General features: G+C 44.0%; 1 protein-coding gene, 1 long non-coding RNA gene and 1 pseudogene across 4 annotated transcripts; 2 read left to right on the top strand and 1 right to left on the bottom strand.

The window, feature by feature from the left end:
- Window positions 1-59,252: 59,252 nt before the first annotated feature.
- LOC124615688 (UDP-glycosyltransferase UGT5-like) lies at window positions 59,253-221,548 on the top strand. Of its 2 annotated transcripts, XM_047143720.1 has the most exons (7): window positions 59,253-59,358; window positions 78,954-79,266; window positions 158,370-158,621; window positions 170,643-170,963; window positions 186,691-186,913; window positions 194,030-194,249; window positions 221,071-221,548. In XM_047143720.1, exons 2-7 carry the CDS (start codon window positions 79,003-79,005, stop codon window positions 221,357-221,359), a joined length of 1,569 nt encoding a protein of 522 aa, XP_046999676.1. In that variant the 5' UTR covers window positions 59,253-59,358; window positions 78,954-79,002; the 3' UTR covers window positions 221,360-221,548. The 2 variants fall into 2 exon arrangements, with proteins under 2 accessions (XP_046999676.1, XP_046999677.1); XM_047143721.1 differs by lacking the exon at window positions 158,370-158,621.
- LOC124616832 lies at window positions 198,396-198,512 on the bottom strand (annotated as a pseudogene).
- Window positions 221,549-258,462: 36,914 nt separating the features above from the next.
- On the top strand, window positions 258,463-277,900 carry LOC124616137. 2 transcript variants are annotated; one of them, XR_006979846.1, is made up of 4 exons: window positions 258,482-258,991; window positions 262,976-263,037; window positions 263,132-263,238; window positions 275,964-277,900. It is a non-coding gene; the product is annotated as an uncharacterized LOC124616137 (long non-coding RNA). The 2 variants fall into 2 exon arrangements; XR_006979845.1 differs by lacking the exons at window positions 263,132-263,238; window positions 275,964-277,900 and having other exon boundaries at window positions 258,463-258,991; window positions 262,976-263,116.
- Window positions 277,901-288,358: the final 10,458 nt, after the last annotated feature.

Below are 288,358 nucleotides of genomic sequence, written 5' to 3'. Positions count from 1 at the left end.
TCGTTTTGTGACCTGTGCGTTCTTATCTTATGTGCGCAGTCGGAATTAATAACAGTGGTATTCCGATTCGGCCCCATTATTAATTATGTACACAGCCTCACACATACCTTCAGCAAAAAATTGGATAAATTACTTTCAAATATTACGTTTTTTGAAGAAAATTATACTGTTCAAAAATTTCGTTGAACTAACACACAAAATTAAAGACAAATTTTCGATTTTAAATATTTGTTTATTTTTTTAACCAAAGTGTAGTTTATTTGGTGACTGAATGCTTCCAGAACGCTTGATTATGATCATTTGTCGAAAATGCAATCGCAATAATTTTTTTAAGAGCTTAAAGTGGACTCATTCAAAAATTAACGTGAGTTCTCAAACCTCTCCCAATAGTTCACCAACAATTAAATAAAATAAAAATAAAGAAACGCTATCAAGGCCGTGGTATCCTCCTACATGATTATTAAGGCATTCTTTGGTGCACTAAAAGCTTGCCAGGACAGCCAAAGGCAAAACCGTAAATGACATGGCACACGACATACCGCAGTGAGAAGTGTCGATAGACCAAAGAAGCTGAGCTAACAAAGTCATCTCCAATAGTTACTGGGACATATACTTGCAGACCAACTGTCGAAAATGGTGCAGTATCCACTTCCCAGGAAACTATACCCACCATATAGTGATTTTCATAGTAGACTCGCCAACTATGCGAAACCAGAATGGACACGAACTGTAACATCAGAGGCACATTGTACTGGGCGATTCAGCAACAGATTCCACGCCACGCTTAGTTTCTCAAATTAGTGTTAGTTATTGCTAACAGATTATGAGAAGGTGAAAAATTACTCTTGTTTCGCACTCCTTTTATATTTTTATAATTTTAAATCTTGCGATGGCGTAATATTGTTATTCTTAACTTTCTGTGTCAAAGTCACACAGATAATTGAGAGAAGATGGAAGCAACATGTTTTGTTTTATTTTTCCTTAAATTCAGCAGTCTCTCTCCTCTAGTCATAATCGTTTACTTTCCCGCCTTGACCATTTAGCTTGAAAACGCGGATGAGCGCTTTGAATGTCTTGTAGATGCCAAAGAAGTCCCTTGACGTTTTCTCGTAAGTAGTGGTACCAAACCTTAAAATGTCGCTTCTCTCTCTCTATTTTTTTTTTCGTGTCGCAAAGAGGCCTCCCTATATGTGCTTCAGAGAATCACTGCTCATGCCGCCTCATTCGGGCTGTCTGCTGAAACAGCGAACAGCTCTCCTTATAGGCTAACGGAGCGCGCACCGCCTCCTTCCATAAAAGTTTGGTCTCCGCTCTCAACGAGAGACAGAAACTGACTTTGTTGAGGTGACGTGTTCCAGACAGTGGTCGGTAAGCATGTGTGTTCCTAGTGGACACGAAATTAGATGAAGTCGCAGTGCCTTAAATGAATTACGAAGTCAGTAAACTCGAAATCATCAGTGCTTTCCTGTTTCCCTTCAAATTCTTTCCCAGTTTTTCAATTATTTTTTAAATTTATTTTTTTATTGCGTGCGATGTTCACTGATTTATGAGCCGTATGGGACATTGTGCTAAAACGTTGTCTGTTAGTTTTTGTACATGTAGATCCAGTTAACTAACGCCTCTAGTGATTGATTGTTTTTGCCCCTATCGATTTGCCACCCTGTTTTCTGATCAGTGTGCGAATCGAATATTTTCGAGTTAGTAATTTTTATGACATAGAATCGTGTCGCCTTAAACTCACCAGGATTGTCGAGAGCGCTAACGCGCTGCTTCCAGGACTCGGGCAGGCGCGCCGGCCCCGGATCGAATCAGCCCGGCAGATTAACGACGAGTGCCGGTGTGCCGGCCAGCCTGGATGTGCTTTTTAGGCGGTTTTCCACATCCCGCTAGGTGAATACCGGGCTGGTCCCCACGTTCCGCCTCAGTTACACGCGTCGCAGACGTTTGAAACACGTCCACACTAATTAACGATTTACACTAGATGCAGACAGCTGGGGTACACTGATTCCATCCCTGTGGGTACGGGGTGTGGCAGGAAGGGCATATGGCCACCCCTCAAACTCACCATGCCAAATCCGTTCTAACCATGCCGACCCTGCGATCGCTGCGCGACTATGGCGTAAGCGAAAGAATGAAAGAAAGAATCGTGTCGCCTTAAGTGTGAGATCTGGTCACCAGGTGGCGAGCGACTGACTCTTTACGACAGTGGTACTAAGCGATAGAAATTCGCTCTCGTGTTGACAATGACAAAAACGCTGCATTTAAATAATGAATTATGACGATGCGGTCTGATACCCTGAAGAATTTTATTGAAGAAGACAACGGCCGCGGAAGCCTACGCTTACAAATGAATCGTGTGATGAACTTCCTGGAAATTTATGTAAGAGGACAACTGGAGGCCATTTGGTTGTTTTATCCGCCCTGTATTGAATATTCCTGACTGTCTCCGATCAAACTAGTGAGCATGCTAGTAATTGCCATCTTTTTGCAATCACTAACGTGATTTTCAGTCCGTAACGGTTAAGCTCCCGCGTATAGCTTCCCTTTTCCCGCCTCATCATTTTACTTGATTCCTCACTGAGAGGTATTATTTCTGAGATGTGTGCTAACCCAGTTACATCAGGCTAATTGTGAGAGAACAGTGTGAATTCCATGAACTGGCTTATTCATGTCATTTGCATTCTAAAGTAAGATACTTTGTAGAAAAATTGATGTTTGCCCATGAACTCTCGTTTTAATGATCACACAGTCCCGCAGGATATAGTTTCACGTTGAAGTATTTGATAAGCTTTAGTCAAGAATTCCATAAGCAGTTATAAAGAGGAAATGAAGCTTGCATTCCGTCTTTGTATGGTCAGTCTGATTTTCTGTTTCCATTGCATTGTTGCTTCGGTGAATTAGATTCAGAAGCTAGGGCTTAACTTTCCTCTAATCCGTCACGATCGTTGCACATATGATATAGACACCATGTGGATGAATTATTTGTTCTTCCACTACTCACAAAAAATAATGCGTCTCATTAGGTAGCACTAAAGGAAAATCTACTCGATGTGCTGAAAGATGACGATTTCTTACAAAAGTTATGACGAGGAAAATATTAATTAAAATCATCTCAGGCATTTTAATTACTCTTTTCCAGTAGCCGGCCGGCGTGCCGAGCACTTCTAGGCGCTTCAGTCTGGAACCTGCGACCGCTACGGTCGCAGGTTCGAATCCTGCCTCGGGCATGGATGTGTGTGATGTCCTTAGGTTAGTTAGGTTTAAGTAGTTCTAAGTTCTAGGGGACTGATGACCTCAGATGTCACGGGGGCACTCATTAAAACAAAGGCGTTTTTAGTGGCGAGATGTTTCAACGAAATTTCAATCATTAACTTTCTCGTCTGAACGCTAAAAGATTTCACTGTGCTCACCTTACGTAGGAGCGAATGAACACCGTAATATAATTAATCAGAGCTTGTATGGAAAAATTTAAGTGTTCATTTTCCTCGTGCCCTGTTAGAGAGTGGAAGGCTAGAAAAATGGGCAGAAGGTGATTCGAAAAACCCTCTGCCAGGCACAAGTGTGAACTGCAGAGTAGTTATGTAGATGTAGATGTGAATGTAGACTGTCCACATAGAGAGTAGGCACTTGTTACAAAACATGATTTCTCTACAGCACTTTCCTGCCCAGCGACATTTCTTCCACCCACACCCACACTCTCATTTAAAATCAACCAAATTAAAATCTGTGCATAATTATTAGGGCTACTCTTTGTAAACCACTTGATTACTGGACTCCTTACTTCTGAAATGCAAAAATTAGAAGAATTCAGGCTGCCAATGTTTTGTATGTGATCACTGCCACTAATAATAATCAGTATAATAGTCATAATAATAGACATAATAATATTAATAGTACAGTGTAGGCCCTACAGTAGTGTAGTACCAATTACGCAGTTACTGTTGTGTTGTGCCGTCAGTTAGTTCCTTATTGTTGCGAAATGAATAATGGATCCCTATCTGTTCTCTTGTGGGAAATGAGTGCAAATTGGAGAAGGCATTTTCGTGAGATATTATAGCATATGTTATTTATATGTCTCAATTTTACTACCGTAGATGCATGGAACAAAGTAAGAAGTATGTGTGTAGGAGGAGTATGTGGGGAAGACGTTTTTCACACATTTGTTTCACAAACTATAAACCGTACGATATTGCGTCGTCACACGTTAACGCTAGTATTAAGAAGATGTAATTATTTATAACATTTGTTGTCAGAAGTCGGAGCTCGCTGAGTCCAAGCACCGCTTTAATGAATTCTCGAACGGTATGCAAATGGTCAAGACTTGCAGACTTGCCACCCCTGATCATCAATAACGACAAAATTAGCTCATCAAACAAGCGGACATACGAGAAGTTTCCACTGTGAGGCATAGGAAACGCTAGGTATCTTGCAATTTGCAGAAGCATTGTTTCTGGGTCAAGAATTCGGGCATTCAGTTGTCAGGAATCTTGTTTATTGCGAAATAAAAGGGGTTTGATCTGTTAAATAGTTCAGTTTTATACTCGAATTTCAGACAGAAAGAAAACTCAATAACTGCGTCGAATTTAAATGATTAAAATGTGATATCCTTAGACAAATTTATGCATGATTAATTGCAACAAAAGGACCGCCAGCAGTATCTTACTGGGATATTTGATTGAGATGCTGACCATAAACAATTTCTGGACACATAATACTCGATCTCAACCTTCATGTAAAATAGCGGAGAGACTGCATGAAAACCAACAGAACACACAGACAGGAAAGAATTTGGAACAGAAAGGGTACACTGACATTAACTGTCGTACCATGAGTTTACGGCTGATAGTGACATACAATAACTAAGAAGTGAGTGGTGAACCTGCGGGTGGGAACGGTACGAACGATGTTTAACTGGTTTAGTGAGAAGGAGCAGCGGTACGTCACGGCTGCCCCGGCGGTGTACAGTGTACACAAATTGTGGTCAGAGGTTGAGCCTCCTTTGTCGCCTGCCGCGTGCCCTGAAAGCAGAGAAACACAATGCACGCGTCGTGCTACCTTATCTGCAGTTATAGAACCCGGACACAGCGGCGCCGGCCCGCGAGACAGGGAGTTGGTTAACCGCAGACGCTGTCGGCTGGAGTCCACCGGCTGCGTGGGCTCCACCTCGTTATTACGAGGACGAAACCGGCGTCGATGAGAACTCGCGGTCGCAGAACAACAAATCCAACACTGTCCGCGACCAGGCATTTGCCCGAAGTCCAACAGCTGACGTCGACTGCGGGAAAAATTCCTCCACCTCGGAACTGCTCATGTCGTACAGGAAGCAGTTAGTGAGCAAAGGGACGTAACTGAACAGCCAATCGGAAGCGTGGTAATCTGTTCGCAGAGTGCCATGTCACCGCCAATGAAAGCTGTTGAACAACTCGCGTGAGAAAACCGCACTCGCTTCACCCGCCTCGCTTCAAAGAAGCCGAAAGAAATTCGCCAAGAATCCTTGTAATGGTTTTCCACCTCGGCCTCGCGCCCTCTGGCTGGGAGCTCGTAACCAGCAAGATGTCCAGAGCAGCAAAACAGCATTCGTCGCGGACAAAGCGGAAACACGCAGAGTCGGTCGACGACGAGACGTCATCGTATTCAGGGCCCGAACAACTGACACGGGCGGGTGGGCTGCCGGGCAAGGTCTATTCTCTAGCACCGTGGCAACCACCAATTGGTTGCTCGCCGGTCCCGTTCTCGGGACGGCTGCGGTACGCTGAATCCGTTTTGTACAGCTCTGCTGCAAGTGGAATTCTTCCAGCAATATATAAATTCATATGACGTATGCTTAAGAAAATACGGTCGAATATCCCTTACACTGCACCTGCGAACATCCCCTATACAAATGTGTCAATTTCGCTCGTTACTCTACATCTACATTTACATCCGCTATTCACAATAAAGTGCCTGGCAGAGGGTTCAATGAATCACCTTCATGCTGTCTCTCTACCGTCCACTCTCGAACTGTGCAAGGGAAAACGAACACTTAAATTTTTCCGTGCGAGGCATCATTTCTCTTATTTTATCGTGAAGATCATTTCTCCCTATGTAGGTGGGTGCCAACAGAATCTTTTCGGAAACGGAGTAGATTGAAATTTCATGAGAAGATCCCGTCGCAATGAAAAACGCCTTTGTTTTAATGATTGCAACTCCAATTCATTTGTCATGTCTGTGGCACTATCTCCCCTATTTCATGATAATACAAAACGAGCTGCCCTTCTTTGAACTTTTTCGATGACATCCGGATCCCACACCGCACAGCAATTCTCCAGAACAGAGCGGACAAGCGTGGTGTAAGGAGTCCCTTTAGTAGACCTGTTGCACCTTCTAAGTGTTCTGGCAGTGAATCGCAGGCTTTGGTTTGCTCTACCCACAGCGTCATCTATGTGATCATTCAAATTTAGGTTATTTGTAATTTTATCCCTAAGTATTTAGTTGAGTTTCCAGCCTTCATATTTGTGTGACTTACCGCGTAATCGAAATGTAGCGGATTTCTTTTAGTGCTCGTTTCAATAACTTCACTCTTTTCTTTATTCAGGGTCAATTGCCACTTTTAGCAGCATACGGATATCATTTTGCAATTCGTTTTGGCCATCTGATGCTTTACAAGACGGTAAATGATAGCATAATCTGCAAAGAATCTAAGACAGCTACTCTGATTTTTTCCTATGTCGTTAGTATAGATCGGGAACAATAGAGGGCCTATAACACTTCCCTGGGGAACGCCGGATATTACTTCGGTTTTACTCGACAACTTTCCGTCTATTACTACGAACTGTGACCTTTCTGACAGGAAATCACGAATCCAGTCGCACGGTGTCGAAACCCTTCTGGAAATCTAAATATATGGAATCCATTTGACATCCCCTGTCGATAGTACTCATTACTTCATTCTGAATCCGTGCTGACTACGTGTCGATAAATCGTTTTCTTCGAGGTACTTCATAATGTTCAAATACAGTATATGTACCAGAACCCTACTGAAAACTGGCGTTAGTGATATGGGCTTGTAAATCAACGGATTACTCCTATTTCCCTTTTTGGGTACTGTTGTGACTCGATCAGTTTTCCAGTCTGTAGGTACGGATCTTTTTGAGAGAGAGCGGTTGTATATAATTGCTAAATATGGAACTATTGTGTCAGCATGCTCTGACAGGAACCTGACTGGTATACAATCTGGACTGGAGGTCTTGCCTTTATTAAGTGATTTAAGCTGCTTTCCTACACCGAGGATATCTACTATGTTTCTCATCTTGGCAGTTGTTCTTGATTGGAATTCAGAAATATGTACTTCGTCTTCTTTGGTGAAAAGGTTTCGGAAAACCGTGTTTGATAACTCTGCCTTGGTGGCACTGTCATCAGTGACTTCATAGTTGTTATCGCGCAGTGAAGGTGCTGATCGCGTCTCGCCGCTGGTGTGCTTTATGTAGGACCAGAATCTCTTTGGGTTTTCTGCCAGATTCCGAGACAGAGTTTCGTTGCGGAAATTATTAAAAGCATCTCGCATTGAAGAACGCGCTATATTTCGAACTTTTGCAAATCTCTGCCAATCTTGGGGATTTTGTATTCTTTTAAATGTGGCGCGATTTTTTCGTTACTTCTGCAACAGCGATCTGACCCGTTTTGTGTACCATGGGGCATCAGTACCATCACATTATAATTAATGTGGTATATAACTCTTACTTCTAAATCTACATCTACATTTATACTCCGCAAGCGACCCAACGATGTGTGGCGGAGGGCACTTTACATGCCACTGTCAGTATCCCCCTTTCCTGTTCCAGTCGCGTATGGTTCGCGGGAAGAGCGACTGCCGGAAAGCTTCCGTGCGCGCTCGAATCTCTCTAATTTTACATTCGTGATCACCTCGGGAGGTATAAGTAGGGGGAAGCAATATATTCGATACCTCATCCAGAAACCCACTCTCTCGAAACCTGGACAGCAAGCCACACCGCGATGCAGAGCGCCTCTCTTGCAGAGTCTGCCTGCCACTCGAGTTTGCTAATCATCTCCGTAACGCTATCACGCTTACCAAATAACCCTGTGACGAAACGCGCCGCTCTTCTTTGGAACTTCTCTATTTCCTCCGTCCACCTGACCTGGTACGGGTCCCACATTGATAAGCAATACTCAGGTATAGGTCGAACGAGTGTTTTTAATCCACCTCCTTTGTTGATGGACTACATTTTCTAAGGACTCTCCCAATGAATCTCAACCTGGTACCCGCCTTACCAACAATTAATTTTATATGATCATTCCACTTCAAATCGTTCCGCACGCATACTCCCAGATATTTTACAGAAGTAACTGCTACCAGTATACTGTATCTTTGAAATCATTCCACTCCTTTTCTACGCTTACATGATCAGATCGGAAGGAGTGAAGACTTTCTCTTAAAAAGGCGTTAAGAGCATTATCGTCAGCTTTTTAAATAGATATACTTTGCGTTTGTTTTGATGGTAGTAGGTGTTACGGTTTTCAGCCTAGCAGCAACTGCCTTGTGGTCGCTAATCCCTGTATTCGTCAAAATACTCCCTATTTGTCCAGGATTATTTGTTGCTAAGAGGTCAAGTATGCTTTCGCAACCATTTATGCTTCGAGTGGACTCATGAACTAATTGTTCAAAATAATTTTCCGAGAAAGCATTCAGTACAGTTTTGGATGACGTTTTATGGCTGCCGCCGGCATTAAACGCATAATTTTTCCAACATTTGGAGGGTAGATTGAAGTCACCACCTACTATAATTATATGAAAGTTTTCTTTGAACTGTTCAGCAATCGGTAAAACGATCAAAGTAATAGTCTAGTCCGATTGTCAAGTATGACCTCTACCCATACTATTTCATAGGAACTATCTATTTCAATTTCACTACAAGGTAAACTACTTCTGACAGCAATAAACACTCCACCACCAACTGTATTTAATCCATCCCATCTGAACACTGTTAGATCATTTGAAGAAAATTTCGGCTCAACTTATTTCCGGCTTTACCCAACTTTCTGTACTCAAAAAATGGTTCAAATGGCTCTGAGCACTATGGGACTTAACATCTGAGGTCATCAGTCCCCTAGAACTTAGAACTACTTAAACCTAACTAACCTAAGAACATCACACACATCCATTCCCGAGGCAGGATTAGAACCTGCGACCGTAGCGGTCACGCGGTTCCAGACTTAAGCGCCTAGAATCGCACGGCCACACCGGCAGGCACTTTCTGTACTCACAACTATCTGTGTTTCAGTGCTTTCTATTATGGCTTCGAGTTCTGGTTCTTTCCCAAGACAGCTACGACAATTTACAACTACAATACCGATAGTTTTTACAACTACCTCACTGTGTTTTACCTGCCCCCTTTTATGTGGACGCCCTTTCTGTGGTTCCCTGAGACCCTCTAACCTAAAAAACCGCCCAGTCACTTCCACACAGCCCCCGTTGCCCGTGTAGCCGCTTCTTGTGTGTAGTGGATTCCTGAGCTATTCAACGGAACCCGGAAGCCCACCACCCGATGGGGCAAATCAAGGTATCTCCAGCCTACACGGTCACAGAACCGCCTGATCCTCTGATTCAGACGCTCCACTCGGCTGTGCACCAAAGGACCACAGTCTGTTCTATCGACGATGCTGCGGATGGTGTGCTCCGTATTTAATCTTGCAAGCAAGAATGGCAGTCATTACCATTTCCGCTAGTCACCTGTGAGCCGTGGCGGGACTGGTGCCAGGACTATCTTTGGTTAGGCACTATCGATTCCCTCTGGCAGAAGTTTGTCTTTGGAGCCGGCGTCGGCTCAAGATGTAGGGGGTATGGAGCAGAAAGGAACAACGGCGTTGGGCTCGGCACGCGGAAGTGCGCGTATTAGCGGGACGTTGGAGAGACGGCAGCGAGCATGGCGTGCCTGAGTAGGGGCGGCAGTCAGCGCTCGATCGTGCTGGGGTCAGTGACAGCGGGCCGGCGCTGTGGCTTCTTGGCAACCTCGTGAAGCTATGCGTGTGCTCGCTTCCGTGAAGGAACACGCTGTTACTGTCGGACTAAGTAGCGTCTGGTGTCTTCGCCACATCGATCCAGCAACTGGCATCAAGTTAAGTAATTCAAGTGCTACCAACGATTAGTGAAATACAATGATGATTCCTCTTGAGACAGCAAAGCGTTGCAAGGACTGTGATGTGATATTTCACTTATAGGCCCACATAAGGTGCTCCATGTGATGGTTCGGTTTTAATGAGCCAGTTCCGTTTGCATCATTTGTGTTTTGTCAATTTTATCGAAGCAGTTTTCTGTATAAGTTTGAGTATTAAGGTGAAGGAAGAACTGTTTGGTTCCCTGTTGTCGCTTCTGATTTATGTTTCAGAGATCGGAAGCAGTGGGCCTCCGAATTTTAAATTACTAGCGGGCGTACGGGCGATGGACTTCGCCTGAGCTCGCGTGTGCTGTTTGGTTCCGATTTCGGTGTTCTGAACGGGGTGTAAGTACAAACGGGGTCCACATTTTAATTCGAAGATAAGTGCTCAGTCGCCTCCACCGCTCGTGGCCAAGTCGCGGCCTCACAATCTCGGGCCTCAGTTATTGTACAAGCTGCAGTTTTCTAAAACTTGTGGTGGCCCTGCAAGGTTGCCCGGGATAAATGTTTTAAATATTCGTCTAAAGAATTTTGAGGAATTTCTAGAAGAATGTGTCTTGATTGAAAAGGTTTTCTAAAATTGCGGTGCAATTCAGCCTTAGTGGGGTATGTCAATTTTGATGGGAAAATAACTGGGTTATTATTGATCAAACTGTGTATAACCTTGTAAAGTTGTTTGGTAATATCTCACCCGAGAGGGGCGGTTTTCAATCTATGTGGAAATAATAATTGATTTCCTGGTTATTTGATGTTAAGTTTGTTTTAAATGATTTACTTGGCCCAGGTGGCGTTTTTTTTTAAAAAGTTTGCAAAGAGATTAATTCGCTTGTGGTTTCATAACAAGCAGTTTGTAAAATTGGCCTGAGTGGCGGGTTCTTAAATGTTTTTAAAGATATTAATGCATTTGTGGTTTTATATTACAAGCAGTTTGTAAAGTTTGCCTGAATGGCGTTTCTTAAAGAAATTATTATCTGATTTATGATTGTAATTGTCTTAATGATTTATCTATGATGCAAATAAATATGCTGAAATGATATGGTCACTGTATGGGCCAAGTCCTTCCACTTCCTTTGTATTAAAGGTTAAGGAAATTGCAGTTCAAAATAGAAATAACTTCCAACCTGAAACCAGAGAGAATCTTCTCCAATGCAAAGCGACACACGTCATTGGTACCTACAAGGGCCACCACCTGCACCCTGTACTCTTCACGGCATCGGGGAGGACCCTTTCCACATCTTGAGTGACCACCCTCACCCAGTATGCACACAGAGTGCACACTGGCTTCCTTCCCCTCCTCGGGAGCCATGTTCCTGAGGGGCCCCATTACGCGCCTAACGTTGGAGCTCCAAACTACCAGTAAACCCACCCTCCGTGAATGCCTAGGGCTTGCGGGCCGAGAAGCTTCCTCTGGAACAGGGTGAACGATTACATCCGACTTAGAGACTTCGTCAGCCACACATCTGTTCGTGAAAAGAATCGAGGAGGACCTACAGTCGGCCCTCGGGAAGTCTTTCGCTGCCTACCAGACTTTGGAATGATCTCCCACTCGACCAGGGAAGAGGGGTCAACCTCAGTGCAGGGAGCAGCCTCAAGCTATGTAACAGAAGACAACAGAGCCTGGAGCTGTGATGGAAGGGTCACCAACTCAGTTCGCATATGTACACAGCAGTTACTGTTCCTATCCGTTACTGAAGTCGATCCTGTTTGAAGCTCGTAAAAGTAACAAACGAACAGAGTACTCACCTTATTAGAAGCAGGAACTCGAGGTGCTCTGCCAGCAACGGTCTATCCGTTATATCAAGTATTATTAAAAAATAATACAGTATAAAACGTATTCCTCTGCACTGTCACTCTCGTTACAGGAATAACAAGGTGATGTGCGAGTGCTTCGTTCTGGACTGGGAGTGGGATGAGTATGTGTGACGGCCCATTTTTGCGGCCGGAACGTCACATTAGCACAAGCTGTCTGCTTTTCAGGACAGCTGACAACCACTGAGGCGATCAACTACTCGAATTATTCTATTGTTTACTGAAATTATCGCTTTAGAACTGTGATAGCTAGTTATCAGATGGCTGCAGAAGGCATTAGAGATCGTATAGGCGTTAGAGATCCTTTGTTTCGCGTCTTATCGTTGGAATTTTGCCGATTTTCCCAGATTTCGCTCGCAAAATGATCATACATAATGCAACAAACATATAAGATGGTTCGGTGAACTCTGCCAGGCACTCAAATGTGATCTGCAGAGTATCCATGTTCAATGGGGAAAAGTCGCCTTTATTCCTGCGTGTGCCAAAACCTGCGCTTCCCTATGGTAGCAGTGGGGCAGAGAGTGAGAAACAACCGGTGGGAGCAGATGTTTGAGTACTGTGCACTCAGGATGTCGTAGCTGCGTACTATCAGAAGTATGACCACAATTTTGACGTAGGATGGGTTTACGGGGCTGGTATCTTGCAAGTTCATTTTTGCCTGTAAAGTATGAGGCCAAGTTGGTGGTGTTCCCTTGTACGTTAGGCACTTTGGGATTATTCCGGTTCCAAGCTATTGAAAAAGTTTCTGTTTACAGAAACAAGCATGATGCACATTTACGTGAAAAGTAGGGTCTGATGATGAAGTAGTGTATCAATATGTAATATCTCCTAGACAGAGCAGCACTGATGGGTGTCTTCAAGCAAAAAAAAACAATAAAAGTCGAATGAGCATCAGAGTTTAGGCAGAGTTTCGGAAAAAACAATGGCTATGTCAAAATAAGTTTTCATGCTACAACTTTATAAAATCGTACAACAAAACGTTTACCAACGCCTTCTAATTCACTTGCTCAGGATTAACTGTCTTATTTCGGAACCGGTATTTGAAGTTAACAATGAACTCCAATACTTCAATGGGTGCTAGAAGTAGTGAGAGGCACCCACATGCCTTGCTCATACTGTGGCATCATGCAGTCAGGCCTGCAAGATGAGTGGTCTGCCAAGCGAGTGGATTTATTCTAATTTCTCGCAAAAAACATCAATGACTGATTATGAGCTCTAGTACCGACAATTAAGCTACAAATCATTCTCCTGTTTGAATATAACGCAACGGAAACGAATATCGCACATCTGACTATTAGGAATTTACACAACTCTGGTTGTTCACTACGCTCTGGCAATACCAAATTTTCTTTCTTACCCAACGGCTTTGATCAACACGTGGCCATCGCACTGAATATGAATGGCGCACACATTACAGATTCTGGATATCATGACTACACACTATTGGAAGAACAAGGCCACCAATCTTTTTCTTTTCACTGTCTTTTTTATTCCGATAAATTCTATTATGATTCAAAGATAAACTAAACACACCATTACATTTTATACAACAATTACACATGAGAAACTCCGCCCAGTTGGCATTGCTTTACGTTGGTGATTATCTTATGGTCTCGTAATTATCTAACGCTACAGTGCACTTTCTGGATAGGATGGTGGATCTTTTGCTATATCTCACACTTCGAATCTCACACCCATCATCACGAAAATTTACTGCAGACCGAGCGATACAAAAAGGAACATGCATAACCCACTGCCTCTGAATCTATCTTGCTACTCTCCCATGCAAACCACACATAATTAAATTACGTAAAATACATCACTCTGGCAACATAGAATACAATCACAAAGAATAGTCACAACATTAGAATCACTTCACTTTCAGCTTTACCACTTCGATTAGTATTCATCCCAGTTTCAAACGACACTGCCCCACTTCGTAACTTTTCTTTCCTACTACGAACTCTGGAGGATATATGCACGTCTTCCCGTGCAATGCAAGCCAAGTGGCGTTGCTGGATAGACGGCTGACTCACCTTGCTTCTCTCTCAGAGTATTAGCGTTTGAACCTACCGTCACACGGAAACATAACACGCAAAGTAATATTAAGAACGTATTCATCACACACGCGAGTCCTCAACTGATACCTTGGACGGGTACTTGTCTTTATCCTTTGTCTCGCACACAGATTGAGACTCACACAGTACTCACCACGTGGAAGTACTCGTCTCTAATTTCAAGTCCTGCACACGCCATTTCTTAAATATTTCCAACTTATAGTACACACGCCAGTAATTCAGCTGAACTTTAGCACTCGGAAGTATTTCAACTTAGTACTAGCACTCACAAGTATTTCAACTTATTGCTACACGTGGTTTAATTGTGACCGTTGGTCACTTCCGAAGATTACTACGATGCCCTTAATATTACCTGCTTGTCATTTAATTCTGCCCCCAAAACTTCCTGAAATAGAGAAATAATTATTCCAAACTACTCTTAAGAATTTCACTTGCATACCATTCACTCCACTCCTTTGTCTTTACGCAGCACACCTAATACAGGTCTTACCAACACAAGATCCAGCGCCAGAGTGCTGAAACATGGCCGTTCTTCAGGTCGTCTCGCACCTCCACCGAGATGTGGAAGCACCATGCTACCGTATTGGTCAGTCACATTTGAGGCGCTCAAAGCTCTGGCAAATTTCATCTCTTTGGTTCCACCAAAGGTGACCAAAGTATCGTCTCAAAGATGATCATATAATGCACATTCACTATCTGCAATTAGCAGACGACCATACACTCATTCATTTCATAGATCTCACCAACTTGGATGTAGGGATTTATTTTGTGGGAGTGCACATGTGATCAATTAAATAAATAAATTGTCCTTCGTTCCTACACTGGTAACCGGCTTCGGTGTATTAAGTGAAATTGAGTTATTATTACAAAAAAAATGTGTTGTTCTGACACGAATAACGAAGAATTTTGTACCTATTTTCAATGTCGGGCGGTATTGTACCCTTTCAGTAGTATCGTACCTCACACAAAGCAGCGCTTTCCCTCAGGATGCGACCTGTTGATGAAAATAAACAGGGTAGATAATGTTGATCCATAATGGGGAATAACTCGTCGGCAACCCACTCGAGAGGCGGCGTACAGCTCAGCGACTGCCGCACCGAGAAGTCGCAGCGGTGGCGCCGCCGGAGAAGTGAGCTCTTCTGACTGGTCGCGCCCCAGCGGTCCTTGGAAACACATCCACATTGCTGAACCTTTCTGGAACACCCGATAGCTTATTGTAGTGAGTGCCTTCAGTTGTTTTCCCTTTGTGGTTCCAACTCTAGGACGTTGACGAATACTATCAGAACACTTAGTTCAATTTTTTGCAACTTGACAGAAGTGTTAGTGTCCGATAATGGACCGCAGTTCATCTCAGAGGAATTAGAACAATTTTGCATGGTGAACACTATGTAACATGTGACCACACCGCCGTTCCATCCGCAGTCAAATGGTGAAGCTGAAAGTTTTGTGCGAACATTCAAGGCGCAGATGAGCAAATTCCGTGGATCTCATTCAGGGGAGCAGGCACGCAACTGTTTCTGTCCACCTACCGTGCAATGCCTCGAGTTGGATCTTCCCTGGCCGAACTCCAGCATAGGCACCAGCATTCCAGCCTGCTTCATCTGCTGCACAAGCCAACAAAGAGTACCGGTCAGTACAATATTCTCATTTTCAGATCCAGGACCACTAGCCCAGACAGCAATGGCAATAGGGGACCGTTTCGTGTGTCCTTGGTCACAAGACTTTTTTTTTCCCCTACGCCGCTCGGGGTAGCCGCACGGTCCGAGGCTGCTAGTCACGGTCGGTGCGGCTTCGCCTGTCGGAGGTTCTTGTCCTCGCTCGGGCATGGGTGTGTGTGTTGTCCATAGCGTAAGTGAGTTTAAGTTACATTAAGTAGTGTGTAGGCTCGGGGACCGATGACCTCAGCGGTTTGTCCCATAAGACCTTACCAAATCTTACCTTACACGGTCGCTGCTCAAAAGGCACCAGAACCCGCTTCACCCACTGAGACTACGTGATGCTGCTGCTGAATTTCATTTTCCAGATTCAGCACACAGGCAGGAGCCAGGGTCGCGGCCGTCCGCCACGAACCAGACGGCATCTCAGACCGAGGCGCTTCTCATGGAGCTGGACACGCACTGATCCCCGATGCCATTATCACAGCGGCTCATAGTCGCCATGGGCGACGCCTCTGCGCTCTGCCGCCTTCCTCTCCGAGTGCGTCCTCCAGCTTCGAGACTCAGGCCCTGGACGTAAGCGTGCGCCCGGCCTGCGGTTTGCTACGTGTTCCCGTGCAGGCTCACGGCGAATGTCAGGGTAAGGACGGGAGCCTGTCACCAGCTTCAGTGTCAGCTCCCATCCCATCTGCTGCGCCTGAAGCCTGACCTCCTACTCGCCGACGATTCCCACAGTAACCATAAGTGACCATGGCCGCGAGATTTGGTGAGGTGTGGGAAAGGGTGGGGTGGGGGGGGGGGGGGGGGGGAGGAGTGTGGTGTCGTAGCCGTAGCTTCTGGAATACTAGTTGAAACACAGGAACTGCTGCCTGAGCCGATTTGTACAAAGCTGAGTATTCGTCAATAAATGTGTGTTCTTGTCTCCTCGTTCTCTTCTTATAGTTTTTTCCTCAGCGCACTATAAATAGTCGGAGGTGGCGACGGGTAAATTCTCGTTCTGTAGTTGTATCGAAACTAAAACAGATACAGCGAAATACAATGACAGATTCAAAGTGGAAAGGGCATAAAAGGTCGAGTATTGTTACCAATAACTGTGATCTTTAAGGCAATTATCGAAGATAATTCGAAGTTTGTGTTTCAGGGAAACCACTGTTTGTAAAGTCGGATCAGGATAAAGCGACGACAGATTTGAACTTTTTTAATTAACGTATTTATTGGGAAAAATAAATCTTTCACAACGGATAAATGTTATTTTGAGACTTGGAAGAGAAAACAACCATAAATAAATTGATTTACAGTCGCTGAGCGAACCCCTCGCCTCTCTTTGCTCGGTATGCCCCTTCCAATTCGTATCTAATTTTGCTGCATCGCTCTCCTATTCCGAGTTAATTCGTAACAGAAGTAAAACCGCACTTGCCTATTTGACCGTCACTGAACATTGTCATGACCTTGAATAATTTTTTATACGAAAATTTGCCGCTCTTTTCAAAGATTTAGTCAAATATTAGGGTTCGCATTTAAAAAATCACTTTAACCTCCTGATCACCCTGAAAATTACGTTCAAGGTAACAGCCATTAGTAGCAACGCCTGACCCTCATTGCCAGCCAAGACACTTATCTAAAATATTTTCCTATATATCATCTCTATCGTGAGTTGTGTCCCATCATGGATTAAAATAGTCCACCCTGTTTATATTGGCATCTTTTTATTACAGTTAACGAGTCTCATGAATGACTTTAAAAGCTGACAATTTAATGACTGTTAAAATATCAGCTCAACCACACATTTACAATGTAAAAAAGGTCAAGCCTTCATCATCACAATTACTGTTGAAGATCATCTAAAAACGATCAACATAAAACATAAACGAGAACGATAAGAATGAAATAAAGTGGCTATCTCCCTTGCAGCCGCGTCTTCTTAAGTTGTACGTCCACATCACCGTTAGCTGATGAAATATGAAATAGACTACATTTCATCTTGAGTCTAAAACTGACTTGCTTTGTGTAGCGTTTATCAGTTAATGGCCATGAGGATGTACATCTGAAGAAGACATTGCTGCAGCGGAAGTACCCATGTTGCTTTTATTATTCTTGTTTATGTTTTGTATTGGTCGCTTTTAGAGGTTGTTGTACAGTAACTCTTATGACGATGGCTTGACCTTAGAAAAGAGTAAATCCTAGTGTGTTTTTCTTTGACACGGTACAGAGTTGGTTGTGCCCAAAATTTATACATTGTCTTCCATAACCATGACCTAATTACTCATTATGGATAAAATCAAAACTGACAACTTCCCTTGTCAAATCCTTCGCCCAATGTTGTATATGACTCTAATTTTTCATCTGTATCTATATACCGTAATTTTCCCGATTGAGGCTACTTTTGTTGCCAGTATCATCCCCCATCCACTCTCATCCCTTTTCCCTATACCGTACACGATCGGTGCGTGCGAAAATGAGTGTCGGTAAAGACCTGTGAAACCATTAATTTCTTTGATTTTCTTGCCAACATCGTTTGCGCGAGACATATATAGGACACGGTAATACGGTGTGCTGCTCTTCGTACCCTGGCAACAGCTCCCCACACCCAGTTCAGACGTGGCCGCCTTCCGCCTGGCGATGACAGCGCCTGCAGCACGGTCACCTTCGGGCTGTGGCGGCGGGGGGGAAGCCTACACATCAAGGCGCAAGTAGCGCGCAGCACAATGCCGCGGTGGTCAACTGCCAGCGTGGTTGCTTCCCAAGCAGCTGATCCGAGTTGTGCTCCCGGCCACCGCAGGAAGGTAGTCTCTTTTATGTGGGAGTGTGTATTCAGCACCATCCGATCCTCGAAATTCCGAAATTACGCTTCATAAATAATTTTTCTTCGTCCATCGCCTCGCTCCAAGTAAGTCGGCCAGAATTTTACCAGTTAACTTTTCCGTGATGAACAATTCCCCTTACCTTGTACATTCTGCCACTAGAATTAATTCAGCTTCTCTGTTATGCCTATAACTTACTAAACGGTCACTTGATCGCCACTTTTCATAGAATCTTCTGCAGCCCTTCTATTAATCCTATACGATGTGGATGCGCTGTTTACTGTCAATAATCGAGAATGATCGAACAAGTGTTTAGTAAGCCACTTCTTTCACGAATAATTTACAAATCCTTAAGATTTGCCTCAACGAGTCTAAGACTAAAATGTGTTTCTTCTACTCTTTGCTTTATATGTACACTCAAATTTACATCGCTTGTGGCTACAAATAGCGTGGGCCTTACCGACAACGTCAGTACAGAAACGGGAATTAGCGATCATGATGCCATTATATCAACTATGGTTACTAAACTTAATAAATCTGTTAAGAAGGCTAGGAGAGGGTTTCTGCTAGAAAGAGCAGATAATCAGTTGTTAGCATTTTACTTAGGCAATGATATGACATCTCTTAGTTCCATTCAGATGGACGTAGCGGAATTACGGGTCTAGTTTAAGCAGACTGTAAATCATGGTATGGAACATTTATGTGCCTAGTAAGTGGATTAAGGAGACGGGAAATGCTGAGGAAGCAGAGGCTGTTGCACTCTCGGTTCAAAAGAGAACGCACAAATGACGACAAGCAAAGATTAGTAGCGTTTCGTGCATCTCAGAAAAGATCTATGCGTGAAGCATACGATAACCACCCTCATACCTTAGCAAAAGACTGGCAGAGAACGAGAGAAACTTCTGGTCCCATGTAAAATTGCTTGGGGGTCTAACGCTTTCAGCCAGTCACTTGTTGACCAGTCTGGTGTGACAGTTGAAGATAGCACAACGAATGACGAAGCTTTAAACTTCACACAGGAGAATCGTACAAATATTCCGTCGTTTGACCATCGAACAGACTTCTGTATGGACGACATAGTACGAGTAATAAGCATTCCTGGCATAGAGAAACAACTGCAGGAGTTGAAAAGCAGTAAGTCACCACGTCCAGACTGATACCCAGTCCGGTTTCTACAAGAGTACTCTACGACGTTGGCCCCTTACTTAGCTTGCATTTATTGCGAATATCTCGCCCAGTGTAAAGTCACAACCGCCTGGAAAAAGCGCAGGTGTCTCCTGTGTATATGAAAGACAAAACAACGGCCCCGCGGAATTACAGACCAATATTCCTAACATCGGTTTGCTACAGAATCCTCGAACATATCCTCAGTCCGGATGTAACAAATTTTCTTGCGACCGAGAAGCCTGTGTTCATGAATCAGCATATTTTTACAAATAATCGCTCATACCAAACTCACCTTGCCATTTTCTCATATTATATACTGCGAACTATGGATGAAGGGCATTAGGCAGATTTCATATTTCTACATTTCTAGAAAGTGTTTGAACAGTGCCCCAGTGCACACTGATAAAGAAGATGCGGCATATGGAACAGGTTCACAGATATGTGACTTTTAAGTTATAGAACCCAGTCTACTGTCTTCGACGGCGAGTGTTTATGAGAGACAAGTGTGCCGCAGGGCGTGTGATAGGACCGCTATTACTCACTACGTACACAAATGATTTAGCGCACAGGGTGGACAGCAATCTGTTGTTGTTTGATGATGATGCTATCGTGTACGGTAAGGTGTCAAAGTTGAGTGACTGTAAGAGGACACAAGATGACTTAGACAAAATTTCTAGTTGGCGTGATAAATGGCAGTTAACTATAAATGTAGAAAAATGTAAGTTAATGCGGATGAGTAGGAAAACCCAATCCGTAATACAGCATCAGTAGTGCCCTGCACGACACTGCTGCGTCGTTTAAATACCTGGACGTAACGTTGCAAATCGATATGAGAAGCAACGACGACGTGAGGATTGTGATAGAAAAGGCGAATGATCGACTTCGGTTTGTTGTGGGAATTCTAGGAAAATTGTGGTTCATTGTGAAGGAGACCGCATATAGGACGCTGGTGCGACCTATTCTTGAGTACTGCTCGAGTGTTTGGGATTTGCACCAAATCGGATTAAAGGAAGACATCGAGGCAATTCAGAGGTGGGCTGCTAGATTTGTTACTGTTATCTACATCTACATCTACATTGATACTTCGCAAGCCACCCAACGGTGTGTGGCGGAGGGCACTTTACGTGCCACTGTCATTACCTCCCTTTCCTGTTCCAGCCGCGTATGGATCGCGGGAAGAACGACTGTCTGAAAGCCTCTGTGCGCGCTCTAATCTCTCTAATTTTACATTCGTGATCTCCTCGGGAGGTATAAGTAGGGGGAAGCAATATATTCGATACCTCATCCAGAAACGCACCCTCTCGAAACCTGGCGAGCAAGCTACACCGCGATGCAGAGCGCCTCTCTTGCAGAGTCTGCCACTTGAGTTTATTAAGCATCTCCGTAACGCTATCACGGTTACCAAATAACCCTGTGACGAAACGCGCCGCTCTTCTTTGGATCTTCTCTACCTCCTCCGTCAGACCGATCTGGTACGGATCCCACACTGATGAGCAATACTCAAGTATAGGTCGAACGAGTGTTTTGTAAGCCACCTCCTTTGTTGATGGACTACATTTTCAAAGCACTCTCCCAATGAATCTCAACCTGGTACCCGCCTTACCAACAATTAATTTTATATGATCATTCCACTTCAAATCGTTCCGCACGCATACTCCCAGATATTTTACAGAAGTAACTGCTACCAGTGTTTGTTCCGCTATCATATAATCATACAATAAAGGATCCTTCTTTCTATGTATTCGCAATACATTACATTTGTCTATGTTAAGGGTCAGTTGCCACTCCCTGCACCAAGTGCCTATCCGCTGCAGATCTTCCTGCATTTCGCTACAATTTTCTAATGCTGCAACTTCTCTGTATACTACAGCATCATCCGCGAAAAGCCGCATGGAACTTCCGACACTATCTACTAGGTCATTTATATATATTGTGAAAAGCAATGGTCCCATAACACTCCCCTGTGGCACGCCAGAGGTTACTTTAACGTCTGTAGACGTCTCTCCATTGATAACAACATGCTGTGTTCTGTTTGCTAAAAACTCTTCAATCCAGCCACACAGCTGGTCTGATATTCCGTAGGCTCTTACTTTGTTTATCAGGCGACAGTGCGGAACTGTATCGAACGCCTTCCGGAAGTCAAGAAAAATAGCATCTACCTGGGAGCCTGTATCTAATATTTTCTGGGTCTCATGAACAAATAAAGCGAGTTGGGTCTCACACGATCGCTGTTTCCGGAATCCATGTTGATTCCTACATAGTAGATTCTGAGTTTCCAGAAATGACATGATACTCGAGCAAAAAACATGTTCTAAAATTCTACAACAGATCGACGTCAGAGATATAGGTCTATAGTTTTGCGCGTCTGCTCGACGACCCTTCTTGAAGACTGGGACTACCTGTGCTCTTTTCCAATCATTTGGAACCCTCCGTTCCTCTAGAGACTTGCGGTACACGGCTGTTAGAAGGGGGGCAAGTTCTTTCGCGTACTCTGTGCAGAATCGAATTGGTATCCCATCAGGTCCAGTGGACTTTCCTCTATTGAGTGATTCCAGTTGCTTTTCTATTCCTTGGACACTTATTTCGATGTCAGCCATTTTTTTGTTTGTGCGAGGATTTAGAGAAGGAACTGCAGTGCGGTCTTCCTCTGTGAAACAGCTTTGGAAAAAGGTGTTTAGTATTTCAGCTTTACGCGTGTCATCCTCTGTTTCAATGCCATCATCATCCCGTAGTGCCTGGATATGCTGTTTCGAGCCACTTACTGATTTAACGTAAGACCAGAACTTCCTAGGATTTTCTGTCAAGTCGGTTCATAGAATTTTACTTTCGAATTCAATGAACGCTTCACGCATAGCCCTCCTTACGCTAACTTTGACATCGTTTAGCTTCTGTTTGTCTGAGAGGTTTTGGCTGCGTTTAAACTTGGAGTGGAGCTCTCTTTGCTTTTGCAGTAGTTTCCTAACTTCGTTGTTGTACCACGGTGGGTTTTTCCCGTCCCTCACAGTTTTACTCGGCACGTACCTGTCTAAAACGCATTTTACGATTGCCTTGAACTTTTTCCATAAACACTCAACATTGTCAGTGTCGGAACAGAAATTTTCGTTTTGATCTGTTAGGTAGTCTGAAATCTGCATTCTATTACTCTGGCTAAACAGATAAACCTTCCTCCCTTTTTTTTTATATTCCTATTAACTTCCATATTCAGGGATGCTGCAACGGCCTTATGATCACTGATTCCCTGTTCTGTACATACAGAGTCGAAAAGTTCGGGTCTGTTTGTTATCAGTAGGTCCAAGATGTTATCTCCACGAGTCGGTTCTCTGTTTAATTGCTCGAGGTAATTTTCGGATAGTGCACTCAGTATAATGTCACTCGATGCTCTGTCCCTACCACCCGTCCTAAACATCTGAGTGTCCCCGTCTGTATCTGGTAAATTGAAATCTCCACCTAAGACTATAACATGCTGAGAAAATTTATGTGAAATGTATTCCAAATTTTCTCTCAGTTGTTCTGCCACTAATGCTGCTGAGTCGGGAGGTCGGTAAAAGGAGCCAATTATTAACCTAGTTCGGTTGTTTAGTGTAACCTCCACCCATAATAGTTCACAGGAACTATCCACTTCTACTTCACTACAGGATAAACTACTACTAACAGCGACGAACACTCCACCACCGGTTGCATGCACTCTATCCTTTCTAAACACCGTCTGTACCTTTGTAAAAATTTCGGCAGAATTTATCTCTGGCTTAAGCCAGCTTTCTGTACCTATAACGATTTCAGCTTCGGTGCTTTCTATCAGCGCTTGAAGTTCAGGTACTTTACCAACGCAGCTTCGACAGTTGACAATTACAATACCGATTGCTGCTTGGTCCCCGCATGTCCTGACTTTGCCCCGCACCCGTTGAGGCTGTTGCCCTTTCTGTACTTGCCCAAGGCCATCTAACCTAAAAAACCGCCCAGCCCACGCCACACAACCCCTGCTACCCGTGTAGCCGCTTGTTGCGTGTAGTGGACTCCTGACCTATCCAGCGGAACCCGAAACCCCACCACCCTATGGCGCAAGTCGAGGAATCTGCAGCCCACACGGTCGCAGAACCGTCTCAGCCTCTGATTCAGACCCTCCACTCGGCTCTGTACCAAAGGTCCGCAGTCAGTCCTGTCGACGATGCTCGAACAACACGCAAATATTACGGAGATACTTCGGGAACTCAAATGGGAATCGCTGAAGGGAAGAATGCTATTGAGAGCCAGTATTTAAAGCTGATTGCAGAACAGTTCTGTTGCCTCCAACACACACTGCGCGTAAGGAGCACTAAGATAAGATACGAGAAATTAGGGCTCATTCGGAGACATATAAACAGTCCTTTTTTCCGTCGCTCTATTTGCGAGTGGAACAGGAAAGCAAGTTACTAGTAATGGTGCAAGGTACCCTCCGCCATGTGCCGTACGGTGGATTGTGGAGTATCGATGCAGATGTAGAGGTATATCGTTTCAGCTGTTCCGCACAGGAATTTTACATTAGTTACTGTTTCCAGGGATTTCTCTTTATTAACATAACAGAAAAGTCGTGGTTAGTCTTTAGTGCTCGTCTCTCATTCACCAAGTTCAGCAGTTGTCAACCTTTTTTGACTCTCGATCCCTTTTTACAACGATCTGAACTGGGTGAACCCCTAGGTTTTTAATATACATACAGTATTCACGCATAAAATTTCATTCCAGTCAACAGGGATACTCTAGTTACAGCTTAAAAGTTATTCACCGTCTACAGCTAGTCGCAATAGTAAATGCAAGTTTACATTGTAATTACTCACCTCTTCCTTGGAATTGAGTGAGAAGGTTAGCCCTGCTTTCCTTGGGACAGAACCTTAACGTCAGGAACCACAGACGTTAAAGTCTCAAATCACTTTCAGCACATAATCAGTTTCTGTATTTATTTTTTAAATAGGAATGTGAAGGAAACGATTTTTCACACAAATATGTGGATGAAATGGGTAATAAAGCCGTTGTTGGTCTTCGAAGGGATTGCGAATCCAATTATAATTGGACCTAGCAGGAAAATATTCTCTGAAGGTTTTTCCAAGTCCCTTTGTTCCGGCGTATCGACAAGCGATGGCACGAAGATGAAGAATGCAAGAGCAGAGAAGGCTGTGAGACGAAGCCAGCCAATAGAGCGCTAACAGGAGCGGCCTCTCCCTACAAGGAGAGGATATAGGCGCCGCTGCTGCCAGTAGAAGACGACCACTAACAGAGAGGCCTAGCTGAAGAGTCATATTAACGACAGCAGTGACTTATGAGCGGGTGTGAATGCTTCCCGGCCGGAGTGGCCGTGCGGTTCTAGGCGCTACAGTCTGGAACTGAGAGACCGCTACAGTCGCAGGTTCGAATCCTGCCTCGGGCATGGATGTGTGTGATGTCTTTAGGTTAGTTAGGTTTAATTATTTCTAAGTTCTAGGCGACTGATGACCTCAGAAGTTAAGTCGCAAAGTGCTCAGAGCCATTTGAACCATTTTTTGTGAATGCTTACATGGACATTGTGTATAGTGAACGACACGGACTGTTTGCGTGTTGCCCATCGCATGCGACAACTCGTTGTAAATACAAAGCTAAGTATTGTCAATCTTCTTTATTGTAATAAAACCTATTAAAGTGATTTGCTTGAATTGTTGTATAGCTATCCGAGAAGGCAGCATCCTTTAAGCACCCTGTAAGAGACGACTGGGCTGGACCCCACACCCTTCAGATGTTCTTTTACCTTGTTCTTGACATTTTGTACAAAGAAAAATGATTTTCCAACAGGAATCGTGAAGTGTATCAAATCACTCGGTTTGATCCCTATTGAAACATGTTTCTCAAAAATAATGTTTTTTAATGAATAGTTCTGTATGGTCTTGCACTACATAAACGTTTGTATTTGACACCTGGAGAGATAAGTTGAAACTGTTAATTTTTGAGAAAATTTTTGTCAAATAAGCTGAAGTCTAGAACTGTCAGATTTCATCTTCCGTGCATTTTGCTTTGTGAGAGAGATGGTTTGCGAAAAAAACATAAACTTCATCTTTAAGATCGTATGGTCTGTAAATAGGTAAGCACCTAACTTCAGTGTTAGACAATAAACTTCTTATAAAAGCCTCCCATTTCCTCACAAAGCACTGCAAAGATGCGGAAATTTGTAGGACGAGTCTTAACAAAATTAATTACTTTCACTGTATCACCCAGCACAGTTTTCAATTCAACGGTCATGCGTTTAGACAGAAGAGCCTGTCTTTGAGTGCAGCAATGTGGCGAAGAAGCGTTCGGCGCCACAGATTTCACTTTGGCAAGGAACCCAACATAGCAGATTCCGCGCCATCTGAACAAACGCCTACTGAGCGTGTCGAGCGTATTGAATTTTCGCGGAAGTATTCATCGGTTAACTTAAATACACCTCCTCCTCTAGTTCTCTCCTTTAAATGTCTGCGGAATAGTAGCTCTTCCTCTACAGACTCCCTGCTACTATAACGAACGAAAGGCTTCAAAATGGCTAAATTGTCAACATCAGTCGATTTGCCAAGTCGAATCGCAAAAGGAGGACTGCGACGAAGTCCTCCAAAAGTTTCATTTTCGTCGTAATTTGATATGTCGTTAACACGGGGTAGTTGACCATATCTCGGACAGTGCTGCCATACTAATCTTTTCGTGAAAGAGTATAAAAGCATGCATTGTACTACACCGTGGCGGCAATAAATCTTCAGCTATTGAACGAGGTTTTGCAGTTTTACCAGTTCTGTAGCTAACACGGTAAGACGTGTCAAGAGCATTCTCATTATCACTATTTGCAGCGGAAACAAAAGTACTTAAATCATTTTTCCACTCGCTAGCATTTCGTGTACAGAAATCAGCAGATCTGTTTACGCGGGTGGGGTGTTTAGTTTCTAAATGACGTTTGATTGGAGAAAGTTTCAGACTGCTGTTAGCAAGATTGTCGCCAAATCAACATACTGTGGTCTTGGAATGTCCTTGTCAGTTATATGTGAAAATCCAAAGCTAATGCAATTATCATCGTAGTCTCCTTTACTTACACACGGTTCATTTTGGCCGGATTGACGCACATCACTAGGAGATGGATGACCTGTTAACACAACAATAACTTGCGATTTCGTTAAACCCTGTTCAAACTTCCGCTTTTCACCCAATTATCTATTTTAACGGGAACGGAAACTATTCTGGTACAGATCTGACAGCTTACTGCATTTCCCACAAGGAAAGAAGAAGTAGGCTATTGTTGAACACGAAGGGCATGACCGCCATGTAACCGTTCCTTAGTGGGGACGCGGTATTATTGTTGATAGTGTTAGAACACAAAGAAGTTGGCAGACTAAATTTGCATTGCAGCGAAATCAAATGCATTCCTGTCGTTGTAACATAATTTCAAATCAGGCATTCGTGGGAAATGTTGATGTATTGTGTGATAAATTCCCGATGTTAAACATACGTAACAAGAGCATTGTACAGTTAAATTAATTTTAAAATAATAGTAATGAATATTATTGTGGAAGAAATTTTTAGCGAAACCCTCGAAACATTTTGCAAACCTGATGGGGTTCGCGGACAATAGGTGGGAAAATGATGACCTATTTGACCAGTACTTATGTGACATTAAGGAGACACAGTGGCCAAAGCAATGACAAGTATGGAGGACTGGCATCGATTGGGCTCGGGTCTGAGTGTAACTGCGCAGTGCTAGAGCAAGGGCTGCACGCCGACCAGCGCAGCGCCACGCGGCGGCGTCGAGAGGGCGGTGGGCCGCGCGCCGGCCGAGGGAGCGGGCAGCGCCCACCTCCTGGCAGGCCAGAGTCCACCGCCCCCTGGCAGGCGCTGCTTTGATCAGCCGCACATCGCCTGTCGGCCCAGTACGGTCGCAGTCTTCATGATCATCAGTACTGAATAATAGGAATACTTACCCTGCTTTCTGCGAGTAGTAATAGAGAATGAAGTACTTGCAAGTAGGAGGCCAGGCAGTCACTTCGTAAAGAGATGTTATGTTTATTTTCTTTTTGGAAATAAACTGTTCTTCTGATTAGTAAGTGTTTTGTACAGATGAGTTTGGATTCCTGCCACCGGCAATCGCAGCTTGTCTCCTTCCTTGTTTGTGTCCGGGCTGACTCCCACAGTAGCCGACAAGACATCTGGCGACGAGGATTCCAGAACCGACGCTGCATTCGCTGTCACTAATATTTCTGTCTTTTATCTCACAGGCCCATTGCTACTAATTGTTCTTTCCTTTGCCTCGCTTCTACCTACAATTTGTTGCAGCGGTTCCCCCCGTTATACAGGCCTCCTACACCGCCTTCGCCTGCGCCTTCGGTTGCTGCGCGCTTGGATCTAATGGAATTTATTTACTTTCAGAACCACCAAATATTGCAGTCAACGACGGCCGTCCGGCAGAGCGTTAATGCACAAGCTGCTGCTGCACGGGCGTCTCCGCAGCAGGCAGCCACAGCCGCGGCGCCACCTCGCTGCATTGTTCAGTGAACAACAACAGCAGTGTGACGAGTACTGGGCTCATTGTGCTCCACATCAAGCCTAACCTACTGTCACACTTTCTTACTTCTTGTTAACGGCCGGCACCGGAGTTCACTGCGTCGCTCAGAAGTTATTCCCGACTAGTAGGCCGGAGGTGCTGGTTTTTGAAGATTTATTTTCTTCCCTCACCAAGTATTACGAGGATTAGGTACATGTTGCTGCAGCCCGTTAGAAGCTCTTTCGATTCTTGAAAAAGCCAGAACAGACGTACCGTCAGTGGGTCACTGAATTTCAGGGTTTGACACGACAGTGTCGTTTTCAGTGTAGCTGTGCACAGTCCACAATGATTCGAGATGCAACTACGCACAGTGCATCAGACTGTAAGATTCGTGAACAAATTCTCAGACACTCTGATCCTACATTGAAACAAGTGTTGCAAATTAATCAACATCAGGACTCGTGTGGTAGTGTTCTGGAAAACTTTGACATAGCTCCCGTTTGCAGTGTAATGCAGTGTCAGCGCGTACGTCTGCTGTGAAATCATGTCCCCGCTGCTTTTCCATTCATAAAAGACGACACTGCCCTTCGCGGAACGCGACTTGCTTTACTTGTGAAAAGCCACGACATGTATTGTCTTTGTGCTTGCAACCTGAAAACGTTCGCTCTCATAACCACGGAGCATCTTTCCGGTCAATGAATGTAATTTTCTCCACAACGTCTAACGGTGCTAGTAATGATGTGACTTCACCCCGCCCAAGTGCTGTGCTTAGTCACTGCCGGACGCTGTGTGCGGCTCAGTTAGACAATGAGACAATGGCGCTTTCGTTACATCGCTTAATTGTGCCATTTATGTAAAGTTGGGCTCCTGACAGTTGGCAACATTTTGCACGCAACTCACTGCGTGTAACGGTCTGGACATTCCAGCGCTTGGTACCAGTGGTTTGCCTCCCACGATCCAGTTTCACACCAGAACAGCCTCATTCACAATTTTGCGTTCGTGAGACTGTGTAAATATTTTTGGGGTAGATTCACTTGATATGTTTGGTCTTCGTATTCAGAACAATGTACTTTCGGATTCTGTTTTCAGTCAGAAAGACAGTGTTACTCAGTTGATTGAGAAGTTTCCTAATTTATTTTGTGAAGTACTTCGCAGAACAAATAATTTTGTCGCGCACGTTACAATGAAGGACAATGCTCAACCTAACTTTCTTCGGGCGCGTCCCGTGCCTCGTGCTCAAAAAGACAAAGGTGCAAGTGACTTAAAGAATGGCGAGACAATGGCGTTATTAAACTTCCTGGCGGATGAAAACTGTGTGCCAAACCGAGACTCGAACTCGGGACCTCGAGTCTCGGTCCGGCACACAGTTTTAATCCACCAGGAAGTTTCATATCAGCGCACACTCCGCTGCAGAGTGAAAATCTCATTCTGGAATGGCGTTATTGCTCCTATCCAGGATAGTCAATGGGCTTCTCCCTCTAGCCGCGCCCTCAGGAATTCATGGGCAGGCTTCCTGGAGGGTGCCATTTTTTTTAAAAAAAATTAACTTACGCGATGCGTATTTGCAAATCCACTCTATGAGGCGTCTCAGAAAATGTTCGTGGTCAATACACGTTTGGCGTTGTTCAGTTTTTGGCGCTTACACTTTGTCAGTGCTTCTGCGTCTGCCATATTCCAACGCCACTTAGAACAGCTTACTGCAAAAGCTCCATTGTGTTCAAATAACTCGGATTATATTTTAGTGTCAGGCAGGACACCGGATGAATATATCAGTAACCTTGATACTCTTTTTTTCAAGTACTTTCAGCTTCACGTTTGAAGTACAGCCTGCAAAAATGTGCCATTTTCAGGCTTAAATTCACGTTCTTAATAGCGAGTGTGTTCATCCCCTTCAAACACATTTGCTGGCCATCTGGGACCCCCCCGGCCTCCGAGACGTGACAGAATCGCGGTCAGTTCTCGGGGAGTTGACATATTATATCTGGCTTACATCTAACGCAGCCGACATCGCGGCTCCGTTTCATCGTTTTCGCCGAAAGAATGTGCCTTTTGTTTGGACCAAAGAGTGTCAGGGTGCATTCCAGAAACTTAAAAATATGTTGCTGAGTGACAAGCTGCTTGTTCATCTCGATCCCGCCAAGCCTGTGGATTTGTTAGTGGACCCTTCTTCCTACGGAATAGGAGCTGTGCTCTCGTACAGATTCGGTTGACAGGACAGGTTGATTGCTTCCACTCCAAGTTATTGACCATGACTCACTGGAATTACTCCCAAATGGAGAAGGAAGCTCTCGCTATTATCTATGGCGTGACAAAGTTCACCATTGCCTGTTTGGTCGGAAGTTTTAGCTAATAACAGACTGTAAGCCACTACAGTCTTCGTTTCATCCATCCAAATCTGTTCCGCCGCACTCGACTCAGAAGCTACAGAGCTTTGTTATTGTCACAGAGCCGGCCGCGGTGGTCTAGCGGTTCTAGGCGCTCAGTCCGGAATCGCGCGACTGCTACGGTCGCAGGTTCGAATCCTGCCTCGGGCACGGATGTGTGTGATGTCCTTAGGTTAGTTAGGTTTAAGTAGTTCTAAGTTTAGGAGACTGATGACTACAGATGTTAAGTCCCATAGTGCTCAGAGCCATTTGAACCATTTTATTGTCACAGAATCAGTACGAAATGTTGTACCGGCCCACGTCGGAGCATGCAAATGGTGACACCCTGTCTCGCCTTCCTTCAGAATTCGATGCAACTGCAGCATCTTGTTGCCACATTTATGCGCAGAACACTGAACTTCTTCAGACGTTTCCTCTACACTGTAGGAAAATTGCACAGGCCACGAGAGCAGACGCTGACTTGAACTTCTCGCGGCATTACATCCGTACTGATGGCCTCGTTCAGCGGAAAAGATTCAGAATTCTTTTGTGCGCCGATATTTTGCTCATCGTCTTAGCCTCTCCGTCCAACACTGTGTGATTTTATTGCAAAATGAGTCTGATCATTCGCTTGTGATTATTTCTAAAGGGTTGCAAAAAGATGTGTGTCCATTGCTCCACCAGTGATATGGGGGAATTGTACGTACAGAACAGAGTTATGGACGCCCACATTAAACAGATGTCACCGAATGGCGCTTGTGCTGAAAATTTATCGGCCTCGCAGCAAACGTTTTCATGATGGCCAAAGTCTCAGGGGCTTTTTCGAGTGCATACTGACTTTGCTGGTCCCTTTTGGAACACTCAGTGGCTTATTGTTGTGGACTCTTTTATAAAATATCTATTTGCAGTTCAATGAACTCGACTACATAGCGTAGTGTCATTCAGGCGTTGTCATCATTTTTTGCTTGGAAGACTTCCCTGAAGTTTTGGTTACCGACAACGGGCCACAGTTTGTGGTTCAGGACTTTGAACAGTTTTGTACAGCCAAAGGTATAAGTCACGTTATCAGTGCTCCGTTTCATCCTCAGTCCTTCGGAGAAGCTGTGTGATTTGTGCATGCTTTCAAGCAACAGATGAACGAACTAGGTGCCTCCCAGACGCGCTGCTGCTCCTCCAGGCAACTTACCGCTAACGGCCCCCGACGGTCCGCCCCCGTCGCAGCTCCTACACGGGAGGTACCGCCGCACGCCAGTCCCCCCCGTCGCAGCTCCTACACGGGAGGCACCACCGCACGCCGGTCCCCCCCGTCGCAGCTCCTACACGGGAGGCACCACCGCCTTCCGGTCCCCCCCGTCGCAGCTCCCACACGGGAGGTACCACCGCACGCCGGTCCCCCCCGTTGCAGCTCCTACACGGGAGGCACCACCGCACGCCGGTCCCCCCCGTCGCAGCTCCTACACGGGAGGCACCACCGCACGCCGGTCCCCCCCGTCGCAGCTTCTACACGGGAGGCACCACCGCACGCCGGTCCCCCCCGTCGCAGCTCCTACACGGGAGGCACCACCGCACGCTGTTCCCCCCTGTCGCAGCTCCTACACGGGAGGTACAACCGCACGCCGGTCCCCCCCGTCGCAGCTCCTACACGGGAGGCACCACCGCACGCCGGTCCCCCCCGTCCCGTCGCAGCTCCTACACGGGAGGCACCTCCGCACGCCACTCCCCCCCGTCGCAGCTCCTACACGGGAGGCACCACCGCACGCCGGTCCCCCACGTCGCAGCTCCTACACGGGAGGCACCACCGCACGCCGGTCCCCCCCCGTCGCAGCTCCTACACGGGAGGCACCACCGCACGCCGGTCCCTCCCGTCGCAGCTCCTACACGGGAGGTACCACCGCACGCCGGTCCCCCCCGTCGCAGCTCCTACACGGGAGGTACCACCGCACGCTGTTCCCCCCTGTCGCAGCTCCCACACGGGAGGCACCACCGCACGCCACTCCCCCCCGTCGCAGCTCCTACACGGGAGGCACCACCGCACGCCAGTCCCCCCCGTCGCAGCTCCTACACGGGAGGTACCACTGCACGCCGGTCCGCCCCCGTCGCAGCTCCTACACGGGAGGCACCACTGCACGCCGGTCCCCCCCGTCGCAGCTCCTACACGGGAGGCAGCACCGCACGCCGGTCCCCCCCGTCGCAGCTCCTACCTCCTACACGGGAGGCACCACCGCAGGCCGGGCCCCCCCGTCGCAGCTCCCACACGGGAGGCACCACCGCACGCCGGTCCCCCCCGTCACAGCTCCTACACGGGAGGTACCACTGCACGCCGGTCCCCCCCGTCGCAGCTCCTACACGGGAGGCACCACCGCACGCCGGTCCCCTCCGTCGCATCTCCCACACTGGAGGTACCACCGCACGCCGGTCCCCCCCGTCGCAGCTCCCACACGGGAGGCACCACCGCACGCCGGTCCCCTCCGTCGCAGCTCCCACACTGGAGGTACCACCGCACGCCGGTCCCATCCGTCGCACCTCCTACACGGGAGGCACCACCGCACGCCGGTCCCCCCCGTCACAGCTCCTACACGGGAGGTACCACCGCACGCCACTCCCCCCCGTCGCAGATCCTACACGGGAGGTACCACCGCACGCCGGTCCCCCCCGTCGCAGCTCCTACACGGGAGGCACCACCGCACGCCACTCCCCCCCCGTCGCAGCTCCCACACGGGAGGCACCACCGCACGCCGGTCCCCTCCGTCGCAGCTCCCACACTGGAGGTACCACCGCACGCCGGTCCCCCCCGTCTCAGCTCCCACACTGGAGGTACCACTGCACGCCACTCCCCCCCGTCGCAGCTCCTACACGGGAGGCACCACCGCACGCCGGTCCCCCCCGTCGCAGCTCCTACACGGGAGGTACCACCGCACGCCGGTCCCCCCCGTCGCAGCTCCTACACGGGAGGCACCACCGCACGCCGGTCCCCCCCGTCGCAACTCCTACACGGGAGGCACCACCGCATGCCACTCCCCCCCGTCGCAGCTCCTACACGGGAGGCACCACCGCACGCCGGTCCCCCCCGTCGCAGCTCCTACACGGGAGGCACCACCGCACGCCGGTTCCCCCCGTCGCAGCTCCTACACGGGAGGCACCATCGCACGCCGGTCCCCCCCGTCGCAGCTCCTACACGGGAGGTACCACTGCACGCCGGTCCGCCCCCGTCGCAGCTCCTACACGTGAGGCACCACTGCACGCCAGTCCCCCCCGTCGCAGCTCCTACACGGGAGGCACCACCGCACGCCGGTCCCCCTGTCGCAGCTCCTACACGGGAGGCACCACCGCACGCCGGTCCCCCCCGTCGCAGCTCCTACACGGGAGGTACCACCGCACGCCGGTCCCCCCCGTCGCAGCTCCTGCACGGGAGGCACCACCGCACGCCACTCCCCCCCCGTCGCAGCTCCCACACGGGAGGCACCACCGCACGCCGGTCCCCTCCGTCGCAGCTCCCACACTGGAGGTACCACCGCACGCCGGTCCCCCCCGTCTCAGCTCCCACACTGGAGGTACCACTGCACGCCACTCCCCCCCGTCGCAGCTCCTACACGGGAGGCACCACCGCACGCCGGTCCCCCCCGTCGCAGCTCCTACACGGGAGGTACCACCGCACGCCGGTCCCCCCCGTCGCAGCTCCTACACGGGAGGCACCACCGCACGCCGGTCCCCCCCGTCGCAACTCCTACACGGGAGGCACCACCGCATGCCACTCCCCCCCGTCGCAGCTCCTACACGGGAGGCACCACCGCACGCCGGTCCCCCCCGTCGCAGCTCCTACACGGGAGGCACCACCGCACGCCGGTTCCCCCCGTCGCAGCTCCTACACGGGAGGCACCATCGCACGCCGGTCCCCCCCGTCGCAGCTCCTACACGGGAGGTACCACTGCACGCCGGTCCGCCCCCGTCGCAGCTCCTACACGTGAGGCACCACTGCACGCCAGTCCCCCCCGTCGCAACTCCTACACGGGAGGCACCACCGCACGCCGGTCCCCCTGTCGCAGCTCCTACACGGGAGGCACCACCGCACGCCGGTCCCCCCCGTCGCAGCTCCTACACGGGAGGCACCACCGCACGCCGGTCCCACCCGTCTCAGCTCCTGCACGGGAGGCACCACCGCACGCCACTCCCCCCCATCGCAGCTCCTACACGGGAGGCACCACCGCATGCCGGTCCACCCCGTCGCAGCTCCTACACGGGAGGCACCACCGCACGCCGGTCCCCCCCGTCGCAGCTCCTACACGGGAGGTAACACCGCACGCTGTTCCCCCCCGTCGCAGCTCCTACACGGGAGGCACCACCGTACGCCGGTCCCCCCCGTCGCAGCTCCTACACGGGAGGCACCACCGCACGTCAGTCCCCACCGTCGCAGCTCCTACACGGGAGGCACCACCGCACGCCGGTCCCCCCCGTCGCAGCTCCTACACGGGAGGCACCACCGCACGCCGGTCCCCCCCGTCGCAGCTCCTACACGGGAGGCATTACCGCACGCCGGTCCCACCCGTCGCAGCTCCCACACGGGAGGCACCACCGCACGCCGGTCCCCTCCGTCGCAGCTCCCACACTGGAGGTACCACCGCACGCCGGTCCCCCCTGTCGCAGCTCCCACACGGGAGGTACCACCGCACGCCGGTCCCCCCCGTCGCAGCTCCTACACCGGAGGCACCACCGCACGCCGGTCCCCCCCGTCGCAGCTCCTACACGGGAGGCACCACCGCACGCCGGTCCCCCCCGTCGCAGCTCCTACACGGTAGGCACCACCGCACGCCGGCCCCCCCCCCGTCGCAGCTCCTACACGGGAGGCCCACCGCACGCCGGTCCCCCCCGTCGCAGCTCCTACACGGGAGGCACCACCGCACGCCGGTCCCCCCCGTCCCAGCTCCTACACGGGAGGCACCACCGCACGCCGGTCCCCCCCGTCGCAGCTCCTACACGGGAGGCATTACCGCACGCCGGTCCCACCCGTCGCAGCTCCCACACGGGAGGCACCACCGCACGCCGGTCCCCTCCGTCGCAGCTCCTACACGGGAGGCACCACCGCACGCCGGTCCCCCCCGTCGCAGCTCCTACACGGGAGGCACCACCGCACGCCGGTCCCCCCTGTCACAGCTCCCACACGGGAGGCACCACCGCACGCCGGTCCCCCCCGTCGCAGCTCCTACACGGGAGGCACCACCGCACGCCGGTCCCCCCCGTCGCAGCCCCTACACGGGAGGCACCACCGCACGCCGGTCCCCCCCGTCGCAGCTCCTACACGGGAGGCACCACCGCACGCCGGTCCCCCCCGTCGCAGCTCCTACACGGGAGGCACCACCGCACGCCGGTCCCCCCCGTCGCAGCTCCTACACGGGAGGCACCACCGCACGCCGGTCCCCCCCGTCGCAGCTCCTACACGGGAGGCACCACCGTACGCCGGTCCCCCCCGTCGCAGGTCCTACACGGGAGGCACCACCGCACGGCGGTCCCCCCCGTCGCAGCTCCTACACGGGAGGCATTACCGCACGCCGGTCCCACCCGTCGCAGCTCCCACACGGGAGGCACCAGCGCACGCCGGTCCCCCCCGTCGCAGCTCCTACACGGGAGGCACCACCGCACGCCGGTCCCCCCCCTTGCAGCTCCTACACGGGAGGCACCACCGCACGCCGGTCCCCCCCGTCGCAGCTCCTACACGGGAGGCACCACCGCACGCCGGTCCCCCCCGTCGCAGCTCCTACACGGGAGGCACCACCGCCCGCCGGTCCCCCCCGTCGCAGCTCCTACACGGGAGGCACCACCGCACACCGGTCCCCTCCGTCGCAGCTCCTACACGGGAGGCACCACCGCACGCCGGTCCCCCCCGTCGCAGCTCCTACACGGGAGGCATTACCGCACGCCGGTCCCACCCGTCGCAGCTCCCACACGGGAGGCACCACCGCACGCCGGTCCCCTCCATCGCAGCTCCCACACGGGAGGTACCACCGCACGCCGGTCCCCCCTGTCGCAGCTCCCACACGGGAGGTACCACCGCACGCCGGTCCCCCCCGTCGCAGCTCCTACACGGGAGGCACCACCGCACGCCGGTCCCCCCCGTCGCAGCTCCTACACGGGAGGCACCACCGCACGCCGGTCCCCCCCGTCGCAGCTCCTACACGGGAGGCACCACCGCACGCCGGTCCCCCCCGTCGCAGCTCCTACACGGGAGGCACCACCGCACGCCGGTCCCCCCCGTCGCAGCTCCTACACGGGAGGCACCACCGCACGCCGGTCCCCCCCGTCGCAGCTCCTACACGGGAGGCACCACCGCACGCCGGTCCCCCCCGTCGCAGCTCCTACACGGGAGGCACCACCGCACGCCGGTCCCCCCCGTCGCAGCTCCTACACGGGAGGCACCACCGCACGCCGGTCCCCCCCGTCGCAGCTCCTACATGGGAGGCATTACCGCACGCCGGTCCCACCCGTCGCAGCTCCCACACGGGAGGCACCACCGCACGCCGGTCCCCTCCGTCGCAGCTCCCACACTGGAGGCACCACCGCACGCCGGTCCCCCCTGTCGCAGCTCCTACACGGGAGGCACCACCGCACGCCGGTCCCCCCCGTCGCAGCTCCTACACGGGAGGCACCACTGCACGCCGGTCCCCCCCGTCGCAGCTCCTACACGGGAGGCACCACCGCACGCCGGTCCCCCCCGTCGCAGCTTTTACACGGGAGGCACCACCGCACGCCGGTCCCCCCCGTCGCAGCTCCTACACGGGAGGCACCACCGCACGCCGGTCCTCCCCGTCGCAGCTCCTACACGGGAGGCACCACCGCACGCCGGTCCCCCCCGTCGCAGCTCCTACACGGGAGGCACCACCGCACGCCGGTCCCCCCCGTCGCAGCTCCTACACGGGAGGCACCACCGCACGCCGGTCCCCCCCGTCGCAGCTCCTACACGGGAGGCACCACCGCACGCCGGTCCCCCCCGTCGCTGCTCCTACACGGGAGGCACCACCGCACGCCGGTCCCCCCCGTCGCAGCTCCTACACGGGAGGCACCACCGCACGCCGGTCCCCCCCGTCGCAGCTCCTACACGGGAGGCATTACCGCACGCCGGTCCCACCCGTCGCAGCTCCCACACGGGAGGCACCACCGCACGCCGGTCCCCCCCGTCGCAGCTCCTACACGGGAGGTTCCACCGCACGCCGGTCCCCCCCGTCGCAGCTCCTACACGGGAGGCACCACCGCACGCCGGTCCCCCCTGTCGCAGCTGCTACACGGGAGGCACCACCGCACGCCGGTCCCCCCCGTCGCAGCTCCTACACGGGAGGCACCACCGCACGCCGGTCCCCCCCGTCGCAGCTCCTACACGGGAGGCATTACCGCACGCCGGTCCCCCCCGTCGCAGCTCCTACACGGGAGGTACCACCGCACGCCGGTCCCCCCCGTCGCAGCTCCTACACGGGAGGCACCACCGCACGCCGGTCCCCCCCGTCGCAGCTCCTACACGGGAGGCACCACCGCACGCCGGTCCCCCCCGTCGCAGCTCCTACACGGGAGGCACCACCGCACGCCGGTCCCCCCCGTCGCAGCTCCTACACGGGAGGCACCACCGCACGCCGGTCCCCCCCGTCGCAGCTCCTACACGGGAGGCACCACCGCACGCCGGTCCCCCCCGTCGCAGCTCCTACACGGGAGGCACCACCGCACGCCGGTCCCCCCCGTCGCAGCTCCTACACGGGAGGCACCACCGCACGCCGGTCCCCCCCGTCGCAGCTCCTACACGGGAGGCACCACCGCACGCCGGTCCCCCCCGTCGCAGCTCCTACACGGGAGGCACCACCGCACGCCGGTCCCCCCCGTCGCAGCTCCTACACGGGAGGCATTACCGCACGCCGGTCCCACCCGTCGCAGCTCCCACACGGGAGGCACCACCGCACGCCGGTCCCCTCCGTCGCAGCTCCCACACTGGAGGCACCACCGCACGCCGGTCCCCCCTGTCGCAGCTCCTACACGGGAGGCACCACCGCACGCCGGTCCCCCCCATCGCAGCTCCTACACGGGAGGCACCACCGCACGCCGGTCCCCCCCGTCGCAGCTCCTACACGGGAGGCACCACCGCACGCCGGTCCCCCCCGTCGCAGCTCCTACACGGGAGGCACCACCGCACGCCGGTCCCCCCCGTCGCAGCTCCTACACGGGAGGCACCACCGCACGCCGGTCCCCCCCATCGCAGCTCCTACACGGGAGGCACCACCGCACGCCGGTCCCCCCTGTCGCAGCTCCTACACGGGAGGCACCACCGCACGCCGGTCCCCCCCGTCGCTGCTCCTACACGGGAGGCACCACCGCACGCCGGTCCCCCCCGTCGCAGCTCCTACACGGGAGGCACCACCGCACGCCGGTCCCCCCCGTCGCAGCTCCTACACGGGAGGCATTACCGCACGCCGGTCCCACCCGTCGCAGCTCCCACACGGGAGGCACCACCGCACGCCGGTCCCCCCCGTCGCAGCTCCTACACGGGAGGTTCCACCGCACGCCGGTCCCCCCCGTCGCAGCTCCTACACGGGAGGCACCACCGCACGCCGGTCCCCCCTGTCGCAGCTCCTACACGGGAGGCACCACCGCACGCCGGTCCCCCCCGTCGCAGCTCCTACACGGGAGGCACCACCGCACGCCGGTCCCCCCCGTCGCAGCTCCTACACGGGAGCCACCATCGCATGCCGGTCCCCCCCGTCGCAGCTCCTACACGGGAGGCACCACCGCACGCCGGTCCCCCCCGTCGCAGCTCCTACACGGGAGGCACCACCGCACGCCGGTCCTCCCCGTCGCAGCTCCTACACGGGAGGCATTACCGCACGCCGGTCCCACCCGTCGCAGCTCCCACACGGGAGGCACCACCGCACGCCGATCCCCTCCGTCGCAGCTCCCACACTGGAGGTACCACCGCACGCCGGTCCCCCCTGTCGCAGCTCCCACACGGGAGGTACCACCGCACGCCGGTCCCCCCCGTCGCAGCTCCTACACGGGAGGCACCACCGCACGCCGGTCCCCCCCGTCGCAGCTCCTACACGCGAGGCACCACCGCACGCCGGTCCCCCCCGTCGCAGCTCCTACACGGGAGGCACCACCGCACGCCGGTCCCCCCCGTCGCAGCTCCTACACGGGAGGCACCACCGCACGCCGGTCCCCCCCGTCGCAGCTCCTACACGGGAGGCACCACCGCACGCCGGTCCTCCCCGTCGCAGCTCCTACACGGGAGGCACCACCGCACGCCGGTCCCCCCCGTCGCAGCTCCTACACGGGAGGCACCACCGCACGCCGGTCCCCCCCGTCGCAGCTCCTACACGGGAGGCACCACCGCACGCCGGTCCCCCCCGTCGCAGCTCCTACACGGGAGGCATTACCGCACGCCGGTCCCACCCGTCGCAGCTCCCACACGGGAGGCACCACCGCACGCCGGTCCTCTCCGTCACAGCTCCCACACTGGAGGCACCACCGCACGCCGGTCCCCCCTGTCGCAGCTCCTACACGGGAGGCACCACCGCACGTCGGTCCCCCCCGTCGCAGCTCCTACACGGGAGGCACCACCGCACGCCGGTCCCTCCCGTCGCAGCTCCTACACGGGAGGCACCACCTCACGCCGGTCCCCCCCGTCGCAGCTCCTACACGGGAGGCACCACCGCACGCCGGTCCCCCCCGTCGCAGCTCCTACACGGGAGGCACCACCGCACGCCGGTCCCCCCTGTCGCAGCTCCTACACGGGAGGCACCACCGCACGCCGGTCCCCCCCGTCGCAGCTCCTACACGGGAGGCACCACCGCACGCCGGTCCCCCCCGTCGCAGCTCCTACACGGGAGGCACCACCGCACGCCGGTCCCCCCCGTCGCAGCTCCTACACGCGAGGCACCACCGCACGCCGGTCCCCCCCGTCGCAGCTCCCACACGCGAGGCACCACCGCACGCCGGTCCCCCCCGTCGCAGCTCCTACACGCGAGGCACCACCGCACGCCGGTCCCCCCCGTCGCAGCTCCTACACGGGAGGCACCACCTCACGCCGGTCCCCCCCGTCGCAGCTCCTACACGGGAGGCACCACCGCACGCCGGTCCCCCCCGTCGCAGCTCCTACACGGGAGGCACCACCTCACGCCGGTCCCCCCCGTCGCAGCTCCTACACGGGAGGCACCACCGCACGCCGGTCCCCCCCGTCGCAGCTCCTACAGGGGAGGCACCACCGCACGCCTGTCCACTTGCTGCGCCCATCACAGTGTTCGACGCCTCCCACGCTCTGCAGGTACTGCATTGTGCCTCATTACTCTATCCTTTTCACAGTTTTTGGTCGGAGCAGGAGCTGGAAAATAACGATTGTACGAAATTTGGGCGCTCGCGTGTATTTAAATGAATTCCTGCTGGGTTACTGCGCCGCCACCAGAACCAGATTTGTACTTGTCGATTGCGAAATTCTCCCGCAGATTTTCCGTCCCCATATTTGCATTCTACCGGTATCTTGCATCCAGTGCGGCCGTCCGCTGGGTCCTCTTCGGCACTGCCTGAGGATTCGATGGACCTGGACCCATCCGGAGGTTATCCGGCCTACGTTTCCCTCGAAGCGCAGGACGCATTTCAGGGCGTGGCCGGGGGCTCGTATTCAGTCCCAGCTGCGGCACGCAGCTCCTCGTGCCACCCAGCTTCTTACCACCCCCCACCCGCCAATGTTGTAAGATAGCTTCCTACACGACAGTGGTGTAGCATTTTGTGTGCAGTCCTAAGGCATCGGCTGCATGACGACCAGCGCAGTGCCACGAAACGGCATCGAGAAGGCGCTGACGCGCACACCGACGGAAAGAGTGGGCAGCGCCCACCTCCTAGCAGACGAGAGTCCAGGGCCCCCTGTCAACGCTGATTTAATCAGCCGCCCGCCCATCGCTCGTCGGCCCAGTTCAATCTGTCTTCGTGAGCATCAGTACTGGATAACAGGAACACGATACTTAGCCTGCGTTCTGCAAGACTAACGTACTTACAAGTAGGACGAACAGGCAGTCACTTCAGAAAGGGAAGCTACGTTTGTTCTGCTTTCGCAAAGTGTTTTTTACAGATGATTTGGGATTCCTTCTACTGATCATCGCAACTTCTCTTCTTCCTTGTGTGTGTCGGTTCTGATCCTACGGTAACCGACACAACAGTAATGTAGTTCTGCACGCTGCCTATCGAGGTTACGAAATTGCGCTCTTGTCGGAAACGCTTTTCCTCATCGCCAGCGGAGCCAGCTGTTGGGGACGGCATCCGTTGCTGGCGTAGATAGCAGAACAGCAACTTTATGGCAGGCTATGTCGTAAATGCGGTGGAATGTGCTTCGGTATGCTGGGCGAACGCCGGACATTTGCCACGCCGGACATTTGCCACACTTTCCCCTTCGCCAGGTAGCGATCCCTCAGGTAAGGGACGCCCTTCCTCGTACTTCTGTCCGCTTTCAAACCGCCGTCTCCACATCTTACTCGATACAACCAGTACGTAAGGGAACTTCTTCTTCGACATCCGGGCAAAATACAGAACTTTTTTTCCGAAATCGAAATATTTATATCTTTTGGGAAACGAAAGCAATTCCGACGATTATGTCAGTATGTAATTAGTCCTGCCAAGTATAAATATAGGTCCCTCTGTCTGTAGCTTCCTTTCACGCTTACTGATTGCGATAGAAACAGTCCATCGCCATGGGAGCAACAAGAAAGGAACTATATAAAGAGAATGCGAATGTACACTAATCATTTCTTTTTGATCGCTGCATTTGTGCCTACTTTAATTACTACAACTGCATTCCCAAAAGGCGATAAGGAAAGAAGAAATGGGTATTTGAATGTTTGGAAAGAAGAACGACATACTCTATATTAATTTACTCTCTAAAATCCGATATCCCTTGCGGCGAAACATTAGTTAATAAAGTGCAGCGGGACAATGTTCAAAACATCACTGAATGTGCGTTCATAAACAGAGATAAGAACATTTATGATTGACATGTCATCTAAAGTCGACGTACAATTTTAAAATGTTAGAAATAAGGAAATGAAGTAATAACGTACGTTGTTGTTCTACATTGTTTAGCTCAGGTGTTTAATGGTCAGAGAAAAAGCATCCTAGGTTTTGGAGGGAAAAGCCGTAATTGTAATGATCTCCACTACAACAGAAACAAAAAGCACAACTTGAGGAAAAATAATGTAATGTGTGTTCCAGCTCATAAGCGACATTGAAGCAGGTAGTTCCTGTGACTTAGTATGGACAGAGGTTATATTCGACAACCGGAATAAATTAATAACTGGATCCTTTTACCGACCTCCGCTCTCAGATGAAACAGTTGCTGAACATTTCAAAGAAAACTCGAGTCTCATCGCAAATAGGTACGCTACTCATACAATTATAGTTGGCAGTGACTTCAATCTACCTTCCGTATGTTGACAAAAATACATTTTCAGACCCTACTGTAGATAGAAAACAACTTACACAATTGTCCTAAATGCTTTTTACAAAATTATTTTCAACAATTAGTTCACGAGACCATTCAAATTGTAAATGGTTACGAAAAGAAACTTGACCTCTTAGCCACAAATAATCCTGAGCATCACGACGGATTCGGGGATTAGTGAACACGCAGTCGTAGCGAGGCTCAGTTCCGTAACGAAGAAATTCACCAAAACTAAACACGGATTATATATATTTATAAAAGTAACTAAAAATTCAGGTGACGTCTTTCTAGTAGACAGTGTCGAATCCTTCCAAACTATGTAAGTGAAGGCCAAATGTGACTTAAGTTCAAAGAAATAGTATCAACAGCACTCAAAATACACTCCTGGAAATGGAAAAAAGAACACATTGACACCGGTGTGTCAGACCCACCATACTTGCTCCGGACACTGCGAGAGGGCTGTACAAGCAATGATCACACGCACGGCACAGCGGACACACCAGGAACCGCGGTGTTGGCCGTCGAATGGCGCTAGCTGCGCAGCATTTGTGCACCGCCGCCGTCAGTGTCAGCCAGTTTGCCGTGGCATACGGAGCTCCATCGCAGTCTTTAACACTGGTAGCATGCCGCGACAGCGTGGACGTGAACCGTATGTGCAGTTGACGGACTTTGAGCGAGGGCGTATAGTGGGCATGCGGGAGGCCGGGTGGACGTACCGCCGAATTGCTCAACACGTGGAGCGTGAGGTCTCCACAGTACATCGATGTTGTCGCCAGTGGTCGGCGGAAGGTGCACGTGCCCGTCGACGTGGGACTGGACCGCAGCGACGCACGGATGCACGCCAAGACCGTAGGATCCTACGCAGTGCCGTAGGGGACCGCACCGCCACTTCCCAGCAAATTAGGGACACTGTTGCTCCTGGGGTATCGGCGAGGACCATTCGCAACCGTCTCCATGAAGCTGGGCTACGGTCCCGCACACCGTTAGGCCGTCTTTCGCTCACACCCCAACATCGTGCAGCCCGCCTCCAGTGGTGTCGCGACAGGCGTGAATGGAGGGACGAATGGAGACGTGTCGTCTTCAGTGATGAGAGTCGCTTCTGCCTTGGTGCCAATGATGGTCGTATGCGTGTTTGGCGCCGTGCAGGTGAGCGCCACAATCAGGACTGCATACGACCGAGGCACACAGGGCCAACACCCGGCATCATGGTGTGGGGAGCGATCTCCTACACTGGCCGTACACCACTGGTGATCGTCGAGGGGACACTGAATAGTGCACGGTACATCCAAACCGTCATCGAACCCATCGTTCTACCATTCCTAGACCGGCAAGGGAACTTGCTGTTCCAACAGGACAATGCACGTCCGCATGTATCCCGTGCCACCCAACGTGCTCTAGAAGGTGTAAGTCAACTACCCTGGCCAGCAAGATCTCCGGATCTGTCCCCCATTGAGCATGTTTGGGACTGGATGAAGCGTCGTCTCACACGGTCTGCACGTCCAGCACGAACGCTGGTCCAACTGAGGCGCCAGGTGGAAATGGCAATGGCAAGCCGTTCCACAGGACTACATCCAGCATCTCTACGATCGTCTCCATTGGAGAATAGCAGCCTGCATTGCTGCGAAAGGTGGATATACACTGTACTAGTGCCGACATTGTGCATGCTCTGTTGCCTGTGTCTATGTGCCTGTGGTTCTGTCAGTGTGATCATGTGATGTATCTGACCCCAGGAATGTGTCAATAAAGTTTCCCCTTCCTGGGACAATGAATTCACGGTGTTCTTATTTCAATTTCCAGGAGTGTAATAAGAGACACACTGACCCCCATGGTACACAAAACACGACAGTAAGCTGCTGCAGGAGCACCGAAAAAGGCACGTATAATTTAGACGAGCGCAATATCTCCAAGATTGGCGAAGTTTTACTGTCTCGAAATTTGGTGGCAAACGTGCGCACACCTGCTGGGCGACAGGCGAGGAGTCTCGGAGGACGCCTCCCCCCTGTGGGTGGAAGGCGGCGGACGTGCTCCAGCAGCAGGGGGGAGGCCAGCGCCTGCGGGGAGGCAGTTCGAGTCAGGGCCGGCGCCAGTTTCACGGCACTTTCGCCGAATCGTGTCCGGACAGGGCGCCGGTAATTATTTTTTGCAGAGGAGAGAGCTTGCTTCAGCTTTCACAAGTAGGCCCGACGATGCTTTTTCCCGTGAGCCTTCTTGACAATACCGTTTTCACCTACGAAAGAAAACCTGTCACGTAGGCTGCGAAACGGGTGGGTGCGACGTGACGTCCGCCGCCCAGACGCTCCAAAACTTGCTGCATTTCTTCGAGAGGCGCACTGGCTTCCCCGCCGGTGTTCGTGCAGGAACTGAGAAGCGATGTGTTTGTTGTGCTGACTGTGACTTCGGGGCACGATGGCGCGATAGGGAGAGGAAAAGAATGTGGCAGTCTGTTGGAGGGAGGCAGTAGCGGACATTAAAAAATACTCTGAACGCCATTTGTTGTGGACAACAACACTGAACAGCATTTATTAACAACAGAAGACTACTTTAAAAGAAGCGCGGTCAAGAAACAAGGCAGCTTTTCTTTAAGATTACAGGAACGGCCAGTTAAACTTCAGACTGAATAGTGTATATTTAAATATCAAGAAACAAATTTCTAGTCTAACATTGGTCAATTAAATTTTAAATTTTAAACTGAACAGAGATTAGCTTTAAATCAACTGTGAAATATTCAATGGTAAAATTGCAGCACAATTAAAATTTCTAATCTCATATCGGCTGTCATCAGCAATACAGCCACTCGAGTTTCAGCAGAGGAAAAAGTGCTTTAAATACACTGAATTAAACAACAAACCAAAACACACTAATAAAGCATAACAGATTTCTGAAATGAGGTACAAAGGCCTCAGATCGACTCGTAACCAAGATTGGCCCTGACGTCACCGGGGACCGACACGCCCTACAGTACTGTGGCCGAGACTCACAAATCGACTGCTTCCAAAACACACAAAGTGCAAAGAACAGACACGTGTAGTCATACTGTAGCAATATGCCGACCCCAATGACCCACAGGTTAACCCGAGCACTTTATTATTCTCTCCACAGTTCAAAGCCAGTATATGTATTAAATACAACGTCCACACCTCAATCAATACTCCCGATCTTGAGCAAGAATTCAGCAACCATGAGAGTACCCAAACGCATGAGAGGAAGTGCAATTACTGGTGCATGACCAACAGAACGCTCCTTATATGAGAAACAAACAAAAGGTTAGATAATATTCAGTTAAAAACTCCCACATGAGTGCTAAGGAGGCAACAGTTAAATTTCAGCGCTAGATAATAAGACATCCAGTTAGAAACATCAAAATTGAAATGCAGCAGAATGATAATATGCATATACATCGGGGTGAAAACAGTAAATCAATAACTAATAAAGACACTAGGAAGATTTTTCCCCACGGGAGACTGAACTTAGCCAAACGCGACGACGGGTTCCAGTAGCAATGACAACAGCTCGCAAGTCAGAAAAGTTCGCTTCACAAACTTAATACACAAGCAAGCTTGCACTTAGACAAACACAGCGGCGGAGGAGCACAAGCAGAACTGCTTGACATGAAAACCGTGCTAGGATGAAACTGAATTCTTGCAAAATGTTCCAGAAGCTGCTCAGCCGATCTCGTAAACCAAGGCTGGCTGTATGCTGCTTGCGGCTGCAAGTTGTCGGCCGCGCCTGCTGCCGGCTGACCCCTCCCTCCCGCCGTTCGACTCCTCTGACTCGCTGTTTTCCAACTTCTACCAACGCACACCCTACATGTCCGATGCCCTGGCACAGCGACAAATTCACGACTCCCCGGAACGGCCCACACAACCCGTGCCACATATCAGAGATCCATTTATTTCATGTATTTATTTATTTCATTAACAGTACAGAGTAACCCACCACATTGAAATACAAGGTGGGTCGGATGCTTTTAAATCTAACAGCAGAGACTTATCATTATTACAGTCTTATTGGTATGCAGTTGTTAATGCTATTTAAAATAACATACAGAAAGTAACATATAAAAATTTCTCTTACCGTACACATCCAAATGTCAAAAAAGGTAATACAATAAGTGTGGCGAAAATAAGTTGCAAGATGTAGAAGTACGTGATATACGACATGTGGATGTAGCTGAGTTGGTAATAGCCTTTTTCTACTTATTTCAGGTGAGAAGGTCTCTGTACAACCTCGAGCTATTCTCGCCTGAAATGGTTTGTATTTATGTATCTTTGCTGCGTTATGTACGTGTTCATATATTACTTGGAGTGTTGCATATCAGGACACTACATGATGTACAGTAGTTGTTTGTTTGACTGATTGTCGGTAGTTGTGGTATATTTTGTGTGATACCTTAGATACAGATTATATGCTGATTGCACATTTCATACATGGAATACATAAATTTTAGCTTTCCATGAAGAATACATTTATGGTTCTAATTTGTTAGTACTACTTCATTGCTTCTTGAGTGCAGTCTCCCTTAAATAACTTAATATATTACATTTTTAGTTTCATAGTTTACACAGAAAATACGGTTTATTCACTGAGGCGCCAAAGAAACTAGTATAAGCATGAGAATTCAAATACAGAGATATGGCCGGCCGTTGTGGCCGAGCGGTTCTAGACGCTTCGGTCCGGAACCGCGCAACTACTACAGTCGCAGATTCGAATCCTGCGCCGGGATGTGTGTGAAGTCCTTAGGTTAGTTAGGTTTACGTAGTTCTAATTTCTAGGGGACTGATGACCACAGCAGTTAAGTTCCATAGTGCTCAGAGCCATTTGAATCATTTGGTGTTACAGTCGACGCACGAGCGATAGGACTCAGCGTCTCTGAGGTAGCGAGTATACCGTGAATATGAGGAATCCGGTAAAACATCAAATCTCCGACATCGCTGCGGCCGGAAAAAAATCCTTCAAGAACGATACCAATGACGACAGAAGACAATCGTTCAATATGACAGAAGTGCAACCCTTCCGCCAATTGCTGCAGATTTCAGTCCTGGGCCATCAACAAGTGTCAGCGTGCGAACCATTCAACGAAACATCTTCCGTAAGAGCTTTCGGAGACAAAGTGCCAATCGTGTACCCTTGATGGTTCCACGAAACAAAAACTTTCTCCTCGCCAGGGCTCGTCAGCACCGACATTGACTGTTGATGACTGGAAACATGTTGCTTGATCGGACGAATCGCGTTTCAAGATGTATCGAGGAGTTGGACGTCTACAAATATGGAAACAGCATCATGAATCCATGGATCCTGCATGTCACTGTTCAAGCTGGTGGAGCCACTGTAATAGTGTGGGGCGTGTACAGTTGGGGCGATATAGGATCCCTGATACGTCTAGATACGACTCTGACAGGTGACACGTACGTAACCATCCTTTCTGATTAACTGCATCCATTCATGCCCATTGTGCATTCCGACGGACTTGGGCAATTCCAGCAGTACTATGCGACACCCCACACGTCCAGAATTGCTACAGAGTGGCTGCACGAACACTCCTCCGAGTTTAAACACTTCCGCTGCCCACCAAACTCCCCAGACATGAACATTATTGAGCGTATCTGGGATACCTTGCAACGTGCTGTTCAGAAGAGATCTCACCCTCTTGTACTCTTACTGATTTATGGACACACCTGCAGGATTCATGGTGTCAATTCCCTCTACCACTATTTCAGACATTGGTCGACTCCATACCACATCGTGTTTCGGTACTTCTGCGTGCTCGCGGGGGACCTACACGATATTAGGCAGGAGTAACAGCTTCTTTGGCTCTTCAGTGCATATAAAATACATTGATTGTAGCTTTACATAAAGAAGAGAATATACTTTTTTCTACATATAATAAGACAATCAATACATTACGGCTTGTGTACAGCATATTTTAAACAATATGCAATGTGATGTTGGGGAGGAGACGTCGGAATGAAAGCTCTTCGAGCCTTCTCCTCCCAAATGACGTTACCTTATTACTAGAGTATTAGTATGCGGTGTCACTGATTGTGTCTGTTTTTGGTTGTTTTATGATTGTTACTGCCTGTTGTGCTTCTTTTACTTTACTATGGCATCCAGTGTCACGTGTTGTTGGTTTGGGTCCCTTAAGTGTTGATCCCATCTGAGTCAAATTCACTTAGTGTATTCGTTCTCTCTCGGTTTTTGGAATTGTCATCTTGCTTGTGTGCTGCCACGTGGTTTGGTGTGTTGTTTGTGCTTGCCTACGCCTCCTTCCATGTGGGTTTTCGCGCTTGCGTTCTTCATGCAGTGTGTTCGATACAATATCGGCTGCACTACTCATTGTATTATTCTGCCGATGTCACTGTCGTTTCGTATGTCAGAGATGAGGCACTCTGGAGCACCTGCTTTCGACACTACTTCCTTCCTGCGCGACGGTTCAGCACCAAGAGAGCGGGAGAGCGCGCGGCCGCCAGGGACTCAGTACCGCACCCGCAGCCGCGCCTCGTCTGTCCAGTGATCAGCGCACTTGCAGCCTGGACGCGACCTATCAACTCAGCCCCTCCCCAAAAATCAAACTCCAGGGTATGGTTTACCAATATGTGAAACTAGTCTAGTGGAACCACTCGAGGACGTGCCATGGGCCCGCAAAACGTCGCACCAGGTTACCTAAAGCTTTGTTTCCACCACCTCGTCCCTCAGAATCTCTTAACAGAAACCAAGTCCCCGACCTCGAAGTTCACTGGACATCGGCTGCGGTTGTACCGTGCCGCTTCTCTTTTGTGGGCCATTTCTATGTTATTCTTAGCCTGACGCCAGCTGTCTCTAATAACTTCAGGGGTGATCTCCTGAGGCAACAAGTCCGCAGTCGACCACACGCTAGACAACGGAAAATTCAATGGCTAAGCAACAATAAGAGTTGCTAGGGTGACCTCATGAGTTCATGATTTGCTGCATTAAATATAAAATTGGTCCATGGCAGAGAACTATCACACTTACCCTGGGACTCAGTGTGATACATAACAAAAGTGGTTCAAAATGGCTCTGAGCGCTATGGGACTTAACATTTGAGGTCATCAGTCCCCTAGAACATCACACACATCCATGCCCGAGGCAGGATTCTAATCTGCGACCGCAGCGGTCGCGCGGTTCCACGCCTAGAACCGCTCGGCCACTCCGGCCGGCACTCCTTAATCTTGTGGATCGTTTAGTAAATGCCCAGATACCCTCCTATGACTGACTCATGGTATGATCGGAATAGAGCCAGTACCAGCACCCGAGGCAGGCAAATCTTTGACTGCCCATCATTGCTAGTACAGAAGCAGAGAATCCCTTTTTTCAGCTTATCCTGGGATGTCTTCAACAGTTTCCTAACGACACTTGAGAAGCCCCAAATCCGAATCCTGTTTCTCCTGCTCAAGTAGCTGAGCAAACGAGCCTGGCTGGCGCCCTGGAAAGCACCTCCTCTCCACCGGCCTGCGTCCTCAGCGGAACAACTCGTGCCCCCTTCCTTGAACATCAGGCTAAGAGCGTCAGCCACCACATTCTCACGACCTCTCACACGCCTGACGGAGAATTTAAAGATGGAAATCCGCACTGCCCAATGGGCAGTGCTCCCACTTTTACGAGGTCATGGCAACACCTCAGTGAGGGCTTGGTTGTCCGCCTCAAGTATGAATTAGCGACACTCTAAATTAAACTTGAATTTCTTGGTGGCAAGCAGAACAGTGAGGGCCTCAAGTTTCTACGTTGGATATTAACTTTCAGCGGGCGTCGACAAACGGGAAGCATAGTCGGCTGGCCTGCACTCTGTCTCAACACCAGAGCATTGCATAATGTAGTCTTCGAGGCATCGAAGGCCACCTGCTACTGTCGGCCCATTCAAATGGTTTCCCTTTCCGACACAACAGATGTACAATCACCGACAGTCCGCGAACTTGGGAATGAACTTTCGGAAAAAATTTACCATCTTCACGATCCTCGCTATTCCCTTTTTAACTTTGGGAGGCCAAAAGTTGTATATAGCCAAAGTTCGAGAGTGGTCAGTCTTCAGCCTGTTTGGCCGAGACCACATGCTCCAGGAAGGATACCTCCCGAAGCGCCAGGTGAGCTTCACTCTCAGTCCCACCTTCCCCAATGGCGACAGGACCTGACGAAGGTGTTCCAGATGTTCAGATAAGGATTTGCTGTAGACAACTACATATTCCAGCTATACGAATCGGAACTTAACGTCACCCTGTACCGAATCGATGAGCCTAGGCAAACAACTGCTCTCGTCGACAGTCAAAAGAGCACGCGATTAAACTGTACGAGTTTCATTCCAAGGTAAATGCAGCAGCCGCCTTGGATTCCTCCGCCAGTGGAATTTGATAATACGCTTGGTTAATATCGAGCACCGTGAAATACTGAGGCCCGGTGAACCCAAAGAAGGAATGATGTAAATCTGGAAGAGGAACAGACTGCAGAAACTCCGATAATCAACTACTGGTCTGCATCCTCCTTCACCATTCCTCTTTGCCATCACGGAAATCGGAACAGCATTAGGAGATTTTCCACTATCGAAAACGTCTTCATTTTAGGAGGCGACAGCCTACAAGGGAACTGCCTAACTGGCACATCATCCGACAGACAGATACGATATTCAGTTTTGTTTGTGATTCGTATTCTACCTCTCAAAACTTCTTTCCAGGACAGGGGAGTCACATCAGACTCACCGTAATCGATGGCTACCGAACAAACGTCCGAGAATTTGTCATGCCAACACAAACGAAACCTTACAGATGGACAGAATTCAAATTGGAAAGCCCCAGTGAATAATCCAAAACTAACCTAGACCTTTTAACAAAATCACATCATAACAAGAAATTAGTGCCAAACCTTTCGCCACCAATAGCTCCTATGGCGAGGAAACCTCACCTATTCAATAGGAATTGCGGAACAAGCGAATCAAAGTGAGAGGTTGGCCGTAACCCACGATACAAGTTCGCATGACGGGTTTTAATTCAGAGAATTTACAAATAGTTCGGTACCTGAGGTACCACTCACAATTTAATAAAGGAATACCGCTCCCTGTGTCGAATAATGCACAGACTGGCTCGTGATTAAGATTTGCTCACACAAAGGATAGCTCTGACCCCACTGCAAGCATTCGGCAAAACGCAAGACTGAAACTGCTTGCGTCCCTCTCACCGTCAGCTGTTCGACTGCCTTTTCCTGCTCGGAATGACAATTGCGGACAAGGTGGCCGGGCTCGCCACAGCGGGGGCAATATCCCTTAAAGCGCCTGGTGCTATCGGGAGCGCCCTCACTACCAGCGTTATTGAGGCTGAACTGGACAAGTCCCTCTTTGTACCCACCAAACGCGCCAAGTCGCTGTAAGTGGCAGGCCTCTGGCGGGTAAAATACGGGAGCGAGTGGCTTCCACCTCTGACGGCTGGACGTGAAAAGCAACTGCTGCCGTTCGAATCTCCCGTACACAGGGTGCCCACAAATTAATTGTTTATTGAGTAGATATAGTGGTGGTACTTGCAATGCTTACTGTGGTATCGGATTATGAGTGATTACTTTCAATATGTTCATTTCTCTGCAGTGCCGCGAAACACGTTCTGAAGCACAACCGGCGTTGCGGCAGCCGCTGCCCGTGTAATGCGGCTCCCGAGCTCCCGCAGTGGGCCAGGTGAGCGCACGTCCTCTGACCAATCCCCACGCAAATAAGTCCACCGGCGTGAGATGAGGGGAATGTGCTGCCGACGGCAAAACGCCTGTGAGTGCAACTCATGTCCGAGGGGACAGTGAAATCAAGAATGTACGAACATCCAAGTCATAATGACATGGTGCCCCATCTTGCTGAAAGTAAACAGTATTCGGATACTGAATAGGCTGTCGCAACAGAAAATCTGTGCGCATGATTAGGTACAGTGCTCCGTTTATCGTTTTTTCAGCAAAGAAAAACAGTCCAGAAACCTTCTCGTACGTAATGCCCTTCCAAACATTAACGTCGGGAGAGTGTCACATGATTTCAGTATATTCCACTGGTGGTGTGTTAGCCCAGATAACGCAGCTATGCCTGTTAACCTTTCCACAAACGTGGAAGGTCGCTTCATCGGTGAATAAGATGTGACTCAGGATGTTACGCTTTCCATGTGCAAAGTCCACGTCGATGCACATGGCTACGCGTTCTGCAAAATCTTCTTCACGCAGATGGTGGAGAAACTGGAGATGGCACGGCTTCTCCTTTGCGGTAAACTGCAACACCTTGTGTACCGTGGAACGCGGAATGTTCAATTCCACTGACAGACGCCGCAACGATTGTGGACTCCTTTCAGTGGATGTCCCGACGCCTTCAATCCATTGACTGGAGGCTGAGTGCGGATTGTTTTATCACTGGGACCTTCGTGACGGAATTCGCGGTGAAATCTCATCCCAATGTCATCGTATGACGACCTCTGTAGCCTCCACATCACAATGACCACTTTCTCTTCTGCAGTAAACATCATGCACATTAACCCTGTAAACAATGAAACACGCGTTTAATTATTAGCATGAGATTATTGCAATTTATAAGGCAACAGTGAACACACAAAATATGTTGAATGTAACAGCAATGATCCACCATATACAAACCGCTCATAAAGTATGTATTTCTACAAAACAGTTACTTAATCTCTGGACATAGTGTTATTCGATGAATGGCTCTCCCATGCGTTGAACACGGAGAAGGCATTGGTTAAACAAGTCGCTCTTAACAACCTCCTCTCAAAATCGTAGAGCGCAACTCCCCGAGATTCCCATGGTCCACCAGGACAGCACTCACCACATCAGCCAATGAACGCCGATATAATGGATACACCATCTGAAAAATTACACTCCATGAAACCCTGAACACGTTAACTTTCCTCTCTAAATTTATAGACAATCATAAAAGCTTTATTAGTTATATTAAAAGAAAGGTCAGCGTTGGCCGTAATATTGATGGTTTATTGATAGAAAAATCGATTTTCAATCACATAGTGATCATCTTCAGTGCTGGAAGTTAAAAATTTCGCGTAGCGATCAGTGAATAAAAAACAAAAACCACAAATACACCTGAGTATAAACCAACTGTTGGAAAGAACGTACCCGTGGTGTACAAATCAAACTCATAGGCACTGGTATCAGGTTATCATCAGTAACCAAAACTGAGAATCGATCACAATAACTGAAGCCGCTGTCTACATTCACCTGTACAGCAGGCCTCGGTGTGACAGGGGCTTGGAACGCCCTCTATGTGGCGTGTGTCACGTGAAGACTTAACAATACTTTATTTGGCAAGAGATTACCACAAAATACCAAAGTGCTCTTGCAAATCATTAATTTTAAAATTGTGCTTTAAAAACGCATAGCAAAAAAGAAAGGGGGAAATGCACATATTAGTTGTTGCACAGTGTTGGTGGCAAGATACTCCATTCCTTTCAGCGGACATAAGAATGGATTTGGCAATTTAGCAAAATGAAATGACTCACAGTGTAAGCTCCGTCTCGTTGTGCTAGAAGAATCTCTCGATTTCTCTAATAGCAAGACATTGTCTTCATTACTCTTGCCTGTACCGCTGCACCGCCGCCCATTCTAAAGCACTCAGTTTTACCTGTATCAGCTATCATTCGCCATTGATTATAGATCTGACACTACCAACACTAAATCCCCGGTTCGGTTAAACCAGTGTGCGCCCTGCACCCGCTCGCTGTGCTCGCGACGGGCGGCTACCTTCTGAGAAGTTTGTCTCAGATTCGTAAAGAGGAGCGGCGTAGCGCTCCAGGGCCACACCCACCTGACCGATACGTTCCCAAATAATCTGTGACGGAAGCGTCGTCGCCCCACGATAACGTGAACAGAGTTCCCCCACGTCTCCGTCCTCCGATTGGCCGCAAATATACAACACGCAGATGAGTTGTCCTTTCTCAAACGGCCGACCCCATCACCGGGCGAGACCCCATATCACCACCAAGGTCACCAGAAAGAAAATCGACAAACAATTACATCCTGAGAAAACAAAAAAATTATTATCAAAATTGTTGCGACGTAGGTGACGAATGACGTTCAGTCAACTAAACCTCCCAAAGGTAACCACACACAGCTCAGGGAGGACGTGTAGTTTCGGTCTTTCTGAATGCCGTGAGGGGAAGACGAGTATCGCGATTGGTCTGCCGAAGAGAAGTCGTAATCAGACTGTCTGGAATCGTAAGCTCTGTGTAGTAGCCGCAAGGCCCACGAAACACTCGGCGTTAGGTGCAAGGCAACTCAGATCGCTTCTCGGCTTGTTGCTGCGAGGCAAACGTGAGCGAATTTTCTGCCTGAGATCCTCGGTTTGAGAAGCGGCTAATTTCTTATCACCAGATCACAGTTACATGTAGTTGCTGAGGGGTGACTGTCACCTAGAGTACTGTCTGACAGATTGAAACAAGGAGTGCTATCGCACATTACGAAATCTACTCACACCACGGACGTTTCGTAATCTCTTCTCCTATTTACATGCAATGTGCTACATTTGTTTACGCTCGGGGTCAACTTCAAGAGCCTGCCCCGATCATCGATCCTCGGCAGGGCTTACCACGTTGCCAGTGGTCTTCTAGAGTTGCGACCTCCCTGTAGACAAGAGCGACGGCCATGAGCGAACTCACAGAGGTCTCGGGATCGTGCACTAGATCGTTAATATACAGTAGATTGTAAGCAGGCACTGCCGGGAAACGCTACGTTGTAAGAATACCAAAATAAGATTTGCATTCATTGTGGAGCAGAAACATCACGGACACTGCAAACCGCGGTTTTTCTTTGTGTGTGTGTGTGTGTGTGTGTGTGTGTGTGTGTGTGTGTGTGTGACACGAGCTCATCACACCGTAAGGAAAGTGTAAAAGCGGGACAGAGGCGAAAGCAGCGACAATACTAGTGGCGTGTAGCGAGCCCCGCTGATGTAAGCGACACTGACAGAGTGTAAAATCTGATGCCCCGGCGGCTGGGAACGAGCGTCTCCGATATGGCGAAACTGGTCGGCTGTTCGCGACCTGCTACGGTGATCGTCTATGGAAACTGGTTGAAAGACGGTGAAAGCACAAGTAGGCGACAAGTTAATGGAAGTCCACACCTCGGAGGTTCGCCTGCTCGGGGGGGCAGCGTATTCCGCGACCTGTGGCAGATCCGACAAAGCGTACGTTGCTGGAGGAGGCTGGTGTTTCAGCGCGCACCGTTCAGTTGACAGTGTTAAACACAGGTCTCCACAGCAGACGACTCCTAGTTGTCCTCAAGTTAAGCCAACAACATCGTCAGTTACGATTGCAATGGGCATCTGGTCATATCGAATGTGGACGGTGGATCAGTGAAAACGTGTCGGCTGGTCGGATGAATCACGCTTCTCGTTACACTGGGACGACCGTCGTGTCCTGATCCGCCATCATTCAGAAGAGCGGCTGCTCGAAACAACCACCGCGCCGCAGGCGCAAGGCGGTGGAGCCAGTGTTATCCTGTGGGGGCAGTCAGCCGCCTGTGCTGTCGAGGCACCTGTTGCACTAATCGAAAGCACCGTGACAGCTGTGCACTGCGGACAACCTGCACCCCTCCGTGGCAGATGTCCTTCCCGTGGGCAATGGCATCTTGCAGCAGGGTAATTGGCTGTGACGCCAGAATCGCCCTCACAGGTTTGACGAGCGTGGCAATGAAATCGTGTTCGTGTCTCGGTCACCAAATTCGCCTCATCTTAACACGATGTAACACATCTTCGTCGTTAACCCGCTCCGGCTCCAAGCGCGCAAACGCCCGGCCGTGATTTTCTGGGACTGCTTGACCCGTGATTAGACATCAGGTGTCACACACCTCCTGAAACCTACCAAGGACTTTGTCGTATACGTGCCACGCAGGATCTCAGCTATATTGCGTTACAAAAGTTGACCGGTATGCTGTTAAGCAATTCGTATTGACAGCGTACGTTCATGTTCATGTTTCACAGATTGTTAAATATCTTTTTTTAAATTTTCTTGTTGTATATCTGTTGATACCTGTTAAGCCTACCGCGGTTATCAGTTCAAATAAATGAAAATTGTACAGTTTCCTTACTTCGGGGGGGGGGGGGGGGGGGTAGGGAACGGGGGGGGGGGGGGGGGTAGAACGTCAAACGGGCCGACTTAGAGCGGGAGAGGCGCCACAAGACATTTTAATTTCCACTGCCTATGCTTTTACGAATAAATTCATAAAACTTTGCGAGCATGACCAGGAAGGATCCAGGATCCACACTCATAGCAATGGAAATTCAAAACCATAAAAAGAAATTTTTTTACATGTGAAATCTCATAATTTTTGCTTACTATTTGCTGCATTTGTTACTTTTCTTCAGAGTAAGATAGATTCTTCGATGAAATTTGCACGACATACAACCCATACTTACAGGTGTATCAAAATGTAGAGTTTATTTATTTTATGAAATAATGAATGAGCTGTTACATTTTAAAATCGTGTTTAGAAAAAACTAAAATTTTATAGTTAATTATCTCAATTTTTACCACAATTTTTAATAGATTTGGAAAATTCTAAAGTTTCATACACCTGTAAGTACGGTTTGCATGCTGTACTAATTTCATGGAAGAATATGAACTTCCCCTGCTTTGAGTGTCTATCCTGAATCCATCCTGGTCATGCTGACAAAGTTTTATGAATTTATTCGTAAAAGTATAGACAGTGGAAATTAAAATGTATATTTGCTTGTTGACCTTCCCTGTCCTCTCCAGAAAAGCTCTGTAACCCACTGCTCTCCTATTTGAGCGCTCGGCTCCTAAGGTCATACATAATAAGTGTGTTACCTTCTTAAATTGTGGACGATTTGTTACACACTATTTATTTTAGTATTCTGTCTTCTTTCGATGATGTTCATTGTCACTTTCCCTATTCATAGGTCTTATTCGATTTGCAGCTTTTTTTGACGGTTTTACGCATCATTTTTTGAAAATTAATCAGCATACACGAAGAAAGCAAGAAATAGTAACATACGTCATTAAAGTTTTGAAAGACTGTTGCTGTAGGAAGACTAGTTTATAAAAGTTAATGACAAGTGGTAAACAAGAAATTTATACCTAGAGTGCGGAGTTGAGACTTCTGAGAAGTCTCAAGTGATGAACGATTACGAGTAAAAGTAAAGAAATACAAATAAAAGGAAAACGATAGCTTGGAAAACGAAGCAAAGATGGCCACGGTGGCAGACAACATATGGAAGGTGAGGATGTGAAGTTTTCTCACAGCTGGCGATTCCTTTTCTCGTTCGTAATTTCGCAAATGCTTGTTCTCGGTAGTTTGCTTGATCGTTTTTTAGTACTTGAATCCAAGTGTCCTCGGTGTCACGTTCCTTTTCCTGTACTTCGCATACTGCCGACTTACTCAGCTGTGCCGTTTTGCACGCGAGTAACATTACACCGACTGCCTCGTTAGACGTGCGGTCTACCACACTGCTATCAAGGAGGGAAGGCGTGCCGGTCTCCGGCACGAATCCGCTCGGCGAATTAGTCTCGAGGTCCGGTCTGGTGCCCAGTCTCTGGACGGTTTTTTAGGCGGTTTTCCATGTGCCTCGGCGAATGCGGGCTGGTTTCCCACATTCCGTCTCAGTTACACTATGTCGGCGATTGCTGCGCAAACACTGTCTCCACGTTCGCGTACACCATAATTACTGTACCACGCAAACATTTGGTGTTACTCTGGTCTGGTGTGAGACATTCAGGAGGGGGTCCACAGCCGGTGGGGTGAGTGGACTTGTGTAGCCTGTTGTGGGGTTGTGAATCACTGAGGGCTACGGTGAGGACGAAGCCTCTCCGTCGTTTCTAGATCCCCAGTTCCATACAATACAATACAATACAACATTACACTTTAACGTACCGTCGTTGATATGCTGGTTAAACACGGGGCCGAGGCTCGAACTGGGATAGGTGGAGAAAAAACAATCCAGGAATTCGTCTTGGCGAGACTGCACAGGGATTTGAACCTCGACCTTCCCGGGACCTACGCGCGAGGTTGTCCAGCAGGTAAGTGGGCGTATCGCATTTCACTCCGCCACCACGCTGCCAGGCGCTAAAAGTGCCGCAGATCGTTTCAGCTGCGGCGACAGACGAGAGGCGCCGGCGGCAGCTCATCTGCCCGCCGCCGTGATGAGGCGGTTCCCCGGCCCCTCCCACAGAGCGTGTTGCGTAACGGCGCGCCTGCGCACTGAGGGCCCACGTGGCCCACGTGGCCTGTGCGACGCAGCCGCCTTTTTTTACACGAAGATACTCGACGGTGGCGGGTCAGTGCGGCGCCGGCTGGCTGCTACGTTTTGGCTGCGCGCCCGCGGCGAGGCGAGGCGAGGCGTGGACGACGCGAGGCGTGCTGCTGCTGGTGGTGGTGGTGGTGAGTGCCGGCGCGAGCGCGCGCGCTAATTGTCTTCATTTGTCTCCACCTCGCGCGCAGCTGCCAGCGGTGACGTCACTGCGAGGGTGTTGTGTCACTCGTTTCCGCATCTGCACTACCAGTAAACTCACACCCGAGTAATCATTAGCAATTCTTGTTACTCTGCCTGCTTTTCGCGTAGTTTCCGACAACACACTGGTTGAGAGGCTATGACAGTGATGCCAAACACTTTCGGAGTGCCTTTTCCGCGACTCCTGCACCGTCATCTTCTTCACATCGTCATCCGTTAGACATAAAATGCTACTTTGCTGCCACTGTTGATTCGAAAAGGACGAGACCGGTGTTTTTACTTCTTCTCGGCGTGACACTATGGGGGACGTAACACATGCCCGGGTAAGAAACGCCTGGAGACTGAAATCGCCCCAGCGAGTTCCAAAGCAAGCATCACTGGACTCAGCATTCCCCTTAATTGGTTTTGGAACCAAAGGAAAACGCAAACACGGATGGTCGCCCCTCCAGAATGCGAATTTGGCGTCTTCACCACTGCAAGCTGTGTTCACACGGAAACGCTAAACAGCTCCTCCTCTTGAGACTCGTTGCCGCTGGCCGGGCAGTTGCTATCTGATAAGCTGACGGATTTGTGAGACCCGTGAAGATAGTATTCTAACTCGGGTGTAGAAACCGGATGACTCAAAACTCACGCGCCCGTCGATCATAAATGGTTTTCGAAAAGATATTTACGCCAGTTGACTGTATATAATGTGTTTATTTCACTACCTAGATTTCGGCCTCGGGGCATTTTCAAGTGTTACTATGTGAAAAAAAATATAGTGAAGCTCTGATTTAAATCAGATGTCCAAAACACAAATGTAAACTTCTTTTAGCTGTAGATAAACGTTAAATATTATTGCCCACATTAACTGATGATTATAAACAGACAAATGAAGCTTACACTTACGTTTCGATCGTCTAATTTACATAACAGCTTCACAACATTCTTCGAAGATGTATTTCACACAAGTCGGTCGATTTCTTTACGTTGTAACAATTGGAAGCGGCCTTGCCGCAGCTATAACACCGGTCCCCGTCAGATCACCGAAGTTAAGCGCGGTCGGGCTTCAGTCGCACTTGGATGGTCTGCCGAGCGCTGTTGGCAAGCGGGCCGCACCCAGCCCCTGTGAGACAAATTGAGGAGCCACTTGATTGAGAACTACCGGCTCCGGTCTCGTAAACTGATATATGGCGGGCAGAGCGGTGTGTTGACTACATGCCCCTCCACAATCGTATCCAGTCACGTCTATGCCTGGGATTGTGCAAAGGGCCAAATAACGTGTCGGTCAGTTTCAACTTAAAAATGAAATTTATTTTACTTTAATAACATATTTACAAGCAAAGCCGCACATAGCCGAACCTTTACAACTACGAGTTTCAAACTCCAATTCTTTCACGCCTGAAGGCCACCAAACAAGAAATCTTAAAAGCAAATGCAGTTATTGCAAATTATATATACATATATCACAGCTTGGCTGAAAGCCTCAAGGCAAAAATGGATAGAGGAACATAAACAAGATGCAATACAAACGGCTGAAGGCCCACGATAAAATTTTCAAGATATTAAAATAAATTACCATAACCTTTCCAAGGCAGAAGTCCGCAATGTTTTTGCTTAAAGGGTAATTTTAAGAATAAGATTTCAAGCGGCTGAAGGCCCACAATTAATTTTCCAAAATTATATATATATATATATATATATATATATATATATATATATATATATATATATAAGCCTTGATTTACATAAAACACAGTAAAACGAAGAATTTTTTAAATCATTGGCTATGATAGATTATAAACAGAGAATTTAACACCCGTAAGAAAGACAGTAAAGATAACGGCACTCAGAAGCCTCCAGGGGGTCGGTCTACACTCGTTCACTTAGGTGAGACAGGAGGCATTGAGCCAAACTAAACTTGATCCGTCAGTAACCCAACCAGGGGACAGCCACGGACCGACCGACAAAAGGACTTGCCTGCCACCAATCGGTACATTAGAACTGAAACTCAAAATGTTACGGACGTGATTATCCAGAATCAAATACGTACATGTAATAAGCTGTCAAAACTACACACCACGTTGGACAGCGACAACAGGTGAGAAAAGGACACTGTTTGAAATTACGTTAGTGGTCAGGGTAGGTAACTAGAACACTAACGGCCACAACGCAGAAAATTCCGCTGGTGCACTTCAATTGCAGTCAACCAATATTGTTTATTCCACCGCATGGCGGCTAAATTTTACCACTACAAACACTCGGTGTTGCTCACAGAGAAACCTCCCCAACAGCGAACCACCGAAACGAACCACACAACATGAATGGATGTGGCTTCGGTACTTAAGACACCACTCAACCTTGACATTCTGGCTCGGTGAGCCACGAAGCTCGTAGCGATCGGACAGCTCCACACACGCCCCGACACTGCACAGGGACCGCCAGCGGACGCAGCCGACCGCGCCGAACGGAGTTACCCCCCACCCCCCTGGTCCGCACCAACCGATCGACTGCCCGCAGAATGCCGACAACGTCTAGAATAGTCGTCAGTGAAAATATCGACAACTACACACACAACCTGACAAACACTTGCTCAAAGACCTGAACGATTCCCAACAGTAACTAAGCACGTACGAAGACAAATCGGGAGTCGATGTACACACACAGTCGACACATGAACGACCGGCGAGCCAAAACGCGTCGTCCGGTAGGACGACCGACCGACGACCCACCAAGACCGTGGCCCGGCTCAAGTGAAGCGTGGCGACAATGGTGGGGCGAGCCATGTCGACTCACACCTCCCTGTTGCTCCACCCCGACTGCACCAGTGCCTCACTGCAACTCCCCGACTGGCAGGTCCGGACTGCGCTCCACACGCGTTCCAATTGACTAGCCGCCCGAACTCGCGACCCGAACTCGCTTACGACAGACAACCAACGGAAAGTCATAGCAGTCGAGCAAAGATACTACGAGAGGGGATATATCGATACACGCTGCTAGCGCCGCCCACGGTCAAGCAAAGCAACAACTTAGTGACACCCGTAATTTAAATTAACGTAGTGAGGTGATAGTACGTTAAAAACAGGGTGTAAAATACGTGATGGCGGGAATACGAGCCACGCACGGCTCAGTACCAATGAGATGAAACTATTGCTCCGCCAGAAATGTAGTTGTATTTCAACCTCTTCCTCTCAGAGTAGTACTTACAGCTCCCTCTAGTACCTGCTATCTTAACATATGTCCTACCATCCTGTCCCTTCTTGTTGTCTGTTTTTTCCATAAATCCGTTTCCTCGCCCATTCTCGGGAGAACCTCCTCATTCCTTACCTTATCAGTCCACCTGATTTTCAAAGTTCTTCTCGAACACAACACTTCAAATGCTTTGATTTTCTTTTTTCTGGTTTTCCCACAGTCCGTGTTTCACTACCATGCAACAGTTTGTTCCAAACGTACATTCTCAGAAATTTCTTCCTCAAATTAAGTCCTGTGTTTGACACTAGTAGACTTCTCTTGGCCAGGAATGCCGTTTTGCCAGTGCTATTCTGCTGTTGATGTCCTCCTTGCTTCGAACATCTTGCAACATTTTACATCGTCGAACGCTTTCTCCAGATTACAAAATCCTATGAACGTGTTTTGAATTTTCTTCAGTCTTGCTTCCAACCAACCACAACATCAGAATTGCCTCACTGGTGCCTAAAGCCTAACTGATATTCATCTAACACATCCTCGATTTTCTGTTTCATTCTTCTGTATGTTATTCTTGTCAGAAACTTGGATGCTTTGGTTATCAAGCTGACTGTGCGATAATTCTCGCAGTTCTCGGCTCTTGCAATCTTCAGAATTGTGTGGCCGACGTTTTTCAGAAAGTCAGATGGTGTATCGCCAGACTGATGCATTCTACCCTCCAATGATTTTAGAAATTCTGACGGGATGTTGTCTATCCCTTCTGCCTTATTCGATCGTAAATCTTGCAAAGCTCTTTAAATTCTGATTCTAATACTGTATCCCATATCTGTTCTATATCGCCTCCGTTTCTTCTCCTGTCACGTCATCACACATATCTTCCCTCTCATAGAGGTATTCAATGTACTCTTTCCACATATCCACTCTCTCCCCTGCATTTAACACTGGCATTGCCATGAATGTTAGCAACCTTTCTTTTAATTTCACGGAAGGCTGTTTTGACTCTTCTACATGTTAAGTCAGTCCTTCCAACAATCATTTCCTGTTCGAGTTATTCACATTTTTCCTTCAGCCATTTCGCCTTAGCTTCTCTACACTTCCTATTTATTTCATTCCTAAGTGACTTTTTCTGTATTCCTGAATTTCCATGAAAAATTTTGTACTTCCTTCTTTCATCGATCAACTGAACTATTTCTTGCGTAACTCATGGTTTCTTCGCCATTACCTTCTTTGTAGCAAGTTTTTCTTTCCAACTTCTTGCACTTTTTAGAAACATTTATTCCTCTTAAGCTGAACTGCCTACTGAGCTGTTCTTCATCATAGTATCCATAGCCTCAGGGAACTTCAAAGTATCTCCTCATTCCTTAGTACTTCTGCACACCTCTTCTTTGTGCATTGATTTTTTCCTGACTAAACTCAAACTTCAGCCTACTCTTCATCACTGCGAAATTGCGATCTAAGTCTGTATCTGCTCCTGGCTGTGTCTTACAATCCAGTATCTGATTTCAGAATCTCTGTCTGACCATGATGTAATCTAATTAAAATCTTCCCATATCGCCTGGCCTTTTCCAAGTACACTCCTGGAAATGGAAAAAAGAACACATTGACACCGGTGTGTCAGATCCACCATACTTGCTCCGGACACTGCGAGAGGGCTGTACAAGCAATGATCGCACGCACGGCACAGCGGACACACCAGGAACCGCGGTGTTGGCCGTCGAATGGCGCTAGCTGCGCAGCATTTGTGCACCGGCGCCGTCAGTGTCAGCAAGTTTGCCGTGGCATACGGAGCTCCATCGCAGTCTTTAACACTGGTAGCATGCCGCGACAGCGTGGACGTGAAACGTATGTGCAGTTGACGGACTTTGAGCGAGGGCGTATAGTGGGCATGCGGGAGGCCGGGTGGACGTACCGCCGAATTGCTCAACACGTGGGGCGTGAGGTCTCCACAGTACATCGATGTTGTCGCCAGTGGTCGGCGGAAGGTGCACGTGCCCCTCGACCTGGGACCGGACCGCAGCGACGCACGGATGCACGCCAAGACCGTAGGATCCTACGCAGTGCCGTAGGGGACTGCACCGCCACTTCCCAGCAAATTAGGGACACTGTTGCTCCTGGGGTATCGGCGAGGACCATTCGCAACCGTCTCCATGAAGCTGGGCTACGGTCCCGCACACCGTTAGGCCGTCTTCCGCTCACGCCCCAACATCGTGCAGCCCGCCTCCAGTGGTGTCGCGACAGGCGTGAATGGAGGGACGAATGGAGACGTGTCGTCTTCAGTGATGAGAGTCGCTTCTGCCTTGGTGCCAATGATGGTCGTATGCGTGTTTGGCGCCGTGCAGGTGAGCGCCACAATCAGGACTGCATACGACCGAGGCACACAGGGCCAACACCCGGCATCATGGTGTGGGGAGCGATCTCCTACACTGGCCGTGCACCACTGGTGATCGTCGAGGGGACACTGAATAGTGCACGGTACATCCAAACCGTCATCGAACCCATCGTTCTACCATTCCTAGACCGGCAAGGGAACTTGCTGTTCCAACAGGACAATGCACGTCCGCATGTATTCCGTGCCACCCAACGTGCTCTAGAAGGTGTAAGTCAACTACCCTGGCCAGCAAGATCTCCGGATCTGTCCCCCATTGAGCATGTTTGGGACTGGATGAAGCGTCGTCTCACGCGGTCTGCACGTCCAGCACGAACGCTGGTCCAACTGAGGCGCCAGGTGGAAATGGCATGGCAAGCCGTTCCACAGGACTACATCCAGCATCTCTGCGATCGTCTCCATGGGAGAATAGCAGCCTGCATTGCTGCGAAAGGTGGATATACACTGTACTAGTGCCGACATTGTGCATGCTCTGTTGCCTGTGTCTATGTGCCTGTGGTTCTGTCAGTGTGATCATGTGATGTATCTGACCCCAGGAATGTGTCAATAAAGTTTCCCCTTCCTGGGACAATGAATTCACGGTGTTCTTATTTCAATTTCCAGGAGTGTACATTGCTTCCTCTTGTCGTTCTTGAATAAAGTATTCACTGGCACTAGGTGAAATTTATTGTAGAACGTAATTGATGTTTCTTCTCTCTCATTCCTAGCACCAAGCCCATATTCTCCCATAACCCTTTCTTCTATCGCTTCTCCTACAACTGCATTACAATATCACATGACTATTTGATATTCTAATCCCCTTACGTACTGAATTACCCGTTCAGTATCGTCATATACTGTACTTTCTCCATCCCCTCATCTTCGTCTTGCGACGTCGACATGAATATCTCAACTATTGACGGTTCTAGTTTGCTGTCGATTCTGATGAGAACAATCTTCTCACTGAACTGTTGACAGTAACTCACTCTGTTCTTTCTGGTGCTACTGATATCATCTTATACTCATCCCACCAGAACTCATTGTCTTCTTTCCATTTCACTTCATTGAATCCCCCCTCCTCGCGACTATATTAGATTGTGCCTTAGCATTTTCATTTTCATATTTTCTAGTTTCCCTACCACGTTGAGAATTCTGACAGTCCACGCCCTGATTCGTGGACCATTGGTTATTCAATCTCCCTGAATCCAAACGGGGGACTAATCCTAAATCTTTTTCCAATGGAGAGATCATCATGACACGTTTTCAATTACAGGCCACATATCCTGTGAATGCACAGTACGCGTCTTTAATGCAGTGGTTTCCATTGCCTTCTGCATCCTCATGCCATTGATCATTGCTGATCCCTCCGCCTTTAGGGGTACTTTCCACCACAAGGCCAAGAGAGTGTCCTGAACCTCAGTCTACTCCTACGCGCTCTTTGACATTGCCGTTGGTGAAACGAGGGTGACTCCTTATTCCGGAAGTCTTTGGCCCCGTTGCTCATGATCTTTACTAAAAATTGAAGCGGTGGTGGTGTTCAAACCTGGGACTGTGAAATTTTTTTAGTAATCAGTGACACTACACCTAGACCAAGGGTGGCGGAATGCTCAGAATCAAAAAAAGTACGAGGGCTGTTTTTTAAGTAAGGGCCGTTTTTATTTTTAAAAAAAGATACAAATACTTTTGTAAAAAAACTTTTATTTTCTGATTCTGCACACTTTTACCTATTTTTCTACATAGTTGCCTTGTTTATTTAAGCACTTGTCATGCCGTACAACTAAGTTTTTAATTCCCTCTTCAAAGAATTCCGCCGCCTGCTCCGACAGCCAAGAGTTCATGGCCGCTTTCACTTCATCGTCGTCATTGAAGCGCTGTCCGCCAAGATGGTGTTTCAGTTACCGGAAAAGTTGAAAATCGCCAGAAGCAAGGTCGGGGCTGTATGGTGCATGGTCGAAACCTTCCCAGCCAAACGAATCAATCAAATCCCGAGTCTTTTGAGAGGTGTGAGGCCTAGCGTTATCGTGCAGGAGCAAAACTCCTTTTGTCAGCATGCCGCGCCTTTTGTTTTGAATTGCTCTGCGGAGCTTCTTTAGTAGCACAGTAGGCATCTGAGTTGATTGTCGTTCCTCGTGGCATAACGTCCACTAGCAAAACACCGCGCCGGTCCCAGAACACAGTTGCCATAATATTGCGCTTTGACAGCGTCTGTTTGGCTTTGACCTTGACGGATGAGGTTGTGTGTCGCCATTCCATCGATTGTCGCTTGTTTCCGGGAGTGATATGGGATACCCATGTTTCTTCTCCAGTGACAATTTGACTCAACATGTCATCCCCTTCTTCCTCGTAACGAATCAAAAAGTCCAATGAAGTGGCAAATCTCTTCCCTTTGTGGTTCTCTGTGAGGAGTCTGGGTACCCACCGAGAACACAGTTTCTTAGTCCGCAGCTCGTGGTCGTGCGGTAGCGTTCTCGCTTCCCACGCCCGGGTTCCCGGGTTCGATTCCCGGCGGGCTTAGGGATTTTCTCTGCCTCGTGATGACTGGGTGTTGTGTGCTGTCCTTAGGTTAGTTAGGTTTAAGTAGTTCTAAGTTCTAGGGGACTGATGACCATAGATGTTAAGTCCCATAGTGCTCAGAGCCATTTGAACCATTTTTGAACACAGTTTCTTAAAGTTTAGGTTTTCAGACACAATTTTGTAGAAAACCGATCTTTAAACTTGTGGAAATTCCAAAGAAAGAGTGGAAATTGTGAATCTTCTGTCCTCACGAATCTTTGTTTCGACTGCAGCCACCAAATCATCAGTAATCACAGAGGGCCGGCCTGAGCGTTCTTCGTCATGGACGTTTTGACGGCCATTTTTAAACTCTCTAACCCATTGACGCACTTTACCGTCACTCACTGCATTCAAGCCGTAAACTTCTGGTAACTGACGATGAATTTCTGCAGCTGATAGGCTTCTCGCGGTCAAAAAACGTATCACTGACCGTATCTCACACGCGGCGGGCGATTCAATAATCGTAAACATTATAAAGCAGCACAGCGATGCGTACACGTCAGCTACAGATCTGCAGCTTGCATCAGTGTGAACGGGAAGGATGCCGGCAAGTGGCGCGGTGGCTTGTTGCGGCGTCCGCGCGAACTACGGGACTATACGCGCGAACGGCCTTTACTTAAAAAACAACCCTCGTATTTCAAGTTGTTGTTGTTGTTGTGGTCTTCAGTCCTGAGACTGGTCTGATGCAGCTCTCCATGCTACTCTATCCTGAGCAAGCTTTTTCATCTCCCAGTACCTACTGCAACCTACATCCTTCTGAATCTGCTTAGTGTATTCATCTCTTGGTCTCCCTCTACGATTTTTACCCTCCACGCTGCCCTCCAATACTAAATTGGTGATTTCTACTACTAAATTGGTACTAAATTGGTATTTCAGGTGTGTGATGTAAATAGTGTGCCGTTAATCGCTTGAGCATTGGGGTGCTATTGGCATTGCGACAGTCATGGAAGTCACATGCGGAGTCCAGCTCGGTCGAACATCTCCAAGTCATTCACTGAACGCGACGCAATGTAAGGCCGCTGGCAGCTTCGTGAAATGTTCAGGGCTCTGTTGTTCATAGACTATTCCAACAACGCCCAATCAGAGGTTTGGCACCCAGAGGGGTCAGTCAAATACTTCGACAGGCTAAGCCAAACGTCAGTGTTCGACAGTTCTTCGAAGTAATAAGTGCGTAACTTCATCCCAGTTTGAGTTCCCATTGATGCAGATTCCACGAGACTCACGCGATCGCTCCCCATGCTCGACAGGCCTTTAGCTTGTAGAGTGAGGGCAGCCACGCTTTGGTCTGGAACGAGGCGAAACTCCTTAATCTTCCCTCAAAAAGTGATGTTTTGGGAAAAGCAATCGCCGTGAGAGAGATGGTTTGCATTTTGGTGAATGTACAGACCACCATTCCCACCTGGGTGGCATTTATTTATCTGCGACAACTTTGATCCATTGTTCCAAGCCCGTATGATGGCGCAGCACGTAGTGATTGCATACCCACTAGCGAACGGCTGCGCAGCTGTGGTAGCCGGCCCAGTCTCTCGACGTCAGTCGCAAAGTTAGTGCTTAGAGTCCATTTGAGGATGCGTGTTCACACTCTCAGTACTCTTCCTCAGACAAACTTCGCGCTGACACCCAAAGCAGCAGCTGTCAGGCACTCAGGTCGGTACCAAATGTTGTGTGTCGGTAGGGTATCAAGCGAAACACCGATTTAGTTCGTGCTGTGTGCTGTCGTCCAGCGGAACGGGCGTAAAAATTGATCAAAAGCAACACGAAAACTACGGAGCACAGGAAAAGAGTATCTGTGAGTAATTACACTGTAGAACTCGCGTGGGTGAGTTGGTATAGCGTGACGTCTTCGCACCAAACGTTCCGCATTTAAATCGCACTGATGATACTTTTGTTTAACTGTTTACTCTTGAAACTGTTATATAGGAGAACGTTTTCCTGACATGTAAAAGGACTTTGTAGCAATGTTCTTTTGGCAGCCTGCTTTTGATTCGTTAGTTGGAAGTAGCAAACCTACGTATAGAGTACATTTGTATAGATAGGTGTGGTGTTCTGTCGGACATGTGATGAAGGAGCTACTGCGTTTGTAGTTTCACAGAATAAACACAAACAATTGGAACAGTAGAACAAAGAAACAAATGCATCACACTTGCGGAAGTGTTAATAGTAATAATAATGTCGTCGTTGGAATATGAACCTAGGACTCTTTGATATGACGATCTAACGCTCTATCAATGTCCTCACAGAAGCTATATGCTTTCCCTGTGCTCCGTAGTTCTGGTGTTACTTTTACCTTTTAAGCCCCTTCTGCTGGACGACAGCCCATAGTAGGAACTAAATCGCATCTTTGGTTGACACTCCATCGACACACAATGTACGGTACCGTTATGAGTGTGCGACGCCTGGAGGTTTGAGTCTGAGGGCAGCTCTGCGGGGAGGCTGGCCCCCACTTCCCCCCGAGCTCGCAGGCGCCGTCACGCGTCGCTGCAGAGTTGCTGAGGACAACACCGCGTTACTTTTGCTGCACAGTTCACCCCAGTCACCAAGTGTGGTGGCACTCCATCCGGAGGTACATGGTTCTTACATCGTTGGTAGCAGACAATTTTCATCATCGAGAGACAGAAATGGATTATTAGTGACACTGAAGCTACAGTTATAAGCATGCACTGGGTTGTGTCCCATTTCGAAACAGAAAACACACGACACAGATCCAGATGAATAAGAAAAGGAAACTGTATGCTGAAGCACTTCTTTCCAAGAGGCATCGGAGGTTGTTGAATACGGCTTTTTCTATCACAAAAAAAATGACTCTGAGCACTATGGCACTTAACATCTGAGGTCATCAGTCCCCTAGAACTTAGAACTACTTAAACCTAACTAACCTAAGGACATCACACACATCCATGCCCCAGGCAGGAATCGAACCTGCGACCGTAGCGCTATCACTAGAACTTGCGGCAATATTCTGACTTAACTGACAAGTCTTTCGCAGTAACTGAGTAAATGACTCACCCCCTTGTCGAGAATCCATTTGTCGGCTGGCACGTTACGCTCGACAGCGGCCTACTCGCTGCTCGTGAGCGACATGCTCCGTGCCGACCACGTGTTCTGTCCCCCAGCACCACCACCAACCCGTACCGCCAGTAGGAGACTCTGGAGAAGGACTCTTGTACCGTGTAGAGGCTTCCTGCCAACATTCCTAGAGTACACGAACCACTACGAGCCCAGAAACGTTTTGTTCCTCACCAGTATGCTTCTCATGTAACAGCAAGACACAGTTAGGAAGACCTTGGATTACACCAAACTATGAGGACTATAGTTTGTCCGGCACGTCATCTGTGAACGGAAGAGGGACAGAGTGGAAAGATATTTTGTCATCTGTGGTCGCTGCAGTATGACTAGCAGAGTGCGGGCTTACAATCCCCTTTATCTGAGACTATAATCGCGACCATATGCACATTCGATATCAAAGGCGAGAATATTTAGGATATCAGTGCATATCTCGACTGAAACAAATCTCGAAACCTACCAAAAGCAACTTTTATATATGAGGGTGCTAGTCTTTTTATACGACACCCATAGTTCATCAACCTTACGTGCGGTCATGCCTTGTCCGGAATGTCTAGGTATTCTTCACTGCTCTAGATGCATCTTTCATCTACTCTATCATGTACTTTGGTGCAACAGATCGTGTGGGGTGAGGTCATTTGTCCGTTATACCGTACACGTGTCCAATTGTGGAATCGGACAGAAAGGCCATTACAGGCAGTGTCTCTTATTTACTCGTTCGGCATATACAGAGGAAATCATTCTTACATTAATTACAATATACTTATACAACTATGGTAACAATACTCTGCACAGGTGCTGTTATAATACTATACAACATTACAAATACTCTCGAGCCACTTTAAGGCCGAGTCACTGAGTCTGTGTATGTCTTTCAAATCACCATTACATCCGCACACTTCACACATGTGTAAATGGTCCATTGTTTGGATTTGGCTCAAATGGCTCTGAGCACTATGCGACTTAACTTCTGAGGTCAACAGTCGCCTAGAACTTAGAACTACTTAAACCTAACTAACCTAAGGACATCACACACATCCATGCCCGAGGCAGGATTCGAACCTGCGACCGTAGCGGTCGCTCGGCTTCAGACTGTAACGCTAGAACCGCACGGCCACTCCGGCCGGCTGTTTGGATTTAACCACACTCACATTCAGAGCTGTCTGACAGGCCCCATTTCTTCACTAGTTGCTTGTATCTGCCCTCACCTGTTCTTAGGCGGTTCAAAGTTGTGCACAGTTTCTTTGGGAGGTTGAGTCCTTCAGTCTTCTTGTTGGGGTCGTCCACCAAATTGCAGTTCTTGTGTGCACTTGCAGCCCATACTTCGTTCCCGGTTGTTTTTGAGTTGAAGCGTTCAAACTCTTCGCCGATTTTCCAGAAAGCTGTCCTGGATTTAAGCCTGTTTGTAGCTGTTAGATCTTCATGGATAGGTAGGTCCGGGTTGCCTAGGATTTTTTCGTATGTTCTTAGGGCTTGCTGTGATCGCCTGATTTCAGGGAGCTCTATCTTGGCTGGGACAGGGACCCAGGCACAGGGGGTGGCCCTGAGTGTTCCCGAGATTATTCGCATTGTCTCCTTCAGCTGGACATCCACTTTAGCTACGTGTGCACTTCTCATCCAGACTGGTGAGCGGTATTCAGCTACGACGTAGACAAGAGCTAGTGCTGGTGCCCTCGAAGTGCTCGCCCCGCATCCCCATGTTGTTCCAGCCTGTTTCGAAATGATAGCATTGCGGGATTTTAGTTCCTGTTTTGTGTCTTCTAGGTGTGCGTTGTATGTTAGAGTGCGATCTAGTTTCACACCAAAGTTTTTAGGCTTATCCTCGTGTCTGATTTGCTGTTCGTTCATAGAAAGCTGTAATTTTCTATGTGCTTCTCTGTTGTTAAGGTGCATTATTGTGCTGGTTGTTCTGTTGGGGTTTGGGTGTAGGTGCCACTTGGAGTAATATGTGTTCAGGGCTTCCACGTCTGCATTCGTTGTTTCGTCGAGATCGCTGAAATTTTTACTTTGATACGCGATGGCCAGGCCGTCACCGTGTGCAGATTTTCGTGAATTGGGTTGTGGCAGGTCAGTTGCGTACAGGTTGAAGAGAGCGGGTGCTAGTGCCGAGCCGTGAGGCAGGCCATTATTCAGAACCACGCTCTTGCTGTTCGTGCCATGAAGTGAGACTTTGATTTTCCCACATGTTAGTATGTTCTTGAGTAGTGTGTAGGCTTGTTTGCAGTTTATGATTCTAGTCGGCCTGAACAATAGCCTTTCGATCCACACTGTCTCGTAAGCTGATGTAAGATCTATGGGAACCAGTCCCGTTTTCATCTTATTTTGGAAGCCTTTCTCTATGTAGATTGTAAGGGACACTACTTGATCGCAACAGTTTCTGCTTGCTCGAAAACCGGCTTGGTATGTTGGAAGCTTGGCGTCAATGTACGAAGTTAGCCAGTAATGTTCTCTGGAATTATTTATACGAGGTACATAGTAGGGATATTGGTCTGTAGTTTTTTGGGTTTTCTCCCGCCTTTCCGGGTTTCAGCACAGCCATGACTTTTGCTTCTTTCCAGATCTTGGGGAGAGCACCCGTACTGATACATTCCTGCAGTGTTTGGAGACCCACCTTCATCCTAGAGATCCCAGGTCCTTCAACAATTCTGGTAGGATCTCGTCAGGTCCGGCTGTTTTTCCTTTCTTCATTAGCTTCAGAGACTGGCTAATCTCTTCTGTCTCTACTTCTTTCACAATGTTCAAGTTGGTTGGATTATTGACTAATAAATTGTTCAGGTCTGGAAGCCTCTTTCTTTTCACATGCCTTTAGTTGGATTTTGGAGGTGTGTTTCAGAACAGCTGAAATCTCAGAAGCACTAATGACCAGAGATGGCCTCTGAGGCACAGTAGCACCGCCTAATTTCTTCAACAGATCCCACCTCTTTCTGCTAGAATGGATGGAATCTAGATTTTCGTTTTCCTCTTTCCATCTGCTCCTTCATCAGTTGGTCCGCAGTCTCGGTCGGCCCCACTCTCCTCAAATTCCTCCATTAGTGTTTCACACTCTTTTCGTCCAGCACGGGGTGTATTCCTACCATGACCCTCGTGGAGTAGCATTTAAAGCTGCTTTGTGTACCAGGTTTGTGAATCTTTTGTAGTTCTCAGGTTTCTGGGATATTCGATTTACCGTCTTCTCGACATAGGATAGGTATTTATTCCGGTCAGCTTTCCTGAGGTTCCAGCGGGGGATTGGAGGGTTTATTGTGACTGGGACTGACAGTCCGTTCTCTACTATTACTACTGGCTCCGTGGAAAAGCCTCAAGGAACGTCCTCGTTGCTTGCACGGGTACCCCTGCTGCTCCACGTGTGACGAAGGTCAGGTGGGGTGTGGATGTTGTGCCGCAAGTCTTTGATATGAAGGTCGCTTTGTCCTGTCTCTGGAGCAGATCATGTGCCTAGATGTAGACTTATAATACAGGAGAGAACACAAGGTTTATGTTATAAAATACTCACTTTTTCGTCGTAATTCACTGTAATACTTTCACCCTAAATGTTTCTATTTGCAGCGTTTAGTCAAATACGACATAAATTTTATGGGTATCAAATGATATCTTCACTTGGCTAAAATGGTTTTAGCTTAGCGGTGTATAAAGCTTGAAGATCAATCCGAGAGACCGTTTACGTAAACGTTGAAGACAATAATGTTGTTTGATATGAAGGCGAAGCTACATGCTTTACAAATACATCGAAAATGTAAGTCTTACCTATGATCACAATACCATGCACTCTGAAGACAACAATACCACGCCCCTTCAGCACGTTCAGCAGCAGTCATTTTGCGTGTACTGCATTCGTTTATGGTTTGTTCTCTAAAATTAATGACTTTGTACGGCGTCAACAGCCTTCTCAAAACGATCGTTTATGTTACTGTTGCCTGCTATAAAACGCTTCTAGCAGAGCTTCAGTACCATTCGAAAGTAGCTTTTACGTTATTAATAAAATAACAGGTTGACTTAAAGTGCAATTAATTTGATATACTCTCTGTAAAAGCGAGAGAACAAGATCCAGCTGCATTAGACTACAGTCTCCTTGGATCACTTCGAAACTCACTTATGCCAATTAAACATCAGAGAGTAGTCACAATGCTGTGAGCTGGAGCGAACGAATGAGAGCAACCTTAAGATTTTGTTACGCTGTATGCAGCGGATAAGCAGAAAATCACGTGACAGATTTATATGCGATACATTTCCCACTACTGATGTAGTTCCAACAACCCAGTCAACATGACCTGCAACAGAAATGGAAGAAAATCAGAAACGTAGTTCTCGACTTGCGGCCTAGTATGCAAGGAAGATGGTGACTAACGATCACGCGCCAAATGCCTCTGAGCACTATGGGACCTAACATCGGAGGTCATCAGTCCCCTAGAACTTAGAACTACTTAAACCTAACTAACCTAAGGACATCACACACATCCATGCCCGAGGCAGGATTCGAGCCTGCGACCGTAGCGGTCGCGCGGTTCCAGACTGTAGCGCCTAGAACCGCCCGGCCACTCCGGCCGGCGAACACGTGCCATTAGAGTGATTAGGGACAAGGTAGGATTGGTCAAGGATCGAAAACAAAGAACCAGTGTGACTCATGCGTGGGTGGTGTATGGAAAGCACGCAGAAAAGCGTGGGTAATGTAGCAGGAGATTAGCGTCTATACTCCTGCCATTCACGGAGAGTGCAAGCTTTGAAGGACAGCAGCATTTCTTTCCGCACCTCTGCTGCTTTCCCACTGGATATGCCAGTCCGTTATTCCGTCACGGCTAGTACCTTTCAGAACACATAGTGACACAATTTATACTGATACACGTTGCACAGTTACCGAGTTCGTACTTAGATTGTTGTTTGTGGCTCCAGGCACACTTCCAGTTATTTATCTGACGGTTTATGTCCCTATGTGAGCTATTCGGCACAAGTAAACATTGTGTTTCCAATCTGTGTTGATTCTCCACACCTAGAGTTTTCCCAGTTTCTTTTCATGTTGGCTGGCAGTTTTTTCTTATTGTTATTTTCTTCTCGCATACGTTTTTCTTAAAACTGGTTATCAGACGACTCCGAAAAATCAATATCATAGATCTCATCCATTTCTTATTTTCTTGCCAACTTTTGTTTCTATAGTGAATTTCATTTACACCTTGCCACCTACCAACTCCAATCTTTGAATTCTCAGTTTCCCCTTTATTTCGTATTTTCCCAATAAGAATTATGTTATATCTCTTAGCTATGTAAACTGCAGAGGATGCCGTCTTCTCGTACTCTTCCATTTTCTGTCTCTCTTTTTCCAAATTGTGTGTAGGGCGTCTTCGTTTTCTTACAATATTTGGCTGATTTAGACTCCGGTTTCTACATCATCTTATCATTGCGATCCAAAGTAGATTAAAACAGCGGTTTTCCTCCGTTTTTCAGTAGTAGAATGTATAGCCCTAAACCCAGCACAACAATGCACTGTTAGTATCCTTAAAAATGAAATGAAAAGGAAGTAGAGTAGAAAAGAAGGATGGGGATGAATAAAATATAAATGTTGCAGAATAGAGAGAAAGGCAATACACCACTTACTTGTTTAAAAAAGAAATCTTTTTTGTTCTGGCGTAACCACAAGCGCCGGAACAAAGATGCAGAACGGAAGGCCGCAGAAGGCGGAAGTGGAGCGCGCCGCGCCAACAGCGACGCCTGGAGGAAGCGAGCGAGAGCGCCGGTCCTGCCGGCCGCGGCCGCCCAGGTCGGCGCAGTCTGCGCTACCAGACTGTCGTGGTCCGTATCGAGCGCTCCATTGTGCTTTGTGTATAGCAAGAGCTTTACTGTTTTCATGTCGCCTCTCGCTAGCGGCATTTGCTGTAATCAAAGTACTGTCAATTTGCTGTCTAGAAATAAAACTACTAACGTTATTTGTTTAAATTGTTGTATAGCATTCCGAGAACGCAACATCCCTTAGGCACCCTATAAGCAGCGAGCGGGCAAGGCACCATAGTTTTGACCTAAGAAAGAGGAATAAACAGTTACGACACCACGAAGGTGCGCCGGCTGTCGCCACGGGAATGCTGTGTGCTGTGTGCTGTGTGCTGCGTGCTGTGCGCTGCGACACCAGAGGCGCCGCACTCGCAAACCGACCGGGCGTTGGCGGCCGTCTGCAGGCTGCGTGGCGCGTGCTGTTGTCCCCACTGCACGTTGCTGTTGTCCCCACTGCTGCTGCATGTTCCGTATCCTGCTGCCGTGCTGTCGTCCTTTCCTGTGTTGGTGCTATTCATTGCGTAATGTATGCAATGCACGAAAATCGAGATCCTCCTTCTCGATCCAAGTTCTCATATCACCTAGCCAGGGAATCAGTTGTATTTCTGTACACCCCCTCCTCTGACACTGGGGTGCAGTGTGCCTGGACGTTCCCTTCCGCTCACCAGAGTCAGATATTTTTGCAACTCTCTCCTGGAATGTGTGTCTCACAATCTGTTCAAGACTGCACTTCATTCTTGAATACATATTATGTCGTACAAACAACAACCTCGTAAATGGAGCATCTGTGCACGGAACGAAACCTTTGCTCGAGGAACCAACCGCTAATTGTTACACCTTGTCTGAAGAGTGTTGCCCTGCGACAGGGAAGGTTGTTTGCAGATGTGGCAAACGACGCTGAAAAAAATCACTTAATCACAGGAGTTACGTTCTTAGCGGCGGTCACCAGTGCGACACAACACAGAATGAGAACAGCGTCTGCCAGAAGGCTTTATTTATTTCTGATATGCTCTCTGAACACTCTCTGCAGCATGGCACAAAGAATAAACACGTGTGGAACAGAACTTGCTTTTAAACTGAATTCTCGATTTTGTTTGAACATCTCAAATGTCACAGTTACTAACATTTTAAATGGTTTAATGGGAAGAGAGACCAGCGTGAGGAAACCGTCAGCTCTGACTACCAAGAGTAACTAAGTCAGTAACTTTCTAAATACAAGTAACAGTCTCTGTATCGACGTTGCTGAGCACGCACCAGGGACTTTATGCTCCATCTTCTAATAGTCTAAACAGGTGCTCCTGCTGAAACTCGCTACAGCCATAAATATAGCATCACAATAAGGTTTTACAAGAGTTAGAGTTCACCTGAAACTATAAAGGGTGGACGGACAGTTTTCGTTCCTGACACTTACGACAGCGTATATGCAACATAGTGCAGACTGATATTCGGGTATATAAGCACCGACGTGTAGGCAACAGAACAGTGTGGCTTTCGTCTCTTTCCGAAGTCCGTGTGCTAAATGCAGATGCGGGAAATATGGCCACATTATAACAAAACGGCACCAATGAGCTGTTATTCTTTTCTTGGCTGCCGAAAACCAGCGTACACATCCGCCAGAGAGTGAACAATGTGTAGGGGTAGCGTGACTCTCGAAAACCATCGTCGTGGAGTGGTGCGCCAAGCTCCGTGGAGGTCGGGATTCGACACGAGACGTCGGTCGATCTGGGAGGCCAGCCTCATCCACTGTCGAAAACAACAAGGGGGTGGTTTTTGATGCGATCAGGGCGGACCGGCGCATAAGCATTAGTGCGGTAGCAAAGGTTCTCGCCATCAGCTTCGGTAGTGTCCGACATATTATCTGGCAAGACTCCGGCTACCTTGAGGTCTGCATCCAGTGGATGTCCCAGGCACTGAATGCCGAACAAAAAACAAACCGAGATGCCGTTTTCCTGAAGCACGTGATGCGCTTTACTGTTGAAGGCAGCACGCTTCTTGAGCGCACTGTTACAGGTGAGGAAAGCTGATGCCAATACTGCGCGATGGAGTCGAAAGCGTCGGCAGTGCGGTCTTGTCATCCATCGTCCACTCGTCCCAAGAAGTTCAAGAGCCAGCCATCTGCTGGAAAGGTGATGCTCACCCTGGTCTTTGGTTATTGGAGGCCACTGGTAATTCATTTCAAAGGAACTTGATGCGTCCATCAATGAGGAACGGCACTGCGCAGCGCGGGAGAAATTAAGGGGAAGAGTCTGGGAAATCTGCGACAGGGGGCACTCGTGCCCCATACCGCAGATGTCGCAACACAGAAGTTACGCCAAGGAACTGGAATAGTTCTGATCTCTCCGCACACGATTATCACACCTTCAGTCCTTTGAAAAGGACATTGAAGGGCGGGTGGGTCCGGTCAGGGGATATGCAGCAGGTAGTTGTGGACGCAGCAGGATACAGTGTTTTACCAAATGGGTGTCTTCAACCTTGTGCGTTGGGTGGATCATTGCCTCAGTGTTCACGGCGGTTGTCTTTAACTGATATACGCATTCTGCACTTTACAGCCTGAAACGTTTTGATCGCCCCTTCGTAAACGCCCGGTCTGTGCTCACCGCTATCTTTCGTATCTGTTTTCAGAGAAGGTCTTCATTAGTCCGGTGCAACGCCTCCGCTGCTCGCTGCCCAGATGCGCCCTCTGCCTACGTGGACGTGCACGTGCCTCGCAGCCGCGTCGCTCGCGATGCTGGCGGGCGGCGCCTCGGGCGCCAACATCCTCGGCGTCTTCTGGTTCGTGGCGCCCAGCCACTTCACCATGTTCGGCCGGCTGTTCCGGGAGCTGGCGGCGCGCGGCCACAACGTCACCGTGCTCAGCCACTTCCCGCTCAAGGACCCCCTCCCCAACTACACCGACATCAACATCGCCGGCAGTATGCTCACCTATGCTGACAACGTAAGGATAAAGCACCTCCAACCTACACTGATGAGCCAGAACATTATGTTCACCTGCCTAATAGCTCGTCTGTCCGTCTTGGGATCGAAATACATCACACATTCTGCGTATCGAGGTTCCGACAGTTTGTTGGTATACTTGTGGAGATGTGTGACATTAGATGTCTACGCACAGATCACGTAATTCGCGTAAATAACGGGCCGCTGATGTGCGTACGCGGTGATGGCGCCCGATAGCGACCCTGATGCCTTCTATAGGATTCATATCAGGCGAATTTGGTTTCCGAGACATCAAACCAGTGTAGCACGGTTCTGACTCTGAGACCCGGGCAGTTATACTGCTGAAAGATGATATCGCCGTCTGTGAAGGCATCTAGCAGGAAGGGATGCAGGTGGTTCACAGCTGTCAGCGTGTCTTCAATCACTACCACAGGTCCCATGCAAGGGCAGGAGAACGTCCCCCATAACGTAATGCTGCTCCCACCAACCTGTGACCGTGCGCGTGGTGCACTGTACGTTTCGAGCCGCCGTTTACTTCGACGGCGGCATGTGTGGAGATGACCATCGACCTAGTGTAGCAAAAATATGATTCACTCGAAGAGCCGACACGTTTCCGTTATTCGGAAGTCGAATCCCGATGGTCCCGCGCCTACTGTGATCGTAATTGACGGTGTAGTTGGGTCAACATGTGAACAGGTGGGGGTGCTCAGCTGTAGGCCTCAGTGTTGAGCAATGTACGATGATGAACCGTGCGCTCCAAAACACTCGTGCGTGCACCGGCATTGTGCTCTTTCGGCAGGGATACCACAGGCCACCATCTATCTTACTTTATAGAGCAGGTATCCTCCAAACCCCATGTTCTGTGAAGAGTAGCCTAGCAGTAGTTCCACTGTCCTTCTACCTCTCTCCGCAGATGCTCACGACAGTAGAACGAGCATTCGACCGCTTCGCCGTTTTCTAGATACTCGTTCTCAGGCTCTGGTTAGTAATAATCTGCCCATTGTGAAAGTCGCTTATCTCAATGGATTTCTCCATTTGTGGCGCCTCTACTCAGGTTACGTACTTTTAGTACCGCGTCACGTGCCCACAACATCACCAGGCACCATCCAACGTCGCGGTGGGCAGTAGTCATGATGTTCTCGCTGATCCGTGTACTCTCGTATCATTGTTGCTGTTTACACTAATTCTAGTTTTATGGTCCCTGTTTCAAAAGTTACTAACGTCTGTGCGCAACTGAAAGTTTTATTACTGTTCATTTTAGCTGATCTGACTGCCATTTCTAAGACATCTCACTACTTTTCTGAACTGTACTTAGTTGCACATTAAAGTTAATTATCGCTAATGCGTCGAGCAAACTATTTATCTGAACCCCAATTATTATAAAACGTCGTTCTCTTTATTTGGAGAAATGTGTTGTAAAATAATTAGTAGTTCCTTGGTTAGCTTTCGGTAATTCCGCGTGGTGCCATGTTGCGTCGTTCCTGCCTGTGCTGGAATTGTTTCTCGGAGGATTTGGTTAAAAGACGTAAGAAATATTTTCATTTAATTCGTTTATCATGTTTCTGATTTCCTTTTAGTTATGATACCAACAATTCCTCTGATACATTATTACCTGAATTCACCAGGTCTCGTTTCACTTATTCAGAAATACCCAACCCAGTCTGCAGCCAAACGTGCAGGTCTAGTAATGGAACTGGTACAGCAGAATGTACTAGGCCCTGGGTTTCGGCTCTGGACCCACTGAGGCAGGTACAGCAGAATGTCCTAGGGCCCGACCGTCCAGGTCTGAGCTCAGTTTACCAGGTATAGCTGGTCCAGCTGCAAACGGTGTCTATGAGCACACAGGTGCTGAGTTGGTAACTCTTGAGGAAGGTCATCATCGTTTTTGTCATGTGATTTGTCAATAGCCAGACCAGTTGCCTGGCCTTTGAGCTGGATGCTGGGTGGGATGCAGCGCCCTTGTGTAGCACTTCATGAATCTGACAAAAGGTGCTCCATGTATGGCAAGTGTCTTCTCTAGGGCCAAGATCATGACATGGCTATTCATTGACGTCAGTGAGGTGACAAAGAACAGATTGGGGACTCTACTAACCATCTACAGGCACACTGCGCAGTGAGTTTGCCATCATAATCAAATGGCATATGCCCTGATGGATGTTCTGATTCGTCCGCGAGGATAAACGCTATGGTTGGGCTGCCTGATTCTGAAGGCACATTCAACATGCATGTACGAGTGTTTCAATCACCTTGTCGATGCTTAAATGCCATCATACACTTTATACCTAGTGTGATATCCTGGGTGGAATCATAACATTCTGCTTTTTCGTTTGAAGCATGAAGACGCATCGCATTCAGAAAGTGAAGTGAGAAACAGATGTGATAGGCTGGGTGTACCTCTTTCAGTACCTACCCTGGCCGCCTACGATGAACTGAAAGCAGCACCCAGTCAAACAATGCGCCTCACCCCATGGACTAAGCTACTCTGTGAGCCGTGATGGAAAACTCGAGCCGTGCTAGCTGCACATGGTCGCCTCGGTGAAAGCAATGTGCCCCTTTGGCTGGCGAATTCTTTGGCTAGCCCAATGAGTAATCGAGCATGCTCGGTAGTGAGACTGTAATGAATTTCATTTACATTTACATCTACTTCCATATTCTGCAAACTACTGTGAAGTGCGTAACGGAGATTTCTTCCCATTGTACCACGACTCCATTTGAGTAGAGATCGCGAGAATAATGACAGCTTATCAGCGTCAGTCACTATTGTTATTTCTCTGTACTAATTGTTATTCTCTGTACTAATGGTTCAAATGTCTCTGAGCACTATGGGACTTAACATCTGAGGTCATCAGTCCCCTAGAACTTAGAACTACTTAAAAATAACTAACCTAAGGAGATCACAGGATTCGAACCTGCTACCGTAGCGGTTGCGCGGTTCCAGACTGTAGCTCCTAGAACTGCTCGGCCACCCCGGCCGGCGGACGTTCCTATTCAAAAGACATGTAAATTAGTATGTTCAGAAATGATTAGCATTTGACCCATGTCGGCTCGTGGGTTCAAGGTAAACATGGATATCGCGGCGCAACACTACCAACCGGTAAAGTGTGCCAGCGGCTCTCGTTGTTGCTATAAATCGAAGGTAAGGGACCTGAGCAGACGTGCGGGATGCCTCGCAGACGTGTGCGCGAACCGTACCGTCAAATCAGTCAGTTTGAAAGAAGGCGAATTATTGGCATGACAGGATGTGATGCATCCATCCGGGAAATTGCTGCTCGGGAGGCGAAGTGTTTCGTCACTGCAATGGGTGTGTGCAGAATGGTTCATGGGAGGCCGTAGAACACGATGACATGGGTCACCTCGCAGTATTCAGACCACCAACTCCCAGGAAGACCGACATAGTATTTCAGGACAGATCTGCATCCTCCTCAGCTATGACGCAACCGTGGAACAGTGTAGCACATCGTACACTACCAGGCGTGACAGTCCGTCGCCGTTTATTACGGCTTGGGTTACGTTCGTACCGTCCACTTCTCCGCCTAGCTTTGACGAATGAGGCACTGGTGTATGGAACAACATTACTGGGGACAGAAATGGCATCAGACAGTGTTTTCGGACGAATTCAGGTTCTGTTTGTTTGAAAGCGATGGCCACATTTTGGTTCGTCACAGACACGGGGAGCGGGATCACGGTGATTGCATTCGCCCACGACATACAGTGCCAACTCACGACCTTATGGTGTTGGGTGTTATTGGGTACAACCACAACTCACAGTTGGTGCGTGTGGCCAATGTGATCTACGTGAATGACATTCTTCGACTCGTAGCCATACCCTTCTGCACCATAGCTCAGACGCCATTTTTCAGAAACACAATGCACGACCACATTTCGCTGTAACAGCACATGCCTTCTTGGTGTCAAGTGGTGTCAGCCTCTTATCCTGGCCCGCCACATCACGTGACTTGACGCCAATCGAAAATGTGTGGGACATGGTGAAGTGATGGGTGCAGTGCTGTGACCTAATACCAACCACCACAGATTAACTTTGGAACCAGGTGAACGCTGCTTGGATGGATAAACCACAGGACGCCATTCGCGCCTTATAAGCATCGATGCCATCATGCTGGAACAAATTATCAGGGTCCATGGCGGACCCAACGCCTCCTAGACATCAGGGCACATGCTGAACGGAGGTGACTGAAATGCTAATAATTTCTGCAGAACATATTAATGCACGTGTCCTGTGAATATAAACATCCTATCTCTAGTCATTCAAAGCGTTCTGTTTTTTTTTCTGAACTTGAGTCTATTATATAAGATTCACCAACATTTTGGCAGTGCATCAGATTCTGGCACTTCGTTGCAATTGCTTGGGCAGTTAATCTACGGCACTGCATCAGCCCCATGAGTGAGGCTGAAAAGAGGTTGGGGAGAGTTCCTGCAGATATCATTGTCTTACTTGGATGTAGAGTCCCTTAATCTCAAATTATTCTTGTCTGCACCCCACATAGAATAACTTACACACACAAAGCACTGTCTTGGGCCACTAAGGATGCAGTTCAATTTATGTACATAAAATTTATACATTCAAGTTAGTTAGCATTACTACACTTGTAAACCTAAAGGCAATAGGTGGAGGTAAAAAAGCGTGTATACGAGGAAATTTAAAATGTAAGTGTATGGAATGAGTTGAATCTGGGAGTGTGACGTTCATAACCCACTTTCGTGCCTTCCGTGTTTGTTATTTGCGAACAATGATGAGTGGGGTGCAGTGGGACTGAAAGATCTAGAGCATATTAACGTAGCGGAATTCATAATCATATGAACAACATTCCATTAGATAAAGCTAATATCGCAACAGTATTAAGTCACACCTATCACGACGACAAAACTTTCCCTAATGCACTAAAATCAAGTATATTCTTTATATGTTTATGATTTCCGCTATTCTTTTATTAATGCACTTGCCTTTTCCCCACGGCTTCACCTGCGTACATGTTCGACACATATGTTGCACACACCTCTCCTCTCCCTCTCTTGATCCAACTTCTCCCCACCCCTTTTTCCCAACTCCTGTTCCACCTCACTCTGATCATCTTCTCCGTCCCCCATTGTCTGACCACACCCTTCTCCTGCCTGTGCCCACCGGTACATTCCTCTTTCCTCTCGCTATCTCCACCTCACCGCTGCCCATCTTCTCCTCACCCCCTCTTCGTCCATCTTTTCCTTCCCACCTCTTGGCAACTCCCTCTCTTCCTCTCTCCCCATCTCTTTCTCTTGCCCTCACTGTCTGTCTCCTCCTCCCCAGATATCTTTGTGACCTTCTCCTTCCTCTTCTCAGCGTTCATTTCCTCTTGCCCCCCCCCTCCCTATCAGTCTCTTCCTACCCCCCTTTCCCTACATTTTGTCCTCTCTCCCTCATCTTATCCATCTCCTTCTGCTCCCCTGTCCCTATTCATCTCCTCATCTCCCTCTCTCAGTCCATCACTCCTTCCCCCTCCTCTTTATGCCCATCCCTCCAGCCCCCTCTCCTTTCCCATCCCTTACTCTATCAATATCAACCTTCCTCCAGCTGTACTCCTCCACATGTGCAGCTGCAAAGCTACAGGTCGATAAAGCAGGCTGATACTACTTCCAAATCCCGACTGGCATGCAGGGTATCCACTGCCAGGGGGCTTGAAAACCATTTTTCCTCCTGATGTGTAGGCTGCCACACAAAGCAGGTCGATAATGCATGCCAATACTACTCTAGCTCAGTATACTTTACGTACAAGGCAGCCTTCACACCTCAGGTTGCAAAATCGTTTTGTGCCCCCGACACACAGGCTATCTCACGAAGCAGATTGATAGAGAAGACCAACACTATTCCCCAACATCATATCTGCTGTGCAAGGCAGCCTGTATGTCAGGAATTGGAAAAAGACGTTTTTGCCCATCTCTCCAGTACTATTGAAGATAGGAGGTTATAAAAATGAGAGTTCTGATACTTGTGAGGCCTGCTGTATTTGTGCCAAATTTGGATGAAATTGATTTGGCAGTTGGAAGGGGGGATAGAGATTCAAGATATACAGATATATATATACATATATATATATATATATCGTGATCTCTGTATATGTGTATGGATCTTTCTGTGAACGAGTGGTTGTATATAACTGCTAAATATGGAGCTATTTTATCAGCATACTCCGAGAGGAACCTGACTGGTATACAATCTTGTTAATCTGTATATATATACACTCCTGGAAATGGAAAAAAGAACACATTGACACCGGTGTGTCAGACCCACCATACTTGCTCCGGACACTGCGAGAGGGCTGTACAAGCAATGATCACACGCACGGCACAGCGGACACACCAGGAACCGCGGTGTTGGCCGTCGAATGGCGCTAGCTGCGCAGCATTTGTGCACCGCCGCCGTCAGTGTCAGCCAGTTTGCCGTGGTATACGGAGCTCCATCGCAGTCTTTAACACTGGTAGCATGCCGCGACAGCGTGAACGTGAACCGTATGTGCAGTTGACGGACTTTGAGCGAGGGCGTATAGTGGGCTTGCGGGAGGCCGGGTGGACGTACCGCCGAATTGCTCAACACGTGGGGCGTGAGGTCTCCACAGTACATCGATGTTGTCGCCAGTGGTCGGCGGAAGGTGCACGTGCCCGTCGACCTGGGACCGGACCGCAGCAACGCACGGATGCACGCCAAGACCGTAGGATCCTACGCAGTGCCGTAGGGGACCACACCGCCACTTCCCAGCAAATTAGGGACACTGTTGCTCCTGGGGTATCGGCGAGGACCATTCGCAACCGTCTCCATGAAGCTGGGCTACGGTCCCGCACACCGTTTGGCCGTCTTCCGCTCACGCCCCAACATCGTGCAGCCCGCCTCCAGTGGTGTCGCGACAGGCGTGAATGGAGGGACGAATGGAGACGTGTCGTCTCCAGCGATGAGAGTCGCTTCTGCCTTGGTGCCAATGATGGTCGTATGCGTGTTTGGCGCCGTGCAGGTGAGCGCCACAATCAGGACTGCATACGACCGAGGCACACAGGGCCAACACCCGGCATCATGGTGTGGGGAGCGATCTCCTACACTGGCCGTACACCACTGGTGATCGTCGAGGGGACACTGAATAGTGCACGGTACATCCAAACCGTCATCGAACCCATCGTTCTACCATTCCTAGACCGGCAAGGGAACTTGCTGTTCCAACAGGACAATGCATGTCCGCATGTATCCCGTGCCACCCAACGTGCTCTAGAAGGTGCAAGTCAACTACCCTGGCCAGCAAGATCTCCGGATCTGTCCCCCATTGAGCATGTTTGGGACTGGATGAAGCGTCGTCTCACGCGGTCTGCACGTCCAGCACGAACGCTGGTCCAACTGAGGCGCCAGGTGGAAATGGCATGGCAAGCCGTTCCACAGGACTACATCCAGCATCTCTACGATCGTCTCCATGGGAGAATAGCAGCCTGCATTGCTGCGAAAGGTGGATATACACTGTACTAGTGCCGACATTGTGCATGCTCTGTTGCCTGTGTCTATGTGCCTGTGGTTCTGTCAGTGTGATCATGTGATGTATCTGACCCCAGGAATGTGTCAATAAAGTTTCCCCTTCCTGGGACAATGAATTCACGGTGTTCTTATTTCAATTTCCAGGAGTATATATATATATATATATATATATATATACAGATTAACATGTTTACGTCTTTCACTCTCCCTGTGCCCCATTCATCACTGTTCCTGAATAACAAACATGGAAAGCAAAAAAGTGAATTGTTAACATCATCTACATCTACATCTACATGATTACTCTGCTATTCACAATAAAGTTCCTGGCAGAGGGTTCAATGAGCCACCTTCAAGCTGTCTCCCTACCGTTCCACTCTCGAACGGCACGCGGGAAAAACGGGCACTTAAATTTTTCTGTGCGAGCCCTCATTTCTCTTATTTTATCGTAATGATCATTTCTCCCTATGTAGGTGGGTGCCAACAGAATATTTTCGCAATCGGAGGAGAAAACTGGTGACTGAAATTTCATGAGAAGATCCCGTAGCAACGAAAAACGCCTTTGCTTTATTGATTGCCACTATAATTCACGTATCATGTCTGTGACACTATCTCCCCTATTTTGCGATAATACAAAACTAGCTGCCCTTCTTTGTACTTTTTCGATGTCATCCGTCAGTCCCATATGATACGAATCACACGCCGCACAGCAATACTCCAGAATAGGGCAGACTAGCGTGGAGTAAGGTCTCTTTAGTAGACCTGTTGTACCTTCTAAGTGTTCTGCCAGTGAATCGCAATCTTTGGTATTATCTATGTGATCGTTCTAGTTTACGTTATTTGTAGTTGTAATCCCTAAGTATTTAGTTGAATTTACAGCCTTCATATTTGTATGACTTATCGCGTAATCGAAATTTAGCTGATTTCTTTTAGTAGGCCTACTCATGTGAATAACTTCACACCTTATTCAGGGTCAATTGGCACTTTTCGCACCATACAGATATCTTATCTAAATCATTTTGCAAGTCATTTTGATCATCTGACGACTTTACAAGACGGTAAATGACAGCATCATCTGCTAACAATCTAAGACGGCTGTTCAGATTGTCTTCTATGTCGTTAATACAGATCAGGGACAATAGGGGACCTATAACACTTCCTTCGGAATCGCAGATATTACTTCGGTTTTACTCGATGATTTTGCGTCTATTACTACGAACTGTGACCTTTCTGACAGGAAATCACGAATCCAGTCGCATAACTGAGGCGATACTCCGTAGGCACGCAGTTTGGTTAGTAGACGCTTGTGAGGAACGGTGTCGAAAGCCTTCTGGAAATCTAAAAATATGGAATCAATTTGACATCCCCTGTCGATAGCAATCATTACTTCATGAGTATATAGAGCTAGTTGTGTCCCACAAGAACGATATTTTCTGAAACTGTGCTGACTATGTGTCAATAAATGGTTTTCTTCGAGGTACTTCATAATGTTCGAATACAGTATATGTTCCAAAACCGTACTGGAAATCGACGTTAGTGATATAGGCCTGTAATTCAGCGGATTACTACTACTTCCCTTTTTGGGTATTGGTGTGACTTGAGCAATTTTCCAGTCTTTAGGTATGGATCTTTCTGTGAACGAGTGGTTGTATATAACTGCTAAATATGGAGCTATTTTATCAGCATACTCCGAGAGGAACCTGACTGGTATACAATCTTGACCGGAGGCCTTGCCTTTATTAAGTAACTTAAGCTGCTTCGTTACTCCGAGGATATCTACTTCTATGTTCCTCATCTTGGCAGTTGTTCTTGATTGGAATTCAGGAATATTTACTTCGTCTTCTTTGGTGAAGGAGTTTCGGAAAACCATGTTTAATAACTCTGCTTTACTGGCACTGTCATCAGGGACTTTATATTCACAGATCCAACTCTTTTCATGCACTTTCATACAAAATTTCCACATATACTCTTTTTTCACCACCACTTGCCTTACAAGGTTAATAACAGTGACGAAATTGAATATATTAATTATAAGTGTATTAACTGAAGTGTTAGAATTTATTTAAATTCTATAATTAAAAGTTTAACATTGTGAGGAATAAAATAAATTGCGGAAAAAGAAAGCAGCAGTGATAATTGAATCTCAGCTGACAAACTGCCAGTTGTCGCATTAAGCCAATGGTTTACAGCGCCGATACATCGAGTGTTGCTCCAAAATCCCTCATATTCTAGTTGTAAATCCTTAGAGAGTGTTTTAAGTTTTGCTATAGCCCACTCATTCGAAGTACTCTAGGAACTTGAAAGTGACATCCACCTGTTTCTACTCACATAGTGTGAGCCAAATCGGTGAGGCCTGTGCTATGCCCTCCCTTTGTTGGATTTAAATCTCGATTGTATCTACCTAATCCTTTAACTTTCTCCTCCAAAGATGTACTACAAAAGGGTCTCTTTAGCAGGCCATCTGTTGCTGGCACACTAATTTATACGCACACTGAAAGAAAAATACTGACCTGGTGCTGTGAGCAACGTAGCATCCTCAGTGCCGGCTGGGACGACGTTACATCAGAAACAGACACTTCCGTCCCTTCTTGGCAAACCATCATTTCAACACTCGAGAGTTACTGTTGAAAGAGCGCTACAAAACATGTTTTCCTCCATTTCATTTACATATCGGCATGCATTTGAAGAGAAATGGTGTAATTTTAACGCCATTTCTTTGTGATACTGTTTGCTGTAGTGCATTAGCATATGAACACGAACACCACTTCATATCAGGTATTTTGTCGTTATTATGGAACACAGAAGCACACTAAGACGTTGAAAGCGTTCAGAGTTTTTATTGTTTTGATAATCAGTATGATTCATACTTAACCCACATCCTTTACGTTTCAAGTTTGACTGGAAGTCGCTTTCTCTCTTGCTCAGATTATGCGATACTGTCGTTTGCTTCGGTGTGAAGGTGCTTCATGATCAGTTGTGGCATATATGTGCGGAAAACCGTTCAAAAGCGGAAGAAACAGATTGCACTAAATGCTGTACAAGTAGTAGAAGCTTTAAGGCAAAATGCGTCACCAACAATATAGCAGACTGCAAACAACAGTTCAGTTTATTGACTTTTCTGTGTCATGTAATATGAGCAGAAAGAAAAACAGGTCAGGGGAAAAGGTAATTAGTATACCAAGCAGTAGCAACGCTGATTCTTGTGGACGGTGTTCACTTGGAATATCAAATTAAAAAACCTGGTTATTGTGAGGAAGACATGAATTTGGAAGCCACGTTCTGTCGAAACTGGAGGTGTCCAGTGTTATAATTTAGGTAGCCCATAGTACGGTAACGTCCAGGCCACGAACACTGTGGAGAAGGCAACACATAATAAACTGGTGGTTAGAAAAGGCGACCAGTGTCGATTCTATTGCGTCTAAGCTCGTAATACCGAAACAGGTTGAAGCATACCTCATATACTGGTACATTGTTAGTGAAACAACGATGACAGTTCCATTAGACTGTCATCCCAACGCTGGCACTTGATCCTTACAAAGCTCATGTGGAAGCAGATACATCTATAGAAGCTCAGCAAGAAACTCAGTGTACCACACATACTAACGTTAATACACGATGCACTGTCGTATGTCAGTATTAAATGCTGGCGGGACACGAATTGCTCGTTGCAAATATAAAAGAAGACAAAGTGTTGGACTTGTCCGGCATCGTGGACGGTGTGACTAGCACTCCGGCGGCCGGTGCGGCACCGCCGAGCCCCGCGCCAGCGCCGCGGAGCGCGCCGGCCACGACGGGAGGCGGGAGCCGGGAGGCGCTCCTGTACTTCGGTCGCAGACGCAGTCGGATTATCTTCTGCAGGTGATAAGGCACCAGACAGCCTTCACATTTCAGTCGCTCGCTTCGGCAGATTAGTGAGCTTATCTGTGTTTTGCTCCAGTTATCACCGAAGAAATCGGGAACGAACACGTCAGGTGCTGCTGCAAAGAGTTTACACTGATTTTTTCCAACCAGAGTCCTTCCTCTACCCACTAAACGACAAAGAGGCTTTATCGAAAATGTTGTACATTATTTAGTGAGCACATTACTCATGTGGAAGCAAGAGGAAGTTTTTATACCGAAATGGGCCTAGAAACGCTTAATTTCTGGTTTAAAGAATGTCACTAGGAACAGTCCATAAAATTTATGGTTAACTGAGTTTTGAACTGGCTTACAACAGCAGACATAATGTGTAGGAAGTGTGGACCAAAGCACAGGACTCAGATATTCTTCTTTTTCTTGTGCCTTTGCCCTGTATCGGCACAGGGTCGTCTCCGTTATTTAACCACCAACCTACTGTCGATATAAAACCGTCCAGGCGACAGCAGCGTCACCTACCGAGGAGTGACTGCTGGTCAGACACGCACCATGCGTGTGGTACCAGTGAGTGTCGTGTTCATATGCAGAACAGGGAAGCTGCACAAACTATCTCGAATTTCACTGGGGGCAGGTTGCGAGGCTCGGCACGATTATTTCGGCAACTGCACGACTTGTCGGGTGTTTGAAAAATGCTGTGGTCAATGTCTTCAACGCTTGGTGAAACCGTGGTGAAACCACGTCCAGACGTCGTGGGTTTGTGCGGCCATCCGTCATTACGTATGTCGGATGTTATGGGTTGGGAGTAGGGGGACAACCTTCGTACAGGTGCATTCTGTTAATGCGGGTTGCCTTAATAAGGGGCAGGTATGCACTCTCGGGCAAACCTATTGTTCCCCTTTGAAAGACAGGTACTTAACCTATTGTTCTCCTTTGATTGACAGGTCCTTAGCCTAATGTTGCATTAAGCCGTTTTGCATATCACTGCACTTCAGCTATTGTCCCTCAACCCCCTCCCACTCCCCTCCTCCATCAGGAAACCCCCCACATTACGCTGCTACAGGTACACTTTCAAGACTGAGTTAACAGTACACTTTCAAGTCTGAGTTAACAGTACACTTTCAAGTCTAATAGTACACTTTCAAGTCTCAGTTAACCTATTGTTTTATTAAGCGCTTTTCCATGTCACACCCATTTCCTTTTGACTGACAACCACTTCACCTACTGTCCTTTCACCCCCTCCCCAACCCCCTCCCCCATTACTGCTACAAGTACACTTCCAGGCCTGAGTTTTTGGAACAGGCCCCCCCTTCTCACTCTTATTAATTTGATTCACTACTTAATTAAATTGATCAATAAATTAACCTCTCTGGTGGGAAAGTGCCAAACCCCCTGCCATGCCCCCCTGGCAGGAAATTCAAATTCCATCAATGCAACCTCTACTAACCCAAGAAATTGGCAGAAAGATAGATCACTTGCACTTCCTCCACTAACCTAAGTCATCCGACTGCCACCACTTCCTAGCGACAGGTGAGGGAGAACTCGACCTGCGCTAGACTTAAGTATTTATTTTGCATGCACCGGTCTTTATTTAAGCAATTAGAGGCAGTACCACCATCCAGTGTTTTCACCACAAGTTCTGGACTCCAACTGCCCTAATACGCAGTACTGCCACCAGAGGGCACTGTTGTCCATTCCGTGATGTAATCCAAGATGGCGGGGGAAAATGGCGGGAAACAGTGTGGTCGCCATGGGCTCCAGAGTCCAACTGACCTAGTACACAGTAACGCCACCAGAGGGCGCTGTCGTCCCTTCCATGACGTAATCCAAGATGGCGGCCTGGTGGTGGAGAGGAAGAGTCTCATAACAGGAAATTCAACAGTATATTGTTTATTTACAAAAAAATAATTTTGTGGGGGTTGGATTTCTCTTCCTCATCATTCTCTGCTGTTTGGAAACATGTAGCTCTTGTAAGAAGTAATTACAGGGTGCAAACATGCTGCATAACCTAATGTTCGGCACTGTACTCTAGGTGTCTTAATCTAATGTTTGGCCCTTTGTCGGCTCTTAACTTATTGTTCTGTTAAGTGGTTTTCCATGTCACCCCCATTTCTGCCATTTCTGTAAACTATTCTACCACCTTTGATAGCAAATTAAGTAATTAGTTATGTCCTCACACCATTTCTGGTGCTTTTGAACATTTGGGCTAGGTAATGGCAACTGTGCTACATTTACAAACAGTTTTACAGCACAGAATGAGAGGTTAAGCTATGATCGCATGGATAGAACTGACATTAAAAATATCGACAGAATTGTGAAAATGATGGGAAATAGGTATAAATTGTCCAAATATACACCGAAATGCGGGGAAATTGAGGAAGTACTTGCGTATCTTCTGGTTCACGCAGAACAATTAGTACATGGGGACAAGTATGCGGCAGCAACAGAAATCCGAGAAAATGTCAATGTAGAAGCGAAGGGAAACAGGGAAGCAGTCAATTTTTTCTGTCGAGGTAACATTATACTGTGTGTCTATTGAGGTACCAGTGATACACGTGAGTTGACTACTGTATTTGAAGCTTTTCTGGAAGACAGAGAACCATCTGCCTTTAAACTTACATGCATCTGCATTAAAGGATAACAGAGAGTCGATGGGGTGATAGATTGCGATGGAGCTGTTACAAGGTACGATTTAATGGCAGACTGACGATGCATCCCAGAGAGGTAGAAGTTGCTACAGGTCAATTTTTCCACTGTTCTGTCAGGATGCATTAGTCATGTGACATAGCTTGCGTTCGACTCGTATACAGCTACATGTTCTGTATGTAATTTAAAGCACTGACAACTTGCGAACGTTAATGGTGAGCCTGTCAGTCATCAGAGGACTTCCATCTCATGTGTGATGAAATGTGCCACTTTGCTCTAAACAAACTTCGATTTATGTGATGTACTCCACCCCCCTGTCGCTTCTTGGGTGTAAAATCGACACTTCATAACAAAGTTAGCGATCGGTAATTGCGAGGCACTGCAATCCCCGTGTATATATTTGCCTGACAGTTGTGATGTTTACAGAGTTAGTGTCAGAATGACTTGTAATTTTCACATGTCAGACGCTGCTGCTATCGGTTTGTCTGTTTCCTTGTAAGAGATATCCCGCATTACTAACGATCATTTGACATAGGCCTCATGCAGGCATCATATAATTTCTGAACCGTAATTGGATATGAACAGTGGACACTACACATCTCCATAAAGCTATATTGTGCCCGTATCACACACAGCAAATGTCTTATGGAAGTAATTTTTTTGTTTTACGGTTCGATAATATAGTTCATCATAGAGAAACCGGGAAGAAGGATGTATGTCATGCGCTTGAAATATATTTCTTACATTCGAATATTAACAACGCTACATTCCATATGACTGATAGGTTGGAAACGCAAGCGATTTAACGTTATAGCCCTTTTTAAGTGCAGCGTGTTGTAGTCTTAGGGGTGCAAATGTTTATGTTCTCTCTTACCAATACCTTCCCGGTCCTGACCCTAGACTCTGAAATAATACTTCAAAATTGATAGCTTGGTTGATTTACATAACAATGCGTCGAACTCCATCTGTCTGGAGCTCCATCACGCATAAAAAATCATCCGTTTCTTGTTCTTCATCACCATTTGCTATTACATCATGACACTTTGAAATCTGTTCTTATAAATCGATACGGTGTGCTAACCTGCTGGACATGGGCACATCTCGAGAAATCTTGTGCACTTGGATGCGTGAGGACTCGGCAAGCACCATTCATTCACGAGAAATGGACTGTAGCGGACTTCTTCTGGTCGGTTGCAGATTAAATCGGTAATGGTGCTGCAGGGCATCTTGATCAATGACAGTGTGAGGAGGGTCTTTGTCTAATTTTACCCGAATACAACGAGGATGCTCTGTGACTCCCATATGCAGAGACATAGATCGTAAATTAAGGACTATTTTCGAGGTGTTAGAAATATGTAGAGCGCTGTCTGATATACTTTTATGGTGTACGTGTTCGAGAATTACTAATGAATGGACGTACTGCTCAGTCATCTATCCACATTCACAAAGATAAAGTGAAGAAGTGGCGGTTTAGCTATGATGCTGAAACTGGGAAACATGCTGTCACATCATTGTTCGGTGTTGAAATTACTGTAAAACTGCTAAAATTCTTCGCACTATCAACTGTGATGCTTATTATTAGGGTACATCGATGGTGTCTTTTCCATCCCATCCATGCAATGGTACGCTGTTGGTTACCACATAATGACTGATTGATATCTCTTGTTTGAGTTGGAGAAAGAGTTTTGGTGGATGGACAGCACCTTCTGGGATGGATAGCACCGAAACAGCGATCGCGTACTGCAATATGGTGAATCAGTCGAAACAGAATGTAGAGTCATCAGCTATTCCGTGACTATGAGAGAGGAGTTTAAATGTAGAGCTCGCGAATCACTTTTGGACTGTACTTTGGAACCCATCCACAACGCCACAAAAACTCCCCCAATTTGCTTATGTTGTAACTCTGTTTTATTTAAAATCATCCTGTGTGTGTGTGTGTGTGTGTGAGAGAGAGAGAGAGAGAGAGAGAGAGAGACGTGTTATGGCAGCCTCAGTAATAACATGATTTACATGGTTTGACGTCTAGTTTTCTGTGAGAGGCCTTGACGTCTTAATTTCAGTAGAACCTGACACAGACCTCGAAGTTGTGGCAGAAAAACAAAATGTATGGTGATGTATAAACCGCGCTACAGCAGAAACAAATAACGTTTCGAACAACGAGACAGGGCCACAGGGAGTGTCTCTTGCGACTTACAGTATAGTCCGCGGGATACGATCATCCCCCTGCTGTACAGGTGATGGAACCTTAAACTGGCCTCTGCAGTGGATCAACACCTGTATATTTAATAGGATCGTCCCTGCACTGGCAGCAGCAGCAGTTTTATGGGTAAATTTAGTGACGGACAGGGTGTCCTGTTAGGGTTGGTAGGAGGAATGCTATTCTGGGAAGCATCGCAACACTCTCCGCCAGACCCACATGGCAGCTATGCGTCATCGCGCCAGCACTATATCGGATAAAGTTAGTGGAGATTTTATAGTTCGTAATTTTTCTCTGTTGGATGGTACAGAATAATGATGATAGCATGTTGGGCTGATAGATGTGAATGGAGGCGGATCTGCTTCGGACTGTAGTACCTGTGGTTCGGAGGCGCACCACAATGTGCGCATTTCCACCAAATGGCCGAAACCCCGTCCTGTTGCACTAACTCAGGTTGTTCTGTTTCTACACAGGTTGCAGAAGGTGCTGGATATGGCTTTCTCTGACTTCTGCTCAGTTCCAACTTAAACAGAAACGATCACATGCGCAAATCTGCAGAAATGGGAGCAGTTGCTGGATGTGTAGGGACTGACTAAAACCACATTGGAATTTTACTGTAGCAGATAAGTTCGAGAAAGGTGGCTCGTTTCGAGATACGGGAGTGCCAGAAGTATGATATGGCATCGAGACAGAATGTGTTACAAATACTGGAGAAATATCGAGTGGCGGCGGCGTAAGGGGGTTGAAAATATCAGTTTCATACCACGCCCCACAGCCGAATCACTTTCAAAATTGTATAATTTTATTACTAGGGTGCATCGTGGGCTATATGTAACCGCACTGCTGGTGTGATAATACACACTTCTACTATTACCGTCTCGGTGTTTGTCCGGAAAAACCAATTCGTTTGGAGGTAATGCCATACCTCGATTTATAAAGCCATTATAGTTTTTAACATGGATATTTGTGTGCACCTGTAGAACCAAGACCGTTTGTGACAGTAACATACATTAGTTGTTGAGATCGGGTTTTTTAACATATGAGACGATTACAGCTCTCTTTCTAAGACACAGTGGTATCACTCACAAGAAAACTTATGAGACATGTCCACCCATGACTTATTTTCTCTTAGTATTATTTTGTATCGTCTGTAGTAGTGGTAGTAGGGGATGTGTCATAGGTTCACCTTGAGCATAAGGGTTATAAAGGATGTGTTTGTCTTCCGACATGTGCAAAGGAGATGACTGTGAAATACTGTGATAGCAGAGGGAAGAGTATCTAAAGTGATGACGATGGTACAGATATTTCTATTTCCAGAGCCACTGCCCTCTGCAGGGTGTATTTCCTATACTTCGCTCATTGTTGAATGTCATTCAATTGAGACCGCAATCCTAATATTTACTTGTAAATACAGGCATAAAATATATATCAGCGTCATTTCACAGAATGATGATTCTACCTATGTGTGTGGCGTAGGTGACTTGTGTGCGAATGATTCACATTTTCCATTAACGGTAGGAGCCGTGCAAATGTAGATACCTTAACTGTGTTATCCTGTAGACGATCGAATAGCGAACTAATAGTATGTTGGATAGCTTAGGTGATCGCATGGAAATTTGAGAAGATTGAATATGGAAGTGTGTTTGCGCTGGCCTGTTATTCCCTCAGATGTAAATTGTTTGGTTGACTGCTTCCACACATTTCTCACTTTTATTTAGTTGAGAGAAGATCAATTGTGGTGTATGCATCTAGCAGGTGGGAGACACGTTTTCTGGTTCTCTAGACATGAGAAACACCTTAGTTGTGTTTGTAAATTATAGGGATGATTTGGAATCTGTTACATCATCAGCATTGGTATTTGAGAGTGGAAATATCATTTTCCTATATTTGTTTCGAATTCCCACATAAAGGTCCTCACACACGGGATAAGTTTCTAGTTACTCAGTGATCTAGAGCATGCTCCATATAGCTAAAGTTTCGGGTTCATAGAAAAATAACTCCCAGTTTATATCTTCAAAATTATGTTGCACAAGCGATTGGTAGGATACTGCTGCGTGCAAACCATGCGAAAATATATTTGTTCTTGTAATCCCTGAGTCTGGAGATGGGTGTAGAAAAGAAAGCAAGCAAGCAGTGAAGCATGTCCAGATCAGAAACAGTAATGCGTGTGTGCCGGGGGAGGAACGAGCCCGAATTTGTAGAACACTTCTGAGAGTGACTTCAGCCAGCTAAGGGCGCTCTGCTCACACACCGGGGGTGTATGAGCGCCGACCTCACAGGGGGATATCTAGTGCTGCGAGGAGTGTATACAATGCTGTCTGTCTTCATGGTATACGTACGAACGATGTAAAAGGGTCAATTTTGTATATTTACTACATCAAGGCGGTATGTGGTGATATATTTCTGGGTTGGAGATTGGTCTCATGCTCTCATATTCAAGCTCCTGGCCTCAGTAGGACAGCAGTGTAATTGAGTAAGAGTCTTTCCTTATTTGACTACATGTAGGGCACGTTGCAGGATTTAATTCCCAGTGCAATATGATGATATATACAAAATACAATCATAATGCTCTATTCATTCACAAGACATCCTTTGTACATGGACGTAGGAGCGTTTACAAACTTATTTGAACAAGCTGGGGGCGCAAAGTATGTGCTGAAAGTTCTAAGACAGCAAGTATTCAAAGACAGGGTGAAGCAGTCCATCCATTTCTGGCGGGGATGCCGCCACTCATCTGCCACTGTGGCATTAGGGTATCTCCAGACCTGTTGCTGAAGGATACCGAAAATTCCAGCCACTTTTTTCTCTTCTGTATGGCAGTGCTTCGAATTCTGTTTGCGTAATTGTTCTGAATCACCCCTGTCTGTCCTTAGAGCGTGCTCTCTTTCCAAACAACATCAAGAAACTAACCGTTAAGTATTTGTGAGACACTATAGAGCTTTCGAGAGTTCGATTTGGTTATTATTACATAGTGATGTGACTTGAGAGCCTTTTAGATGGTGAGTCGCCACACGGACGTTTTGCGGCGACATGTCAGTCACGCTGGAGCAGGCACACACGGCTGGGTGCATCTCGTATGTCTCATTAGGATTGCAAGGGACAAAGCAGCCTGCACTATTGTGGAACAGATTTCTATAGCGCGGTTGTGACATCAGTATCCATAGGTATAGCGTCAGCAACGGTAAACAAACTTGCTGCCTAGAGGTGATTCGTATATGGGATCAGTGTGAGCGCGCCTTGGAGTTCTGTGGCACGGTGTACAGGGGTGTGTGCTGTACCTCACGTGATCAGCCAGAACATGACGGCGGAGGAGCAGACGCTGCAGAATCGGGCCACTGCGAGCAGCTTGGATGCTGCAGCCCTAACCCACTAGCCTGAGGGAGGGAGGTTCATGGAAGCCAGAGTGATGCTGTGGTTGCGACTGGGTGGGGGCAGCAGCGTCGTCGGCGGCGGCGGCGGCGGCGGCGGCGGCGGCGCCTGCAGTGGGGGCGGCGGAGGCGACAGGCGTCGAGTGGTGGGATGTGTTTTTATTTGCGATCTTTTGTTTAAACTGTATTCCATCGATTTCACCAACCAATAGGAATTTAAAAAAGTTACCCCGTACATGTGAAAAATATTGATTTAATCAATTTGTTCAAATGTTCAAATGTGTGTGAAATCGTATGGGACTTAACTGCTAAGGTCATCAGTCCCGAAGCTTACACACTACTTAACCTAAATTATCCTAAGGACAAACACACACACCCATGCCCGAGGGAGGACTCGAACCTCCGCCGGGACCAGCCGCACAGTCCATGACTGCAGCGCCTAGACCGCTTAATCAATTTGCATAAATTTTTACATCAACATGTTGTTAGCATTACAATAGTTAAGGGGAAGGTGTGCGTGAGTGGGTGACATGGAGCAGAACAGGTTAAGTGCAGAACACTAGGTTAATTTGCATAATTTTTATGTAGAATGGAGTGCAAAAGTTTAAGGGGGTGGGTGACAAAGAAGAATGCGCCAGAAATTGCGTTCAAAAACATATGAAATTCGAAAAGTTTACCAGAAAGTGGTAGGAGGACATAACTAGTTACTTAATTTGGTATCAAAGGTGTCAGAATAATTTAAGGAATGGGGGTGACATGGAAAACCACTTAACAGAACAATAGGTTAAATGCTGACAAAGGACCAAACATTAGGGTAAGACACCCAGAGTACAGTGCCAAACATTAGGTTATGCAACATGTTTGCTCCCTGTAATTACTTCTTACAAGAGCTACATGTTTCCAAACAGCAGAGAATGATGAGCAAGAGAAATCCAACCCCCACAAAATGATTTTTTTGTAAATAAACAATATACCGTTGAATTTCCTGTTATGAGACCCTTCCTATCCCCCACCAGACCGCCATCTTGGATTACGTCATGGAAGGTACGACAGCGCCCTCTGGTGGCGCTACTGTGTACTAGGTCAGCTGGACTCCGGAGCCCATGGCGACCACATTGCTTTCCACCATCTTCCCCCACCATCTTGGATTACATCATGGAATGGACAACAGCGCCCTCTGGTGGCAGCGTCTTCGCCACAAGCTCCAGATAGTATTGATAGGGATGGGAGTATGACATAGATGGTGAGCTGGGAAAGATAGCCTCTCAGACTGGCAACACGAATGTGCATTTCGTGGAACTGTTTCAGCGTCATGATCATCATCTTAATACAGCCGTCAGGCTTAATAATATGAGACTTGGGGGTGTGCTGATGACAGAAGGCATAGGCCACATTTCTGTCGTGTCGGTAGAGTCTATCAGCAGGACAGGTTTCACTAGACATGGCCTACACCTCAACAGGTATGGGAAGGGGAGGTTGGCAAAGCTTATAGGTGACAGCATATGTGGGGGTGGTAGGACCACACATGGGAAAATTCCTGCCTTAGTGGGTGTTAGAGCTGCACCTTTTTTAGATTGAAGTAAGCTGATAGGTATTCCTGCTTAAGGGAAGTCTCTCTAACAAAGGAACCACTTTCGACAAAGCTTAGGTACCCGAGTAATGAGGGAATTAGTATATATGATCAAAATATACAAGGTATTAGATATAAAGTTAGTGAACTGCTTATAGATGTTGACTCTGAAATTATTGGTATATCTGAACACTTCTTAAATAAGGACATAATTCAAAGGCTTCCTTTACCAGGATATAGGTTGGCTGGCAGCTTTTCTAGGAGCTGTTTACGGTGTAGGGGAGTAGCCATGTATGTGAAAAACGGCATCCCATTTGAATCAATTGATGTTTCGAAGTACTGCACTGAAAAGGTGTTTGAATGTTGTGCAGGTGTGGTCAAATTCAGTGGAGCTAAACTTCTAACTGTTGTTATTTATAAATCCCCAGACTCCGATTTCACAACATTTTTGCTAAAGCTACAGGAGATTCTTGGTTCACTTTATAGGAAATACAAAAAGGTAGTTATATGTGGTGACTTCAATATTGATTGTATAAGTGATTGTGCAAGGAAAAGGATGCTGGTAGACCTCCTTAATTCATATAATCTTATGCAAACCGTATTCTTTCCAACGAGAGTGCAAAGGAACGGTAGAACGACCATAGACAACATTTTTGTTCATTCCTCATTACTAGAAGGGCATTCAGTTAGCAAAAAGGTGAATGGCCTTTCAGATCACGATGCACAAATTTTAACTCTAAAAGATTTTTATGCTGCAACACATGTTAAATATAGCTATCAACTATTTAGGAAAGCTGATCCAGTTGCTGTAGAGACCTTTGTAAACCTTATCAAGGAACAAGAGTGACAAGATGTTTATAGTGCTGATACAGTAGACGATAAATATAATGCTTTCCTCAAGACTTTTCTCATGCTCTCTGAAAGTTGCTTTCCGTTAGAACATTCAAAACAGGGTACTAGCACAAACAGGCAGCCTAGGTGGCTGACTAGAGGGATAAGAATATCTTGTAGAACAAAGTGGCAATTATATCAAAACGTTAGAAACAATCAAAATCTAAATGCAGCAGCCCATTACAAACAGGATTGTAAGGTGCTTAAAAATGTTATTATGAAGGCAAAAAGTATGTGGTTTGCAGATAGAATAGCTAAATCTCAGGATAAAATTAAAACCGTATGGTCAATCATAAAGGAAGTGGCTGGTCTGCAGAGACAGGTCGAGGATATAGAATCAGTGCGTAGTGGGAATGTCTGTGTTACTGATAAGTCACATATATGTACAGTATTTAATAATCACATTCTGAATATAGCAGGTGAACTAAATAGAAACCTAGTCCCAACAGGGAATCATATAGCGCTCTTAGAAAAAAGTGTTCCGAGACTGTTACCTGAAATGCTCCTCCATGATACTGACAAGAGGGAGATTGAGTTAATAATTAAATCAATAAAGGCCAAGAACTGTCGTAAATATGACGGGGTATCTAGCAGAACACTGAAGTATTGCTCTATGTATGTTAGCCCACTACTTAGCCATATCTGCAACTTTTCCTTTAGGAGTGGTCAGTTTCCTGACCAATTAAAGTACTTGGTAGTGAAGCTCCTTTATAAAAAGGGAGACAGGGATAATGTTGACAATTTTAGACCTATTTCTATGCCATCAGTGTTTGCTAAAGTTATCGAGAAGGCTGTATATACAACGTTTCTGGAGCATTTAAATTCACATAATTTGCTGTCAAATGTACAGTTTGGTTTTAAAAATGGTTTAACAACTGAAAATGCTATATTCTCTTTTCTCTGTGAGGTTTTGGACGGATTAAATAAAAGATTGCGAACGCTAGGTGTTTTCTTTGATTGAACGAAGGCTTTTGACTGTGTTGACCACAAAATATTACTGCATAAGTTGGACCATTATGGAGTAAGGGGAGTAGCTTACAATCGGTTCATCTCTTACTTTAAGAACAGGAAGCAGAAGGCAATTCTCCGCAATACTGAGAGTGGTAGTGATGTTCAGTCCCAATGGGGCACTGTTACGTGGGACATTCCCCAAGGGTCGGTGCTGGGGCCACCGCTGTTTCTTATTTATATAAATGATATGCCTTCTAGTATTACAGGTGATTCAAAAATATTTCTGTTTGCTGATGACACCAGCTTGGTAGTGAAGGATCTTGTGTGTAATATTGAAAAAGTATCAAATAATGTAGTTCATGAAATAGGTTCATGGCTTGTGGAAAATAATTTGATGCTAAATCACAGTAAGACTCAGTTTTTACAGTTTCTAACTCATAATTCAACAAGAAACGATATTTTGTTCAGACAGAATGGGCATATTATAAGTGAGACGGAACAGTTCAAGTTCCTAGGTGTTCAGATAGGCAGTTCTGGATCTTGTTCAGAAACTAAATGGTGCTTTATTTACCATTAGAACAGTATCTGAAATAAGTGACAGTTCAACACGAAAAGTAGTCTACTTCGCATATTTTCATACGCTTATGTCATATGGTATTATTTTTTGGGGTAAGTCTTCTGATTCAAAAAGGGTATTTTTGGCTCAAAAACGGGCTGTTCGAGCTATATGTGATGTAAGTTTGAGAACCTCTTGTAGACCCCTATTCAATAGTCTGGAAATTCTGACATTGCCCTCACAGTATATATTTTCTTTAATGTCCTTTGTTGTTAGCAGTATTAGGTTATTCCCAAGAGTTATCAGCTAGGCAGAAATCAAATCTGCATGTGGAATGCACGTCCTTGACTCTTGTGCAGAAAGGAGTGCAGTATTCTGCTGCATCCATTTTCAATAATCTACCACAAGAACTCAAAAATCTTAGCAGTAGCCCAAACACTTTTAATTCTAAACTGAAGAGTTTCCTCATGGCTCACTCCTTCTATTCTGTCGAGGAGCTCCTGGAAGAGCTGAAAAATTAAGTAAATTCCAGTGTTACATTGTTGTTTTTCTTTATTTAAACTTACGACTAGTCGCCTGAATATGTTTCTTATATTTCATTTTATCTGTTTCTACTATCGTGTTATAATTTCATGTATTGACTCGTTCCATGATCATGGAGACTTCTCCTTAATTTGGTCCCACGGAACAATAAATAAATAAAGAAAATTGATAAGAGTGAGATGTGGTCCTATTCCAATAGCTCAGACCTGGAAGTGTACCTGTAGCAGTGATGGGGGAGGGGGTTGGGGGAGGGGGTTGGGGGAGGGGGAGGGTGTGGGGGGACAATAGGTTAATTGCCTGTCAATCAAAGGGAAATGGAGGTGACTTGGAAAAGCACTTAACAGAACAAGAGGCTAACTCAAACTTGAAAAATGGTTCAAATGGCTCTGAGAATTATGGGACTCAACATCTGAGATCTTCAGTACCCTAGACTTAGAACTACTTAAACCTAAGGACATCACACACATCCATGCCCGAGGCACGATTCGTACCTGCGACCTTAACAGTCGCACGGTTCCAGACGAAGCACCTAGTACCGTTCGGCAACAGTGGCCGGCAACTCAGACTTGAAAGTGTACCTGTAGCAGCGAGGGGTGGACGGTTCCCTGACGGGGGAGGTGACTGGGAAGGGGTGGGGGGACAATAGGTTAAGTGCAGTGACATGGAAAACCACTTAACAGAACAATATGTTAAGTGCCTGTAAATCAAAGGAGAACAATAGGTTTGAGTGCATGCCTGCCCCTGATGTAAGCAACTCGCACTAACATACTGCACCAGCACCCCTTCCTGAGGGGGTAGGGTGGTTTGACAGGGTGGGGGAACAGTAGGTTAAGTGCGATGACATGGAAAACCACTTAACAGAACAATACGCTAAGGACTTGTCAATCAAAGGAGAACAATAGGATACGTAGCTGTCAGTCAAAGGAGAACAACAGGTTAGCACCTGAGTGCATACCTGCCCCTGATGTAGGCAATCCACACTAAGAAAATGCACCCGTGCGACGGTTGTCCCCCCTACTGTTGGGCAGACTGGTGGTAAAGTAGGACAGGCAGCAAACAGTGGCCAAACTAACATCAGGCTAATATGCTGGATAGGGTGCAAGTGTGTCTGGAAACACAGTGCACCGAACTCCCCTAACGATGGGCCTCTGCAGGCGACGACCGATGTACGTGCCAATGTTAACATGACTTCATCGGTAAGCAAGACTAAAATGGGTACATGACCTCAGGCACCGGAATTCGGCACGATGACTGAGCATTGCCTGTTCTGATGAATCCCAGCATGTTGTTCATCATATCGATGGGAGAGCGCGAATCCGTCCTCTTCCAGAGGAACAGCTCCTTGACACCTGCACTGAACGACGGAGACAAGCTGGCGGCGGTCCCATTAAGCTCTGGGGAAGATTCACGTGGGCTTCCATGGGCGCAGTGGAGCTCGTGAAAGGCGCCATGACGGCCAAGTAGTATTGAACACTGTTTGCACACCACATACACCCCATCAACAATCATTTTCCCTAACTGTAGTGGTATTTTTCAGCATCATAATGCCTGGAGTGCAATGTGTGATGGAGTGGTTTGAGAAACACAGTGGCGAGTTCCAATTGAAGTGCTGGCCCCCGAACTTGCCAGATCAAAACCCAATCGAACAAATATGAGATGTGATTGAACTTGGCATGAGAGCTCCTCGTCCCACTTCCCGGAATAAACGAGAATTAGGTGACTTGTGTGTGTGTATGTGGTGTCAACTCCTTCCAGCGACCTGCTTCCATGCTATGATACGTTGCCGCTGTTATCGGCGCAAAAGGCGGACATGTTGTCTATTAGGTAGGTGTTCATAATGTACTGGCTGATCAATGTATGTACCCCAACTGGCTGCGTGTAGTGGTATTCGTGGGAAAGTGAGCGAAAGTTTTTTTAAATGTTTGTAAATCGCGTAACTGAGATGGGACTTGAGTACCGGCCGAGTATTCAAGTAGTGGGGCATGGAATACCGCCTGAAAACCACATTCAGTCTGTCCAGTACGCTGCCCTCATTGTTAACCCGATAGGTGGACTTAATCCGGGGTCGCCCCGTCGCAGAAGCAGCGCTTTAACTTGCACAGCTATCCAGGCGGGTGCAGGAATCAGATGCTAGAAAATTGCGGCCTCGCAAGGATTCGTCTCTTGGATAGCATCGAAACAACACTTGACCCAGGCGGTGCAGTTTACTGGGGCAACCTCAGGCCCACCACCACAGAAGAAGGCAGTGGCTAGACGGTGGCCCCTAGTGCAAGAGAACTTGTGTTTTATGCTTCATATTGTGGAGCTGTGGAACACTATCTGGCTTATTTACCTCGGGCTCTCGGTTATGGTAACTGATTTTAGGTGGGCGGTAACGATCTTTAGAAATACAGCAAACTCCCGATCATACGGGGTAATGCTGACTCGAGCGTGCAGGGACAACCGAAGAACACAGATAATCCACAATACACGTATTTTTTGGGGAAACTGCTGTTCAATATATTCAAAAAACATGTTACATGTCATATTTCAATGTCCACTGCATTTCTTACGTTTTTCTAGCGGGAAACCGACATATCTTTCTTAGAGAAATACACTAATAAAGGCGCTACTTTTCGTATTACTTGCTTTCATTTCACGTTCCGAAAATAATCATCCAGTTTCACTGTGTCTGTTTTTCATTCAATTTTCTTACTAAAGGTTGTTTTAATTTTCTGAAGAATCAAGACATCAGTATAGTCAAACGAATTTGATGCTCCTTCTAATGACACATCAACGCATTTGAGTGTCTCGACTTAAAGTGAGATAGAAATTATCAATCTTTACCTCTTACGGAAATGGATAGGGAAATACATTTGCAGGAAATCGGTGGTGGGAGTGTGGTGTACGGTCTAAACATTCATCTGAAGATACAATGTCAAGCAACTGGGAATCAGGAAATTGTTTCAGCAGCATTCGACAATGGGATTTCAGCTCGGATCATTTTCCTGCTGCAAAACACGATTTGCAAACATCACAGCGCATTCTAAACGAATGTGTTCGTTCTGGTTGTAACAGAGTACTCCACGATTTTTTTTTCCTTTTTAAAAGTTTTCGAAATATGCACGGATAATTCGCAAACCAGATTTCTCTCCTAGTGACGATCAGATACCAGTTGTAGTCTTCAGTTTTTCGCCTCCGCTTTGTCATTTCTTCAACTGCAGGAAACTAAATATCTGTCAAGCGGAGATACAAAACCTTCCGTTGCACAGATAGAGATGTTTCGTCACTGACAGGTATTGTTTAAACCGTCGACTTCACGTTATTCGACAGAAAATAGGTCCAGTGGGCTTCACCCAAATGAACGTCCCGATCACGAAATTGGTTGATCCCTAGGTTACCACCGACTAGGATAATTTGCGTTGAGGTGCGCTAGTCCAAGGACCACTGTGCACTGTGCACCTCGACAACTTGCTGTCGCAATGTTAACCAAATGATCGGGAGACGTGGTCCACCAGAAACGTTAGTTCACAAGTATAAGCCTTTTTCAGCATTTCGTGGTTTCCCAGCAAGCGATCTCCAACAATGCTAGCCCACATGCTGACCAGAACCTCTTTTGGGGTGAAAGTTCATCCATTGCATCTTGACTCAACAATATCTTCACATGCGGCTTACGGAAGTTCTCTTTATAATCTGCTACGAAGCTTACATCCAATCGTAACCCACTACTACATAGCTGTGACACATATATTTTTGGATTCATTTTGACATAAACTTTTACTGCTACATTTACACTGGAAATGAGATGGCCAGTGTTGTCGATAAACCATGATAATGGAAATTTAAATGATGTGATTCGCTCCTGCTGCTGGCTTTCACCAAATCAGACAGAAGCATGCTCAGGCACTGTTGTCGGTAACCGAAGTGTTTATGGACAGTGCTGGTACACAGAGGTGCCAACAGATCGCTGCGTTGGTGTTTCATGTGTACAGAGTGGGTCTACCTACTTAGTACATGTGGCGCATACTTTGAGCCCCACTGCCGCACTGCACATAGCAAATTGTTACGAGCTGTCATCTTACATTGAAAGCGTGACTTGGCGTGGAGCCGGGAGGAGAGCAGATGTTTGGTTCTCACGCTGACACAGCTGATGTTGGCTACTGGGGCGAGCGAGCTGTTGTACTTGCTTAACGCTGCGTCCAGTACGCTACAAATACTCTATGAATCTAAAGAAGTGCTATTAAATATTAATCCATCTTTTTCATCGTTAACATACCAAATTCTATGGATAAAACAACCGTACTGTTGAAATTTCAAATCAATAACTTCATACATTCGGAAATATATATTTTTACCTAAAAGACATTATAACCGCACTGGCATTGTGAAAATGAGTTAGGGATTGTACTCATCTATAGTATTAACTGAAACTACAACCCAGAGGATAGGTTCATATAACCTAACTTTCTGAAAATTTCCTTAGTTTATTTACCACAGATTTCTGACTTAATTAAAAGTACTTTGGAAAATTATTATTTCATAGTGTTTTGCTGGAGTGGACGACCAAGAACGAAGTGCTCCGATTAAAGGGGGTAAGACAGGCATGTAGTCTTTCGCCTTTACTGTTCAATATGAACATCGAAGAAGCAATGACGGACATAAAAGAAAGATTAAGGAGGGGAATTAAAATTTAAGGTGAATGCATATCAATGATATGATTCGCTGATGACATTGCTAACTTGAGTGAAAGTGAATAACAATATTGTGAATGGAATGGACAGTCTAATGAGTACAGAATATGGATTGAGAGTAAATCGAAGTAAGACGAAAATAATGAGCAGTAGCAGAAACGAGAACAGCGACAAACTTAAAATCAGGATTGATGCTCACGAAGTAGATGAAGTTTTCTGCTACCTGGGCAGCAAAATAACTAGTGACGAATGGAGCAAGGAGGACATCAAAAGTAGAATAGCACAGGCAAAAAGGGCATTCCTGGCCAAGAGAAGTCTACTAGTATCAAACATAGGCCTTAATTTGAGGAAGAAATTTCTGAGAATGTTGGTCTGAGGCACAGCATGGCATGGTAGTTAATGAACTAAGTAAGAGCATATGGACCACCAGACCAATTAGTCCGCCCGCGGTAGCTGAGTGGTCAGCGCGACAGACTGTCAATCCAAAGGGCCCGGGTTCGATTCCCGGCTGAGTCGGAGATTTTCTCCACTCAGGGACTGGGTGTTGTGTTGTCCTAATCATCATCATTTCATCCCCATCGACGCGCAAGTCGCCGAAGTGGCGTCAAATCGAAAGACTTGCACCAGGCGAACGGTCTACCCGACGGGAGGCCCTCGTCACACGACATTTCATTTCATTTCACCAGACCAATTGTGTGACTGGATTGAGGAGTTCCTAGATAACAGAACGCAGCATGTCATTTTCAAAGGAGAGAAGTCTTCCGAAGTAAGAGTGATTTCAGGTGTGCCGCAGGGGAGTGTCGTAGGACCGTTGTTATTTACAATATGCATAAATGACCTTGTGGATGACATCGGAAGTTCACTGAGGCTTTTTGCGGATCTTGCTGTAGTATATCGAGAGGAAAATTGTATTGAAATGCAGGAGGATCTGCAACGAATTAACGCATGGTGCAGGGAATGGCAATTGAATCTGAATGTAGACAAGTGTAATGTGCTTCGAATACATAGAAAGAAAGATCATTTATCATTTAGCTGCAATATAGCAAGTCAGCAACTGAAAGCAGTTAATTCCATAAATTATTTGGGAGTAGGCATTAGGAGTGATTTAAAATGGAATGATCATATAAAGTTGATCGTCGGTAACGCAGATGCCAGACTGAGATTCATTGGAAGAATCCTAAGGAAATGCAATCCGAAAACAAAGAAAGTAGGTTACAGTACACTCGTTCGTCCACTGCTTGAATACTGCTCAGCAGTGTGGGAGCCGTACCAGATAGTGTTGATAGAAGAGTTAGAGAAGATCCAACGGAGAGCAGCGCGCTTCGTTAGAGGATAATTTAATAATCGCGAAAGCGTTACTTAGATAATAGATAAACTCCAGTGGAAGACTCTGCAAGAGAGACGCTCAGTAGCTCGGTACGGGCTTTTGTTTTAGTTTCGATGGTTGGTTGGTCGGGGAAGGAGACCAGACAGCGAGGTCATCGGTCTCATCGGTTTAGGGAAGGACGGGGGAGGAAGTCGGCCGTGCCCTTTGAAAGGAACCATCCCGGCATTTGCCTGGGTTTTAGTTTCGAGAACATACCTTCACCGAGGAGTCAAACAGTATATTGCTCCCTCATACGTATATCTCGCGTAGAGACCATGAGGATAAAATCAGAGATTAGAGCCCACACAGAGGCATACCGACGATCTTTCTTTCCACGAACAATACGAGACTGGAATAGAAGGGAGAACCGATAGAGGTACTCAAAGTACCCTCCGCCACACACCGCCAGGTGGCTTGCGGAGTATGGATGTAAATATAGAGGTAGTGAAATGTGGACTGTGGGAAAACGGAAACGAAGAGAATCGAAGCACTTAAGATGTGGTGCTACAGGCGAAAGTCAGAAATTGGAATTCATCAAGCAAATAATTGAGAACGTAGGTAAAAAGTGCTACTCTGAGATTAAAATATTAGCACAGGAGAAGAATTTGTGGCATCAAACCAGTGAGAAGACTGATAACTCAAGAAAAAGAGTCTTTTGGTTATGCGAGTGTTTTAGAGAGACTGAGAGAGTGAATGGAGGATATACGTAAAATGAGGATGTGATATTTTATTAAAACTATGTAAAGGCCCCGGGGGTAGACAACATTCCATTAGAACTACTGAGAGCTTTGGGAGAGCCAGTCCTGACAAAACTCTACCATCTGGTGAGTAAGATGTATGAGACAGGCGAAATTCCCTCAGACTTCAAGAAGAATATAATAATTCCAATCCCGAAGAAAGCAGGTGTTGACAGATGTGAAAATTACCGAACTATCAGTTTAATAAGTCACGGATGAAAAATACTAACGCGAATTCTTTACAGACGAATGGAAAAACTGGTTGAAGCCGACCTCGAGGAAGATCAGTTTGGATTCAGTAGAAATGTTGGAACACGTGAGGCAATACTGACCCTACGACTTATCTTAGAAGAAAGATTAGGGAAAGGCAAACCTACGTTTCTAGAATTTTTAGACTTAGAGAAAGCTTTTGACAATGTTGAGTGGAATACTCTCTTTCAAATTCTGAAGGTGGCAGGGGTAAAATACAGGGAGCGAAAGGCTATTTACAATTTGTACAGAAAGCAGATGACAGTTATAAGAGTGAGGGGCATGAAAGGGAAGCAGTGGTTGGGAAGGGAGTGAGACAGGGTTGTAGCCTCTCCCAGATGCTATTCAATCTGTATATTGAGCAAGCAGTAAAGGAAACAAAAGAAAAGTTCGGAGTAGGCATTAAAATCCATGGAGAAGAAACAAAAACTTTGAGGTTCGCCGATGACGTAATTCTGTCAGAGACAGCAAAGGACTTGGAAGAGCAGTTGAACGGAATGGACAGTGTCTTGAAAGGAGGGTATAAGATGAACATCAACAACAGAAAAACGAGGATAATGGAATGTAGTCAAATGAAGAATTAGATTAGGAAATGAGACGTTTAAAGTAGTAAATGAATATTGCTATTTGGGGAGCAAAATAACTGATGATGGTCGAAGTAGAGAGGATATAAAATGTAGACTGGCAATGGCAAGGAAATCGTTTCTGAAGAAGAGAAATTTGTTAACTTCGAGTATTGATTTAAGTGTCAGGAAGTCGTTTCTCAAAGTATTTGTATGGAGTGTAGCCATGTATGGAAGTGAAACATGGACGATAAATAGTTTAGACAAGAAGAGAATAGAAGCTTTCGAAATGTGGTGCAACAGAAGAATGCTGAAGATTAGATGGGTAGATCACATAAGTAATGAGGAGGTGCTGAATAGAATTGGGGAGAAGAGGATTTTGTGGCACAACTTGACAAGAAGAAGGGACCGGTTGGTAGGACATGTTCTGAGGCATCAAGGGATCACCAATTTACTACTGGAGGGCAGCGTGGAGGGTAAAAATCGTAGAGGGAGGCCAAGAGATGAATACACTAAGCAGATTCAGAAGGATGTAGGTTGCAGTAGGTACTGGGAGATGAAGAAGCTTGCACAGGATAGAGTAGCATGGAGAGCTGCATCAAACCAGTCTCAGGACTGAGGACCACAACAACAACATGTAAACGTATGCATGAAAAAGTCGATGTGCAATACAGAAATTTGTGACGTATATTCGACTGAGCTTGGTTTTGTAAAAAACAACCAGAAGGGGCGTTGAGTATTAAATTTATTAGTAATTAATTTTGTTGAAAGGAATCGTATTTTGTTTTCATTAATTTTTTTTTAGTCTATGAGTTGATGGAGTCACTCGGGATCCGTCTTCTGGTAAACACGCTGTGTTAAACTAACCACGCTAATCAGATTTAAACCAAAATTAAGAAATTCGCCCGCTTGATTTGTTCTCGTGTCGTTGAAAAAATGCGAGTACATTATTGAGCATTTTGTTAAAGTTTAAGCTTTGTGAGTGGTTTATTTTAGGAGATATTCGCGTGTCAACATTTCATGTCGTCCATAAACTCCGCATGGCATGTGTCGTGCAGATTACGAGACATTATGGCGAACACTTCTTTACAAGAAGGCTACTGAACAGCTGAATGTGTTAAGCCCCAAGTAGTCGTGGGTGAGTGACTGTTTAGGACTTTCAAAATATTGGATCGAACTAAATATCTTCCGGCTGATTTCGGGTCTGCGCTTGTAGCAGACAGTCACTAAGATTGCGTAACACGTCGGGATATTAAATGCGGACTTGATAGCCATTTTCCGTGTTTTAAAGACAATAAACGAACTTAAAGGAAATTTTATACATTTATTCATACGAATCATTCAAGAACGGTACGCTCGATAGTTCAACTAACTTTTAGAGATCGCCCGTTGAGTGGAGTTATGTGGTCTTTGTGTGTTAGGTATTTAGTCGAATTTTCGTCAACACTGCTTTTGTCGGCTAAATCAGCAACTACTATCGTAGAGTAAAGGAGCAGACAACCTGAGACCGGGGTAGGTGGAATGATTATTTAAAGGCTAGCGAGAGACCAACCCGCACAGCCGGAAACTGTTAGCAGTTTTGAATTAAAGACAATAATACTGTCCCTTAGGAATATGTGTGCAGTGTGCGCCTGCTTAGCTGGGTGCTAACGTGCTTGCCTCCCATTCAAGCGGGCTCGGGTTCGATTCCCGGCCGTGTCGGAGCTTTTCTCCGGTCGTGGACTGGGTGCCGTGTTGTCCTCATCATCATTTCATCCTCATCACCGGCGCGCAAGTCGCCCAGTGTGGCGTCGAATGAAGTAAGACTCGCACTCGGCGGCCCAACTTCCCCGAATAGGGGTCTACCGGCCAACGATGCCATACGCTCATTTCCCCCCTTTTTTTTCTTGTGTGCAGGATTTTGCCGTAATCGCAACACTATTCTCAGACATCTGAAGAGTTTATTGGCCCTGATTTTATCTTATTTTACGTACTACCAACTGAAACAACAGTTTTGTTGACATGTTAGGACACTTTCTGGTCTGCTGTGCATTATTACGAACTTGCGCCGAAGTCCTATTGACAGAGACTGTATGCGTTATATTGTAAACAAACTTCACCTAAAAATCCTTCGTTACACGTCCCCGCTCCAGTTGTTGGCCAATCACACTTTTTCATAAAAGCTAGCTGCCTATGCATCTCTGTGGTACCCATCTTTAACTACAATTGCGACTGCTTCATGGGTATGTCGCAACCAGTCAATCCCGTAATGCGATTTTGTCAGTAGTGCCAATACGTGATCCATGCATACTTCTTTACTGCTATAGAACAAGTTAGTTATGATAGCAGTGCCACATTTGTTTGTACTTGAAATATTATATATTTTGATAAATAATAATATAGACAATTGTGTTTTCACAGAATGCCGAATTACTGGTTACAATAAGAATTAGGTGATACGAATGTAGTTTCCACATAAATGTGGGTCTAGCATTCCACCACATAACCCTAAGATGCTCGAACCAGAATTTTTACTGCCAGCAGAGTAGCTTACAAGTGTTTTGCTGTAACACAGCGATGTGTGGAGTAAGTTGTCGCGGTTTTACCTGCTTATATGTAACCAAGAACACGATCAGAAATCTTATAAGAATTTGTTATACGAATCTATTTTTATGCAGAATTTATTGCTTTCGGTTCAAAGACGCTCATTTCAAGTGCGATATGATTAGAAATCTCATTTTCATGAAAAATTCTGACATATTAATAGTTTAATGCTATCGAGTTCTATGCTAAATTCTACAGAATATGAGAGAGATTTCTAGCGTTGTATATTTATTAAAATATGTGGAGTCATATCCTTCTTATCTTTGATACTTATATTAAAGCTCCATAGCTTTTGCCATAAACTCCGAGTACGTCCTGTATAAAGTTGACGCATTACGTGCGACTATGAAGTTTTTATTATAAACAGTTTTGCCTGCACGTCTGAGCCTTTGTCACGCGCCTCTGCAGGGAGCATCAGATTTCATCTCCACGATTAAGAACATCGCCCATCGTCAATTGTAAACTGTAACTTTCCTGTTAATCGTTTAAGTTAGTAATAAATAATATGAAATAATAAATAGTATGAAACAAGGCACATGTTCTGCGTTGACGAATCTTCTAAATATACCAATCGATCGAAATATTGTGACTATCTCCCACTTTGGGATCAACAGCGTCTAGTTCACGTGGACGGACACGTAAAATGGTACGCGAAAAACGAACCAAAGATTATGTTTTCCTGAAAGGACACGTAGACACTGTAGCTAACCTACTAAAGGAGACTGCATACACCACATTTATCCTTCCGCTCTTGGAATATTGCTGCGTAGTATGGGGACCTTAGCAGACATCAGTGATGGGGACAACCAAAAAAATTCAAAAAAGGTAAGCTGATTTTGTATTATATCGAAAAAGTGGAGGGAATGTAAGATATATGAAATGCTACTTTCGGGCAGCAATCTTCTCCCACGTAGACATGCATATCCACAGTGGGTCATTGGTCAAACAAAAACGTCAGCTTTGAATCTTCAATATGCGCACAATATCCTCAGATGAGGCCGTAATTTTCGAGTCAAAGGATTGTTATATGATCGTCACTATTTACAAGATATAACGGCTAAAGTACCGTATGGTGTGTGGTAGAAAGAACATTAACCTACTTCCCTAACTCATTCACATGGAGACAATGATTGCCAGTAAATCTCCATATGAGCTCCTAAATTGCATCGTAATCATTTCGCGAAACGTATGAGGGAGACAGTAATACGCCATCTAAAAGGTATCCGCCGGCCGGAGTGGCCGTACGGTTCTAGTCGCTACAGTCTGGAGCCGAGCGACCGCTACGGTCGCAGGTTCGAATCCTGCCTCGGGCATGGATGTGTGTGATATCCTTAGGTTAGTTAGGTTTAATTAGTTCTAAGTTCTAGACGAGTGATGACCTCAGAAGTTAAGTCGCATAGTGTTCAGAGCCATTTGAACCATTTTGAAAGGTGCCCTCTCGGATTGTTTCAACAGTAGAACATTTCCGGGTGGTTACTTTCGGGTTCTTTTTTTACGAACTGTTTCCTGTGATAGTATAATTGCACAGTACAGGATTTCTCTAACCATTCATGCACACTACAACAAGTCAAATACCCCCCCCCCCCCTCCAGGCCCTATGCCAATTATCAGTATTTTGCAGGTCTTCCCGCAATAACCGTAACGGGTAGACATGCTTTTAGGAAACAAATCGGGTCTCGGTAGCCTGAGGTAGAGTTATCTATGTAGGATATGCGGTCCTGTCCCCAAAAGCGCCTTTGACTAATCAGAAATTTAAAGCTGGTCTGCCACTAACCTGGTGCTCCCCTACACTAGTGGGACAGGCAAGGGATCTGCTGCTAGTCAATGCATAAGTAGTGGCTGATGGTGCAGGCTGAGGTGGTCTCGCCCGCCTGGGACGAGATGGCCACGAAGACGACAGTAGGCTTGGTCGTAACGGTTTGGGTCGAGTGATTGTGCCACCGACGTTCCAGTCTGGAGTGTTGTGATAGCACGCATACCATCAGCTCCAGCACTCTTGCGGGGCCAGCAAACACATGACTGATTTCTGTGTGCCAACTATAAGGAAAAACGACATAGACAAGAAACAGATTATTTTAGGTACTTACGAGACTATAGTGCATGTCGGTATTGGTCTATCGGGAATTCATCTCGGCATCATCGGGTATTTGGTGTAGGTCAGTTAGCACCTTCTCTGCCCATTCGACATACTCGTGTCACAACCCTGTTGCGATTCAGGTGCACCGTGATCCCCACCAGATGAGGGGCAGTTGGGCCTGCTGGTCTAGCGGCTTACTTCCGCCCGTACCTCAGAACCGCGTTTGTAGAATTCTTGTGAGTGTATCGGCACGTGTCGTATCGTTCTTGCCTAGCGGAGTTTGTTGTCGGTTCGTTCTCCGGTGGCTCCGTTCTCTGCGTGCGCCATGTTGTCTGTCGAATCTCCGAAGAATATTCCTCGTCAGCGTATTGTTCGTTTCAGTTTTGAGCAGAGTACGCACCATATTGAACCAGCGTCTACAGAAATCTGTGATTGGTTGGTGGATACGATTCGAATTACATCTGATTAGGTAGATAATGCTTATTTTTATTGTGATTTGTATGGATTTTTTGTGAAGTTCGAAGATCCCTTACAGGGAGACCGGTCTCCCTCTCCGATTGATTCTCAGGTGATGTTTAGACATAGTGATGATTCCGTTAGTCCAGTCCTCCTTGCAAATGCGGCGATCTAGTGTATTCCGATTACAGTTTCTTGCCTTCCACCCGAAGTCGGCCATTCATTTCTTAAGGAAGCGCTGTTTCCTTTTGGAATTGTTTGGTATATCCGGCGGGAACATTCGTCTACACAACTTCGCCTGCAGTGCTACAGTGGTATCCGAACATTAGAAATATATGTTCAAAAGAATATTCTTCATACTTGAATGTTTGTGGTTAGCGAATTAACGTTACGTACGCAATCCAGGAAGGAACCTGCTTCCTTTATAATGCAAGTGGCCTTCTCAGATGCAATTTTTCGCGCCCTGTTACGTTTTAATGTTTTCCTATGGAAAACGTCGTCCGTTGATATTCGTTGAATTACTGTGTTGGCAATGTGCTGTCAGTACTTCTCCAGTTGTAAAGGACGTTAGGGAGGCGTTGCCCCCCACTCTGCGCCATTTCCCGCCGCTAGCGGAACCTTCAAATGCGGCCCCTGCTGCCGTTAAGGCATCCGCACCGGTAACGCAATTTAAACGTCGGCTGGATTCTCCAGTCTTGCCTCTCCGAGAAGATGATGGTTGGTAGTGCCCCTTCCGATGGTGACGCTTTGAATACTCAAGCTAACTGCGGTTCTTGTATCGCCAGGTATGACGAGGCTCGTACTGTAGATGTTGAAATGAATACTGTATCTGCGCCCTCTCCTTCACCCGTAGAAACGTCTGTCCCGCTGGGTTCCGATGATTTAACAGAGACATTGTCTATTTCTGCCTTTACAGTGTTCTAGTCCAACACTATCCCCTCGTAATTATGATACCGTGGAGCAACACCGTACTCTGGATTCTCTTCCGGGTAGTCGATGCAGACAGCTTCAGAAGCTGCACTGCCTGTCTCTTTTTTATCTGATGATGGTGATGCTCACCGTTCATGGTCGTGTTCCTCGCATTCCGCTGAGTGGACTGGCGGCGCCTCCCTCCCCACGGTGGGCCACGGTGGGCCTCCTACCCTCGTGTTGCCACGGAGTCGTGTGAAACAGCGTTCTCAACCCGAGCGTGCAGCGTAGCGCCGGAAAAAAAAACAAAGCACGGAATCTGCACCGTCCAACGGAATGGATTTAAATTCCGCATCTACTTCTTCGCCGTCTGCCGGTGTTGTGGAGAACGGGACCGGATGCATAAATTCTGCTATAGTTTCCCTTTCATGCGTTACATGTGTTAACTAATGCAGGTGTATACGTTTCTCACCCTAAATGTTAACAGGGTAAACTCTCTATTACGACAGTTTATTTATGAATCCCAACATGATGTCTTGTGTTTGCAAGAAGTCTTATTTGATGTGTTTACGTTTTTTAATGTTGCGCCCGAAGGTTCTATTGGCATGACCGTGCTCTACACGGACGGTATTCCATTGTCGGACTTCGAAACGCTGAACGAACGTCAGGGTTAAGGGTGTCGCTTGTTTGATCTCTTCTTAATTCTTCTTTATGCTCCATCGGGATCTGGTTGAACAAATAACTGCTCGCGATAAGGAAGATGCCAGTTACGTAAAAAAAAAAAAAAAAACTCCTTGTGAACAGACCCTGAAGGCCCAACGGAACCGACCGGCCGCCGTGTCATCCTCAGACCTTAGATGTCACCGGGTACAGATACGGAGGGGCATCTGATCAGCACACCGCTCACCGCTCTGCCGGCCGTTAGTTGACGCGGCCGGTGCAGCTCCTCAACTAGCCTCACGACGGCTGAGTGCACCCCGCCTGCCAACAGCATCCGGCAGACAAGAATGATCACTCATCCAAGTGCTAGCCAAGGCAGTGATCTGACGGGAACCGGTTTTACCAAAGCGCCAACGCCGTTGCCATTTATCTATTTCGTCAAAATCAATAGAAAATTTTTATGCAGGTGGGAGGGGGGGGGGGAGATTCATTCTGCGGATCAGACTCCAAATTATAGCTAATGTCGTCAACTTACTGATATGGTGGTGTCGTTGAGGATGCAGGGTGCTTGGACCTGCAGGTATCGCACATTAGTGCGGTTTACGTATTTTACAGCTACTTCTAGTAGTCGACTGGGCCGTTTCTATTTCTCGGCTTCCCTGCGTAGCCAGCTTTTGTCAATTCATGGTATTCCTGCCAGTTTCACCGACTACTGTGCCATTTCAGTAACTCTTAATCACGTCCGGTAGTGGTTGCATCTTTCTCGCTCTGTTTGCAGGCTATGTATCTTACATCTGGTGAACCCCACTCTAGATTATATCATCGCTGCCGTGTGGCGGCGGGAAAGCCGTTCCCAAGAGAGTTTTCGCTGTGTTATAGAAAGGTGGTGTAGCGGCTCCAGTGAGGAGGACTCGGGAATTTTATTATGCTGTTAATGTTTCTCTATACCTCTAACCCGAACACCTTGCACATGTGAGCCCACTCATACGGTATACCGCCGGTTAACTTTACTCCCCTCCTTGACGGTGGTCTCACACGTGCTCTCCATCAGGAGTTTTGGCAGCTTTTCACGGTGATGAGGTGTCTCGCATTGTAGTTCGCTCTCCTTCCCGCAGATCGCCAGATTTGGATAGCTTCCCAAAGAATTTTATGTTCGGTTTTGGCCTCTGATACGAGACACGATACCATGTATGGTGAATGAAGTAGCGCAGGCACACATCCCGCCCTCCTTTAATGTCTGAAAGATTGTTTTTATTCCCAAAAAGACGGCATGTCTCTCCGTGGATCAGGTCCGGCCAATAATGTTACTGAGATTTGATTATAAAATCGTAGCGTGGGTGATAAATGCCCGTCTGTCGGTCTTGCTTGCTGACACTGTCGCGCGTTATGAAGGTTGTCTCCCAGTGCTGAATGGCGTGATCTCGTCTCCATTACTTCCACTGTTCCTGTGTCAGGAGCTTTACTTTTTATTGACCTTAATCATGCACTTAACCCAGTTAGTCACGATTTTCTGTTGTGAGTACTGACGGCTGTTTGTTTTAACGATGCTGCACGACGGATGTTCGCCTCTCTAATTACTGGTATTCAGGCCTCTGTTGACGTGAATGGTCGACTTACTCCTTCCATAGAAACATGTCGAGGTGTCGTGCAGAGGAGTCCCACATCTATGTCGTTATTCGTGGTATTTATGGAACCCTTATTGATCTTTGATTTTATCCGTACTGGATCAGAGGTCGTAGTTGTGAATGTCAATATTAAAAAATATATCGGCTCAACCACTTGTTTATAGTGTAAAACACTTTCGGAAGTCAAGCTTCCATCATCAGAATAATAAAAAGTAAAAGAACCTGTTACTTTTTATTATTCTGATGATGGAAGCTTGACTTCCGAAACGCGTCAATCTTAGTGTTTTACACTATAAACAAGTGGTTGAGCCGATATATTTTGTAACATTGACCCTTATCGATGTCTATAGCTGCTAGAGTGGGTAGCTGGTCATTATTGGGAGACAGTTTATCGTCCGCGAGTATGCCGATGCCGTTATGGTACTTCGTACTCATGACGACATATATGTGCTCTCAAGGATGTTTTGGATGCATTTTGTCGTTTTACGGGAGCAGGGGTTAACGACCGGAAATGTTGCTTACTCAGTGTGCAGTGATCCGACGTGGTTGAGATCCCGTGGGTTGCGCCGATCACCCGCAGTTGATCGTTGCGTGTTACCGTTGGTCGTTGTCAGATGACGATTGTGGTGTCGCACTACAGGAGGAGATTTTACTCGTCGCCACCCTCAAATATTTATAGTGTGCAGAGACAAACACTTTGAGAGCAGAACGAAGAGAACATGGAACATTGATAATGATTAGTGACAAGCAAATACACATTATTGATGAATATTCAACTTTGTACAAATCTGCTATTATTCCTTAAGCTAAGGCTGTATACCAAACAGTACTTGTCCCACTGAAGATAGGCTCGTGTGGGCTCGCTAGAAGCACACAATGCAGTGCGAAGTAGGAAAGTAGAGGGCGGTCTTCCTGGCAGCCGAGCTGACCTGGAACTGCCCGCTCTGCTGGCGACGCCACCGCTGCGACTCTTTAGTGTGGAAATCAGTGGGCCACCCGCCGTCTCTGGATTGGGTTGTCGGCCTAACGACGCCTGTGGTGCTGCCTAGTGGAGAGTGATGTGCTTACGACACCACAAATATGGCTGCGTAAAACTGAAAGTCAGTAACGGATAGGATCCAAGGAGCGAATCTTGACCACGAGCGTCGCTCCATCTCGTTACTTCATAAAGTTCAACGTTGGCAACTCATGTACTGAGTTAAACTTAATTTTTGCATACATTTTCCCCCTTCCTGCGACGATCTCCTGAAAGTTAGAGCGATTATAGGGCAAATTTATCTGCAGAGACTATGTTTTTCAGGTGCACTATGAGGTAATGTCGAGGCCCTGATTGATGGGAGGTTTGGACCCCTGAAGTTCGAGCCAAGACTCCCGCTTTATTTCTTCGACGCACTATTTTCAACCTGTCTTCGCGTCCACCAGTCACTTACAGCTTGCCTTCTTGCTTCTCTCCGAACTACAAGCTTAACCTCTCCAGCAGATGTTCGTAAGATAAACAGCAAATGAAGGCATATTCGAGAATATTTTATTGATATCAGTTATTTTGGGGTTGGAGTTCTTTTCTAGTCGCATCTCTCTGTAAAACTGCAGTTATGCCGCTAGATGTTTACAAATCGCGTTTCCTGTGTGGAGACAGATTGGAAGGTTGTTGTTTGGTTCTTGTCACCCTACATATTTTTCCGATGGACGTGTCGTCCTCATGGTACCCAGTCGTTCATAGCCTTGTCCTTTTCGCATCGGCCTTAGGGAGACAGACCGATGCAGTCATCGCCTTGACACGGATACGTTACGTCTTCAGTTGGTCACCTGCCACACACATATTGGAACTGACTCCACCGCCAATTGGCCTTTCTTGCCAGGACGACGGAAGCGGCAGTCTCCGGTGACATTCCGCTACGTCCCGAACAGTCTTCTTTCCCAGCGCCAAGAACAATACAATTATGTTGCTTGTCAGGTATTGTTTTCATTACGTGATGTGTAGTGAGTACGACCCGGACCCCTTGAAACTATGGTGCACTTTTTGCAGATATGCTGTACCGCGTATTTAATCATCAAGGAGTTGGATGATGAGTAGACTCCCTCTTCTGTTTGGATGTTTCTTTCCTATTACCCTGATTTTGAGGGAGTGGGGGGGGGGGGGGGGGGAGCGGCAAAGCACTTGACTGGAAGCGTTGCGAGATCGAATCTGTCGGATCGCGGATTTTTCGTTCAGCATTTTAATCCAGCCTTCACTTCTCAACGACAGGAGAAGCCACCGGAAACGACACTGGTTCAGATTCCACCTTAAGCTGTGGGTTCCCTTTCCCCAATTGGGTATGGAACAGGTTAGGAACATGCAAGTCAGCGAAGTGGCCTCAAATTGAAGAACTAACACCAGGAAAGTGAGCTACACGAAATTATTAGTATTATTATTATTATTGTTATCACCATCATCATCAGATGAGGACTGAACCTGACTACCCCTAATGCACCAGCCCATATAAAACCACATGCCCTGTATGCTTAAGAATTAACTTGATATTTACAAGAAGAACAAGCATAAATACAACTGCTCACACTCACACCCCCACATAGGCACCCATATTCATATACTCGTATATATATAGACGTGTTACTTACTCACGTCATCATCGTCATATACATCTGCAGTCCATGCACTTTCATCCTGGGAGCACATAGGAGATACATCCAGTGGACTGACATCATTTGGGTTAGCTGCATCCTCCAGACTGACTTTGGTCGAGACATGATTCAAAAATCCTGGAAATAGCATTAGATAAACATTCTATGCAACTGTACCTTTTTCTTCGTTTTTACACATATAAGAGGGCTATTAGGAAAGTGAGGAACGATCGGTCGCAAAATGGAAACTGATGTGAAAATCCGATGAGGTTTTTCTGAGACGTTTTGCACAGTGTCTCTAGTATGCCTGTCGATCGCATCAAGACGCTCTTTTCAGTTGTGAGCCCACTGTGAGCGAGTAAAGGTGCCTAGAACAACGATGTCTCCAGCCAAGTAGGAGGGCCCGCTGAGAGGCTTCGCCTTAATGAATGCAGCCCACCTGACACAACTGCCACCCACTTCCTTCTTCATGGTAATTCTCAGCTGCACTCTGAAGGGGCAGTTCTATGACAATGGTATTGGAAATTTGGTATAACATTTCGGTAAATCTCTAAGCAAAATCAAACTAAAAGAAAAATAATCAATACCAAAATAATATCTAATCATATTCAAATCTGCATATGAATAAACACAAATCATAAAAACAAAACTAGACAGAAATATTAAAGAATGAACCAACCATCAACAATTATTAACCAAACAAAGAGGGATTAAAAAAATAGTTATAAATAAATACTTTAACATAAGGATAAACCAAAAGAATTAAAAAAATCATTCCCATGAGAACGACTCTGTAGAGAAGTACCTGGAAGGTGTAGCTAAATGTGCAAAGAAAACAGTTCTGATTTTCACAGTGGTTTTCATATCGCGACCGATCGTTCCTTACTTTCCAAACAACCCTCGTATAAGGACATGTACACAGTCGTCGTTGCTTAGTGGTGCCAGTTCTGTAACACCCACTGAGCGTCTGACCTTTAGAGGCAGTATTTGCTGCATTAAGAAGGCAAACGTTTTGTAGCCCATAAGTCAGGGCATATATGTCTTGGTTGGTGAGTGTAATGTAATAAAAAATCCATTAGAATATGCCTATACACAATCATGCACAAACGTATATTAAAAAAAATTAGATGCTTACTCGAAATGCCAGCGCCCAGAAGGGAGCGTCTGTGGCCCTCATCATCATCTCCAGAGCAATCAATATGTACACTTCAGGGTAGGTAGAGGTGAATACTGATGTGGTCCTGCTTGTGAAGTCCCACCTTATACGATCGTCGACGAGGTGGTGTGAGGGGAAGGGTGGCTGTACAGCTGCACACAAGCTCTATCATTGGTGATAGCCCTGGCCACCTATGGTGTCACGGTTCCAACTATTTCACAAGCTTTTGATCTTGGCACAGGAGGGTTGATAACATATTGTATCGCCACACTAAGCAGATTCAGAAGGATGTAGGTTGCAGTAGGTACTGGGAGATGAAAAAGCTTGCACAGGATAGAGTAGCATGGAGAGCTGCATCAAACCAGTCTCAGGACTGAAGACCACAACAACAACAACCTTGATATCCCCTCTTTGACATTGGGAGAGAGCACAGGTGCATATATTTAACTTAGCTGTGGTGTATCATCCCCTTTGGTGAGTGCGTGCTTCCATCAATTACTTATGTTAGTGTATATAGAACTGGTGATCTCACATGTACAAGATGTCCAAGCTAGGGGTATAGAAAATGGGAGCTCAATCATTTTTATGCATGTTGGTAATTCAATGTGAGCACCGATTGTTGCTCAACACATATCGAAATGGTACTCCACTTCTCACTACATGTTCATAAGTATGGTAGGTGTGAAGGCCTCTTCTGCCGCATAGATCCACTGTCTCAAATATACCAGACTTCAAACAGTGGTTCTACAAATAATGTTCTTGATAAACGCCCATGCATGGTGTCACTTGCAATCATGATTAGATTAGATTAGATTAGTACTTGTTCCATAGATCATAAATACGACACTTCATAATGATGTGGAATGTGTCAGGTTAATAAAAGGTGTCTATACAAGATGTTATATTTTTTGTGGGGGTTGGGGAAATTACCCACTTACTATATCCAAAAATTCATCTAATGAGTAGAAGGAGTTACCATTAAGAATTTTTTTAAATTTCCTTTTAAATGTTATATGGCTATCTGTCAGACTTTTGATGCTATTAGGTAAGTGACCAAAGACTTCTGTGGCAGCATAATTTACCCCCTTCTGAGCCAAAGTTAGGTTTAACCTTGAGTAGTGAAGATCATCCTTACTCCTAGTGTTGTAGCTATGTGCACTGCTATTACTTTTGAATTCATTCGGATTGTTAATAACAAACTTCATATGTGAATATATATATTGTGAGGCTACACTGGAGATCTCTAGCTCTTTAAACAAGTGTCTGCAGGATGATCTTGACTGAGCTCCAGCAATTATTCTTTTGTGCAATGAACGCTCTTTTACTCGATGATGAGTTACCCCAGAATATGATGCCATACGAAAGCAGAGAATGAAAATAGGCATGGTAAGCTAATTTACTGAGATGTATATCGCCAAAATTTGCAAGGACCCTAATTGCATAAGTAGCTGAACTCAAACGTTTCAGAAGATCCTCAGTGTGTTTTTTCCAGTTCAACCCCTCATCAATGCATACACCTAGAAATTTTGAATATTCTACCTTAGCTACCGATTTCTGATCGAAGTCTATATTTATTAATGGTGTCATTCCATTTACTGTGTGGAACTGTATATAATGTGTTTTGTAGAAGTTTAATGAGAGCCCTTTTGCAGAGAACCACTTAATGATTTTCTGAAAAACATCATTTACAATTTTACCAGTTAATTCTTGTCTGTTGGGTGTAATAGCTGTACTTGTATCATCCTTTGCATCTTCGTCAATATAGAATGGCAAGTCATTAATATATATTAAGAACAGCAGAGGACTCAAGACCGAACCTTGTGGCACCCCATTCTTGATTGTTCCCCAGTTTGAGAAATCACCAGTTTTTTGCGTATTATGTGAACTGCTTACTTCAGCTTTCTGCGCTCTTCCAGTTAGGTATGATTTAAACCATTTGAGCACTGTCCCATTCATACCATAGTACTTGAGCTTATCTAGAAGTATTCCATGATTTACACAATCAAAAGCCTTTCATTTATCACAAAAAATCCCAATGGGTGACTTCCGGTTACTCAGAACATTTAATGTTTCATTAGTGAAAGTATATATAGCATTTTCCATTGAAAAACCATTCTGGAAACCAAACTGCCATTTTGATAAAACTTTATTTTTACAAAGGTGTGAAGCTACTCTACAATACATTACTTTTTCAAGAATTTTGGATGAGGCAGTCAGAAGAGATATTGGGCGGTAGTTGTTGACATCAGATGTATCCCCTTTTTTATGCAGTGGTATAACAATTGCATACTTCAGTTTATCTGGGAAAATACTCTGCTTCAGAGAGCTATTACATATGTGGCTAAGAATCCCACTTATTTCTTGGGAACAAGCTTTTATTATCCTGCTGGAAATGCCATCAATTCCATGTGAGCTTCTATTCTTGAGAGAGTTTATTATCTTCCTAATTTCAGAAGGAGAGTTGGGTGGAATTTCAGTTGTATCAAATGGTGTGGGTAAGGCCTCTTCCATTAACTGCCATGCTTCTTCTAATGAACATTCAGATCCTATTTTCTCTATAACATTTAAAAAATGATTATTCAAAAAGTTTTCAACTTCCAGCTTGTTGTTTATCAAGTTTCCATTCGCTTTGATGGTGATCCCGTCATCCTGTACTCTTGGTTGCCCTGTCTCCCTTGTAATAATACTTCAAATTGTTTTGATTTTGTTACCAGTGGTATTAATCTCAGACATGATGTACATGCTTCTGGACTTTTTAATAACCTTTCTCAATGTAGCACAGTAGTTTTTATGATGTTTGGCTGTTTCTGGGTCATTACTCGTTCTTGTTGTTGGATACAGCTCCATTTTGTGGTTACAAGATATTTTTATTCCTTTAGTAAGCCAAGGTTTTTTGCATGGTTTCTTGTAATTAGATTTAACTACTTTCTTCAGGAAACAGTATTCAAATTCTCTTACAAGTGTATCATGAAATAAGTTATATTTTAAATTAGCATCGGGTTCCTTGTACACCTCATCCCAGTCTAACTGCTGAAGATTTTCTCTGAAATTTCTAATTGTTGAGACATTAATTGAACACACAACTATGGAAGGTAGTTTTGAATTACTGGATGGAGCTATGTCATATACCGTAACTAGCTGAGAATCATGATCAGAAACGCCATTCTCAACAGGACAAGAATGTATATTTTTAAACCTATCTTGGTCTGTAAAAGTGTTATCTATCAATTTGTTGCTGTCCTTTACTACCCAAGTACGAAAATTAATGACAGATGTCAAATTGAAAGAACCAAGCAAAACTTCCAGGTCATTCTTCCTATTACACTCTTTCAGTGAATCAACATTGAAGTCCCCACAAATAATAATTTGCTTTCCCATATCTGACAGATAGCACAACAAGGCATCCAAGGTTTCCAGAAATAAATGAAAGTTTCCTGAAGAGGACCTATATACTGTTATAATTATAAAAGAGCCCTCGTTCAGTTTGACAAGCACATGCTTCTATATGTTGCTCTAGCCAAAACTTTTTTGCATCTAAGCTTTCTACGCAGTGATAACTTTTGACATATATGGCAACTACTCCACTCACTTTATTCTCTCTACTCATATATGCAGCTACTTTATAACCACTAATATTTACCTTTTCCATATCAGACAGATAGGCATAGTATACAGAATTAGATTTCACTCTGCAACGGAGTGTGCGCTGATATGAAACTTCCTGGCAGATAAAAACAGTGTGCCGGACTGAGACTCAAACTCGGGACCTTTGCCTTTCACGGGCAAGTGCTCTACCAACTGACCTACCCAAGCACGACTCACGCCCCGTCCTCACAGCTTTACTTCTGCCAGCATCTCGTCTCCTACCTTCCAAACTTTACAGAAGCTCTCCCGTGAACCTTGCAGACCTAGCACTCCTGAAAGAAAGGATACTGCGGAGGCGTGGCTTAGCCACAGCCTGGGGGATGTTTCCAGTTTTAATCTGGCAGGAAGTTTTAGGCATAGTGTTATGTTGGGAGAAGAGCCAACACCGTGTTACTAGTAGAGGCCGAAATGCACGCGTTTTTGGTCACGCCGGCAGGCGTGAGGAGGGAAGAACTATACTGACGTGAGATCTGGAACATGACAAGGAATTAGAATTCAGAAAGCGGACGTAATTAGTTTCATACTTAACTATAATCCATTAATGATGAACGTCGCTCTTGACGGTACATGAGTCACAGTATTATCTGTTCAGAAGACATAGTAACTGAATATGGCGCCTTGCTAGGTCGTAGCAAATGACGTAGCTGAAGGCTATGCTAAACTGTCGACTCTGCAAATGAGAGCGTATGTAGTAAGTGAACCATCGCTAGCAAAGTCGAATGTACAACTGGGGCGAGTGCTAGGGAGTCTCTCTAGACTAGACGTGCCATGTGGCGGCGCTCGGTCTGCAATCACTGTTAGTGGCGACACGCGGGTCTGACATATACTAACGGACTGTGGCCGATTTAAAGGCTACTACATGGCAAGTGTGGTGTCTGGTGGTGACCCCACATTCCTCCCCCGCAAATCGGCGTGCGGTTGTGGTATAAGGCCTCCGTCCGCCGTGGGGAGGACCCCATGTTGACATATGTGACGAGGTGGGGAGCCTAACAACAGACGAGGCCGTGCCACCCGCACCCTGCCATTCGGACCGCGGGGAGCTAGCGAACGCCTGAAAACCTACTTCAGGGTTCACGCCAACATGCGGTGTATGTGCCCGTAGAGAGACAGGAGGGGCCAAAGGGTCGGCCGCCATCAGGCCGGGGCACCCGACGGGCAAAGACGACATATGGTCCAGAGCAGGCAAGAGTTCCATGTCGGAGGGCAACTGGTCCCGGGGAGCGATCGGCGGCTCGTGACCCAGGGGGCGCCCGGCGGCTGCAGCGACGCGTCCACTGCGGGCGTCGCCGGCGGGAGAACTGGCGGCGGCGGCGGAGCGTCGCCATGGGGCAAAATGGAAGGCAGCGTCGGTAACACCTGGGGCTGAGGCGAGCCAGTAGATGGGTCCCCGGGGCGCTGACCGGATAGCACTGTCACTGAAAGCAGACGGCGAGCGGCAGATCCCGTGCGACGACAGAGGCACAGCTGATTTAGACGTTGGCGCACTCACCAGAGGCCCCCAAAACCAGATACATAGCGCGTCCGAGGCAGCGAAGAATGCGCCCGTCGAGCCAACGCCGTGAACCTCGATAGTGGCGGTAGTAGACAACGTCGCCTGGGGCAAAAGTAGGTATCTTCCGCTGCACAGTAACCTGATGCTGCGGATGTAGCAAAGACATCAAGGTCTGATGATGGCGACCATGGAGCAATTCAGCCAGCGAACGACCATCCCGGGTCTGAGAGCAATACGAGGACAAAAAGAGCAATAACGCGTCCTCCCGAGAATGCGACTCTTTCAACTTCAACATCTGTGACTTGAAAGTCCTGACCAACCGTTCAGCGGCACCGTTTGACTGTGGCGAAAACGGCGCGGACGTCAGATGTTGAATACCATTGGCCTTGTAGAATGACTGAAATTCTGCGGACATGAATTGTGGGCCATTGTCGGGAACAGTTGTCTGTGGAAGACCTTAAACGGAAAAGATAGCAGATAATGCTTGGATGGTGGCAGATGATGTCGTGGAAGACATCCGGACAACAAAAGGAAAAGTACTGAATGAATCTATCACAACCAAACATCGAGTACTCAGAATGGACCAGCAAAATCGATGTGTAAGCGTTGCCAAGGGAAAGTGGCTTTTGGCCATGCAAAGAATTTCCATGGTGGTGCTGATTGTCGTTCAGCACACACCATGCAAGAAGAGCACATAGTCGTAATCGGTTTCCGAATCAATGAACATGCAAGCAAGTTCGGAGAAATCGAAAGCCACGGCGTTTCCGTGCTTAGCAGTGGACCGATACAAGATATCATAGCGGTACTGCGAGAGGAAATTAGACCAGCGAAGGAATTTCTGCGCTGTACATGGAGGTACAGGCTTGTTCGGATGAAAAAGCGATGTCAAAGGTTTGTGGTCTGTGATTATGGTAAAGTGACGACCATACAAGAAGTCATGAAACTTTGTAACACCAAATACGAGAGCCAATGCTTCTTTCTCGATCTGTGAATAATGTCTTTGCGCAGACGAGAGCAATTTGGACGCAAAGGCAATAGGACGATCGTGCGATCCATCTTTGTGCGCAAGCACAGCACCGATCCCGAAATCCGATGCATCCACCATCAACAAAAGGGGCTTCTGGGGATCGAATGGCGTAATGCAAGTATTGGAAAGCAACGCCGATTTCAACCAGCGAAAGGCGCGTTCACATTCCGTCGTCCAGACGAACGGAACACCTTTACGGCGTAAGCGATGAAGCAGAACTGAAGTGGAAAAGGCATGCGGCACATATCTGTAATAATAGTGGATTTTTCCCAGCACACTCTGTAGCTGCTTCAAATTCTGCAGTGATGGCAAGTCTTGTATGGCACGGAGGTGCCTGGGTCTGGGATGTATGCCTTGGGCATTGAGTACATGTCCCAGGTATGGCAAGTCACGAGCAAAAAACACACATTTGTCCTTCCGTAAGCGAAGACCATTTTGTCGCAAGACCTGAAATAATGTTCTGAGATTGGCTAAATGTTCTTCTTCCGTCTTTCCGGGGATCACAAAATCGTCCAGATAGTTTGCTACAGTAGGGACCGATGCACAAACAGTTTGTAGATATTGCTGAAACAATGCAGGGACAGATGCACACCCAAATGGCAGCTGTTTGAATTGATATCAACCAAGATGCATGTTAACCACCAAAACGCGCTGGGATTCCTCATCCACCGGTATTTGCAAGTACGCATCTGCTAGGTCCAACTTCGAAAAATATTAGCCCGGGCACAGTTTGTCAAAAAGATCTTCCGGGCTGGGTAAAGGAAAAGTTGCAATCACTAGTTGTGGATTCACCGTTGCCTTGAAGTCCACACAAAGTCTCAATTATCCCGAAGAGTTTGGCAAAAATACTAAGGGTGATGTCCAGAGAGAAGCCTGCACACGTTCAATTACACCTTGTGATTCCAAATCGTGTAATGTATTTGGAACCTCATCACGCAATGCGTGGGGAACATTGCGCGCTCTGAAAAATTTCGGTTGCATGTTTACTTTCAGTTCCAAATGCGCTTTATAGTTCTTAGCGCAACGAAGGCCCGGTGCAAAAATGTCTGCAAATTCTTCACAGAGACGAGAAACATTGTCTGAAGCCAAAGTCTGGTTCACTGATAGGACCTGATTTACTATAGACAAGTTAAACAACTGAAATAAATCGAAACCAAACAAGTTCACTACAGAAGAAGAACGAAGGACGTAAAATGACACAAGTTTTGTTTGTCCTTTATATGTTGCAAGAAGGCTGCACTGTCCTAACACAGGGATCTCTTGACCTGAATAGCTAGTTAACTTAACATTTGTGGCACGCAACGGAAGTCAACGGAAGTGTGCCTAGAAGTTTGTAAGTGTCTTGATTGATCAGTGAAACAGCAGCTCCGGTATCGAGCTGGAATGGTATCACTTTGCCGTTAATGTCCAAGTCTACAAAAAGTTTATTGTCCTGCTGACGACAAGAGTGACTGTCTCGTGCAACATGAACTGACACTGGTACAAAATCACTTGCGACTTGACGGGAGTTCCAGCGATGTCGACGCACCCTATTTGTGGGACGAACACAGTCACTGTTAGAGAGAGTGGCACTGGGCGGAGTGGAATGAACGACATGAAATTCTATGGGGGATGTTTCGTGAGCCTGAGTATCCTTGGTTCGATTCCGATTCCAGCGCGAAGCAAAGGGCCTGGAATGGTTTGGAGTTTCCGACCTGAGCTTTTTCTGGTAAACACTCTGAACATGTCCTTTTTTATTAGAGTAAAAGCAAATAGCTTGGCGTGATGGGCAATTCTCATGCGAATGTTTAGTAGTGCACCGCGGGCATGATTTTAGCACTGCATTTGCTTGCCGGTGCGACACACGTGGCTGAGAGCCTGGTGGCAGCGGCGCGCCCGGGTGCAAGGGCTGTTTACTGCTCCCTGCAGCTCGCCCGGCAGGCCGGTTAACCTGACACACGGCTGGCGAAGTTTCAAATGATTCCTGAGCAAAGTCAAGTGTGTCCTGCTGATCCAATATGTCCATCACTTGTTGAAGGGAGGGATTGACTAGTTTCAAAATCTGTTCCCTTATACGAACATCAGAAACGTTCTGTGCAATTGCATCACGTACCATAGTATCTGAATATGGGAGTCAACACTGACACTCAAAAGCACAGTCCCTAGTAAGGCCTTGCAAGGTTGCAACCCACTCCTGATTAGTCTAATCTGCTGTACGTTTAGTACGAAAGAAGGTATACCGTTTTGCAACTACATTGAATGATTGTTTGAAATATGCATCTAATACAGACAAAATTTCTTCGTAGGACAGAGATGCTACGTCGCTTCGGGGAAATAATTTGACTATCACACAGTAGGTTTGCACCCCGACGGACGACAAAAGAAAAGGCTGCCGCTCGTTATCTTGAATTCTGTAGGCGGCGAGATGGAATCCAAATTGGCGTGACCAATCCGTCCAGCTTTCCAGTGCTGCATCAAAAGGTCTGAAGCTTGGTGCAACTATGTGTTGTGGCTGTGTTAGCAGTGGAGCAACGGCTGCCGCATCGTTTTGCATTGCACGTTGACCCTGGACGAGCTGTCCAAGGACATCCAGTAATGCCTGCGTCTGCTGATTCTGTAAGCGATAAAATTCGGACAGCACATCTGGAGATTGTGGCGAAGCTATTACAAAAGTAAATCAGGGCAGTATAGATAAGAACAGCGTTTTGGCTCGTCGCCAATGTTGTGTTGGCAGAAGAGCCAACACCGTGTTACGAGAGGAGGCCGAAATGCACGCGTTTTAGCTCACGCAGGCTGGCGTGAGGAAGGAAGGACTATACTGACGTGAGGACTGGAACATGACAAGGAATTAGAATTCAGAAAGCGGACGTAATTAGTTTCATACTTAACTTTAATCTATTATGATGAACGTCGCTCTTGACGGTACATGATTCACAATATTATCTGTTCAGAATACATTCTTGAAGATCGTAATTATAGTAACTGAATATGGCGCCTTGCTAGGTCGTAGCAAATGACGTAGCTGAAGGCTATGCTAAACTGTCGTCTCTGCAAATGAGAGCGTAGGTAGACAGTGAACCATCGCTAGCAAAGTCGGCTGTATAACTGGGGCGAGTGCTAGGGAGTCTCTCTAGACTAGATCTGCTATGTGGAGGTGCTCGGTCTGCAATCACTGATAGTGGCGCCCCACGGGTCTGACGTATACTAACTGTGGTGTCACCGCCAGACACCACACTTGCTAGGTGGTAGCCTTTAAATCGGCCGCGGTCCGGTAGTATACGTCGGACCCGCGTGTCGCCACTATCAGTGATTGCAGACCGATCGCCGGCACACGGCAGGTCTAGAGAGACGTCCTAGCACTCGCGCCAGTTGTACAGCCGACTTTGCTAGCGATGGTTCACTGACAAATTACGCTCTCAATTGCCGAGACGATAGTTAGCATAGCCTTCAGCTACGTCATTTGCTACGACCTAGCAAAGCGCCATTATCATTTGCTATTTATCTTGTGATGCATGTATCGTCAGACCGATGTTCACCAATTATGGATTAAAGTTAAGTATTTCAACAAATATGTACTATTTTTGCTAGTCTCATATCCCTGACCTGTTCAAGACCTCACGCCATCCTGCGTGAGCTTAAACCCGTGCCTTTCGGCTTCACCTCGTAGTGGCTTGGCTCTCTTGCCAAGTCACAACACTAACAGACCACGGCCGATTTAAAGGCTACCACCTAGCAAGTGTGGTGTCTGGCGGTGACACCACACGTAGTATATCTATTACATTATAAGATTGAATGTCATCTAAACAAACCAGGAGCTAATCAACTTTATTCTTCAATCCTGGGATGTTTTGGTGAAAAGTTGTAACATTATTTTTTACTTTACTTTTGTGAGAATCTACTTTTTGCTTTAATCCACCAATATTTTGGTTAAATATAGTAATATTATTATTTACTTTCCTTTTGTGAGAATTTTGTGAGTTTTGGACCTTTTTAGCATCTGCCTGCCTGAACTTCTCATTGGACACTGATATTAGTCTAAAAAAGAGATACATCCATGAGTTCTAGTGTCCCCCCTTATGGATTTCGCTAACAACCCTGCCAGTTTGCCGCTCCCTTTCCTACTGAGGTGTAGGCCATGCCTTGTGAAATCCCCCGTATCAATAGCCTCGACAGGAACCAATCCAATTTCTGACAGAGTGGCCGCCCTACGTAAGTGATCCAACTCCATATTTACCCTCCTGGCAGAGCGGTTCAACTGGGGCTGATCATGCCACACGAAAGCAGGCACCAGGCCAAGACAGGTATGGGTCGTCGCCGAGGTTATTTTCACCAGGTCACACTCAATACTGTAGCCCTGATCACTATCAATACTGTTTCCCACTCCACCCACTATCATCACACGATCCTGCTTTGTGAAACCCTTGCACAAGGAACCTATATCCTCTACCACCTGCCTAAGACATGCACTTGGCTTGAAAAAGTTTTTGACCTGGTACCTGTCACCTAATTTTTCCTGCAAAATCTGGCCCACACCTCTTCCATGGCTGCTACCTAGCAACAGAACTTTCCTCTTACTTTCTACTTTTTTCGAAACAGTTGGTTTCCAAGTGAGATTCTGTTGCATCTTAACTGAATCTACTTCTACTGGAGCCTCTTCCTTACTTAACTGTGGTAGCAAGGCAAATCTATTGGTTGTGCCAATTGGGAAACTGTCAGACATTGTCCTCTTTCTGTGGCCCCTGTTCCCAGTTACCACTTCCCACCGCTGTTTACCCTCCCCCCCCCCCCCCCCCTAAGCCCTTCAGTTCCTCCCTCGCTCTGTCCAAATCAGCCTGAAGGACTCTAATTTTCTCCTCCTGTTCAGCTATAGTGCTATCTCTTGAGCAAACCCTGCAAAAGAATGGAAGAGTCTCGTCTGCTTCCCCAATTCCCACGCCGCTACAATTTCCCCAATGAAACCAACAGCTGCACAAAACCCCTGAACACACACTTAGTATCCATGGTTGTTTGGAAATTAGTTAAGAGATTTACTAAGTTATAACGATAATATATTAAATACAGATGCAAAAGGACACTAAATATGTTTTGGAAACTAATATATAAGTAAACTATTACCAAATGCACTTAAATTTGTGGTATAAGGCTAAATATGCACGATCAAAAATTAGACCTAAACAGCCGAATGTAATCAAAACGAACTTTTTGCGATAAGTGGAACAATACGCAAATAAAAGAAAAACCTTTAATTGTGAGCTTGAGAAGCAGCCTAATGAACGTATTTAATCAGTTAAACTTCAGCAAATCCACTTACAACTCCGGTATAATGCTAAATATGCACACTCGAAAAATTAGGCCTAAGCAGCAGTAAGTAAACAAACGAACTTTTCGCGATTACTAGAACACTACGCAAATAAAAGAAAAACTTTTAATGGTGAGCTTGAAGAGTACATTAAAGAACGTATTTAATTAGTTAAAAGTGTTCAACTACAATTAATTACAACCTAAATTACTTATCTTTCACGAGAGCTCTGTCTCCGTACGTGCTGCCTTGTGCAGGGCTACCAACCCCTATGTGCTATGCGACTCAGCGCTGTTTATGATATGGTGAGGATCACATCTTAGAGAGCGTCTGAGAGTGTCTCGATTGATTGCGTATGTACCCGGCAATATAAAATGTCTAATTCTTTCGTAGTGATGATATGTTTGTGTATATCTCTAACCTGGACACCCTGTATTTGATGGTTAACTGCAGTGCTTTAGCCTGGTCATCGATTAATTCTTCCATGTCTGTAAAATCTGTTCTGCAGTGTATGTGTGGCCCTGCAGAGTACACGGCTAAAAATTCAGTGGTCGTGATAGTATCTTGTAAGTCTGTTGTTAGCTACAGAAAAATTCCCAGTTTACATATCTTTAAATTCCGCTTTCAGCTTCAGAATTCCCAGATGTGTTCATTCTTGGATATATTTAACGAGATGATGACAGCTTCGGTCATTTACATCAGGGAGGTGAAATTCGAGCGGACTGTGTACCACCGATGTCGGCAGCTTCGGAACAAGTTATCAATCACGCGCCTCGCCTGCTGTAGCGAGTGACTGCTGGCCGACGCAGTCAGCGATGGCAGCGCAGACAGGGAGTGAGTTGTATCCCACACAGCTGCAGGGATGAAGTTGGCTGGGGCGGGGGAGGGGGGGGGGGGGGGTAGCTGGCCGTAGGAGGGCACGACCACGAGCTGCGGACAAACGCGCCACAACCTTATCATATTAACTGTCCAGTTCAGTTGATGTTTCAACGGTTATTCGTTATATATCGGTCGCTATTATAAATATTATCCACGCAGCTGCAACAGGAAGTAAACGGAACTTTGCTACACGGTTTCAAAAGTAAAATGTTAAACTCGCGCTTTTTCAAGAATGAACTAATGTGTAAGCTGAATACTGTAAGTAAAATTCGAAGCTTAATTTCTGCAGTTGTTCCCCTAATGGAATAAGTGTAGGGCCTTGTAATAAAACACTAAAATATACGCAAAGTGATAAGATTCGTTTACTCCTGTACCAGATAATCCATTTAAGGGAACTTTTATGTGACAACTGGAAAACATAATGAGATTTTCACTCTGCAGCAGGAGAGCTTCTGTAAAGTTTGGAAGGTAGGAGACGAGGTACCGGCAGAAGTACGGCTGTGAGGAGAGGGCGTGAGTCGTGCTTGGGTAGCTCAGATTGTAGAGCACTTGCCCGCGAAAGGCAAAGGTCCCGAATACGAGTCTCGGTCCGGCACACAATTTTAATCTGATAGGAAGTTTCAGCTGGAAAGCTCCTCGATTTCTTCAGCTACTGGAAGGGTCTTAATTTTTTTGTGGGAGAATGGTTAACTACATCTGTCCAAGTCTTCAGCTTAATGTCTGTCTCTTACGTTTGGCCTTCATGTATGCAGAACTTTTGTGGATGATAAGTTATGTTAATCTCGTATAAGTAACTTATTTAAACGCCTCAGATGTCACTACTATACCGTTTTACTCTGTTGATCTAATTTTTCTTTGGGTATCTAGATTGTGAGATTCAGAGTTAATAGTACTGACGTGGGGAATTTCTCAATGATAAAATTTCCTGTCCAGAGGAATATTTCACCTGTCAATTCCATGTTTTGCCTTTTTTAAAACTTAAATGTGATGGCAGTGTACACATACTGTCAAGTATATGAGGCAATAAATGCAGCCTTTCCAGTATACTTCATCCATCAATGTCGCCTGCCTGTTTCCACTTTTTTCTCTCTTTTTACAATTTAATATCATGAGTTAACTGTCTAAATATATAACAGGTTATTCATTAATGAGACAGATGACCACTCAAAATGGAGGGCTAAAGTTTTTTGTATGTGACTGAACCACAACAAGGTAATGAGTCCACCTGGCAGAAAGTTTTTTTTTTTTTTTTTTTTTTTTTTTTTTTTTTTTTTTTTTTTTTTTTTTTATCCCCCTCAGGGGTCGTCTCGTCAGTCTTCTGGCTCGTTTGAAGCGGCTCGAATTCCTCTCCTGTGCTAACCTCTTCATCTCAGATCGGCACTTGCAACATACGTCCTCAATTATTTGCTGGATGTATTCCAATATCTGTCTTCCATTTTGCCCTCTACAGTTCCCTCTAGTACCGTTGAAGTCATTCCCTCATGTCTTAGCAGATGTCATATCATCCTGTCCCTTCTCCTTGTCAGTGCTTACCACATATTCCTTTTGTCTTCGATTCTGCGCAGAACCTCCTCATTCCTTACTTTATTAGTCCACTTAATTTTCAGCGTTCGTCTGTAGCACCATATCTCACCATGATATTCTTTTCTGCTCCAGTTTTCCCACAGTCCATGTTTCACTACCGTACACTGCTGTGCTCTCAACGTACATTCTCAGAAATTTCTTCCTCAAATTAAGGCCTGTTGTTGTTGTTGTGGTCTTCAGTCCTGAGACTGGTTTGATGCAGCTCTCCATGCTACTCTATCCTGTGCAAGCTTTTTCATCTCCCAGTACCTACTGCAACCTACATCCTTCTGAATCTGCTTAGTGTATTCATCTCGTGGTCTCCCTCTACGATTTTTACCCTCCACGCTGCCCTCCAATACTAAATTGGTGATCCCTTGATGCCTCAGAACATGTCCTACCAACCGATCCCTTCTTCTGGTCAAGTTGTGCCACAAACTTCTCTTCTCCCCAATCCTATTCAATACTTCCTCATTAGTTATGTGATCTACCCATCTAATCTTCAGCATTCTTCTGTAGCACCACATTTCGAAAGCTTCTATTCTCTTCTTGTCCAAACTAGTTATCGTCCATGTTTCACTTCCATACATGGCTACACTCCATACAAATACTTTCAGAAATGACTTCCTGACACTTAAATCAATACTGGATGTTAACAAATTTCTCTTCTTCAGAAACGCTTTCCTTGCCATTGCCAGCCTACAGTTTATATCCTCTCTACTTCGACCATCATCAGTTATTTTGCTCCCCAAATAGCAAAACTCCTTTACTACTTTAAGTGTCTCATTTCCTAATCTAATTCCCTCACCATCACCCGACTTAATTAGACTACATTCCATTATCCTTGTTTTGCTTTTGTTGATGTTCATCTTATATCCTCCTTTCAAGACACTGTCCATTCCATTCAACTGCTCTTCCAAGTCCTTTGCTGTCTCTGACAGAATTACAATGTCATCGGCGAACCTCAAAGTTTTTATTTCTTCTCCATGAATTTTAATACCTACTCCGAATTTTTCTTTTGTTTCCTTTACTGCTTGCTCAATATACAGATTGAACAACATCGGGGAGAGACTACAACCCTGTCTTACTCCCATCCCAACCACTGCTTCCCTTTCATGTCCCTCGACTCTTATAACTGCCATCTGGTTTCTGTACAAATTGTAAATAGCCTTTCGCTCCCTGTATTTTACCCCTGCCACCTTTAGAATTTGAAAGAGAGTATTCCAGTCAACATTGTCAAAAGCTTTCTCTAAGTCTACAAATGCTAGAAACGTAGGTTTGCCTTTCCTTAATCTTTCTTCTAAGATAAGTCGTAAGGTCAGTATTGCCTCACGTGTTCCAGTGTTTCTACGGAATCCAAACTGATCTTCCCCGAGGTTGGCTTCTTCTAGTTTTTCCATTCGTCTGTAAAGAATTCGTGTTAGTATTTTGCAGCTGTGACTTATTAAGCTGATAGTTCGGTAATTTTCACATCTGTCAACACCTGCTTTCTTTGGGATTGGAATTATTATATTCTTCTTGAAGTCTGAGGGTATTTCACCTGTTTCATACATCTTGCTCACCAGATGGTAGAGTTTTGTCAGGACTGGCTCTCCCACGGCCGTTAGTAGTTCCAATGGAATATTGTCTACTCCGGGGGCCTTGTTTCGACTCAGGTCTTTCAGTGCTCTGTCAAACTCTTCACGCAGTATCATATCTCCCATTTCATCTTCATCTACATCCTCTTCCATTTCCATAATATTGTCCTCAAGTACATCGCCCTTGTATAGACCCTCTATATACTCCTTCCACATTTCTGCTTTCCCTTCTTTGCTTAGAACTGGGTTTCCATCTGAGCTCTTGATATTCATACAAGTCGTTCTCTTATCTCCAAAGGTCTCTTTAATTTTCCTGTAGGCGGTATCTATCTTACCCCTAGTGAGATAGGCCTCTACATCCTTACATTTGTCCTCTAGCCATCCCTGCTTAGCCATTTTGCACTTCCTGTCGATCTCATTTTTGAGACGTTTGTATTCCTTTTTGCCTGTTTCACTTACTGCATTTTTATATTTTCTCCTTTCATCAATTAAATTCAATATTTCTTCTGTTACCCAAGGATTTCTACTAGCCCTCGTCTTTTTACCTACTTGATCCTCTACTGCCTTCACTACTTCATCCCTCAAAGCTACCCATTCTTCTTCTACTGTATTTATTTCCCCCATTCCTGTCAATTGCTCCCTTATGCTCTCCCTGAATCTCTGTACAACCTCTGGTTCTTTTAGTTTATCCAGGTCCCATCTCCTTAAATTCCCACCTTTTTGCAGTTTCTTCAGTTTTAATCTACAGGTCATAACCAATAGATTGTGGTCAGAGTCCACATCTGCCCCTGGAAATGTCTTACAATTTAAAACCTGGTTCCTAAATCTCTGTCTTACCATTATATAATCTATCTGATACCTTTTAGTATCTCCAGGGTTCTTCCATGTATACAACCTTCTTTCATGATTCTTAAACCAAGTGTTAGTTATGATTATGTTGTGCTCTGTGCAAAATTCGACCAGGCGGCTTCCTCTTTCATTTCTGTCCCCCAATCCATATTCACCTACTATGTTTCCTTCTCTCCCTTTTCCTACACTCGAATTCCAGTCACCCATGACTATTAAATTTTCGTCTCCCTTCACAATCTGAATAATTTCTTTTATTTCATCATACATTTCTTCAATTTCTTCGTCATCTGCAGAGCTAGTTGGCATATAAACTTGCACTACTGTAGTAGGCGTGGGCTTCGTATCTATCTTGGCCACAATAATGCGTTCACTATGCTGTTTGTAGTAGCTTACCCGCATTCCTATTTTCCTATTCATTATTAAACCTACTCCTGCTCTACCCCTATTTGATTTTTTGTTTATAACCCTGTAGTCACCTGACCAGAAGTCTTGTTCCTCCTGCCACCGAACTTCACTAATTCCCACTATATCTAACTTCAACCTATCCATTTCCCTTTTTAAATTTTCTAACCTACCTGCCCGATTAAGGGATCTGACATTCCACGCTCCGATCCGTAGAACGCCAGTTTTCTTTCTCCTGATAACGACATCCTCTTGAGTAGTCCCCGCCCGGAGATCCGAATGGGGGACTATTTTACCTCCGGAATATTTTACCCAAGAGGACGCCATCATCATGTAATCATACAGTAAAGCTGCATGCCCTCGGGAAAAATTACGGCTGTAGTTTCCCCTTGCTTTCAGCCGTTCGCAGTACCAGCACAGCAAGGCCGTTTTGGTTATTGTTACAAGGCCAGATCAGTCAATCATCCAGACTGTTGCCCTTGCAACTACTGAAAAGGCTGCTGCCCCTCTTCAGGAACCACACGTTTGTCTGGCCTCTCAACAGATACCCCTCCGTTGTGGTTGCACCTACGGTACGGCTATCTGTATCGCTGAGGCACGCAAGCCTCCCCACCAACGGCAAGGTCCATGGTTCTTGGGGGGGCGTGGGGGGGGGGAAATTAAGGCCTATCTTTGATAGTAGAGTTCTCTTGGCCAGGAGTGCCCTTCTTACCAGTGCTAGTCTGCTTTTGATGTCCTTGCTCTGTCCATCATCGGTTATTTTGCCGCCTATGTAGCAGAATTCCTTAACTTCATCTACTTCCTTATCATCGGTCCTGATGTTAACTTTCTAACTGTTCTCATTTCTGTTACTTCTCATTACTTTCGTCTTTCTTTGATTTACTCTCAATCCATATTCTGTACCCATTAGACTGTTCATTCCATTCAGGAGATCCTGTAATTCTCCTTCACTTTCACTCAGGATAGCAATGTCAGCAGCAGTCGTATCATTGATATCCTTTCACTTTGAATTTTAATTCCACTCCTGAACCTTTCTTTTACTTCCATCATTGCTTCCTCGATGTACAGATTGGACAGTAGAGCCGAAAAACTACATCCCCGTATTACACCCTTTTTAATCCGAGGCTGTCGTTCTTGTCCTACCTCTTTTAATATTCCCTCTTGGCTCTTGCATCTATAGTATATTACCCACCTCTCCCTGTAGCTTACCCTATTTTTCTCAGAATTTCGAACATTTGGCACCATTTTACATTATCGAAAGCTTTTTCCAAGTCGACAAATCCAATAACTGTGTCTTGATTTCTTTTTAGTCTTGTTTCCATTATCAACCGCAACGTCAGAATTGACTCTCGGGTGCCTTTACCCTTTGTAAAGTCAAGTAGATCATCATTTAGCACACCCTCAATTTTATTTTCCATTCTTCTGTATATTATTCTTGTTAGCAATTTGGAGGGATGTGCTGTTAAGCTGATTGTGTGATTATTTATCGTAGTTCGCTGGAAGAACGTAAAGTACCTAGCGACTGGAAGAAAGCGCAGGTCGTTCCCATTTTCAAGAAGGGTCATAAATCAGATGCGAATAATTATAGGCCTATTTCGCTTACGTCAATCTGTTGTAGAATAATGGAACATGTTTTGTGTTCTCGTATTATGACGTTCTTAGATAATACAAATCTCCTTCATCATAACCAACATGGATTCCGCAAACAGAGATCATGTGAAACTCAGCTCGCCCTATTTGCCCAAGAAATTCACAGTGCCGTAGACACTGGCGAGCAGATTGATGCCGTATTCCTGGACTTCAGGAAGGCATTTGATACGGTTCCGCACTTACGTTTAGTGAAAAAAATACGAGCTTACGGAATATCGGACCAGGTTTGTGATTGGATTCAGGATTTCCTAGAAGAAAGAACACAACATGTCATTCTTAACGGTTCAAAATCTGCAGATGTAGAGGTAATTTCGGGAGTACCGCAGGGAAGCGTGATAGGATCTTTATTGTTTACAATATACATAAATGACTTAGTTGACAACATCGGTAGCTCCGTGAGGCTATTTGCAGATGACACGGTTGTCTACAAGAAAGTAGCAACATCAGAAGACTCGTACGTACTCCAGGAGGACCTGCAGAGGATTAATGCATGGTGCGACAGCTGGCAGCTTTCCCTAAACGTAGATAAATGTAATATAATGCGCATACATAGGGGCAGAAATCCATTCCAGTACGATTATGCCATAGGTGGTAAATCATTGGAAGCGGTAACGACCGTAAAATACTTAGGAGTTACTATCCGGAGCGATCTGAAGTGGAATGATCACATAAAACAAATAGTGGGAAAAGCAGGCGCCAGGTTGAGATTCATAGGAAGAATTCTAAGAAAATGTGACTCATCGACGAAAGAAGTAGCTTACAAAACGCTTGTTCGTCCGATTCTTGAGTATTGCTCATCAGTATGGGACCCTTACCAGATTGGATTAATAGAAGAGATAGACATGATCCAGCGAAAAGCAGCGCGATTCGTCATGGGGACATTTAGTCAGCGCGAGAGCGTTACGGAGATGCTGAACAAGCTCCAGTGGCGGACACTTCAAGAAAGGCGTTACGCAATACGGAGAGGTTTATTATCGAAATTACGAGAGAGCACATTCCGGGAAGAGATGGGCAACATATTACTACCGCCCACATATATCTCGCGTAATGATCACAACGAAAAGATCCGAGAAATTAGAGCAAATACGGAGACTTACAAGCAGTCGTTCTTCCCGCGCACAATTCGTGAATGGAACAGGGAAGGGGGGATCAGATAGTGGTACAATAAGTACCCTCCGCCACACACCGTAAGGTGGCTCGCGGAGTATAGATGTAGATGTAGATGTAGATGTGATAATTCTCGCACTGTCAGCTCTTGCAGTCCTCGGAATTGTGTGGATGACATTTTTCCGAAAGTCAGATAGTATGTCGCCAGACTCATACATTCTACGCACCAACGTGAAGAGTCGTTTTGTTGCCACTTCCCCCAATGATTTTAGAAATTCTAATGGAATATTATCTACCCCTTCTCCCTTATTTCATCGTAAGTGCTCCAAAGCTTTCTTAAATTCTGATTATAATACTAGATTTCCTATCTCTTCTAAATCGACTCCTGTTTCTTTTTCTATCACACCAGACATATCTTCCGACTCATAAAGGCCTTCAATGTACTCACTCCACCTATCCGCTCCCTCCTCTGCATTTTACAGTGGAATTCCCGTTGCACTCTTTATGCTACCACCCTTGCTTTTAATGTCACCGAAGGTTGTTTTGACTTTCCTATATGCTGAGTCAGTGCTTCCGACAATCATTTCTTTTTCGATTTCTTCACATTTTTCATGCAGGCATTTGGTCCTAGGTTCCCTGCACTTCCTATTTATTTCATTCCTCAGCGACGTGTACTTCTGTATTCCTGAATTTCTCGGAACATTTTCGTATTTCCTTCTTTCATCGATAAACTGAAGTATTTCTTCTGTTATCCATGGCTTCTCCGCAGTTACCTTCTTTGCACCTATGTTTTACTTTTTAAAGATGTCCATTGCTCTTTGACCGTATTGCCTACTGAGCTATCCCTCATTTCTGTACCTATAGCCTTAGAGAACTTGAAGCGTGTCTCGTCATCCCTTAGCATTTCCGTATCCCACTTTTTAGCGTATTGATTCGTCCTTACTAATCTCTTGGACTTCAGCCTACTCTTAATCACTACTATATTGTGATCTGAGTCTATATCTGCTCTTCGTTAGGCCTTACAATCCAGTATCTGATTTCGGAATCTCTGTCTGGTCATGACGTAATCTAGCTGAAATCTTCCTGTATCACCCAGTCTTTTCCAAGTATACCGCCTCTTCTTGTGATTCTTGAACAGAGTGTTCGCCATTACTAGCTGAAATTTATTACAGAACTCAATTAGTCTTTCCCCTATCTCATTCCTTGTCCCAAGCCCATGTTATCCTTTAACCTTTTCTTCTACTCATTCTCCTACAACTTCATTCCAGTGCCCCACGACTATTAGATTTTCATCTCCCTTTATGTAGCGTATTACCCTTTCAGTATCTTCATATACTTTCTCTATCTCTTCATCTTCAGCTTGCGATGTCGGCATGTACATCTGAACTATCGTTGTCGGTGTTGGTTTGCTATCGATTCTGATACGAACAACCCTATCACTGAACTGTTCACGCCGGCCGGTGTGGCCGTGCGGTTCTAGGCGCTTCAGTCTGGAACCGCGGGACCGCTACGGTCGCAGGTTCGAATCCTGCCTCGGGCACGGATGTGTGTGATGTCCTTAGGTTAGTCAGGTTTAAGTAGTTCTAAGTTCTAGGGGACTGATGACCACACATGTTAAGTCCCATAGTGCTCAGAACCATTTGAACCATTTTGAACTGTTCACTGTAACACATTCTTTGCTCTCCCTTTCTATTCATAACGAATTCTATTCCCGTTATACCATTTTCTGTTGCTGTTAATATTATTCTGTCTCGTGGGCCCCTACCACCACGGCACAGCGCGTCCCCAGGTTGTGAATAGGGGATACGGCCTTCAGATATGAAGGGTAGTGCGAATACAAAAAAATAAGCAGTCGCGGACAGCCGGTGGGGAGCAGGCGATGGCTTGATGAACCATCCCTGTTTCTTCTTCTCTTACTATCAAATCTATTCATCAATAATCAGCAACATTGATGGGCATGTGTCCCTTTGAAGTAAAATATTCCGGAGGCAAACTAGGTTCCCATTCGGATTTCCGGGCGGAAGCTACTTCGAAGAGATTCAGGCCGAAAGGAACTTTCAGATTGGGAACATGGAACGTTAAAAGTTTGAACAGGCCAGGAGCGTTTCAGACATTACTAGACGAATTAGATAGATACGATGTAGACATTACAGCTATTCAAGAAACTCGGTAGCAGGGGGAGGGTAGCATAAAGAGGGGTAACTATACATTTTTCTGTGGAGGTGCGGAAGTTCACAGTTTCGGAACAGGTTTCGCAGTACAGAGAAAAGTGCTTCGCGCCATCAGAGATATAAGGTTCATTAGTGACCGACTATCAGTTATATTGTTGTCCGGCAGGTGGAATAGACTAGTAGTAATTAATGTACACGCACTCACTGAAGTGGTTGTTAGAGACGGATTTTATGAAGAACTAGATCAACTGTGGGATGAGTTCTCCTCGTACGATACAAAATTAATCATATGTGATTTTAATGCGAAGATAGGGAAGGAGGAAGCATTCCGGCCTACAATTGGGAAAGAAAGTTTGCATAACATTTCGAATGAGAATGGCACAAGGGTGGTTAATTTTGCTGTTTCAAAAGACATGATTGTTGAGAGCACATATTTCAAAAGGAAGGACATTCATAAAGCAACTTGGGTCTCTCCAGATAGACACACCCGAAACCAAATTGATTATGTTCTTGTAGATCGGAGATAGCACACTAGTATAGAAAATGTTAGGACTTTCAGGGGAGCAGACTGCGATTCGGATAATTTTCTTGTAGTTGCCAAAGTTCACCAACGGCTGCCTACAGCAACATCAAGGTGTCACAATGCAGAACTTGTTAGGTTCGACACTGAGAAGCTAAATGATGAAAACTTTAGAAAAAGGTACATGATAGAAATTTCAAATAGGTTTGATGCTCTCAAGACGAGGATGTAAATAAACAGTGGAGCACTGTGAGGAATAATATCAAAGAGGCAGCGAAGGTCACAATAGGTACAATTAAGAAGAACAGGAGGAAACCGTGGTTTGATGAAGAATGCAAGAAATTGGTAGATGAAAGGAGAAAAGCGCGATTAGATTGGGATAGAATGGGAGACAGAAAACGAGAGGAGTTCTTGAACATGAGAAGGGAAGTTGGTCATAGGCTACAGGCAAAGAAGAGGGATTATTTGAACAATCAGATTAAAAAAATGGAGACAAACAGTAAAACAAAAAAAACATTAGGGAAGTTTACCAAGACATAAATGGGTATAGGATGGGGTTCAAGGCTAGGACAAATGCACTTCGAGGGGATGCTGGGGGAATACGGACAGACCCTAGTGCTCTATTAAGTAAATGGAGGGCGTATTTTGAGCATCTATTAAATGTACACCAGGAAGCAGGAAATGAGCAGGCGTACGAAATACATACAGCAGAACCCGAGATACCTGAGCCAACGTTAAAGGAAGTAAGAGATGTAATCAACAAATTGAAAAACCATAAAGCACCAGGATCAGATTGCATAACTGCAGAATTAGTTAAAAATGGGGGACAGAAATTGGTGGAAGTAGTTCACAAAGTGATAACTAAAGTATGGAACTCAGAGATGATACCTGAAGAGTGGCAGGAGTCGATTCTGACCCCAATTTTTAAGAAGGTCGACAAAATGGATTGTAGTAGTTATAGAGGGATATCGCTATTACCATTATGTTCCAAAATTTTCTCGAATATTCTTCTAAGCAGGCTTACACCATATGCAGATGAAATTGTGGGGGATTACCAAGCTGGCTTTCGGAGGAACAGATCAACTATACACCAAATATTCACCCTGCGTCAAATTTTGGAAAAGAAATGGGAATAGAATAAACCAGTTCATAATCTTTTCATAGATTTTACAAAAGCATATGATTCAGTATTGCAAACGAAATTGGACAGAATTCTTTTGGAACTTGGAATACCAAAGAATTATGTTAGACTTATAGGGGCGAGTTTGAAAAACACAAAAGGTAGAGTACGTGTGGGGAAATTGGAGTCAGAAGAATTTGTAATAAAGAATGGACTTAAGCAGGGAGATGCCCTGTCTCCGCTACTTTCTAATTTAGTCCTAGAATATATTGTACGAATGCCGGCAGAGAATTCAGAGAATGTGGAGTTAAATGGAAATGTTAAGATATTAGGGTATGCAGATGATCTAAACATCATTAGCGAAGGGAAAGAATCTGTAACAGCAAATGCGAATGCATTGATGCATAAGGATAAGTCAAGACAAAACTAAATACCAGATTACTACTAGAATGCCAACAGCAGTAGATCAGGTTCAAATGGTTCAAATGGCTCTGAGCACTATGGGACTTAACATCTGTGGTCATCAGTCCCCTAGAACTTAGAACTACTTAAACCTAACTAACCTAAGGACATCATACACATCCATGCCCGAGGCAGGATTCGAACCTGCGACCGCAGCAGTCGCGCGGATCCGGACTGAGCGCCTAGAACCGCTCGGCCACCGTGGCCGGCAGTAGATCAGGAAATGTTATGAATTGGAGACTAGCAGTTTGAAAAAGTGAACACATTTAAGTATCTAGGCGTGGACATCACTTCGAGAAATGAGATTGAATCCGAACTGAAGAAGAGATTACGGGCGGGAAATGCGTTCTACTTCTCACTGAATAGATTACTTTCATCACAGATATTGTCAAGGAATTTAAAGATTAGAATACACAAAACTATTATTCTACCCCCCCCCCCCCCATGAACCATGGACCTTGCCGTTGGTGGGGAGGCTTGCGTGCCTCAGCGATACAGATAGCCGTACCGTAGGTGCAACCACAACGGAGGGGTATCTGTTGAGAGGCCAGACAAACGTGTGGTTCCTGAAGAGGGGCAGCAGCCTTTTCAGTAGTTGCAAGGGCAACAGTCTGGATGATTGACTGATCTGGCCTTGTAACAATAACCAAAACGGCCTTGCTGTGCTGGTACTGCGAACGGCTGAAAGCAAGGGGAAACTACAGCCGTAATTTTTCCCGAGGGCATGCAGCTTTACTGTATGATTACATGATGATGGCGTCCTCTTGGGTAAAATATTCCGGAGGTAAAATAGTCCCCCATTCGGATCTCCGGGCGGGGACTACTCAAGAGGATGTCGTTATCAGGAGAAAGAAAACTGGCGTTCTACGGATCGGAGCGTGGAATGTCAGATCCCTTAATCGGGCAGGTAGGTTAGAAAATTTAAAAAGGGAAATGGATAGGTTGAAGTTAGATATAGTGGGAATTAGTGAAGTTCGGTGGCAGGAGGAACAAGACTTCTGGTCAGGTGACTACAGGGTTATAAACACAAAATCAAATAGGGGTAGAGCAGGAGTAGGTTTAATAATGAATAGGAAAATAGGAATGCGGGTAAGCTACTACAAACAGCATAGTGAACGCATTATTGTGGCCAAGATAGATACGAAGCCCACGCCTACTACAGTAGTGCAAGTTTATATGCCAACTAGCTCTGCAGATGACGAAGAAATTGAAGAAATGTATGATGAAATAAAAGAAATTATTCAGATTGTGAAGGGAGACGAAAATTTAATAGTCATGGGTGACTGGAATTCGAGTGTAGGAAAAGGGAGAGAAGGAAACATAGTAGGTGAATATGGATTGGGGGACAGAAATGAAAGAGGAAGCCGCCTGGTCGAATTTTGCACAGAGCACAACATAATCATAACTAACACTTGGTTTAAGAATCATGAAAGAAGGTTGTATACATGGAAGAACCCTGGAGATACTAAAAGGTTTCAGATAGATTATATAATGGTAAGACAGAGATTTAGGAACCAGGTTTTAAATTGTAAGACATTTCCAGGGGCAGATGTGGACTCTGACCACAATCTATTGGTTATGACCTGTAGATTAAAACTGAAGAAACTGCAAAAAGGTGGGAATTTAAGGAGATGGGACCTGGATAAACTAAAAGAACCAGAGGTTGTACAGAGATTCAGGGAGAGCATAAGGGAACAATTGACAGGAATGGGGGAAATAAATACAGTAGAAGAAGAATGGGTAGCTTTGAGGGATGAAGTAGTGAAGGCAGCAGAGGATCAAGTAGGTAAAAAGACGAGGGCTAGTAGAAATCCCTGGGTAACAGAAGAAATATTGAATTTATTTGATGAAAGGAGAAAATATAAAAATGCAGTAAGTGAAACAGGCAAAAAGGAATACAAACGTCTCAAAAATGAGATCGACAGGAAGTGCAAAATGGCTAAGCAGGGATGGTTAGAGGACAAATGTAAGGATGTAGAGGCCTATCTCACTAGGGGTAAGATAGATACCGCCTACAGGAAAATTAAAGAGACCTTTGGAGATAAGAGAACCACTTGCATGAATATCAAGAGCTCAGATGGAAACCCAGTTCTAAGCAAAGAAGGGAAAGCAGAAAGGTGGAAGGAGTATATAGAGGGTCTATACAAGGGCGATGTACTTGAGGACAATATTATGGAAATGGAAGAGGATGTAGATGAAGATGAAATGGGAGACATGATACTGCGTGAAGAGTTTGACAGAGCACTGAAAGACCTGAGTCGAAACAAGGCCCCCGGAGTAGACAATATTCCATTGGAACTACTGACGGCCGTGGGAGAGCCAGTCCTGACAAGACTCTACCATCTGGTGAGCAAGATGTATGAAACAGGCGAAATACCCTCAGACTTCAAGAAGAATATAATAATTCCAATCCCAAAGAAAGCAGGTGTTGACAGATGTGAAAATTACCGAACTATCAGCTTAATAAGTCACAGCTGCAAAATACTAACACGAATTCTTTACAGACGAATGGAAAAACTAGAAGAAGCCAACCTCGGGGAAGATCAGTTTGGATTCCGTAGAAACACTGGAACACGTGAGGCAATACTGACCTTACGACTTATCTTAGAAGAAAGATTAAGGAAAGGCAAACCTACGTTTCTAGCATTTGTAGACTTAGAGAAAGCTTTTGACAATGTTGACTGGAATACTCTCTTTCAAATTCTAAAGGTGGCAGGGGTAAAATACAGGGAGCGAAAGGCTATTTACAATTTGTACAGAAACCAGATGGCAGTTATAAGAGTCGAGGGACATGAAAGGGAAGCAGTGGTTGGGAAGGGAGTAAGACAGGGTTGTAGCCTCTCCCCGATGTTGTTCAATCTGTATATTGAGCAAGCAGTAAAGGAAACAAAAGAAAAATTCGGAGTAGGTATTAAAATTCATGGAGAAGAAATAAAAACTTTGAGATTCGCTGATGACATTGTAATTCTGTCAGAGACAGCAAAGGACTTGGAAGAGCAGTTGAATGGAATGGACAGTGTCTTGAAAGGAGGATATAAGATGAACATCAACAAAAGCAAAACAAGGATAATGGAATGTAGTCTAATTAAGTCGGGTGATGCTGAGGGAATTAGATTAGGAAATGAGGCACTTAAAGTAGTAAAGGAGTTTTGCTATTTGGGGAGCAAAATAACTGATAATGGTCGAAGTAGAGAGGATATGAAATGTAGACTGGCAATGGCAAGGAAAGCGTTTCTGAAGAAGAGAGATTTGTTAACATCCAGTATTGATTTAAGCGTCAGGAAGTCATTTCTGAAAGTATTCGTATGGAGTGTAGCCATGTATGGAAGTGAAACATGGACGATAAATAGTTTGGACAAGAAGAGAGTAGAAGCTTTCGAAATGTGGTGCTACAGAAGAATGCTGAAGATTAGATGGGTAGATCACATAACTAATGAGGAAGTATTGAATAGGATTGGGGAGAAGAGAAGTTTGTGGCACAACTTGACCAGAAGAAGGGATCGGTTGGTAGGACATGTTCTGAGGCATCAAGGGATCACCAATTTAGTATTGGAGGGCAGCGTGGAGGGTAAAAATCGTAGAGGGAGACCAAGAGATGAATACACTAAGCAGATTCAGAAGGATGTAGGTTGCAGTAGGTACTGGGAGATGAAAAAGCTTGCACAGGATAGAGTAGCATGGAGAGCTGCATCAAACCAATCTCAGGACTGAAGACCACAACAACAACAACATTATTCTACCAGTTATACTGTATGGGTGTGAGACTTGGCCCCTCACTGTACAAAATGAAAAGCCGTTTCGAGTATTTGAAAACAAAATTTTGAGGAAAATTTTTGGAGCAAAAAGGGATGACATTAGCGGAGAGTGGCGAAAACTGCATAACGAAGAGCTTCACGAACTCTATTCAAGCCCTGACATAATCATTATTATCACGTAGGCTGCGATGGGCGGGTCACGTAGCTCGAATGGATGAGGGCAGGGCAGCGCGCAGAGTGCTGGTAGGGCACTTAGAGGGAAAACGTCCTGTGGGGAGACTGAGGCGTAGATGGGAGGACAATGTGAAGGCTGATTTGAGGAGCCTAGGTATTGAAGGTGAATGGAAGGAAATAGCCCAAGACAGGGACAGGTGGCGAAAATACGTTGCTGCGGTAATGGACTGTCGAGTCCAGTATGACCTGTGAGTGTGTTTGTTGATAATATTCTATACTCATCTGTCCATAAATCCTTGTCTTCTTTCGATTTCACTTCACTGACCCCTACTATCTGTTGCTGTTGATATTATTCTGTACTCATCTGACCAGAAATCCCTGTCTTCTTTCGATTTCACTTCACTGACCCCTACTATATTTTCAGTGTTACCTAACGTAATAGGAAATGAACTGACTTGGCCTCTTTGAAATCAGAAAAGCATATATTGTTCAAATATGTTCATGTAGTATGCACAAATACTAGTAGGCCGTAATGTAAGTAAATCTATACTTTTATTTAAATACCACTGACAAATATCTGACCTGGTTTTTATTGTACACACCTGTATCCATTTCAAATGTGCCTCCATGAAATGCTTAATTCGCCATACATGTGTCTGAAGTATTCCATCGTACAATTTTCCAGTATAAAACTGATATGCTTAATACTTGTAGAAAATGTTTCCAAGTCAATGGCGAAAGACTACGAAGCATTAAGGATATGGTACAATTTGAGAAGATAGTCAACTATTTTCTATTACAGATCACCAATAATACTCGAATAAATCAAAAAGCATAAAGGATAAAATCTCAAAAAATATATTGCCAAAAAATGGCTCTGAGCACTATGGGACTTAACTTCTGAGGTCATCAGTCCCCTACAACTTAGAACTACTTAAACCTAATTAACCTACGGACATCACGCACATCCATGACCGAGGCAGGATTCGAACCTGCGACCGTAGGGTCACGCGGTTCCAGACTGTAGCGCCTAGAACCGCTCGGCCACATCGACCGGCAAAATATATTGCACACTCTTTACAATGCTTCATAGCTTTCCGTACTATGTACGAGATCAAACACAGTGAGTGTTTCTCCTCACAATAACGCCACAAATTATTAAGCACATTTTTTGAGAGGGTTGGAGGTTTTCTACATTTTGTGTTATGCTGGCACGAGTTTACTGCCCTAAATTAACACAATATGTTCTTACAAAATTACTACACAGGTGTGTGATTCCTGGCCAGCGGTTATTTCCGTAGCAGTACGAAAATACTTGTTCACTTCGATAATTACTCTCTCTGGAAATATCAGCGGCTTCTACGACCCTTAACTGGAGTCTGCAACGCATTTAGCAACTTCTAAAGTACCTGTGGTGGTAGCCCGTTAAGTCCCAGAGAACAAGAACTGTGGCGATAACTGCCACAGAAAAATACCGACATCTGGCAGCTATTTCCATAGTCGCTCGAATTCCTTATAATTACAATTGGTATTACCCGCCAAAACTGAACTGACAAACAGCGCGGTGGCTCAAGGGAACGACCGTGCACGTGAAACGACTTTACGGTCGCCCCCTTAAGCCACCGCTCTGTGACCAACTTTGTGCTGAAAGTAGTGTCTAGAGAGAGCGCACAAAAGTGTAGCACGCTGTTCCATGAACAGATGGCCCGCAGTATCACAGTTATTTCCACGACCTACAGAGCACCTTCCTGATGGTCTATCCCTCTCTCTTGTGGCTAGACCTGACATGACGCGAAAGCGTTGTACGATCTTCGGTAAACAGATGGATCAAGGCACTGTTGGAAGTTATTGAAATAACTGATAGTATTAGATGAGCGGCTACTTCTCAGTAACCGCTTATCTCTATCAGTTACGTTATCTTTTGTCACCTCTACAGCAGTTCTCCGCAGAGAAACCAAGCACGATATTCTCCCGCGTCTGCATTTTGCGTAATAAACGCTCCGTAATTGTCCTGTCTGCCATAGAACGACCTCCAGAGTGTCATATCCAGAATTAATCACAGTGTAGCTGTGTTTAAGAAGTCCTGCAAATAATCAGATTTCGTAACTGCCCCATCCTTCCTAACCATATAAAACACAGTAGTGTGACTGCTCTGTTGTATCTTGTAATTATCCATCAGGTTTCGTCTTCTGGAGAAGGCTGCTCCAGACCTGTCTTGCACAGGGGTGACCTTGGGCAACGGTTCACTGTGACACCCATTTTGTTGATCTTCTGCCATCTTGTTGACCTTGAGAGCTAGTTCCAGTCGGAGAGTTGAGCTTGTGACGTCATTGTTCAGCTATTTTGGACGCTATAAATTATGATAATATGTCATACATCATCTGATAAGAATCATATAGTGCTAATTTGCTCATAAAGCACGCTAATCAGGTCACAATTTGTACTAACGCGGTAATAAATGACTTGATAATGGTCAAATTACACTGAGGTGAAGAAAATTATGGGATGCCTCCTAATATAGTGCACCATCTCGACGTGGCATGGACTCAAAAAGTCGTTGTAAGTTCCCTGGAGCCAAAGTATTGCCGGTGACGTATTTTGTGCACGAACTGACCTCTCCATTAAGTCCCATAAATGTTCAAAGGGATTCATGTCGGGTGATGTGGGTGACCAAATCATCCACTCGAATTGTCCAGAATGTTCTGACATGGCGCACTGTCATCCATAAAAATTCCATCGTTTTTGTTAACATGAAGTTCATGACTTGCTGCAAACAGTCTCCAAGTAGCTGAACATAACCGTTTCCAGTCAGTGATCGATTCAGTGGACCAGAGGACCCAGATTATTCCATAAACATAGCCCACACTACTATGGAGCCATCGCCACATTGCACAGTCTCCTATTGATAACTTGGGTCCATGGCTTCGTGGAGGGTACGCCACACTCTAACCGAACCATCACCTGGTACCAACTGAAATTGGAGCTCATCTGACCAGTCGACGGTTTTCCAGTCGTCTAGAATCCAACCGATATGGTCACGAGCCCAGGAGAGGCGTTGAAGACGATGACTTGCCGTCTTAGTTTTTTTTAAACTCATTTTGTTCTATATTGTTCGTTGTATTTGTTCGTGGCGGACGTCCTATGACACCCATTTCGGTTCTTCGTTGATCTGTTCACTCAGTTTTTTTTTTTTTTTTTATTGCAGAGGGTAGCTAACCCTCTGACCGAGCACGCTGAGCTACCGTGCCGGCTATCGTTAGCAAACGCGCTCGCGTTTGTAGTCTACTGCCACAACCCGTTAACGCCAAATTTTTACCTAACTGATACGTTCATCGTACGTCCCATACTGATTTCTGCGTTTATTTCACGTAGTGCTGCTTGTATGTTAGCACTAACAAGTCTTTACAAATGCCGCTGCTCTCGATCATTTTCCGAAATGAAATGCCCTATGCGTCTAGCTCCAACTAACAATATCTGTTCCAGAATGAGATTTTCACTCTGCAGCGTAGTGTGCGCTGATATGAAGCTTCTGTCGTCGGTTTCAGTGAACACAGTCTCCAAAAGTTCAGGAACAGAAATATTTTTTCCTTTAATATTGAGGAGACTTATTGTTGTTTGTTGTGTTGTGTAAGAGTAGTTTGACGCAGTTCTCGATTGGTCTATGCACTGAATTTTTTACCTCTTTGCATAAATTCTGCAACCGATATCCATTTGTGAACCCACTTACTGTATTCGTGGCATGGTATACCTCTACAACTTGTAACTCCTCCCTTTCACTCCCCCCCCCCTACCTCCCCCCCCCCCCCCCCCCCCCGCCCCTCCGCCCGCACACACACTTTCTTGCGTTACCAAATTCACTTACCTTGATATCTCACGAAGTGTCCCATCGACCAACCCCTTCTTTTAGACATGTTTTCACATAATATTCCTTTCTCCCCAGTTCGACTCAGTACGTCTTTACTGTTTATTGTATACATTCTACCGATCTAATCTTCAACACCATTCTGTAACACATTTCCAAAAATTCTGTTCTCTTCCTGTTTGGTCTGTTTATAATCTACGTTTCACTACCGAACAGCGTGACACTACGGACGAATACATTCAGAAAAATCTTTCTATAACGTATTAAGAAACTTCTTGTCATTCCCAGTTTGTATTTTATATCATCTCTACTTCGACCATCGTCTGTTACTTTGCTACCCGAATAGCAAAACTCATCTACAGCTTTTAGTGTCTCGTTTTCCAGCTTAGGAATAAATTCCTGTGCATCCCATGATTTAATTCGGCAATATTCCATTATGATTGTATTACTTTTGCTGATAATCACCGTATAACCATTTCCAACACACTATCCATGCTGTTCAGTTGACCTCCCGAGTCCTTTGCCGTCTCTGACTGAATTACAGTGTCACAGGCACACGTCAAACTTTTTTATTTCTTCTTTCCTAACTTTAATTAAACTAAGCTAAACTCCTCCCGAACAGGCCACCAAGGCGCAATGGTGCCGACTGGCCGCCGTGTCATCCTAAGCCCACAGGCGTCCCTGGATGCGGATATGGAGAGGCATGTGATCAGCACACCGCTCTCCAAGTCGTATGTCAGTTTCCGAAACCGGAGCCGCTACTTCTCAGTTAAGTAGCTCCTCAGTTTTGCCTCACAAGGGCTGAGTGCAGCCTGCTTGCCAACAGCGCTCGGCTCTAGGTGCTAGGCCAGCCCGACAGCGCTTAACTTCGCTGATCTGACGGCAACCGGTGTTACCACTGCGGCAAGGCCGTTGGCTCCTAACTTTAATTGCGTTTCCAAAAGGGAAGGTGAATAAACTATTCAGGTTTGCTAGAGTGCTGGTCCTGGTATAAATTAATGTGAGCAAAAACTGTGATTCTCTTCAGCATTTACGGCAACTTTCCTTAAAAATTTCATATTCGCCATTGACTGCAAATATTGTATTACAATATCACAATGCACTATCAACTCTTAAAAAATTCTGTGAGACTGCGAGCCAACAAGCCATACAATTGTGTATTTACGATAACATGTTGTAGTTATAAACATAGCATTGAATATGTCAGTATGATTACAATATGACTATACAGGACTCTTTTACAGACACGAGGATCTTTCCAGGTTTTCCACTTTTCGGTAACGATCGCTTTCAGCGATTAGGCTGCTCAAGCACTTTGTCGGACTGACTTCTCAGTACCTTTTTCCCAACATATGTTCAGCATTGAAGACTAGCTTCCTTGACATTTGGTATAGTCTACACTATCTGATCAAAAGAGTCCACACACCAAGTAATGGACATTAATGTGGGATGTGCTCTCACGTCGTCTTTATGACGGCTTGGAGTCCGCTATGAAACAATTTCAGTGAGGTGCCTCAATGTCTGTGGAGAAATTCCAGCGCATTACTCTTCAAGAGCCGAAACCAGAGGACGTAGTAATGGACAGGGGGGTTTGGAGCGGTGTCGACTTCCTTACTCATGCCAGACGTGTTCCACTGGGTTGTGGTCAGGACTCTGGGAAGTGCAGTACATCGCAGGAAGTTTACTGTCCACACAAATCATTATCTCTCAGGAGGTGCTTTAATTACAGGGGGCATTGTTACGCTGATAAACTAAAATAATCGTCTCCAAACCGCTCCTCTACTGTACGCAGTACATAATTATGTAATATGTAATCCTTCCGGATTTATTGTTTTCTTAAGCGCAATAGGGGTATCAAATCCTAACCATGAAAAACTCTATCGTAACTCTACCTCCTCTGTACTGTAGAGCTGGCACATGGTGGCATTTAACATTTTCCAGGAATTCGCCAAATCCATTTCCCTCCATCGGTTTTCCAAAGGGTATGGCGTGATTCATCAGTTCGAATGACTTATTACCTGTCCAACGGCGTCGCTCTTTACAGACCTCCGGCGTCGCTTAGCAATGACTACAGAAATGAGTAACTTACGAGGAGCTGCTCGACCATTATACGCTAGTCTTTTTAATTACCTGTGAACAGTCTCTGTGCTACCTGGACTGCTGGTAGCACAAGTGATTCCTTCTGCTGACTTCACGCGAGTTTTTTACAGTTACACCACGCAATGCTCGATGGCCCGTGTCCATAACTACAAGATTCCCTCCCAGGCTTGGTTCAGATGCGGCCGTTGCTTACCATTTCCATTTTACAATCTCATCACCAACAGTCGACCTACGCAGCTATACAAAGGTAGAAAAAACCGTGACAGATTTGTTAGTCTGTTGATATCAAATGACAAGTCTAGATTCTAAGTCACGGACCTCTCCTGCATCATCCCCTACGGTCGTCGGTGTATGGGACCTCATCATCACCATACGATGGGCGTTTGAAAAGTCCGTGCAGAAATAAAAACTACTTACGTGTTTTGGGTAAACCTTTTTTATTTTTTGGACATAGTCTCCATTTAGACTTACACACTTCATCCAACGCTGCTCTAATTTGTTGATCCCTTCCGATTAATAGGAACTGTCCAAGTCCGCAAAATAGCTATTAGTTGCTGCAATCACCTCCTCGTTTGAATAAAATCTTTGTCCCGCCAGCCATTTATTCAAATTTGTGAAGAAATAGTAGTCCTAGGGAGCCAAGTCTGGAGAATAGGGGAGGGGGGGGAGTGTAAAACGAGTTGGAATCCTATTTCCATTAATTTTACGACCACAGCTGCTGAGGTGTGTGTTGGTGCATTGTCGTGATGGAAAAGGACTTTTTTGTGGTCCAATCACCGGCGTTTTTCTTGCAGCTCGGTTTTCAAACGGTCCAATAACGATAAATAATATGCACCTGTAATAGTGCATGATGACGATGAGGATTATCCCTTGCGAATCCCAAAAGACAGTCGCCATAACCTTTGCGGCCGAAGGACTGGTCTTCCGCTTTTTTGGTGCAGATTCTCCGTTGGTAACCCGTTGTTTAGATTTTTTGGTCTCAGGAGTATAGTAATGTATCCATGTTTCATCCACAGTGACAAAACGACGCTTAAAGTCCTGCGGAGTCTTCCTGAACAGCTGCAAACCGTTCTAGCAACAGTTCGCACGGTTCCGTTTTTGGTCAAGCGTGATCAATCGCGGTACCCATCTTGCGGATAACTTCCTCATGTCCAAATGTTTATGCAAAATATTATGTACCCGTTCATTCGAGATGCCTACAGCAATAGCAATCTCTTAAGTCTTCTGTCATCCATCACCATATCATGGATTTTATCAATGATATCTGGAGTCGTAACCTGCATAGGGCGTCCAGAACGTTCAGCGTCACTTGTGCCCATATGGCCACTCCGAAAATTTTGAAACCACTTATAAACTGTTCTAACCAAAGGTGCAGAGTCACCGTAATGTTTATCAAGCTTCTCTTTAGTCTCATGAGGCGTTTTGCCTTTCATAAAGTAATGTTTAATCACCACAAGAAATTCTTCTTCGACCATCACTCGACTTCCTTGATTCACTGGAATGCCAAACACAAAGAAATAGACCAATATGGCTGAAACTTGGTGTGCTTTCTTTCCAAAGATGCTACTAAGTAAACTTGATCTCGATTCGCGCGGGTGGTGCCATCTCTCTGTCTGTGCACGGACTTTTCAAACGCCCCTCGTACATTAATTAAATGTCGGGTGACATCTGAGGTTTCTGAGGATACAGTCACGTTCTGAACCCAGCGGTTTGCTGTGTGCAGGTCACCATGGAGCTGGTGCTGGACATCCAGGGCATGACGGGCATGTGGAGCGACTGGCAGCAGGTGCTGGCCATGTGCTTCGACGCCCACCAACACCCCGAGGTGCGGCGGCTGGCGCACTCCCGAGACCACTACGACCTGGTCGTCGCCGAGGTCTTCTACGCCGACTGCCTGGCCGCGCTGGCCCACAAGTTCGGCGCGCCGCTGGTCGGCATCATCTCCAGCATGGCCATGCCCTGGGCCCACGACAGGGTGCGTACAACTCCGAGCACTGCTCCTCACTGGTGGGAGGGGAGCGGCAGAGTGGCCCAGAGGCGGGGCGAACCCGTAGCTCCAGAGTCTCGCTACTCGCAGTGTACGTAGCGAGACTGCTCGGTCGAATATATGAGGCTCGTAGGGGCTCCGGAACGACACAGAGAATGAAAGACACAACAACAGCAAGGTAGAAATCGTTTACTTAACACCAGTGCATTGCAGTGGAACACAAGTGCAAGCAAATCCAGTGTACACTCCACAATAATCCAAGGCCGTAACACACAGTAGAACAGGGAAGGAGGCTGAGTACTTGCAGTCGTAGGAGACATTCCACTGGAGGGGGCACACGACAGCTCGTGGGGTGTCCGGACATTTGCCACGCCGGACATTTGCCACTGTTTTACCTGCTCCGAAGGGTTGGGTCCCTTGTCCCTCCTCCTCCCCCCCTCCTCCTCCTCCTCCTCCTCCTCCTCCTCCTCATCCGCCCGCCCAGTTTGCTTTCGAAGTTCCTAACGTGACCATCAGTATGAAAGTTATTACAACGAACAAGGGCAGGCCTCCTGCTCATTACAAAGGTTACGCGTATCTTAAACAGAGGGAACCTAAAGTAGGTGTTGTTGCACGGATGTGCTTACGCCGAAAAGCGGATCATTGCAAGCGAAAGCTGCTTTCGAGGAACGGAGAAGTGTTGAGCGTATTAGAACATCTCTATGGACCACCTGACGATGCAGCTCTGAAAGTGAGAAAGCAAGTGGAAAGAGCGAAGAGAAGGTCTCGAGGAGAAACTACACAGTTATCGGAGATATACGCGGATGAAATGGGAAATCTACATAATAAAGTTTATGACCTTGTTATAGTGATGCCTAATTCAGAATCTATGAAGAGAACCGTGCGTCGTCGATGGAGGCAAGAGCGGGGGAACCGACAAGAGCCTAAGAACTCTTATGAAATTCATCTTCATGAAGATATATTAAAAATAGGGGATGGCAGTAGTTTTCTTCTGGAAGACGATAGAGTAGAGGTGAGAATAATGATTTTTAGTGGAAGCAAAGGAAAAGAAAGTTTAAAAACATGTTCCCATTTTTTTATGGATGGAACATTTAAGAGATGCAGCCAGCAGTTTGGACAGATCTACACCATACCCGTAGTCTTAGGAGGCCCGATTAAAGAAACAAACATTCTTCCTACTGTATTTGTACTGCTCTCTGATAAGAAGAAAGACACATACGTTCGTCTGTTTCGTCTGAAAAAACAGGCAGTCGCTGAGTGGTGTCCTAAACAAGTAAAGGTGGACTTTGAAGCAGCTGCGATATCGGCCAATCGTCAAGCTTTTTCCACAACTGAAATAAATGGATTCTATTTCCATATGAAGAAGAGTTTATGGAGAAGAATTCGAGTTCTCGGTCTAACTGAGGAGTACCGCTAGAACGAGGATTTAAGACTTCACGTCAGCATATGTGCAGCGCTGGCAGTTGTAAAACCGGAGGACGTAAGCAGTGGATGGATTGAGATTCATGCAGAAGCTCCTGATAACGGAAAGTTCTCTCAGTTTTTGACTACTTTGTGGATAACTGGCTAGAGAATGAGGATTTCGCAATAGAAATGTGGGACTGTTACGGAAAATGGCACCGAACGACGAATGCTGTTGAAGGGTGGCACATCAAAATGAATAGTATTATTAGAAACCCTCACCCTAGAATCAACTATTTGGTGGAGTGCTTGAAAAAGGAAGCAGAGCTCACAAACTGCATGTGCATGAAATTGGAAATGAATCTTGAAGGTAAGAAGAGAAAGAAGAAGTACTTGAAGCTGGACGACAGGATAGAGATAATCGTAAAGAATTGTGAAGAGACTGTCAACATTAGGCCTTGCTTGAAAGCCATTGCCCATATTCAGAAACTGGACTAAAATACGTTAAAAATAATGTATTAAAAACTATGAAGACCAATGAGTCCTCCGAGATTACTGAGATAAAATTATTAAAACATTGAAGCAGCATTATCGGAGCTAAGATAAGTTGCAATTGTAAATAGAGTGTACATTAGTTCAGCGTGTTTAGGCTGATTTTACACACGCCAGAACGGTAGATGGTCATTTATCATTTTCACGGTCCAAAGCCTGTGCAAAGTGTGATGCGAATCAGCCTATAATGTAAAAATTAAAAAGTGTTTCAAGCCTCACAAAAGTATCCCTATTGTTGTCACGTTAAGATAAATTTTTTCTACCTTCCAATATTATGGTCATACTATTAAATGATTGTGAGTTCTAAAATAATTATCTGAAGCTTCAGAATCACAACTATCACCTAAAATATCATGGTTTGTTATACTGACAGTATACACTTTTGTAAAAGAAAATGGGAACTGAACCTTTGAATTGCACCTAAAACAGACATCCCAAAACTGATCTGATCCTAAGGTTGACAATTTTGGCACCTCAAATATTTTTTATTTAAGTTTAAATGCAAACATTTATAGTAGATGTAAATCTACTTAAGTACATTTACTTATAATCTTTTAAAAATTAAAATTTCTTACTAAATTGTTGATTATCTTTAAACAGGTCAGTAAAAGCAGGGAGCATACTACTGAAAATTAATTGTTACTAAAGAACATCAGAAACAAATGTATTAGACCTACTTTTCTTATACATTAGAGACTTTTTGAAAAGATATTTGATCATTTCCTCTGTCACCGACAGTATAATTTCAGTTGCTTTGCAACACCAGGGATATCTATTTCTAAATTATGTTTGCAGCTGTTTTCATTTCGAATTTTGGAATATTTACTTCGTCTTCTTTGGTGAAGGAATTTCGGAAAATGCATTTACTAACTCCACTTTAGTGGCACTGTCATCACTAACATTACAGTCGCTGTCGCGCAGTAAAGGTACTTACTGAGTCTTTCCGCTGATTTACTTAATTTGGGACCAGAATCTCTTTGGATTTTCCGCCACATTTCTAGAGCGAGTTTCATTGTGGAAACTATTAAATGCATCTCGCATTGAAATCCGCACCAAATTTCGAGCCTCAGTAAAACTTCACAAATCTTGGAGATTTTGCGTTAGTCTAAATTACACGTGCGTTTTGCGGTGCTCCTGCAACAGCTTTCTGTCGTGTTTTGTGTACCATGGGGGATCAGTGCCGTCTCTTATTAATTTATTTGGTATGAATATTGTTGTAGTGCAGATAATTACAATTACGGCTTTTCCTTCCAGAACCTAAGATGCTAAACAATGTAGAACAACAACGTACGTTACAAGCGCTGCATTCTGTATTACTTCATTTCCTTATTTCTAACATTTTAAAATTGTAAGTGGACTTTAGATGACATTTCAATCATAGATGTTCTTATCTCTATTTAGTGAACGTGTTTTCAGTTATGTTTTGAACGTTGTCCCGCTATACTTTATTAAGTAATGTTTTTAGAGAGTAAATTAATATGGAGTATGTCGTTCTTCTTTTCAAACATTCACATACCCATTTATTCTTTCCCTATTGTCTTTTGGGTATGCAGTTGTAGTAATTAAAGTAGGGACAAATGCAGTGATCAAAAAGAAATGATTAGCGTACATTCGCATTCTCGTTTCATCGTTCCTTTCTTGTTGCTCCCATGCCGATGGACTGTTTCTATCGCAATCAATAAGCGTGAAAGGAAGCCATCGTACAGACTGAGGAATCTGTATTTATACTCGGCAGAACTAATTACATACCGACATAATCGTCGGTATTGCTTTCGTTTCCCAAAAGTTATAAATATTTCGATTTCGGAAAAGAAGTTCTGTATTTGGCCAAGATGTCGAAGAAGAAGGTCCCTTACGTACTGGTTGTATCGAGTAAGGTGTGGAGACGGCGGTTTGAAAGCGGACAGAGGTAGTGCGGGGAAGGGCGTCCCTTACCTGAGGGATCGCTACGCAGGCAGGCTACCTGGCGAAGGGGCACTCGGTCGTGGCGGCCCCTTCTCACACACTGGACTGGGACGGGGGCGCTGGCTGTGGCGTGCGGCGGCTGGGGAGGCCGGGTGCGTGCTGCTGCGTGGCCGCGTCTCGCCGTGATGCTGGCTGCCAGTGGCAGGTGCCAGCCTACCAACTACACCCAGCGCCGTGTCTGTGGCAGACACCACGTAATCTACTGACGGTCGAAAGTAAATATTTAGTCATTACTTAGTGATGTAGACAACCTACTCCTTATAACAACAACTGAAGCGCATACCAACTGTTCAGATCGAGTATCTCCACTCCCGCACGTGCACCGCATAAAATTTTGTTGATTCGTCTAAAATTTCCGAGGTGATCATTGTACCGTGTGTCATCTACCTAGGAACTTACCTATCAGATTACCATCCGTTAGGAACGTGGGCGCACTCAGCGACTGTGATATGATTTACAAATGATAGAACATAGCAGTCAGTCGTTCTTTTTCCAAGTTTTATTCGACAAATCAAGGTTTCGGCTAGTGCCTAGCCGTTATCAATGCACTGTTTGATAATATCAACGCATGTCTGTCCCCTGTTGTTCAGACATCTGTCACAGTTCTTTCAGGTCTTGAAAGAACTGTGACAGATGCCCAACCAACAGGGGACTGGCATGTCTTGATATTATCAAACAGTGCATTTATAATCGCTAGGCATTAGCCGAAACCTTGATTTGTCGAATAAAACTCGCAAAAAGGACGACTGACTGCTATCGATCTATCTTCTCAGCGATCATAGCCCCTGTAGACCATGCGCTGCATCAACGGTCTGCTTCCACCGCCTTCCATCTCTCGCAGCCTCTCTCCACCCTGCGGAAATTCCTAATGCTGCGATGTCCTTCTCTATGTCATCTTTCCACTTTGTACGAGGTCGTCCCAATGGTCTTGTTGCCTGGAGAGTTCCTTCAAATGCTTTCTCGGTGATTCTGTTGTTTTCCATTCTGGCCACATGTCCAGTCCATTGCAGTCTCCTAATTTCTAATTTCTGGATGATAGTGGGTTGCTTCATTAACTGATAAATTTCATTGTTTCTTTCCAATTCTCCATGCGCCATTCTCCAACACAGGTCCTCAGATTTTTCTCATTACTTTTCTTTCGAAAACATTCAGTTTTTCTCTTTCATTCTTTGTAAGCGTCCAGCTTTGTGAACCGTACAGTACTATGGGGCAGATAATAGTGTTGTATATCTTCATCTTTGTGGTGATTGACAAAGCTTTACGTTTTAGTGGGTTGCTTAGTGAGTACAGACATACTGACCCTGAGGCTATTCTTTCATTTATATCCATTGTTATCATATTTTTACTGTTGAAACGTGCTGTATCCTTTCTCGTGTATGGGACAAATTATTGCAATTTTCCAGTCTTCAGGCCGTGTTTCAGTTTTCCAGATCATTGTTATAAGGTTATAAATTTCTTTGCGTAGTTTGCTTCCGCCCTCTTTTAACATCTCTGCTGATATCTGGTCCTCGCCTGCTGCCTTGTTGTTTTTCAGCTTTTGAATGGAGTGGATCACTTCCTGTTCTGTGATTCTACATTCGTCATTATTAATGCTGTCACTCTCAGACATTGCGTAATTGAAGGTTATGTGCGGATCAGTGCAATTGAACATTTCTGAGAATTACTCTTTCCATCTTTCTAGGATACCTTCCAGCTGCGTTAGCATATTTTGATTTTTATCTTTTATGAATAGGTTTTCACTTAGATAACCTGTCTTACTTTTCTTTGTATACTGAAACAACTTCTTTCAGTTTCCATTCCTGCTTTCCACATCTATAGATTCTAGGACTCCAGTTAGATATTTCCTTTTCTCTGTTCGTAGAACTCTTGCTGTTTCTCTTCTAACCGCATTGAAAGTCTCCCTCCTGTCCTCACTCTCCTTATTACGCAGCCACAGCATCCTGGCTTCTTTCCTCCTTTCTACTGCTCTCTGACACTTTTCGTTGAACCATTTCTGTTTCTTCGTTTTCTTTTTCTTGCCTAGTGTTTTTTCTGATGCATGTGTTACTACAGTCTTTATTCTTTCCCAAGCCTTCTCGACGCTATTGTCCTCTTCAGCTTCTTGCAATGCTGTAAATCGGTTATTTATTTCAATCACATACGCTTCTTTAACAGACAGTTCCTTCAGTCGTTCGATGTCTAAATTAGGTTTGGGTGTTGCTTTTGGTTGTTGATTCCAAATCATCTTGATTTTCATCTTTCCAACCACTAGGAAATGATCTGAGCCAATTTCTGCTCCTCTGTACGTTCTGACATCTCTTATAAATGAAGTGAAACGTTGATCTGCCATAACATGGTCAATCTGATTTACTGTTTTGCCATCTGGAGAGCACCATGTACCTTTGTGTATATCTTTGTTAGGGAACATCGTCGAGCAAATTCTCATATCACTTGACAGTGCAAATTTGATTATTTTTAATCCATTTTCGTTTGTGGTCGAGTGCTTGCTATGTTTTCCTATTGTGGGGATGAACATATACTCTTTACCCATTTTTCCATTAAAGTCTCCTAAGATAATTCCCATATTTCTTGTTGGAATACTTGCGAGTACTCTCTCTAATTCTTCACAGTAGGGGAAAGTAGGGGAAACGTGCGCAGCGGGTAAACATGCGCATCGCTGTTTCTCTGATTTAAAAGCTTTCTTGAACTTTGTAACCAGTGCTACACCTAGCGGCAGGTTAGCGAACTACTTTCGTCTGCTCACTGGGCCGCCATTACAGTCTCACGTTCAGTGAGTTTGCAAATAGTGAAACATGACGTTATGATCTAATTTGCAGTCCTCGGGGTTTAAGACGTTTAGTCTCTGTTTATTACGTTGAAAAAATTTACTTGTGATATAGTTAAAGCCTGTATGTCATGGGTATGTTTTGACGTGAGTCCTGTTTGGTTGTAATTAATTTTAAGAAAATTGTGGACAAAATTTATTTCCAAGACACTATGGGGTAAAGGTGCGCACCGATGCGCACGTTTCCCCCTCATGTAGTTAAATCCCAGCAGGCCACCAACAGTTCGTTTTTTTTTTTCTTTGTTCTCAGATGCCGAGAAAGTACGTCCGGAAATCAGAGCAGTACAGTTATACTGTAGACACGCTTAAACAAGCAATACATGCAGTAAGAACAGATGGATGGAAAATCAGAGAAGTCAGTAGGAGCTCCAAAATACCAGAATCAACCATACGAAAATACCTCGCGAAGCCCATTAACGAGGTAACACAGCCAAGTTTGGGGTGTAAGTCTATTTTTCCAGAAAGTTTTGAGCAAGAAATGGTTGATTTTATCGGCTTTCTTTGCAACTTGTTCTATGGACTAACACGTAAAGCCTTGCGGAAATTGACATACGACTACATGGAGAAGAATGGTATTAACCACAATTTCAACAAAGAGAGTGGCTTAGTCGGCAAAGATTGGATGTACAGTTTTCTTAAGCGCCACCCGACCATCAGACTGCGGCAGCCAGAAAATACTAGTGTGAATAGAATCAATGCTTTCAGCAAGGAAGAAGTTACTCGATTTTTTGACAATCTGCTAACTTTAAAAGAAAAACTGAATATTGATCCCGCAAGAATGTACAACCAAAATGAAACTGGCATAACCGTTGTACAAAAGAAGTGTTATAAGGTGTTTGCTACCAAAGGTTCAAAGAGGGTAGGCGCTGCAACTTCCGCCGAGAGGTTCAAATGGTTCAAATGGCTCTGAGCACTACGGGACTTAACGTCTGAGGTCATCAGTCCCCAAGAACTTAGAACTACTTAGGCCTAAACGTAACTAACCTAAGGACATCACACACATCCATGCCAGAGGCAGGATTCGAACCTGCGACCGTAGCAGTCGCGCGGTTCCGGACTAAAGCGTCTAGAACCGCACGTCCACCGCGGCCGGCTCCGCTGAGAGGGGCAGGACCATCACTGGTGAGTTTGTATGAGAGCTGGAGGTCATTTCATACCTCCTATGATGATTTATCCAAGAAAACGAATGAGTGCAAATCTTCAGAAAAATGGACTGGATGGGGCCATTTACTGTTGTTCCAACAATGGGTGGACCAACACAGAACTATTCAATGAGTGACTTCTCCATTTTAAAAAACATACTCTCCCAACAGCTGATGAACTAGTGCTCCTCATACTGGACAACCACAACAGCCACATTTCCATTGAAACTTACAAGTTTTGTAAAGAAAACCACATCCACATGGTCTCTCTGCCACCGCGCACGTCCCTCCGCCTACAACCCTTGGACCTAACCTTTTTTGGCCCTTCAAGAATGCTCTTTCTAGAGAATATGACCTTTTCATGATACGAACTGGGCACCAGAGAATTACTGAGTACAAAGTTGCTGAACTTGTGAAGAATGCTTTTCTTAAAGTTGCTACATTGTCAAATGCCTTATCTGGCTTCCTTGCAGCTGGGATTCACCCATACAACCCCGACAAGTTTTCTGGACTTGATTTTGTCCCAGCTCGAAAACTAGACGAGCTAAGAGTGGAAGCAGACACAGATTGTGACAGTCCTTCAACATCCGCAGCACATAAGACCACATCGACTGCTACAACTCCATCTGTGGGGCTATTTGATGACCCTACTTCCTCAACATCCACGGGAGGTTTTACTGAAAGCCATAAGAAGTTTATGACTTATCTACCAGCTTTTGACCTAAAGAAGAAATCTGATAGGCCTAAGCCCACTGACGTTAAAACAAGAATGCCCAGAGAAAAGCAGCACTCTGAAATACTAACTAGCACACCCATGAAAATAAAGCTTGAGTTGGATACAGAAAAGAAAAATGAAAAAAGGTGAAAGAGCAAAGAACTGCCAATATAAACATAAAAGTTGCTAGAAAGCTTATTCTCGGCAAAAGGCCTAAGCGTAATGCAAAAGAAAGTATGGATAAGAAGAGACTTCAAAACAAGAAAAAGGATAATCAGACTTCTGGCAAGAAACACTTACAAAAGAAGGTAAACAAAAAGAAGATGACTGAAGAAGAATCAGACGATTCAGATGTTGACGAAGTTCCACTGTGTAATGACGATGATATCGACATGGAGCTGTTTGACCCTGGCGTACTTCAAGGAGCCGACGACGAGATCTGCGGACTTTGTGGAGATCACGGTACAGACAGGGAACTGTGGCACAGGTGTACTTTGTGCAGAAGATGGTACCATGCAGCTTGTACCGCAAATGATTCTGCTAAAGATTTTACATGTGATATGTGCAGTGAAGGACTTATCTAGCTTGTTAAATCCGTAGGCCCCTAACATCAGAGAAAACTTTGCATTTTATTTGAAAACCAATGGTGCAGAACTATGTTAAATTTTGTAAAATTTGATTAAAATTTATGTTTAAGATAATCTAATACGTGCCTTTTCAATATAATCTTTGGAACAAACCTTGTATGTTTTTTTTTCCTCTCCAGGTATTACTGCGTATCAATTCTTCTAACATGCGCACAATTACCCCACCCGATGCGCACGTTTCCCCGACGTTCAGGAAACCGTGCGCTTAGGTAGTGTCTTGGAATTTTGTTTTTGGTGTGTTTATTTTTTAGTATTTTGGGTTATCTTAATTTTTTATAAACACTAGAATAGTTGCTCTAAGTCTGATATAAAATAAACTTCATTTAACGAAGTCAAAATTTTTTAAAAAAGAGTTCCGCTTAGGTACGCACGTTTCCCCTACTTTCCCCTACTCATCTTTCTCGTCCTCAGTTGAAACTTCAGTCGATGCATGGACATTTATGAATGTTATATCATACCACTGGTGTTTGATTGTTACGTAAGACATTCTTTTGTTAAATATTAACCCGATTAACAATCCCGTTCTTAACAGCCAAACCAGTACCAAATTCATGATGTTTTTCATCTCCCCCATAAAAAATGACACAATTATCCTCCGTGTGTGTCCCTTCTGAAAGCCACCTGACTCCCTGTAGAGCTACAATGTCTGTCTTGTATGTTTTTAGTTCAGATATCAAAGTCGCTGCTGCAGCTGGTTTATTAAGACTGCGAACGTTCCATGTCCCAAATGTGAAGCAGTGTTTCTTGTTCCTATCTCGTCAATTCCCGTTCCATAGCCTATGTCCGTTTCCTCTGAATCCATTATCCGAGGCAAATCTTGATGTGAGCCAGTAGGCCACGTTACGAGCGCTGCGCAGGTTAAGCTTGGTGATGGGGCTGCCACCTCACAGCTTCAAAGCTTGCTGAGTAATATTCTGGATTACCATTTCCTACGTAGATTGCGTTTCCCAGGCTCCGAGCTCTGCCTGCCAGTCTGATTTGTGTGTCACACACAGTTGGTAAATGTAAAACTTGGCGTTCGTTCACAGTGGAGTTACAAATACATGACACCGTATTGTTATGGTCACCACAGTAAAATCGAAAAACGTGTCGGTGGTATTCATGTCCCAGCATATACCGTAACGGTGGTTATACGTGTCGCCATCAGTCAGCCTCCGCTGGCAATGGATCAGCTACTACACCGGAAAGAAACACACAATCGTACCAGTTACCGGTCAAAACAGTGTTCGCCTTTAAGCGAGGACGCTCAGTACTGTGGCTTGACCTACTTTCTCAGTTTTCGGAGCCTGACTTGTAAGAGACATACTGTCCACCACAAACATTCTGCGAAATAAAGGACGCATAATGTCATTCACACAGCTAACGAGCTTGATTATTATTCTTCGTGTCAGTATATCACAGAGACAAACAAGCCTGGCAGAGAAATTAAATTAAAAAAAGTTTTCACTCGTACATCGAGAGCACAACCCTTCACTGAAGAGCTGCAAAATATGGCCACAGTAGAAACTAGTTAAACTGTAATATACACAGTATTCTCGGAAGAAAATCATGAAACACGAGAGAGGTTGAAAATAAATCCAACGTAAGAAAGTTCTTATGTCTTCGTGAAACTTTTAGCGAGTGCAACAACTCAATCTATGACTCTGCTTTAAAAGATGCATGTCAATAATATGAAAAAGAATATCACTATCTGATGGATTAACATTCTCTGCAACCACAATTTATGTTTACACCATCTATACAATAGTAACCAAATTTAGTGCAGTACATCACAAAGACGCGTAACCCACTTAGCTGACGCCCGTGTTGCAGTAGCTGACCTGTGTGTCTGAAGCCTCAGAAGTTCAGAAAAGGCTGCACTTCTACCGAACCAAACAGTTTACAGTCGTGTTGCCAGCGGGTCAGCACAATTAGATGCACCGGCACGTCGGTAACTCGCAGCTGTGACCGCATCCTGGCTCAAGACCCCTAAACAGACTGCCGAGTAGTAACAGTTGCTGACTATTGTCACTTGACAGACAGAATTTCTCTTATTCGCCTTCAAGTTTTCGTGCTTTTGTATTCGTGTATGTTGCGTGATTTCTGTTGTGTGGTTTTTCGTTATCTACCGAGCGCTGTCTGCCGGTCCATTAATCGACTAATCTCTACAGTAACGGCAAATTTTCTAGTAGTTTCAGTTGTTTCATGTGCCTAATTAAAGGTAATATGAGAGGCAATCAAAAAGTTTGCGTTCGAAGGTCACACTAACACCTTACCTAAATGTCGACGAGTATATACTCGCATCAACGTCGCTCTTGCTTTCATATACGCTGCAGCAACTCATACAAACGGAAATTTTTTGATCGTACCGTATATAAGTAATTTATATATCATAAGTATGTCATAAGTAATTTATATATCATACTCGAGCCAAAATTTTGGAAAACATTATTTTTTTAAATAACTGTAATCTTGTTATGCAGCTTCCAGTACATACCATTCGTTGCGGTCACAGTCAGTGGAACAGTCGATTAACTGTTAGCATATTCAGCGTAGTGTTTTAGGCTGAGAAAAGTGGCATGACTATCGCTTTAGTTCCAAAAACTATTTATTGTATGTCTAGTGACACCAGATAGTTCAGAAATAATGTGAACGCTCTCACTATTAATTCTCGTTCGTATGTCTTCCTACAAGGCACCCACTTCGCACCATCCTTCTCCAATAAGCCTCACTTAAAGCAAAACAATCACTTTGCTCAGCTGTCAGAAAACTTCTTTGATGCAGATGGGGAACCCGGACAACCCGGCCTACATGGACTCCATCAACTTCGCGAGCTCTGCGCCCTTCACCTTCTGGCAGAGGCTGCAGAACACGTGCTGGTACGTCTTCATGCGCTTCGGCAACTGGTGGATATCGGAGCGCGTGGTGGACCCTCTGGCCAGCGACCTGTTCGGCGAGGACTTCCCGCCGACCAGCGAGCTGGTGCGCAACACCAGCCTCGTGCTGGTCAACAGCCACTGGAGCACCGGCGGGCCCTTCCCCAGGGTGCCCGGCGTCGTCGAGGTGGGCGGCCTGCACGTCGGCCAGCCCGCGCCGCTGCCCCAGGTACCTGCCGCAGCCAGAAGGCTGTGGCTCGCCACGGTCGCGATCACTTACCTCACAGCCTCAAGGCTCCTCTAGGCCTCGTTAGGGCTGACCTCTCTCCTAGGCGGCCGGCCGGTGTGGCCGTGAGGTTCTAGGCGTTTCAGTCTGGAACCGCGTGACCGCTACGGTCGCAGCTTCGAATCCTGCCTCGGGCATGGATGTGTGTGATGTCCCTAGGTTAGTTAGGTTTAAGTAGTTCTAAGTTCTAGGGGACTGATGAGCTCAGAAGTTAAGTCGCATAGTGCTCAGAGCCATTTGAACATGTTGACCAGTATCGGCAGTAAACTGGGGTCACGGTGAGGCCTGCCTCTGCGAGTGGCGCGCTGCGCGACCTCCACCGTCTAACACGTTTGTTGATAAGCAGTGGAAGGAAAGGGAGAAGTTACTCAAGTACTTCAATGTGCAGTTAATATAAATTACAGAAGCGATAAAACCGAGCTGATATCTCTATATATCATCGAGTTTGGAAAGAAAGTTCAACTGATAGTAGTGAAATCTCGTTGAAACCAGTTCGAGTGCAGCTATTGTTTTGGAGGTGGGCCCGCAGTGTGCGTGTTATTAGGCAGCGTACAACATTTTGCCTGTTAAGTGGGAGCTCATCTCTGCGTGACTAGGCAACAAATTTTAGTAAAACGTCAGTTTCCTTTCGTTTGCTTGCTATGCGTTTCCCAAGAGTAATTGTCGAAATGCTAGTAATCAAATATATCTACCAGTCACATTGGCTTAAGAAAGTACAGTGTGGATTCGGGGAACCACACGCACGTGAAAACCAGCCTATAAGCTACGTACAATATACTAGAGGTACATTAAATGTGGGCCAAGGGGAAACTAGTTTTCATCACTTTGGACCTGACAAAGGTCTTTGATAAATTTCATCTGGAGCTTCAAATACGGAAATTACAGTAAAAGATGTTGGAATTGAGGACAGGTTGAAGGTTTCGAAGGGTAGCACACAGAGATTACAGGTAGGGGAAGAGGTACGGAGAAACTGGAAGTATTGTCATAGGCGTCGCACAATAGTGTGCTGAGACCACTAGTGCATATATTCTACGTTAATGACATACGCACGTCTCAAATATGAAAGTGCTTGCAAATTATTTGTTGGTAGATCGTAGAATAAGGTAATTAGGTGATTACTAAACTCTGTCACAGTAGAGAAATGAATCATTCAGAATGGAATGAGCATCAGTGTTTTGAGTAGCCACTTGGTATACTTCTGCTCGTGAAGATTCAAACCAAAATTCGCCTCTAATGTAGGAGAAGAATTCCTTGTAGAGTCAGCTAATTCCCTAGACATTGGGGTTATGTTTCCTAGGAAGCTACATTTGGGTATACATGTGAAGAGTGTAACCTACAAGGCAAATGATGTACTCCTCCAGGTACTCAAACGTTTAAAGGGCAGATCAAGGAGAGTAGAGTAAGTAGCATACTGTTTTCGGGGAGGTCTCATCGGCAGTACTTTAGTTCTGTGTGGAATCCATACTGGTCATGTCTGTTTTTAGAACTTAAGTGTGTCCAAAGATGGCAACAAGATTTCTCCACGGTCATTCTGACCGTTATAGCAGTTTTACTTGCGTGATGCCAAATCTGAAATCGGGCTCACTAGCAAGCAGCAAACATAGTGTATGCAACGTACATAGGGTTCTTACAGAATGCAGTGCAGTGGGCTAATATTAGACGTAAGACAACGTGAAGGAATGGGGGATAAACCAGAGATTGCACTACTCACATAACATAACCATGCTGCACTGCTACAAATCAATGGGCAGATATTCGTGTGTAGGCAAAGAGGCAAAGGACTGGAAGAGTTTTCAACGAGAGATCTTAACGCTCCGGCCTGAGACACTGCAAGGAGACCAAAGACTGCTTGTTGTGATGTTCGAGACCTATCAGGAAAGCAATTAAAGGAAATTTATTACAGAGCGTCACAACTACGCCACACATTTATGACGTTTCTCTGCATAAGCGCGATTCAGACTTATCATAGCTCTCAGCGAGTTGACAAATTCCTCCTCACTATAATTGTTCTACCATAGATTTCAGCCAGACTGTGACAGTATCTTGTATTGCTTTGGCAGTGACTAAGTATTAGGAACTAAGGCACGTTTTTGCGCGCACGAAGAGATGAAAATCACTTGGAACTGATCCTGCACTGTAACTCATGTTCGAGAACGTCACAATTTAAATGACCTAATCAATTTTCTGTCTGACGCACAGAATGTGTCCGATAAATGATGTGCAAAAACTCAACACTGGTAAAGAAGAGAGTGTTCAGATTCTTTCAAAAGCCTATTCTCAATTTTCTTATCGCGTCATAAACATCCTAGAATTCATTTTCCTTTCTCTTTCAATAAAACCCAAAAACATGATGACTTTAGCATCCCAAAAACGAAAGAGTGATCATGACCTTTCTGTCCGACAATGTTTAGCGTCATTTTCGTTTTTGGGAACGAGTTAGGATGATTCCATAGTGCTGACTACTGAATATTCTCTGCAGTAGCATAGGGAACTCACGTCCCGTTACTAGTACGCCTCTTTCTTCAGCATCAAAACGAAAAAGGAAGTTGAGAAAACCAGTCAAACATTGAGTTTGTAGTTCTGAGAAAGTATTTATGGAATCCAACGAACTTTGGGTACAGTGATCGTTTAGCCACTACCTCACGCAAAACGCCCCAAGAAATTTCAAGAAGGTTTATAATAGATGATATAACATAAAGCGGCAGTTTTCACGAACCATTCAGTCAATTTTCAGTACCAGTTCGTCGTTGACTACAGCTATACAGTCACTTCTGACGACATCATGAACATTCAAAATTGGTCCTTCAACTCTTAAAGTAGCAACACCATTGACAAACAACACTTTCAGCCATCACATTCAGTCGTTTGGCCTGTATGAGGCACAAGTTACTTGTTTAATCTCGTCAGATCTGAGGGTAATTAAGAAAACTGATTTGTTCTTCTGTGATAGATCATCTTTTTATTATAGTTGTAATGATTTTCTTTACTTTTGTTAGTTATTTTGTCATTTTATAAGTTTAGTAATATGTATTTTACTTAATAATTAATTTATTGTTTCAAATGTTTCAATTTTATTTATTTAGTCACTTTCCTTTCTATTGTGTGCAAGTTTTCTTAAACTTAATGCCCTATAATACAGCGATTTGAATTAATTGTCAAGTGATTTTCGAGCAACCAATTAATTTACTAGCAGCATTATTTTATGCCTACAGCTGCAATTAAGCGCCTTGCATAAATAAAATAAAATTATGTCAATCAATTTTAAATGATAGAGAATTAAACAGAGAATGTGGTATGAAACAAGAAAGTGCACCATACAACTTAATATAATTTAAATAAGGCAAGCTAATTGAGGTAATAGTTTCATTCTTCATTTATAAAGGTATCAGTCATCTGCTTTTTAATGTTTAAAAACATCTGGATACCCTTTCTTCCTAGAAACACTGATGACAGGAGTGATCTTGTTTATCTAATCAAATTCCTGAATGGAAGTTTAAATAGAACTAGAAATCAACTCGCTGTCTTTGTCACCTGGCAGCAAATAATCAAACCATTGTTATAAATGAATCATCACTTAAATATCGTATTATTCAAACAATGACATCAGTATCATTTTATTTTAATTTTATTAACTCAAATGAAAATGTCCAGGAGAGTGGGGCTGACTAACAATCAGACCTGGACCATTACTGAAAACTGGGACTGCAAAATTCCAAACCTGATTTCCAGAAGTTATGCTGTCAAGAAAATGAACTAATTGATTTATGTAACAACATCTCAGATATAGCACCAGATACGATGTCATTCTATGGAATTAAAATAAGAAAAATTATATCTACAATTACTTTTCTGAGAATAGTTATTAGTAATTTAAGAGATTTTAATCAAATGTCACTACAATAACATTTGGCGTACTGATCAACTAGACATTTATGAGTTCGGTCATAAATTTGATGCAGAGTGTGTGAGAGCTAGATTTTTCATTTATTCTCTATATGACTAATTAAAGTTATAACAGCCAAACAAATAAATGTATCGTCTTTTTCTTTTTCCATTGTTTCCATTGTTCCTTAGTTGGTTCATGGTGTGGGTTCCTGTAGTCATGTCCTACTTCATGAACCACGGGCAACGTATGAGTGGCCAAGTAAATGGTCCCGATAGTCGAGATACCAGTTACTTTGGAATAAGGCTGGGCACCTCGGACATATTCTGAGTCGTGGTCACCTTTGTGCTCATACGGCAAAGACTAGCAAATTCACCGGTTAGTCCCTCAACCACTAGGGGTAACACTCAATGGGACTCGGGGCAAGTAAGGCTAGCAACCTGCTTCCCTGGTACTTTAAATATGATGCTGGCAACAATCAGAGCAAAATGCCTCGGACCTTTGGAGGTGACGGAGTCCCACCTCTAACTGACAAACCAGGGACTCCTAAGATACGACTTGGCAAACAAATGGTAATGAGATGGGGAGCTATTAATATCAATGGGGGCTACTCTGGGAAGAAGGTAGAGCTGGCAGAGGCTGCAAGTAAGATGGGGCTGGACGTTTTAGCTGTTAGTGACATTCGGGTAAGTGGTGAGAAAGAAGAGGAAGTGGGAGAATACAAGGTCTACCTGTCAGGAGTCAAAGCAGGAATAGCACAATGGGGTGTAGGGCTTTACATCAGGAAAGAAATGGAACCCAGCGTAGTTGCAATAAGGTATGTAAACGAACGACTGATGTGGATAGATTTGACAGTGTCTAGCAAGAAAATTAGGATTGTGTCAGTATATTCGCATTGTGAAGGGACAGATCAAGATAAGATGGATAGTTTTTATGAGCCACTCAGTGATGTAGTTGTTAGAGTAAAGGACAAGGACAGTGTTCTACTCATGGGTGATTTTAATGCCAGGATTGGAAATCGAACAGAAAGGTATGAAAAGGTTATGGGTAAATTTGGAGAGGATATGGAGGCCAACAGGAACGGGAAACAACTCTCGGATTTCTGTGCCAGTATGGGCTTACAAGGGAACCTCCCCATCGCACCCCCCTCAGATTTAGTTATAAGTTGGTACAGTGGATAGGCCTTGAAAAACTGAACACAGATCAAAAGAGAAAACAGGAAGAAATTGTGTGGAACTATGAAAAATATTAGTAAAATATACAAACTGAGTAGTCCATTGGCAAGATAAGCAACATCAAGGCGAATGTGAGAACAGGAGTGCCGTGGTCCCGTGGTTAGCGTGGGTAACTGCGGAGCGAGAGGTTCTTGGTTCAAGTTTTCGCTCGACTGAAAATTTTACTTTCTTTATTTTCGCAAAGTTATGATCTGTCCGTTCGTTCATTGACGTCTCTGTTCACTGTAATAAGTTTAGTGTCTGTGTTTTGCGACCGCACCGCAAAACCGTGCGATTAGTAGACGGAAGGACGCGCCTCTCCAATGGGAACCGAAAACATTTGATCGCAAGGTCATAGATCAACCGATTCCTCCACAGGAAAACACATCTGATATATTCTATACGACACTGGTGACGGCATGTGCGTCACATGATAGGAATATGTTGTCGACCCATCTAACTTGTACACTTAGCGAATGGGTAAAAAGATTCTTCTACCTCGCCCGATTTAGGTTTTTTTGTGGATGTGATAACCACTCCCAAAAAAGTGATGAAAACATAAGAGTTTGTCACATAAACTGAAAATAAAGAAAGTAAATTTTTCACTTGAGGGAAGACTTGAACGTAGGACCTCCCGTTCCGTAGCTGCTCTCGCTAACCACGGGACCACGGCGCTCCTTGACTACCATTCTCCTTGATGTTGCCTATCTTCGCATAAACTACTCAGTTTGTATATTTTACTAATTTTTTTCATAGTTCCACACAACTTCTTCCTGTTTTCTCGATTGATCTGTGTTCAGTTTTTCAAGGCCTATCCACTGTGCCATCTTATAACTAAATCTGAGGGGGTGCGTTGGGGAGGTTCCCTTGTTAGGAATCACAAATTCCTTTTTTAAACATAAGAACATTCACCGGTATACTAGGGAAGGCAGGGGAACCAGATCTGTCATTGATTATATAATAACAGATCAGGAACTCAGGAAGGCTGTGAGGGACACACGTGTATTCAGGGGATTCTTTGATGACACTGATCATTATTTAATCTGCAGTGAAATTGGGATTGTGAGGCCGAAAGTGCAGGAGGTCAGGTCCATATGTAGGAGGATAAGAGTGGAGAAACTTCAGGATAAGGAAATCAGGCACAAGTACATAACAGCGATCTCAGAAAGGTACCAGTCAGTTGAATGTAGTCAATTACAGTCATTGGAAAAGGAATGGACAAGGTACAGGGACACAGTACTAGAAGTGGCTAAAGAGTGTCTTGGAACAGTAGTGTGTAAAAGTGGGAGGAAGCAAACAGTTTGGTGGAATGAAACAGACAAGGCAGCCTGTAAAAGGAAAAAGAAGGCGTATCAAAAATGGCTACATACTAGAACTCAGGTAGACAGAGAAAGTTATGTTGAAGAAAGAAACAAAGCCAAACTGATAATTGCAGCATCCAAGAAGAAACCTTGGGAAGACTTTGGAAACAGGTTGGAGACTATGGGTCAAGCTGCTGGAAAATCATTCTGGAGTGTAATTAGCAGTCGTCGAAAGGGAGGTAAGAAGGAAATGACAAGTATTTTGGACAGGTTAGGAAAATTGCCGGTGAATCCTGTGGATGCCTTGGGCAGATGGAGGGAATATTTTGAAGAGTTGCTCAATGTAGGTGAAAATACGATCAGTAATGTTTCAGATTTCGAGGTAGAATGGGATAGGAATGATGATGGAAATAGTATCACATTTGAGGAAGTGGAGAAAATGGTCAATAGTTTGCAGTGCAATAAAGCAGCTGGGGTGGATGAAATTAAGTCGGAACTTTTCAAATATAGTGGAATGTCAGGTCTTAAATCGCTACACAGGATAATTGAAATGGCCTGGGAGTCGGGACAGGTTCCATCAGACTGGACAAAAGCAGTAATCACACCAATCTTTAAACATGGAAACAGAAAAGATTGTAACAACAACAGAGGTATCTCTTTAATCAGCGTTGTGGGTCAAATCTTCTCAGGTATTGTTGAAAGGAGAGTGCGAGTATTAGTTGAGGACGAATTGGATGAAAATCAGTGTGGGTTTAGGCCTCTTAGAGGTTGTCAGGACCAGATCTTTAGCTTGCGGCAAATAATGGAGAAGTGTTATGAGTGGAACAGGGAATTGTACCTACGCTTTATAGATCTAGAAAAGGCATATGACCGGGTTCCTAGGAGGAAGTTATTGTCTGTTCTACGAGATTATGGAATAGGAGGCAAACTTTTGCAAGCAATTAAAGGTCTTTACATGGATAGTCAGGCAGCAGTTAGAGTTGACGGTAAATTGAGTTCATGGTTCAGAGTAGTTTCAGGGGTAAGACAAGGCTGCAACCTGTCTCCACTGTTATTCATATTATTTGTGGATCATATGTTGAAAACAATAGACTGGCTGGGTGAGATTAAGATATGTGAACACAAAATAAGCAGTCTTGCATATGCGGATGACTTAGTTGTGATGGCAGATTCGATTGAAAGTTTGCAAAGTAATATTTCAGGGCTATATCAGAAATGTAAGGACTATGGTATGAAGATTAGCATCCCCAAAACGAAAGTAATGTCAGTGGGAAAGAAATATAAACGGATTGAGTGCCAAATAGGAGGAACAAAGTCTGAACAGGTGGACGTTTTCAAGTACTTAGGATGCATATTCTCACAGGATGGCAACATAGAGAAAGAACTGGAAGCGAGGTGTAGCAAAGCTAATGCAGTGAGCGCTCAGCTACGATCTACTCTCTTCTGCAAGAAGGAAGTCAGTACCAAGACTAAGTTATCTGTGCACCGTTCAATCTTTCGACCAACTTTGCTGTATGGGAGCGAAAGCTGGGTGGATTCAGGTTACCTTATCAACAAGGTTGAGGTTACGGATATGAAAGTAGCTAGGATGATTGCAGGTACTAGTAGATGGGAACAATGGCAAGAGGGTCTCCACAATGAGGAAATCAAAGAAAAACTGGGAATGAACTCTACAGATGTAGCAGTCAGGGCGAACAGGCTTAGATGGTGGGGTCATGTTACACGCATGGGAGCAGCAAGGTTACCCAAGAGACTCATGGGCTCAGCAGTAGAGGGTAGGAGGAGTCGGGGCAGACCAAGGAGAAGGAACCTGGATTCGGTTAAGAATGATTTTGAAGTGATAGGATTAACATCAGAAGAGGCACCAATGTTAGCACTGAACAGGGGATCTTGGAGGAATTTTATAAGGGGCCTATGCTCCAGACTGAACGCTGAAAGGCATAATCAGTCGTAAATGATGATGATGATGATGATGATGATGATGATGATTATTGTTCCTTAGTCATTTCAAAGTTCATGCAGATATGATCCATCTTTGCAACTAGATGAAAGCAGTTTGTTTTTTGCCACAAGCACATATATTACAGGCCACTCAAAATGGTTATAAATAAAAGAGGCGAATTGTGTGTGACAAAAAACAAGTGCCTTTCATCTAGTTGCAAAGGTGGATCATATCTCCATGAATGTTGAAGTAACTAAGGAACGATGGAGAAGGAAAAAGGAAAAAGGTGATGAATTTATTTGTTTAGCTGTTACAAATATATAAAACTTTTGCACCACTAGTTTCATGAGATGAAATTATAGTTTAGTGTTATGATTTCTAATATTGTTAGTTCATGTTTACTGTCCTGCAGATGGATACCAAGTAAACCCATCTCCAGGATAACACATATGAACTACCAACATTCAAAATCATAAAACCAAACGATAACTTACCCTCATGAATCTTGTGCTGAAAAAGTAACATATTAACATACATGTAACCACTACACGATGCATTTACTGTACATGCTGATGAGCCAAAATACACTCCTGGAAATGGAAAAAAGAACACATTGACACCGGTGTGTCAGACCCACCATACTTGCTCCGGACACTGCGAGAGGGCTGTACAAGCAATGATCACACGCACGGCACAGCGGACACACCAGGAACCGCGGTGTTGGCCGTCGAATGGCGCTAGCTGCGCAGCATTTGTGCACCGTCGCCGTCAGTGTCAGCCAGTTTGCCGTGGCATACGGAGCTCCATCGCAGTCTTTAACACTGGTAGCATGCCGCGACAGCGTGGACGTGAACCGTATGTGCAGTTGACGGACTTTGAGCGAGGGCGTATAGTGGGCATGCGGGAGGCCGGGTGGACGTACCGCCGAATTGCTCAACACGTGGGGCGTGAGGTCTCCACAGTACATCGATGTTGTCGCCAGTGGTCGGCGGAAGGTGCACGTGCCCGTCGACCTGGGACCGGACCGCAGCGACGCACGGATGCACGCCAAGACCGTAGGATCCTACGCAGTGCCGTAGGGGACCGCACCGCCACTTCCCAGCAAATTAGGGACACTGTTGCTCCTGGGGTATCGGCGAGGACCATTCGCAACCGTCTCCATGAAGCTGGGCTACGGTCCCGCACACCGTTAGGCCGTCTTCCGCTCACGCCCCAACATCGTGCAGCCCGCCTCCAGTGGTGTCGCGACAGGCGTGAATGGAGGGACGAATGGAGACGTGTCGTCTTCAGCGATGAGAGTCGCTTCTGCCTTGGTGCCAATGATGGTCGTATGCGTGTTTGGCGCCGTGCAGGTGAGCGCCACAATCAGGACTGCATACGACCGAGGCACACAGGGCCAACACCCGGCATCATGGTGTGGGGAGCGATCTCCTACACTGGCCGTACACCACTGGTGATCGTCGAGGGGACACTGAATAGTGCACGGTACATCCAAACCGTCATCGAACCCATCGTTCTACCATTCCTAGACCGGCAAGGGAACTTGCTGTTCCAACAGGACAATGCACGTCCGCATGTATCCCGTGCCACCCAACGTGCTCTAGAAGGTGTAAGTCAACTACCCTGGCCAGCAAGATCGGATCTGTCCCCCATTGAGCATGTTTGGGACTGGATGAAGCGTCGTCTCACGCGGTCTGCACGTCCAGCACGAACGCTGGTCCAACTGAGGCGCCAGGTGGAAATGGCATGGCAAGCCGTTCCACAGGACTACATCCAGCAACTCTACGGTCGTCTCCATGGGAGAATAGCAGCCTGCATTGCTGCGAAAGGTGGATATACACTGTACTAGTGCCGACATTGTGCATGCTCTGTTGCCTGTGTCTATGTGCCTGTGGTTCTGTCAGTGTGATCATGTGATGTATCTGACCCCAGGAATGTGTCAATAAAGTTTCCCCTTCCTGGGACAATGAATTCACGGTGTTCTTATTTCAATTTCCAGGAGTGTATTTTGACCACCTACTTAAATGCGTGTTGGTCCAGTTCTGGAAATCAATTGAAAAGTTATTCTGTGTGCCATGGATTCGAGAAGTACTCGATAGGTTTCCGGAGCTTTGTGGCACCAGATGCCAAAGCACAGGTCACGCACTTCCCGTAATTTACGGGCGGTTGGTTTGTGGGCGCGGAGCTTGCGCCCGATAGCGTCCCGTTTGGGTTTAATTGGACTCCATAAACCGAATTTGATGACCAAGACATCAACGTGAATTCACTATCATGCTCCTCAAACCATTGCAGCACTATTCTGAACTTGTGGCACCGACAGTTATTTTGCTGGAAGCCGCCATCACTGTTGAGCAAAACATCAATCACAGCTTTCATGGTGCCTTCAACTACTACCGCAGGTCCAATGGAAGTCCAAGTGAATGTGAGCGTCCCCCACAACATAACGCTGCTCCTACCGGCCTGCGTCCGTGGCGCGCTGCAGCCGTTCGCCTGCACACTGGCCTATCTGGAAACGACCGCCGGCCTCGTTTACCGACAAACAGGACTCATCCGACCAGTCGACACGGTTCCAGTGATCCGCGGTCCACTCTCCATCATTTCGTGCCAACTGTAGTCATAACTGACGACGTTGTTGGGTCAACATCAGAACACTTAGCGGTCCTCTGCTGCGGAAGACCATGCTCAACACTGTGTGCTGAACGGTGTGCTCCGAAACACTTGTGCCTGCGCCAGCACTGCACTCTGACGTCAGACCTGCCACAAAACGCCGCCTATCCTGCATTAGAGAGCGGGCAGGCCTCCGGTCCCTATGTTCTGTGATGAGGTATGGACGTCCAACTTGTTGTCGCCTCCTCGTGGCTTCAGCATTCTTCAGTCACTTTCCACAGATGCTCGTGACAGTAGCACGGGAACAGCCGACCAGCTTCGCCGTTTCCGAAGTGCCCGTTCCTAGACGCTAGGCCACAACATTCTGGCCTTTTTCAGTCTCTTAAGTCGCCGAATTTCCGCCTTTGTGCCACTTACCGTCGCTAGAGTGCGTCACGTGCCCTCAGCGCCACCAGCCAGCATACGGTCTCGCGATGGGCAGTGGTCATCATGTTTTGGCTCACCAGTGTATATATAAACAAACATGTATTCACAAGCCACTGAAGATGCTTCATCAATGACAGAAACGAACTACATATGGCAAAATAGCGCCTTTCATTTAGTTACAAAGACGGTACATACGTCCACAAATAATTTTATTATTCATAAATCTTACTCAGCAAGGAAGAGAAATATAACTCTAATTCACAGTGTTTTTACTTCTGTCATCACCTAATAACAATTATGTTTTCATTAAGAACCGATACAGTGTAGTAATTTATATAGATTATATTGTCGGCTCTCTTTGCAGCGTATACAGGGTGAGTCACCTAACGTTACCGCTGGATATATTTCGTAAACCACATCAAATACTGACGAATCGATTCCACAGACCGAACGTGAGGAGAGGGGCTAGTGTAATTGTTTAATACAAACCATACAAAAATGCACGGAAGTATGTTTTTTAACACAAACCTACGTTTTTTTTAATGGAACCACGTTAGTTTTGTTAGCACATCTGAACATATAAACAAATACGTAATCAGTGCCGTTTGTTGCATTGTAAAATGTTAATTACATCCGGAAATATTGTAACCTAAAGTTGACGCTTGAAACCTCCGACGTTAAGTTGCGTGTTGTAACAAACACGGGCCACGGTCAGCGAGCAGCATCTGCAGGGACATGTTTACGATGACGACCGTGTTTACGAGTGTGGCTGTAGTGCACTGTTGTGGTTTTGTCTAGCTGTCGCAGTGTTCGCATGTAGCGCTTGCTGCTTTTGTTATTCTGCATTCGTCTCCGCACGCAGACCAACTGTAGTACACCGTGTTACCAGACGTCTGTGATAGTGTAGTGTTGTATGGACTGTGACCATGGTGTATTCGAACTCTGAAAAGGCGGAGATGACACTCATCTATGGCGAGTGTCGACGAAGTGCAGCTGAAGCCTGCAGGGTGTATGCAGAACGGTACCCGGACAGAGAGCATCCAACGTGCCGCACATTGCAAAACATCTACCGCCAACTGTATGCAACAGCTATGGTCGTAGCACGCAAACGGGTCCGTAACAGGCCCGTCACAGGAGAAGCAGGTGCAGTTGGTGTGTTAGCTGCTGTTGCCACGAACTCACACATGAGCACACGGGACATTGCGAGAGCCGGTGGACTGAGTCAAAGTAGTGTCATGCGCATACTTCATCGTCACCGCTTTCACCCGTTTCATGTGTCGCTACATCAGCAATTACATGGTGATGACTTTAATCATCGAGTGCAATTCTGTCAATGGGCATTAACAGAGAATGCGTTGTAGTTCTACCTGTTTGCCGATGAAGCGGGTTTCACAAACCACGGGTCAGTGAATCTACGGAACATGCATTACTGGTCCGTAGACAATCCTCGCTGGCTCAGGCAGGTAGAGCGACAGCGACCGTGGACTGTAAATGTATGGTGCGGAATCATTGGCGACCACCTCATTGGTCCTCACTTCATTGCAGAGGCCCAAACAGCTGCAACATACATCGCGTTGCTACAGAACGATCTGCCAACGTTCCTCGAAAATGTCCCACTGGAAATGCGTCGACGTATGTGGTATCAGCATGATAGTGCACCTGGACATTCCGCAATTAACACTAGGCTGACCCTTGACAGGATGTTCGACGGGCGTTTCATAGGACGTGGAGGACACATAAATTGACCAGCCCGTTCTCCTGATCTTACACCTCTGGACTTCTTTCTGTGGGGTACCTTAAAGGAGAATGTGTACCGTGATGTGCCTACAGCCCCAGAGGATATGAAACAGCGTATTGTGGCAGCCTCCGGCGACATTACACCAGATGTACTGCGGCGTGTACGACATTCATTACGCCAGAGATTGAAATTGTGTGCAGCAAATGATGGCCACCACATTGAACATCTATTGGCCGGACATGTCGGGACACACTCTATTCCACTCCGTAATTGAAAACGGAAACCACGTGTGTACGTGTACCTCATCCCTCATGGTAATGTACATGTGCGTCAGTGAAAAAGACCAATAAAAAGGTCTTAGCATGTGGACGTAATGTGCTGTTCCAGTCTCTTCTGTACCTAAGGTCCATCACCGTTCCCTTTGGATCCATACGTAATTCGGTGCTCTCCGACACACACGATCGAACACCGGAGGAGTGGTACTCAAGCGTCAACTTTAGGTTACAATATCTCCGGATGTAATTAACATTTTACAATGCAACAAACGGCACTGATTACGTATTTGCTTATATGTTCAGATGTGCTAACAAAACTAACGGGGTTCCATTTTAAAAAAAACGTAGGTTTGTGTTAAAAAACATACCTCCGTGCATTTTTTTATGGTTTGTATTAACCAATTACACTAGCCCCTCTCCTCACGTTCGGTCTGTGGAATCGTTTCGTCAGTATTTGATGTGGTTTACGAAATATATCCAGCGGTAATGTTAGGTGACTTACACTAGCCCCTCTCCTCACGTTCGGTCTGTGGAATCGATTCGTCAGTATTTGATGTGGTTTACGAAATATATCCAGCGGTAATGTTAGGTGACTCACCCTGTATAGCAAATTCGTGATTGGTTAATTTTAAGCCTCAAAAATTAATTTCCGTCGTACCACTGATGGTACTAATTTCAAAACCGGGATTAATTTCAGTGGTGATGTAACCTTAATATACTAAGAGATTCACTTAAGCAAACTAAAAATCATCAAAGCTGAAGTGAAAAGAATAGCCTTATGGGATTTTACACCGCTACAGTTGCATTCTAGACTGATTTGTCAATATAACACCTTATTTAGTGATAATAGAGGAAGATTTCTCATAAGCAGATTTACATAATACTTCAGCCATCTTATCACAAAAATGATTATTCTCTAAAACTGCAACGACGTTAGGTATTGTACCTCTTACTTGGAGCTTAGGCAGGAATAGTTGGCAAATAAATGAGAAGCTGAACCAGGATCTTTCATTCCACCTGATAAAATTATTATATCTCACACACATGTAATTGTTTTCTTTACGGTATTCGTTTTTGAAGCAGTGGCTTATATAGCTGACTTCTTCTGTTAATAACTGAAGCACTCGATACAGATGCTGCCGCACAGTGTGACAGCACACATGGATGCTTGATAGCGCTGTGTGTAGTGAGTACTTGTTTCAACCACTTCGCGCTCTTCAATAAAATCGGTATTACAGAATGGTTTTCACATTAGGTTGATTTTCAGTTGTAGCTTTAAATGGATACCGAAGATGATGATGAGGCAGTGTAGCTTGTAGCTATTGCAGCTCTGAGGACTCTGAGCTGCTGTGTGATTCACTGTAGCGGTTGTTCTGGTACTATTTTCCAGCCAACAAGAAATTGGAGGTTACTTTACAGATACTTCTTATATTCACAAAACTGTTGTCGTAAGAGTCTGTACAGAATCGGTATGTTGGTTACAACATTTCCACAGAAGCATGCAACCCCAACTGCTGTTATTAATAACTAGACTTTCCTCATGGGTTCACCTGCATATGCGATCGGCACAGGTACTGAACACACCTCCACCTGCCCCTCTCTGTGTGTCCATCGCTTTCCGCCTCTGTCTGTCCACCACATTCTCCCACCTCTACCTATTGCCTCCTCCGCAATCTTTCTGTCTCTTCACCTCCTCCTTACTCACTGTTTGTCCATTTTCTCCTGCCTGTCCCTCTCTCGCCATACCTTCCTTTCCCTCCCTCTGACCATTTCCTCCTCCCCCTCTCCACCACCCCTGCCTATCTTCCTTTTCCACTTGTCCACTACCCTCCTAGACCTACCTGCTAACTCAAGTATGTCCCCCTCCTCCCCTGTCTCTGTCCATTTTCCTTCACTTCACTTTTCTGTCCCCTCCTCTATCCAAACTAGAGCCTGGAAAACTGTTTCTTGCCACTGACATATAGGCTGCCCTGCAAAGCAGGTTGATTTGGTAGGTCAATACTGTTTCCATGAAACATTCCTGTTGTGCAGGGCATAAGCCAGAGGCTGGGAAAACACGTTTTTTCAGGTATCACTCCTCCTGTTGGGGCTAGATTGCTATAAACCAAACAGTGTTGATATTTACAAGGCCTGCTTTTTATATGCCCATTTTCGTTGAAATCGATCCATAGGTTTCGGAGGAGATCCCATACGAACACACATACACTCTGCTTGACATATAAACAACATATATTATGTGGCAGACGTCGACTAAGCAGTTGTGTACAGGGTGACGTGTTTCCAGGAGCTGGGAGCATGGCTGGACGGCAGCCCCCAGGGCGTGGTGTACTTCAGCCTGGGCACGATGGTGCGGCCGGACACGTTCTCGCCGCACAAGCTGCGGGCCGTGCTGGACGTCTTCTCGCGGCTGCAGCAGCGCGTCCTGTGGAGAGCCGACCCCGACAGACTGCCTGAGCTGCCGCCAAACGTGTTGGCGCGCCGCTGGCTGCCGCAGAACGACGTGCTCAGTGAGTGTGCTTGCCTCGACTGGCTTAGAAGCTGTCTCTCTGCTCCGCTACTTGTCGTCTTTCTGCAGTGCGAGGTAACACTACACACTTCAGCCAAAACACTACGACCACCACTCGCTGCGAGGTTCTGTGCCATCTGCTGGCCTTGTGGGCATGTGACGTGAGAATAAATGGACATAAACGGAGAAGAGACGAATGAAAGTCAGTACGTGACTATAATAGAAAAACAGGCAGTATCGCATGGTGAAATCGTTCACCACCCACTAACTAGGCTAGAAACCTGGAGTGAAGTAACCGAGATGTGTGGAGAATCATTCTAGCGACGGTATGGGCTGTAAAAGAGGAAATCTACTGACATAAGCGTCTTTGACAAACGAAAGATTCTTATGACCTGGTACTGTGGAACGAATATCTCAAGAGGTGGTGGGCATTCGTGTCCTGCTGTAGTGGGCGCCCTTGGAAAGTAATTGAAAGACGTTAAAACCGTGAGTAGAGGACGAGGTGTAGGACATCCACACCCCATCACAGAGTATAGGGGTCGGAGGTTTGCCCCTTCACAAAGCAGGATGTGCGTCGACTTGTGGCAGATCTGACCACGCAATGCAGTGCTGGTGTATCTGCTTTGGAGCACACCATCCAGCGTGCATTGTTTAACATGGGGCTCCACAGCAGACGACACTTACATTTTTTCCGTGTTGACCTAACAACATCGTCAGTAACGATTGCAGTGGGCATGGAATCATTGATATTGGACTGTAGATCAATGGAGAAATGAAGCACGTGTTTTGTTCCACCAGGTCGGTGGTCGTATGTGTATACGCCAGTATCCAGGCAATTGGGTCCTCAAAACATGTGGCACTCCACAGACATTGCCTGGGGGACATTTATCTAGGCTTCCATGGGATGTGTGATGCTAATCGAAGGTACCATAACAGCTGTGTACTACGTGAAGATTATTGCATATCACGTGCGCCTATTCATGCTTCATGATTTTCCCGATAGCAAAGGCATTTTCTAGCAGCATAACTGTCCGACCTCACAGTGCCAGAATTGTGCTACAGTGGTTTGAAGAGCTTGATACAGAACCTCCCTAGTCTTTTCCACCAAATTTTCCTGATATGAACCCAGTGGGACACATCTGGGACGTTTTCAGGCGCCAGATCATTCAGCATAAGCCACTGATAATGAATCCTAAATTATTCCTCTGTGGAATTCATGAAGGGGCATGGAACTGGTTGGGGGGACACTCTTCTCCCACACGATCTTACCTTACATATTTAATGAACGAACCACTATGCAATGAAATGGACGTACCACTGATGCCATCTCCTAGTGTTTGGGAGGTGAGAGAGTCCTGTTCTTCTCGATCGCGACCTGAAACATAACATAGCGTTATACTGTCTGTAGCCTCCTGCACAGATGCCGATGTAGCTTCTCTGCAGTATTTAATCGAAGTGTGTGTGAGAGGGGAGGTGGGAGGTCAGGTAGAGAGCGCCCATCCCGCCACGCACACAGGAAACAAATCACGGCCGCTGCCAGCAGTGGTCACGGGCTGTGGATTGCTGTGGTGCCTGCAACAATCCTGTTACGCGAATCGCGGCTACACGTGATACCTCACATCCTCTGCTCGAGAACGAATGTCCAGTGCCTCAACCATTGCACCATTCTGCTAGTTACATAAAAAGAAAGAGCACTGCGTTCTCCAGTGTTCCTACACCAAAGATTTACGGTCGTTGCAAACACACAGAGTATCTGGGATGAGGAACAACATGCACTGTGATGAGGCGTGACAGAAGGGCCCTACGCATAACACTATGTATCATCGGCACAACCACTGCCGCCAGGCGCTGACACCAAACGTTCAACACGTTGTACAGCTTGGAAGGACTATACGGCCACCCTCCACGACTTTGCCGCAAATTATCTGAACTGACACCATCCTAGTAGGTTTACCTTGTTTATTAACCGATCTCAATACTCATTCAGTCCCCTAGAACTTAGAACTACTTAAACCTAACTAACCTAAAGACATCACACACATCCATGCCCGAGCCAGGATTCGAACCTGCGACCGTAGCGGTCGCGCAGTTCCAGACTGTAGCGCCTAGAACCGCTCGGTCACTCCGGCCGGCTCATAATAACACAAGACTCATTTAGTAAGTCACATAATCTCGCGGGTTTTGCCGTCAGCACGTCTCTGCTACTCTGTCCACGAAACATTTGAAATCCCTGGGCTAGCAGGACAGAGCGGATGACGTTATATTTGTGGAAAGGGCCAAAATAAGTTTCTGTCAGTTGCAGTAACATATAAACTTCATTTCTTAAAACAATTACACAAGGAAGAATCAAAAACTCTCAAGGTTTTGACGAAAGACCTCCTTTGATTTAATTTAGATCGGCTAAAGGCCACATCGAAAACCAAGGCACAAGGCCTAATCAAGGAATTGAGGTACGGGAGTTCTTCTGGAGGCTTCACTTCTTTAGAACTTTTTTTTAATTTTCAATATAATTAGGCTGAAAGCCTTAGCTCAAATTTTTCACATAGAACTCGGCTGAAGGCCTCACATTAATCAAAAACAGTGTTACGGCTTAAAGTCGAGACAAAGATTTTCAATGTTTAATCTAAATAGGCTGAAAACTCGGCTGAAGGCCGCATATCAACAAAACAATTTAACAGCTTAAGACGCAGGAAGAAGAGCTTTCAGTTTAAAAAGGCTGAATGCCTTATCTCAAAGTATTTCGTGTAAAACTCGGCTGAAGGCCTCATACTAAAGAATAGCAATCTTATCACTTAAGGGCAAGACAAGGATTTTGACTTTTTAATGTAAGAGAGATTAAAACTCGGCTGAAGGCCACTCAGCATGCAGAAAACAATTTTACAACTTAAGGCTTAAAGGGAAGAGCTTCTAAATTTCAACTAAATTAGGCTAAAGGCTTTGTCCTAAACTGCTTCACATAAATCTCGGCTGAAGGCCACATACACAACCCAAACAATCCCACGGCTTAAAGCCCAGACATAGAAAACTCGGCTGAAGGCCGCGTACAAACTAGAAATTATTTCTTACGGCTTAAGGCTTAGACCAAATTTTTCAACTTTTGATTTGAAAAGGCTGAAAACTCTGCTGAAGGCCACATACCAACTTGAAACAAATTTACAGTTTAAGGCCTAGGCACAAGGAACTTTCAATTTTAATTTTGAAAGGCTGAAACTTTGCTGAAGGCCACATACCATACAAGAAACAATTTTTTTTTTGTGGCTTGAGACCTAAGAAGAAAAGCCTCGCAATTTTATTAACCTAAAACTCCGCTGAAGGCCACACACAGTACTTAAGACTAAAACAGAAATCACTGTGCAAAACACAAGTAGCGACACTCAGGAGGTTGCAAGGATCGGCCTGGGAAGGTAACACTAACGCATGTTTAGGTGAGACAGGTAGCCAGACCGACAACCTCTTAATCGGAAGGCAACCAAATCGACCGTCAACTGACGAATCAACCAACAAGATCAGTTCCGCTACACTCGACCAGAAAACGACAACAAGATAGCACAATGTTCTGAATATTGGTGCCCAGTCCAATCAAGTCAGAATAAACACCCAAAACTACCAACAACACCTCAGCTGTCGAACTACACGCCGTGCTGGACAGCATCAACACGACGAGGAAAATACACCTCCGAAAACTACGTCAACGACCAGGGCAGCTAATCAAAACGTCAACGGCGACAAGTCAGAAGATACTGCTGGTACACGTCATTAGTTAAGGAATGAATTAAATAAGTTAAACTCCACACAGGCAGGTCGGCTGCAATTCTAGCTGACTTCAATGCACACACATTGTTGCTCGCAGGAATCTCGCAGAAAGCGACAACCAGGATCAAACGAAAAGATGTGACAGCAGTTGAGGCTTGATAGTAGGTTAAGTGAGCACTCAACTTTAGTGTCCAGGATCGGTGGGCGACGAACTTCGTAACCCTCGCAAGAGGCGCCTCAGAACTCCAACCGTGGATGCACACCGCCAGTGGCTCCAGCCTGACTCGCGCCGCCGAGACTTCCTCGCTGGTCTGTCCCAACTGACCAACTGCCTAAAACCCGGAAACGGTCAAAAGATCAGTACAGGTCGGCCGATGAGATGACCGACCGAACGACCAACCAACGGCCGTTGCCGCTCCAGTCGTCTTCGGTCGGATGGTACATGTGCGTCGCCAGCGGTCGGCAAGTACTTACTGGCTGTCCGCACCACACTGGCACTCGGTGCCCGACGCTGCTTCCTCCCCGACTGCTGTTCCCCGCCCCGGCTGCACTGCTGGTCCGTCTCCAGCTGACTTCCAGACACGACCACCCAGAAACACTATCGGTCGATCCAGAGATGGTACGATAGCGCACTTATCAATAAGCACTACTGCTGCCACTCACGGGCAAATAAGGCAGGGAGTTAGTGACGCCAGTAAATGGAATAAGAAAACGAGGCGGCAGTACCGTAATAGAAGATGACAAACAATAAATGGCATGAACACGAGTCGCCCACGGCTCAATTGTCTTCTCAACCCTCTGTTAGTGGTCCATGCAAGTTTGGAGTTAATAGGGCACAACCACAGGTGTTCATGTTTATAGTGCGTTAGTAGCCTACATGAAATCAGTGGGACTGCGCTGCCCTCTCTGTTCTCTGAGAGGGTAGGGGCCATCGAGTGTCGACTCCATTTTCAAGTTTCACACCGTATTTTTCAGGCCAGGCTTGAACTACCTGGGACATCCCCAAACGGCCCCTCCTAAGTTTTCCGCTTTCTCTCGTTCTTTTCCACCATCTCAGGAACACGCTGGATTCCACGTGAAAGTCATCACACTATGTTGTATCGCAACACTGGTATCTTTCTACAATGGTAGCCCTATCCATCGAGCCTTACACCTCTAGACTTGCTCCTTTCTTTCTGGCTGCATCACTTCTCTATAACAAAAATAGTAGTACAATGTATCCATTGTAGCAGTCTCACCCAACACAGTCTCACTCAGTTGTCCCACGTGCACCTCTTCTTCATACACTGATGAGCCAAAACATTATATCTACCTGCTTAATAGCTTGTTTTTCCGTCTTTGGAACGAAATTAATCACTACAACTGCCTATCAGGGATCTGACAATTTGTTGGTCTGTTTGTGCACTTATGTGGCGCGTAAATAACGGGCCACTGATTTGCCTACGCGGTGGTGGTGACCGACGACCGAGATGGGTTACATAGGATTTACATCAGGAGAATTTGGTCGCCGCGACATCAACGTGGGTTCACTATAACGCACAGTAGCACAGTCCTAGCCCCGAGACGTGGACGATTGTACTGATGAAAGATGGGGAATCGCCGTCCAGCAAGACATCAAGCATGAAGGGATGCGAGTGGTTCGCAGCTGTCAGCATGTCTTCGATTACTACCACAGGTTCCGTGCAAGCGCAGAGGAGAATGTCTCCCAAAGCAAAACACTGCTCCCACCATCCTGTATCTATGGCACGCTGTACGTTTCGAGCCACCGTTTATCTCGGCGACGGTGTATGAGGAGATTACCATCGACCTTGTATAGCAAAAATGTGATTCCCACGAAGAGCCGACACGTTTCCATGATCGATGGTCGAATCCCGATAGTCTCGCGGCCACTTGTCAAATTGGCATCGACTGGAGTAATGGTAAACTTAGAGACAGAGCCTGCTGCTACTGCTAACTCAAAGTTACCAGTACACTCCCGGATTGCAGGTTTGTACACTATGTTAAAATTTGAAATAGTACGTCGACTCATTAGTATTAAGTTGCACAATGCCTATCTGGTCTCTTGTTAGTTTCATAGAGGTAGTTACCCATTTCTGAATTACAAGAGCTGTTGGCTGATCATTGCCTTTGGGGAATTCCAGCTTCACATTGTTCTACCAGTCTACCAGGTATAGATTTCCACTGTTGTTTATGCTGTTTTACACACTTATGAAAGTGTAATAAAGCTGTTTAATAGACAGGAAGCGAGATGGCACAGATACCAGGTACCTTGTAAACATTGACTACGCTGCACACAAGTAAAGATGATGTGACCATCCGATGTAACCACTGAGTCGATCTGGTACACTAGAGCACCAGGCCACTATTACAGCGAAGAACCACTGCATAATATTCATCATGCTGTCTGGTTCCACTTTCATAGGCTAGTTTCATTTTGGCTATCCGGTATAATCCGTCTTCCGACGGTTTATAGATGACATTCTGTTTTAAGACATCACTACATTTCCATACACAAAATCCTCAAGAATTTTGTTGTCTTTTGTATTAGGAAAACGGTTTCTCTACCATGTGTTACATTAGCAGTGATTACATAATTCAGCTGAAATGGGTGAAAACGACACTTTGATTCTGCAGCAGAGTGTATGCTGTTCTGAAATTTCTCAAAGAATTAAAACTCTATGCTGGACCAGAACTCTACCTCGATCCTCGGTTTTTGTGAGCCTGACTGGAGACCTAGAGAAGACTAACGACTCAACCTCACAATTTCACTTTCGTCAGTAATCTCCTTCCTAACGCTCCTAGATATGTACAAAAGATGACCTGGTGGAATTAATGATGTAAGGGTAGGTCCCTGGCCGCACCTGGGTGTCTGAGTTGCTGGCAGCATTGCCCACGAAAGGCAACATCATGGATCTGAGACGTGGTCCTCCACACAGCTTCACTGTAACCAGGGAACTTCAGGACAGGGCGCACTGCACTGGAAAGACTGATTCTGGGAAAGACACCGACTCTGCAGCTGAGCCAATTCTCCGTGACATCCTATCTGTCAGGAGTACTAGTCCGACACTTTATGCAGCAGAGCTTCTGTAAAGTTTGTAAAGAGGATGCAGGTACTGGCAGGACTGCAGCCATTAGTCGAGCCTGAATAGCTCAGCTAGTAACAGTACTACCTGCAAAAAGGAACATGTCCGAGGTTCGAGTCCTCTTCTGGGACGCACTTTTAATCTCTCAGGAAATTTTAAAAATTCTTATGTGCTATAAATTTACACATAATTTGCTTACCTGGTTTGAAACAAGAGATTGATAGAGATACAGGGGCTATGATTGCAAATAATACCTGGTAAAATAATCTTTTCGGTTGCAGACCATCCGAACGTGCGCGTGTTCATCACGCACTCGGGGCTGATGGGCACACAGGAGGCGGTGGCGGCAGGGGTGCCCATGCTGTGCATGCCCATGTTCGCCGACCAGTTCCTCAACGCGGACCGCGTGGTCGCTGCGGGCCACGGCCTCAAGCTGCTCTACCAGGACCTCAGCCGCGAGTCGCTGAGCGACGCGTTGCACCAGCTGCTCGACGACACCAGGTCAGGGTGCTGTGCCGTGCCACACCTCAACACTGGCACTGTTTGTTTATGAGGCACCTGTCGTGCGGCGCTACAGTGTTGCCACCTCAGCTGCGTGCTGTTCCTCGCTTAAGGCTCTGACAATGCGGAAGGGGCTGCCATAGTGAGCAGAACATGTGTCACATATTCATTATGTTGCGTAGGTCCCATCAGGAATTTGGGCTGTGCTGTTCATAAATGATATGAGGGTTGGATCTTCAATAGTGGCAACTATTTATTTATAGCCCGTACAAAATAGCTGGTCATAGGTTGTGTTCCAAAACTGAACTGCATAGAGACAGAAGTGATGGCACTTTCTGCAGAACCTGACCATCATTTTGCAAGACAATGCTCAAGCACATACAGCGCAAGCTGTTACTGATTTGGAGCTGCTAAGTGCTATACCACCTACTGCACTCCCCTGGCTTAACACCTCGTGAGTTCAACTCGATTTCTAAACTCAAGGGATCACTTCACAGCATTCGTTTCAGAACTGCTACAAATTCGTCGGACAATAGACCGCGCCGCTCGAACTGTCAACACAAGTGGCACTGCTAAGAGTATCCTACGACTTCCACATCGCTGGCAACGGGTTATGCACAATGCTGGTGACTACTTGGAGGTCAGTAAAATTTTGAACTCGTTTACGAGCTGTAAATAAATAGTTGCCACTGTTCAAGTTCCAACGCTCGTATTATCGTACGATCGACGTAATTAAATATTGACTCTTCAGATACGCTGTCATAAGTTAAGAGGCAGACACAGTTCCTGCAATAAATATTACTCTGGTACCAGTGGTTTTAACGGGCATATGCGACTATTTCATGACATAGCGGTACGATACCCAAAAGAAAAGTACCTGCCTGCGCTCGTGACGTTTAGTCAGACCGATTGTGTGTCACTCTTTCACTTAGAATGGTACACAGATTTAACCCAGTCCACGTTACTTGTCCTGTACCATAACCACCACGAGGTGGGTGGTTGTTTTTCTCGAGACACGACACACGATTTCAGAATTATCACTTCTCAAATACAACACCAGTAACGAGTCGTCGACGCTCATGAAAAATACATAACTTCCATGGTAAGACTAACGTAATTTACGTTCTGCAGCCGCGGCGTCGACACTGCATGGGTTAACTTTTAGGGCTGGACATCTGAATTTAGCAGCGAATTAAAGCTTTTTTAGTGGATTCCGTTAGCTGATGTTCCAATCTGGGAACAAACAGCAGAGACTATAAATGTCAACTTGGAAACCAATAAATTCGCTGATCAGTGATAAAATTTCACGAAACATATTCAAACTAAAAGGCTGTATAAATAGACAACTTATTTCAAATCGCTGTGTAATAAACAATTTTTATACGAAATTATTTAAATTGGCGGAATATTGCTTTGACATTCCACGTCATTCATTATGCCAACGTCGAATGAGTGTTCTCTTTCATAAATGCCCAGGGGAGAGAGAAAAGCAATAAATCGTATGCTGTTGATGTCGTGTAATTTGAAACTATCCTGTCAAGAGTTCCATGAAATGATTTCCACGAAAAAGAAAAATATTAATAGCTAAATTCAGATTTTTCTTATTTCATTATACGTGTAACTGAAATAACGAAATTATTGAATAGCTTTTCGTTTACCGTCCCAGAAAAATAGATAGTTCTTTATTTCTTTTAGTTATTTCGAAAGAAGATTATCTTATGAAGAAGACTGAGCAATGCAGACGTCTGAGCACTTATTTGCTATTGTAATTTCCAAGCTATAGTTTAAGCATATTTAAGATCGATCTCGCAAAAAACATGACAGTAATTCATTATCAGTAACATATTGAAAATATCCAACTGACTCTATTTCTTTTTTAACCAGGTAATCAGGATTTTGTGGCGAAATATCCGCCTATACTAGAACGTCAAGTCCAGGATTTCTATATTTGGACCTGGAAACTGATGTGTTGGCAAATGTGCCAACACCTTGTAGATAGAGGAGGCCGAAATGCACGCTATCTAACGCAGACGGGCGTGAATTCTGGAACAGGATGTGTAGTGAATGCTAATAAGAAAAGTATGCAGCTCCTCAAATACTTAACTTTTATTCCTTGTGTGAATACAGCATTCTTGATGAGACATTTCATACGATAACTATCAAACTATGTAAGGCTAATGGCGCCTTGGTAGGTCGTAGCCATTGACTTAGCTGAAGGCTATTCTAATTGTCTCTCGGCAAATGAGCGATGCTTCGTCCATGTAGTCGCTAGCAATGTCGTCCGTACAACTGGGCCGAGTGCTAGCCCGTATCTCGAGACCTGCCTTGTGGTGGCGCTCGGTCTGCGATCACACAGTGGCGACACGCGGGTCCGACATATACTAAATGGACCGCGGCCGATTTAAGCTACCACCTAGCAAGTGTGGTGTCTGGCGGTGACACCACAGAAACGTTTCAGACGCACCGCGGAAGCCGAATAACGACCCTTTTACAACCGCTACACTCACAAGTGGGGCGATATTCTATGTGCGTGACAACCAGTACTACAGTAAAATGCATATCTCAAGTGCTATGGAGCACTTCTTTATCTTAGACACTGATGAACATGTCTCTTGTTCCCTAAAGTCTTCTTTGCTTTCTATATTTTGAGAGGCGTGAGGAAAAAATGTCCAGCAGTCATGGGATCTAAAGCGCATACCTTGCCATGTGTGAGCTGTGGTTTTTCTTTTCTACTGTGAAACACATCTGTTCTGCTGAACAAATGCTCATAACTCTCTAAGTTTTGCAATTTAGAGCACATGTTTACTGCACTCTTTTTTTCTTCTTTTGATCCGCCCTACCACCTCCCAAAATATGAAAAGCAAAGAGGTTGTAGTAGAAGAGATTTGTTTCATAGCATCGAAGATGGAGTACTCATAGCTCTTGAGGTATACGTTTTGGAGCCCATGTTTACTAGACCTTCTCGCTTCGAATCACAATTTATACCTCTGGATATATTGAGTCGTATTTCTTGTCGAAAAACTTTATAGCAATCATTACTAGCTACCATGTAGCTAACAGAACATTTCAGCTGGTGAATCTAGATCAATGGTCGTCAGAGTTCTTCGCCTGAGAGCCAACAGTGACTCTGTAGGGCGCCACCTCGTGTGGCATAGTTAAGCGAGGGACGGGGTGGGGTAAAGTGGCCACTCGAAGAGAAACTCAACGTTCACCAAAGCACGGTCACTGACAGAAGCCTAGCACTAACACAATATGAATCTACAATTATAAGGTGACACACCAAGCATTTTAAAGTGAAAGAGAAAATAATATGTTGGAACTGCATACATTTTTCAGAAGGTTTGCACAGTGACAGTATCTAAGCAGATACTGTTGCCAAGGGTTTAGGAAGTCAGTTTTATCCGTTGTGTTCTGCATGTGTTTTGGAAGTAACTTACACTTATTAGGGTGAATATCTTGGCTACTTTTCCCGACAAGTAGTATGGTTACTTTTCCCAACTGGGCGCCATGCCTTCATTAGTGATCCACAGAATAAACTATCAGACTCAAATAAATAACAAGGAACTACATTTCTAGGCCAGAAGACGTTGTTTAAATAATGATTGTAACACGTTATTGCTTTCCATACAAGTGAAGTAACAAGAATGGTATAAATGACTTATCTTATATTTCGAAATTTTGAAAATTTGTGGTAAGTTCCTATGGGCCCAAAATGCTGAGGTGATCAGTCCCTAGGCTTACACATACTACTTAATCTAACTTATGCTAAGGACGACACAAACACACACACACACACACACACACACACACACACACACGCGCGCGCCTGAGGGAGGACTCAAAACCTCCGATGGGGGAGCCGGGTGAACTGTGGCAAGGCACCTTAGACCACACGGCTACACTGAGCGGTTCATCTTACATCAGACGACTCAAAAATAAATTTTTAATACTCCATTTTCAGGCCACGAGTGGCCTACCGGGACCATCCGACCGCCGTGTCATCCTCAGGGAGGATGCGGTTGGGAGGGGTGTGGGATCAGCACACCGCTCTCCCGGTCGTTATGATGGTATTCTTGACCGAAGCCGCTACTAGTCGGTCGAGTAGCTCCTCAATTGGTATCACGAGGCTGAGTGCACCCCGAAAAATGGCAACAGCGCATGGCGTCTGGATGGTCACCCATCCAAGTGCTGGCCACGCCCAACAGCGCTTAGCTTCGGTGATCTCACGGGAACGGGTGTATCCACTGCGGCAAGGCCGTTGACCACAAAAACAAATATGGTTTTTAATAAAAAATAACAGAATTAGCTTCCACTCTCAGTCTCACTGACAGTGATGGCTACATGTATCAGAATTAGTCTGACCACTCCATGGCAGGCAGCAACACTGTTCAGGGCAGAAAGCTTGCAATGGTGGCCTTTCTCATTGTGGCCACTCTACCACACCTTCCCCTACCGATCTCACTGTTAATTGGTAACCTGCATAAATTAGTGTGCTAACTTCAATATGAGATACAATCAAAGTAACTCCTCTCGAACACGCCATGAAGGCCCAGCTGTACCAAACGGTCGCCGTGTCATCCTCAGCCAATAGGCGTCACTGGATACAGATATGGAGGGGCAAGTGGTCAGCACACCACTCTCCTGGCCGTATATCAGTTTCTGAGACGCTACTTTTCAGTCAAGTGACTCCTCAGTTTGCCTCACAAGGGCTGAGTGCACCCCACTTGCCAACAGTGCTTGGCAGACCAGATGGATACCTATCCAAGTGCTAGCCCAGCCCAACAGCACTTAACTTCGGTGATCTGCTGAGAACCAGTGGTACCACTGAGGCAAGGCCATTCGCGACACAATCAATGTAACGCTTAGTAAATGTTGTCAATGTCGTTTTTCCTTTACTCACTGCATCGTATTAAAACAGCCTTAATTTTATTTCATGTTACTTGCTACAAAGATGGACCACATTTGGAGATGACTGTCTCTATAACACGCATTCATGAATCCATGATACATCCATTTGATATTCATAATACAGCAGGTGACCAGTCCTAGATGTGCACACTCATGAGTTGTCAGCATTGGAAGACATATGATAAAACATTCCCCACTCTAATTTCTGTTAACCCCGCAGTGACCGTGTTCCTTACCTCTCTGGCAGGAGGAGGGCAACAGGGATGCTGGTGCAGTTTGTTAGTGCAGGTTGCCTACATCAGGGACATGTATGCACTCAGGGGCAAATTGATTGACAGGTACTTAACCTATCGTTCTGCTAAAAGGATCCTTCCTTTTGATTGACAGGCACTTAACTTATAGTTCCCCCACCCCCTCCCCCTCGCTGATGCAGGTACACTTTCAGGTCTGAGTTATCATCCCTCCCGGAAATTGGCGGGAAAAAGACTTAGTTGATCGATCATTTGGAGGGAATTCGATTGTAGTGTGTGGAATACTGTTTAAAAAATTTAGACATAGTGTGGAATATTGTTTATTTAAACAATTTAGGGGATTCATGGCAGTATATGAAATATATGGAAATTGGTGGGGAGGAAGGATCTCATAATAGGAAATTCATGGATACATTGTTTATTTATAAAAAAATCTGTTTGTGGAGGTTGGATTTCTCTTGCTCATCGTTGTCTGCTGTTTGGAAACATGTAGGTCTTGTAAGACATAATTACATGGGGCAAACATGTTCCATAACCTAATGTTCGGCACTGTACTCTGGGTGTCTTAACCTAATCTGTGGACCTTTGTCGGCACTTAACCTATTGTTCTGTTAACTGGTTTTACATGTCACCCCCATTTCCTTAAAGTATTGTACCGCCTTTGATATCAAATCAAGTAATTAGTTATGTCCTCCAACCATTTTCTGGTACACTTTTCGAATTTCACATGCTTTTGAATGCCGTTTCTGGTGCATTCTTCTTTGTCACACTATCAATTGTAATTCTTATTATTTCAGTACATTGGGGGGGAGTGTCTTTTCCATCTCATCCATCCCCCGGTACACTATTGGTTACCACATAATGATTGACTTACATCGATTGTTTGAGTTGGAGAAAGAGTTTTGATGGAGGGACAACACCTTCTGGGGCAGATAGCACCGAAACAGTGATCGCATACAAGAATGCAATATGAGGAATCACTCGAAATGTAATGCGGAGCTATCAGCTTTTCCGTCACTGTGACAGATGAGTTTAAATGTAGACGTCGTCAGTCACATTCGGACAGCAATTTGGAGACTCTCCACAATGCCACCCGCCAAATTCTTCCAGTTTTCTTATGTTGTAATTGTCTTTTGTTTAAAATCATCCAGTTTGTATGGAGTGTTAGGGTAGGTGGAGAAACAGCATGATTTACACCATGCAACGTCTAGATTTCTACGAGAGGCAATGGATCACAACATGTTAATGCCAGTTTAGAACCTGAGACAGACCTCAAAGTCGTGTCGGAAAAACAAAATGTATGGCAGTGTACAAAGCGTGTTACAGCAGAAAAAAACAATGTTTCAAACAATGACACAGGATCACAGGGAGAGTCTCTTGCAACTTACAGTATTGTCTGTGGGATACGGTCATCCTCCTACAGTATAGGTGATGAAACTTTAAACTGGTCTGTGCAGTGGGTCAATACCTGTATATTTAATAGGATTGTCACATGTCCTCGAAGCCGGCATACATGTGGTTTTGTTTTCGATAATGGGAGGAGAGAAATGCGGTAAAAGTCTTATCGAGTTCTCTATCGGATGCAGTTAGTGGAGTTTTTGTAGTTCGTAATTTTTCTCTGGTGGATAGAACAGAATAACACTGATAGAATGTTGGGGTGATAGACGTGAATGGACCCTGAGGGATGTGGATCTGTAGTACCTACTTGTAATTTGGAGGAGCACCACAATGCAGTAGCAAAATCCACGTCCTTCCCCCAGTTCCCGTACTGTCTTTTATACTACTTTGTGTTGCAGGAGCAGGCTTCATTTCCATCGAATGGTCAAAACACAGTTCTGTCGCAGTAACTCAGCTTTGCCTGTTTCTAAACGGGTTGCAGATGTTGGTAGATATAGCTTCTCCGATTTCTACTCAGTTATGACTTACATTGGAACAATCACATGCGCAAAGCTGCATGGATAGTAGCACAGAGTCTGAAGGATAGTTGCAAGATGCATAGCGGCTACCTAAAACCATGTTGGAATTTTCCTGTAGCAGATAGGTTCGAGAAAGGTGGCTCATTTCGAGATATGAGAGTGTCAGGAATATGATTCACTAGTGGCTGTAATCATCAAAGGACATCTCCATAGGATCCATCGAAGGTATGTGCTTGAATGGAGGGACTTGTTTCCAAACCATAGACATCATTTCTAGTGGATAGCAAGACACTAGAGATCTGAAAAGCTAGTGTATATTTCTTACGATGTCAATCAGCACAACATCTACTGTTTGTGATCCTCCTCAATCAGTCATCGCCCATAACTCAGTGGATATATCACTGAACCTCTGACATGGTATCAAGACAGAATACATTACAAATACTGGAGAAATATCTAGCGGCGTGAGGGAGTTGCAAATACCGGTTTCATACCACGTCCCTTAACCAAATCACTTTCAAAACTCAGCGATTTTATCATGAGGTTGCATCATGGGCTACGTGTAACCGGATTGATGGTCTGATAATATACACTCCTATGATCACCGTCTCGGTATTTGTCTGGAAAAGCCAATTCATTCGGAGGTAATGCCATATCTCGATTTATAAAGACAGTATAGCTTTTAACATGGATACTTGTGTGCATCTGTAGAACCAAGACCGCTTGTGATGGTAATATGGTTATGTTTTTTAACATCTGGCGGTTTGTAAGACGATTACACCTCTCTTTCTAAGACACAGTGGCACCACTCGCAAGAAAAACTTATGGGATGTGCTAACCAATGGTTGATTTTCGGTCAGTATTATTTTGTATTGACGACAATCAGTGATTGACATAATGTTATACTTAGTATTAGGGGATGTGTCATAGGTTTGCCTTGGGCATCAGGCTCATAAAGTATGTGTTTGTGTTCAGACATGTGCAAAGGTAGGTATGGATTTGACGTGGAATACCGTGACAGCAAAGGGAAGAGTATGTCAGGTCATAAGAATGGCTCAGATATTTCTGTTTCCAGAGCCACAACCGTCAGCAGGGTGTATTTCAGATACTTCACTCATTGTCGAATGTCGTTCAATAGACACTGGGTTTCTAGGATGATTCTGCCTATGTGTGCTTAGCATTCTGCGCTGGTGACGGTAATGATTTACGTTTCCCGTTAACAGCAGGAGCTGTCGGAATGGAAAGGCCTGTTGGAGTGTAGGAATGTAGCTGACTTAAACATGTACACGTACTCCTCTAGACGGCTGAATAGCGAACTGATATTTAGTATGTGTTGGACAGCTTTCGTGATCACATGGAAATTTGAGAAGATTCAATATGGACGTGTGTTTGCGCTTGGCCATTATTCCTATGTAAATTGTTCAGTTGACTGCTTCTTCACATTTTGCATCTTTATTTAGTTGAGAGAACATCGATTGTGGTGTGCATCTCGCAGGTGGAAGACACATATGCTGGTTCTCTAGACATGAGATACACGTTATTTGTCTTTGTAATTTGTAGAGATGATGTGGAATCTGTTACATCACCGACATCAGTATTAGCGAGTGGAAATATCAGTTTATTTTTTTCGAGTTTTCACGTAAAGGTTTTCGTAGATGAGATAAGTTTCTTGTTACTCAGTGGTTTACAGCATTCTCCACCTCACTAAAGTTTCGGGTTTGTAGAGGAATAATTTCCAATCTTCGGAATTATGTTGCGTGAGTGATCGGTAGGATACTGCTGTGTGCTTGATGTCAAGAAGTATAATATTATGGTAAACCATGCGAAAATACATGTTCTTGTAATCCTTGAGTCTAGAGATGGGTGTAGAAAAGCAAGCAAGCAAGCAGGTCCAGACCAGAAACAGTAATGCGTTTGTGCTGAGGGGAAACGAGTCCGAATTTGTAGAAGAGTTCTAAGAGTGACTTCAGTCTACTGAGGGCGCTCTGGTCATGCATCAGGAGTGGATGACATGCAACCATCGGCTACTGGAAGTATATCTACTGCTGCGAGGAGTATATATGGTGCTGTCTGTCTTTTCAGTATATGTACGAGTGTCTGGTGGTCAATAGCTATAAGAATGATGTAAAAGGTGCGATTTTTGTATGGTGCAGGATACGAATTGTATGTTTACTACATCGACACAGTACATGGTGATATATTGCTGGGTTGGAGATCGGTTTCACGCTCTAATATTCAAGTTCCTGTCCTCAGTGGCAGAGCAGTGTAATTGAGTAATGGTCTTTCCGCATTTGACAATCTGTAGGCCACTTTACAATCTTTAATTGCTGGTGCACATGCTGCTGCTTGAATGTAGACGTACTGTGGCTTACATTCCAGCATACATTTGTGACAAATAATCAACCTACTATTCACATAAAAACAAAAAAATTACGTATGTCTAGTCATAATGGAAGAATAGATTGGACATGGTGAATTGTGATTTCAGTGCACTGAGGAGTATATCAGAACTTATGTGGTGATAGATTCATTTTGTAAATGGCTGCACAATATAGCAATGTGCATGTTCAACAGGATGGGCAGTACGGCTGTAACAATATTTCCCCTCCTCGGCACCCCTAAGCATACTCTCGCGCATTTTCCTAGTTGTTCTATCGATAGTGATGTGTATTACAGTACACCAACCCACATCGTAGATGTCTTTCTCGGCATTATGTCCTCAGGTGCAGTATTCATCATCACACATAGTGCCGGACGCCAGTCCTTCATAACATTTGTTTGAGAGAATCTTGGCAGGCTGCAGCATCTTCCACAAGCGCTGATTCAAAGACTTTGTCAAATAATTTCCTAGGACTGATGAGAATCGAAACATGTAGCCGGTGTGAGTGTAGGCGTACCATAATTTTTTCAGACACTGTACAGACATAAAAGATAACTGCACTGTTTGTCTCAAATGCATATATGTTGCAGTGTGAAGTTACTGTGGCTTATGTTGTGGCATGATCAGAGAAGACGAGTGTATAGATTCAGCACATCGATAACTGTGAAGGTATGGGAGAGATTTTTACATGGAAAATTATGTATGCTATAGATACTGAGGTTCATTCCAGGACCACAGCTGTCAAGAGGAAACATTACCTGTACATCGACTGGTGTCAGACTGTGGTAGCAATCATAATCTTTAATTGTAGTCACACTGGTAAATGTGTTACTGGCTCCCAATACTCTTGTGAGTCTAGTATGTATTCGTTGATCTGTAGACAACTTTTGCAGGGTTTAACTGTCAGTGAAATGTAGCGATCTGTACAAAATAATTTTGGTGCCGAAAGTCTTGTCTGCAGAAATCTACGGTGGACAGTGCTTTCACAGCAGCACCAGCAGCAGTTTGACAGGTAAATTCAGTGATGAACGGGCTGTCGTATTAGGATCGCTAGGAGCAATGCACCCTGTGCTATTCTGGGAAGCAATGGAATATCTCTCGGTGCTGGACCCGCACTGCAGCTATGTGTCATCGCGCCAGCAATGGTGCCTAAGTGAACACATACTTCGACCGGAATTTCTCAGGTGTCCAGTATGAAAGGGATACCACCGCCTAATGCTTGTGGGATCCAAACGAATGCCTGAGTATTTATAGGCAGCTGACAGCTGCGACGCCTCTATGCCGAGGCCCACCGATACACCCAGACTCCAGTGTCGGCGTCAGGTGGCCAGATGTGTTTTTTATTAGTGATTTTTTGTTTAAACTATGTTCCATCGATTTCACCGACCGTTAAGATGCTGAGAATTATGAAAAACTACCCCATACATGTGAAGAATACCTATTTAATTAATTTGCACAAATTTTTAATATCAGTGTGGTGTTAGCGGTACGGTAGTTATGAGGAGGGTGTGCGTTAGTGGGTGACATGGAGCAGAACAGTAGGTTAAGTGCAGAACACTAGATTAATTTGCATAATTTTTATATAAAACACAGTACAATAGTTTAAGGGGTGGGTGACAAAGAAGAATGCACCAGAAATGGCGTTCAAAAGCATTTGAAATTCGAAAACAGATACCAAAAAATGGTGGGAGGACATTCTTTAATTTGGTATCAAAGGCAGTACAATAGTTTAAGGAAATGAAGGTGATATGGAAAACCACTTAACAGAACAATAGGTTAAGTGACGACAAAGGTCCACAGATTAGGTTAAGACACCCAGAGTACAGTGCCATACACATGTTTGCCCCATGTAATTACTTCTGACAAGACCTACATATTTCCAAACAGCAGACAATGATGAGCAAGAGAAACTGAATTTTTTATAAATAAACAATATACCCTTGAATTTCCTGTTATGAGATCCTTCCTCTCCACGAATTTCCATATAATCCATACACTGCCTTGAATCCCCCAAATTGTTTAAATAAACAGTATTGCACATAATGTCTAAATTGTTTAAACAGTACTCCATACACTACATTCGAATTCCCTCCAAATGATCGATCAACTAATTCTTTTTCCCACCAATTACTGGGAGGGAGCGTGGGAGAGAAGGGAGGTTTACCAGAAGTGGAGATGTTAATTAATTGATTAATTTAATTAAGTAGTCAATCAAACTGATAACAGTGAGGGAGGCTATTCCAATAACAGACCTGAAAGTGTACCTGTATCAGTGAGGGGGAGGGAGTAGGGGAGCGGGTGGGGGAACAATAGGTTAACTGCCTGTCAGTCAAAAGCAAGGATCCTTTAGCAGAACAATAGGTTAAGGACCTGTAAATAAAAAGGAAGGTCCTTTTAGCGGAACAATAGCTTAAGTACCTGTCAATTAAAGGAGAACAATAGGTTAAGTACCTGTCAATCAAAGGAGAACAATAGGTTAAGTACCTGTCAATCAAAGGAGAACAATAGGTTTGCCCCTGAGTGCATACCTGCCTCTGATGTAGGCAACCTGCACTAACAAATTCCACCAGCACCCCTGTTGTCCTCCTACTTTTGCCCCTGGGAAAAGTGGCAAACTTTACTTAGCTCATAGCTGACCTCATCAATGTCAATTAAAATTGAGGACGTCTTAAAATATTAGTGTGTATGCAAGTATTTTAGTTATTGACCAAAAAATACACTCTCGTGAAGCTTTGAACATTTGCCGACGTTTTTGAATTTCACAGTTACTTTCCATAAGGATATCATGATATATGGCTGAGAACTGTGTGTTACCCAGTGGCCGCAGTTTGACGACCACTGATCTAGATTTTCAGAAAATTTGTCGAAAGAGTACATAATGCAGTGCGATTTTAATTTCCTTTTGCACTGACAGTGACACCCAATTTTGTGCTTTTATGTTGAATGGAAGGTTACTGGATTTTTATTATCAGAGTGCTGCAATAGCACCGAATCTTAAACCTGAAGTATATTACAGAAGATTAGAAATAATTATATGTTATTTCATCACTATTATAATTATTCGAATGAACATGATTTGTGTGAAAACAAGGGCAGGAAACTAATTGTGGTTGCTATTACTCTGCCACACACTACGTTAATGAGTTAGAAAATTTAGTTCAGTCATAGCCAATAGTATAAACAGTAAATTGGAGTGTGTGGCATTAATAACACCTCGTGACCACTCACAGAACCAGAGTAATTATTGTACTGCTACCTTTGACTAAAATCAGTTCTAAGAATATAATCTCAACTCAACTCACATTCTAAATTTAAAAAAAAAACTCGTTTTTCACATAGCCATAAACATTTATTATCAGAGCAAGTATGACTTGATGCAACACAGTACCTGGTAACTAAAAGTACCTAAGTCACATTGAACAGTTATCTGAAGACTTAACCGCTGTCTTGTCTAATCTACCTGTTCTAGCACTGAATGCAAACACTCAGCTACATCAGCAAGTATAACACTTTATAGACTCAGTGTACTTAATATCCCATCTATAATACTACTCTCTCATGAACAAAGAAAAAACAAAAAGTCTTTTGAAAGCAAAGCGATAGACTTGAAAATTTAATTAAACTTCCCTTCTGATTCACTTCAGAAAATGTTGAAGTCATCCACATTTAACTGTTATTTTAGAGACGTCAAAATAATAACAGTTTAGACACAGTAACAGTACCTGCTCTTCCCATCACTTGTTTTCTCGGTCGTGATATGTCGTCCTTCCTCTTATATTAGGGCAACTCACCACATTTCTTTTCAAAACAACCCTAAACATCTCTTATATTACCTTCAAAAACATGACATAGTCAAATTTTCATTGATACGCTGTAAAAGTTTTATGCGAATGACGACATAAGAATAGAACAAAATTTCTTCTTCACAAATGGCATTTATTACAATTCCTATAAGAAAGTTCCTGAGAGAGTAAAACTATATTGACTTGTAGTTAGTGTCGCTGTTTACGGCTGATTGATAATATACATGTTTCGAACTTGCGAGGAAATTACATAGCTATCAGATAAACATCTGCTCACAATTTCAAAATTACGGATGTAAGCACTTGTAATTATAATATTGAAATTTAATCAGGCTGCCTCCCTTAAACCACAAGTTCTTCAGCCACACCACAGTAACATGGGTGACACCTCATGCCTTTACATCAAAATACATATTTTAATAACTATGACTCTGTATAAAATAAATCTTTTCAATCCATCTCACTCTCACAATACATGTTCTTACAATTGTTTTCAAATATATAACCACATTATATGGTTTACAAGCGAAACATAAAAAGTTTAGATATTTGAAGACATAAAATTGATCCTAAGCTCTTGCGCTGCTGTGTCCAGAACATTTACGACCGCTAGCGCCCCCTGGCGACATTGTATCAAAGTGCATCGGTTGCGTTACTTTACTCAAAGTGTACTGGCTTATTCAAATGACGCTTTGCACCTGTAATGTCGCTACAAGACACAAAACGTGCTTCGTTGATACGTTACAGTTCTTAATATTTTTTTTTTGGACTCTGCACAGAGAGGCAAAGCATGCTCGAAAATTAATTGTTTTGGTCTTGTGTTGTGACTGTGTACATCACAGTTGAGCTGAAACAGTTCTGTTATCAACCATTAATCAGTAAATGTATTGTGAATTCTATTGTAAGAGTTCCAAGATTCTTAAAAAGGCTTCTAGAACATGTATGGTGATCTACTTTACACAATATTTTTTCTGTTGAACAGACACTGCATTTACAACAAGTGCACTGCCCCACAGGATATTCGCACAAAATGGCTCTGAGGACTATGGGACATAACGTCTGAGGTCATCAGTCCCCTAGAACTACTTAAACCTAAATAACCTAAGGATATCACACACATCCATGCCCGAGGCAGGATTCGAACCTGCGACCGTAGCGATCGCGCGGTTCCGTACTGAAGCGCCTTGAACCGCTCGGCCACCGCGGCCGGCCTGATATTCGCACAAGACAATAGAGAGTGAAGAGAGATAACATAAGCCAACACTCTTGTCTTGTCTTGTCTTGTGAGAACAGTAATGAGACCGACAACAACGCTAGCGATCTGGCAACGCTGTGTTGTTCCACTTGTGTAGGCCAGTGTTTTCATCCCTTCCAGATGCTCAGTCCGAGTTTCAGCTCAGTACAGCCATCACGTGATTTCTGAGAGAGCCATCAGTGAAGTTATGTTTTCGTTGTCTGTTACGAAAATGGAACAGCGTAATTTAGAAGAACGCTATGCCAACAGGTTTTCTGTTAAACATGGGAATCCCTGAGTGTGGCCTATGGGGAGCATTCCTTATCAAGAGCACAAGTTTTCACTGGCACAAATTATTACTGTAAGCCAGAGAACACGTTGAAGATGAACGTCGCTCTGGAAGACCAACTTCAAAAACCGACGAAAACGTCGAATATGTGCGTGCTCTTGTGAGATCAGAACGACGTTTAACAATAAGGATGGTGACTACCCGTTAAACGTCGGCCGGTGTGGCCGAACGGTTCTAAGCACTTCAGTCTGAAACCGCGCTGCTGCTACGGTCACAGGTTCGAATCCTGCCTCGGGCATGGATGTGTGTGATGTCCTTAGGTTAGTCATTTATAAGTAGTCTAGGCGACTGATGACCTCAGATGTTAAGTCCCATAGTGCTTAGAGCCATTTGAACCTTTTGACCCGTTAAACACTTCCACTATACATCAAACTTAGAGCGAAGATTTGTGCTTGCGAATGATTTGTGCCAAAATGGTGCCGAAAACCTCAAAATTGAGCAGAAGGACAGTCGGAGAAACGTCTGCGTTGATCTCCTTGAGAGGGTTGCCAACGATGGTTCAGTCGTGTGTTCAGCAGTGATGAATCCTGGATTTTTCAGTGTGATCCTGAGACAAAGTGAGAAGTGGCATGCTGTGATATCTCCTCGATCGAAAAACGCTCGAATAAGCAAATCGAATATCAAAACCTTACAGCAGGGCTATCGTGCGGAAAGAATTTGTAACTCCGGGATCAGGAAAATTTGGAAATTTGTGATAAATTCTGTGGGACCAAACTGCTGAGGGCATCGGTCCCTAGGCTTACACATTATTACACATTACTCGAACCCCCGACGGGGGGAGCCATGCGAACCATGGCAAGGCGCACTAAACAGTACGGCTACCCCGCGCGGCGAAAGGGTCAGGGAAAAGATGAATCGCGCGAGACAGGACATGGCAGACGAGCGGATGCTACACCGTGACAACGCCTCATGTCACAGGGCCACTTCTGTCAACGAAGTTTTGACCTCAAAAGGCATTCCTGTTGTCCCACAGCCCACTTTTCACCTGATCTGAGTCCTTCTCACTTTTTTCTTTTCCAGACGCTTCAGAATGTCTAAGAAGGCCGTCATTTTGGGTCTCTGGAGAACATTCAAAAGAATGTGGTCGGCATGTGAAAGGCCCTATCAGTTGAAGCCTTTCAGTGCTGCTACCGAGACTGGGAGCAACGACTCGTCCAGTGTATAACTGGCGAAGGGAACTACTTTGAAGGGGACAATACTGTTGCTTGAAAAAAAATTAAAATGTTGTAGATACAAAATCAATTTCATTGCATTTCTGACACACCTTGTTAGATCGACAGCGTATGAGATGGCTGTAAGGGGATAGCATGCTGAACTGAGTTTGATCAGTTTACCCATGTTTTGCCTCCATTTTAACTTAGCTGATTAATAGGTCTGGGGCATATTACACGTATCAGGTGGCTTCACGGGTACTGGGGGCTGTGTGGCATGGAGTTAGTGGTTTTCGACGTCAGAGTGTAGTGGGAAAGTAGAAAAAGGGCTTCAGTCTAAGAGGCAGCAGAGGTCCAAGCACTAATAGAAAGCACTAAAACTCAAATCGTTGTAGGCACTGGAAGCTGTCTAAAAACGGAGATGAACTGAGCCCAACTTTTTACAAAGGACCTTACGGTGTGCAGTAAGAATACAGTAAATTCAGTTGGTGGTGGTGTGTTTGCTGCTCGTAGAAATAGTTCATCCCGTACTGAAATAGAAATAAATAATTTCTTTGAGTTAGTATGGGTAGAGGTTTCATTCGACAACTAGAATAAATTAATAATTGGTTCCGTTTACCGACCGCCTCCTCCCCCTCCCCTTCTCGAAACGTTCAAAGAAAGCTAGTTTAAAGCCAGTGGTAGGCATAAAACATCGTCCGAAATTGTTCTAAATGCTTTCTCCGAAAAACTATTTTGAGCAGGTAGTCGGAGAAGCCCCCTGACTGTTACAGCGCTGCTGAGCTGGCACTTGGGCAGGGGCAGGCAGTTTGCGCCTACTTTCCACTCTCTAACTATAAGAACTAATTCCCGAGACGCGAACTTGCAAGAACCTGCCACTGACCTTGCAGAGGCTATTTCTCACTAGAAATTTAAAATAGCTGCAGAAGTGATGCACTGCTAGATGTACGCTTCCTCTAAACTCCTCTTTACGTTAGAATCTTCAATTATACCCACTTATATTTTTCTGTACGTTTTCTACTGTCATCTATTCACTGTCAGTAAACGCTGTTCTCTTGGTCTGTTCTGGTATTTTACCCTTGCATCGGTCCACTTGTCTAAGGATTATCAAAACAATTTATAGACTCCTGGGGCTATTAAAAACGCGGCGTATTATAATAAACGTTATGCCGACGTGTTGTGTACTACAAGCTTGGATACGCGAATTATCAGCATCTCATCGCAGCCCCACAACTTAGTTAGCAGTAAGATCATCTACGTTCTTTATACTGTATAAGTTTCTCATTTGTAAATCGCACACGAATGTTGTCTTTTTGTGAGAAGATTGTTTTATGCCTCGAGTAAGAAAGACGAATGTCTAACATGGCACACAGTAACATATCATCGTCATTTACTGTCGTTCCTGACACTGCAAGCTGAAGGGCGAGCAGTGTAGCTTCATGCACTGATGAGCCACAACACTGTGACCACCTGTATAATGGCTGACATGTCAACCTTTGGCACGGACAAGAGCAGCGACGCGTAGTGGCCTGGAGGCTTCGGGGCCTCGCTTGGTAGGTCGCTGGAGGGAGCTGGCACCACGTCTGCACACATCAGTCACCTGATTGCCCCAAATTCCGGGGAGCAGGACGATGAGCTCTCGTACCTCATACGATCGTATCCCAGATGTGTTCGATCGGGTTCATACCTGGTGAGCTGGGGGGCCAGCACATCAACTAGCCACTGTGTTCCTCGAACCACTCCGTCACACTCCAGGCCTTGTGACATTGTTCATTATCTTGTTGAACAATGCCACTGCCGTCGGGAAACATGACCGTCATGAAGGGGCGTATGTGATCTGCAACCAGTGTCCGATACTCCTTGGCCGCATCGGTGCCTCCACTTCACCTGTGGTTGCCCACGTGACTTTCCCAGAGCGTAATGCAGTCGCCGCCAGTTAGTCTCCGTCCCCAGTACATATGTCGAGGAGCTGTTCCCCTGCAAGACGACGGATCCGCGCACTCCCATCGGTACGGTACAGAAGGTATCGGGATTCGTCAGGCCATGCGACGCTCTGCCACTGCGCCAACGTCCTCCAACACCCGACAAGTCGTGCAGTTTCCGAAATGCTCGTGCTGAGCCTCCGGGCCACCACAACCTCCCCTCGGTCAGACTCAGATAGATCGCGCACCTTCCCTATTCTACACACGGACAGCACGTGCACTGATACTACGTCCGGCTGGCTGGCAGTCATTCCTCTCCTCGTGACGCTGCTATCGTCTCCACGGGTCTGTATCGACAGTATGTCGCTGATCGTAATGTTCTGGCTGTTTCCCAATAAAGTTGGTACCTGCATGTCAGACGTGTACGCTACGGGTTTATAGGAGATAGTACAAGTTCGTGGGTCTTGATTAATTCATATGTCTTGTCCAGTAGCCTGAAGCTGAAACCATTTAACTTTGAAATCGATAGTGTGTGAAACAAACATCAACAGATACAAACAAATAAAGTGGAAAAATAAATTGTTCTTCATCAGCAGAGGATCTACACTGTCACCTTTCAATTGACTTTTTTGTGTTTGTGCGTGTGCGTCTGTGTGTATGTGTGTGTGTGTGTGTGTGTGTGTGTGTGTGTGTGTGTGTGTGTGTTGTGTGTGTGTGCGTGTGTGTGTGTGTGTGTGTGTGTGTGTGTGTGTGTGTGTATGTGTGTGTGTGTGTGGGGAGGGGTGGGGGAATTAAAAAATATATTGATGTGGACGCTGGTTCTGATCCTGTTCAGACGGATGGGCTGAGTGGTGCTGGTGATTGATAAGTTTTCTCTTAGTTGAACGAATTGAGTAAATGGATGGTTGTGAGGCAAGGAAAATAATATCGATATTACGAGCTCGATGTTACTCGGTTGGGAAAGTTATATGAGTGGTACGTGGGGGTTTCATTTAAGAAACCAGTAGGTGACTTTGTATAGCTGGTTCTGCATTTAGGGAATGGACAGGATACTAAGCGACTGTAGATGGGTGGAACGATAGATCTCTCGAATTTCTGTATCAGGAATCAGTTGCCTCGATATAAAATGTAGACAGTGGAAAGGTGAAGAGAAAGCCATAATAGGGTATTTCAGAAGTGATGATCACTATTCTGGGATATGACAGCAATGATAATTCGAAACAAAAAAAGTCAAGTCAACACGGGCTCTAAAACGCATACGTTAAGACCTATGAGCAGCTCTTGATCTTCGATACCGTGAAACAAATCTCTTCTGCTGCAAGCTCTTTGTCTTCCATATTTTGGGAAATGGTAGCATGGACCAAAACAAGAAAAAAACGCATACCTTAACAGCTGTCAGCACTTGTTCATCTTCGCTACTTTGAAACAGCTCTTCTAATGAACAAGTGTTCATAATTTCTAAGGCATGCATTTTAGGGCACATATTTACTGGAATTTTTTCTTGTTTTGTCAGTACTACCCAAAATATGAAAAGCAAAGAGCTTGCAGTAGAAGAGATTTGTTTCACAGTGTCGAACATCAAGAATTGCTCATAGTTCTTAAGGTATGCCTCTTAGAGACCTTGTTTGCTTGAATTTTTTTGTTTCGAATGATCATTTATGTCATATACCAGAATACTGAGCATCACTTCTGAAACACCCTGTATACTGAGAGGGGCCGGTAGCCTTTCTGAGTCAGCCAAGAATCTACTATCAAGTTTATAATATATTTACTATTTATAAATATAAGCTGGAAAACTAAAGCGGAAAGGGAATTTAATCAACAACCAATATACGAGAGATGGCAGGCGGATCCGGAAGGCGAGACACAGAGCATAATTGTCAGACTTGCAAAAGGGGCAGAATTTGGAAGGAATCGCAATTCAAGCGAAGTGAGAAAATTTAAGGCTACGTTGGACATAGCTTTCGTCGACATTTATCTTGGGCAGAGGATTTAATCTCTAGTTCCGGCCTGTTAGCATTTTTGACCTATCGTATGCTTCTGTTGGATTGTTAGCGATGTTGCTTTCCTGTCAGAGTGCAGTCCAAAATTAGTTACAGATACTGTAGTGGTGACTAATTTATCCGTTGGCTGTTGTCCGATATTTCGTGCGCTTCATTGTCACCAGATATACACTATAATGTGAAATTGTTAAAGCAGAGTAGCTGTGGGATATTTGTGAACATTGAAGAGTTGGATGAAGGACCATTAAAGCAATTTGTCTTACTGCAGCGAGTCGACTTGGCTTGGTGGCTTCGCCGCGCGGGATTAGCCGAGCGTCTAGGGCGCTGAAGTCATGGACTGTGCGGCTGGTCCCGGCGGAGGTTCGAGTCCTCCCTCGGGCATGGGTGTGTGTAATTGTCCTTAGGATAATTTAGGTTAAGTAGTGTGTAAGCTTAGGGACTGATGACCTTAGCAGTTAAGTCCCATAAGATTTCACACACATTTGAACATTTTTGCTTGGTGGCTTAAGCGTAGCAACCATGCGAAAAGTATATAGTAGTTTAGGTAGAATATATCCTAAGGACATTCCTGCTGACCAGTGGAAGAGTTGGTATAGAGAATGTTGCTGTAAGCTAGAAAGGAAGCAGTAGTTCGTCCTTATTGATTGGAAGTGCGTAAATAGGAGAACAAAAGGCTACATACGGTTAAAAGATTTCTAGTAAAAGGGTGGGGAGTGGAGTTCATTCAGTTGCTAGAGCAGGAGGTGATTTATGATCGGGGGTTTATCATGGACGGAATATCTTGGACGGTAGCTGCAATGGGTTTTAAGAAAGAACAAGTCCCATTGAAGGTGTTTTTATATTCGGATGGGAAGGATAGATTCATGACTCTCGGTGTAGGTGGATAACAGACTAGTGAGGCTGTAAGGAAACTTTTCAAATGGCATTTGACATGTTACGTTAATTAAAGTGGACATAGTTCCTGTCAGAAACCACAATGGTAGACGAGCTTATAAAAATACTTATGTGAAAAAGGCTTGCAAAAAAGGGCTAACGGCGTCTTTTCAAGTGGTAGTAAGAAATAAAGCCATGACCAGTAATAGTATTGTGTACCTTTCTTGTTTCTTTGTCTACAGTTGTTGTTTTGTGTAAATATTTGAAAATACAGGCAATTGCATTTCTCAACATAGAAATGAGTCCACTGCAGTGCACTTCAGCGTTTAAGAATTTTTACAACCTATAAGACTACTTTAAAATACAGGTTAAAACTGACGTCCTGCAATGTATAAAATGTTGTTGGTGAATATGTTTCCTGCTGGTAAATAAGCGACTGCTCGAAACAGATGTAGATGAATGGGTGGGAAGTGAAATAATACAGGTCGCAGGATTCTGGTGTATGAGCGGCGTCCAGTAAGTAACACAACACGTATTTTTCTCGGCCAGTTTCGGTTGAAAAGATGTGGAATTTGTTGTGGGACATGGTGGAATGTTGCCGCTTCAGCCCATATAGTTACACGAAGTTCGGATCGGTCACGGCACACCAAATAGCGTACAAAATATCGTCTGTGCATTCCAGGCAGACAGCTGTCGTCGAGTTATTTTCTTTTGACAAAATGTCAGAGCACCCAGATATTCATAGGCGCATGCAGACTGTCTACGGAGAACTGGCAGTGAACAAACGCATGTGAGTCGTCGGGCGAGTAGTCTGTCACTATTGCAATAAGATCGCGCAAATCTATCCGACCTCACGCGTGGCGGCCGGCCGTACACGGCTGTGACTCGTACAGTGTTGGAGCGTGAAGACGCCACCATTCGAGGTGACGGACGGATCACAGTCAGACACCTGGCTGCTCAACTGAACGTCTCTGTCGGTAGTTCCGAAACAGTTTGGGTGCACGAAGATGTGTGACCAGTGGGTTCCTCGGCGCCTGACAGGAGGTGGAACCACTGCGACGGTCTCCTGGGACTCTGGAGAGGTTAGTTATTCTGCCTGGTGACCTCCCTCACGGCGCAGCGATCAACTGTGAAGCGTACTGCGCTGCCCTCAGGAAACTGAAGAAACGACTGCAGCGTGTTCGTTGTCACAAAAATGCAAACCAACTTCTCCTTCTCTTCTCCCTGACGGCGCAAGGCCTGGTACAAGTGTGCGCACTCGAGGGGCGCCCGCGAAGCGTCCCTGCACTGTGCTTCCCCGTCCTCATCTGGGTGTGAGTGCTGGACGCACAGTTACTCGTACTTGGAGGGTTAGGTAGCAGGCCACTGGTTTATCGAGGGGACATGAAAGCAAGTGCTATAGCTGGTAGGAAGAGGAAGGAATGAAACAGAAATGAACAGCTGTTGTAACACTTCAGCAGAGACGCGGTAGTTGTGAAGGTTGGACGAGAGATGGGAACCAGTAGTACTCTGCTGTTTACGAGTATATGCGGAAGTTAAACGGAGGAGGGAACATGTGGTGAAATTGATCAAAAAGTGACATTTTCCGATTATTGTCTATTAATAATATTTGATCTCTCCTGAATAATTTGATGTGTCATTTGTCGATTAATTCCAGTCGGAAGTATAGTTGTTATTATTGCAAAGTTAATAGCGCAAGTGTAAAAAAAATTCCTCTCATTCTGCATTGACTTCCTTAGGTATCTATCTGCGGAGTTATTAAGTCTAGAACGCTGTGGTTTTCAGCTCTTTATTCGTTGTATTCACGTTCATGTTCGCGTTAAGCGGTTGGTTGCAGTGTGTAAACAGAAATGGAGGTATTGCACGTGCATTTTGTGGAGTTACTTTGTGGTTCTAGTTTTTTTTAGGTTTTGAATTGTAACTATAGTGCTTTGGTGTGTTATTACATGTTCTCAAATGGTTCAAATGCCTCTGAGCACTATGGGACTCAACTGCTGTGGTCATCAGTCCCCTAGAACTTAGAACTACTTAAACCTAACCAACCTAAGGACATCACACACATCCCTGCCCGAGGCAGGATTCGAACCTGCGACCGTAGCAGTCGCACGGTTCCGGACTGCGCGCCTAGAACCGCGAGACCACCGCGGCCGGCTTACATGTTCTCATACCCGTTTTGGATAGGGTTGTTTCAAGAAGCCACGTTGCCACGGAAATGAACATACATCTGAAGCACAGACACACGATAAGAAGAAGCCCCCTAGTTCTTCGAAGAGGAATGGCAATAAGACATCTGCTGCTGTGCTGACGTTGCTGCTAGTGGAGAAAACATTGACGTTGATTTGGTGGACCGTGTTCAAAAACGGATGGGAACATGCCTTCCACAATTGAAGCAGACAAAAGGAAAAGAGAAGTAATCAGATGGAAAGACTCTAAATGGCAAAGGAATACATTGATAACTCCAGCAATATTATGGAATGGCAATGAGAAAGAATACACACGATCTGCAAGGGATGAAAAGAGCAGTGTGGGCTACATACGTCCACAAATTATTCACTGATGATACACCTATACATGGTCTTTGCCCACCTGGTGCTGATTCGAGGTGCAAGTACCGCAAAGCTCAGGCAGCGCGTAGAGAGGGGCAGTCTAGCCACAAAGACAGCATACAATCTGCACTGATGGAAGCTATTAAACCAATATACGAGTATAGAGAGCTAGCTCATCCCGACGTTCTTTCCAAATGTCTCCATAGTCGAACGCAAAATCCAAATGAGTCTTTTTCATTATTGTCATTTGGATCCGCGTACCAAATCGTCTTTGTAGGAATGAAAACTCTATGAGTGTTAGCGACGCTGTGTTAACGTTTAATTATGGTAATTAGAGAAGAATTAGGTTACTAGAGCAACTTGGTACTACTGCAGGAGCCAACACACTGCAAGCGTTGCAGTGAATGGATCGACTTAGGATTACGAAAGCCTAGCGTGCAGTAGAAGAAATGACTAATGAAGGAAGAAGCAGGAACAAAAAGAAGCTTTTAGGTTTGCAGGATCATCAAGAGCAGGATCCAAATAATGCTGATTATGGACCTGGCTGTTTCTAGTTGACATCGAATGAAAACTTCATTTCCGGAAAATGAGTTTTTTTTAATATATTTGACCCATTAACTCAGGAACTATTACACATACGTATATCTGATTTTATACTATGTTACCTCTTAGTATACTGCTACTGCTGCTGCTGCTGCTGAACCACCAAAACATTTGCAGAAGGAAAAATGAATTTAAAAAATAATTGAACAAAATTTTTAAAATATTTGTCGGCATATTATGATTCTGGTTCAGCAACCAGAAAAGGAGTGAAACTATACTTTCCAAAAATTCCAGATCTCTGTCTGTCAAAGGTTCTGAGATAATGGTTCATCAATATTGCGAATTAGAAGGAACCTTTTCCTTTTTATGCACGCACGTGATAATGTCGCTCTCCCACATGCTCATGTCACAGCATGACGAAACCAGTGAGGTAGAAAAAGCATAAATAACCCGTGCTGCTTCAGATCGCTTTCAAATTTCGACGATTGGTTCTGAACGGTCAGTAGTGGTTGCAACCTGTACACGAGAGCAAATTTGCTGTCGCTCTGTACTCCAAAGTGGTGCGATTACGCTCAACGGCCATGCAACTCCACAACGAGCTTACAGTAGGGTACAACGATCCGAGAGTGTCAGCAGTGTCAAAGCTTGTCCAGAACATCTTCCTGCTGTTCGTCGCTCTGCTAACAGTCGTTTCTGACAGCGAAGTGTGAGGGCATCGACGCTCCAAGGAAAGGAGTGGCTTCATTGTCGCCCTTTACGCCACCCCCTAAGCGGCGGTTTGTCTGAAATGTTTTCATCGGCAGTCCATACTAAAAACGCACGACTTCAACGCTCGACGTCGCGGTTCTGGCCCCCATTGCAGAGACGTCAAAGGAAGGGGCTAAACGTGGGTAAGAGGGGCTGTGACGACCTTCTCGTCGTGTGGCTCCCCGGCGGTGGCGTTGGGCAGAATTCTGACGGACTCTGGTGGCGGTGCGGTGCCGTCGACCCGCCTCACCTGCCGTCGCTGTCTGAATCGTCGCCGAACCCTAGGGTGACGTCGAAGGGCGTCACGGTTTTCCACCATTACGGAGGAACGTTGTGGGCAGCTTTGAGCCCAGTTCCAGACCTAGGCGTCACAACGTGACGTTCCTCTTCATTGGAATTCAGGAATATTTACGTCGCCTTCTTAGGTGAAGGATTTTCGGAAAACCGTGTTTAATAATTCTACTTTAGTGGCACTGTCATCAGTGACTTCACCGTTGTTATCGTGCAGCGAACGTACTGATTGTTTCTTGGCACTGGTGTGCTTTATGTATGACCAGAATCTCTTTGGGTTTTCTGCCAGATTCCGAGACAGAATTCCGCTGTGGAAATTATTAAAAACATGTCGCATTGAAGCACGCGCTATATTTCGAACTTCTGCAAAACTTTGCCTATCTTGGGGATTTTGCGTTCTTTTAAATTGGGCATATTTTTTCCGTTGCTTGTGCAACAGTCATCTGACCCGTGTTCTGTACCATGGGGGATCAGTACCATCACTTATTAATTTATGTGGTATATATCTCTCAGTTGCCGTCGATACTACCTCTTTGAAATCATTCCACAACTTTTCTACACTTACATCATCAGATCGAAAGGAGTGGACACTGTCTCCTAAAAGGTTTTAAAAACATTTATATCAGCTTTTTTAAATAGAACTACTTTACTTTTCTTTTTTATGTTTGTGGGTGTTACGGTATTCAGCCTACCAGCAACTTCCTTATGCCCGCTAATCCCGGTATCCTTCATGATACTCCCTATTTGTGCAGGATTCTTTGTTGTAAGAGGTCAAGTATGCTTCCACAACCACTTACGCTTCGAGTGGGCTCATGAAGTAATGGTTCAACTAACTTTCTGAGAAACCATTCAGTACACTCTCGGATGTCGTTTTATGCTTGCAGCCCGGTTTAAACGTATAATTTTTCCAGAATATCCACGGTACATTGAAGTCACCATCGACTATGAGTGGGGTACCTATTTAAAATGACACTCAAGTTTTCTTTGAACTGTTCAGCAACTGTATCTTCTGAGTCGGGAGTTCGGTAAAACGATCAAATTAATAGTTTAGTCCGATTGTCAGGTATAACCTCTACCCATACCACTATTTCGCAGGAACTATCTACTTCAATTTCACTACAAGGTAAACTACTTCTGACAGCAATAAATTCTCCACCACTAATTGTATTTAATCTATCCTTTCTGTTAGATCGTTCGAAAAAATTTCGGCTCAACTTATTTCCGGCTTCACCCAGCCTTCTGTACTCATAACTATTTGAGTTTCAGTGCTTTCTATTAGGGCTTCGAGCTCTGGTTCTTTCCCAACACAGCTACGACAATTTACAACTACAATACCGATCGTTTCTACGACTACCTTACTGTGTTTTACCTGCCCCCTTTTAGGTGGACGCCCTTTCTGTGGTTTCCTGACACCCTCTAACCTAAAAAAAACGCCCAGTCCCTTCCAGACAGCCCCCGCTACCCGTGTAGCCGCTTCCTATGTGTAGTGGACTCCTGAGCTATTAAGCGGAACCTGGAAACCCACCACGCGATGGGGCAGGTCAAGGACACAGTCTGTTCTATCGACGATGCTGCAGACGGTGAGCTCCGCTTTAATCTCTCAAGCAAGATGGTCTTTACCATTTCCACTATCCGCCCGAAACCAGAGAGAATCTGCTCCGATCCTAAGCGACACACGTCATGAGCCACCACCTGCAGTTGGCTGTACCCTGTATTCCTCGTCGCATCTGGAACCCCCCCTTTCCACATCCGCAATGACTCCCCTCGGAATGCACACGGAGTGCGCACTGGCTTCGTTCCCCTTCTCGGCAGCCACGTTCCAAAGGGGCCCCATTACGCGCCTAACGTCGGAGCTCCCAACTAGTGTTACTAATGCTAGTACCGACGCAAATACTGTGCTGCAGGTACAGGGAGCGTGCTTGGCAGCTGGCGGTGCTCTTCCGGGACCGGCCGCGGCCGCCTCTGGAGGAGGCAATCTACTGGCTGGAGTACGTGCTGAGGCACCGGGGGGCGCCGCACCTGCGGTCCGCCGCGCTGGACCTGTCCTGGCACCAGCACCTGCTGCTGGACGTCGCCGCCCTCGTGGTGGGGGCGGCGGCCGCCGCGCTCGGCCTGCTCTGCCTGCTCCTGACGAAGGCTGCCTCCCTCCTGCCGAGGGCCTCCACGGGCGCACCCAAGCAGAAGGCCAGCTGACTCACAAGCAGCGCGCTACTCCGACTCTCCACCTTCCTGTCGCAACTTAGAGCTTCACATTTGGTGGTGCACTTAGTCACTAGGTCATCCTATCACATGTATTATACAGACTTCACGGTAGTATAGCGCAGAATAGATACATACCTAATGGAATAAGTAAATCAAACATAAATGTGTACATAATGTAGACATTGTTTTCTTAAGAGTATTCCAGAATGACTTTTCCCCAAATCGAATAACGCAGCAGACATCGAAATGTTTCATTATCAGAGCACATGACCAATTTCCTCTCTGTATTCCCCCCCCCTCCCCTAATCTTAGTCCAGTCAGAGGTTCTGCTCATCAGCTGCTGACCTGTCATCGATGGAACCTTAAATCCCAATTCCATTCCTTCCTCTGAGAAAGACTGCCTCACTATATTTTATATATCGTATAAATAGAAAACGACTTCGAGAATACGCATACCTTAGAGTGTTCTGGTGGCTGTATCTATGATAGCTTCGAAGCCACAGGGTATTGCCTTAACAGACAACTAACTAGACATCATTCCTCAGGTTGCGTATTTCCACTTCTGTATGTAACGAAATAATAAGCAACCACTTGTATAAGGGTGGATATAGTACTGTACTGTTCTTGTTAGATAGTGAACCGTCACTTCACTTCATTGTCATAAATAAATATTGTACGAATAAAAATTGTATTGCGCACATTTATAATTAACCCTTTTCACAACAATGTATGCCATATCTCGAGAGAAGACAGTATAGAACTGTACGACTCATTCTTATTAAACTTTGTGCACGGATTTCTTCATAAGGTGTTACGACAATCCGATTAAAAGCAATTATTTTCATCGCAGTTAAAGACCACTTGCTGTTAATCCACACTGTTAATTTCATTTCAGAAGCAGAGAACGCAGTAGAAAAGTTCCTCGCGAACATTGTAACAACGAATATGATATCTCTCTACTATACTGATTTAATTGCTGTTGGTACAGTTTCACGTTAAATGATTTATCGACCTAGAAAAAGGGTTCGACAATGTAAAATGGTACAAGATGTTCGAAATTCTCAGACAAAAGGTACAATCTATAATATGCTATACGTAACATAAAAACAGAGCAAAGAACTGTAATGGAAGGCTAAAAACAAAATGTTCCCATTAGAAAAGGTATAAGAAATGGAGGTAGGTTTTCCTTTACTGTTGAATCTATACATCGAAGAAGAAACGACAGAAATAAAAGAAAGGTTCATGAGTGGGATGGAAATCCATGGTGAAAGCCTGTCTATCACGAGGCAGACTGATAACATTGCTACCCTCAGTGAGAGTGACAAAGAATGGCAGGCTCTGTTGAATGGAACGAGCACTCTAACGACCACACAACACAATCTGAGAGTAAACCGAAGAATGACAAACGTAATGAAGAGTAACAGAAACGAGATTAGCATTAAATTTATGAAAACTGGAAACCACAAATAGACGAAACTAAGGAAATCTGCACGTGACAAATGAGAGATGAGACAGGCGAAGAGGGCATTTGTAAAAAAGAAATCTAATGGTAATAAACATCAGCCTTGAGGAAGAAATTTCTGAGAATGTGTGTTTGCAGCACAGTGTTGTATAACACTGAATTATACGCTACGGTAAAATCGTGAAAGAAAACAATCGAAGCGTTTGTGATGTGGTGTTACAGAAGCACGTTCAGAATTATGTGGTCTGATGAGATAAGAAATGACGAGATTCTCTCCAGAAATGGTGAGAAGAAAACCTTGACCAGAAGCAAGTACAATATGAAAGAAGATGCGTTAAAGACTTCATCAAATGACCTTCACGTTTCTCAGAGAAGCTGTTATTGTTGACAGCTTCAGTCTGAGGACTGGCTTGATGCAGTTGCCCACGTTACTCTACCCCGTGCGAGCCTCCCTTTATTGCTCTCCACCTCCGAATAATTACTGTAACACATATCCCTTAGAATCTGCTTACTGCATTCATCTCTTGGCCTTATTCTGCTGTTTTTTCTCCCCACACTTCCCTCCAATACTAACCTGACGATCCCTTGATGTCTCAGAAAGCATACTATCAACCGATTACTTCTTTTAGTCAAGTTGTGGGACAAATTTCTCTCCTCCTTAATTTTTTCAAAACCTATCTTCAGCATTCTTCTTCAGCACCACAATTCTATAGCTTCTGTTCCATTCTTGTCTAAACTACTTATCGTCCACATTCCATTTCCATGCAAGGCTACACTCGAGGCAAAAATCTTCAGAAAGGACTTACTAACACTTAAGCCTACGAGGGCGAGCTGAAAACTGATACCTCCGATTTTTTTGTGAAAAGTTGTAAAGCTTTTTAAATAAAACAAATGTTATTAACGTGGCAATGGACGTATTTCTCCAAACTGGAAACCAGTTTGTTGATATTGTCTCTGTAGAATGTTTGAGTTTGTTGATGAAGCCACAACCCCACATCTGCTTGCAGCGCTTCATCTCTGAGAAAGTGAAGTCCTCGAAGGTGTTCTTCAAGTTTTGAAACAGCTGGAAATCGGATGAGGCCAGTCGAGACTGTTTGGAGGATGATCGATGACAGTGAAGCCGAGGTGTCGGACTGACGAAGACGTCATACCGCTCATGTGTTCTCTGGCATTCCCATGCTGATTCATGCGTGGACGAACTCTTCGAATTCTAAACTCGACTGCAGTACTCTGTTTCTCACGCACCGACTAAGTTACGTTAGACACTAGTATTGTAACAAGGCCGGTCCCATTCCAAAATACCGTTATCCATGATGGCGGCCATGACGTCAGAGTCATTATGAACTGTTTTCATAACACCGTCACCATTCCAAAGCATCGTTAGTCGACAACAACAAGGTCGCACGCAGTGTATCCGGCACGTGTCGCCTCTCTAGTCTTTATTACCGCCACCAGAGTAATCTGTCATCAAGTCAGCTGATGGTTTTGTGGGGTGGTGGAAATGGCTGTATCCAATACGATCCCTTAATTCAGTCACATGTTCGACTTCTACCAACAGGATTCAACTATCCTATGACCTCATTGTAGGAGATATATAGGTTAAGTTGCGGGACCTCAGTCGTGGTCACTCAGTCAGCGGGAGACTAAGAAGAACAATCATGAAGCACCAGTCGACCTCCAGTGCAGTCACTCAGAACAGGATCAAACGGAAAAGTAAGTATCATATTTCACATTATTCTATCTCGTTCATTATCCTTATTATTTAATGTTTTCACTTATTTGCTAATATCTAATCATTCATCTTCTTTTTTCAACAGAGTCAAACGCAACCATGCTTAGCTCCGCAGACGTGTCCGAACCTGCATCATCATTAGCTTCATTAACCATCTCATCCGGACCTACACCAGCGACAGCCGACTCATTTGATCCAGTAGCGACCACGTGGGATCCTGTAGCCCACCTAGCTCACATGTTGGAGCAGGACAAGGAGTTGCTGCTCTCCGTCCCACTCAGCAACTTGTGTGATGATGAAGACGCTCGATCTGCTCACCACACAACGAATTCAACCACTGGTGGTGTTAAAGATCAACTAAATGGTGGTCAGTACTGGATGCCTACATATAACTCATCACAATCGAACACTCCCGTGATAGTGCAACCACCGAGTTTAGATACTGTAAATAAAAAGAATACGTCTAGTGCGGCTACGCTATTCATCATGACATATAATTTAACCTCCAGTGGTTCCAAACGTGTGAACATTGCTATAGACGTCCATCATGTCTGGGGGATCCAAGCTATAATGGAGATTGAAAATATTTCCAAAAGTGTTAAAGTCCCGATTTCCGAGTTCGACTGGGCCGGGATCTGTCACGCAGGGCGCTACATCAATCAACAAATGACCACCGAATATGATCCAACTCATCCCCCACCAGAAATTCGTCTTGCCGATGTCACACTTTCCATTACTACTGTATATGATGACTGCGCCTTATGCATTAAATCAGGTGTCGACAGCGTCTATCTAAGGCATCCGTCAGTTATCAAATTATTCAACCTAGACTCCTCTATACGGTTTGCTCTCGAGAGACTGAATCGTTGGGTTCCTAGCATAGAGGCAGCATATAGTGATGTTAAAAACTCTCTACGTGTTAATAATATACATATTGACGATTCTGAGCAGCATCTTCGTTCGCATATGGCCATTAAAACTACAAACATCCAATTGAAATGCGTGTGTCAAAAAACAGAGTACTCAGAGTCACCTATCGGATTGCGTGAGATACGTGCAGAATTTATTGCCAACCAAAGAGAATTATTTGGTATATATTGTACAGGTTCTAAGAAGAAACGTGCAGATTATGATAACACCTCAGAAATAGTACATCCAATGTATGATTTTTAAATAAATAATTTATATTTAATCTTATCTCCTGTTTCTCTTTTATTTCAGACCACCACTCCTATTATAATCAAATTGATCCAATAATTTTTTAATTCTACTCAAATTATGACCATCTTACTCTTCATACATGTGTTCCTCGTGTAGGCAGTATAGCTCAATCGGTTAATTGATCGAACTATACTGGCTACACACAAATATTGTTATTATCCTCTCAGTTATATTTTCTATATATGTCAAGTACTTGTTTGTACATGGCTCATTTACTATCATGGCTGGCTGGGTGAAGCACCCTCACCACCAGGACTTTGTTGTCGGTGACTGGTCATGTGAAGATTCAAGTGAAGAGCAGAAGAAGAAGAAGAACAAGAAAAACGGAATTCTCCTTCCCGATAATATAAGAGCAATTATTGTAGGCCCATCCAACTGCGGCAAGACTAATGTCCTCATGACTCTGCTAACTCATGTGCAAGGTGTCCGATTTGAACATGTCTGTCTATTCTCAAAAACACTCTTTCAACCCAAGTATCAGTTATTGCATGAGATATTTCGAGGTGTAGATGGCGTTACATACACAACATTCAGTGAAAGCTCTGATATCCCCCCACCTGAAGAAACAAAACCAAACACAGTACTCATATTTGACGATGTTGCAGTAGAAAACCAAGACCAAATTCGCAAATATTTCTCTTTCGGTCGCCATATGGGTGCTGACGTATTTTATCTAAGTCAAACATATTCCAGAATCCCCAAACAACTTGTTAGGGATAACGCAAACCTCATTATAGCCTTCAAGCAAGACAATCTTAATTTAAGACACATTTACCAAGCACATGTGGGGACGGATATGTCGTTCAATGATTTCTTAAAGATATGTGCAGACTGTTGGAACCATTCACAGTATGGGTTTCTTGTTATTGATAAAACAAGAAAACTGTATGATGGTAGATACAGAAGAAACTTTCAAGAATTTTTGCATATATAACAAGGTAATAGACGTTAGCACATCAGTCTACGTCATACCATGGACAAATTCGCGCGTATGTCCACCTCTCAACCTGAGATGATTGGTGTACACAGACAGAACATTCGCTTGTACATGGATGCGAAAATTCAAGCTATGGCTCTTAAAGTTGCAAGTATGCGCAGGGAACTAGAGACCTATTACTAAACCCTTCTGAGAATGGTGAATGAGTTAAATGAGCTAGTTAATCAAGTCAGTAAGAAAGTAACCGACTTAACTGAAAAGGTCGATCATATTCAGGGAAAAATAGATGTAGACCTGATTGTTGTCGATAAGGGCGATCGTGATCATACTAAGAAGCTGAAGAAAATGAATGCATATATAAAGCCTCATGTCGCAGAGACGTCTGATTAGTATACGTTGAGATGTCGACGACCAAACAGAAAGTCATTCAAGCCCGTAAAGCAGTCCGAGAGAAATTACGGTTGCTTAGGTTAGGGTATATTGATCGTCAGCAAACACTAAGAGAGACCTTTAAGCCCGTTACTGAGTCTCTCCAACAGCTCTCACCAAAAACAAAAACGACCCAAAACGACAGTCAAGCCATTGATGAATTCATTATTAGTCACGCACCAGGCCAGATAGATAGAACATTCGGCGTTAGCCCGGGAAGACCATACATGTTGGGCACGCATCCCATAACTGCAACAGAAGAGAAAATACAAATAGCTGATAGACAGTTTGACCGAACACCAGGCTTAATGAATCTTATTTTCCTAAGACCAACTAAAAAACCTATAAATTATTCAGTTAGTGATAAGGACACGTACCGTCAAATACTACACATGACTGGTGTACACAAGATCACCAAAAGCCTAACCAACAGGAAGTATAAAACCATTATAAAACCAATACTTGAAGACCAAGACAACAACAACGGTGCCAGCAGCGGAGATGGTATTGACATTGGTCTTAAGACAGTGAACAATCGAGTCCCTCAGTATATATATTATGACGACCCCAACGAACTAATAGATCGACTACGTCTGCTCATGGCATCAGCTGCTGCAGGTAATACAGCTCATTCGAATGAAGTTATCTCCATAATCTCTGAGCTTCGAGAGAGAGGTATCATCGAATAAGTATGGAGACCATAGTTCGAGAACTACACAAACCAGCACGCAAAACATACCCGCGCAGGCATGTCATGATTAAAGGGATGGATGACTTGTGGCAAGCTGATCTTGTAGATATGCGACAATATTCACACGAGAATAATGGCTTCAAATACATTTTAATTGTTATTGATACATACTCCAAATTTGCATGGGCAGTACCAGTCAAGACAAAAACCGGACCAAATGTCGCTGATGCTTTTGAACGCTTGCTACAGATAGGAACCAATCGATGCCCAGACAATCTCCAAACCGATCATGGTGGTGAGTTCTACAATAGGTACTTCAAGACAGTGATGCAGCGGTATGGAATACATCACTACTCGACATTCACTCACCTGAAGGCAAGTATCGTAGAGCGCTTGAACAGAACAATAAAAGGCAGAATGTGGATGCGGTTTAACCTTCGTGGCTCATACAAATGGACAGATATCCTCCCAGAAATAATTGCTCAATATAATAGAACCAAACATAGCACAATAAAAATGCGACCAATTGATGTTCGTGATAACACACTCATGGATACGGTATACTTTCACATTAAGATACTGGATCCACGCAAACAGAAATTTAATGTAGGTGATTTGGTGCGTATCTCAAAACACAAGACCGCATTTGAGAAATCATACCTACCGAACTGGTCAACTGAGATATTTACAGTTTCAAATGTGCAGCGAACGAATCCTAGAACTTATTTATTGAAAGACAGTAAAGGTGAAGAAATTGCAGGCTCCTTCTACACTGAGGAGATGCAGAAGAGCTCACAACCAGATCTTTTTCTCGTGGAGAGAGTCATAAGACGACTTGGAAATAAAGCCCTAGTCAAATGGCTTGGTTTTCCTGCTACACAAAACAGTTGGATTGATGCCAGGGATTTGCTATATAATGAACATTCATCGTCCACAACCACCACAGTAGCCTGACATGCGCGATCGAGGGCACATTAGAGGAGGCGGTGGTGTCCTGGACAAACTACCTTTGGAATTACACATCCCGGGGTATAACTACTGCGGACCTGGGACAAAGCTTCAGAAACGCTTGGCGCGATGTGATAAGGGAGTGAATCTGCTTGACGAAGTGTGCATGGAACACGACATTGCATACGAAGCAAATAAAGATCTACCAAGTCGTCACATTGCAGATAGGATTTTAGCTGATAAAGCTAAGGCGATACGGAAAAGAAAAGATATTGGTATAGGTCAACGCATCGCGGCATTCGCAGTTGATAAAACCATGCGCGGAAAAATCAAGTTAGGATTAGGAGTGGTGAATTTCAAGCGCGTTATGAACGCTGCACGTCGCGCACTAAACATGAAGAACAAGAAGGGTTGTTTGAAGAAATGTATCCTGACAGCGATGTATGCAGCTAAAAACGCAATGAAGGACAAAGAATCACCGACGAGAAGATCCGTTAAAGCACCTCGCATTCTATCAATACCCAAGACATCCGGCGGTTTTATTCCTTTTCTCATCCCAGCCCTCTCCGCGCTCTCAGCGGTAGGTTCGCTCGCCGGTGGGGCTGCAGCTATCGCTCGAACAGTCAAGAATGCGCAAAACTCGCAAATCCAGTTAGAAGAGGCGAGAAGACATAGCCGCATGATGGAAGCAGCAGTCATTGGAAAAGGCCTATACTTGAATCCGTACAAGAAGGGTCTTGGTCTATTCATAAATTAAAAAAAAGCCCAATAGGAGTCCTACCAGATCGACCACTCACAAATACAGACCTTCTTAAGTTTGTTAGACATAAATTCAAGATACCAAGATTCCGTGGTGTGTTTATGAGGGATACATTACCTAAGACTATGTGGAAAACTGGTGAATGCGGTATTGTGAATTTAGATGTTGTCGGAGGTCCTGGCACCAACTGGGTGGCGTACGTTGTGAAAGACGCTGGGGTAGTCTACTATTTCGACTCCTTTGGTGACCTGCAACCACCCGAAGAATTACAGCAATACTTCACTCACAGAAGACATGTGCTATACAATTATCAACGGTATCAGGACTTTAATACATACCTCTGCGGGCATCTTTGCATCATCTTTCTCTTGACGTTCACAAAGAAGAAGAAGAAGAACAAGAACTAACGTATATAAGCAGGATGTTTAAACCTTCATTCATCAGTTGACGTTCAGATGCAATGTCGTACACTTTGACGTTGAAAGGACGGTCATCTGCATTGCGTGCAAATTACTTCCCACCAATTGATTTGAGTGCAGGTCAATGGAGTGTTGCATTGATTGGACTGGAGACGTACAACAGCATCCCGAATATCACCAACACTAACAATAAACTGCATCTCGATATTAATGGTGAAAAAGATATTCTTGAAATATAATCTGGTGCATACGATGTTGACGATTTAAACGAACTCTTAAAACAGTCTAGAAAAGGTATTGAACTACGTGCAAACATCAATACACTTAAATCTGAAATAAGGACTCTAAATGCAACGATTGACTTTAGCCAGAAACATTCAATAGGACCCCTGCTTGGATTCACAAAAGAGCAGATTTTGAAGAAAGATCCAACTAAATTTTACAAGTCCAATCAGTCTGTGGATATACTCCCAGTCAGCACAATACGTGTCGAGTGTAACATTGCTACGAATTCCTATCTCAACGATACTCTCATTCACACTATTTACGGATTCTTCCCCTCAGTTGCAGCGGGGTATAAGATTGTTGAGACACCTGCCAATGCAATATACCTTCCAGTGACTGCTCAGACATTGGGCTATTTGGAGCTGCGTATTGTGGATCAGATAATAAACTTGTCGACTTTCGCGGTGAGGAAATCATTATACGATTACATCTAAAACAAGATGGGCTTGCGGTATAAAACAAGTGCACGCAATACACAGCGCGCCACTTCGCTACTGAACAGCAAACTGATAACACCTGTGAACTACGAATTTCTTAAATCAGTTGGTCTCAAACCATGCAATGACGTCATCACTCAATATAACCAATCCAGTAGAGTATGATGACAGAATTATACGTCAAGAATACTTCTCTCATAAATCTTACGCTTCAACCACGTTTAACAAGAATGATGAAATCAGGATTGTCATACAGCACCAGGACACACTCACTCTTCCGTGCAAGAGTTTCATATATCTCGAAGGGTCATTCAAGAAAACTGATGGCACCGATGCAGTGGGGTCCAAGCTGACACGCAACTCATTGGCATTCCTCTTCCAAGAGATTCGCTATGAACTGAATGGTTCTGAGATTGATCGTACACGCAATGTTGGTCTAACATCGACCCTTAAAACATACGTCTCGGCATCACCAGCAGATCTGCACAGTTTAGAAAATGCTGGATGGTTCATAGACGATGCGGAGGGTAGAACACCCCAGGAGTACAAGCGATTTACTGCATGCATACCTCTAAAAATACTTATGGGATATTTTGAGGATATGAGACAGATTATTATGAACGCTAAACAGGAACTTATTCTCGTGCGGAGTGCGACAGACAATAACTCGTACATTCAAGGAGCTCAAGAAGAGAATAGGATCACAATCAACAAACTAATATGGAAAATGCCTCACGTCAGTGTATCCGACGAGGAACGATTGAAGCTTTTGAAAGTGTTGAATTCAGGTACATTTCTGTCACTGACCTTCCGCTCATGGGAGATCTTTGAGTATCCAGTGTTACCGACCGCGAGCAGACAAACATGGGCTATTAAGACCTCCAGTCATATCGAGACACCCAGATTCATTATACTTGCGTTTCAGACTGATAGAAGAGCAAATACATCAAACGATTCCACCGTGTTCGATAACTGCAAGTTAACTAACGCCAAAGTCTACCTCAATTCAGAATTCTACCCATATGACAATCTACATCTGCAATGGAATGAAAATGTATACAGCCTCGCGTATGACATGTATGCAAGGTTTCGTCCTTCTTACTATGAAATTGCTGAAGGAGAGGGAGGGGGGTGTCTACTGAGTCCTCGTAAGTTCAAAGAGCTTTCACCGATCATTGTAATAGACTGCTCTAAACAGAATGAGATAATTAAGTCTGGACCTATAGACGTTCGAATTGAATTTGAATCATCGACAAATTTCCCAGAACACACCGCTGCATATGCATTAGTCCTACACGACGAAATAATCAATTACTCTCCGCTCACAGGTGTTGTGCAACGAGCTGTATAAATGAAAATATGCTGTCCTGTGCATTGATCATTTGACGATGGCAACTCAGCCTGTGAAGATCATTGCAGATGTTCAAGGATTCCATGATGGAGAGCGAAGACAGTTCGTATTTAAACAAGTTGCTTTTGTGGCCTACACACAAGACGCAGGAATAATTGAAACCTTCTCCGCAAATATTCGATCACCAAGACCGTTCACGCAAGTGAAATTTTGTAAAACACGGACCAGTGCATTGTGGTTAACTAATTTTTATCATGGAATTCACTGGAATGATCCCGGCGTACCCTATAAAGATGTGGTGATCGCACTTAAATTATTCGATCACAAGGACACCATCGTTTACGTGAAGGGAAAGGACAAAACCTCCTGGATGCGTCAAATATTTAAATTTGCATCTATTCAAGACCTTGAATGGTACGGATGTCCATCCATCCATCGACTGAAGAACGATTACCAAAAAAGTGCTTTTGTATCTGCATATGAGAATGTAAAATTACTTTTCACTTTTATTAGAAATAAATAATAATTTATAAGATTGAGTGTTTTTTCTTTCTATGACATCCAACGTCCCTAGTATTGTAAGTTTATTCTTTTTATATTGTACATGAAGGGAACTGTCCGAGAGAGACACATACCCCGGCCTTTGACGTGGAATGAGCCTACTGTCATAGTTAGGCGCGGATGCGTCAGATGCCGATCTCGCGGCCTCCGTCGAAATCGACAGACACGCGCAGCCGCTGACGCTTGGTAGGGGGTTGCACCAGTTGCCGGCCTCGCGGCCGCTGTGGAAAGCGATGCGTCAGATTACGATCTCTAAAGTATCTGTTGACGTAGGACTGTAAGAGATAGCGCTGCAGTGGGCTGTGTGTGTTCGTGACAACTAGCAGAAGTCCGGCACTTGTGATTAAAAGCAGGAAACCTTATAACTTTATGGAGTGCGATGTGGCTGTATGTACGTATTCTGCATACACACATAAATAAATTTATAATATTTTTAATAAAAAGAATAGTCATTATTAGGGTATCAAATAATAACAACATTTTTTTAGAAGGAAATAACTGCGTTTATTATTGAATTCAGAATTTAACATTTTTCACATTATATATAAATATGAGTTTACAGATATAAGATTGGTTTTTAACCAAAAATCTGAAATTCCACATCTTTTTAGATAATTTTTTTTTACAATTTTAGATAATTAAGAAATATATATAAGCATTCTCTTCAGATAAATTATATATATAATTTTAAAGCTAATGCAGAGGTACTACCCTATCTTACAAAGTAACTAATATTGCTAATGAAGTTCCACCAGAAAAACAAAACACTTTTAATTAATACAACCTATTTGTTTCAAGTCAATGGCTCTAAACATTTTCGAAAAGAACAACAACAAATTGAATATATATTTTTTTCCAAGTAAGTCGATTTAAAGATTTTCAACTACAAGAACAAGGTGAACATATATATTTTTCTTTAAAGTGGACGTCTAGAAACATTTTCCGCTAGAACAAGCAATTGAACATATAGAAAGAATTTAATTAGTGGAACTCATACACATCTGTCACTAAGAAAAGCATTTTTGAGTTTCTGAAACGTATCTTGACAGTCCACAAAAAAGGTACGTTTTTGCGACGCAAGGGACGCATTGGAGCCGCGATCTGAGCGGCATTAGGTATGACGCGAATGTGGTACTTCATCCTGTCCAGTAGTGACTGCAGTGTAGAAACATTCCGAGGAACAGGCAGGTCACGGGTTGCAAGCAAATGAGATTGGAGGGGGTGCACACCCTGACTGTGTATCAAAAATGGCTCTGAGCACTATGAGACTTAACTTCTGAGGTCATCAGTCCCCTAGAACTTAGAACTACTTAAACCTAACTAACCTAAGGACATCACACACATCCATGCCCGAGGCAGGATTCGAACCTGCGACTGTAGCGGTCGCGCGGTTCCAGACTGAAGCGCCCATAACCGCTCGGACACAACGGCCGGCCTGACTGTGTATCACATGACCTAAGTACTGTAATTCAGTTTGAAAAAAGTCACACTTTTCGAGACGACACTTGAGTCCTGCTTCTGACAACTCTCGAAAAAGAGTACGCAAATTGACAATGTGTTCCTCTGGCGTACGACCTGAGAGACAATATCGTCAAGGTACTTTAGCGGTCAGCTGTTCTAAGTAACGTCGGAAAAAATAGCGGGTACGGAGGCAGTGCCGAAGGGCAAACGCAAATACTTGAACAGTCCTAAGTGAGTATTTACTACAAACACTTTCCGTGAATCTTCATCCAATGCAATTTGCAAATAGGCAACATGTAAATCTATCTTAGAAAAATAACGTCCTGCACCAAGCCTCTCCATGAGTTCCTTACAGGGAGGTAATGGATAAGTGTCAACTACTGTCTCTGGCTTTATTGTTGACTTGAAGTCAACACAAATTCGAATGCGGCCAGAAGGCTTAGGCAACAAAACAAGACGACTTACCCATTGACTATCTTGAATGGGAGCAATTACACCATTATCTTGCAATTATTTCAATTCACTGGCTAATTTGTCTCTTAAAGCAATTGGAACGGGGTGGGACCGGAAAAACTTAGGCAGTACATTGTCTTTTAGTGTAACATGCGCTACCAAGTTATTAGCTTTTCCCATGCCTTCTAAAAGTAGTTCAGGTAATTCTTTGAGAAAACTAGCAACACTGTCTTTTGATTAAAAGCAGTCACTGCAAGTACATTGTCTTGGATACTAAGTCTAAACAAATCAAATGTATTTAAACCGAATATGTTCTCACTGTCTCTTGATTTCAACACAGTAAAATTCACTGTCGTAGTGTGAGATTTGTAAGTGGCTGGCAAAATACACTGTCCAAGCACTGGAATTTCCTGACTTTTGTAAGCAGTGAGGTGCTTGCTAGTTTCAGAAAGACGTGGTGAGCGAAACTGTTTGTACGTGGCACAATTGAGCAAAGTTACTGAGGCACCTCCGTCTAACGGAAAGTTCACATGACGGCCTGAAATTTGTAATGAGACAATTAGGACATCGTTTCACAGCACTAGAGAGAGAAGGCGGCAAACCGTTATCTTACTTTTGTCACAACCTGTTGTAGGTTATGAAAACACAGCGATCACTGCATGTGCATAAGCTTGTCTTTTCTGGGAGCGGGCCGGCCACTGTGGCCCAGCGGTTTTAGGCGCTTCAGTCGGGAACCGCGCTGTTGCTACGGTCGCAGGTTCGAATTCTGCCTAGGGCATGGATGTGTGTGATGTCCTTAGGTTAGTTAGGTTTAAGTAGTTCTAAGTCTAGGGGACTGATGACCTCGGATGTTAAGTCCCATAGTGCTTAAGGCCATTTTTTTCTGGGAGCGGGCAAAATTGGCGCTTTTGTGTCGTTGCAAACAAGATGACTGGACTTGACCTTTCTTTCCACACGTATAACACGTTGCGTTACGTGATAGGCAGTCCTCTCTTTTATGGCGAATCTACATCTAGGACGAGACTTCACTAAATTCACAGGCCTGTTTAGATGTCTACGTGGCTATCTGTGCGGCTACGTACGCACTCGTTGCTGTGGCTGTTTGGAGCTGTCGCCAACAAGGGGCGACTCGACCCAACAAATCGGGGCCCGATCAAACTTATCAGCCGCTACGGCACCCGAGTCATATTGCTCTACGTTTTTTTTCTTTATTCAAATTATTATAATTATACATATTAACCCACTATCTAAGTGCATTAGTGGGTCCTAATTTTATACTTTACATTTCTGCAGCTACTTTTATTCCTTCACCGCTACAGGGATCTCAAATCTACTGTTACTCAATTTCTACATATGACTAAGTGCTGGTTACTTTTTATCTTTTTCTGAACTTTGTTCTTATTAAATTACAGCTACCTTTATCCTACTAAACTACACTACCTGCAGCGTTACAGGTGTGCCAGTAATGTACAAACCTGGTTATTGTTTGCCTTCTCCCCCGAGCTAACCCCAGTGCGCTTGCCCCTGGCACTGGGCTGGCAGATGACGTAGTTTCGCTGCGGTCCTATGCTAAAATTTCATCCTTTCTTTCTACAACTAACCTATTTCTAATATCTATCGTCATAGTTGGTGCGTGTCTTAATCAGTGGGTGGTGAACACCCTCCCCCCAAATCCAAGGCAAGGCGGATCCCATCCGTGAAGCGGCTGGCCAAGTCCAGGTCCCGGCGAGACGGGGAAAGTGCACGGAGTCTAAGTCAGTGTGATTATTTACTAGTTGTTCCTCAAAAACTCCCTAAGGACTTTTCTAAAGATCTCATCCGAAAGTTTGTTAAGGACGTTGAATGTGTCCTCCTGCCGGAGCAGGTGGTGAGTGTCGTTGTTAGGGAGTTGTTCTCTAAGCTGACTTGCAGCATCGTCGAAGAGGGGGCACTCGTACAGCACATGGTCTGGAGTGCCCTGCACAGCACCACAGTCACACGTTGGTGCAGTCCACTTTTGCTCTAAGATGCACAATACTTGGGGAAGTGATGGAGTACTTAAGGATCTCTTCCCTTATTCTACTATTTGAGACAATGAATATTATTGCATTGCAGATCATTAAATGACTGTAAAAGTTGTCACAATTACACTCAAATTTACACTTCCTATTCATGCCCGTTAATTCTGTGTACCACTGGCGGTACGTCTGTTCTGGCTTTTTCGGCAAGCGAAAGAACTGATATCTAGCTGCAGCTACTTGGACTTACTGGTCATAGTATTGAGTTAATGCAGCGATTACTTGGTCATAGCTGAGTTCATCGGGAGATGCAGTTCGGAACAGTTTTTGTCTTAACCTGAATATGCAGGACCCTGCAATGGAAAGGAAGTATTGTAACTCTACAGTATCTTGAACATTATGAACTTCGCAATGTGCTTGGAATTAAGTCAAATATTCAATCCATTCCTCCTCTGTTTGCAGGAACGTTGGGATACTGGTCGGCAGCTCTTGTTCGGCTGGTTGGTTTGTTGGTTGTGGTTGTGCAGCCAAAGCAGCTTGTGCAGCCAGTAATTGTTGTACTGTCGGCAGTATGGTAGCAGTTTGTTGATTCTGGAACTGAAAAGCTTGTGTTAAATCCATCACATTGGCCATCTGCGGCTGAGGCGCTGTGGCAGGGGGAGGAGAGGTGGGGTAGCAATGGTTTACACAAATACGTTATATCAAAAAGCAAGCAAAGCCACTGAAAAGAGAAATTTGATTAGTTCTACGGCTCCCCTCCTGAAATACATGCAAGAACACAACATATTGGCAAATAGAAACACTTGAACACAAGCATCCCTGCAAGCTAAAAAACAAGTTAAGCAAGCAAAATCTTCGACCAAGTTGATTATCTTCGATTGCCACTGAATTATCCTCGTTTACCACTGTAGTATCCTCGTCGCCACTGTATGATCTTGCACCCTAAGGAAGCAAAGGAGAGGATGTTCTCATGGATGCCTGGTATCCTCTTTATACAACACAAATGGACACGTGGATTAATACGGTTCTTTATTTAATGAACATTTGCTTAACTGGGATAAAGTCTATATTTGTGGTACTAGCTCATCAGTAATAGCCCTCTTGCAAACAGTATTGGTAATCTTGCTTCTACAAACTTTAGTCTCAGTGCTAGCCCTGCTATAGTCACTAATCTGGTCACTATGTACTGTCGTAGCCTGTGACGTGAACTGAGTCCGCTCTGCGTATATACTGACAGACTCCAACTAGGATGAGTGAGTCAGTCAGCCCCTCTGGTCAGTGGCAGCAGCTAAACACTTGCTGTCGAGAGGGCGTTGGCAGTGTGTTGCTTGTCAGTGTGTCTCTGGCCTCTCTCCTGATGGGCACACTTGATCCAGCGCATACTATTATCGATCTTCGTGCTACATCTTTGCCAACTGGTGTGCAGCCACAGCTTACACCAGCACAACATTTGCCTAACCCATGCCTCATCCTAGTGTGATTGCATGTGAGCTAATGTAAGGATCAATAGCAACAGCAGCAGGTACATTAATTTCCCCCTCCTCTGTTGACATTTCTTTCCTTGTGTTACATTGTCTAGGTTTTACACTACCACTTTCACAGAACTGGTTGAAGAAACTAATAAATAACTGCTGAGATGGCTGACATCTATTGTGATATCTTGATGCATACACTGTACAAGAACAAACTGCATTCTTCCTACACTCTCCATACACCATGAGAACGTTGGCTTCTGCATTGGTAAATCCTATCACCCACTCACAACCTACTGCTCAGACTGCCAAATAGTAACTGACTAGCAACTCGAAACACACTTGAGAAAGACACAAGCACAGTGCAAGCAAACTTAACAATATCATACCTAACAACTACACACGTTGAATGACATAAACAAGTATCAGCATGGAAACTTTTCAAAACAAGATACCTCGTGAAGTGCTCGCACTAAAATCATGCAAGAAACACCACTGACATTCTAATTTACCGTACTTTTAGTTTGTTAGTGTCAATAGGCATTGGTCCATTAAATACTTGTATATTGGCACAAAAAATACATTTACTAAGTATTATTACAATCCATTTATTGGCTCACAGTACGAGCTTCTGTCTATCAATCCATTCTGTCCAAACCACACGTCAATAGCACTTCCCATTTCCGCAGTATCTGTTGTGTAAGTTTTAGGTGATTCACCCCATATATAGCATGTTGATGTAACATCTTTTGGACACACATTGTAAGAGGTCCATGATTATGGAATTTGTTGCTAGCACACTCGAGCAGATGTAATTTCGATGGATTGCTCACGTGCTGCCTGCGATATGTAAGCTGTTAGAGAATCTCAGACCAAAGAGCAGTGTTGTATGCAGTAGGAATAAGCAGTTGCTATCAGTCTGGTGTATCGAGTTGGCTTGGCCGGTCGTGTGGAGAGATGGCGGTGCCTGAGCGTTGTAGTATAAGGTAAAAGCAGCCTCGCACGTATGTACTATTATTATATCAAGTCCCATGCAAATGTTTTAAGAAAATCTCTTTATGATAATCTTATAAAAATTAACTTTTGACAATTATCTCGATTTAAAGAATTTACTAATTTCTCCAATCCATGCTCATCCTGATTATTGTAAAGACAAATCAGTTGTTTCTTTTTATACATGACAAATCTATCGGCCAGCATTGCACTGGGCTGTGCCAGAGAGGTTTCTTATAGGAGCAGATATACAGGGTGTTACAAAAAGGTACGGCCAAACTTTCAGGAAACATTCCTCACACACAAAAAAGAAAATATGTTATGTGGACATGTGTCCGGAATCGCTTCCTTTTCATGTTAGAGATCATTTTATTACTTCTCTTCAAATCACATTAATCATGGAATGGAAACACACAGCAACAGAACGTACCAGCGTGACTTCAAGCACTTTGTTATAGGAAATGTTCAAAATGTCCTCCGTTAACGAGGATAAATGCATCCACCCCCCGTCACACGGAATCCCTGATGCACTGATGTAGCCCTGGAGAATGGCGTATTGTATCACAGCCGTCCACAATACGACCACGAAGAGGCTCTACATTTGGTACTGGGGTTGCGTAGACGAGAGCTTTCAAATGCCCCCATAAATGAAAGTTAAGAGGGTTGAGGTCAGGTGAGCGTGGAGGCCATGGAATTGGTCCGCCTCTACCAATCCATCGGTCACCGAATCTGTTGTTGAGAAGCGCACTAACACTTCGACTGAAATGTGCAGGAGCTCCACTGTGCATGAACCACATGTTGTGTCGTACTTGTAAAGGCACATGTTCTAGCAGCACAGGTAGAGTATCCCGTATGATATCATGATAACGTGCTCCATTGAGCGTAGGTGGAAGAACATGGGGCCCAATCGAGACATCAACAATGCCTGCCCAAACGTTCACAGAAAATCTGTGTTGATGGCGTGATTGTACAATTGCGTGCGGATTCTCGTCAACCCACACATGTTGATTGTGAAAATTTACAATTTGATCCCGTTGCAATGAAGCCTCATCCATAAAGAGAACAATTGCACTGAAATGAGGATTGACACACTGTTGGATGAACCATTCGCAGCAGTGTACCCGTGGAGGCCAATCAGCTGCTGACACTGCCTGCACATGCTGTACATGGTACGGATACAACTGGTTCTCCCGTAGCACTCTCCATACAGTGACGTGGTCAACGTTACCTTGTACAGCAGCAACTTCTCTGACACTGACATTAGGGTTATCGTCAACTGCACGAAGAATTGCCTCGTCCATTGCAGGTGTCCTCGTCGTTCTAGGTCTTCCCCAGTCGCGAGTCATAGGCTGGAATGTTCCGTGCTCCCTAAGACGCCGATCAATTGCTTCGAACGTCTTCCTGTCGGGACACCTTCGTTCTGTTAATCTGTCTCGATACAAACGTACCGCGCCACGGCTATTGCCCCATGCTAATCCATACATCAAATGGGCATCTGCCAACTCCGCATTTGTAAACATAGCACTGACTGCAAAACCACGTTCGTGATGAACACTAACCTGTTGATGCTACGTACTGATGTGCTTGATGCTAGTACTGTAGAGCAATGAGTCGCATGTCAACACAAGCACCGAAGTCAACATTACCTTCCTTCAATCGGGCCAACTGGCGGTGAATCGAGGAAGTACAATACATACTGACGAAACTAAAATGAGCTCTAACATGTTTCCGGACACATGTCCACATAACATCTTTTCTTTGTGTGTGAGGAATGTTTCCTGAAAATTTGGCCGTACCTTTTTGTAACACCCTGTATATGCGTTATGCGGCGACCTCATTGAGGTAAGTATTTTCAGTTTATTCAGAATGAATTTTGAGGACCATGACGCAGCACTGCTGACGTCCAGAATTTACCAGTCTAAATTCACATTCAATTACTGAAAGGTTATAAGTGAGCCACAATTTTATTGAGAGATTGGTCACATTGTATTATTGGTAGGTTATGTAATTTTACTGTTGAGAGGTTACACTTGTCAACAACCGGCCAGGATCGTGTGTCAATTTCTGAGAAGTAGTCAGTTATATATCTGCTCTTATTTACTTAATGTTAAATGTAGTTTGCATCTGGCGCAGCGCATTTACTGATTTATCACTCTTTCTTTCACAGATCATGGGCAATTTTTTTTTAAATCTTTATTCGATCATTATTATCATACAATTTAACCAACTACCTAAATACATTAGTAGGTCCTATTTTTAACTATTACAATTACATGGGCAATTTATTGCTCTTTGTTGTTATTGTATTTGTTCCATTTTTGCTTTGTCTTTGTTTGATTTTGTGCCTACTTTTGACTTGTGAAAATGCCGCGAAAAACTGCTAACAGTAAATCGCAATGCGCAATGAGTGAAAAAGCCGACTCGAATAATTTGACCGATAATACTAGCGACACTCAGTGTCATAATGATAATCCTCTTATTACAGATAATCAGTGCGTACCGACCAATAGTAATGATTTTAATCCTAATGATGAACAAACAAATTCAATTATGTTCACACTAAATTTAACGACAATTGATGACACGGCACATTCCGATACAATGAATGCTGCCCAGTTTGACACACCTGATAAGCAAAATTTACACAGTGAACAGATAAATGTTTCTAACGAAGGTGAACAATGTACTCAAAATATGTCAGATTTATTTGATTCCGATGTAGTGGCGAACAGTGCTCATCCAATTAGCAAACCTTGTCATGAATCAGTCAATGACCAAATGATTACACAAAACGTGACAAACATATTACACTATCACGCAGTACAGAGAATAGAGTCGCTAATTTTGGCTTGGATCAAGTTATGGCATTATTACCACAACTCAATGAAAAATACGACAACCAGAACAAACAAGTTAATGAATGAATCGAACAAACAACTTAATGAAAATCTCAAACAGTCGAACGATAAACAAGACAACAATTACAAACAACTTAATGAAAATCTAAAACAGATTAATGAAAAACTTGACACCTCTACTGAACAGCTTATTGAACAGATTACAGTCGTTGCCGAGCAATGTAACGAAACTAAAAAACAGTTACGTGAGGAAATTAAGGCTAGTGTAGGAATAGTAGTGAAGAAATTAGATCCGTTGCACAAGAAATATGTAATACACATGCAGCCACAACAAAATTACTTAGAGATGAAATTAGTTCAGTTGCTAAACAATGTTCAGAAAACGCAACACAGTTACGCGACGAGTTTAAATTAATGTCAGCAGAACTTTCACGCACACTGGATGCGAAAGTAGACAATAAATTCGAACAACAGAACAGCCAAATTGACGAACGTTTTAGTCGCCACCTACAAAACAGAGAAACGCGTTACTGTAAATTTATACAGGAACAGAATGAAGTAAAGAAACACGTCATGGAAACAATTACTGCACAGAGACAGGAAGATAAGCGTAAGTTATTTACGAAAGCAAAATCATACGTAGACACCAACATTGCGACAGTATCAGACGAAATTAATACTATAAAGCAGTTGAACACTGAATTGCATGATGACATCTCCGTTCTTAAAACAAAAGCAGACACTCACACAGTAGACTTTCAGACAATGACCAGCAGACTTGAACAGTTGGAATTAATACAGGTTCCCAATGTTATTAAAGCAGACGTTAAGAAATTAAGCAAAACCACACGTAAATGCAAAAACAAATTAATGCTTGCGACAATAAAAATGACGATCAGGTAAAAGTACTGACTGAAAAATATGATGAATTGGCCAGTCCTATTGACGTTATCGAAAATAACAATGACACTAAATCAGACGATACGTCACCAATTTCGTTCAATCAAACACCCGAATTCCAAAACCTACAGCAGTCAGTCAGTGAGAGAGGTTCGTCCAATAATACATTACGTAGAAAATTGTCATCTTTACAGCACGAAGTGACGGAGATGAGAAATGTTTCAGCCTGTAACACGACACGGCATACGGCACATTCCGAACATGTCTCACACTCACACAGCCAGTATAATTAGGTAATTTACAGAGTACGTGACTTAGATTCCAAACAGTCACTGACAAACAGACTATCATACAGTCCTGAACCTGCTCAGACATTCAGAGACGATAATTTTGATTACAAGCACTTCCTATCCGTTAGGAAATTTAAGGTATTTAAAAATGACAGAACACAGATTCACCCCTTGGATTGGATACAACAATTTAGCTTTGCTTTTCCACCAACTTGGCCCGTAACACACAAATTTGAATTTATTTGCAGTTTTTTGGAAGGCGAACCGCAACTCATATGAGACCAATCGCGAGACAATGCTACCGTAGAAGAATTTCAGAATGCTTTTCTGTCAGCATATTGGTCGAAGACGACACAGTGCAGAATCAAGTATCAATTAATTAGCTTACCGAATTATGAGAACTCAAATTTTCCCACTGTCACGCAATTTTTTGAACCCATGGTCCTACAAAACCAATACTTACGTGAGCCATACAGTGAATCAGCACTTATCCAATTATGTATTTCTAAATTACCACAATCGTTAAGACTATCTCTTTTAACAGGACAGCAGAAAGAAAATATTTCGGCATTTAGAGATCTGTTACAGCTTTTGGAAGTTCAGCAATCAGACTATTCCTTCATAAACAAAAATTTTTCACATCATAACCAACGCCAACATGCATACGGCAATTACGAACAGCCACGCTATTTTAATAGCAAAGGTGATAGACGGTCCAGGAATGACAACCACCAGAACTTTAATACCAGACAAAAGTTTAATCATCAGTATCATCAAAATTATCAGTAATCGCAGACACATTTTGTTAACAATGGAGGCTTTTCCCCACAGCAGCAACAAAACCAGCCGGTTAGCATACCTAACCAACAATGTAATGTGCAAGATCAACCAAGCTTTAATGTTTCGCAGCCTACATGAATAGCGTCGGCCCCACCATAAGTAACGCACAGCAACAAGGAAATCACTACGTACAGAAAACACATCATTTCAACTCCTATCGCAATGCGCCGTATAGCAATGATTATTATGACAGACGTAAAAGTAATGAGCACAGTTTTCAGCGTACCCGTCAGTCTTATCAGCAGCAGAGTCAACCACAATAACAGATTATTATGAATGTACCAGACAGTCCATATCATCCCGAACCTAATACATCAGGACGATATAATAGTACAGTACAAATAGTCGAAATGCCACAGCATCCTCCCGCAAATAACAGCACGTCAGAAAGAATCTGACTAGATACAGTACAGGTTGCATCTTCCAGCAACGTAAGCAATACGATTGACACACAGACTCTTGTTCACGATGTTATTACTTTTGACGAGATCCGAGACACACTTTTACATGAAAAACCAGTTATACAAATACCCTTTTCACACCCTGTCATTGAAGTAAAAAAGTTGGGATCATCCACATTTTCCGCAGTAATCGACTCTGGATCACCAACGTCAGTTATAAATGAAGAAACATTCAACGAATGTAACAAAGAGAATACTTATCCTACGTCATCATTAGGCAAAACTAAAATAAAAGGAGCAGTATCCGGTAAAGCAGTAGATGTAAAATTACAGACACACTTTTCATTTTGTATTGCAGGTCATACGTTCCACTCAAATTTTTGGATTGTTCCCTTACTGACAACACACGTTATTTTGGGTACGGATTTTTGGTACAACATGACGCAATTATTGACTTTCAAAATTCCTATTTAATGTTAAAGGATGAAAAAGTACAACTGGCATTAGAATTTCAGCACGCTTTACTGCAGATGAATTGACAATTAATCGAACAGAGGTCATTTCTACATCACGTAACACAAACTGTTATCCCACATTGTTCACAGATACGTACGTACACAACTACAACACACCAGACGAAGCCGACTATGACGTTATGCAAATGATTTCTGATAAAGTAAAACAGAGCAACGCAAATACAGATGACGAACGTACTCAACTACGCAAAATTCTTTTACAGCAAGCTCCAGTTTTTGACAACTTCGTCGTCATACGAGACATAGCACAAGAGCAGAGCAAAGACAACTTGCGGAAAGAAATGAAACACCTTTGGCAAGATAGGAATAACGTTACCATTAGAACCCATTACCACAGTCTAACACAACAGTCGCGACACTCACTGCTGTAAAAGTTGTTGCCGTTTGACAGATGGAGCGACACTAGCACTCCAAGCGGCAGGTAAGGTGAACGTCAGACGCGTCGTAAGCATAATGTTTGTTTGCATCTATTTCCTACGTAATTTCCGAATTATTTGAGTTATTTTCTTGCCTCCAAGAGTTTGTGTAGTATCAGAAGGCATATATGTTTCTAAAATAAGCGCAAGTATGGACAAAAACCGTGAATAGAGTGGCAAGCTACAACACATTCGTAAAGAAACACTTGTGACATTGGACAGAATTGCAGCTTACCACGTTGATATCAAAAGAGTATAAACACACAGATTCACGTGTAAGAAGCACAGATATGTACCTCTACATGTAAAAGCGATCGACAGCTCGTTTATCGTTCTGTAGGCCTACTGTGTTTGTCATTGTCGCCTGTTGCCGGAAGTACGACCTTCATCTTTATATTATTCTAAGTGGGACAAGCAACTGCCAAATAGTGGGAGAAATATGCTGAAAACATTAAAATGAGCTGATTACATTACGTTTCACGAAAAAACAAATATTTGAATAATTTTCAAACAATCTGTCAGTAAACAAGGTGCTAACAAAATATTGTCATCACACGAAAGAAGCAAGGAAAATTAAGTGACTAATTACAGAAGTGAATGAAATACATACCAAAGAAATCAGTAGCCCAAATGAGCCAACTTCTTCAGTTTCTTATTTGCTTTCTTGTTGTTAGAATCTGACTTGATTCTAATAATTGAGCTGATAAACGAGTCTCACTTTAACAAATATCTTGATCAACAGTTTCCATCTTGCAGCACGTTTCTCTTCTCTTATCATGCTAATCTGGCTTAACAACAAGTCAAGGGAATCTTTTTTTTTAAATATCTTCAACATTCGTTTGTCCTTGTTCACTTGATCCTTCTGATATAGTTTCTGTCACTGTCTGTTGGCACTTTCCTTGTCCCGTAATAGTTTCGCTCGAATTCTAGCTATCTGCACATTCTGACATTTCACACGCTTTTGTAAGACATGAACAACTGCAATTAATTTAACTACTTCATAGTCAAAGCAGGTCTCTATTGATGATTCACACGAATCTGGCATGGAGAGTTGAACTGGCTGCTTCTGTGTCATAGGACTGTTTTACATCTTCAGATTGACTGTCGAATCTTTGTGGCAGTTTCGTCTTCATCGTCAGTTGAGGTGGTTTATTTGGAATGTCAAACAGTGTGAGTACTGCATTCCACACCAGTTTGTTATTGTCTGCGTTCGTGAACTGGTTTTGTTCGAAATGTAGCGAACAAAACATAATGTTATTATACAGGTAAACTGGTTCTTTCTCATAAGGTCTTCTCGTCTGTTATTAACTAGCCATTTTCTGCTCCTAAAACGAAACATTCATCATTTATACAGATATAGTTTGCAAGTGAATCCTGACGATACAGTTTAGTAACATGATGGTATATACATACCTCTCACGATCCTTTGGAAACCTAAAAAAAGACAGCTGTGGTGGTTTCTTCCTATTGTTGCTGCAATTTATTGCGCTACAAACGCTCCCGATGGTAAAAACCATTGTATAAATCAAAATAAACAATCACTATTCGCTTTCACCATCGCGCCGAACTCACAGTTCAAGCTACCGGCGCCTGGGGTGCTGCTGGCGCTGTAGGCAACAAAATCGAGGCGAAGTGTCGCGACTGTTATGTTAGACTGTGCCCATTACACTGTACGCAAAAACATTCTGTTTCGCCACTCTCACCCTGACAGCAACAACTGTTTATTATGCATTCCTGACGAACTTGTTAACAAATTAATTTGGTATACTCATTTAAGTAACGCACATTATGGAGCCAGAAAATGTTTTCTTATACTTAGACAGATCTGTTATTTTGCCAACATGGAGAAACGTATTCGACGAGTTTTAGCGTCATGTAAAATCTGCCAGAAAGCTAAATCAGATACGACTTCACATATTCTTCCGTTACATCCCATTGTATCGATTAAATTGAGACACATGGCCGCTGTAGACATTTTTGGTCCGATTCCCGGAACTAATAGAGGTTTTTGCTACATCTTTGTCGCTGTTGAACTCACTTCGAAATTTGTTACCTTCACTCCGTTACGCAAAGCCACTGCGAAATCCATTTCGAATGCACTTCTAAAACATTTTTTATTTCATATAGGGCATGTATTGAAAGTAATTTCCGACAATGGACCACAATTTCGATCTGCGATATGGAAACGTATGTTACGAGCTAGAAACATTTCTCTGATCTATATATCCAAATATCACGCTTCTTTGAACCCTTGTGAACGACTAATGAAAGAAATTGGTAAACTATGTAGAATATACTGTCACGAAAAACATATTTATCGGGAAACACACATACTCTCATTCCAGGATTTAATTAACTCCATACCAAATGAATCTACTATGCTATCTCCGACTGTTATATTGAAAAATGTTGAACCACCTAACAAAATTAAAGAATTAGTATCTTTTCCTACATCTCACTGACTACGCCACCATGATATAATTGGCACTGCGCTCAACAACATCAAACGTGTCACAGAGTGTCGGAGAAGACAGCAAAAACAGGTTTGTATACGCCGTGACTTTCACATTGGACAGAAGATATTAGTACGCACACACTATTTATCCAACAGAGGAAAGAGTAGATGTCGTAAATTTGAGCTTCTATACCCAGGTCCATATAGAATACGAAGCATTCCTCACCCCACATGTCGAAACTTTGAGAACCAGAAGGAGCAAGGGCAATCACCATATTTCAATATTAAACCCTTTATTGAATGAACATACTTCATGATTTATCACACTGTAATTCCATTCCCAGATATTTATATGACCACTTACTGATGATGATTATATTTTTTCCTTGGCAAGTGCCTGGAAAGGCAAGGTAAGCAGGTCGCTTTTCTTGTCATTATATATCAGACTGTGTACATTTTCCATTTTTTTTGTGTGTATGACTGTTTTCCTATCGAAAGTAGAATTTTTGTCTGTATGCACCATGAAATCTGTAAGATATAAAAAACACCATTGACTTTGACATTTTTACTTATGATATCTCACTATCTTGACTATTCTACATTTTTTAATACTACATTATGATACTGTGTGCACATTTTGCACTTGAAAACTGTCTATCTTTTTGACCTAATACGTATTCTGTCATGCTATGCTGCATGCTTAGTCATATCACTAGAAACAAGTTTCTATTTAATGATTTAAATGCAAGATATTAATCCATATTCGTCATTTTCAGAAAGCAAAATCATGTAAAAGAAATGTATTATACAATCACAGTGGTCTACTATGAAATGGAAATTTTACGATCAGAATGAAAGAAAGAAAATGTAATACCTTGTCATGAAGAGTAAATGAATCAGAATTAACAAGCATTAACAAGACTATACTATACAGACTGTATAATAGCATTCTTAAATAATGATTTTTCTTTCAGAACACGAGGCGATTATTGCAGGCTGTCAGACAGAACTACACATGTTAATTTTAGTGATGAAATATGCTAGAAGTAACAAACTCTATAATATATGAAGTGATGAATGATAATGAATAGTTGTATGAGAAGAATGGTAATATGAATATGAATAATGAAGTGTCTATTTTTTGCAGGTGATAATAAATGATGATTAATAGTTATAAGAAGAATATGGTAATATGAATAATGAAGTTTTTTCTTTGCAGATGATGATAATGATGAAGTTATGGTAATATGAATAATGAAGTTTTTCTTTGCAGATGATGAGAATGATGAAGTTTATATATTTTCTGTTAGTTAAGAGATGCTATGTAGTTATTTAAGTATTTGTTGCAGTTCCTTTTGACAGTATGTCTTATGTCGCATAGTATAATGACTGAATGTTTTGCGAAAGACAGCTAGAGTACATACATATTGAGTACACGTTTCATTAACTGTTAATTCGAAGTTTACTATTTTTCAGTATAATATACGTTTTTTCTTTCAGGTCAATAGCCCATTTTGTATTTTTTCCAGGAGAAGCTTTTCATGATATTAATATGCTATGAGCACTTAGTTATGAAACCTGTTCTAATACTTGCATTTTTTACCAGTTGTATCATTTATTAATGTGATCACATATACTGTACTTGTTTCATAACCTTGTTACAGTTGACTCATGACGAATGACATTAATAATCCTTATTATAGCAATAAGTCAAAAACAAATATTTTCATGCCCAAGCAATTAATTATCGATCCCAACACAATGCATTGCTAGCACAAAAAATTTTTACTACCAGTCCCAACTATTATCAGTATACAACTAAATAATGATACCAGTTTAAGATATATTTCTAGTCCTAAATATAATGCAAATTTCTCTGATGTATTGAATCCATTATATCTATGTATTATTGGACTACAGACCTTGAGTAATAGTTACAATGAGTTACATTTTAAATATGTCTTATGTCACTTGCGTGATATCATGTATAAACACTAACAGCTTGATGCTACATGCAATAACTCTTGTTTTGAATTATGACTTCTGATTAATACTGAATGATGTTTTATAATAATGCATAAATACTATGCCAATGATTACTGTAATGAGATGACTTATGCATAAATGCTATGCCAATAATTACTGTAATGAAATGACATATGAATAAATGCTATGCCAATAATTACTCTAATGAGAAGACTTATGATGCAAATAATTACTGTAATGAGATGACTTATGCATCAATGCTATGCCAATAATTACTGTAATAAGATGACTTATGATTAATGTTCTATAATACTCCATACATAATACATAAATGTTTAGTAACTAGCCAACGAGTGCCAATAATTATTCAAATCGGTTGATACACTAATATAATTCTGAATGTTCACTAGCATAAGACTTAATGTCCTTCACCTTCTGACCTAATTACCACCAATTACTGCAATATCCGTATGTCCTATCCATCCTCATGATCATTGAGCACTATATTTGGGTTTTGCACTAATTCTACGGTGATGTAAGAATATGGATTCTACAAGAATGTGGTGTTGACATGTCAAGCTGTCCAACACCTTGAACGATGGAGATGTTATTATGGTCCTAATGTTTGGTGTACCTAATGTATTACCAAAATGATAACAAACAATATTAATGCAACATTTCAGTGTCTTTGCTACACTGATAAATACTCCAGGAAGAGAACTTCAGATTGTCTCACTTGGTGATGTGCTTCTGTAGAAAGATATGGACTTTCAGCACAGCTACATGCAACTCACTGTGCTACAACCATGATGCTATCCTTCCCATTCCTTTCCTAGTCCTTGAAGAATGGTAAAGACGTTTACAGTGCGTGTGTACTTTATTTCATTTCTCAATATGTTTAAATTCTTGTAAAATGGTAAAGACTTATGCGGTGTGTGTGCACTTTATTTCATTTTGCAATATGTTTAACTTCTTGTATAATAGTAAATACTTATACAGTGCATGTGCACTTTATTTCATTTCTCAATATGTTTAAATTCTTGTAAAATGGTAAAGACTTTTACAGTGTGTGTGCACTTTATTTCATTTCTCAGTATGTTTAAATTCTTGTAAAATGATAAAGACTTATACAGTGTATGTGCACTTTATTTCATTTCACAACATGTTTCAATTCTTGTAAAATGGTAAAGACTTATACAGTGTGTGTGCACTTTATTTCATTTCTTAATGTATTCAGTTCATGTAAATATCCTAAAGACTTCTACAGTGCATGTGCACTTTATTTTACTCCTTCATATGTTTAATTCATATAAAAATGCTAAAGAGTTTTATAGTGCATGTGCACTTCATGTCATTTGTTAATATATTTTGTACTCATTGCGTATACATTTTGTCATTTCTTAATATGTTCTGAACTCAGTGCGTGTGCACTCTATTTCACTTCTTAATATGTTTTGCACTTATGAATAATGTATACACTCTGTGACTGTAGACTTAGTTAACTAAATACAGTATAGAAAAATTTGTTGCTCATGGCAAGTCCAATTGACTCACCATTACTGCCAAATTTTTGCCCCCAGTGGAGGGTTATGTAAGAGGTCCATGATTAAGAAATTTGTTGCTAGCACGCTCGAGCAGATATGATTTCGATGGATTGCTGACGCGCTTCCTGTGATATGTAAGCTGTTAGAGAATCTCAGACCAGAGAGCAGTGTTGTATGCAGTAGGAGTAAGTAGTTGCTATCAGTCTGGTGTATCGAGTTGGCTGGGCCGGTCGTGTGGAGTGTTGGTGGTGCCTGAGTGTTGTAGTATAAGGTAAAAGCAGCCTCACGCATATGTACTATTGTTATATCAAGTCCCATGTAAATGTGTTAAGAAAATTTCTTAATAATAATGTTTCTTATAAAAATTAACTTTTGACAATTATTCATCTCAATTTAAAGAATTTACTAATTTCTCCAATCCATGCTCATCCCAATTATTGTAAAGACAAATCAGTTGTTTCTTTTTATACATGACAAATCTATCGGCCAGCATTGCACTGGGCTGTGCCAGAAAAGTTTCTTATAGGAGCAGATATATATGCGTTATCCAGAGACCTTATTGAGGTAAGAATTTTCAATTTATTCAGAATGAATTTTGAGGGCCATGACGCAGCACTACTGGCGTCCAAAATTTACCAGTTTAAATTCACATTCAATTATTGAAAGGTTATAAGTGAGCCACAATTTTATTGAGAGATTAGTCACATTGTATTATTCGTAGGTTATGGAATTTTTCTGTTGGGAGGTTACAACATGTAACTATACTGCATTATCTGCCAACTACACAATAGGATGTCCAATGCAGTGTAAAAACTATAGTGTATATACAGTTTGCATACAGATTTTTAAAGAAAAAACAAAATCCCAGGAAAGTCTTGTATTACATGCATACCCATAAGATGATAATCGTCTCCAGGTATTTGATCCCTTAGAGTATGTGAACGATGCAGGTAAAATGAGGTGATGCTCTGTCTTGCTGGCAAAGGATGTCCATTACAGTCTCCCATTGGGTCAGTAGCCACACATATACATTCTGCACGTATTTCTCTAAATTGTTTCCAGCACTTCCATGCTAAAATTTTAACTAGATACCAGTTGCTGCTGCAGTAATGTCCACTTCTAGAGGGATAGTAACTTCGTCTTGAAATCATGCTACAATGCGCCAATGTGTGTGTGTGTGTGTGTGTGTGTGTGTGTGTGTGTGTGTGTCTGAGTGAGTGTTTGTGAGTGTACGTGCATTGGTATATCCATTCATTGCATTAAACATCTACAGTCCTTCTCTACTGACTATTCGAATAATGCTTCTTTATATGCAACGTTATGTATCTCCTACATTTCTAGTGCTTGTGCCGCAAATTTCCCTATACTACAATTTTGTTCCAGAAGTATTTCATATTTTTCACAATTTTCCGTTTATTCTATACTTTTCGATAATTTCCACATTTTCTTCATCCACATTTTCTATAGCCTATATCTAAATGTATATCTAAATGCTGTGTGAGAAGTAGCTTCCTACGTTAAATGTCCATAATTTTTTCATTATTCAATATCACAGAAAATGTTTTAGTCGGTTCTCAGGACCGCGAGAATTTATGTACTACACTAAAATTTCACATATGCCCCTGTGTTGTCGACCAGCTGATGCAAATGCATAGGAATGTCATCAACCGATTTTTGCAGCAAAGTCATAGGTACACTTCTGTGGACAACTGTGATCCTCTCCTACAATTCGTCCAGAGTATGTGGGTTTGTTCGGTACACCTTTTCTTGGGCCCAGTCCCACAAGAAGAAATCACAAGAGGTGACGTTGGGACTCCTCAGAGGCCATTCACAGGGTCCTCGACATCCTATCCATCGTCCTGGAAAGTTTTCACATTCTGCATCTGGCAATACTGGTCACTTTTCAATGTGTCTTGCATAACTGATGGACAGATGAAACGATCTGCAGTCAGACTGCACTAGACTGTCGATTTTGGTCGACTTTCTGATTTTTCAGTTGTCATTCCTAGATTTTTCACTGCCCAGTAATGGTAGTTGGGTCGATCGACGAATCCCCCAACTTGAAACATCACCTGTTCGGCCAAATAATGTTCTTGAATAACTCCAGCAAAGTGTTACGCCACGAGAGCATAATTTCTCCATATTCCATCCGCCTGTCAAAATATTTCAATAATAAATCTTGAACAGACTGGGGTTTCCAGGGTTTCCTTCTTTAACACGATATGTGCCACGTGCTTGTTGATTCCATTCTCATGAGCTGCCTGGTGTGCTGATTTTCCAGGACTGTGAGTGAAGATGTCCCTCGCTGCTGCTACATTTTCCAGAAATAGCACTACCAAAGTTCGTTCTTCCCGTGTTTTATCCATAACTGACCCAGCTGTCATTAGCTTGATGTGACAATTCCTAATGGTTTTGGCATGATGAGTAGTATGACGGCGGTGAACATCCCGCCACCACCGCTAAACAATGGCTACAGATCGACAGGCTTCAAACAATGAAGCGACCTGGGCGCGTCCTTGTGAAGTCAGCTTTCCTACCTTCTTATAGTTCGCTGTAAGACAATGCTACAGACAGTCATGCTATTCTCAGGGAGTCTGTAAAAAAACCACAATGACATTCATTAATAAATATCAACAATCACAAAACACATAGACATTTAAAACTAGGGAATGATTTTTCAATATGCATGGAGCTGTAATGTTGGAACCGCGCGACCGCTACGGTCGCAGGTTCGAATCCTGCCTCGGGCATGGATGTGTGTGATGTCCTTAGTTAGGTTGAAGTAGCTCTAAGTTCTAGGGGACTGATGACCTGAGAAGTTAAGTCCCATATTGCCCAGATCCATTTGAACCATTTTTTTTGTAACGTTGGCTTTCTCCTGTTACAAGCACACATAGCTCAGTAATGTGTCGCTTTCTCCTGGGGGTTTGCATTCCCTACCCCTCCAGCTGAGGGAACCATGGACCTTGCCGTTGGTGGGGGGGCTTGCGTGCCTCAGCAATACAGATAGCTGTGCCGTAGGTGCAACCACAACGGAGGGGTATCTGTGGAGAGGCCAGACAAACGTGTGGTTCCTGAAGAGGGGCAGCAGCCTTTTCAGTAGTTGCAGGGGCAACAGTTTGGATGATTGACTGATCTGGCCTTGTAACACTAACCAAAACGGCCTTGCTATGCTGGTACTGTGAATGTTGTCAGAAGCAGGACTCAAGTGTCGTCTCGAAAAGTGTGACTTTTTCAAACTGAACTACAGTACTTAGGTCATGTGATACACAGTCAGGCCGGCCGTTGTGGCCAAGCGGTTCTGGGCGCTTCAGTCTGGAACCGCGCGACCGCTACGGTCGCAGGTTCGAATCCTGCCTCGGGCGTGGATGTTTGTGATTTCCTTAGGTTAGTTAGGTTTAAGTAGTTCTAAGTTCTAGGGGGCTGATGACCTCAGAAGTTAAGTTCCACAGTGCTCAGAGCCATTTGAACCATTTTTGAAAATTGTAGAGTGAAGGTACCAAACAACAACTCAGGAAAACTCAGAAACCAGCACCTCTGTGGCTGTAGCTAATGTCAAAGAGAAAATTTTTTTATTTTATTTCTTTTTTTTTCAGTACCTAATGAAGATCAGTCAATGAACAACATAAATTGGTTCTTGGACGCGAGAGGAACAGAACATCTGATTAACAGTAAGATAGCTGTCACTAATTTACTGAAGCTAGAACAGCCAATTAAAGTTAGAGTAGCTCAGTCAGGCATTTTTGTTGAGGCTAAAGTAAAAGGAGAAATTAAAGTCACTAGTATGGTAAAAGGAAAGGAATTCAGATGACGATTACAGATGTTTTATCTGTACCTGATCTTAATTATAATTTGCTGTCAGTTAGAAAACTAGAAATGAATGGTTTTAGTATCACGTTTTGAAAGGCTCATGGTTTAATTAAAAAAGGAAAAGAAACTGTTGCCATTGCAAATAGGAATGAATCTCAGTTATCTGTTCCAAATTTTTTGCAACGAAAAGCCTTATCAGCTGCTTCAACTGCAACTAATGCGAAACTGTAACATAGCAGATTAGGCCATTTGACTTATGATAACATTAAATGCCTCCAGTCACACTTGAACAATACTCACAGAACAATGTTCAAATTGTGTCAAAAGAAAACAATCACAACTGCAATGCAATCACAATAGGAAATTTGCCACCAGACCTCTTCAGTTGGTCCACAGTGATATGTGTGGGCCAATTGCACCTGAATCATATGACGGAATATGCTCACGTTCGTCGACGACTTTACACATTTCACAGTGGCGTATGCACTGGAATCAAAGTCAGAGGTAACTCGCTATCTGAAGATGTTTCACGCCATGGCTACAGCTCATTTCAACTCGAAGATTAGCAGACTGCACTGTAACAGTGGTCGTGGATACATGCCAAATGAATTGAAACAGTTTTTTGAAGAACAAGAAATATAGTTTGAGTTTACAATCAGATATACTCCTCAGCAAAATGGTCTTTCAGAGCGAATGAACAGAATTATTATTGAGAAAGCTCGTAGTATGCTACTTCAGTGTAAATTAGATAAAATGTTCTTATCAGAAGCTGTTCGTACTGCCGTGTACCTGCTTAATAGAAGTCCTACTGCAGCTTTGGAAGGAAAGGTGCCTGCAGCTTTGAGTAAGTTGAGAGTGTTCGGATGTATTGTTTATCTACTGGTACCAAAGGAATTGCGAACAGGGGAATTTGAAGGCAACTCCTTAAAATGCTATTTCACTGGTTGCTGTCCTAATGGTTACAGGCTTTGGCGTCCAGAGGAAGGAAAAATAGTCACAGGAAGGAACATTGTTTTCTACGAACGAAGATTTGACTTTGAAAGTAAACCAGCTGAGGACTGGATCCCAGAATCTGCACAGGGATCATCCGCGAAGGATGATAATGAAGAAGACATCGCCGAAGAAGATGCCAAACTAAGTGATGGGGGTCATGAAAGAATTCCCACACCTGAACTGGTCAGTGATGAAGAGGAAGCTGAAAATTTATCAGAAAAGACAGCTGTTCAGTGTTCTACCAGGAAGAGGAACCCTCCTAAATATCTGAAAGAGTATGCTGTTCCTGCACTCAATGCTGATTCATTTTTGGATGGTGTACCGAAAAGTTACAAGGAAACTGCAAATCGTGAAGATAAGTAATACTGGTATAAAGCTGTACAGGATGAAACTGACTCTATGAAGGAAAACAAGACTTGGATCTTTGTTAAGTTGCCACCTGGAAGGAAGACTATTGGCAGTAAGTGAGTGTTCAAATTGAAAAAGGACAAGGATGGAAATATCATAAGACACAAGGCTAGACTTGTCGCAAAAGGATGTTCACAGAAAAGGGGATTACTACGATGAAACATATGCACCAGTGGCTCGACTTGCAACTGTTAGAATAATGGTAGTTATTGCAAACCGACTAGGACTGGTTCTGGAACAATTTGATGTCGCCATCGCTTTTCTTCACAGATTACTCAAGGAGGAAATATACACGACTATTTCTGAAGGAGTGGGTATTCCAGAAGAACTGAAAGACACAACTGGTTTGGTTTGCAGGTTACAGAAATCTTTATACAGCTTAAAGCAAGCACCAAGCACCACTAGCATGGAATCACTCTATTCATACCTTTCTTATGTCTATATGATTCACTCAGTCAGAAGCAGATAAATGTCTTTGCTATAAGATTTTAAAGGAAGTTTTCATTAGTATTGTGCTCTGTGTTGATGATATTTTGATGGCAGGAAATAATAAAAAGGAAATGGACAGAGTGAAATTTAAGTTAAAGCAGAAGTTCAAAATAAAGGAACTGGGAGAACCACAATCATACTTGGGAATAGAGATTTCTATTAACAATGGAGAAATGTATCTGATGCTAACATCATATTTGAAGAATTTGCTACAACAATTCAGCATGCAAGATTGTAATCCGGCCAAGACGTCTATGGAAGTTAAACTGGAAATCAAGGAAGGAAAAATGGTCGATAAACCCTGCAGGGAGTTGACTGGATGTTTGATGCACGCAATGTCAGAACAAGACCTGATTTGTGTGCTGTGGTCAACTTCTTGAGCAGATTCCAAAACAATCCATCGGAACAACTCTGGAAAAGCTTAAAAACAGTTTTGAGGTATATCAAAGGAACTGTAAATATAAGACTACATTATCGAAAGGGGAATGAAGAAGTCTTTCTGGCCTATGCTGATGCAAACCGGAATAGAAAAGAAGATCCAAGATCTACCTCTGGTTATCTATTAAAATGTTTTGGAAACACCGTCTGTTGGGCAACAAAGAAACAGACTAGTGTTGCTTTGTCTTCTGCAGAGGCAGAATATGTAGCTCTGGCGACAGCTGCAGCTGAGTTACTCTGGGTGCAATATTTGCTGGACAATATTCAAATTCCACTCCAGCTACCAATTCGTATATTTGAGGATAATCAGTCCTGTATAGGGATACTGAAAACATGGGATCATCGACGGTTGAGACGTGTCAATGTTAAATATAATTTTGTAAGTCAACTTCACCACCACAGGATCATCACAGCTGAGCATGTACATTCGGAGGATCAGATTGCAGATATTTTTACCAAAGGCTTACCAGCTCCTAGATTCATTGCTTTGAGGAGATTGATGGGTTTATTATAATTTTTGTTAGCGTTAAATGTAAAATCATTAAATTGGGGAGGGGTGTTAAGACTGCAATTTTAATGATTCTCTGCGTGACTTGCATTAAGTGCTGTATCATCAAAGAATAAAACAGATGTTTTTTATTCGGTTGTTCTGTTACGCCTTTCAGTTTAATAAAAACCATCTAATAGTTTTTTAACTTTACGTGTGTTATTTTATCGTAGGAAACCAAAACACAACAGATGTGAAACAAATACTTTCCAATAATTTTTGAAAAACCTGACAGTCGCACAAGCTTATAGTTACCCATACGGTGCTGGTCGTCTTTCTCATAGAAGAATACTACTTTTGCTATTTTCAGCTACTTTTATAATTATTTGTATTCCTTCTAAAAATAAGTACACAATGGTTCGTGCTCCAAGAATGACCATAAATTCAATCGTAAAATGTTTACGTGGGCATGAGAAAATAACGAAAAAAACAATGAAACAAACACATACAACTACTTCACATTTAATAACTGTAGACAAACAAGTCGTAGTACGGACACAGTCTAATATTAGACTGTGGTACGGATCTGTAGGCCGTGTGTGCTCTTTAGCGACGTGATCGATTAGCAAAATGTGAATGTTGACTTTGGAACACAGACACATATATAGTCTCTGGCGTGTCAGCTGTAATTAGCGAAGTGACTGAGTAATAGCTTGGAATACGCAGAAACAGCGCTGGCGCAATCAAAAGTGTCAGATAATTTAAGGTGGAACGGAAGGTCGCTGTTGATACTGTCATTATGTTCAGCGGGGATTATACTTAAGTACTGTTGCTGGGCGTCATGGTGGCAAAGACGAAAAAGGCAAAGTGTGCACATTACACGGGAGTGATGAGCATTAAAATTTGCGAACAAAATGCTATGCAGATAAGGACAAAATAAGGCGCTCTCATAAACGAGCCGCGCTTTCTTGAAAATTGGATAAGCGCCGCTGAATGATTGTCATACATCAGTTTGAGAGTAAATCAATGACTGTTGCACGTCAAAAGACGTGAAAAACGGAACAATTTCTGTGGAGTAGCACCATCATGATATAAATGTTCCATAACGCTCTAACATTTTTCAGCTTTCTGCTTAACGTACTGCACTGTTTACAACATGATAAGTAAGTGTCATATTTCATCATCTTCTATAGCACTTGTTTAGTAGTTGAGAACCCATCAAGAACCATTATTTTTCTTGCGGCCTCTGAACCTGCTGGTCGTAGCGTCTGAGTTTTCACATAGTCAAAATAAGTGAGATGTTCACTTGCTTCGACGTGGCGGTAAATGAAGGGAATATCAATGAAGGAGCTAAATGTTGTGTTTATTGGTAGCAATTACGAAGACTGGATTGACAGCACCTGCTACACAGTATAAAAGTGCAAACACACTTGCTTTTGTTACGTGTTTCAAATCAATAAAGAGAAAATAATGCGTTTTCATATTCTGTAATAAATTACATTCATATGATTAGTGAAAAGCCATCAACTGTGAAGAATTCAAATACTTTGTAATAGCAGTGGCAACAGATACCATCCACTATGTTTACTTGTTGGTTGAAGCCATCTGTGATCATTGAATATTCAGAAAAGCCTGAAGTTTGGCAATAAGCTATACACAGCACTAATATAGTTACCATATTTATTGCCACTATTTTAGTGTACTTATCTGAAAGTGTCTCATGTTGAGAACAATATATGTCTTCCATTTTTGTGCTTGTGTGAAAAATTTCCACAGTTAAATTATTAGACTAGGATTTATATTACTCATAAATGTAAAGAAAAACACTTAAAATGATGTGCAATAATATGTATATTTATGGAGATTTATTTAAATAAAACTATTACAGTGGCAGACACGGATTGTCAGATGCAATTTAATGGATCAAACAATGGAAAATCCTGGACGGAATGCAACAATATTATGAGAATATTATGCAACTTACACGGGCTACACATGTTTCTGCAATTACAGATATTTTACCAATTCGTATAGACTACACAATAAAGATGGTACAGTAGTAAAATCTGATCTTTGTAGTCAAATTTAACTATGCCACATTGAGACCAGCCTTTCTATTTCTCTATTCTAGTGTTTTCTTGTTTCCCTATACGTCTGTCAATAACTTGTTAAATAGTTACATCTACAGGGTTCCAAATTTCTTCCTCCTACTTTTACACAGAAGGAAATAGGTTCAGTGACTTCACCAGTGAAGTCTGTGAATACTTCACTGGTGATGCTGAACTGTCAAAGGAAACTGAAGCATGAATTTATATTTAGTTTTGAGAACCAGTTGTAATAAATGCCTGAAATTTAAAGCATTTTGTTTGATGACAGCAGGAGATACTAGATGATACTTACAACAGATAAATACAGTTGTTCATAATGGGATCATAGCTCTAAATCCAGGTTTTAAATCCTGCAAGAAGCTGTAAGTCTTCCATTGTTTGAATCCTCTGAGGGAACTTTCAAATGTTATGTGGTGCACCATTTGCTGCTCTTAACTACAATCACATTGAGGAAGAGGCTTCCATGCCCATTGAAGCAGCAATGCTCCACATCTCTGTCTCGAGCCATTGTATAATCAGACACTGGGGTTCCGCTAATGAAGATTTTGAGTGAATTGATTATTCTGGATTGGTTTTTTTAATTCTTGCCCATGTGTTGATGGTGGTTGAACATTACTTGGGACCAGCAACTAGTGTGTGATGGTGGGGAAAACACACCTTATAATGAGCCACATGCTTGATTGATTTGTGTGTTCACTATTTTAGCAGGAGCACTGTGTAGCAAGGTGGAACAGTGGTACTCTGTAAATAATAATAATTTTATTGTCATTAGGCATTAAAGCTATAAACAATGTCACACATTATTATATAATACAGTTGACAGTTAAGAAACAGTAGGCTAGTTATTAACATTACATTTTAAAGTCACCATTGATGAATTCCTTTATATCATAGAATGGGTGCGCATCTAACCAGTCATGCAGTGTTTGTTTTAGCAATTGTTCTGGTAAAATCTTGTACAGTTTATGGAAGCTTATTAAGTATTTCGTGCCCTGTGACTTCACAGATGTTTATAGTAAGGTGCTGTAAATGAAGCTCTATAACAAGTCTGTCTGTGCAGAGTATATTTAAATATGCAATAGCTTACACTCAATGGCAGATGATAATAAAACACACACACACAGGATAAAAAAAATCTGAACAACGGAAATTAACAGAAACAAAATGAAAAACAAGTGTTGCTGCCTTGAAACAACATTAACATTGTATCACTAACACCCTCCCTCAACGTTAATTATCATTGTGGTAAAAACTGAATTGCAAGATTTAAGTCAGTCCTAGCAAGGCTCTTGCTCATTTATGCTAATATGCTTTAACAGAACTTCCTTAGCAAACACTTTCTCCCTAAAAAATAAAATTTTGACTTCCATGTGCTAAGTTTGTGATGGATAAAGGCTTGTTACTGACATTATCTTCATAAAGTAAAACAGCTATTTGACAGCGAGAAAGACTATAATAAAAATTGCTCAGCCAACAAGCTGTGCTAGTTTCAGTTAAAAAATTCTGATTCTGTTGATGATAAGAGACTGGGAGTTGCCTCTTAGATGCCTTTCAAACACAACAACCCAAACCTTTGATAAGATAACCTCCTGTGGACTTTCTATCTTCACCATTACCAACTCAGTCAGTGTCAACATAGCCAATTATAGGATAAGTACAATTTTTATCTCTAGCACATAACAGACTCAGTTTTAGGGTTCATGCAATACATGTTTTAAGGCATTCCATAAGTCCAGACTTGTACATGATTGTTACCTGTGCCATGCAAACATCTGGTCCAGAACCTAACATAGTATATATCTTTTCTCATTGTCTTCTTTTTCAGATTTTTCTTTTTCTAACACACTGTGATCAAGATGGGAGTTGTAGCAGAATTACATTCAATCATATCAAAAACTTTCAATAATTTTTCAAGATGGGTACATTGACAAATAGTAATTGTATACTCTCTTAAATTTTGAACAACATCTGTTCCCAACTAGTTCCTAATCAGACCTAAAACTTTAAGCTTTAAATTGTCAGTCTCACTCTGGGAAGTTGAAGCTATCAGTAGATCATCAATGTGAACAAGTATGTTTTATGGCTATTTTCTATCTGCATATACCAATACTACTGCAAATCACTTCTTACAATTCCTAATCCAGTTGTTATATAACATATGTCACTGGCAGCTTAGATGCAATGTAGGCCGGTGGTTTGGTCCACAACCATATCAACAGAGTCATGCTAATTGTCAGTAAATTCACATATTATGCAAATGTTCTCAAATTTATTTTGACAGAATTGGTTTATATAACTGAAGATACATGTTTTGACGATGACTTGGGTTCTACTAAAGTCTAATGGTTTATAATATGCGTAACACTTCATTATGGCTTAAAGCCAAAATCTAGATTGTGAAATAAAACCTATTTTACAGTCACAACATTTTATAGATAGGAAAGTTATCCTCATTACATAAATTCAGAAAAAGTCTCACTGAGGTCCATTTTGCTACTGGACGGCATATACCTGAATAAGTCAATGTCTGTTGGATACCAATAGCTGCAAGATGAGCTTAATAAGAAACAAGATTATCTTTCTCATCTCTTTTTCACTTGAAAACCCACTATGTGTCAAAAATGTTACAATTATTTGGCTTGCATACATAATCCCATGTATTATTTTCTTCTAGGGCAATCGGCTCTCTTGCTATGTCATCTTTCCATTTTTAAGCGTTGCACTACAAAACATCGCTTCAGCATAGGTTCTGTGGTTGTCATCATTCCCTGCTGTCAACAAGCCCAACTCGTAATCCTGTAAGTAATTCGGGTATTGAATATTTGTCCTGGGTCTCCAATTGTATGCCTTATTATCTGGGTTTTCCTCTTCATCCTCGAAAGAGTCATATCTCTTTTCTCTGTCTTCACTGATTTCTTGTTCCTCTCTAAGCTGACTTCTGTTTTCTTTTGCAACCTGAATCCTCATTTCTTCTCCTTTCTGCCACTCGGATTCTGAAATTTTATGTATGTTAAACATCAGTTTTCTTTTCCCTTTCAGGTAGTGCTGACAGCATGTAAACCACATCCTGATGCACCTCACCTCAGAGTTGTTTGTGGAAGGTATAAATATTGTGTACCACTTCACATCATTATCATAACCCATAAATAAACCTATCTTATTTTTGGGGCCTTGTTTCAATCTCCTTTCTTTCAGTATAAGGACAAACACATGAATCCCTAATATTTCCAGATCTTCTAAGGGTAATTCTCTGCCATAAAAGGCTTTGAAAGGAGTTTTACCTCTCACAGGACTTGGACCAGGTGAGTATAGTACAAAAGCTGCCATGTTAACTGCTTCATCCCAGAAATGCTTGAGCACTCCTGAAATCATTGAATGGGCAGCTTCACCCAAGCTGCACATTTCTCTTTCAGCACTTCATATTAGCAGTGGTATGTACACAAAAAATGCACCTAATTCAGTGTTAATTAACTACTGTCTATTATCACTCCTTAGAACTTTAATTTTCAGATCAGTTTTGCTCTCTTCTTTTTCAATAAAATTTTTGAGCCAACCTCAACTTCATACTTGTGTTACATAAAGAATACTTTGCGATAACTGAGCAGTAATCCTTCAAGAACAAAAAATCTCTCTCTCCTCTAAGTGAATGCATCTGTAGACATTTGCATGAAACAATTCATGTGGGGCATTAGCTCTTGGTGAACTGACTGGGAAAGACAGGCGATGTTGTTTCCTGCCAAACCCTCTTCACAAGTGACAGAGTGGTCAATGAAGTCCAGTCCTTTACATAACAAGAGCTCTCTCTGGTGTGTAATGCTCTGATGAAACAATTTCAATATGTTTAGACAAATTTACCAGACCACTATCAATGCTGACCAATGAAAAGTGACTAGAGTCATTACCTTCAGCCATAGAGTGCATTTTATCTGTACACATCAAGGTAATGATCAACAGCTCTGATTGTGTTCCATTTGGGAAAAACAACGTAGAGGACATGTTATTGATACATTCAGATAATGCACGAACTTCAACTTTACTGTTCAAGAAATCACATCATTCCTTGTTTGACGCTAAACACATATCATTGTCCAACACAGTACGTACCGGAAACAGATTGAATTCCATTTCAGGCTCAAAAAGCACTCCACTAAGTACTTTTCTGATAAATTTAACCATGTTCCATGCACGAAGTTTCACAGTAACTTTCATTTGAGCTTACCAAACTGTCCAGTTGCTTAAACATTCTCCATTATTGCCCTTATGCTCAATAGTACCTGTAGCCATGATCCAGTAATCTTCTAGGTCAACTTCTTGACTCATATGCATAAAGGCATTTACATCCTGAGCTTTTTTGCATTCCTTGGACTTCAACAACCTACAATAGACTTCAAATGGTATCTTTTCTTACAATAATTGCAGCTTCTCATTTTCACTTTATTTTTACAGTCCTTTGCAAAGTGGTCCTCATTACCACAAGCATAACAGATAATTTTTTGCTGCCTGCTTACACTAGCCAAAGCTACGTCTAGCTGATTGGACAAATTTTTTCTATTTTCCTCAATGAGGAATCCCAAAGTTAACTCACTATGTGTTTGCTTCTCAAAGGGGACAGACTCCCATGCTGAAAATATATTTATATCTTTCTGGCAATGACATCAACCACCTTGGTATAGTCATTTTCTCTGAAAGTGGTTCGCTAGCTTGCTTCAATTTAGTGCTAAGTTCGTTTATATTCGACATAGCTGCAACCACCGCATCATCACCAAATTGAGACGAGAAAACTTTTGCTGGAGTAGTTGAATGCTCACTGTGGACACAGTCTTGCACACAGTCTTCAGTTTAGACCACACTTCAGCTTACGTCTTACATGAAAGTAAATGAGTGAATGGTGCTACCTCCATCCGCATTACAGTAAATTCCTGTGCTTTTGCCTCCTATTCCAGCTACGTGTTTTCCTCAGCTTCCTTCTCCTTCAGAGGCTTATTACCTATGCCACTGGCAATATCTCAAAAGTCTTTTCCTCTGAGCATCAGTTCCATTTGGAATCTGCACACCACACAGTTGTCTCCTCCAAACAACCTCAAACATTTATGTGTAAAATGTTCCACCGTGCCTCGCCAACATAATGCCAATAATTTCAAATTTGCTATTACTCGCAATAGCGCTGAAAAACTGTGCCATGACACTGGAAAACAGATATATGCACCTGGGCCTATAATGGATATTCAGGCACTGTAAATGAAGCTCGATTATAAGTCTGTCTGTACAAAGTTTATTTAAATATGTAATAGCTTACATTGTGTGGTGGACAACACTAACATACACAGAGTATAAACATAAAAAAGGCATCCAAAAAATGGAAGTTAACATAAATCAAAACAATATTGCCCATGCCCAAAAGCTAATAAGTAAGTGTCTTTTCGTTGTGTCTATCTGCAACTCAGCATGTCATCTTTATGGTGAACAACAATCCGTCTTTTCCTTTTGTTGTTGACATTCCTACCTGGAGTTTCCATTGTTTGATTTTCACTAAAACATAGTATATTTTGACCCCCAAGGTAATTTATCATCTAAATATACTCTCAAATACTTAACATAAGTTGGATCATCTGATGGAAGCTTGTCATTCAGACTAAATACCATCTGCTGAGTTTTATCTTCATTCAGCAAGAATCCATTTGCTTTAAACCAATAGAGTGCTTGAGCAATGTCTTAGCAACACTAGTTTTAAGATGATTAAAATCATTACAGCTGTGAAGAAACGTAGTGTTGTCTGTATTGGATTTAATGAATGAGGACAGGTAATTAAACATTATTAGGAACAAGAAAGAGCACAGTACAGATCCTTTTTCTGTGCTGATTATTTCTTTTGCAAACACAGACAACTTGCTTATGATTCTTTAGATAAGATTTTAATAGTTTAAGGCTGCCATTGCTTGGATCACAAAAATTAACTTGAGCAAAGCCTTTTTCCTCAAACACCCAAAGTAGGTATTTGACTACAGTCTATGGTATTAACAGTTGACAAATTTTTCTTAAGCCATATTGTGATCCACTAATTATACCTAGATTTTAAAAGTAAACCTATAATTGTTGTTAAATAATACATTCAAATACTTCAGAAGAAGCTAGGACTATATAAATTGGCCTGTAACTTGAAAGTGGGCCTTTATCTCCCCTTTTGTATTCTCAAACTACTCTGGGTGCTTTAAGCTCATCAGGAAAATATCACTGTGATATACACCTGCTTGGTTTACTATTCTTAGAACAAAACTAGGCAAGACCTCAGAGAAGGTAAGCATACTTGTGTTTCTTGATTATCTGCAAACAGTTTTTGAAAGTAACTTTGAGGTACTGATATGAGGTTTGGTAACTTAATGACATTTCCTACTTCTTAATCTGATGTAATTTAAAAAATTGTTTAATCTTTGGGGAGACATATTAATTTATTTGTTTCTTGCCATTTTTGGCATCACTGTTTATTAATTTGCTTGCAGGTTTGCAGTTATTGATTGAATTATCAGTATGGCTGCCATTGTGTGCTTTTTTGGCTTCAATGATGGCATGCATGCAATATATTATAGTCTTGCATGATTAGTCTTGAGACTATTAAATATATTGTGCAACAACATGATTTTCAGAGTTATCTGTTTAGTATACCATGGATTTTGTCTGTTTGGAACCTTGGTTTTGCTGCCTTTGTCACTTACTTTGCATTTCTATATGGGAATGGGTATCAAACATTCTTTTAAAGAACCTATAAAATATTGTTTTTACTGACAAATCATTACTGGAAGTGTAATGTGTGTCATGGTAACTTGGCCAAACCAGTTTCTTTAAGCAGAGGCTTTTATCATTGTATCATCAGTGACAAGAGTGGTGATGACAACTTTTGTGAGATGCCTACTTGTATTACTCTTATTGAGAGGGACCCTAAATCTGTAATTTAAACATACAGAATTACGATATGAAAATGGAAACACTGTCACATCACATGATTCTTCTGTAGTCTTAAAATTGACAGAAATATTCTTGAGACAGGATTGATCTCTTATGGGCCTACTACTGCTAGAGTGTAAATTGCATTGTCTAAGGAGATTTTTCAGTTCTGTGACACTATGTTTAAGTAAATGTGTATGAAAGAGCAGAAGCTGATCATGTGAGATCTTTTGTAGTGGCACCCCAGGTGGTTTCTGTTCATTTCTGAAGTATAGTGTTCAAGCTTTTGATTTTGGCTGCCACAATCTGTACATGACTTCTGTATGTTAAGTGACTTGTCTAGGATCATATTTTGGGGTGTTGCTTTTGCTTGTTTATTCTGTAGGTGGAAAGTTTTGAGGACTCAGACAGAGGGAATCATGTTTGAAGCATTCATCCAACATCTTCAGTGTTGATGTTAGTGGTGCTACAGCTTCCCTAAAGCTTTGATCCTGAGTGATCAGAGCAATATTATCAGTTCAAATAAAATGCTGGACTTCTTGTTTGAAAGGTTGTATATATACAAATTAATAACATAATAATAATAACAATAATAATAATAGAATGTGAAGCCAAGACGTTCTGTTGTTGGATAGCATCATTTATTTTGTGAACTCTGCTTTTCGAATTTCCTTGAAGTATCTGTTGTTCAGCATGTTGCCAATTAGAGTGGTTAGTTTCCAATACAGAATAATAGGGATGAATTTGAGTAGGAGTCTGTCACACCATAAGGTATCATAGGCTGCAGTTAGATGTAAGTAAACCTCAGTGTTTATTTTCCACTTCTCAAAGCCTTTTTTGAAATGAGTTGCTTTTATTAGCACCAGTTATTCACATCCTCTTCCTGATTTAAAGCCAGCTTGCTGTGTAGGGACATATTTGTTGATGACTGAGCAGATTATGTTGTGAATGAGCCTCTCTAAGAGCTTGAACTTGACAGTTGAGGAATGGGGCAGTAGTTGTCAACTTTTGAGGGGCCTTTGTTTGGCTTTAGTGTAGCAATGTTTTTAATTTTCTTGAAGTGGGATGGCAGGTGTACTGCCTCTAAATTGTTTGAAAGAGAGATATTCAGCAATTTGACAGCAACAAGACCATAGAACAATAGAAAGTCAGAGCACACACCATCAACACCTGCTGCCTTTCTAGGTTTCACATTCTTCGTAGGATCTATGGTCTCTTCCCGTAGGAATAAAATGGAAAACCTCAGATGTTAGTGAAGGCAGATAAGAGATGTCTGACTTCTCTTCAGATATGTTTTATCTCTAGTTGACTTGAAGGTAGAGATTAAATTGCTAATGTCATCTAGTTTCATGTTACATTTTTGTCTGGTGTTGGTAGTGGTTGGTGTAGCCAGCTTTTTGATTAAGGAGGGCTTCATGTTGGAGTGAGTATGGTCCAAGGAAGCTAAGATTTCCTTCCATCTGTATTGCCTGCTCTCATTTAGCGATTAGAAAATCAGAGGCAATAGCAGGATCACACTGACTTCGAATTTATTGAGAAGTCTTTCACTGTCTTTGTTCAGGCCAGAAGTATGTTCTTTAGAGGAACATATTGATATGCATCACTTTGCTACACTTTTTAGTACTCCAGTGAATCATTGCAGTTGTTAGAGATGAATCTGTTGTAGTTGTTAGAGATGGGTTTTAACCCCCTTATATTCACATCTGGAAAATTCAGTTGGCTTTTTTGAAGTTCCACATTGGTTTTGGATAGGAGAAAATTATGGGTATGAACAGTCCTCTCTGGAGAATTATTGGATAATGCTGACAGGGGAGGGACAATTTGGTTAGGACTCTGTGTTGCACCTCATTTGGTGCATTTTGAGACGGCCTGATAAAGTATAGGCCAGATGTGTAGTCCTTGTGCCATTGACCAGAAAAAAGGTTACCTTGTCTTTCACATCGTATATAAATTTGAGGTTTTCTGTTTCCATCCAGAAGACATTTGTTAGTGACTTTAATAACTTAATTATTACCATGGAATGGGATGAGATTGATCACTGCACAGACCTCTGCCAAGAAATTAATTTCCAGCTAATATGAAGAATTGATCTTCCTTGCATATGTAGCAACTGGAATATACTTACAGAGGAGCCCCCAGTGCTGAACAAACTGAGCACTGTTGCGAATTGTGTGATCACATGATAAAATTTGCTTACTGCATCACTCATTTTTATTGGATTAAATACTTCTGAAAATAATTGAAATTTGTTTATATGCATTGATCTTTTTTTTTTTTAAAAAATATTATTTTCTATTATTACTTTTTGGTTATCTTACTGATGTTCATTGTTATCTGAAAAGTGCTGTAATTTTTTCGGTAGATCCTCAAAAATCTAATGGGATGAGAGTGATCACAAATTACTGCGACACAAATACTGTGATACATGTCCTATCCAGGCAAACTAAGTTGGTGAATGGAAGTGACCATAAAGGCATTTCCCATTTATGGTCACTCCCATCATTCTTGGTGCTGAATGTCAGCTTAGTTTGCATGAACTGTATATTTAGCTAATAATAACTGTTATACACTAAATTAAAATGGGAAGAACATATAAATAGGTTTTTGGCACATGTGTATGTGGAAATTTCCCACAGGTCCAAATGAAGCAATACTAAAAGAAACTACTAAATAGGAAATGCGTCCCTAATTATAGATAGTAATATCCCATTAAGAAAGGCAGCTGCAAAGCACAGCATAGCCAGTGGCACATTCTACAACAAATGCCATGAACTGTGAATGAAGAAGATGGGTTACCAAACAGTATTTACCAACAATGAAGGAATGTCTGTATTAAATACTATCGTCATGGTATGTCCTGGGATCTTGCGCTCTGTTAACTGATGTGAGGTGCACACATCTGCCTCCGTAGATTGTGCTAATTTGCCTGGAGACGGGGGGGGGGGGGGAGGGGTGTGTGTGTGGGGGGGGGGGGGGGTCCGTCCGTCCTTCCTTTATTCCTAAATAATTTGTTATTCTCAAGCAGAATTTTCCATACATTATTATAATGTTTATATCATATAGTTTACCTGTATCTGCAGAAACAAGAAACATGGGTGGGGAGGGGGGGGGGGGGGGGGGGAATAATGCAATAGTTGCACATCATCTCACAAGCAAATTTTATGCATATGTTTGTTTTTAGTGAAACATCACATTTTTTACATTGTTTACAGCGCACATTGTTCTCCAAAACATCAGATAATAAAACACATCAATTATCTAATATTTTGTGGTCCAAGCATTTAGTTTCTTCTTTTGTTCTTCAGTTAGAGATAGTTTACTTTTTGAAGCACCTCAGGTGTAGTGCCAGCAGCATCACTCAATGTATCACTACCAATGTAGAGATCAGATGCTACTAAGATCTCAAATACTGATGTACACTATGAATCGGACAAATTCTGAGCACCATTCTCTTTCTTGTGCCAGTGTATGTGCTTTTTAAATATCTGCAGACTAGGTCTTGGCATGTTAAAGGGAAGAAAACTCAATGACTTCACCAAATATAACTTTCACAATAAGCACATGAATTTATTCACAAAAGAAACAATACAAATGGTGCAAAATTGATTATCAACTATCTTGCAGTGTAGCAAACAGAAAAGGTAATTCTCTTATGCTCTCTTATCTCTCTGGCAAGAAATTGTTCATGTATCATAAACATGGTGTGGAACACCATTTTGTCTCCATCTGCAGGATACATGGTGTGGAACACCATGTTCCACAATTCAAAAAAAAAAAAGTTTAAGATACTCCTATTTGTGTCATCTCAGTATTTTATACACAGTTTTAAACGGGAGACTCTAAATATTTTAAAAATCCATTTTTCCCAAAAACTGATTTTCTCATCACAAATCTCATTCAATATACTCTTAAAGGTTTAACATAACAGCTCAACTTCTTCAACTACATTTGAGCTTATAGTATCTATCAAGTTTAGCTTTTTGTCTGAAGTAGGAGGGGAAGAGCCTCATCCAGCTGTATGCCACAGTAGGGTGCAGCAAACCACTAACAAAGAAATTTAAGCGTGAGCTGGTAACAAGCAGAAGAAGAAGGAAGGAAGGAAGATTAGAGTTTAAATCCCGTGAATGTAGAAGTCATTAGAGATAGGAGATTAGGAAGAAAAGAATTTTTCTGCTAGGTAGTAGCCATGGCAGGAGTGAAGGCCACTGGTGCAAGGCATATTAGAAATAGGGTACCAAGTCACAAGTATTATGAAGCCAGATGTTAGAGGACATAGAAAATTTGTGTAAAGTTTTTGATATAGAGGATCAGATGATCATAGGTGGAGCACAGAACAGTCTGGCTTAAAACACAAATTATAGGAGAGATGGAATAGGAGTAGCAACATTACATATAAGTGTGAGTTCTGTGAGGGTCCTCCAGTGTCATGACCAGCCTTGGGTTAACACTGCTGTGAGCCATGTGAACACAGAGTGCGGTGTGGCTGGGCTTTTGAGTATTACCATGTGCAGGCTGCAAACTAGAAATTCACCTACCTCAGAACGGCCTCTACTCGATGTTCCTTCACTTGGCAACGTAGGTACTTACAATGTGACGTAAAAGCAGTGCTGATGAAAAACACCATCTAATATCTACAATGACTGAGGCTGCACAACAATGAAATAAAGTTTTGTAGAAAAACTATCAATAAAAATTTATTGGGCGGTAATATAATGGATTAGCTTCTGGAAAAAAATGTCTGAAATTTCCACACAAAAATGTTTATTTGTTCTTATAACAAAAGAAACCCTACTATTCAGTCCACATTTAAACTATTGGCTATTCAATTTATACACTCATTCTGCATGCACAGCAGCCAGAAATCTGTCCAAATCCAACCTGAGTTAAACAACGTTTCCACAGTCATTAATTCCGCTACTAGCATGAGTTATTACATTTGGTCCTTCTGGTGGATTTCAAAAAAGAAATGCTCACCAAAAATGATCAGTGGTTGAATACTGAAACATGCCACACAGATACTATGAAGGCCAAATTTTCACACGCGAGTATCATTCCAACAATATGCTTCTAAAACTTCCAAACTTCACAAAACTGTCCATAACTACATCAGTGTTAGTCACAACACGTATCAAATATGAGGAACTCAATATTCCTTCATTTTACACATTATTTTGACTCTCACTAGTAACATGACTCTTCAATTGAAACTTCCGGGCTGAGAGGCCGTGGTCAATGTATAAAATTTCCACCTAACATTTTGTCTCCATCTGCAGGATACATCGACCGCGGACTCTCAGCCCGGAAGTTTCAACTGAAGACAACACTGGCCTTGAAAGCCTACATTGTATGAGTAACATGACTGTCCATGTTCAAACAAATACTAACAAAGAGATAGAGAGGCTGGCCAGTACTTACCTCAGCTCCATACAGCTGATAGTTACACAAAACAAAACAGAAAATTTACATTCCTAGCTTTCGGAACTGTGTTTTTTCATCAGGGAGAAGAGTTGGGAAAAAAGGGAAGAAGGGAAAGTGTATTCAGTTACTCACAACCCAGGTTATGAAGCAACAGGGAAAGGTAAACAGGGAGGGTAGCAAGGATGTATGTTGTCAGAGGGAAGCCAAAGATATTAAGTACTGTGCCAGCTTCAAACCAAAAAAGGTATATAGTATTAAGATAAACACAACTATCTAGGATGAAACGATGCGTGAATGGCTAAAGAGGAGAAGGAAAAAGGAGAAGACTGAAGAGTAAATGGGAGTGAGGTTGGTTAACGTAGGTTCAGTCCAGGGGAATGGCGGGATGAAAGGATGTGTTGGAGAGCAAGTTCCCATCTCTGCAGTTCCGAGGGACTAGTGTTGGATGGGAGAAGCCAAATGGCATGCACGTTGTAGCAGGTTCCTAGGTCGCTAGAATTATGCTGGATGGTATGCTCTGCTACTGGGTATTGAACATCTCCTAGGCGGACAGTTCATCTGTGCCCATTCGTGCGCTCAGCCAGTTTAGTTGTCGTCATACCGATGTAAAAGGCTGTGCAGTGCAGGCATGTCAGCTGGTAAATGACATGTGTTGTTTCACATGTGGCCCTGCCTTGAATTATGTATGTTTTACCAGTAGCAGGGCTGGAGTAGGTGGTTGTGGGGGGATGCATGGGGCAGGTTTTGCAGCGGGGTCGGTTACAGGGGTAGGAACCACTGGGTAGAGAAGGTGGTCTGGGAATATTGTAGGGTTTGGCAAGGATGTTACAAAGGTTAGGGGGGCAATGAAAGGCAACTGTGAGTGGTATGGGGAGAATATTGTCAAGGGATGATCGCATTTCAGGGCTTGACTTGAGAAAGTCATATCCCTGGCGGAGTAATTTGTTGATGTATTCGAGGCCAGGATAATACTGGGTGACAAGGGGGATGCTTCTGTGTGGTCTGGGGGTAGGAACATTGTTGTTGGATGGGGAGGAATGTATTGCTCTGGAGATCTGTTTGTGGACAAGTCTGCAGGATAGTTGCGGGAGAGGAAAGCACTGGTCAGGTTATTGGTGTAATTGTTGAGGGATTCGTCACTGGAGCAGATACATCTGCCACGAACACCTAGGCTGTAGGGAAGGGAGCATTAGATGTGGAATGGATGGCAGCTATCAAAGTGAAGGTACTGTTGTTTGTTTGTGGGTTTGATGTGGACAGAGGTGTGGATGTGAGCTTCAACAAGATGAAGGTCAACATCCAGGAAGGTGGCTTGGGTTTGGAGAAGGACCAGGTGAAATTCAGATTCGAAAAGGAGATGCTACATCCCTTTACACAAACATCCCACATAACCATGGTATCTCTGCCCTTGAACACTACCTCTCCCAACACCCACCTGAAGATATTCCAAAAACCTCATTCCTTATCACACTTACCAACTTCATCCTCACCCATAATTACTTCACTTTTGATGGCCAGACCTACAAACAAATCAGGGGAACAGCCATGGGAACCAGGATGGCTCCATCCTGTGCCAACCTCTTCATGGGCCGCATGGAGGAGGCTTTCCTGAAGACCCAACAGCTGCTTCCCCTGGCCTGGTATAGGTTTATAGATGACATCTTTGTGGTCTGGACTCATGGTGAAGAAACACCCTTAATTTCCTCCATAACCTCCTTTTCGACTTGTCCACAAACAGATCTCCCGAGCAATACATTCCTCCCTGTCCAACAACAATGTTCCTACCCCCAGACCACACAGAAGCATCCCCCTTGTCACCCAGTATTATCCTGGCCTCGAATACATCAACAAATTACTCCGCCAGGGATATGACTTTCTCAAGTCAAGCCCTGAAATGAGATCATCACTTGGCAATATTCTCCCCACACCACCCACAGTTGCCTTTCATCACCCCCCTTGTCAAACCCTACAATATTCCCAGACCACCTTCTCTACCCAGCGGTTCCTACCCCTGTAACCGACCCCGCTGCAAAACCTGCCCCATGCATCCCCCCACAACCACCTACTCCAGCCCTGGTACTGGTAGAACATACACAATTCAAGGCAGGGCCACATGTGAAACAACACATGTCATTTACCAGCTGACATGCCTGCACTGCACAGCCTTTTACATCAGTATGACGACAACTAAACTGGCTGGGCGCATGAATGGGCACAGACGAACTGTCCGCCTAGGAGATGTTCAATACCCAGTAGCAGAGCATGCCATCCAGCATAATTCTAGGGACCTAGGAACCTGCTATAACGTGCATGCCATTTGGCTTCTCCCACCCAACACTAGTCCCACGGAACTGCAGAGATGGGAACTTGCTCTCCAACACATCCTTTCATCCCGCCATCTCCCTGGACTGAACGTACGTTAACCAACCTCACTCCCATTTACTCTTCAGTCTTCTCCTTTTTCCCTCTCCTCTTTAGCCATTCACACATCGTTTCATCCTACATAGTTGTGTTTATCTTAATACTATATACCTCTTTACTTCTGTATGCATCCTCTATGGTTTGAAGCTGGCACAGTACTTAACAGTAGAATATCTTTGGCTTCTCTCTGACAACCATGCCTCCATCCTTGCTACTCTCCCTGTTTAACTATCCCTGTTGCTTCATAACCTGGGTTGTGAGTAACTGAATCCACTTTCCCTTCTTCCTTTTTTTCCATCTCTCCTCCCTGATGAAGGAACAAAGTTCCGAAAGCTAGGAATGTAAATTTTCTGTTTTGTTTTGTGTAACTATCGGCTGTACTGAGCTGAGGTAAGTACGGCCAGCCCCTCTATCTCTTTATTAGTATTTGTCCATGTTCAAAGTTAGTGAGAGACTCTCTTCTAGTGGCCTCACTCCCACTATAACAATCAGGTAACAAGCAGGAACCATCTCAGTTCTGATTGGCTAACCATACATGCTGCCAATGACAATGCTCACTCGTGATCATACTCGCGCCAAAACTGGTCTGCACCAATCCTTACATACAGATGCATCTATGTCATTCTGATATACAAATATTAAAGTAATGTTTAATAAATGAAAACGTAAAGGCAATAAATCTGGAAATATTCTTTAGATACTGATAATACTCCAGTGGACTTTCTGACTGCTCTGTTACAATAGCAATCCCACCTAGACATATGTCATCAGCAAAGTGGGTAAATTCCCTATGAACATTTTCCCATGACAGGCTTGCGTAACTCTTGCAGGTTACTTAAGACGGTATATAATGCATCATTAAAATTTGATGAATGTCCCACGTACACATTCTCATTCACTCACATATACTCCCACACCAATCTTAGACACCAATAATAATTTTGTCTGATATTTATATTACAAAAATGAAAAATAATTAAAGTGTTAATATGAAAATCTCAATTAATTAATTCTGCACCCTGCAAGTTCTGTTTAGGTTTTCCAAATAGACCCAAAGATAAACTAGTACATTTCCTAACTGAATTTTGTTCCCTAAGTGTTGGTTTTTGACTTTTTTAGTAATTTTTTTCTGTCTCTGTAACTATGATACTTATAAAGCCGAAATTTGGAGACAATCTTCTCCTGAATGTCAAAATGTAGTGAACCGATTTTGAAAATGATTGAATAATATTTAATATCATTTATCTAGGTTCTTATGGGTGGTGAATGTATGGTCGCTAAGAAGTGACATAGGAGCCATTCTCATGCTGCCATAGTAGCAGGTGTACATGACTCATAGGCTAAGACACAAGTGGTGGCTTCTTTTACGGTCTCTGGCTCCATTACTGCGGGCTGTATAGCAACGAATGTTATCGTGCATTAACTTGTGACGTTACAAGAGCTGAGTGGGGGCATGCTGCTGCCTGAAATGAAATCTCATAAGAGTAAGCCTGTTGCTCCAGCCCGGAGATGAGGAGTTACTAGACACAGTCTACATGTGAATATGGAAAGTCTATATCTGAGCATCACATAATCACAGAGTTATAAAAGTTAAATATAAAAGATTGTACTACAACATCTTACTCATGAAGAACTAATATAGGTAAAGGAAAGGTTTTTACCCATATTAAGATGGAGCACACACTCAAAAACATTGAAAGAAGTATATTTTCTTGTGATAAGTATGTTTAAGTGTCTACTTCTGAATTAATGGTGAAAAACAGTCACTTTGAATTTCAGCTGCATGTAGATCCTTACTGGGAGATTTTGAAGTGTTTATGAGGCAGTTAATAGTCTGTGGCGGTTCATCCTGAGACACAGCAGAGTTATAAACCATATAAAGCTATTTCTCACAGCTACGATGGCGCAGCTGTAGTGAGTGTTCAATGCCCAGGTGTAGAGACTCTTCTGCAAGAGGCTTTTAAACATTCTAGTTTCATTCATTGTTGTGTACATAAGTTGAACCTGATATTAGCCCAAGCAGTGAGTCAGATTACGGACAATAGAATTTTTTTGCTTGCTTTAGTGAGAATCTCTGTTTTTCCATAGTTCCTAATAAATAGAAATGTTAATTGACATAGCAAACAGCCCTCCATGTTTCCAACATGAAAAGGAATTTTAAATCAAGAACTATGGCCCTTGTTGCACAAACCGCACTGTGCTGCTGAGTTTTCATAATGTCATACTTCACATGACTAGGTTGATATGGTAAAATTTAAAGACTGATTTGAATAATTTTTCCACCCACATGCCAGTTGCCTAGAAGGTATCAGTTTTCTTCTAGGAACAATTTACTGTGTCACTTCAGTACAGAAATTCTCAGGCTCTATAGTGTTCACAGTATAAAATTTATTTCTATGCCACCAAATGCAACAAATCTTTGTCAGCATCTAGATGTTTACTTCAGGCCTATGAAAATGGCACGGAGGAAGATTTTAAACAGGTACAGGACTATCAGTGGGCTACCTTGATTATAAATAAAAAAGAAAAAAGATGTTCCTCATTTGTCAGCTGAGTCTTGAAAATTATGGATGGTGATCCTCCAAAAATGTGGGTGAAAGGTGCAGTCTTATTGCTGGCTTTTCAGTGTATGATGTGAAGTCATTTAACATTTGTAACTATAAACATATTTGTTTTTTTTTCATTTTTAATTTTGACTACTGTTTCTTCAATATAATTAAAATAAAAAATGTATAGTGATTTGTTGTTTTAATTTGTCATACTCCACATAAATGTTTCATCCAGTCTCAAAAATGGCTGAACAACTTTTCTTGAGATCTAAAAGAATTGTTTTTGGTTGCAAAATAAGACAAAATACTTCTATATTGTTAGTCAGATATGGCACATTGACTCGTAATATATTTTGTTACCACTTTGTAACTGAACTTGATGACCTGTGTCAGAATAACAGTGTACTTCACTTGTAGAAAAGTTATAACTTTGTTTGGAATAATTGTAATTTATTTTTGTATTGTTTTATACCTATGTTTTACTTTAGGAAGTGCCTAAACTTGAAATTGTTAGCATATTTTGTTCCTTTACACATATTGCAATTTGCATCTTTTAGCATGTATAAGTAGGCTACTGTTCTCATGTATAATTATGTCTCATTCCACATCCATACAATTCTCTTGTATACTGGATCTACCAAACACAAATAAATAAAAAAACAAACAAACAAAAAATAGTTGTGATATAGGGCTTATCTCACCTCTGTACATGATTGCTCCCTCATGTATTTTTCCTGGTCTTCTGATAAGACTGAAAATGATTATAACACATTTTTCTGATGCCTTTCACCTGTGCTCTCTCTACACTAAATCAATGCCTAGAAACATTCTGAGAAAAGTGATCACATTGGTTCTTTCCTTGAAATTTTTAGCTGTATATGTTTTTATGAAGTCGTTTCAATGGGTTTAGACTTTATGTTCTGATAAGACTGTAGGATGGAACACGTCGACTCCACGTGCAAAGCCAACTGTGCAGAGGGGGCAGTGCTAATAGTTTTGTTCATCCATGCATCAATTAAGAACAAATGCTTAATTAATGTTCATAGATATTTACATACTTAGATGGCTAGTTTGAGACAAATGGAATGGTATCACAGCATTTCCATGAAGTAATTTAGTGAAAACCTGGAGATTTGATTCAGGATAGAAGGATGAAGGTTAGTTCCTCCTTTCTTCTGAATATAAATCTACATTAGCTATAAAAAAGTTACTTACTGACATCAAGACCATGACAATCATGTTCATTTTCCATTTTGGATACCACAAATTCCCATTTCCTTACCTGGAAAACTGAATGGGAATTCCACAGTAATGAGTGAGATGTTGCTGTGGCACAACTTCCCATTTGCTTGCCCAGGAAACTACTTGACATTCCTCTGTGCCATGTTCAGCTGAAATATGGCCATCTATTTGCAAGATACTGCTTTTGCCTTTTGTTGCACATCTATAAATTTCCAGATCTTGGATGCTTCAGGTGGGATATGTGAAATGTAACAAAAACTGCAAAGTTTTTCTAGTACGTACATTATTCTTTACGTCTCTAACTGTTATGTATCTTTTTTTCTCTTTTAAACAGAGAGGTCTTATAGCAATGTACTTTAATCACGTTATTTAAACAAATAATTTCTGCTATAAATATATCATTCACAGATAATTTTCACATAAGAAAGTATTTTCCTATACATTCACATTCTCCTTTACCTAAAATTTCTTAGGAATAGGGACAGTAATTTTGCTTGCTAAATGATATAATTATTTTATTGTGTACACACGTTAAACACTGCTCACACATCTAGCCATGAACTTCATTTGGTGCTCAGTTCAATGATTTACTAATTGTTAAAATTTTTCAGTCCTGAAAATTTGTATAATTTTTGAGGTGTTCATATACTAGGAATCATATCTCAACTTTATAGCATTGCACTTTGGACAACTCAATTTGATTTACAGAATGAATGTTCAGTGGAGAAGTTAGAGATAAGTATTGATTCAAACACCATGTTCTGTGAGTCCCTTCATGAAGGAGAGCTTCCTGGAATGTGGAATGAGTCATATTACACAGTTACAGGTAGACTCAGCCTGGGCAGGCTATTTCTGTAAAGCATACTGACAAAGATTATGACTTTTCATTCATTCGTCCATCCATCCATTCATCATGTTCCACAGATTTCATTAGGAAGGAGACTCTCCAGTGATGTGGAGCAAGTCAAGGTATACGTCATCAGAAGACAAGGAAGTCACAGAAACATAATCTGTTTGTTGCATTAACAGCAAACTTTCGCTATACAGCTTAATGCTATTGGTACATATGACAGCTAAATTTAATTGAGTAAATGGGAAAGAAAGCTGCTAATATGAAAAGAAGCTACTGTCTTCTCTATTATTGTACAAAGCTGTTGTTTATCTGCTGTTGGTAGCTTAATGTTTTCAGTGGTATTTTTCAAAGAAAATATTTAGCTACATCTGTAAATACCAAGTTCTGTTTACAGTACATTAGAGGCTACTACTTGCTGTGCAGCTTTACAATTACAGCTGCTTCTTGCCATGTAGATAACAGAACTTTATGATCCTTGAATACAGATATTCAGATAGTTTTTTAAGGGAGTGGCATATGAGGTATGCTTTTTAAATTTATTTTTAATTGGTTGGAAAGTGCTAATTTGCTCATACTGATATAAATCATTTCATACAAGTTTATGTATATTTATTCAGAGAAAGTTGCTACTATACTACTATTCCATCACTGTTCTTATCAAATACTTCAAACACCACATATATGTAACTTTACATGAACCAGTAGCCATACTGACTTAGTCTAGCTTTGTTTAACACAAACATTAGAGTCATGGGATTTACAATATGAGTCTCAATATTCTAATAAGTTATAGGTCTGTTTGGTAATGAGGTTCACATTTTACCTTTTTTTGAAGTATTTGGGGATTTTCAGTTTCCTGTCTCATGTCTGCCAGCTATAGATTTTTGTTCCAAATTATCAAACTCAATTCTGAACCCTACACAGTGATACTGTACACAGCTAATATGAAAAGAGTTTCTAATTCTAGTGTTGTGGTTGTGGACTGCACAGTTTGCATTTGTATTTATTTTGTCCAGTAAATCTTACATGTACAGTACAGCACATCAGATATGGGACAGGTCAATGCAAATATATTTTCATGTTTACGTGAAGTTTTCTGTGTATTAATGAATACTTTTTTTTCATTCTGGCTTATAACTAAACCCTAGAAAATTATAACTGAAAATATGGATAAACAAATATTAATTATTACAGTCTTTACCTGCTACAAGTAGCACAATATTTTTGTAAATGATACAGAATGTGGCTTATTATAACATTAACTTCCTTAGGCTGTCAAAGATTTTGGAGGAACTCTTCCAATCTATAGAAGCAATGTATTAACAGATATTTTTAATATTGTTTTAAATTATTTTTATCATTTATTACTTTAATTTCTTTTGGCAACTTATAGTAAACAATTTTATTGTGGTGTTATCTTCATTTTTGGCACAAATTGGTTCTTTTTGTGGAGCACGTAAAAGTCAGTTTTCTGTCCTGTGTTGTGATGATGCAAATTTTCATTTTTGAGGACGACATTAGGATTTGTTGTTGCATATTTCTTAAGAAACCCTGTACTCTTAAGTATGGAAGAGGATGGGCCCCATCTTTCTAAATAGTGATCTCCATGGTTTGCTCCTTTTTATTCCAACCATGATTCTCACTTTTATTTTCATCCTGAAGAGTTTTATTCAGGATGGTGAGTTACTGCAGAAAGTGATTATGATGATGATGATGATAATTATAATGATGTTTGGTTTATGGGGCACTCAACTGCACAGTCATCAGCACCCATACGAAGTCCCAACTTGTAAATAGTCCAAATTTTTTCACAGTCTAATCTAGCCGCTGTCATGAATGATGATGATGATGATGATGAAATGATGAGGACAACACAAACACCCACTCCCCGGGCAGAGAAAATCCCCAACCCAGTTGGGAATCGAACCGAGGACCCTGTGATCCAGAGGCAGAAACAAGCCACTAGACCACAAGCTGTGGACACCACAGAAAGTGATCACAACTTCAGAACAGAATGTATGTTAGCATAATAAAGAGTCCTTATGACAAAAGTGTTCATTCTCATTAGAAAGCACATGGTACTAAAAATCTTAAATGTGCTGTCAGTGTGAGTATCCCATGTAAAGTTGTCATGGAGCCAGATCCCCAGAAATTTTGTGTTGTATATGTATGTCTGATATCTGAATTTTTTTGTTCACTTCACTGTTTCTTTTGACATTATGAAAACTTAACACTACTGTTTAACTTTTATTTATTATTAGTTTGTTTTGGCTGAACCAATTTAGACTACTAGTTAATGTCTCAGAGATTGTTGTCTGTAACATTTCCACTGTCTTCCCATTGACTAAAATGCATGTGTCATCTGCAAACTGGGTAGTGTTGTATCACTGTTTGGTTAATGCTAGGTTATTTATATGCAGCAAAAGTAGGATGGAATTCAGTACTGAGCCCTACAGTGCACCATACTTTACTTCTTTGAAATCAGAATGGTTCTGGTTGATTTATTACCTTCTTTAAATTGTATTTCTACTAATTGCTTGGGGCCAGTAAGATACAATCGAAGCCAGTTGTTAGGTGTGCCTCTGATACCAATACCATCAAGTTACTGCAGGAAATGTATATGGCCTATGACATCAAAGGCTTTAGACAGGTCAAGGAATATGTGTCACTTTTTCTCCACTATCATGTTTTTGGAACACTTCACTCAAAAATTCAAATATTGTTGTTTCTCTTGATTGGCATTTCTGGAAACCATGTTGGGCTGTGGATAATACAGTGTCCTTTTCTAGAAAATTGAGCAACCTCTTATGAAAAAATTTTCCTAGCATTTTCAAAAATATATATAGCAAAGCAGTAGGGCTATAACTGGCTACAACTTCTTTCTTACCATTTTTGAACAGTGGCTTGGGTTTCACTACCTTTAAGCATCAAGGAAAGATTCCAGTTGAAATGAACTGTTGAAAAGCTGGGCTAATGGTGCTGCAATGAGGTCATGTGTGTGTTCAATGACATAATCCAGAATCTCATCCATATCTGTTCAAAGTTTTGATCTAACTAATTGCTAATATAATTTCTTTAGGATTGGTAGGGGAGAAGAAATATGAAGTAAGGTTTCTATTTAGGTCTGCTGTTGATCTGGTAGAATTTTTATTGGAAGATCTTATACCACAGAGTAATTGTTCACTAATACGAGGGGCGTTCAGAAAGTAAGCTCCGATCGGTCGCGAAATGGAAACGACTATGAAAATCCGATAAAGCTTTGCACAGATGTGTTGGGTAGTGTCTCTAGTATAACCCCAGTTAGCATCACGTCGCTCTTCTCATTTCTGAGCTCGCAGTGAGTGCGTAAAGATGTCTAGAAAATAGTGTCTGCCGCCAAGTACGAGGGCCTCGTGAGAGATTTCGCCTGAAGCTATGCAGCTAACATTACATAACTGTCGTGCTGTTTCTTCTTCAAGACAATTCTCAGACGCATTCTGCAGGGGCAATGAAGATGCTCCTGCATCGTTTTCAAATGGAAATGTGAGATTACCCACAATACAGTCCGCAATTGTCTCCCCCTGAGTTTCATCTCTGGTCACATGAACCGCTGTATTTGAAGACAACATTTTGACACAGACAACGAGGTGTAGGCCAGCGTGGAGAATTGGCGGAAAGCACTGGCGGCTGCCTTCTATGATGAGGCTATTGAAAAGTTGGTACAACGCTATGACAAAAGTCTAAGTCAGAAGGGCGACTACGTAGAGAAGTAGTTGAAAGGTGTAGCTAATTGTTACAAGTAAAACATTTCTGATGTTCACTGTGGTTTCAATTTGGCAATCAATCGGAGCTTACTTTCTGAACAGGCCTCGTATTTGAAAAGTATAAGTTAAGAGCACTGGCTAGTTCTCCTGAATTTGTAATTTGTTTGCTGTCTTGGCCTAGCTCGAGGTTTACATTTTGGGGGATGGGTCATGACCTACTAGCTGTTTGACTGTCTTCCATGTGACTTTCAAACTGAATTCACTCTTGGTTATCAGCCACAAATGTTTTAGAGATATATGTGTGGGCACATAAGTGTAAGCCTGCCTAGGTCTTGCAGGATGTTCCATTATCAACATAACACAATATCCTGACTGTACATGTCTGTAAAATAAGTATTCCACTGTGTGCTATCCACATGGAGCCTCATACAGTATCTACCAATTGATCAATACTTCTGATACCTGTATACCATTTTGTATTGTTTAAAATTACATGACTTTATGCTTCGTGAGATTTCATCTTCATTTATTCTTAGGGTTACCAACTATCCTGTATATCCAGGGAAATCCTGTATTTTCACTTAATTTGGACGAAAATCCCAGGTACTCTGTTTTTCAATTTCTAGCCCGTATTTTCAGAATTCCCGCCATTCATTCTGTTAAATTAGATGATGATTGCTTTGATGCTCTTTGTCACTTCTTTTCCTCTGTTTTCCACCCTCCTCCTTTTGATGAATTTAGACTCACCTTCAGTGTTGCGTCAGACTGGTACATCTTGATGCATGACTAGTTATTCCTCTTTCACTATCACTCAGTAATTGTAGTTGTGTTCTGAGAAGATAAGGTGTACCAGATAGGCACTGAAATATTTTTATAAAGAGTTAAAGATGTTTGTGAGTATAGCAGAGAGCAAAATTCACTAAGGTAGAAAATAAAAAAGTTATGTGTGTATCACACTTATTGGGAGAAAATGTACCTGTGGATTGTACATGTAAAAAATAATGATCATAAAGCAGATTGTTCTTTCTGCAAGAAGGGTTTTAGTATTGCACATTATGACAACACAGCTGTCTTTAACATTCAAAAAAATTGGGTAAGTAGTATGAATTATATGTTTATAGTCATTATTTATTTTATGTTAGCCATTTCATAATCTAGGAAATGCAACAGTGACTGATTAGTTATTTTCAGCTCTTGGTAGGTCACAAAGAGAGGGATAGGGAAGTCAAGCAGGGAAACAAGATATCCAACTTCCTGAGTGGCACATCACAAAAATAATTATGCAGTGTAGCTGCAGGACAACTGGCATATGTAAAACATAACCTCAGTTGTGATAGCAGCATGGACTGCAATGTGAAACTAGCTAAGGAAATGTTCGGTGATTCATGATTTTCAAAAAAAACGTGAAGTGTGATCACACAAAGGCTGAAAGTCTCATGAAAAATGTTTTGGCCCCCAAAAGTGCATCAGATTTTACTGCAAGTTTGATAGACCCATGTAAGTCAAGCTTATTTTTCTTTATTTGTACTGATGCATCTAATCGTAAAAAGAGCAAAATGTTCCCAGGAGTCTTACAGTGTATTGATCCAGATGTTGGAGTAAGAACAAAGTGATGAAATAGCCATAGGCATTCACAGCTTGTGAAAACATCCCATGTGTCGGACAGTTTAGATGTTGACATCTTGGGTTGTCGGGTGTTCTGCCGGATATCAGCATCGTACTTGCACGATATTTCAGTCTCAGGTCGCACCTGATGAAGGTTACGAGCTACGTGACCGAAATATCGTGCAAGTACGACGCTGATATCCGGCAGAACACCCGACAACCCAATATGTCATTAGATCGCCGGGAAAGCCTGAAGAGTTACAGTTTAGATGTTTTCAATTGTAGTGGGTACTGTGTGGGTAATAAAAATGTAAACTTTTGAAAGCACAATGCTTGCAGTTATAAAACTGCTAAATGATGATAACAGAAATATTTTAAAAGCTCATTGTTTAATTAATGTTTCACATAACACTAAAATGTGCATATGATACTTTAAACATTAATATAGAAAATATCGTTTTAAAATGACATGGCCATTTTTGCAATTCTGCAAAGAGGAAGGATACTCTTATATCATTTTTTGAATATGTATAAATGGAATTGAGTGAAATTCTCAGGCATGTTCCTACCAGGTGGTTAACGCTAATCCCTGCTGTTCAAAGGATAATTGAAAACTGGGAACCCATAAAAAGTTATTTTAAAAGTAGTTATTTCAAAAGTAGCATTGTATTGGAAAAATATTTTGATGACTGTGATGACCCAGAAAAGGAATTAATGTTACAGTCATATTTACTGTTTTTCTCATATTGTTAATGTAACTGTGGCATTGATAGGTCATATCTACCATGAACAACATGATCTTTGACTGATGTCGGACATTCGAGCCACCATGTTTACCCGTGGTCTAGGGGTAGCGTCTTTGATTCATAATCAAAACGTCTTCAGTCCTGGGTTCGATCCCCACCACTGCCTATATTTTGATAAATAATCAGCATTGGCGGCCGAAGACTTCCGGCATAAGAAGTCAGCCTCATTCTGCCAACGGCCTTGTCAAAGACAGTGGAGGAGCGGATAGAGGTTCAGGGCACTCTCTTGTCCTACGGGTGGGAAATTGCCCCTAAAGGCGGAAGAATCAGCAATGATCAACGACATGAGGATGCAGAAGGCAATGGAAACCACTGCATTAAAGACATGATGTATCCACAGGACATGTGGCCTGTAATTGAAGAAGTGTCATGATGATCTCTCAATTGGCAAAAGATTCCGGAATAGTCCCCCATTCGGATCTCCGAGAGGGGACTGCCAAGGGGGAGGTTACCATGAGAAAAAGATTGAATAATCAACAAAAGGATAACGTTCTACTAGTTGGGGCGTGGAATGTCAGAAGCTTGAACATGGTAGGGAAACTAGAAAATCTGAAAAGGGAAATGCAAAGGCTCAATCTAGATATAGTAGGGGTCAGTGAAGTGAAGTGGAAGGAAGACAAGGATTTCTGGTCAGATGAGTATCGGGTAATATCAACAGCAGCAGAAAATGGTATAACAGGTGTAGGATTCATTATGAATAGGAAGGTAGGGCAGAGGGTGTGTTACTGTGAACAGTTCAGTGACCGGGTTGTTCTAATCAGAATCGACAGCAGACCAACACCGACAACGATAGTTCAGGTATACATGCCGACGTCGCAAGCTGAAGATGAACAGATAGAGAAAGTGTATGAGGATATTGAAAGGGTAATGCAGCATGTAAAGGGGGATGAAAATCTAATAGTCATGGGCGACTGGAATGCAGTTGTAGGGGAAGGAGTAGAAGAAAAGGTTACAGGAGAATATGGGCTTGGGACAAGGAATGAAAGAGGAGAAAGACTAATTGAGTTCTGTAACAAGTTTCAGCTAGTAATAGCGAATACCCTGTTCAAGAATCACAAGAGGAGGAGGTATACTTGGAAAAGGCCGGGAGATACGGGAAGATTTCAATTAGATTACATCATGGTCAGACAGAGATTCCGAAATCAGATACTGGATTGTAAGGCGTACCCAGGAGCAGAGATAGACTCAGATTACAATATAGTAGTGATGAAGAGTAGGTTGAAGTTCAAGACATTAGTCAGGAAGAATCAATACGCAAAGAAGTTGGATACGGAAGTACTAAGGAATGCCGAGAAACGTTTGAAGTTCTCTAACGCTATAGATACAGCAATAAGGAATAGCGCAGTAAGCAGTACAGTTGAAGACGAATAGACATCTCTAAAAAGGGCCATCACAGAAGTTGGGAAGGAAAACATAGGTACAAAGAAGATAGCTGCGAAGAAACCATGGGTAACAGAAGAAATACTTCAGTTGATTGATGAAAGGAGGAAGTACAAACAGGTTCCGGGAAAATCAGGAGTACAGAAATACAAGTCGCTGAGGAATGAAGTAAATAGGAAGTGCAGGGAAGCTAAGACGAAATGGCTGCAGGAAAAATGTGAAGACATCGAAAAAGATATGATTGTCGGAAGGACAGACTCAGCATACAGGAAAGTCAAAACAACCTTTGGTGACATTAAAAGCAACGGTGGTAACATTAAGAGTGCAACGGGAATTCCACTGTTAAATGCAGAGGAGAGAGCAGATAGGTGGAAAGAATACATTGAAAGCCTCTATGAGGGTGAAGATTTGTCTGATGTGATATAAGAAGAAACAGGAGTCAATTTAGAAGAGATAGGGGATCCAGTATTAGAATTGGAATTTAAAAGAGGTTTGGAGGACTTACGGTCAAATAAGGCAGAAGGGATTGATAACATTCCATCAGAATTTCTAAAATCATTGGGGGATGTGGCAACAAAATGACTATTCACGTTGGTGTCTAGAATATATGAGTCTGGCGACATACCATCTGACTTTCGGAAAAGCATCATCCACACAATTCCGAAGACGGCAAGAGCTGACAAGTGCGAGAATTATCGCACAATCAGCTTAACAGCTCATGCACCGAAGCTGCTTACAAGAATAATATACAGAAGAATGGAAAAGAAATTTGAGAATGCGCTAGGTGACGATCAGTTTGGCTTTAGGAAAATTAAAGGGACGAGAGAGGCAATTCTGACGTTACGGCTAATAATGGAAGCAAGGCTAAAGAAAAATCAAGACACTTTCATAGGATTTGTCGACCTGGAACAAGCGTTCGACAATATAAAATGGTACAAGCTGTTCGAGATTCTGAAAAATGTAGGGGTAAGCTATAGGGAGAGACGGGTCATATACAATATGTACAAAAACCAAGAGGGAATAATAAGAGTGGACGATCGAGAACGAAGTGCTCGTATTAAGAAGGGTGTAAGACAAGGCTGTAGTCTTTCGCCCCTACTCTTCAATCTGTACGTTGAGGAAGCAATGATGGAAATAAAAGAAAGGTTCAGGAGTGGAATTAAAATACAAGGTGAAAGGATATCAATGATACGATTCATTGATGACATTGCTATCCTGAGTGAAAGTGAAGAAGAATTAAATGATCTGCTGAACAGAATGAACAGTCTAATGAGTACACAGTATGGTTTGAGAGTAAATCGGAGAAAGATGAAGGTAATCAGAAGTAGTAGAAATGAGAACAGCGAGAAACTTAACATCAGGATTGATGGTCATGAAGTCAATGAAGTTAAGGAATTCTGCTACCTAGGCAATAAAATAACAAATGACGGACAGAGCAAGGAGGACATCAACAGCAGACTCGCTAT

The sequence above is a fragment of the Schistocerca americana genome, chromosome 5, assembly GCF_021461395.2.
Source record: "Schistocerca americana isolate TAMUIC-IGC-003095 chromosome 5, iqSchAmer2.1, whole genome shotgun sequence".
NCBI classification, from domain to species: domain Eukaryota; kingdom Metazoa; phylum Arthropoda; class Insecta; order Orthoptera; family Acrididae; genus Schistocerca; species Schistocerca americana.
The sequence above is the reverse complement of the archived record's forward strand: the minus strand, read 5'-3'. Positions and strand labels throughout refer to the sequence as shown.

Excerpts from the sequence above, each read along its gene's own strand:
- LOC124615688 (XM_047143720.1), top strand. The coding sequence starts at position 79,003 with ATGCGCCCTCTGCCTACGTGGACGTGCACGTGCCTCGCAGCCGCGTCG. Across the intron at positions 158,622-170,642 it reads TGCCCTGGGCCCACGACAGG|ATGGGGAACCCGGACAACCC; the intron begins GTGCGTACAACT and ends TCTTTGATGCAG. Across the intron at positions 194,250-221,070 it reads CAGCTGCTCGACGACACCAG|GTACAGGGAGCGTGCTTGGC; the intron begins GTCAGGGTGCTG and ends ACTGTGCTGCAG.